Raw genomic sequence first — 288,358 nt, forward strand, 5'->3', positions numbered from 1 at the left:
CCCTTTATCGAACCAGATTTTCAAGTGTACTAAGTAGGATACTACAGTCAACAGTATCAAATGCAGCACTCTAGTCCAGTAACATAACTAAGATACCAGGATCAGAGGAGATGAGCATACCATTAACAACATGTGTAAGTGCTGTTTCAGTGCTCTGACCAGGGCAGAAACCAGACTGAAAATTTTCAAATATATTATGAAGATTACAATATGTTACTATTTGGGAAGCTAAAATCTTTTCTACAATTTTTGATAACAGTAGATTAGAGATAAGTCTATAATGCACACACATACACATTATATGGAACAACTTGTCCCGAGCAGGGTCATGGCAAACCGGAGCCTAACCCAGCAACCCAGGGTGCAAAAAACAAAAAGGCGCAAGGCTGGAGGGGGAGGGGACACACCCAGGACAGGACACCAGTCCGTCGCAAGGCAGTCGAACCCCAGACTCACCAGAGAGCAGGACCTGGTCAAACCTGCTACACCACCGTGCTCCCCTCAAGTCTGTAATGACTTAGGATATTACCCCAATTCCAAAAAAGTTTGGATTGTGGAAATGCTAATAAACAAAAAAGAGTGATTTGTAAATTTACTTAGACTTGTATTGAAACAAAACAGTACAAAGACATGTTTTACCTAATCAGCTGAAGATATATGTTTATTCTGAAATTGATCTCAGCAACACACTCCAAAAAGTTGGGACAGGGGTAGTTTAGGACTAATAACAATGTGACAAGTTGAAATAATAGAGTGATGTGAAACAGGTTATGTTAAACAGATGAGGCAGTCATATTACAGTATAATAAGGAGCCTCCAAAAAAGACATTGAACTTCAAGAGCAAGGATGCTCACCAATTTGTCAACAGATGCGTCAGCAAATAATACAGTACTTTGAGAACAACTTTCCCCAAAGACAAATTGGTAGGATTTTGGGCATTTCACTCTCTACAGTGTACAATATAATGAAAAGATTCAAGGAATCCAGTTAAATCTCAGTGGCCAAAAATCACTTCCAAATGAGCATAATTTCCGATCCCTCAGACATAACTGTTTTAAAAATGTTCATGTGGTTGTAATGGACATCATGACATGGCTTTGGGAATACTGCAGTAAACCTTTGTCAGTCAGCACCATTTGCCAGTGCATCCACAAATGTAAGTTAAGGCTTTACTCTGCAAAGTGGAAGCCATTCATCAACACAGTCCAGAAGTGCCCACTGACTTCTCTGGGCTCAGTCTCATCTGAGATCAGAATCAGAATCAGAATGAGTTTTATTGGCCAAGTGTACTGGCGCAAACAAGGAATTTGCTTGGGTTCTACATGCTTCCAGTATTTACAGACAACAAACAGCTAACACAGAATTACAGAATAATGCACCTACTCAAGTGATGAATATCGGTGCATCAGGTAGAAAGTAACAAACTAGATTTAAGAATCACATGTCTGCAACTATCTCTTTCTCCTAATGTAATGCACAAATTTGTATTTTCACTGAGATGTACGGCACTTTGGAGAAAAGCATCTGCTAAATGAATAAATGTAAATGCGAATAACATATTTACAGAGTATACAAACATGAAAGTATGAATGGTAGTATAAGTACAACAAAAATGTAAATAAATAAGAAGTAAATTACAAAAAGTGATTGGATATTGAATATTGCACATAAGAAATAGAGGTAGCTTAAATAAAAGGTCACCATTGCACCAAAGTTATTGTTGCACTCAGTGTAATAGATGTTATACTGACAGGAGACCTATAGGGGAGTGTTAACTGTTTATGAGAGTGATTGTCTGAGGGAAAAAATAACTGTTCTTATATCTGGTCGATCTGGTCGACAGTGCTCTGTAACACCTGCCAGAGGGGAGAAGTGCAAAGAGTTTGTGCCCTGGGTGTGTGGGATCAGTGACGATTTTGTCCGCCCGCTTCCTCATTCTGGACTTCTACAAAACCTGAAGGGCAGGCAGGAGTGCACCAATGATCCTCTCAGCCATCTTGACTGTCCTTTGTATCCTATTTCTATCCTATCTGGTAGCTGAGAAAAACCAGACAGTTATAGCAGTGCACAGAATAGACTCATTGACAGCTGAGTTGAACTGGATCAGCAGTTCCTGTGGCAAGTTGAAGTTCATCAATTGGCGAAGGAAGTACATCCACTGTTGGGCCTTTTTCACGATGGTGTCAATATCAGTATCAGAACGAGCTTTATTGCCAAGTATGTTCACACATACAAGGAATTTGTCTTGGTGACAGAAACTTCCACAGCACAGACGGAATGACAGTGACAAGACAGATGAGAAAATAGAATATGTGAATGAAGGATAAAAAATAAATAAAAATATAAAGTACCAATATACAAAAATAGTCATTAGACATTGTATGTATGTACAGGGGGGTGCGGTGGCGCAGTGGGTTGGACCACAGTCCTGCTCTCCGGTGGGTCTGGGGTTCGAGTCCTGCTTGGGGTACCTTGTGGCGGACTGGCATCCCGTCCTGGGTGTGTCCCCTCCCCTTCCGGCCTTACGCCCTGTGTTGCCGGGTTGGGCTCCGGTTCCCCGTGACCCCGTATGGGACAAGTGGTTCTGAAAATGTGTGTGTGTGTGTATGTATGTTCTATACAAATGCAAGGGAGTGTGCTGCCTGTGGGACAGAGTGATATGCATCCTTTATTGCTTTCCTTGTCTTCTGTTTCTGGAAGCCCTCCTTTTTACAGATCCTCAGAGTAATTTGAGTAACAGGAGAGGGGAAAGGGGGGCAGAAGGTGTTGATGGTCATGCAGAGAGAAGACTGGAGTGGCTGTGGGATGTGAAACTGGCTTTTTCAGACTTACAGTAAAACACATTGAAGGAGTCAGCCAGTTGTCAATTACCCATAGAATGGAGAGATGGTATATTGTAGCTGGTGATGTCTTTCAGGCATTTCTACACTGATGCAAGGTCATTAGCTGAGAACTTGTTTTTCAGCTTATCAGAGAAGCCACTCTTAGCCATTCATCTCTTTTGTCAGGGTGGATAGTAGCACAGTGGAATTGTGCTTTGTGGTCCGATGCGTCAACATTTCAATTAGTTTTTGGAAAAAACAGCCGTCGAGTTCTCCAGGCCAAAGAGGAAATGGACCATCCAAGCTGTTATCAACGTCAGGTCCAAAAGTCAGCATCTGTCATGGTATGGGGGCATGTCAGTGTCCATGGCATGGATAACTTGCACTTCTGTGAGGGCACCATTAATGTAGAAAGATGTGTACAAATTTTGGAGCAACATATGCTGCCATCCAGATGCCATCTTTTTTGGGGATATCCCTGCATTTTCAAGCAGGACGATGCCAAACAGCATTCTGCCCAGATTACACGTGTATGGCTGCATAAGCAGAGAGTGCGGGTACTAGAGTGGCCTGCCTGCAGTCCTGAACTGTCCCCGACTGAGAATGCGTGGTGCATTATGAAGTGCAAAATACAGTAACGAATTGCACAGCTGAAGGCCTGTATAATGGGTGAATGGCAAAAAATTCTTCTTAACCAGCTGGTGTCTTAAGTGCCCAAACGCTTAAGAAGTGTTATTAAAAGACATGGTGCTGTTACACAGTGGTAAACACTCAACTGTCCCAACATTTTTGGAAGATGTTGGATACATCATTTTCAGAATAAACGTATATCTTCAAAAAAACAATGCAGCTGATAAGGTAAAACATGAGAATATCACTGCTGGCGTCCCTGCCCCTGACGACAATGTTGGGTTTCCGCGTGCAGTGTTCTTGGCCCTGTTCTGATTATTGATTTCCACAGGAGGAGTACAGACCAGCCCGCACCCCACCCCAGGGGCCGTCCTTTCTCAAGTTGTATGGCGGCAGGTGTCGCCCGTAGGGAGGGGGTACTGTTACTGCTGAGGTCCCTGCCCCTGACAACTGCGTGCCTGACTACCATGTGCCCGCAACCGCGCACCTGGTGACAACCCTGACTCCTGGGATGCACTATAAAAGCACCAACTCTGACACACCTTCCCATGGAATCTCCAGCTGAAAGACATTTGCCTCACCTGTCTTCCGAGGCTAAGTCTTCTGCTTTGTTCTGTGGGTACAACCCCTGTGTGATACAAATAAAGTGACTTAGCATCAGCATTTGAGTCTGCTCTCCTGATCCTCCACACTTACCATGGCAGAGAGTACATACTCTTCATGCTGTTTTTATTTGAATACACACACACGCATTTTCAGAACCGCTTGTCCCTTACAGGGTCACGGGGAACCGGAGCCTACCCGGCAACACAGGACGTAAGGCCGGAGGGGGAAGGGGACACACCCAGGACGGGACGCCAGTCCGCCGCAAGGCACCCCAAGCAGGACTTGAACCCCAGACCCCCCGGAGAGCAGGACTGCGGTCCAACCCACTGCGCCACCGCACCCCCTATTTGAATACACATCAAAATAAATTTACAAATCACTCCTTTTTGTTTAGGGGGGTGCAGTGGTGCTGTGTGTTTGATTGGGTCCTGCTCTCTGACAAGTCTGGGGTTCAAGTCCTGCTTGGGGTGCCTTGAGACGGACTGGCATCCCGTCCTGGGTGTGTCCCCTCCCCCTCTGGCCTTATGCCCTGTGTTGCCAGGTTGGTTCCGGTTTGCTGCAACCCTGCTTGGGACAAGCAGTTTCAGTCAGTGTGTGTGCCCTTTTTGTTTTTGCACTCAGTGTTGCCTGATAGGCTCCAGTTTGCTGCGACCCCACTTGGGATAAGCAGTTTCTGAAAATGTGTGTGTGTTTCCTTTTTTGTTTTGATTAGCATTTTGCATGCTGTCCCAACTTTTTTGGATTGGTGTTGTACAATCAAGACCCGATTTCATCAGTAGGGGTCTAATAACAGGGACTTTAAAAGCATTCTCCAATATATTATTAAAAATAATATCAATTCATCATTAGTAATAGAAGCAGAATTATATTGTTTATCTTGGAGTTTACCACTTAAGTGATGGTACTAAACAAAAAAAAGAGGATTGTTCAGAATTTCATCAATTAATTTTGTGTAGTATTTGGATCTGGCTTTAAAAAGTGCGTTTCCATATATTTCCAATCAGACCAGGCTACATAACATGCAGTTTAGTTGAATGCCATTTTACATTCATATTACAACATTCTGAGTTTATGAAAGGAGTTGATTCATTAAACCACGATGAATTTCTTATAGTTGGAACAAGTTTAGTTTTTGATGGTGCCGCAGAATCTAAGGTGAATTTCACCACAGAATTATATTCAAAAGCCCTTTCATCTATATCTGCACTCTTTCCAAAATCAGATTTGCTCATGTAATCTATAAATGTAGCAATAGTTCACCTCCTAACCCTGAGGTCCTTTCCCTATTCTGCTAAGCCACCACTCTTCTGGCCTTTGTCATGCAGGTAGTTATACACTCACCAGCCACTTCATTAGGTACACCTTGCTAGTACCGGGTTGGACCCCCTTTTGCGCTCAGAACTGCCTTAATTCTTTGTGGCATAGATTCAACAAGGTGCTGGAAACATTCCTCAGAGATTTTGGTCCATATTGACATGAGAGCATCACGCAGTTGCTGCAGATTTGTTGGCTGTACATCCATAATGCGAATCTCCCGTTCCACCACATCCCAAAGGAGCTCTCTTGGATTAAAATCTGGTCACTGTGGAGGCCATTTGAGTATTGTGAACTCATTGTCATGTTCAAGAAACCAGTCTGAGGTGATTTGAGCTTTGTGATATGGCGTGTTATCCTGCTGGAAGTAGCCATCATAAGATGGGTACACTGTGTCATAAAGGGATGGACATGGTCAGAAACAATACTCAGGTAGGCTGTGGTGCTCAAACGATGCTCAATTGGTACTAAGGGGCCCAACGTTCATTCATTCATTCATCTTCCTCCGCTATCCGGGGCCGGGTCGCGGGGGCAGCAGTCCGAGCAGAGTCCTCCAGACTTCCCTCTCCCCGCACACCTCCTCCAGTTCCTCTGGGGAAACCTCAAGGCGTTCGAGAAGGGGATGAGTGGAAGACCGCGTTTAGTACGACCATGGGGCATTATGAGTACCGGGTCATGCCTTTTGGGCTCTCCAATGCACCAAGTGTATTCCAGGCCTTTGTCAATCATGTGCTGGGGGACCTGGTGCTTTGTGGGGTGCTCGTATACCTGGATGACATTTTGATTTTTTCCAAGGAGTTTACCCCTCACGTTCAGTTAGTTAGACGGGTTTTGCAGCGATTGCTACAGAACCGATTGTACGTCAAGCTGGAAAAGTGTGAGTTCCACCAGCAAAAGATCTCTTTCCTTGGTTTCATACTGACCCCGGATGGAGTCGCCATGGATCCGGGTAAGGTACGTGCATTATTAGACTGGCCGTGTCCGACCACTACAAAGGCCTTACAACGCTTCCTAGGGTTTGCCAACTTCTACCGCCGGTTTATAATGAACTTTAGCTTGATTGCTGCCCCGCTAACTGCATTAACAGCAACGAAATCATACAGACTCCCATGGAACCCAGAGGCTCAACAGGCATTCGATGAGCTCAAACGCCGCTTCACCTCAGCGCCCATCTTACACCAACCGGATCCAGAACTCCCATTCCTCGTGGAAGGCGACGCATCGGAAACTGGGGTGGGCGCCGTGCTCTCCCAACGCCAGGGTAAGCCAGAAAAACTGTACCCTTGTGCCTTCTTCTCCAGGAAATCGTCGCCTACCGAACGCAACTATGACATCGGGAACTGGGAGCTGTTAGCCATGAAACTGGCATTGGACGAATGGTGACACTGGTTGGAAGGTGCAAAACATCCTTTTCTGATACTAAGCGATCATAAGAACCTTGAGTACCTGCAGAGTGCCAGATGCTTAAACTCCCGGCAAGCCAGGTGGGCGCTCTTTTTTGCTCGGTTTAACTTCACAGTGACCTACCGGCCTGGGACGAAAAACACCAAAGCGGATGCTACATGAGGAGAGACCACCCACTGATGAACCTGGGTATATCCTGCCCAGGACCTTATTTTCCAAAAATCATTCTTGCCATTGTGCCCATAATATTTCCGCTACCTCGCTCAACTTCTATTTCTGCCAGTTTCTCCTTTTATTTTCCTATGATTTCCCTTTTTACTAAGGCACACATTTTCGCATCATTCTTCTGCACAGTTCCATTTCCCAACATCCATCTACCTTCCTTGACCAACAACCTGTCCGTCCTACCTTCACAGTTCTTCACCAACTTACCTAAGTCCCTCTACTGAATCACTCCCACTCTGCCCAGAGATAAGTGAGGAATAGACCTACCTTCATACCACGGAGCTTGTGCAGGATCCAAATGTACGACTGCTGTGGCTTTGTCTTTGGTGATGTATAAGTTGGTGAAGTAGATTTTCTCCAGAACTATTTGTGCCTCTTCAAACCCTTTGTTACCATTCACAATCTTTTTTTCCCAAATGTGCAAAAAACCTTGCTGTGGAATGGAGTTGGGTTAGTTGCTTTATTTCTCATGGCACATGAGTCCTCAGCAGTGTGTTATTCCTCAGAACCCATGTGTTGTAGCAGGTTGCCTCTTGCATGGAAAAGACTCCCAATGCTTCAGACATTACATCTATTCCTTCAGAGGTCATTGCAACTGTTAGTTCTAATTTCCCCATCAGGTCCCTTCCAAGTAAGCTGATAGGACAGTGGTGACTAAGCAAGAATGAGTGTTGAAACACCCTGGGCTGTTGAAGACTATTCACAGTCACAGTCTCTTCCAGTGGTTAGGCTAATCCCGCAGCCCCTACCACCTTTACCTGTCTACTACTGGTTTGGGACCCCTGGCACTTCTCTTGTCATCAGGGTGGATAGTGTGGCTCCTGTACACACACACACACACACACATTTTCTGAACCACTTGTCCTATACAGGGTCGCGGAGAACCGGCGCCAACCTGGCAACACAGGGCGTAAGGCTGGAGGGGGAGGGGACACACCCAGGACGGGGTGGCTCCTGTATCCACAAGGAAAGAGATTTCCTTTCCCACCACAAGCAGAAACATCATGGGGTCAGCTTCAGGTTGCCAGGTTAGGACAACAGTAGTAAACATTAAAAAAAAAACAACCGCATTAGTAACAACATTTCAGCAACATTTCAGGGTGAGAGGTGTGGGGCGAGTGTGGGGATACTCACAAGTCCCCCGGCTGGCTGCCGTACAGTTGGAGTTGGTTCCCTCAATGCAACTTAAGGTAGCAGAGAAGAAAACTCTGTCTATTGTGTGTGCTTATGCACCAAATAGCAGTTCAGAGTATTTGACCTTCTTGGAGAGAGTGGGTGGGGTTCTGGACAGGGCCCCACCTACAGACTCCGTAGTCCTGCAAGGGGACTTTAACGCTCATGTTGGCAATGACTGGGAAATCTGGAGGGGGGGCGTGACTGGGAAGAACGGCTTGCCCAGTGTAAACCCGCATGATGATGAAATGTTACTGGACTTCTGTGCTAGCCATAGTTTGTTCATAACAAACACCACGTTCGAAAACAGGTATGCTCATAAGTGTACTTGGTACCAGAGCTCCTTTGGCCAAAGGTCAATAACTGACTTTGCAGTCGCTTCGTCTGACTTGAGGCCTTATGTTCTGGACACTTGGGTGAAAAGAGGTGCTGAGCTGTCAACTAATTACCATCTAGTGGTGAGCTGGATCAGATGGTGGGCAAAACTGATGGACAGACCTGGTGGACCCAAGAGCATAATGAGGGTATGCTGGGAACAACTGTCAGAGGACCCTCTCCGGAATGATTTTAACTCCCACCTCCATAAGAACTTCCCCCATGTCCTGGACAAGGTAGGGTACATGGAGTCTGAGTGAACCCTGTTCAAAACCTCCATTTTGGAAGCAGCTAGGCAGAGCTGCGGCCAAAAGTTTGCTGACGCCAGTCACGGCAGCAACCCAAGAACTTGCTGGTGGACACCGGTGCTGAGGGAAGTCGTCAAGCTGAAGAAGAAGGTGTTTACACACACACACACATTTTCAGAACCGCTTGTCCTATACGGGGTCACGGGGAACCGGAGCCTACCCGGCAACACAGGGCGTAAGGCCGGAGGGGGAGAGGACACACCCAGGACGGGACGCCAGTCCGTCGCAAGGCACCCCAAGCGGGACTTGAACCCCAGACCCACTGAAGAGCAGGACCCGGTCCAACCCACTGCACCACCGCGCACCCCAGAAGGTGTTTATGGCCTGATTAATTGGGAGAAAATATATAAATTATTTGGAAGAAAATATATAAATTAATTGGGAGAAAAAAAAAAAATTATTTGGAAGAAAATATATAAATTATTTGGAAGAAAATATATAAATTAATTGGGAGAAAAAATAAAAATTATTTGGAAGAAAATATATAAATTATTTGGAAGAAAATATATAAATTAATTAGGAGAAAATATAAAAATTATTTGGAAGAAAATATAAAAATTATTTTGTTAGCAGAAATTTACCAAGACTTCTGATGGCACAAGGGATGCATTTTCATGTTTAATATTGGATCAACAGCAACTTTCAGCATCATACTGATATCAAACTTCATCAACATGTTTTCTACACGAAATATATCTGTTGTGCCTCTACAGTGGGTATCCTGCATCTTTGTCTTGGGGGCATGTCCTAGCAAGACTTGATCATAAATCACTGTTTGTTAGCCATTTACTGTGGTAACCTCCTGGTGTGACTGCTGACATCACAAGTATAAAAGGCATGGGTGCACAGCAGCAGAGGCGATTTTGAAGATGCAAAACAAAGAGAGAGGGTGGTGAGAAGAGACTTCACCACTGAGCAGCATGGTAAGCACAAAGAACTTTGCTCTAAGGAAAAAGAGAAAATCCCCTGTTTTGTTTAGTTTTGCACTGTAAAATAAAGTATTTGTTGAGGAAAGGGATTTTTTTCCTTTTTATCTGTTTAGATTGTATGTTATTGGGGAGATTTTTATTATGAATCATTTCCTACTAGTGATTTTTTCTTTTATATTTAATTTTCTCTTGATAGTTTATTTTACTTTATATTTTATATTGTGGTGAATGATTTTATATTGTGATAATGTATTTCATGTAATTTGTTAGTAAGTTCTGTTGACCAACCACAGAAAATGTAGTTGTTTTTAGCTTGTTTAGTTCGTTTTGTGCTGTAAATAAGTTTAAGGAAGGGGATGTCTTTTTCCTCTTTATCTGTTTTAATTGTATGTTATTGGGGAGATTTTTATTGTGACTTATTTTCTATTAGATATTTTTCTTTTATTTTTTTTTCTAAAATAATTTTAGTGTTTATTTTTTATATTCTGATTTACTGTGGTAACCTGGTGTGACTGCTGACATCATGAGTATAAAAGGCATGGGAGCACAGCAGCAGGCCATTTTGAAGATGCAGAACAAGGAGAGGGAGGGGTGAGAAAAGACTTCACCACTGAGTAGCATGGAAATCACAAAGAACTTTGCTCTAAGGAAAAGGTGAAAATCCCCCATTTTGTTTAGTTTTGCACTGTACAATAAAGTATTTAAAGAAGGGGATTTTTTTCCTTTTTATCAGTTTTGAGTGTATGTTATTGGGGAGATTTTTATTGTGATTTATTCTTATGATTTTTCTTTGGTATTTATAATTTTTTTTCTATTGATATTTTTTTTTTGTATTATGATTTTATATTGTGGTGTTTTTCATGTAATTTCTTAATAAGGTCTGTTGACCAGCCACAGAAAATTCATTTTTTAATTTTAGTTGTGTACTTGCAATGAATAACTTTAACTAGTAAGTTAAATTTAAGAAAAAAATGCTTGACTGAAAGGAACTTCAAGATTCTCACATAATTTCAAAGATTTCACATAATAACATTTGTACAAACATCAGAACAAAGTAAATGAATACATTTAAATCTCTGTTCTATTTTGCAGAAGTGAATGTCTCAAGGACTCGGCTCAAAAACAAAGAATCCAGCAGACGTCAGCGCAGAAGAACTTAAATACTTAAATAAAAGTTGCCATGAAACCCAAATGAGTTGCTTATTTCTTACATTTTCACGTACATTTTCACGTTTCTTGTTTTATTCTAACCATGGTCTCCATGGTTACTGTCAACAATGAACGGCCATCTTTGCTCTCGGCCGCCATCTTGGAAGGTGCCTTTACGCATGCCTAGTTGCCGGAACTAATTTAACACCTTTCTGATTTTATAATCTTCACGACACTTCACCAGAATGTTCTTCAGACATTAAAGAATACCGATATATATGTCTGTAGAACCGATATAGCCTCTGAGGAAATCGGCAGCGCGGCAAAGTGGAGCATGTTTTTCAAACGCGTAGTATCCAAGATCACCAAGGTGACATCTCTAACGGCCGGGACGGGGGGTAGGGCAATCTGCAAAACGTCACTGTCGCCTTGGTTTCAAGAACAACACACGGAATTACCATGAAAAACAGTTTTAGAGGGGGTGGGTCTGCAAGGTCGAGAAAACGCAATACCAACTCCGCGTTCCACCTGACGTCACGACACGCCCCCGTTTTGTGGCAAGCATACAGCTGCAAAATGCGACCGGCCAGAAAACCCACAGAAAGTTATCCAAAAGTTCATTTGTGCACAACGCACAGTGAGAGTCACTAAATGGGTCAAGTGTTTCAGCTGAGGGAAGCCCCTCACGTGAGTAGAGGCTTCGCCAGTACCCAAGCTGGTTCATTACCTAAAGGATTGGTGGGACCACCCTCCACTGTTCAGGTCAAGGTGGAAGGGAAGATCTGTACAGCCCTGTTGGACAGCGGGTCCCAGGTGACAATTATTTTTCACAGCTGGTATAATGAGCATTTGAGACATGTACCATTGTGTCCGGTAAGTAGATTAGCTATCTGGGGTCTGAGTGATTCTGATGATAGTTATCCTTATCAAGGGTATGTACAGGTGGAGTTGGCATTTCCGCAGAAAAGGATGACTGATGGGAATCCCATTAATGTTCTTGCTTTGGTTTGCGCCAACCCACACTGCTCTGATAACATTCCTGTTTTGTTGGGCACTAATGTGAAAAGGGTACGCCCTTTCGTTTTTGGCACCCAGGAAGATACGAGTGCCGATCCATCATTGAATGTGCGCTCTTAAGTCTCAAGTCATGACACCAGCCCAGATGGGGCGTGTTCCCCCGGATGCTGGAGACAAAGTGGCCGATGTCAGATGGATGGGTCCTGACCCTTTGATTGTTCCTGCTGCTGGTGAGCACATTGCAGTCTGTAAGATTGCAGAAACCCAGCCCATGGGGAAAAGCATTGTGATTACAGAGCATGCTCCCACTACTGCTCTACCTTCTGGTGTTCTGGTATAGCCCACCATGTTACTTTCATCAGCTGTTGATAAAGAGAACTTCCTGGTTATGTTCGCAACGAGTCACGTAAAGATGCTTCCATTCCAGTTGGCACCATCATCGCATATTTACATGTTGCCGACACAGTGACTGTTGCAAAGAGTAATGATGCCAAGGAGCCCACAAGGATTGATCCAGCCTTGTTTGACTTTGGGGACTCCCCCATTCCTGAAGAGTGGAAGAGGAGGCTATCACACAAGTTAGCTGAGCGAGCCAATGTGTTCTCAATGAATGAGTGGGATGTTGGTCTGGCAAAGGGGATTGAACATAGGATCAGACTTACTGATAATAAGCCATTTTGAGAGAGATCTCGGCATTTGGCATCCGCTGATCTGGATGACTTGCGGCATCATCTACAGGGAGTGGCGCTACACTTGTATATCACTTCCTTTGTGAACATCATTGACTTGTGCCTCCTTAGTGTTGTCAAGTTCGTCTTTCTGTAACTAGAGCGTGTTGCAATCTCCTCCGTGTCTGTGATCATGTGCGATGCAATCTGATGCACGGAGTTTGTTGCTACTCGTGGTTAGCGGCGGTCTCAGATCCGGCAAAACGCTGTGGTGGCATGGTTTGTCCACTTGACTTGCTTGGCATCATTTTTCCCTTCCTGATGCGCCCGGCAGGCTCGCAACAGATGTCCCCTTTTCCGACACTTGTGGGGCAATCAACATCTTTGAACCGGCAAGCATCTGGCTTGTTCCCCATACCATTACATTTGTAGCACGGTTTTGCGATTAAATCTTTCAGCTTTGTGGCACCCCTCTTTTCTACTATGTGGGCTTTGAAAGTCTTTTGGGAAAACTGCTGCAAACTCTTTAAAGTCACCTTATATGCCAGTGCCATTTCTATTGCAAGTACAAGGGTTAAGTCTTTAGAATGTGCTGCATTTAACAGATGGACTCTGAGCTCAGCACTTTTCACGCCACACACGAATCTATCGCGTAAAGTCTCATCTAAAAACTGTCCAAACTTGCACATGGCCAACAATTTTCTCAAATTCGTAATGTATTCACTTATTGATTTGCCATCCAGTTGCCTCCTGGAGTGGAACTTGCATCCTTCCGGAAATTCATCCGGGGCATGTTGTGATCTTTTAACAGCTCAATCAGCTCTGTGAAAGTCTTTTGCACTGGTTTTAATAGTGTGCATAAGTCCACTAACAAACTGAGTCCTTTTCCTCACAATCATTAGAAATACTGCTTTCGTTTTTTTCGTTGGTGTCTTTCAATCCATTTGCTGCAAAACACTGCTCGAGCCTTTCCAAATAGGCATCGAATTGTTCCTCACTTTTGTCAAAGTGGAAATCCTCTGGCTTACCGAAAGCCATTTTTGACCAACTCTGTTCGCTGTCACTCTCTTCAGCGCTCTCTCTGTCCCAGGCCTCACCAGAGTTACCCAGAACTCTATTTCTTTGCAGTAAAACATCCTATCCTTGACGCCAAAACTGTGGTGTCCGAAAGGAAGGTACACCGTTCTTTGGAGGTTTTACAGAAACACAGCACTGGAACACATTGAGTGAACAAATAAAACAAACAAACCCCCTTATATCTACCTCTTCCGGTATCACGTGGAAAAAGATGTGAGCAAAGGACAGGGCAGTTGACCCCAAATGAGGGATCTGACCAAGTATTGTGATGAGAAACTACAGGATGAAATATATTTCAGAACTGGCAATTAGTGTGCAGAGTGAGAGGCAGGGAGAAAGCTAAAGAGAAAGAATGCCTAAATGAAAGTACAGCTCTGAACAGTTAGTTAGGATGAGAAAAATTGCGGCAGTACCAATAGACAACCAGAACGTGAACTAGCTGACGGCTTCAGCAGAATGGGGCTGGAACCAAAGCTAAAGAACATAGAAAGAAATACCTAATGCACTAGGTTGATGAAAGCTATATAAGGTAGAATGAGGACATCAGCGGGCTACAAGGGCAGAGGGCAGTAACCCTGAGGAGTAGCCGGGTGGTGGCCAGCAGCAGCAGGTGGGTGGCTGGGCAGTTCAACCTATTTGAATCAGGCGTGGCCTCTTGAGAAAACAGACAGGGCATATTAGCAAATGTGAATAGGCAGTACATGAGCGGAAAAAAATGTAGAACGAGCCTAAGCAGTGAACCAGGAAGCAACACTGGAACCACAGCAAAACACAGATGTCTAGGTTAGCAGCAATAGAGTTAGTCAGGAGGCTTGCAGTGGCACATAGCAATGAGCACACGGAGGACAGCACTAAGACGGTCATCTAGGTCTGCTTGATGTTAGGTGGAGCAAAAGGTTGGCAAACTGCCCCAAAGCAAGAACACTACGGAGGAACCAGAAACAGCAGTGTGTGTGGGACACACTGGTGTTGCACAAAGCAGTGCATACAGGGTGTAGAGGTTAGTGCGCCTTTATATGCATTGTGTATGATTAATAGCTGAGTGTGGTCAGGGGGTTCCGTTTAATACTTCTCGCCAAAGATCAGATATTGGTTTACATTATACACACACACATTTTCAGAACCGCTTGTTCCATACAGGGTCACGGGGGAACCGGAGCCTACCCGGTAACACAGGGCGTAAGGCCGGAGGGGGAGGGGACACACCCAGGACGGGACGCCAGTCCATCGCAGGGCACCCCAAGCGGGACTTGAACCCCAGACCCACCAGAGAGCAGGACCGTGGTCCAACCCACTGCGCCCCCTGGTTTGCATTATAAATATTTCAAATTCACTGATGCAATGATTCATTGTTGTGATATGCCTTGAGTTATTTTCTCTGTTTTGCTTTTTACTGTTTTTTCATAATGCATTCCTCCTCTAAATTTTTCATTCATTTTTTTACAAGTTTTTTCATAACTGGGTTCAAAGTAGAAATGGTTTTGAATTCTGACTACAATAAATCTCTATGGGGCACGGTTAAAAGACTTGATAACCAGTCCAGCTAGTCATGTTGCCTTTGAAATTTCAATAAACTATGCAGTTGGCATGTACTGTAAAATGTGTATATAGAACATGTCAGGATTAACAGTAAATCATTCTTTGAGTTCTGTAGTTTTAAAAGTTAGGAGTTTTAAAATATTTGAATCTAAAAACATCCCATCTATTTTTTTCCCAGTTCAAAACAGACACCTATAAACTGCTGCTGCTAGAAGTTTTAAATAAGGCTTCACTTATAAATTTTGCTAATTTTACATATCATTTCACAAAATCTCTCTCTCTCACACACACACACACACACACACACACACACACACACACACACACACTGTCTGAAACCACTTGTCCCAACCTGGAGCCTAACCCGGCAATGCAGGGCACAAGGCTGGAGGGAGAGGGGACACACCCAGGACAGGACGCCAGCCTGCCACAACGCATCTCAAGTGGGACTCAAACCCCCGACCCACCAGAGAGCAGGCCCCAGCCAAACCCGCTGCAACACCGCACCCCCTCACAAAAATCACAGATATATAAATATTTAAAGTCCATGTCCCATGGTAGTAGGGATTTTGTGTGTGCAGCAAAATTTTATTTTTTCAATAGAATGTATAACCAGCTGCTTTGTTTAGTTATTTATTCATTTTCTTGTTTAACTGCTTATATTCCTGACCTAGATAGGTTCAGTACAAGTACTTAGGATGTTTTTATCTAAGGACTTTCACATGAGACAATCATTCATCATCCTCATAATAGTATTGTCCCCCTGACTATGAATCATTAAGAGAAATGTTAAATACATCACTGATACAGCATCAATTAAGTGTTTGAAAATAATTTGGAGGTTTCTATCCATGCTTGTTAAAATGCATAACTATTTTGTCTGTTCTTACACCTCTTAATATTTTAAATTAACTGCAGCCAACTGAATATGACTGAATATTATATTTATATAATATAAATGGTTATTCAGTCATACACATGCAAATTTTGTCCAAATGTCATGCTCTAAAATACAAGTGGAATAATCTTTTTTTGTTCCATCCGAAGTCACACAATTCAAATAATTTTTGTTCTTACTTTTCTGACAACACAAAATTGCTGTCACATTCCCTGCCACGCCCACACCTCCGGGCCAACACGGAACACCTGTGACCCAATGCAGACCGCAGCATAAAAGGCTGCGTCGGACAACCAGCTGATGCGGAACCTTGATCTGCCTCCTCGTTAGCGACCTTCTCCAGCCATTTCCTGTTCCCGAACGCCTTCCCCGAACCCGTCCCTTGTTCCCCCGATCTACTGCCTCCTTCGGATTATCGACCTCTTGCCTGTACACTGACCTCGCCTTTTGGATCCTCCCTGTCGCGACGTTCGCATCTCGAAGACCCTTTGCCCGTCCTCTGACCTCCTCTCTTGGATTTCCCCAAAGACACCACGATTACCGCTCTGCACTTGGGTCCGCCGCTTCCCTCAGACGCGACCATGACATTCCCACGCTAAGCTAAATGCCAGGAGAACATAATTATTGTTGTCATCTATGTATTCTTAATGCTGCTCTGCAAATGTCAGCACAGAAGAAGTCAGGTGATTATCTTTTATGGTGGTTGCTTGTGGAAGTGAGTGAAAGCTTTTTCAATGAAATGCATATCTGGGGACTGCAAATCTGATTGATACCCCTAGGAGGACGATGTACAAAGACTCACAAACAGCCCTGGTTCTCCATTCCCTCAGTGTGGTTGGTGATCGTAAAGAACAATTCTGCCTATTATCTGGCGCAGGCTGAAAAGGTCAGCCATTATTTTTAATGACCTCTTAAATTTGGCATGATATTAAATGTAATCTGATTCGATAAAGGCTGAGTCAGAGGGAGATAATTTATGTCTCACTGCAGTGTTCTCTCCCTCTCCATCTGTCATACAATTAATTTAAATAAGATCAGGCCTACAGCATCACATTGAGCACTATAGGCACCCACAGAGGGAATGAGGAGAGATAATGAAACAAAAACGGAAAGTGAATAATTCCCCAAATTGGGGCTGACTGTAGATCCAGTCGATAAATCTTTCTCTGTCAAAACTAATAACTCTCCCTTTGTGGGAAAACAATAACTGCCTTCATATGAGGAAGCTTCATTAATTCATTCATTACTGCTACATGCAGGGGTTTGTTGTATTTTGGTGTATACCACATGAATACTACAGTGTGCTGTGAATTCCAGAACAATCCAATTTCAAGTCGCTTTGTGCTTTAATGCACAAATAATGGAGGTTGTGAGGTTTTTTGAAGTGTCGGAGTGTCCTCTGCTATCAGACCAATACATGCTGGTTTAACAGACAGTCATCCTTTCTGGCTGCATTGTGCTGAAATGTAACTGGTTTTTCTCCTTTGTCTCAGTGGGGCTGCGGGGAATAATCTTACAAGGAGGTGTTCATTTGACTGTCACTGTCTGCATCCCAGTCCCTTTTTTGGCTAATGTGATGAAGTGATAGTGAATATTATTACTTTGTTAGCAAATAATCTCAGCAACAGAATATAAACAATGGCATGGTTAGGCACTGCATCATGTACTGTCAGATAAACACAAAGTGTATTTTCTTGTCTGGTATTCACTACTCTAGCTCCTGGCATTTTTAAATTTTTTTTCATAATGCAGTGTCTCAGCCTAATGTAGCTGACTGGTAATCTTTCAGGCCATGCTTGCTTAGACCTACAGCCTGATCCTTAACAGGCACTCCTGTAATTTCAAGGCTCTAGCACTGCAGACTGGAATGGAGCCTTTCACACATTTCCATGTCCTCATACATATCTGCTGGCACCTGCAATGATTTTGAATGCTTCCCATAGCTCTCTCTCTCTCTCTCTCTCTCACACACACTGTCTGAATTGCTTGTCCCCTACAGGGTTGCGGGGAGCTGGAGCCTAACCTGGCAACACAGGGCGTAAGGCTAGAGGGGGAGGGGGCACACCCAGGACGGGACGCCAGTCCGTCACAAGGCACCCCAAGCAGGATTCGAACCCCAGACCCACAGGAGAGCAGGACCCGGTCCAACCAACTGCACCACCATGCCCCCTCACCCATATCTTTCAGTTCAATTCAACTGATTTTTATAGAGCGCTCTTCTCACGCAGTGACACAGAGCGCTTTAGCACAGGTATAAAGCAAGAAAAACGGATACAAAGACGACAGTCGACTAATGGCTACCATAATGAAGACCTATTATAGAGCTATAAGTATACCTGCTGGCCACTGGGGAAAGGAACAAAAACTCCCAACTGAAGGTTGAGGGAGAAAAAAAAACACGGGGTCCACAGCCTAGTGGTTGCCCACTCCTCCTGGGCATTCTAGAAAGTAATAATGATATTGTTGGTAAATGGCATCTTGGATCCCCAGCTCGGCATGGAACATTTCGATCGTCATGGCAGATGGACATCATCCTCTGTCAGCACGGGATTTGTCTGTCACCATGGAATTTCATGGAACCCCCATGAAAAAAGTAGACAAGACAATGTTTACCCTGCCCGGAATAGGGTAACCGGGACCTACCCCTTGAGCCAGGCCTTCGCGAGCGCTTGGTGGCCGGGCAGCCCCCGTAACCCAGCCAGCATGAGCCTGAAAAGGTAATGGCCGGGGGGGGGGTCATCTGGACCCACCACCCGCAAGGTCCAACATGGGTGTCAGGTGCAATGACACCAGGAGCGGTCAGGGTGGCGCATGGCATCACAGCCCCTCACAGCAGAAATTGGCTTTTGGCACATACAGTGTAACCTTACTGGAGGGGAAGGAGCCGGAACTGGTGCAGGAAGTTGAGAGATAACAAGAGACAGTTGGGCTCACCTCTGCTCACAGTTTTGGCTCTGGAACCAAACTCCTCGATAGTGGGTGGTCTCTTCCCTATTCAGGAGTTGCACAGGGTAAGAGGTGCCTGGTGGGTGTGGAGATACTCACAACCCCCCGGCTGGCTGCCGTATAGCTGAAGTTTATTCCGGTGGACGAGAGAGTCACCTCAATGCGACTTGTAAGTCTCAGAGAGAAAAATTCTGACTGCTTATGCACCAAATAGCAGTTCAGCGTATTCAACCTTCTTGGGGAGAGCGGGTGGGGTTCTGGAAAGGGCCCCACCTACAGACTCCATAGTCCTACTGGGGGACTTCAACACTCACATTGGCAATGACTGGGAAATCTGGAGTGGGGTGACTGGGAAGAACGGCTTGCCTGATCTAAACTGAAATGGTGAAATGTCATTGGACTTCTGAGCTAGTCATGGTTTGTCCATTAAAAAAAATGCCACATTTGAACACAAGTATACTCATAAGTGTATTTGGTATCAGAGCTCCTTTGGCCAAAGAACAGTGGTTGACTTTGTAGTTTAATCTGACTTGAGACCACATGTTCTGGACACTTGGGTGAAGAGAGGTGCTGAGCTGTCAATAGATCATCATCCTGTGGTGAGTTGGATCAGATGGTGGGGAAAACTGATGGATAGACCCAAGCGTATAGTGAGAGTGTGCTGGGAGCAACTGTCAGAGCATCCTTTCCCGAATGATTTTAACTCACACCTCCGGAAGAGCTTCTCCCATGTCCTGGAGGAGTTACAGGACTTGGAGTCTGAATGGATCCTGTTCAAAACCTCCATTGTGGAAGCAGCCAGGCACAGCTGTGGCCAAAAGCTTGTTGGTGCCAGTCTTGGCGGCAACCCAAAAACCTGCTGGTGGACATGGGTTGTAAGGGAAGCCGTCAAGCTGAAGGAGACCTTTAGGGCCTGGTGGGCTCTGGGGACTCCTGACTCAGCAGAAAGGTACTGGCAGGCAAAATAGGTGGCAGCACTGGAAGGTAATGTCTCAGAGCTTTTTTTGGATGATGATGTCCTTTTGGCACCGTCACATGGTTGCCTCCACCACACACTGGAACTGTTTGCAACCGAGTGTGAAGCAGTTGGTAGGAGGATCAGCACCTCCAAATCTGAGTCCATGGCTCTCTAATGGAAAAGGAGGGCATGTCCCCTCCAGGTAAGGGGAGAGAATTTGCTCCAGGTGGAGGAGTTTAAGTATCTTGGGCTCTTGCTCACAAGTGAGGGGAGAAGGGAGCGTGAAATTGACTGTAGACTGGGAGCAGCGGCAGCAGTAATGCGGTCACTGTACCGGACTGTAGTGGTAAAGGGGGAGCTGAGCCATTAGGCAAAGCTCTCTATTTACCGGTTGGTCTACATCACTACCCTCACCTGTTGTTATGAACTCTGAGTAATGATCAAAAGAATAAGATCGCTATGAGGAGTTCTCTCCCCAGGGTTTGGAGTTCAGACATCCGGGAGGAACTCAGAGTAGAGCTGCTACTCCCCCCACATTGAGAGCGGGCAGTTAAGTGGGTTTGGGCATTTGATCAAAGGGCTGTGCCCAGGGGGCATCTTTGAGGTATACCAGGCACAGCCAACTGGGAGGAGGCCCCGAGGTCTCCCTAGGACCCGCTTGAGGGATTATATCTCCCAATTGGTCTGGGAACAGCTGGGGATCCCCCCGAGCTGAGCTGGATGGATGGAATAAGATTGTTAAAATACAATGCAGAATTCATCATTTACATGTTCACAGGAATCTCATCACAAAGGGTGAAATTGTCATAAAACATAAAAGAAATACACCTTGTTAAATGCTCTTGCAGTTGCACTTTAAACCAATTCTCTCACACACACACAATGGCTGAAATCAATTGTTCCGAGCGGGGTGGCGGCAAGCTGGACCCTAACCTGGCAGGACAGGGTATGGGGCTTGGAGGGAGGACACTACCAAGTACAGGACACCAGTCTGGCACAAGGCACCCCCAAGTGGTACTCGAACTCCAGACTTGCTAGAGAGCAGGCCCAGGCCCAACCCACTGCCCTACCGCACCTCCTCTCCAAACCAGTTCAATTCAATTTATTTTTATTGAGCGCTCTTCTCACGCAGTGACACTGAGTGCTTTAACACAGACATCAGGCAAAAAAAAAAAACAAAATACATCGATAAAGAAAAAAGAGAAGACAGTTGACTACCGACTGTCACAATGTAACCCTTTTATAGAGCTTTAAGTATGCCTACTGGCCACGGAGAAAAGGAACAAAAACTCCCAACCAAAAATTGAGGGAAAATAACCTCTGGGAGTCCAAGTGCCAGTGGCTGCCCACCCCTCCTGGGCATTCTAGATTAAATAAGACTTCTAAGCCAGTTTACAAATAATAATGATGTTATTGCTATTGCCCTCAAATTTACAAAAGGTTATGTTTATTCATTTAGCAAATGCTTTTCTTCAAAGCAGCTTCCAATTAGCACTATGCAGTAACACCAGCCCACACCTTAACAGTGTTTTATACACATATATATATATATATATATATATATATATATATATATATATATATATTGTGGGGGTATGGACGACGGATGGAGGCAGCAGTGAAGAATTGAAGTAGCTGGACCAAAAAAGGGTTATTTTTCTTCACTAAAAGGTGCTCTTCAAAACACATGTAACCCCAGCCAAATACAAAACAAACATCAAGTTTCAAAGACCATGAGGCCTATGAGCCATGGGCTTAACCCCTTGCATCAACAACAATGCATAGCTCTCCTATTTACTGCATGAGAGTCTGTCTGCATAAATTTGCATCAACTGGAAATCTCTCCTAGTGACCTAATACAAATTTGTATAGCAGTAACTCCACCCTTCTGATTATACCATAACAGCCTCAACTATTCCAAAATACATTTCCCCAAAAATTACATCCAACATAAATACTAAAACATACAAACAATACAATACATTTTCTACTATAAATAACCCTACGTTACAACTTATAAAAACATTTATCACATTACACAATAAAACACCCCTGTCTAGTTGGTTGTGCCCAAGGACTCCCACCTAGAAATACCCCAAATGGTTCACGCCATCTGGTTTACAACACAAGGTACCAAACACCACAGAATGCCAGATAGCTGTATGGTAAGCAAAAAGTTTACAGAAATGATTTTTAAAAACAATAAATGCATTTACTTTTCACAACCAATTACATGTACTTGTCATACTTTGATAAAAAGAAATGTTATTAGTTAATGACGAACAGACAGATACCAGTAGGCCTTTCCCGGCACCCAATCTAGTTCAAACAGAAAGTGTTAAATGGAATACTAGACCAGAACAAGCAATGTAGCAGTACAAGGTGAAATGCATGTGACAGGCAACAACAGCAACAAGGTTCAGCACTTCATTGATGATATTTTGCCGGCGTCTTACTGATTCCTTGCTACCAACTTGCCTGTCACAGCTCAGTCTGTGACATATAAAAAAAAAAAATTCCCCACTCTCCCCCCTTCTGCGGGCGGTCTTACCCTTTCAAGATCGGGTCCTCTACCAGAGGCCTGGGAGATTGAGGGTTCTGCGCATTATCTTAGCTGTTCCTAGGACCGCGCTCTTCTGTACAGAGATCTCGGATGTTGTTCCTGGGATCTGCTGGGGACACTCTCCCAGCTTAGGGGCCACAGCCCCAAGTGTTCCGATTACCACGGGGACCACTGTTGCCTTCACCTTCCACATCTTTTTTAGTTCCTCTCTCAGTCCTTGGTATTTCTCAAGCTTCTCATGTTCTTTCTTTCTGATGTTGCCATCGCTTGGGATGGCGACATCTATTACTACGGCTTTCTTCCTCTGTTTGTCCACCACTACTATGTCCGGTTGGTTAGCCATTACCAGTTTGTCAGTCTGGATCTGGAAGTCCCACAGGATCTTAGCTTGGTCATTCTCGACTACCCTTGGGGGTGTATCCCACTTTGATCCTAGGACTTCCAGCCCATACTCGGCACAGAGGTTCCTGTACACTATGCAAGCCACTTGGTTATGGCGTTCCATGTATGCCTTGCCTGCTAGCATCTTACACCCTGCTGTTATGTGCTGGATTGTCTCAGGGACATCTTTGCACAGCCTGCACCTGGGGTCCTGCCTGGTGTGGTAGACCCCGGCCTCTATTGATCTTGTACTTAGAGCTTGTTCCTGTGCTACTATGATTAGTGCCTCTGTGCTGTCTTTCAGTCCAGCTTTGTCCAGCCACTTCTTCAATCTGCCGGTGGTACATACCGTCTAGGGGTTTGTCCTTCCATGATGGTTCCTGTTCTTCCTCATCCTCCTTCTCGGGTTTCTGCTGCCTGAGGTATTCACTAAGTATCTCATCAGTCGGGGCCATCTTCCTGATGTAGTTAAGGATCTTTGTTGTTTCATCCTGGATAGTGGCCCTGACGCTCACTAGTCCTCGGCCTCCTTCTTTCCGCTTAGCGTACAACCTCAGGGTGATGGATTTGGGGTGAAACCCTCCATGCATTGTCAGGAGCTTCCTTGTCTTGATGTCAGTGGCTTCTATCTCCTCTTTTGGCCAGCTTATTATGCCAGCAGGATATCTGATGACCGCCAGGGCGTAGGTGTTGATAGCCTGGACCTTGTTCTTCCCATTCAGCTGACTTCTCAGGACTCGCCTTACTCTCTGGAGGTATTTGGCGGTTGCTGCTTTCCTTGCGGCCTCTTCATGATTCCCATGCGCCTGCGGGATTCCAAGGTACTTGTAGCTGTCCTCAACATCTGCTATGTTGCCCTCTGGTAGTACAATCCCCTCAGTTCTGACTACCTTCCCTCTCTTTGTTACCATCCGGTTACACTTATCCAGTCCGAATGACATTCTGATGTCATTGCTATAGATCCTGGTGGTGTGGATCAGGGAATCGATGTCTCGTTCACTCTTGGCATACAGCTTGATGTCATCCATGTAGAGGAGGTGACTGATGTTTACGCCGTTCCGTAGTCAGTATCCATAGCCAGTTTTGGTGATGATCTGGCTGAGGGGGTTCAGGCCTAGGCAGAACAGCAGCGGGGACAGTGAATCTCCTTGGTAGATGCCGCACTTGATGGTGACTTGTACAATTTGCTTGGAGTTGGCCTCTAGGGTTGTTTTCCACTGCCCCATTGAGTTCCTGATGAAGGCTCTTAGTGTCCTGTTGATCTTGTATAGTTCTAAGCATTCCAGGATCCACGAGTGAGGCCTCGAGTCATAGGCTTTCTTGTAGTCAATCCAGGCGGTGCACAGGTTGGTCTGTCTGGTCTTGCAGTCTCGAGTGACTGTTCTGTCTACCAGTAGCTGGTGTTTTTACCAATTCCTTTCTGGGCCCTGCTCATGTATTGAGCGATATGCCTGCCCATCTTAGCCGCTATGATACCTGAGAGCAGCTTCCATGTTTCCTGGCCCCCCTTTACCGCCTCCTTCCTTCTCCCCTGTCTAAGGGCAAATAGAAGCCCACAGTAACGGGCAACTGAATCTCCTGTCTCCTGCCTCATCTCTTAAATTAATCTATGACTTTAATGTCTTAATTTCATATGTGATATTAATTTGGGCATAAGGTATCCTGCTATCATAGCTTACTGTCTTTACTCTTGTCTTCCCTTCAATTAACTCAAGAGAATCACACACCATTTTGAATTTCCACACTCATGACTCAGATACACACATCTATCACGCTTGTCACTTCAGTCCCTTCCAGCCCACCCACAGTTTTACTCACATCTTGATTTTCTTCTGTTGTTTGTTGTTTTTCTTTTTGAGATATATTTGTCAGTTGAGAAGCTGATGTGCTGAATTTCCTCAATGGAGTTGTGAAGGGAAAGCAGCCCTTGATGTTTGGTGGTTGATGTTTTCATTATTTATTACCCCTTCTCCCCGACTGCTTGAAGTTCAGAGCAACGTTTAGCATTAATGCTCCATCCAGGGTTTTGGTCCTTTTCCCTTTACCATGCTTGCTCACTGAGGCGCTGACGCATTTCCTATGGGGCTTCCTCTCGAGTTGCGTTGCTCCAGGCAGAAGTAGAGAAAATGCATTCCATTTGGAGAGGGTGGTCATTTATTTATATTGTTGTATGAATTATTTAGCAATAACAAGAGAGATCACAGTGGTCCTGCTTGGAGCCCTAGTAAAGAGCAAGTAAAAAAGTCAAAGATGTATACAAATTTTTGGGCTTCAGTAAAAAGACATTAAGGGTTAGGATGGTTTCCTTTGTCTGAATTAAACACAGACTGGTAATGATAATACTGTATGATTTTATTTTCATTTTTTTATTACTGGGGCTGCCATTTCAGCATCAATTGGAAAAACCTAGCTCTAATGAGCGAGATATAAAAGAAAGCCTTTTTATTGGGTCTTCTGTCTATGTTTTCTTCTTCATACTAACATTTTGCCATTCAGATCTGCAGGCTGAAACCACGAGCATCCACTTAATGAGAAGGGATCTGTCTGACTTCAGACCCCTTTCATGTCAGTCAGATGTCTGTCTTCTCATTATATTAATGAAGCTTGTCTCTGTGTGTGGGTGCATGTGTGTGTTTGTGTGTGGTTCAGAAAATGTTTTTCTGCCATGGTTTTGCCCAGAAGTTTGGCAATACATTTGTGGCAGCAGCACTTAGATGGACACTGATATCAGTGTTCCTTACACTTCCATTCATTTTAGTCCTCATAAATTCTCAAATGTCCTCTCGTCTTGTTTACATTTTAGTTTTTTGTTTTATGAAATATTTTTAGTGTTCCAATACTTAACATACTCAACATAATCCACCGTATGGCAAACCAAATTCATTACCTTTTCAAAAGGGGTTATGAAGGGGTTAAGAATGCAGTTTCTTCTGAAGTAATATGAGCTGTATGTTTCTGTAATGTGGCTCAGTTAATCACATTGTTTCCTTACTGCTGTGGGTATAAACCCAGCTACTTTTTCCCCATACTGGGAAGTGTGCATAGGTCTGTATGCAGAATAGGCACAATAGTGTTATGTGACTGCATATTAATGTGTCGGCACATTGATGGACTAGGATATTGCCCAGAATGGATACTGTCGTCTTCTCTATGCTTTCCATTTAGTCCTTGGAGCATAACAACCCTTGTATGACTGTGTGATTGTGAAAAAAAAAAAATATATATAAATGGATTTACTAGTACTACACAGGGGGTGCGGTGGCGCAGTGGGTTGGACCGCAGTCCTGCTCTCCGGTGGGTCTGGGGTTCGAGTCCCGCTTGGGGTGCCTTGTGACGGACTGGCGTCCCGTCCTGGGTATGTCCCCTCCCCCTCCGGCCTTACGCCCTGTGTTGCCGGGTAGGCTCCGGTTCCCCGTGACCCCGTATGGGACGAGCGGTTCTGAAAATGTGTGTGTGTGTGTGTGTGTGTGTGTGTGTGTGTGTGTGTGTGTGTAGTACTACACAGGAGTATTTAGGCAAATTACTCACCAAAACCTGCATGAGTCTTCTGATAGAATTAAGAAGTGTCCCCAACTGTAATGTCTTTCATACCCAATACATTCCATTTGCAAAATATATCAAACAGCTCGAGCTGAAAAGTCAAACTTTTACTTTCAGTTCTGGCATGGTTACCTATCTTTTTGCCCACTCACAAAATGAGGCATCAATTAGGAATCTGGTTTTTCTTTTTTTTGGATAAGTTTATCCATTTTGTTAATTTGAACTAGGGGGAATCTGGAATTCTCCTCTGTCTGTGCACAGCAATCTGACTGTTTTTGAATCTTATTAGTGTTGACTTTGGCTCTAGGACAAAATAAACAAATACCCAAGCACCTGAGAAATCTCTACAAGTCAGTCTGTTCCTCTCATGTGAGAGGACAGGGTTAAATAAAACACAGATAAGAGACAAATGGTCTTTTATCAGCACAAATGAATTTGTCATGTTTAGTGTAGAGGATTAGGGGAGCAGACTCAATTGCTGATGTTTATTTACTTTATTCGTATCACACGGGGTTGCACCCAGAATACAGAGCAGAACAGTCAGCTTCGGAAGACAGGTGAGGAGAACATCTCTTAGTTGGAGGTCCCACGGCCAGGTGTGTCGGAATGGGTGTTTTATGCTACATCCCTGGGGTTGTCAAGGGAGGGCGTCACAGTGGCCGTGTTGTGTTGTTGCCGGGTACGCGGTCGTCAGGCACGTGGTTGCAGGGGCAAGGATGCCAGTGACAGAATTTGAATGTTTGAATGTTTGTGTTGGGGGTACCGTACCTCATTATCATAAAAAAATATTAGTGTGTAACGAAAACAATAAAATAAAAAGCTGCAGTATTGAATAGTCAAAGTCGGTTTCTTTTTTAAAACTGTGCTTTAATTTGTACTTGAAACAAAATCAAATTAAAAACACAGTAACCTATCCTGTGTCAAAAAGTTTATGTAGAGCACAGTGTGAAATAACAGTTAAACCAATTACAGCCCTTTTGCTGGGAACCTTTCTTACTTGCAAGGAAAATTACTGTAATTTTGAAAATGTGATTTTAACTGATAGAACACTGATAATGAAGTTGATTAATTTATTAAACTGTTGAAAGAATAAAGGAATTGTCATGCTCACTACAAGCTCCTCCTAGAGGTAAATACCACACACCTGAAGAACATTCAAGACAAAGCATAAATAGGAGGACTCCACAATGGGGAAGATGTAGAATCTCACAAGAGCTTCAACACCTTATTTCATGCTTCCTAGGTTAACAAATCCTTTTCAGACCTGTACATCATTCCAGTTTTATCCTCAACCACAGCCTTGTCTGAAAGGAACCTTGCCTGGCTATAGGACCTTGCGGGTGGTGGGCCCACATGGCCCTCCCAAGTTGCTTTTTCGGGCTGAGCCCGGCTGGGTTATGTGGGTTGCCTGGCCACCAGGCCTGGCTCCAGGGGTAGGTCCCAGTGACCCTGTTCCAGGCAAAGGTAAATGTTATGTTGTCTTGTCTACTTTTTCATGGGGGTTTTTGGATTGTGTTAGTCTGGATCTTCACTCTAGACCTGTTTGCATCAAGAGACCCTTTCAGTAGCTTCAACTTAGTTATGATAGATGAAATTACCATGCTTAATGCACTTGATGAAATGTACTTGACTGTAAGGCCTTGACTGTAATAACCTAAGTAATTATAGAGCTATTGTTAATCTGCTGTTTCTGTCCAAAATTTTAGAAAAGATTGTAGCTTCCTAAATCATAAAGTATCTTAATCATCATAATATATCCAAAAAATTTCAGTCTGGTTTTTGCCCTGGTCACAGCACTGAAACAGCTCTAACCCATGTTGTTAATTACATTCTCATTTCTTCTGATGCTGGTCATACCTCTGTTGCTATGTTACTGAACTTGAGTTCTGCATTTGATACTGTTGACCATAGCATCCTACTCAGTATACTTGAAACTCTGGTTGGAAAAAGGGGAACTGTTCTGAAGTGGTTCCATTTGTATTTAGCTAACCGAAAACAGTCTGAACTGAAATCTGATCACTGCGTCCCTTCATTTTTGTGTATTGTTCAAAATAGTGTGCCTCAGGGCTCTGTGTTGGGTCCATTGTTGTTCTCAGTCGACACGTTACCATTGGGTGACGATATTCGCAAACACAGTGTAAGTTTCTGCTCATTATCATGGCCTTGGGGAGTGAAAATCCCAATATTCACCAGAGGCACCACCTGTGGTCCATTTAAGTTGCTTAACACACCCTTTTTCAATTAATCACATCACCAGTCTACAGCCCTATAAAAGAGTATAAAGGAAAATCGCTACTTTGTGGATTTTTGATCAGCTGTTAACAGTTTTCCCTGTGGTTATCTACCACATTTCCCTGTGGTTATCTTGTAAGTCCTGTTAAATGACCTGTTGCTCTTTCAGTGTGTTTCTGTTCTGGTCCTGAACTCCTGTACTATGTATGTCAGTCCTTTGTGATCCTGTCCAGATCCGATGTGTCACACTGTTGAGGTAGTGTCTCTTTGTTTTAATTTTGTGTACACAACACCATTTCTCTTATTCTGTGTCCTCCATCTCACTCACACACTTTATTTCCGGGTTTGCACTTGTAGATATACTCTACTGTTTAGGTCATTGCACTTGACATCCGTGTCCAGACGTTACAACAAAACACGTCCGTGTTCGTTTCACATACGGACATTGTACTTACATGATAATTACATTTAGCTATATGCTTCCTTTAAGCCTGATGCCCCATCACATATTGTATCTTTAGCAAACAGTTTTACCAATATAAAATTATGGATGAGGTTTTTTTTAAATCTCTGAATTCCAGTAAAACAGAGGTACTTGGGGTTGGTGGTTGTGTCAAGAGTTTCAGCACCATCTGGTCAATCTTTATCACACTTGGGTGTTCTGTTGGATGGAAATTGATCATTTCTGTCTGATGTTGATGTGTGGACTAGGTTGTGCTTCCATCCGTTGAGAAATATAACTAAATTAAGGTGCATCTTTTGCAGGTAGGATGCTGAGAATCCAGTTCAAGCTTTTGTTTCAAGTAGTTTGGGCTGTTGTGATGCTTTGTTATCGGGCTGTTTGGACCTGAATACAGTCTATTAAGGCTACAGTTGGTGCAGAATGTTACTGCAAGAGTTGTTACAAGAACTAGGAAGAATGACCATATAACACCACTACTGAAATAGCTGCATTGGCTTCCAATTAAGTTTAGAGTTGATTATAAAATCCTATTTCTGATCTACAAAGAAGTAAACCAGAGCAATGCCATTTACCATTGTGAGATTATTGATTCGTATATTCCAAGATGGTGTCTTCGTTCATTAGATCTGGGTTTCCTTAAAATACCTGTGATCAATAAGCTCTCAGTAGGAGGGCATGTCTTTAGCTATAGAGCATAGAAACTTTTGAAATAGTCTGCCTGCTATAATCAGAAATGCCCCTGTTGTCACTAACCCCGTTGTAGCTACTTGAGCTCACAAATGACGAGACCGACTTCTGGATTTTCTAGGTTACATTTAATTGAAATACCAACAAAACAACCGTTGCTCCACTCGTACACACTCTGAGGCAAAACTCTTCTTCTCTACTACATCACGTTTTTCCTAAAACAAAAACATAATTAACGCATGGCCATCTAGTGGCAGTTCTGTAAATCACATCCCAAATTGTACAATTTAAACTCACTGCCAATTACTCATCAGCAATTACAAGTTAGCAACCAAACACAAACAACACCTTTCACACAACATCAAACAGCACCAACCCAAACAATAAAAGATACAACACCCCCCCCCCCCCCCCCCCATGAATACCATAACACAAATTTCTCAAGCAAATAAACGCTGAACAGGCCTTCTGAATATAGTATCAACTGGAAGTTGCACAGTGCATGATCTCACAAGTCCATCTTTGCCTGGGAACAGCTCTTTGATTATCCCAGTTTTTCGGATCTGCTATGGCATTTGGTCATCTCCAACAAAGACCAGATCTCCTTCCTTCAGTGGAGTAGGAGAGGGAATCTTATTGGTATGTGCAGACTTCAAGTCTAACAGGTACTTCATTCTCCATTGCTTCCAGTACTCATTAAGAAGCCTCTGATGATATTTCCATCTTCGTGTTAATTCCTCTTTACCAGCATTGGTGGCTTGACTCTCAATGTGGAAAGACTTTGGTAAGGAAGTAAGTCTTCTTCCAAACAAGAAAATGGGCAGGTGTCAACAGTTGAGGTTCTTCCAACTCACTGTACACAAACATCAGCAGCCTTGAATTGACGCTCTCTCCATCACTCTTTCAGACTTGTTCTTACTGATTGGATTAACCATTCCCAGAATCCACCCCACCAAGCTGCTCTTTCTGCTATGAACTTTGACTTTATGCCATTTGAGGAAAAATATTCCAGAAGCTCAGACTCTTTAATTGCTGCCCAGAGTTCTCTGAAATCGTGATCAGCCCTTTTGAAGGTTTGAGAATTGTCTGAGTACATAACTCTGCAGAGGCCACACCTGGACACAAACCTCTTTAGAGCCAGGAGGAATTTTTCTGTGGACAAGTCTGACACCAACTCTAAGTGTACCACTCGTGTCACAGCACAAGTGAAAATTGTATTGTATGGTATACTATGCAATGTATGTCTTTTCTACGGTAGTACGGTTTTTGACATAAAGAGGGCCAGCAAAGTCAATACCTGTAATTTTAAATGGAGGTGTTTCAACAATCCTGTCCCTTTGTAGGGGTGCAGTCACCTGCTGACCTGGGGTTGCTCTGAAACTTTTGCAGATCATGCAGACAGATATGATCTTCTTTACCTTCTGTCTGGCACGTGGGATTTAGTATCTTTCTATTAGCTGGACCAGTGTTTCCCTGACTCCTGAATGCATTGCCTTGTTGTGGCAGTACATAACCAGTATGTCAGACAGTCGGTGGTTGGTGGGTAGCAGCCGTGAATACTCTTCTCTCTCGCTCAAGCTTGACTATTGCAACCTTCCTCCCACACATAGTAATCCATATTCATCAAGGAAAGGTTTAAGGTCACTGATTTGAGTCCTTGTGAATATTCTGCCCTGTCTTCAATTCATTCATTTCTCTGGCAAACACTTGGCCTTTTGCCTCCCAAATACACAATCTTTCAGCTTCTGACAGCTCCTTTGCTATGAGTTCTCCTCGTTTCCTGTCCCATCCATCCATCCATCCATCCATCCATCTTATTCTGTCCCACTTGTCCTAAAAGGGTCACGGTGGCAGCAGGGAGAGCAGAGAGGCCCATCTACCCCTGTTCCCCGGAACTTCCTCCAGCTCAACCTGGGGGATCCCCAGCTGTTCCCAGGCCAACTGTGAGATATAATCCCTCCAGCAGGTCCTGGGCCGACCTCGGAGCCTCATCCCAGTTGGCCATGCCTGGTATACCTCCAAAGGGAGGCGTCCAGGGGGCATCCTTCCCAGATGCCCAAACCACCTTAACTGGCTCGTCTCAGTGTGAAGGAGTAGCAGCTCTACTCTGAGCTCCTCCCGGATGTCCGAACTCCTCACCCTTTCACGGAGAGTGAGTCCCAGCACCCTGCGGAGAAAACTCATTTCGTCCGCTTGTATCCGCGATCTTATTCTTTCCGTCATCACCCAGAGTTGATGACCATAGGCGAGGGTAGGGACGTAGATCGACTGGTGAATGGAGAGTTTTGCCTTATGGCTCAGCTCCACCTTCACCACTACAGTCCAGTACAGCGACTGCATTACTGCTGCCGCTGCTCCCAGTCTGTGGCCGATCTCACGCTCCCTTCTTCCTTCACTCGTGAACAAGACCCCAAGATACTTGAACTCCTCCACCTGGGGCAAAAACGCTCTCCTTAGCTGGAGGGGGCATACCATCCTTTATCATGACAGAACCATGGACTCAGACTTTGAGGTGCTGATCCTCATCCCCACCGCTTCACACTCAGCTGCAAACCGTTCCAGTGCGTGCTGGAGGCAGCCATGCAATGGTGCCAAAAGGACAACGTCATCTGCAAAAAAGCAGAGATGTCACCTTCCGACTTCCACACAGAATGCCCTCCTGACCTCGACTGCGCCTTGATATCCTGTCCATGAAAACCACAAACAGGAGTGGAGACAAGGCACAACCTTGGCGGAGTCCAACACCCACACTGAACAGGCCTGACTTAATGCCGAGTATGCGGACAAAGCTTTCGCTCCGTATGTACAAGGACCGAATGGCCCACAGTAGTGGCCCCGGTACCCCATACTCCCGAAGCACCTCCCACAGAATTTCCCAGGGAACACGGTCATAGGTTTTCTCCAAGTCTACAAACACATGTAGACTGGATTAGCAAATTCCCATGCCTCTTCAAGGATCTGTGAGAGGGTAAAAAGCTGGTCCACTGTTCCACGGCCAGGGTGGAATCCGCATTGTTCCTCTTCAATCTGAGATTCAACTATCGTTTCCTGTCCCGAGCACGACAATTACGGACAAATTGTCTGATCCAAGGAGTGTCTCTCAAAAGAGCGTCCAGAGCGAGGCAGAGCGTGGAGTCACACACCGGCTGCTGAGACGACGTCTTTGGAAAGAATGCAGTCCCTGTTCGACATAAGTTCTATCCTGAATGTATCATCTGACGGCATACCTGTGTGTTGTGTATCATGTAACATGTTTTGTTTGGTTGCACCTGCTGACATTGTAGAACATTGCATTTGCTCAAAATGCGTAACAAATAATGACTTGGTGCAGAAGATGCGCAATTTAGAAGAGCGCATTAAGAATCTGATTTCTATACGAGAAACGGAGAGTTGGTTGGACTCGGTGTGTCCCGATGCCTCCGTAGTGTCTAACTCGGCGTCGACACTTACAGGCCCCAGTACAGCTAACGAGAAGCCGGGTACACCGGAGCGCTCTCACGGTATCTGGGTTACGGTTTGGAGTAAGAAGTCAAATAAAGCAAAGCCTAAGCGGGTTCCTGGTTCGGGTTCTCCTGTCCAAACCCAAAAGAGGTTTTCAGCTCTAAGCAGTTCACCTAATTATTATTATTATTATTATTATTATTATTATTATTATGTGCTCATTTTGGAGGATTCGGCTGTCCGAAATGTTAAGGTTTGGGGCCTGGGAATCAGAATGCACGTCTGTCCGACATGGCGGCTCATGTCGGCTCTCTGGCCGATGATGCCGTTTCAACTATGATGGTGCATGTTGGTGGTAACGATATTCGTTATCAGCAGTCTGAGGCGTTAAAGAGCCGACTTATTTCTATATGTAACAAGGCCAGAAGGAAATGTCGTAATCTAATAGTGTCTGGTCCTTTACCTAGACTCTTTATGGGGGACATAGTTTACAGTAGATTGGTGTCTTTTAACAGGTGGTTAGAGACATGGTGCCACTCCAATCAGATATCATTTGTTAATAACTGGGATGATTTCTGGGAAAGGCCTAGGTTTTTTCATGCGTGATGGTGTACACCTCAGCTGGAGGGGTTCATTTGTTTTGTCCCAGAACTTGGCCTGCAAGTTGCAGGACTGACTCATGGTCCATAGATCATCTCCTTTAGCAGCTTTGTGTATTGCTCGGTCTGTTGCTTGTTCTGATATCGGTAGTCATTTCTCATGTGATGGGGTTTCTTGTGCCTTCTCCATTGTGGGCCTAAAAACTTTAAATAAAAGCGTAAAGCACAGCCAAAACATTCAAACTATTATAAGGCCACAGCATTTAACTAGACTTAGTGATAGGAGCGTTTGCACCAGAAACCTAAAATACATTAAAACAAACATTCTCAACTTACCACCGAGGCCAAACTGTAATATAAAATGCTGTCTGTTAAATATTTGTTCACTAACAAGTAAAGCTGTCCTAGTAAACGACTTAATATTAAGTAACAAGTCCAATCTATTCTTTCTTACCGAAACTTGGCTCGGTGAGTCTGACACTATTCCGCTAATAGAAGCCTCTGTCGTGGCGGTGGAGTCAGCATTCTTTTCAATAATACGTTACAAATAATACGGAGAAATCGTAATAATATCACCTCGTTTGAAGTTCTACAATTAGATTTCAAGTCAAACCCCAATATAATTATACTCCTTATTGACCGTACTTCTCTTTTCTCGAGGAATTTAGCCACTTCATAACTGATTTAGTAATTAACCATGACAAAATTATCCTGCTGGGTGATTTCAATATTCATGTAGGCGTGTCGTCGGATACTCTCGCTAATAGTTATCTGTCTCTCTTAAACTCCGTTGGTTTTTCCCAAGTTGTTACCGGTCCTACTCATTCCCGTAACCATAAGCTCTATCTTGTCATAACCTATGGCGTTCATCATGTTAATATTATTCCTTTAAAAAAGGATATTTCTGATCATTATTATTTAGTAACCTTTGATCTATACCTGCCCATGCCGTCAGACAATAGTAAGACCAAAATCGTGTGGTATATTGATGACACTGCTACTGCTAAATTTATTAATCATATTAGAAGCTCCGATTTTGGAACGAGTGTAGATATTGATCAAATGGCTTTAGATTATAATTCAGTGGTAACATTCGCCCTAGACTCTGCGGCTCCACCAAAAATTAAACTTATTCGAAATGTAGGAAACTCGCCATGGTGCAATGAATCAACTCGTGCAAGAAATTTAGAATGTCGTAAATTAGAGCGTAAATGGCGTTCAACTAAACTAAATGTTTATTATTTAGCTTGGTCCGATTGTCTAAAAATAAATGTAAAAAGGCACTTTTTCATGCCAGATCCAGATACTACGCAAAGTTAATTGATGAAAATCACAAGAACCCTCGCTTCCTGTTTAATACCATCGCTTACTTAACTGGTAAACACAAAGATAAACAATGTTTTTCTGCTACCATTACTAATTATGAATTTGTCGTTTTTCAATAATGAATTAATGAATATCCGCAAATCCATAGTGCCCTCTAGTTCGGTTTCAGCAAACATGAGCGCTTCTGACGATAAAATCAGTTGTCTGTGCCATCTCAGTAACTTCGACGTAATAACTGTAGAAGAAATTACTGTGCTAATTCGCTCTATGAAAAGTACTACCTGTCCTTTAGACCCAATCACCTCTGAATTACTGAAAGCTGCAGTTTCCGTGCTTGCAAAACCTATTGTTAATATGTCATTACTAAATGGCTATGTTCCAAAAGCTCTTAAAATTGCCGTTATTAGACCCCTACTAAAGACATCGGATCTGGACTGTAATAACCCATGTAATTATAGACCGATCTCCAATCTACCGTTTTTATCCAAAATTCTAGAAAAATCGTAGCGTCCCAAATTGTAAAATATCTTAATCTCCATAAATATATTTGAAAAATTTCAGTCTGGTTTCCGCACAGGTCACAGCATTGAAACGGCACTTACACGTATTGTTAATGATATTCTCATTTCTTCTGATGCTGGTCAGATCTCTATTCTTATGTTACTAGACTTGAGTGCTGCGTTTGATACTGTAGACCATAGTATCCCACTGAGTAGACTTGGAAACCTGATTGGACTAAGAGGTACTTTTCTGAAGTGGTTTGAATCGTATTCTCCAGTGGAGAAATCAGACTGAAATTTTGCAAATACATTATAATGATTAAGATATTTTTACAGTTTGGGAAGCTACGATCTTTTCTATCATTTTGGATAAAAACAGTAGATTGGAGATGGGTCTATAATTACAATTGGGTCTTATCACAATCCAGATGCGATTTCATTAGTAGGGTCTAATAACAGCGATGTTAAAAGTTTTTGGAACACAGCTATTAAGTAACAACGTATTAACAATTTTGACAATCGGTTCTACAAGCACGGAAACTGCGGTTTTCAGTAATTTAGTGGGGGTTGGGTCTAAAGAGCAGGTAGTACCTTTCATAGAAGAGCACTGTTGTTTCCTCTACAGTTATTAGGTCAGCTACTGAAACGGTGCAGACAGTAATGAATATTATCATCGTCAGAACTGCTTACATTGGCTTAAACTGAACTAGAGGGCACTATATATTCCCGGATAGTCTCTTAATTTATTATTTTTTAAATAATAAATCAGTTTAATACTAAATTGGTTATAAAGACGACAAATTCATTATTAGTAATGGTGGAGAAATAATTTATCTTTGTGTTTACCTGTTAAGTAAACAATGGTAGGGGGTGCGGTGCTGTGGTGGGTTGGACTGGGTCCTGCTCTCCGGTGGGTCTGGGGTTCGAGTCCCGCTTGGGGTACCTTGCGATGGACTGGTGTCCCATCCTGGGTGTGTCCCCTCCCCCTCTGGCCTTACGCCCTGTGTTGCCGGGTAGGCTCCGGTTCCCAGTGACCCCGTATGGGACAAGCGGTTCTGAAAATGTGTGTGTGTGTGTGTGTGTGTGTGTGTGTGTGTGTGTGTGTGTAAGTGTAAACAATGGTATTCAACACGAAGCAAGGGTTTTTCAGATTTTCATCAATTAACTTTGTGTAGTATTTGGATCTGGCATGAAAAAGCACTTTTCTATAATTTTTTGAGACACTCGAACCAGGCTACGTAATAGACGTTTAGTTTAGTTGAACGCAATTTATGCTGTCTCTTCGGTGGGCTCACCACCTGCCGGAGAAACTGTAAGGGGCCGGTGCATTGTGATTTGGGCGGTGGTCGGGGCCGAGTGCCCGGCCGACCCAAACCTCGGGTGCCAACTCTGGTTTTTGGGACTTGGAATGTCACCTCACTGGCGGGGAAGGAGCCTGAGCTGGTGCGGGAAGTTGAGAGATACCGTCTAGATCAGGGGTGTCCAAACTACGGCCCGCGGGCCAACTGCGGCCCGCGGGTCAGTTTTTATTGACCCGCAGCAAATTCTGAAAATATAATTGAATATGGCCCGCACATGGCGCTTGAGCTCAACTCTGTTGCACTTCTCAGTTTCAACACTAGATGGAGCCAGTCACAGAAAAGGTGCTTCTCCACTAAACAAAATTAAGCAAAGAAAAATATTTACCACGAGTCACCAGAAATGGCAGCACCGAAGAAACGCAAGATAGCAAGTGAGTGTAGAAGATTTCAAACACGGTGGGAAAATGAATATTTCTTTAAAGAAATCAACGGAAAGTGTGTCTGTTTGATTTGCAATGAAGATGTTGCCGTGATGAAAGAGTATAATGTCCGTCGGCACTATGAGACCAAGCATCAGAGCTACGCATCGTACACAGGTGCCGAACGAGCACAGAAATTCAAGCAAATGGCAGCTAGCCTGCAAGCTCAACAACAGTTTTTTTTTCGTGCTAACAAAATACAGGAAAACGCCACAGCAGCAAGCTATGAAGTCGCACAACTTATTGCCCAGCATGGCAAACCGTTCTCAGACGGTGATTTCATAAAGCAGTGCCTCATCAAAGTCACAGAAGTAATGTGCCCGGAAAAAGTGCAGGATTTCAACAACGTGAGCTTATCCAGAAATACAGTGGTGCGGAGAATTGAGGACTTGTCAGCTAACCTGAAACTTCAGCTGAGAGAGAAAGGTTGTGCTTTTGATTTTTACTCGATAGCATGCGATGAGAGCACAGACGCCACAGACACCGCACAGCTTTTAATTTTTTTGCGGGGGAGTCGATGATAATTTTTGCTGTACGGAGGAGCTGCTTGATATAATGAGCCTAAAAGGCACAACGACGGGTGGAAATATTTTTGACGCTGTGTCAGAGGCAGTTGAAAAGATGGGGCTTAAATGGGACAAGCTCTGTGGAGTAACAACGGATGGAGCTCCGGCCATGACGGGTGAGCGCAAAGGAATGGCATCCATGGTGTGCGTCAAGGTAAAAGAGAGCGGAGGTGAGGCTGTTAGGATGCACTGTATAATCCACCAAGAAGCACTGTGTGCCAAGACTGTCCAGCTGGGCGATGTGATGAACACTGTTGTAAAAACTGTCAACATAATTCGAGCTAGAGGACTGTACCACAGGGAATTTCAAGCTTTCTTATCTGACGTGGATGCTGAATACGGGGATGTACTCTACCACTCTGATGTGCGCTGGCTCAGCCGCGGCTCTTTGCTGCAGCGGTTTTATTCGCTGAGATCAGAAATCGACAAGTTTTTGAAAGAGAAGGGCCGACCTCTTCATGAACTGAGTGACCCTCTGTGGCTGGCAGACCTGGCATTTTTAGTTGATCTCACTCATCATCTGAATACACTGAACAAGAACCTACAAGGCAAAGAACAGCTGGTGTCACACCTGTATGCGCACATGAAAGCCTTCTGTGTAAAGCTCCGCCTGTTTGAGACACAACGACGAAGCTTTAATGCTGCACACTTCCCTGCGCTGTCTGAAATCAAGTCTGCTTTTCCAAAGGCAGACCTTTCTGCTAAAAAGGAGAAATATGCTTCTGTAATTACATCTCTCGTGACAGAATTCAACCAGCGTTTTCAAGATTTTTCTGTCATTGAAAAACAAATCAAGCTGTTTTCGACCCCCTTCCTGGTGGATGCAGAAGAAGTGGAGGAGAGTCTGCAGTTAGAACTGATTGAAATGCAATGTGATGATTCTCTGAAGAGTCAACATCAGCTTCTCTCCCTCCCTGACTTCTATCAGAGTTTGGATCATGCCAAGTTTCCTCTGATGAGACGCCACGCAAAAAGAATGATGAGCCTGTTCGGCTCAACATACATATGTGAACAAACATTTTCTCTGTTAAATCAGAACAAAAGCAGACTGAGATCCAGAATGACTGATAGCCATCTCTGTGAAGTCCTTCGTGTCTCAACCACCAAACTTTCTCCTGACATCCCAGCCATCCTTCAATCCAAAGGACAGCATCACTGCTCCCACTGACAGCAATGTTCTTCACATTATAGGTGAGTTAGAAATACACACAGTAATCATGTGTCAATATGTCACCTCTTGTGTGTGGCCCGGGCCTTTGCTTATTTTTCTGTATTTGGCCCTCACCAAAAAAACTTTGGACACCCCTGGTCTAGATATAGTCGGGCTCCACTTCCACTCACAGCTTGGGTTCTGGAACCACTCTCCTCGATCGAGGGTGGACTCTCCACTATTCTGGCGTTGCCCAAGGTGAGAGGCGGCGGGCTGGTGTGGGCTTATTAATAGCCCCCCAGTTCAGCCGCCATGTGTTGGAGTCTACCCCGGTGAATGAGAGGGTCGTCTCCCTACGCCTTCGGGTCACTGTCACTCACTGTCGTTTGTGCTTATGCGCCTAGCGGCAGTGTAGAGTACCCGGCCTTTTTAGAGTCCCTGGGGGGCGTGCTGAAAAGCACTCCCACTGGGGACTCTGTCATTCTACTGGGGGACTTTAACGCCCACGTGGGCAGCGACAGTGATACCTGGAGGGGTGTGATTGGGAGGAACAGCCTCCCTGATCTGAACCCGAGCGGTGAGTTGTTATTGGATTTCTGTGCTAGTCGCGGTTTATCCATAACGAACACCATGTTCATGCATAAGGGTGTCCATCAGTGCACTTGGCACCAGGACACCCTAGGTCGGAGGTCGATGATCGACTTTGCAGTCGTTTCTTCTGACCCTCGGCCATATGTCTTGGACACTCGGGTGAAGAGAGGGGCTGAGCTGTCAACTGATCACCACCTGGTGGTGAGTTGGATTCGATGGCGGGGGAAAAAGCTGGACAGACCTGGCAGGCCCAAACGCATAGTGAGGGTCTGTTGGGAACGTTTGGCGTAGGCCCCTGTCAGAGAGGTCTTCAACTCCCACCTCCGACAGAGCTTCAACCAGGTCCCGAGGGAGGTGGGGGACATTGAGTCTGAATGGACTATGTTCCGCGCCTCCATTGTCGGGGCGGCGGTTCGGAGCTGCGGCCATAAGGTCTCCGGCGCCTGTCGCGGCGGCAATCCCCGAACACGGTGGTGGACACCGGAAGTAAGGGATGCCATCAAGCTGAAGAAGGAGTTCTATCGGGCCTGGCTGGCTCATGGGACTCCTGAAGCAGCTGACAGGTACCGACAGGCCAAACGGAGCGCGGCTCTGGCAGTCGCCACGGCAAAAACTCGGGCTTGGGAGGAGTTCGGTGATGCCATGGAGGAAGACTTTCGGTCGGCCTCAAAGAGATTCTGGCAAACCGTCCGGCGACTCAGAGGGGGGAAGCGGTGTTCCACGAACACTGTTTACAGTGGAAGTGGTGCGCTGCTGACCTCAGCTGAGGATGTTCTCGGGCGGTGGAAAGAGTACTTTGAGGATCTCCTCAATCCCTCTGACACGCCTTCCGTAGAGGAAGCTGAGGCTGGGGACTTGGAGGGGGACTCGTCCATTACCCTGGCTGAAGTTGCTGAGGTAGTCAAAAAACTCCTCGGTGGCAAGGCTCTGGGGGTGGATGAGATCTGCCCCGAGTTTCTCAAGTCTCTGGATGTTGTGGGGCTGTCTTGGCTGACACGCCTCTGCAGCATCGCGTGGAGTTCGGGAACGGTGCCTCTGGACTGGCAGACCGGGGTGGTGGTCCCTCTTTTTAAGAAGGGGGACCGGAGATTGTGTTCCAACTACAGGGGGATCACACTCCTTAGCCTCCCTGGGAAAGTCTATGCCAGGGTACTGGAAAGGAGAATCCGACCGATAGTCGAACCTCGGATCCAGGAGGAGCAATGCGGTTTTCGCCCTGGCCGTGGAACACTGGACCAGCTCTATACCCTCACTAGGGTGCTGGAGGGTTCGTGGGAGTTTGCCCAACCAGTCCATATGTGTTTTGTGAACCTGGAGAAGGCATTCGACCGTGTCCCTCGTGGCATCCTGTGGGGGGTACTTCGGGATTATGGGGTTCTGGGCTCGTTGCTACGGGCTATTCGTTCCCTGTATGACCGGAGCAGGAGCTTGGTTCGCATTGCCGGCAGTAAGTCAGACCTGTTCCCGGTGCATGTTGGACTCCGCCAGGGCTGCCCTTTGTCACCGATTCTGTTCATTATCTTCATGGACAGAATTTCTAGGCGCAGTCAGGGAATGGAGGGTGTCTGTTTTGGTGGCCGCGAGATCTCGTCTCTGCTTTTTGCGGACGATGTGGTCCTGTTGGCTTCATCAAGTCAAGACGTGCAGCGTGCACTGGGGAGGTTTGCAGCTGAGTGCGAAGCGGCGGGGATGAGAATCAGCACCTCCAAATCTGAGGCCATGGTTCTCAGTCGGAAAAAGGTGGATTGCCCCCTCCGGGTTAAGGCGGAGTTGCTCCCTCAAGTGGAGGAGTGTAAGTATCTCGGGGTCTTGTTCACGAGTGAGGGAAAAACGGAGCGGCAGGTTGACGGACGGATCGACGCGGCGTCCGCAGTAATGCGGTCATTGTACCGGTCTGTTGTGGTGAAGAAGGAGCTGAGTCGTAAAGAGAAGCTCTCAATTTACCAGTCGATCTACGTTCCTACCCTCACCTATGGTCATGAACTCTGGATCATGACCGAAAGAATGAGATCGCGGATACAAGCGGCAGAAATGAGTTTCCTCCGCAGAGTGGCTGGGCGCACCCTTAGGGATAGGATGAGGAGCTCAGTCACCCGGGAGGAGCTCAGAGTAGAGCCGCTGCTCCTCCGCATCGAGAGGAGCCAGCTGAGGTGGCTCGGGCATCTGTTCCGGATACCTCCTGGACGCCTCCCTGGGGAGGTGTTCCGGGCATGTCCCACTGGGAGGAGGCTTCGGGGCAGACCCAGGACACGCTGGAGAGACTATGTCTCCCAGCTGGCCTGGGAAAGCCTTGGGGTTCCCCCAGAGAAACTGGAGGAGGTGTGCGGGGAGAGGGAAGTCTGGAGGACTCTGTTCGGACTGCTGCCCCCGTGACCCGGCCCCGGATAAGCAGAGGAAGATGGATGAATGGATGGATGGAATTTATGCTGTAATTTATGACATTGTCACTTCATTGCAGGAATTAATTCATTGAACCGTGGCATGTTTCTTACAGTTAGAATAAGTTAAGTTCTTGGTAGAGCTGCAGAATCTAAGGCGAATTTTACCTGAATTATACTCAAACGCCATTTGATTAATATCTACGCTTGTTCCAAAATCAGAGCTTCTAATATAATCAATAATTTTAGCAGTAGTATTTTCAGTTTGGGGGGTACAGTGGCACAGCGGGTTGGACTGGGTCCTGTTCTCTGGTAGGTCTGGGGTTCGAGACCCACTTGGGGTGCCTTGTGATGGATTGGTGTCCCGTCCTGGGTGTGTCCCCTCCCCCTCCAGCCTTATGCCCTGAGTTGCCGGGTTAGGCTGCTGTTCAAGGAGGTGAACCCTGGACAAGTGGTTCATTAAGTGTGTGTGTATTTTCAATTTAATTCAATTAATTTTTACAGAGCACTTTAACACAGGCATAAGGCAAGAAAAACAAATACATCAGATAGAAAAGAAAGAAGACAGTTGAATACTGACTATCATAATATAGTACTTTTATAGATTTATAAATATGCCTACTGCCCACATAGGAAAGGAACATAAACTCAACTGAAAATCGAGGGAGAAAAAACCTCTGGGGATCCAAGGGCCAGTGGTTACCCACCCATCCCAGTCATTCTAGATTAAGTAACAATTCTAAACCAGTTAACAAGTAATAATGATATTGACTTGGGGTTTCGTTCTTCTGGATTAAACCGCGTCATGTGGGACATTGGCTCCAACGTTTTGCTTGTCTTGTTGGAAGCATCGTCAGGGAGCGGTGACATCTTGTAAAGGTTACATGTGAAATGGAGTGTTTGATGAGGGTGGGTGTATTTATGGGTGGGAACGGGGTTGGAGGTCGTAGCGGGTGGTCCTAATAGGTGGTGCCCCCGCTGTATTTTCCCTTTGCACTGTTTCATTCATATTACAGGGCGGCTCACTGAACTGAGTTTTAATGAGAGGCGCTCGGGTTGTTGTATGACTGGCGCGGGCACTTGATAGTTTGAAGCCCTCCTCCCAATTGAAATTGTCGGGGTGCTTCTCTATCTCAATTGCCTCTCTTACTACGCAGCCACTTTGAGGAGACCACAGTGCTCGCACCTGCTCCCGGATACAGGAGCCGCGTAATAAGAGAGGCAATTGAGATAGAGAAGTCAGTTGACACTAACCGCGGAAGCCTACGGATTTTAATAATGATATTGTTTCTATATGGTATCCTAAATCCCCAGGTCAGCATGGTACGTCTTATCCATCATGGCAGTTGGTCATCATCTTCAGTCAGCAGTTTTCAACAATATGTAGCACGATTTTGGTCTTACTATTGTCAGACAGCACCAGCAGGTATAGATCAAAGGTTAATAAGTAATGATTGGAAATAGTCTAATTTAAGGAATAATACTTATATGATGAACATTTATGTCGTAGGTTATGGCGAGATTGAGCGTATGGTTACAGGAATGAGTAGGATCATTAACAACTTAAGTAAAACTAATGGAAGTTAAGAGACAAATGAGCAAGAGAATCTGACGACACGTCTATCTGAATATTGAAATCACCCATAAAGATAATTTTTTTCAGGAGTAATGACTAAATTGGTTATAAAGTTACTAAATTACTTGAGAAAGGAAGAATACGGTCTAGGTCAGACATGTCCAAAGTCTGGCCCGTGGGCAAATCATGGCCCGAGGTCAGATTTTATACGGCCCGCGCCTTCTGTCTTAAAATGCATTATTTATGGCCCACCAGCACAGTCAAACAGAATGAATAAATCATACAAATTCAACATGCAATTCCTCTTTTTACCTTATGGTGGCAGCACCACTCTGTAACTGTCTGGCTGTTTGAAATTTGCTCTGACCCTTCAACTGTCATGGCTACAGCAAGTAAAAAAAGGAAAGTTGATAATGAGGGCTGTTGCTTCCAGGAGAGGTGGAGATTACAATATTTTTTTTACTGAAACAACTGTGTCTGCCTAATTTGTCATGAGACTGTTGCCTTGTTTAAGGAATATAATCTAAAGACACACACACACACACACACACACACACACACACACACACACACACACACACACACATTTTCTGAACCGCTTGTCCCATACAGGGTCGCGGGGAACCAGAGCCTAACCCGGCAACTCAGGGCGTAAGGCCAGAGGGGGAGGGGACACACCCAGGACGGGACGCCAGTCCGTCGCAAGGCACCCCAAATGGGACTCGAACCCCAGACCCACTGGAGAGCAGGACCCGGTCCAACCCACTGCACCCCCCCTTGTAAAGAGACACTACGAGAGAAAACATGCTAATGCATACAACAAGCTATCAGAGAGCGACCGTGCTAGAAAAGTGAAGCAACCCCAAGATAACTTGGCCACACAGCAGCGGTCTTTTTCGCGGGCCCATGAGTCAAATGAAAACATCACTAAAGCAAGCTACGAAGTGGCCATGTTAATTGCTAAACATGGCAAACCTTTTAGGGAAGGTGAGTTTATCAAAGACTGTGTTATGAAAATAGCAGAAAACATTTGCCCAGAGAAGAACACACACACACACACACACACACACACACACATTTTCAGAACCGCTTGTCCCATACGGGGTCACGGGGAACCGGAGCCTACTCGGCAACACAGGGCGTAAGGCTGGAGGGGGAGGGGACACACCCAGGACGGGACGCCAGTCCGTCGCAAGGCACCCCAAGCAGGACTCGAACCCCAGACCCACTGGAGAGCAGGACCCGGTCCAACCCACTGCACCCCCCCTTGTAAAGAGACACTACGAGAGAAAACATGCTAATGCATACAACAAGCTATCAGAGAGCGACCGTGCTAGAAAAGTGAAGCAACCCCAAGATAACTTGGCCACACAGCAGCGGTCTTTTTCGTGGGCCCATGAGTCAAATGAAAACATCACTAAAGCAAGCTACGAAGTGGCCATGTTAATTGCTAAACATGGCAAACCTTTTAGGGAAGGTGAGTTTATCAAAGACTGTGTTATGAAAATAGCAGAAAACATTTGCCCAGAGAAGAAGACAGAGTTTGCTAATGTTTGCCTGGCTCGTAACACTGTGGCACGGAGAATTGAAGCGCTATCATCAGATATTAAGAGACAACTGGGAGACAGGGCAGTGAATTTTGATTTCTTTTTGTTAGCCTGCGATGAAAGCACAGATGCATCAGACACTGCCCAGTTACTGATTTTTCTGAGAGGCATTGACGATTACATGAACGTAACAGAAGAGATGCTTGACCTTAAAAGCCAAACAAGAGGAACAGATTTATTTATTTACTGTTTGCTCATCTGTTGATGAAATTAAACTACCGTGGAGTAAAGTTAGTGGGATTATTACCGATGACGCGCCTGCCATGACTGGTGAACGAAGTGGGTTATCCACACTGTAAAAGTTAGCGAAGAAAAAGGCAACGCTACTAAACTTCATTGTGTCATTCATCAGCAGATTCTCTGCGCTAGCTCTGAGCTAACTTTTAGATAGCTTGTTCTTCATGTTATCTGACTTTCAAGATGTGAAAGAAAGGCAGAATAGTTGTTGAGATTTGTTCACACCTGAATGCTTACATTTGGTTACATTGCAATTTGCTGTGTCATTGAAAATAAAATTATTAAATAACAGTGTATTTATAGGCAACTTTTATTGTTTAAATTAATGTCAGCAGGGCCTGTTGGCCTTGGGCATTTTTTTCACATCAAATCTGGCCCTCTTTCAAAAAAGTTTGGACACCCTTGGTCTAGTTGGACGGTAGATAAAGAATATAATTATACTGGCTTTCTACTTAAAATATAGCTCTCAGACTTCAAACAACATAAAATTATCACGATTTCTCTGTGTTAGTTGTAATCTATTATTGACAAGAACATCGACTAGACCTCCACGACATACAGAACAAAATTTAATAGACTCAACGAGCCAGGTTTCGGTGGGAAAGAATAGATTGGACTTATTAAGTCGTTACTAGAGCAGCTTTACTTGTTAGTGATCCAGTATTTAACAGACAGCATTTTATATTACTGTTTGACCTCAGTGATAAGTTGGGATTGTTTGTATTAATGTATCGTGGTGTGACGCGCCATGGGTTTGGATGGGATGAAGAAGAACACAGAGGCAGCATTTATCTTAAAGGTTTATTTGAATACCAGCACACAAGGAAATAATGCTCTCAGTCCAAGGTCCCCATTTCCTCCAGGACCTGCACTTCAAGCTAGTCTTCTCAGCCTACTTAGCACCCCCAAGCATTCTTTCCTCCCACCAGCCAACACGGTCACCCCATCATTTTGCCTGTTATTCCCCCCAGTGGTTGCACACCTACTTTACTCATTTTCCCCATAACACAACTATTGACATTAAACACATTTCCCACCAAAACACAGTAACGTGGGTCGTTACAGTATTTTAGGTTTCTGGAGCAAGTGTTCTTATGACTAAGTCTAGTTAAATGCTGTGGCCTTATAATAGTTTGTATTTTTTGGCTGCAATTAACTCGTTTATTTAAAGTTTTGAGGTTCACACTGGACACAGCACAAGAAACCCCACCACATGGGAAATGACTACTGGTACCAGAATGAATACAGACCCATCAATATACACAGCTGCTAAAGGAGATGACCCATGACTGAGTCAGTCCTGCAACTTGCTCCTGTACAGGTGTACACCATCACGAGTGAAAAGCCTGAGCCTATCCTGGAAATCATCTCGGTATATAACAAAGGCAATGTCATTACAGCTGCACCACGTCTCCAACCACCTGTTAAAGGACACCAGTCTACTGTAGACTATGTCCCCCATGAAGAGTCTAGGTGAAGGACCAGACACGATTAGATTATGACATTTCCTTCTGGTTTTACTACACATAGAAATAAAACAGCTCTTTAGCACCTCAGACTTCTGGTAACGAATATCATTACCACCAACATGCAGCATGATAGTTGACACGGCATTATCGACCAGGGAAATGACACAAGCCTTGATGTTGGACACACGTGCACGTGGGAAACACTTCACCTTTACATTTCCATTCCTAGATCCCCGAATCTTAACATTTCAGATAGCCAAATCTCCCAAAATAAGCACCTCTACTTCAACAGCTTGGGTTGCAGCTTGGAAAACTCAGTGCAAATGTCTTTCACAACAGCAATTTCTTCTCCAAGGTAGCGCAGGTGGTAGCTAACTAGCCACAGTACACCATATGGTCCTATCATTCACATAGTTTAGTAAAGTTTCCGAGTGAAGAAAACACCAAACAAGGCTCATTCTCCTTTTTTTTTTTTCTCCAGAGTTACACACTGATTATAACACCCCGTGTCTTAACTGGATGAACAGTGCTAATTTTAACAAATTACGTGAATTCTCATCCAGCGCTTTGTGCCTCTCAGTTTTTTTCCCTCCTGTCTCCTCTCCTCTCTAATTAGCATTAATCAGCTAATAGCAAATTGACACCTAGCTACCCAATATCCATCCATTTATTTTCTTGCCCGCTTGTCCTTCTAGGTCCTGGGCCAACCTCGGGGCCTTGTCCTAGTTGTCCGTGCCTGGTATACCTCTAAACGGAGGTGCCCAGGGTGCATCTTTACAGATGCCTGAACCACCTCAACTGACTCCTCTGAATGCAGAGGAGTAGCGGCTCTACTCCGAGTTCCTCCCAGATGTCTGAACTCCTCTCTCTGTCACAGAGAGTGAGTTTCAACACCCTGCACCCTGCGCTTGAATCCATGATCTTTTTCTTTCTGTCATTACCCAGAGTTCATGACAATAGGTGAGGGTAGGGACAGAGACTGACCGGTAAATAGAGAGCTTTGCCTTATGGCTTCAGCTCCCCCCTTCACCACTACAGTCTGCTACAGCGACCACATTACTACTGCCACTGCTCCCAGTCTGCAACTGATCTCATGCTCCCTTCTCCCCTCACTCATGAACAAGACCCCAAGATACTTGAAGTCTCAACATAGATCCCAAGATACAAATTCTCTCCCCTTACCTGGAAGGGGAATGCCATCCTTTTCCGTGAGAGAACCATAGACTCAGACTTTCAGGTGCTGATACTCATACCAATAGCTTCACACTCGGCTGCAAACCGTTCCAGTGCATGTTGGAGGCAACCATGTGACAGTGTCAAAAGGACAACATTATCCGCAAAAAGGCAGAGGCATCACCTTCCGACTCTCCCAGAGAATGCCCTCCTGACCTCGACTGCGCCTTGATATCCTGTCCATGAAAACCATAAACAGGAGTGGGGATAAAGCACAACCTTGGCGGAGTCCAGCACCCAAATTGAACAGGCTTGACTTAATGCCGAGTATGCGGCCCTCTCACAGCTCTCACTCCACATGTACAGAGACCTAATGGCCCTCAGTAGTGGCCCCAGCACCCCATACTCCATGCACCTCCCACAGAATTTCTTGGGGAACATGGTCATAGGCCTTCTCCAAGTCCACAAAACACATCCAGACTTGACTAGCGAACTCCCATGCCCCCTCAATTGTCTGTGAGAGGGTTAAAAGCTGGTCCATTGTTCCACAGATTTCCCGATAGTTGGCACACATTCTCTGGTCCCTTTTCTTAAAGATAGGGACCAGCACCCCAGTTTGCTGATCCAAAGGCACTGTCCCCGACATCCACGCAACATTGAGGAGGCATGACAGCCCTTTAGCAGTTCCGGGCAAATCTCATCAGTTCCTGGTACTTTGCCACTGTGGAGCTTTCCAACTACCTCAGTGACTTCCACCAGGGAAATTGACTCCGATTCCCTGGAAGTCTCCGGCCCTGACTTCTATAAGGAAGGCATTTCTCTCAGGTTAAGGAGTTCCTCAAAGTGCTCCTTCCACCTCCCAACAATCTCCTCAGTTGAGGTCAGAGTTTCTCTACATTTGCTGAGCACAGCTTGAGCAAAGCTCCTCCTACCCCTCCTTAGCCGCCAGATGGTTCTCCAGAACCTCTTTGAGGCCGACAGATAGTCATTTTCCATAGCCTCTCCAAACTCCTATCATGCTCTGGATTTTTCTTCTGCCGCTGCACCCTTTTATCTGCCGGTACCTATCTGCTAAGCGAGGAGTCCCCAGAGCCAAACAGGCCCTAAAGGCCTCCTTCTTCAGCTTAACGGCTTCCCTTACAACCCATGTCCACCAGCGGGTTCTTGGGTTGCCACCATGACTGGCATGAACAAACTTTTGGCTACAGCTGTGTCTTGCTGCTACCACTATGGAGGTTTTGAACAGGATCCATTCAGATTCCATGTCCTGTATCTTCTCCAGGACATGGAAGAAGCTGTCCTGGAGGTGTGAGTTAAAATCATTCCAAACAGGTTTTTCTGACAGTCTTTCCCAGTACACCATCGCTATGCACTTGTGTCTACCGAGTCTGTCCATCAGTTGACAGCTCAGCACCTCTCTTCACCCGAGTGTCCAGAGCATGTGGCCTCAAGTCAGGTGAAACAACTACAAAGTTGATCATTGATCTTTGGCCCAAGGAGCTCTGGTACCAAGTACGGTTATGAGCATCCTTGTGTTCAAACATGGTGTTTGTTATGGACAAACCATGACTTGCACAGAAGTCCAATAACAGTTCACCATTCGGGTTTAGATCAGGCAAGCCGTTCTTCCCAGTCATCCCAATCAAGATTTCCCACTTATTGCCAATGTGAGCGCTGAACTCCCCCAGCAGGACTGTGGAGTCTGTAGGTGGGTTCCTGTCCAGAACCCCACCCAACCTCTCTAAGAAGGCTGAATACTTCAAATTGCTATTTGGTGCATAAGCACGCACAACAGCCAAAGTTTTCCTCTCTGTGACCTTAAGTCGCATTGAGGTGACCCTCCCATCCACTGGGATAAACTCAAGCTGTACAGCAGTCAGCCAGGGGCTTGTGAGTATCCCCACACCCACCCAGCGCCTTTCACCCTGTGCAACTCCTGAATGGGAGAGAGACTACTCCCTATTGAGGAGTTCGGTTCCAGAGCCAACGCTGTGAGTGGAAGTGAGCCCATCTATATCTAGTTGGTATCTCTCAAGCTCCTGCACCAGTTCTGGCTCCTCCCCCCCCCCAGTGAGATTGCATTCCACGTGCCAAAAGCCAATTCCTGCCACAATGCCACGCACCACCCTGCCCCCTCCTGCCACCTGAAAAGCATTCCACCCAACCCCCACATGGACCCCTGACCTTCCCTTTTCGGGTTGAGCCCAGCCGGCTTACGTGGGCTGCCCTGCCACCAGGCGCTAACCTAGGTATAGTACCCCCAGGCCTGGCTCCAGGGGTGAATCCTGGTGACCCTATTCTGTGTCACTGCGTGAGAAGAGCGCTTTATAAAAAATAAAATAATAATAATAATAAAAAATATTCTAGGCAGGGTAAACATTCTCCTGTCTACTCTTTTCATTGGGGTTTTTGGATTGTGTTAGTCTCGATCTTCACTCCAGACCTGTTCACCTTGGGAGACCGTACCACTAGGGTACTGCTCCCGACAATATAGCTCTGGAGAGCTGTAGATCAAGCAAGCCACGACAAGGGCCCTATCCAAGAAGGGCTTGTGCCAGCACTTTTGCCAGTGTTTCGTGCCTCTCAGTTTTTTTTTCCCTCCCCTCTTCTCCCTGATTAGAACTGATCTGCTAATAGCAAATTGACACCTGGCTACCCAAAAAACAACAGGAAAAAACAAAAACCTAAACGTCTGAGAACTTCTCAAACACACACACACAGTCTTGTTTGCACAGTCTACAGAGTTGACTAAATTAACATTTCACTACAGGTTGTACGTGTATGTGACAAATGAAATCTTGAATCCTGAAAAAACATTCCAATAGCTTACAACAAAACCAAACCCCTCTCCATATTAATACAAAAACTGTTGCATACAAGGGGCTGAGTCCGCTAGAGACCACTTGCATGGATTTCAAGGCAAGTCAAGTAAGGAAAAGATGTGGGTTGCCAGGTACTTTCTCTGCATGTTGGGGAGAAAGACAGAACCACCACACACCCCAAGCAGGACTTCAACCCCAGCACCAGCATAGCCCCCCCCCCAAAAAACTATCACACACCAATAATAATTAAACCAATCAAACACACAGCAATACAACATGTGAACAAAGGTACAACGGACTACCTTGAATTAATAAAAAATGTTTTTGTTTTTAAAGTATTTTTCATTATTTTACTATCTTAATGTTTGGAAATAGAAATGGTTTCTTTATAATAATAATAATAATAATACCATTAAAAACTTAATGTGAAGGTTTACTATATTTCCATTTCTAGATTTTGATCAGAGAATCAGAATCAGAATGAGCTTTATTGCCAAATATGTTTATACATACAAGGAATTTGTTTTGGTGACAAAACTTCCAGGTGGTATGGACGAGTGGGGTGGAGGCCGCTCTCAGTCGAATGGTTTGCACCAATGCTGCGGTGGCCGCGGATGCCATTCACTTCCTTTTGATGGAGTGTGGAGAGGTCGTTCACCGGAGAGGAGGATGTTTCAGCACAGAGATGATTGTGAGTCATTTATGGGAATTCGGGATCATAATGACTCGTATACTGCTCGATCTCCTGCTAAACACAGCCCCAGCCCAAGCCCTCACAGGCGGAACAGCTATGAGGAGGATCCGAAGAAGCATGGGGTGCGTTTTATGTCTCTTGGCGGACAGGGCCGTCACAGTGGGCCAGGAAACGGTCTGTAGCTGATGTTGCGGCCCAAACACCAGCTGTGTTGCCCAAGGGCCCTCAAACTGACACCTCTAATGACAGTAATTCAATATCAGAGGACACTCTGACACATTGGTGTCAGGAGAACCACCTCTTACTCAACACCACCAAGACCAAGGAGATCATCGTAGACTTCAGGAGGCAAGAGAGGGAACACATCACCATCAGCGGGACACCGGTGGAGCAGGTCACCAGCTTTAAGTTTCTCGGTGTCCATATCACCGAGGATCTCACATGAACCAGTCACACTGATGCAGTGGTGAAGAAGGCCCATCAGCGCCTCTTCTTCCTTAGACGGCTGAGGAAGTTGAGGATGAACCAGAACATCCTCAAAACCTTTTACACCTGCGCAGTGGAGAGCATCATTACTGGCTGTATCACCTCCTGGTATGGTAACAGCACTGGCCTCAACTGCAGGTCTCTCCAGAGGGTGGTGAGGACAGCCAGACACATTGTGGGGGTTGAGCTTCCCTCCCTCCAGGATATCTACAACATGCGGTGTGTGAGGAAGGCACAAAGGATCATTAACGACCCCAGCCACCCTAGTCACGGACTGTTCCACCTACTCCCCTCAGGTAGACGGTACCGGAGCATCCGGGCCCGCACAAGTCGGCTGAGGGACAGTTTCTTTCCTCAGGCCATTAGACTGTTAAATACGCAGGACTGAGATTAAAATTCAAATTCTCTGTACATACATATAGATAGTTTGTTTTTTATTTCTCTATTTTTTAATTATTTATTTATTTATTTATTTATTTACCCTGTATGGGACAAGCGGTTCTGAAAATGTGTGTGTGTGTGTGTGTATTTATTCTTCTGTTGTATAATCTGCGAACACAATTGGTATGTACACTGGGTTTTAACGTAACTTATGACATACTCTTAATACTGCACTTTCTAGAGCTGCACTCAAGATTTTTCACTCTTCTCTACATGTTATGTTGATGATGATGTGACAATAAAGCTTGTATTGTATTGTATTGTATTAAGGATGAGGTGGGCACTAGCCAGGAACTGCTGGTGTTGTATGTGAAAGGAGTAATTGAAGGTGTGGAGGTTCCAGCGTTGGTGGACTCTGGTTCCAGCATATCTCTCATGAGCGCGGATTTTCGCATGTCAATTTCTGCACTTCGTAACCACCCATTAAGAAAGGACTATGTGGCGGCCCGGGCCGTGAATGGACAGATGCTGAACACTTTGGGCACCATTACAGTTACACTCCAGCTGGTGATGAGCTCATGGCAGCATGCCTTTCATGTCATAAGAGAGACCACACAGACTATGTTGTTGGGGTGGGACTTTCTGTTGAAAAATCATGCTTTGTTGGACTTCAGCCATGCCCAGCTGCGGCTCTGGGACATTTCTGTTCCTCTTCTTACTAGCAAAGACTTTGTTCTAGTGTGCTGTAATGTGTCTCTGGCCACAACTATGAACTTACCACCCCTCAGCGAGTCAATTGTGCCAGTTCAGCTTTGTGTACCCAGCACGGCTCAGTTGCCGAGTGACTTTGTTAGTTACTTAGAGCCAAATGTGCCCGATTCTGCTAGTCTAGTGGTTGTTCACACTGTCACCGAAGTGTGCAACGGACTGACGAGGGCCCGGGTTTTGAATCCTACCGGACAGGACATCACATTGAGACAAGAAATGCACCTGGGTGAGTTTTACTCAGTCAGTGAGTCTGACGTCCAGCATCTCCTGCATTCTCCAGTTGGCGTGGCAGCCGCATCCTCCTCTGAAATAGGGTCTCCTGTATTGCTGGAGGAGTCACCTGTTTCTGTATCCTAAATGGCTGCACTCTCAGCCTTGCTGTCTAAATACAATGACGTCTTTAGCTCCTCTAAATGGAATGTTGGTAAATGCACCCTGGTGAAGCATTACATCAGAACTGGGGAGCAGGCTCCTATCAGACAGCGTGCATATCGTACATCTCCTGAAAAACGTGCTGAAATAGAGAGACAAGTAGCTGACCTGTTAGCTGACGGTATCATTGAGGAGAGCTGTAGTCCCTGGGCCTCACCTGCTGTGCTTGTGGGAAAGAAATGTGGTACTTGGTGATTCTGTGTGGACTACAGTCGCTCGAACAGCGTGACTGTTAAGGATTCTCACCCTCTGCCCCATGTGGATGATACCCTGGATGCGTTGGCAGGCTCTGTGTGGTTCAGCACATTGGACTTTTCTAACGACTATTGGCAGGTGGAAGTTGCGGAGGAGGACAGAGAAAAAACAGCATTTACAACTGTGCAGGGGCTCTATCAGTGGCGTTCCATGCCGATGGGCCTCTCAAGCTCTCCCGCCACATTCCAGTGTTTAATGGAGCTAGTGCTCAGAGGGCTCCCTTGACATGTCTGCATGGTATATCTGGACGACATTTTGATTTACAGCAAGACATTTGAGGAACACCTGTCTAGTCTGGATGAGGTGTTTGCGAGAATTCAGTCTGCAGGTTTGAAATTGAATCTGAAAAAGTGCCACCTTGCGAGAGATCATGTGGTTTCTCTTAGACATGTCATCTCTCGGCAGGGTCTCCAATCTGACCCCAAGAACACTGAGAAAGTGAGGGATTAGCCAGTCCCACAGCCTCCTTCTGAGGTTAGGGCATTCGTGGGGCTCTGTTCTTATTATCGACAGTTCGTGAAAGACTTTTCCAAGCATGCTGCCCCACTTAATCAGCTTGTTGGAAAGAACATTCCTTTTGTATGGATGACTGAGTGTGGGATTGCATTTGACTATTTGAAAACGGTGCTGTCTTCTGCCCCAGTTGTGGCATTGCCCGATTTCAGTGTCCCTTTTAAAATCTACACTGATGCCTCTAAATGGGCTGTTGGTGCAGTGCTCGCCCAGGATAAAGATGGACTTGAGCATGTGGTTGCATATGCCAGCCAGGCATTGAACCCCGCGCAGAGGTGTTGGTCCACCTTTGATCGTGAGCTGTGGGCCATTGTGTGGGCAGTCAGAGAATTCCGGCACTACGTTGGACTTGCTTCGTTTACTATCATCGCGGACCATCGACCACTTTAGGCGCTTCGGCGTATGTCTGTTGATGACGACCCTACAGGCAGGCGAGGCAGATGGATTCTGGAGCTGGATCCTCTTAATTGCACTATTGTACATAAGGAGGGCCATCAGCACAAAAACGCGGACGCACTTTCTCGTCGCCCTGTGACACCTGGCGTGGATGACATAGAGCCCAGTGCCAAGGAGGTGTTGGAGGTGAATGTGGTGAGCTCTCAGCAGGCAAATGCTGACATTCTGAGTGTCTCTGAGGTGGCAGACCCTTCAGAGGAAGTGACTGTTGCAATAACACAGGGGAGTTCAGACAGCATGTTTCCCCTACATGCTTTATCACACAATGCCTCTGACATCAGGGGCTATGCAGGAGGCTGACCCTGATATTAACGCTGTGTTGAGCTGGGTGGAGCAGTCACACAGGCCGTCCAGGAAACAGTTAAAGGGAGCCTCTCGGTGCTTACGTAAGTTTTGGACTGAGTTTAACCGTCTTGCGATCATTGACAGACTGTTGTGTCGCTCTGTTGTCTGTTCGCTCACGGGTAATCCTATCACCCAAACAGTCATTCCTTCGGCACTAGTACCAGACATTCTTTCACAGCTGCATGGTGCTCCAGCCTCTGCCCATTTCCCCTCTGAGCGTGTGTTGGCGCAGGCGAGACAATTATGCTACTGGCCTTCCATGTTCAGAGACATAAAAACATGGTGTGAGCAGTGTAGGGCATGTCAGACTCGCCGTAGTCCTGTTCCGAAGCACCAAGCACCTATGGGTGGGTCCCAGACAGTACGGCCATTTGAGAGGGTGGCTATGGACATCTTGAAGCTGCCGGTGACCACCAAAGGGAGTCGGTATGTGCTGGTAATCGAGGACTATTTCACCAAATTTGTCAACTTGTATGTTCTGCCTAACCAATCTGCGCAGACAGTTGCACATTGCCTGTCTGAGGACTATATATTGGTTCATGGCATTCCGGAGACTTTGCACTCTGACCAGGGCCGTCAGTTCGAAGCGGAGGTGGTTCAGACCCTTTGCCAGCTGCTGGGCATTAAGAAGACGCGTACCGCTCCCTACCATCCGAAATCGGATGGGATGGTTGAACGTTTTAATAGGACTCCAGTGGATCAACTGGCTAAGACTCTCCTGACCTATGGTGGAGAATGGGACGATTATGTGAAGCATGTGGCTTTCGCTTACAACACCACGCCCCACTCCAGCACTAATTTCACACCATACTTTTGACCCATGGATGAGAAGCACAGGTCCCTGCTGAGGTATTGATTCCTGCTCGTGCTCTGGATTTACAGATGTCCGGGTCTCATGCTGAGTTTGTTTCCTTCGTGTTGACAAAATTGAACTCTGCCTTCTGCAGTGCACAGATGCACAGTGAGGAAGCTCGTGAGCGTCAGAAGCTGTACCATGACGAAGGACTGCAGCACCAGCCCTATGCTGTGGGTCCTCTGGTGTAGCTCAGCAACCCAGTGGAGAGCCGCATGAAGCTGGCACCCCATTGGAAGGGACCGTATGAGATTGTGCAGATTATGGATTCGGGTGGTGAACCTGGGCTGATTTATCATATTGCCAATCCATTTGACTCTGAGGAGAGAGGGCAAGTAGTGCATTATAATAGACTGAGGCCTTATACACTGCCTGTTTCTCCCCTGTTGCGAAGCCATTCATCGTGTGGCATTCCTGAGTCATTGCCAAGTTCCCCGTCTCTTGTGTCAGCCATGTCTGGGGGTGCAGAGTGCATTTCTCCCCGGGAAGAACTGAGTACTTCACCTGAGACAAACTGTTCATCTGAGAGGCCTGCTGGGTTAGACCCACGCGTGAGTCGGACGGGGAGGATTCTGAAACCGCCTGGCTATCTGAGTGACTTTTTGACTTATTAAATTCCTAGTGACTATGTTTCTGGGTTCCCCCCTAATTAATTTAGAAGAAAAAAAAAAAATTGTGGTGGCAAGTGTTCTGTTGCAGGGCTGTTGTGATTTATTTGCCTCCTGTTGTATACTTCCTGTTTTCCTTGAGCTTTTGTGGTTGTTTGTTTATGGCTTTTGTTTCTGGGCTTATTGTTCTTGAATCAACGTGGACGTTTCTTCTGGACGGAGGGGACATATGTAAAACATTGACTTTTGGATGTGGTAACACTAGGAGACTGTTCACTAGTGGTGCATATGTGTGTATGATGAGTCTTTTCTCCCCTCAGGGTGTGCTATAGGCTGCCTCTGTACATGCGCACTGGAGTGCATCAGCAAGTCTTCTTGTAAATTATACACATGTGGCATCCAATAAAGACTTTGGAGGTGTTGGAAACCAACCCGGACGGGTAGCGTTTGTTATTTTCTGGAGCCCTAAGTGTCTAGGCGGACCCGACAAGAACAGTCAGTTACAATATCAAAAAAGTAGTAGAAATTTCAAGAAGGATTATATGTGTACTGCTGGGGCATCAACTATTTCTGTCTCTCCTTCCACTGCATCCCTGCCCTGAAAATCAGGCCAAGAAAACAGGTGAGTGTCCCCCTTAAGATGGCCACACAGTTTCGATTACCATTTCTTCAGGGATTAGGCTATAAATGTTAAGGGCTTTGTGGATTCTGGGCCTGCTAGCAGGTTCAGGGACATAACCATTTGATTTCTTGCTTTGAATCAGTACATTAGATAGGTTGCCCCTAAGGACAGGAGTAGTGAGCTTCATGATGGAATATCTTAAGTTACATGTTGGCCATTGTCCTTATTTCTGATTAAATCAATCTTTTTAACTCTTAGTTAGCCAAACATGTAATAGCAATCGGTCTTGAGATACCATGACACATTTTCATTCACATCTCATAGAAAATACAATGTGTGCATTACATTAGCAGAATGAAAGTCATAGATGCTGATTCTTAATTAGTTTCTTTCCACCATATGAACCAATGTACATCACACAAGTAACTATACAAAACTTAATCCTCATATCGAGGATTCCTAATCACCTTCCTAGTAATATTTAGTTTTTCTTCATATATATATATATATATATAAACAGAGGGGGGTGCAGTAGCGCAGTGGGTTGGACCGCAGTCCTGCTCTCCGGTGGGTCTGGGGTTCAAGTCCTGCTTGGGGTGCCTTGCGACGGACTGGCGTCCCGTCCTGGGTGTGTCCCCTTCCCCCTCCGGCCTTACGCCCTGTGTTGCCGGGTAGGCTCCAGTTCCCCGTGACCCCGTCAGGGACAAGCGGTTCTGAAAAATGTGTGTATATATAAACATATATGTTACATTACAGGAATAGATGCATGAAGGTTTATCCATTGTTTAACAGGTATGATCTCGAAGTTATAGTGCATGAACATTTTACCAATTACATGAACTTAAGTGATCATGGCAAAGTGAGTTCGGAATAGGTGAGTTTTAATATTCTTTTCAAATGTGGACAGAGATTCAGTAGTTCTTAATGGGGGGGGTCATTCCAACACAATGAAGGCAGAACCGAGAACCTTTGTGCTTTACCTGTCGTGTTGGACGATAAAATAGGCAGAGTTGGAGGAACGTTGCAGTCCGATTGGGGTGTAGCAGATGATCAACTCTTATAGATAGCTGGGAGCAGTTCTACTGACGGGCAGAGTCTGTTTTTAGATTGGAACAGATCCTGTGGATGTTTTGCAGGATGTATCTGCAGGTCCGGGATGTGGCTTCAATGTGCTGAGAGAAAGATAGATTTCAGTCAATCATCACTCCCAGACTCTTAGCCAAGGAGGCAGGCAAAATCAGTGAGTTGACCAGTTTGACAGAGAGTTCATGACAGAAAAACAGGCCAGCTGGGAGGTGATGGATCTCTGTTTTGGAGAGGTTGAGTTACAGGTGGTGATCAGACATCCATGCAGAGATGTCCGACAGGCAGGCAGCGATGCACGGAAATGTATGATGGTCCAGGTGGGAATAAAAGGAAGAGCTGGGTATTGTCAGTGTAGACATGGTAGTTGAATCCATGGGAGTTGATGACAGGGCCGAGGGAAGAAGTGTAGATTGAGAAGAGTAGAGGACCCAGTACTGAGGCCTGTGCGACACCAGTTGAGAGTAGCAGAGGCAGATGGCAAGAGCAAGGAGCTGGTCCTGGAGATGAAGGTGGAGAGTTGTGGGGAGATGGTCGATGGGATCGGATCTAACAAGCAGGTTGAAGCTTCGTGTGACAGCAGGAGGTCGGAGATTTCAGTTTCTAACAGGGGCTTAAATTCAGAGAGCGTGACTTCACAGAACAGGGAGATGCTGAGAACTGTTTCTAAAAATCAAATCGAAGTCATCAACAATGAGAGAAGATGGGGGAGGAGGCAGCGGAGGACAGAGTAGTGATGAGAAGGTGGCAAAGAGTTTGTGTGGTTTTTTTAGATCCATCCATCCATCCATCCATCTTCTGTCCCACTTATCCTAAAAGGGTCGCGGTGGCAGCAGGGAGAGTAGAGAGGCTCAGCCGCCCCTATCCCCCGCAACGTCCTCCAGCTCAACCTGGGGGATCCCCAGCCGCTCTCAGGCCAACTGTGAGATATAATCCCTCCAGCGGGTCCTGGGCCGACCTCGGGGCCTCGTCCCAGTTGGCCGTGCCTGGTATACCTCCAAAGGAAAGCGCCCAGGGGGCATTCTTATCAGATGCTCGAACCACCTCAACTGGCTCCTCTCAGTGTGAAGGAGTAGCAGCTCTACTCTGAGCTCCTCCCGGATGTCCGAACTCCTCACCCTGTCACGGAGAGTGAGTCCCAGCACATGTAGCAGATTATTCATTATGAAGCTTGTAAGAGTATGAGTCTTCCTGAAAGACATTGATTTGAACCAGAAACCTTTAATATACAAATCAAACATCAGTAAACCACTCTTCTACTCTCTGCCTCATACCCACAGATTGTCAAATATCAATGATTCACATATCATGCTTTCCATCTTTGGGCATTGAAATCTCAGATGAACTTAACATTCAGTCTCGGAAAACATGTTGCAATATATTCTGTTTAATTCCATGTATTTTTAAAAATAAATGCTTTCAGCTGTATTACAGAACACTTATCAACACAGCACAAACACTAAAATACAGATAGCAAAAAAAGTCCAAACATACAAAGAAACAAGTAAAATCAGCAATTCAGAAGTTTTTTTTTTTTTTTTTTTAAATCTTTATGTTTTCCCATTGCTTATTACAATCCAAGTGCAGAGTGCCTACTGTGAAATGGAGCAGATGACAGTGGAAAATGTTTGTTAGAACATAGACAAGGTGAGGGTGAACTGTGGTCTGAAGTTGTGATCCAAAGAATCATGGTCATGGTCTAATAAATGGGGGTCTTCATCTGAAATGCCAAAGTGAGGTGCTAAACGCTGTCTGCCACTCATCCCCCTCTCAGATATGAAGTATAATTTCATGAAGTATCTAGCTCCGTTGAACTGCTTCAAAGCAGCAATGATGAGAGGTAAAGCATGTGGGGTATTTCACCATAACAGCATTAAGTCCAGCAGTTGGTAGCATAGTAGTTACAGTTACTGCCTTTAGATGTAAAAGTTGGATTTAATCCCACCTCCATCTGTAGTACCCTTGAGCGAGATACTTACCAAAATTACTCCAGTAAAGTTACCCAGCTGTATAAATGGGTAAATCGATCAATCTACACCTCCTCCCTCGGCCCTGTTATTGCCTCCCATGGATTCAAATACCACTGCTATGCTGATGATACCCATACCCTCTCCCTTCCACCTGGACCATCAGACATTTCCCCATCCATTGCTGCCTGCCTGTCAGACATCTCTGCATGGATGTCTGATCACCACCTACAACTCAACCTCTCCAAAACAGAGATTCTACACCTCCTGGCCAGCCTGTCTTCCTGTCATGATCTCTTGATCAAAGTGGAAAACTTATTCATTTTGCCTACCTCCTCAGCTAAGAGTCTGGGAGTGATGATTGACTCAAGTCTATCTTTCTCTCAGCACATCAAAGCCACAACCCAGATCTGCAGATACATCCTGCATAACATCCACAGGATCTGTCCTTAACCTCACAACAGACTCTGCCCAACTACTTGTCCAGATCATTGTGATATCCCATCTGGACTACTGCAACTCTTTGTCTGGCCTTCCTGCTACTTTCATGAAACCTCTACAGCTGATACAGAACGCTGCTGCCCGAGTTGTGTTTGACTTGCCAAAGCATTCACATGTACCTCCCCTACTTGCTTTTCTGCACTGGCTTCCCATAGCTGCCTAGATCAAATTTAAGACCCTGGGTATGACCTACAAATGCATCAATAGTACTACTCCCCGCTATCTACAAGACTTGATCATTTGCCACACTCCAACCAGACTGCTACACTATTCTACATTTGCCTGCTTGGTAGTCCCACACACAAAAGGTAAAGCACAGAGGTTCTCACTTCTGGCTCCATTGTGGTGGATCAACCTCCCCCTCTCACTCAGAACTGCTGAATCTCTGCCCACATTTAAAAAGGATATTAAAACTCACCTCTTCTGAACTCACTTCGCCCATGATCACTTAAGTTAATACAAGATATAAATAAATGTTCACGATCATGCTCAGATCAATCCTTTACAGTGCCATTCCTGCAATGTAACAGAAATGTTTATATGTATCTCAAAAAATTTAAAAAAATTTTAAAAACACACTGCTAGGAAGATGATTAGGAATCAGTAATATTCTGGTAAAGTTTTATGTAGCTGCTTGTGTGATGAATGTTGGTGCATATGGTGATGGAAACAAACTAGCTCTACTTAAGACTCATGCATCTGTAGCTAAGTCTCTTTCTCCTAAGGTAATGCACAAGTTGTATTTTATATGAGATGTACATGGCTTTGGAGAAAAGCGTCTGCTAAATAAATAAATGTAAATGTAAATAATTATATGGGGGGCATGGTGACGCAGTGGGTTGGACCTCAGTCCTGCCCTCCAGTGGGTCTGGGGTTCAAGTCCCGCTTGGGGTGCCTTGCGACGGACTGGCGTCCCGTCCTGGGTGTGTTCCCTCCCCCTCTGGCCTTGCGCCCCTGTGTTCCCGGGTAGGCTCCGGTTCCCCGTGACCCCGTATGGGACAAGCGGTTCTGAAAATGTGTGTGTAAATAATTATATGGGGGGCGTGGTGACGCAGTGGGTTGGACCGGGTCCTGCCCTCCAGTGGGTCTGAGGTTCAAGTCCCGCTTGGGGTGCCTTGCAGCGGACTGGCGTCCCGTCCTGGGTGTGTCCCCTCCGGTTCTGAAAGTTGTGTGTGTGTGTGTGTAAATAATTATAAGTAGCCTGACACTGTAACTCTCTTTGAAGAAAAGAGTCAAATAAATCTACTTTGCCCTGCTGTATAAATGGGTGAATAAAGCAGCCTAACATTGTAAATTGCTTTTGAGAAAAGCATCAGCTAAATTAATAAATGTAAATCCCTGATAATCTGTACATGGTTACAACCCACCATCTTTTTCTTCAAAAAAAAAGAAACCTGCAGAGGCTGGGGAAGTAGGTGAGCAGATTATTGTTAAATTCAAAGCTTTGATAATTTGCGCATAAATTGCTGCTTGTTCTGGCTGGTAAAGAGGTTTTGTGGTAGGAAGAATAGACTCAGTTCAGCAAGACAGCCAGATTGCAGAAAAGTCCATTTATTCGTGCGCACACGGGTGAGCCTCCCAGAGAGAGTCACACTAGGGAGTCACACCGGGACAAGCAGAATACAGATATTTATACAGTCTAGGGTGGGGTTAGTAAATTTCACCTAATATAACAGTTAGTTCAGCCTTGTACCTTGTTCTTCTTGTAGACGCGTGGGTAGGCTAACTCCTTTCAATCCCATGGGCACAGTTTCTTCATGTGATGTTGCCACCTTATCTTTGCACAGCAGCAGACCAGGTGCAGTTATTAGTGTGACCTTGCATCGTCAACACTGGGTGTGTTACATTTTCTAGCAAGCAGTTATTACACACAATCCCTTATCCATAGTTTAAAGGCAAATAAAGAGCCTTACAAAAAGTAAAATGAACACACACACACACACACACACACACACACACACACACACACACACACTATCAGAACCGCTCGTCCCTTACGGGGTCACGGAGCCTACCCGGCAACACAGGGCGTAAGGCCGGAGGGGGAAAGGGGACGCACCCAGGACGGGACGCCAGTCCGTCACAAGGCACCCCAAGCGGGACTCGAACCCCAGACCCACCGGAGAGTAGGACTGCGGTCCAACCCACTGCGCCACCGCACCCCCCTGCTGTAAAATGAACAACTGATGAAATTTTCTCTCACACTTTCAATCTGGAGGAAGACTTTCGGTCGGCCTCAAAGAGATTCTGGCAAACCGTCCGGCGACTCAGAGGGGGGAAGCGGTGTTCCACGAACACTGTTTACAGTGGAAGTGGTGCGCTGCTGACCTCAGCTGAGGATGTTCTCGGGCGGTGGAAGGAGTACTTTGAGGATCTCCTCAATCCCTCCGACACGCCTTCCGTAGAGGAAGCTGAGGCTGGGGACTTGGAGGGGGACTCGTCCATTACCCTGGCTGAAGTTGCTGAGGTAGTCAAAAAACTCCTCGGTGGCAAGGCTCTGGGGGTGGATGAGATCCGCCCCGAGTTTCTCAAGTCTCTGGATGTTGTGGGGCTGTCTTGGCTGACACGCCTCTGCAGCATCGCGTGGAGTTCGGGAACGGTGCCTCTGGACTGGCAGACCGGGGTGGTGGTCCCTCTTTTTAAGAAGAGGGACCGGAGATTGTGTTCCAACTACAGGGGGATCACACTCCTTAGCCTCCCTGGGAAAGTCTATGCCAGGGTACTGGAAAGGAGAATCCGACCGATAGTCGAACCTCGGATCCAGGAGGAGCAATGCGGTTTTCGCCCTGGCCGTGGAACACTGGACCAGCTCTATACCCTCACTAGGGTGCTGGAGGGTTCGTGGGAGTTTGCCCAACCAGTCCATATGTGTTTTGTGAACCTGGAGAAGGCATTCGACCGTGTCCCTCGTGGCATCCTGTGGGGGGTACTTCGGGATTATGGGGTTCGGGGCTCGTTGCTACGGGCTGTTCGTTCCCTGTATGACCGGAGTAGTAGCTTGGTTCGCATTGCCGGCAGTAAGTCAGACCTGTTCCCGGTGCATGTTGGACTCCGCCAGGGCTGCCCTTTGTCACCGATTCTGTTCATTATCTTTATGGACAGAATTTCTAGGCGCAGTCAGGGAACGGAGGGTGTCTGTTTTGGTGGCCGCGAGATCTCGTCTCTGCTTTTTGCGGACGATGTGGTCCTGTTGGCTTCATCAAGTCAAGACTTGCAGCGTGCACTGGGGAGGTTTGCAGCCGAGTGCGAAGCGGCGGGGATGAGAATCAGCACCTCCAAATCCGAGGCCATGGTTCTCAGTCGGAAAAAGGTGGATTGCCCCCTCTGGGTTAGGGGGGAGTTGCTCCCTCAAGTGGAGGAGTTTAAGTATCTCGGGGTCTTGTTCACGAGTGAGGGAAAAATGGAGCGGCAGGTTGACAGACGGATCGGTGCAGCGTCCGCAGTAATGCGGTCATTGTACCGGTCTGTTGTGGTGAAGAGGGAGCTGAGTCGTAAGGCGAAGCTCTCAATTTACCGGTCGATCTACGTTCCTACCCTCACCTATGGTCATGAACTCTGGATCATGACCGAAAGAATGAGATCGCGGATACAAGCGGCAGAAATGAGTTTCCTCCGCAGAGTGGCTGGGCGCACCCTTAGGGATAGGGTGAGGAGCTCAGTCACCCGGGAGGAGCTCGGAGTAGAGCCGCTGCTCCTCCGCATCGAGAGGAGCCAGTTGAGGTGGCTCGGGCATCTGTTCCGGATGCCTCCTGGACGCCTCCCTGGGGAGGTGTTCCGGGCTTGTCCCACTGGGAGGAGGCCTCGGGGCAGACCCAGGACACATTGGAGAGACTATGTCTCCCGGGTGGCCTGGGAACGCCTTGGGGTTCCCCCAGAGGAACTGGAGGAGGTGTGCGGGGAGAGGGAAGTCTGGAGGACTCTGCTCGGACTGCTGCCCCCGCGACCCGGCCCCGGATAAAGCGGAGGAAGATGGATGGAACTTTCAATCTTCCTTTAGGGAGGAATACACCTGACAGTTGGTCTGTGACACATTCCCAAGGCCAATGAGGAGGGAGTTCAGATGCCAAGGCTTTGCTAAATAAACTATTAGGTCAATATATTCAGTGGGAATGCACAGAGAATCCTTGGCATTGGGGCTTTCTACCGATGTGATCACACATGGGAGTTTCTGGCAATTGTGGGAACATTGTTTTCACCAGGACATTTCCTTTGTGCTCCAAGGCAACAGAGGGTCATGAGCTACCAATCAGGTTTCTCCTAATATTACTGGATTGTAGGTGGACAGACTACATAAAACCCAAGTCTGTTTTGTGTGATATAGTCCCACCTGAAGGGTGAAGGGTGCTGGCTCCCCATTCAGTGAACTGATATGCAAACTTTAAACCATTGTTTGTAATACAAAATCCTCAGGTGTTAGCAGGATTAATGTCTAAAAAAATCCTTCAGCGTTAGAGTCAAGAGTATTTTTTTTTTCATTTTTGTCCTAACTATGAGATATTTATAGACAAAATAAACTGGGAGGTATGGTTAGAAACACCATTCATCACTAGAGGCACTACTGGAGGCTTCCAGGGTGGACAGACAGGGCACAAATCTTGGAGACATTCAGCAATCCACAAGAAAAATGCAAGCTGTCCCAGAAGAAATATTTTCTCTCATTCTGGATCAGAAGTCTTCTATCATTTTAGGAAGACACTTTGGTTTTGCAGCAAATGCTGTTTTCCATGATGCAATTTGTTTGCTGTTGTCTTCCTGGTTGCACAATGCTGGCTGGGCAAAGTGCCACTGTGTAGAGTATTTGGGGGATGGTGCTCCCAGTAACAAATTCCTTCACGATTTGTGTGCTTTGCCCTGGGTTCTAATTTGCAGGAACTGAAGGATTAGAGTGAGAGAACCAGTAATGTTCTGCAGTTCTTTCTAGTACATGCCAAGGCATGTTCCATTGGTAGAGATTGTTCTCTGGATTTCATCCAACTCAGCCAAAGCTGGCTGAATCCTGATGAGAAACAGCACCACCTCTGCGACCGCCTATGCCTCCACTGCGGAGTGCCGGGCCATTGCCACATGACCTGCCCGGTTCACTTGCCACAACCAAAGTCTAACTAGGAATCTAAGGTTAATAAACCACAGTGACCCATCCCTGTGATTCTAGAGTGGGTGGAGAATCGGACAGAGGCATGCTCGCTGGTGGATTCTGGGGCTGTGTGATGTTCTATAGACACCTGTTTTGCTAGCATGGTGTATCCAGGTGCTGTTGTGATGTGAAATTATGGGTTGTTGGCCTTGACACCCAGCCATTAGGTACTGGACTAGTGAATTCACACACAGGACTAAGACACATGTCAGTTGGGGTTTGTCATTGAGAACAGCTCGTGTTTTATCTGGCCCCGTAACCAGATACACCAGTCATTTTGGGGTTCACTTGGCTAGCCCTGCACTACCCAGTGTTCCGGTGGAACAGTGGGGACCTGCTCTCCCGGGGCCTGCAATGCAAACATTCTTGTTTGTTACCTCCCTTCCAGGCCACCTATGTTGAGAGCGCCACAGATACACTGCCAGTGGTGATTCCCCCAAATATAGAGATCTGAGTGAAGTGTTCAGCAAGGCCCGGGCAGCGGCCCTTCCTCTATACAAATCGTGGGACTGTGCCGTTGACCTCCTACCCAGAGCCACACCACCCTGTGGGAGGGTGTACCCCCTATCCCTTCCTAAACAAAAGGTCATGTGGGAGTATGTTACTGAAGCACTGAAAGCAGGCTTTATTTGACTCTCCATGTTGCCACTCTCTGCAGGGTTCTTCTTTGTGGGAAAGCAGGATGGCGGCCTGCGCCTCTGTATTGACTATCAGGGTTTGTATATTATTACGGTGTGATATCCCCACCCTCCGCCTTTGATCACTGCAGCATTAGAACGAGTGCATGGCATACGGATTTTCACGAACTTGGACTTTCAGAGTGCATAAAATCTAATACGGTCAGGGACGAAGACGGCTTTTAGCACCATCCTAGACCATTATGAATAATTGGTCATACCTTTCGGTTTGTCTAAAGCACGCTCAGTGTTCCAGGCATTTGTCAGTCACATACTAGGAGACCTGTTGGATGACTGCATCTTGGTGTATCTGGATGACATCTTAATCTTCTACAAGACCGGGGAGCAACATGTACACCAGGTAAGAACAGTGCTAGAATGGCTGCTACAAAACAACCTTTATGTGAAGGGAGAGAAATGTCTGTTCCACCAGAGGAGTGTCATTCCTAGGTTACATCCTGAGTGACGTGGGCGTGGCCATGGCCGGAGACAGTCCGGACAGTAATTGAATGGCCACAGCCCAGATCTGTGAATGCCCTACAATGGTTCCTGGGTTTCGCCAGCTTCTATAGGAGATTCACCAGTGGTTTCAGCTCCATACACTCACAAAAGACAAAGGTGGTCACAGTTCGATAAACAGTTCTTACACTTAACAAAGGAACTCTAGCTCCCGTCCCCAGAAGTCAAAGTCAACTTTAATGTCACTTCCACACTGTTTGGAACATACATTGGACTGAAATAGCGTTTCTGCAGAACCAAAGTGTAACATAGAGTACAACGTATACAACATATACTATTACTACTACAATACAATTTACAATACTAACTACTAAACTAAAAACAATTTTAAAAATGTACTAACCATACATAGTCTGAACCGCATGTCCTATACAGGGTCGCGGTGAGCCGGAGCCTAACCCAGCAACACAGGGCGTAAGGCTGTAGGGGGAGGGGACACACCCAGGGTAGGACGCCAGTCCGCCACAAGGCACCCCAGGCAGGACTCGAACCCCAGACCCACTGGAGAGCAAGATGAAGGCCAACCTACTGCACCACCGCACCCCCATGTACTAACCAACCAATTTCAATAACCTTTTGTCCTGAGAGGGGTCACAGCGAGCCAGAGCCTATCCCGGAGACATTGGGCGCAAGGTTGAAGGGGACGCCACCCTTGACAGGATGCCAGTGAATTGCAGGGCCACAGCTAGGTACCCAGGCACACAGCCTGGCAAAGGTACTGAAACAATTGCAGGGCAAGCACATTGCTCAAGGGCCAGTAAAATGTACAATTAATAGAAATGTAAACAAATTCAAAAGTTGTAATGCAAAACAGTGAGTTTTTGTGCAATTATTGTTTGGAATGAGGGTTAGTGTGATCTGTGAGAAAATTTTATCAATTGTTTCTTTTACTTTTTGTAAGGCCCTTTATTCTCCTTTAAACCTTGAATTAAGAATTGTCTGTAATAGTTGCTTGCAAGAAATATGTAATGCAGCGAGCGATAAGGCGATCTGCAAGGAAACATTATAACCGCACCTGATCTGCTGCGGAAAGATAAGATAGCAACACCACGTGAAGAAACCGTTCCCGTGGGATAGAAGGAACCAACCCACCCACACCTCCACAAGAGGAACAAGTCACAAAGGCTGAACTAACAGCTGTACTAGTGGAAATTTACTAACCCCACCCCACGGTGTATAAATATCTGTATTTTGCTTGTCCTCGGTGTGATTTTAACTAGGAGGATCACCTGTGTACACGTATTGCATTAAAGGCTTCTATAACCTGAGATCAGAGCTATTATTCCTTCTTTCCTACCACAGATCTCATGTAGGTTGATGTGGAATGTACTATAGAAATACAGCAGCTATACCTGGGATGGACCCAATTTAAGTGAGGTTTCAGCAGAAACTGTCAGTGACCTGAGAGGACAATCTCTGCAGACTGCATGAAGGTGGCTGGTGACTCTTTGGATGGTGGGGTTTGATTCCGGTGGTCAGAGGTCAGGATTCTGGTGTGTATTGGGCGGTTATGGGTGGTACAGAGTTCAGGATCCTGACAGCTTGAGGGAAAAAGCTGTGGCACAGAGTGATGGAACCTGCTTGTATGCTTCTGTATCTCTTCTCAGACAGCAGGAAGCTGAAGAGGCAGTGGGAGGGGTGTGTGGGGTCGCCCACAATTTTGGAGGCTTTCTGGGCACAGCGGGCATGGTAAATGTCCTGTAGGGAGGGGAGTGGGGTACCAGTGATCTTCCTAGCTGTAGTAACTACACGCTGAATGGTTTTGCGGTGTACAGCGCATAGTGACTACAGCTAGGAGTGTAGTGGGGCAGTTCTTCCCAGACAATATTTTATTTCTTTTTATGAATCTCAAGTCTACATAATGAAGAATAACACACACACACACACACATTTGCAGAACCGCTTATCCCATACGGGGTCACGGGGGAACCGGAGCCTACCCGGCAACACAGGGCGTAAGGCCAGAGGGGGAGGGGACACACCCAGGACGGGACGCCAGTCCGGCACCAGGTACCCCAAGGGGGACACGAACCCCAGACCCACCGGACAGCAGGACTGTGGTCCAACCCATTGCGCCACCGCACCCCCTTGGTGAAGAATAACAATTACCTTTAATTGCCACACAAGACATAGGTGACATTAATACGACTTGAAACACTTCCCATAAACACATAAACACAGGCATCCTTTGTTTGAACTATTTCCTTTAGAGTTGCCGCTCTGATAAACCCTCAGGGACTTTAACCCATCCTGGGCGGAATTGCAACCTTCCCTTTCTTGAATAGACGTGCCAATCTATTCTCTAAATACCTTCACATGATACCTTGTTGGAAATATTACCTTAAGAGTTGCAAGTCTAATAAACCTTCAGTGCCTTTAACCCGTCCTGGGGGAATCACTACCTTCCCTTTCCTGAATAGACATGCCAATCTACTCCCTTAAAGCAGAAACTTTCTCCTACCTTTTCGGCAGAGTTAACGAGTTTGGAATTTGGTTCCAGTGGTTTATTCTGTCTACAGTGATCCACCACATACAGTGACGGGCTGTTCCTAATTTTGATTCGGATCTGGTCCCAGCAAACGTATATATTTCGTTGCTTCTCCCTGAGAATTGCCCATGACAGTGGCAGAAGTTCACCATCCTGGACGAGCCCCCAAATCTGTGGAAGAAATTCGACATAACTGAAACAAAGGACTCAAGATAGGAGAGACTATCTTACTTTATTTCACCCCAGTTGGAGGGACAGTTCCCTGTCCCCTGCGTCACAGTCTAGGGTGTCTCTCCGACCATCCAATACACACATTTTATATAGTTCTAGAAACTTGTGCTACATATAGAGTATGGTAACATTTCTCATTGGCTTTTTTTCTGCATGATCAACGTGTGCTGAGATCAGGTTTACTTCTCATTTGCTGCTTACGTACCTACTCCGTTTCCTACAGGCTGAAGTAAGGTGTGCACATTGTATAGCAGGCACCATACACCTCTTCGGCTTATGTCTAAACCTGTCAGCATTACTTATTTTCTTATTTTTTCAGTTCCAGCTTCTGGTTGCCTAGTCAGCGTCTTTTTACCCCTTAGAGTTGAGGATGCAATTTTTGGGTGCAGCAGTCAACACCCTAATTGTACATTTAATGCATACCATCTTTTTAATATCTTGTAGGCAACTATGGATGACATATTTCACACAGCTGTCTTTACGATAAAATAAACAACATTAAAGTAAACTCCAAAACGTGCGAGGCACAAAATGTGTACACTGCCAAGTATATCAGCCTGCGCGGGAGAGAGGACCGAGGGAGGGGCAACCCCTTAGTCTCCACCATAATACGTCATCATTACAACCTGCAGACCAACAGATATTATGAATGATCACTACCCTCCTCACTGGGGATCACTTTGCTGGGGTGGTCAAGTGGGCACCTTCCTTCGCTGGTGTTTCATTGAATTGAGTCCACAAAACACCAACGAATGAGAAGTAGCTGCTAGGACCTTTGGTGAATGTGAGGAAACCAATCGCAGCATGTTCTAAGCATAAGTCAAAACTTTTCCACACATATCTATGTGATGCCTACTCCTCCATTTCAATGACAAACGCACAGTTACCTTGGAGATCAGGTAGATGATTTCCTTTCATTTGCATAATGCCATTGTGAATTTTTCAGACTTTGAGAGTCATTTAGAGTATTTTGGGCAACCAGCTCACTATGGTCTGAGGCCTGTGCTATGGTAAGAGAAAACTTTTTTCCGTGTCCGTCTGGGTTTATATAATTATACGCCTTTCTGGAATCCACGTGAGGATCTGGGTTAACTCATTAGCCAGATCGTTACAAATGGCGCCCGAACTGTGAATGAACACCCTCAGAAGGAAAGGTTTGGACACTGGACAGTGAGTATATTTGGAGTATGTCTTTGGTGGATGACGAAGGAAGCAGGCAAACTATTTTTGGAATTCGACTTTTTATTTCCTTGCCTCGCGCACGTTGGCTAGCGGATTTACGATATTTCATTCACTCGTGCACGGTGTGGCAACCTAAAACTCCAGTTGGGCAGACCGGCGTGGGACATTTTTCCTCGTCTTTTTCCCATTTGCTACGGAGTTCTACGCGCCGTGAAAGAGAGGAGAGGGAAATTTAAGAAAAAAAAAAAAGGGGTTAAAGGTTAATAATTGTATGTGAGTGTGTAATATATGTTAATAGTTAATAGCAAAATAATGAAAACTGACTAGTACTGAGTTTAAGGGTAATACATGTAAGGTTATTTGATGATGATATTATTTTCTTATGTATTGTACAGTGTCTTCCTAATGCAAATGTGCTGCTTTAACCTGCTTTAGGATAATTTTCTTTCCAGTTATTTGTGGTCACGTTTCTGTTTTGATTCTCTCAGTACATTTACAATGGCTAGACGTATTGTTGCATTTGTGGATGACGATGGTGAAGGTGATGGTGTTCCACTTGGGCTGTTGGGTGATGATTCAGTCACAATTCAGCGTCTTGCTGCTCAGATAAAAAAGTTACAGCAACAAGTTGATATGCTGACATCTGCATTTAGTATGTCTATTGACTTACAACACAGCTTGCTACAGCAGTTGGAGATCCAGACCTCTTCACACTCACAGAGACCAGACACACATGCCCATCCTATGTTTACCTCCACCCCTGCTACACGCACACTCACAAAGCGCAATAGTCAAGATGCCGAGGCTTCTCAACATTCGCATGGACAGAATGCTGGTGCCCATCCTGGGCACACTACTCTCACTGCGGCACGCACGCTCTCCGAATGCACAGCCCAGTCATGTCCACACCCCCTGCTGATTAGTTCTGCTCACCTTTCTGGCCTTGTGCCACCCAAGTTTGATGGGGGTGGTTCTATTGACCCAGAGGATTGGCTTCAGTCTGTTTCGTTGTACAAAACGGCGGTTGGCTTATCTGATACTCGGTTTTTTCTAGAGTTGACGAGGCTGTTTGAGAGGGAGCCTCGGAAATGGTACTCTGCCATGCAGCCCCACCTACTGTCATGGGAACATTTCTCAGATCTCTTTCGTCAAGCATTCTTACCAACAGACAATGAAGAGAAGATCTGGAGAGGAATTTTAGGCAGTGTTCAGGCTTCTGATGAATCACTTCCCACTTTTGTCGCTCACCTGGTGACTGAGTTCAAACGACTGAGGCAACCGCCGTCTGAGCAAGAACAGATCGAGGTGATTTGCCGGCATGTCTCAGACCAGTATAGACTGGCCCTCCATGCGGCCGCACCCACAACTTTAACTGAGCTGCTCCTGACTGCCCATGAGCTACACGCTGCCTTGGGGCCTATCTCCCCTAACAGGACTGCCACTTCTGCTCAGCTGACCCGGCAACCAAACTTGCACTGCTACAAATGTTTTACCCCCAGGGTCACCACGCGTAACTGTGGGACCTGTAGGAAAACTAGGCAGAGTGGAAACACAGAACCTGGTGGGGGGGCAGCTGCGAGTCCTCAGCCAGATCAAGAGAACCCAAACGCTCCACAAGACACTAGGAGTGACCCAGGTGCTCGACCACGTAGGTTTCAGAGGCCCCGGGGTGGAAACCAGAACCCGGAACCGGGGCCCAGCGTACAGAGGACAGGGGGTTCACTCCGTTAATTTGGTGCAGGACAGCCCACGGAAGTCTAAGAACTCCCCTTTGTCGTCAGTGGTAATGGTTAACCAGGTTTTTCTGAAGGCGACATTGGATACGGGCGCGTCCATTTCAGCAGTCCATCCATCCGCTCTCCTTAAATGTGGAATAAATGAGGATATTGTTCTCCCTTGGACTTTCTCCCCACTTGAGTTGGCTGACTCAGAACAGTGCACTCCTTCGGGTGTTGTGTGGCTGCCTGTGAGCTTGTTGGGTCACTTGTTCACGCATCGCTTTGCTGTAATTCCAGACCTGTCTTGCCCCATTCTTTTGGGTACAGATTTCATGATCCAGGCAGATGTTCATATTCATCCGGCCACAGGTAACGTTAGATTGGGAGACAATGCAAACTACGCACCAGACCTAGGCCTGTTGGAGGGGGAGTTTGGGGACTTGGAAGGTCATGTAGCTTGCCTGACATTTAAGGATACCAAAGTTGATTTTATCCCAGTGTTGGATCAGGCAGCTTTACTTCCAGCAGACAAGGAAAGGCTGGCAAGCCTGTTGCGAGACTTTGAATATCTTTTCAGTGGAAAGCTGGGGAAGACCTCATTAGTTGCACATATAATCGACACAGGAACTGCGAAACCGGTGTGCCTTCCTCCCTATCGTGCCTCACCCGCTAAAAGAAAGATTATCAAAGAGCAGATTTCTAAAATGTTGGAGGATGATATTATTGAGCCGGCTTCAGGGCCCTGGGCGTCCCCAATCGTGATAGTGGAAAAGCCTGGCACAGAGCCAAGATTTTGTGTGGATTTTAGGAAAGTGAACAAATGTACAGTGAGGGACTCCTATCCGCTGCCGAGAGTAGATGACTCTTTGGATTTTCTGGCACGCGGTAAATTCATTTCAACGCTAGACCTTGCACGAGGTTATTGGCAGGTCTCGTTGGCTGCAGATTCGAGACCAAAGACAGCTTTTATCTCTCACAAAGGGCTCTATCAATTTAAAGTAATGCCTTTTGGATTGTCAAATGCGCCCTCGACATTTCAAAGGCTAATGAACACTGTCTTGGCAGGGCTCACACACACCTGTTGTATGGTGTACCTAGATGATATAGTTGTTGCTTCACCAACCTTTGACCAACACCTGACAGACCTCGCTAGTGTATTGGGGCGTTTGGCGGAGGCTGGCCTTTCGTTGAAGCTGGCTAAATGTCATTTTTGTACGCCAAACCTTCGTTACTTGGGTTACCTGGTAACCCCAGGAGGCATTGGTCCTGATGAGATTAAGGTTGCTGCAATCAAGCAGTTTCCCACACCGAAGACGGTTAAAAACATGCGACAGTTTCTTGGTATGACAAGTTACTATCGTAGGTTCATTTCAGGGTATGCTCGTATCGCTGAGCCCATGTTCGCTCTTTTGAGGGAGGATGCCCATTTCACGTGGTCTCCTGAGTGCCAGCAGTCTTTTGATCACCTGAAGCAGCAGTTGACTAGGGCACCAGTACTTGTTTTACCTAATTTTGGAAAGCCTTTTACAGTTCATACGGATGCTTGCGATGTTGGCCTCGGGGCCGCATTGACCCAGACTGGGGAAGATGGCTTGAAAAGGGCTGTCGCATTTGCGAGCCGCACACTTCACAAGTCAGAGCGCCTATATTCCACTTCTGAGAAAGAGTGCCTGGGGGTGATTTGGGCTCTCGAACACTTTCGTCCATATATTGAGGGCTCCTATGTAACAGTTGTTACGGATCACAACAGTTTGAGGTGGCTGATTTCAAGGCCCTCCCCCTCAGGGCGATTAGCTAGATGGTGCCTACGACTACAGGACTTTGACTTTGAAGTGGTCCACAGACCAGGCTCTGCAAATTTTGTTCCAGATGCCCTTTCGCGGAACCCTGCCGGTGATCCTACCGAGCCCATGGACCTGTTGCCATCATACGCCACTATTGGCTCTTTGAACCTCAGACGTCAACCACTGTTAATATTGGAGGACAAGCAACAGCTTAAGTCGCTCCAGCAGGGTGACCAGGTAATCGCATCGCTGTTCACGGAACTGGAGAGCGAATCCTGTGTGGACTCAACAGATTTTTGCATTCAGGACGGTTTGGTTTACTTCATGGACAAGAGGGCTTCCTGCCGGCTTCATCCTCTTAAGGCCATCCGTTTCTATGTGCCGGGACTCCTGCGAGGTACTTTACTGAGATACTTTCATGACCACCCAATGGGGGGCCACCTGGGCATTACCAAAACCCTTGGGCGCTTACAGAAACGAGTCTACTGGCCAGGTATGAGGGGTGATGTCAAGAGGTATGTCCAGTCCTGCGTGACCTGCCAGTTGTCCAAGCCAGCCAATCAGAAGCCTGGAGGCTATCTGAAACCAGTAGTTGCTACATATCCATGGGAGTTTGCTGGTGTTGATTTCATGGGTCCCCTCCCCAGATCCGGTCATGGGAATGAATACATTTTAGTTTTCATTGACTATTTCACGAAGTGGGTGGAAATCTGTCCAGTTCGAGAGGCTACAGCGGCGACTGCGGCCCGCAAGTTTGTCTCTGAGGTGTTTGCGAGACATGGCGCTCCTGCACACCTGGTCTCTGACAGGGGTGTTCAGTTTGTGAGTGACTTCTTTGAGGAGGTTGTTGCTGCCATGGGCTCAGACCACAGGCTGACTACAGCCTACCACCCCCAGTCTAACCAGACAGAACGAGTGAACCGTACTATTAAGACTGCAATCCGTGCTTATGTGGGGCGAAAACACAGAGACTGGGACCTCCACTTGCCGCTGATCTCCTTTGCGTTGAGAACAGCTCCACACCAGAGTACGGGAGATACCCCAGCTTTTCTTTTGTATAGCAGAGACCTCAATACACCCCTTGATTTGTGGTTGTCACCAAGCCCTCAATACATGGCTGATTCTGTAGCGGACTACAAGGTGGAGCTCACTTCCGCCCTGAGGCAGGCGTATGATCATGTGAGGGAGTCCCTAGCGGAGAGCCAGTCCACACAGAAAAAACATTATGATAAGAATCGGCGTGCCATCTCGTTCCAGGTCGGTGACTTGGTTAAACTGAAAGCCCACCCTCGGTCAGATGCCTCGGCGGGTTTCTCGGCCAAGCTTGCCCCAGTCTATAAAGGCCCATACAGGATTGCCAAAGTTTTGTCTGAGCTGAATTACAAGCTGTCCAGGGTGGCGGATGTAGCTGATGGTGGTGTTCACCATGTTTCTAACTTACTTCCATTTTTTACTTGGGACAACAAGGAGGACCTGGAGTGTTTGCCCCAGCAGTTGGCTGAGACCAATTTGCAGGAGCAAGAGGTCTGTGTCCCTGATGAGCAGGACGTATATGGCTTTGATACCCTGTTTACAGAGCCGGACGTCCATGACCAGTTGGCGGCTGCTCCGACTATGGGGACACAGACTCCCTCAGTTAATAGTCCTGTGGTCACGCCCCCTGTAAACTTTTCCTCACCCCACATTGACGCTAACCTCCAGCACCCACAACTTGTGCACATGCACACACATCTGTATTCTCTTCGCAGTGGATGTGCTGGTGATTCCTGCCTCACATACACACAGCCCTTTCATACGGAAACACGCTCATTCTCGCAACACCCTACTCTTCCCATACAACCTGCCCACACAGCACACCCATACTTCCTCCGTTCTAGGCGCACACCAAGGGTTACTAGTGGATGGGATGTTAACAGATGGACAAACCCTTATTTTGCTTTACAATTTGAGTATTGACATGTTTCATGATGTTCTGTTTGTCATTTTGGGGTCTTATTGTATTTTGTTTGCGAAAGAAAATGTTTTTCTTTGGCTGGTCTGGAGACTAGCGGGTATTGAAATGTCTGAAAGGGTTATGGCTGCAATATGCACCACTCGTTCTTGAGATACTGTTCAGACCTGTGTGTTTCAAGCCTTTATTGTAATATCTTCTGTTTCAGTTTCTGCTTCAATAGTGTGAAGTTTGCGGAAAGAAGAAAAAAAAAAAAAAAACAAAAGGATGCTGTTCTGGCTGTGTAATGTTGGGCTATGGTATTATGCTGGGCAACTGTCTTTACTGTCTTTTACGTGCCACTGCTTGTCTTTGTTATGCAGTGATGTGCTACAGTGCAGGGGTAAATGTTTTATTTCCACTGTGGTCTGAGGACAGCCCTTGTTCTAAGTGGGGGGGATATGTAATGATGACGTATTATGGTGGAGACTAAGGGGTTGCCCCTCCCTCGGTCCTCTCTCCCGCGCAGGCTGATATACTTGGCAGTGTACACATTTTGTGCCTCGCACGTTTTGGAGTTTACTTTAATGTTGTTTATTTTATCATAAAGACAGCTGTGTGAAATATGTCATCCATAGTTGCCTACAAGATATTAAAAAGAAGAGCTTCCTTTTTTCCGTGTCCGTCTGGGTTTATATAATTATACGCCTTTCTGGAATCCACGTGAGGATCTGGGTTAACTCATTAGCCAGATCGTTACAAGGTGTATGGAGATATTCTGAAGAGGTACGGGTGGTATGGATAGTTACACACACACACACACACACACACACACACACACACACACACACACACACAATGTCTGAAACTGCTTGTCCTGAGCAGGGTCGTGGCAAACCGGAGCCTAACCTGGCAGCACAGGGCGCAAGGCTGGAGGGGGGCATACATTCAGGAGGGGATACCAGTCAGTCGCAAGGCACCCCAAGCAGGACTCGAACCCCAGACCCACCAGAGAGCAGGCCCCAGTCAAACCCACTGCTGCCACGTCCATACCCGCAACACAACTGACGACACCTGATGATGATCAGAGCACTCACCACTAAAAGACCCTCCCCAGCCCCTTTGCACTCGCAAAATCTCACTGAGACAACTATCCCCTTTGCACTTATGTCCCAATCTCCTTCAGTCTTCATTCCCGTTCTTCATTCCCTGGCTTCTGAACATTCGCCTTTTCTCCAGACTACCTCCCTGGATCCTCACTATCACTCTGACTGTCTATCTCCGGCTCTTCGCCCATCCCCGACAATGAGAAATCGCCTGACCGCCTGGTTCCTGATCAACGATCCTGCACTTGGGTCCAGCTGTCCCCATATCTTTGGTTCCGCGTGACAGAAGATTCTGCCTTAACATGGAGTCAGCAGCGATCATACTCCTAAAAAGTACTCTGCAGAAACTCCAACTCCAAATTCGTTGCATCTGGAAACAGGTCTGAGAGCTGAGACAATGTGAGCTTCACTGCCAGACCCTGGATCGCCACCAGAAGTCACCCTTGCTCCACCAACAACTCCTCAGCTCACCTTTCAAGGGAAAGAGCAGATTCTGGACCAAGTCATACAACAGGCTATCACCCTGGCCATCCTGGCTCGTTAGTGTCTGCAGTACCGCCAGCTACCCATGAGGGAAACCCCAATGCATTTGCGGGTCAGTCAAGGACACCTGACCCCCACCGAAAGACAGCAGCGTCTCCAAAAGGGTTTTTGCCTCAACTGCAGCAGTTCCAGCCATTTCCTAGCCACCTGCCCTGAGCAGTCTGTCACAGAAGCCTCCTGTGTATGACAGTCAAAGGTCAGTGAGCCCCTCCAGTCAGTCTCGCAGCTCATCATTCCCATTGTCCTGATGTGGGGGGGTACCCGTCAGTTGGTTACACGTGTGTTTATAGACTCCGGAGCAGCTAGCAGCTCCATGGCTCCATGGACACGGTTTTGGCAAAGTCACGCGATATTCCCATGTGACGCTGTGACGTTACATTATGGGTTAGTGCGCTCGATGGGCAACAGCTGAGGAAAGATGTGGTGGAATCCCAAACAGAAGAGTTTAAACTTCAGACACGGTTGTGCCATAAGGAGACCCTCTCCTTTTTTCTCATTACATCCCCTGCCACCCTGGTAATTCTGGGTACACCTGGCTGGCCTTACACGACCTGAGTTCTGGGGAGCTGACATCATGAGGAGAGCAGTGCGCCTTCTCTTGCCTGTCCCTGCCCTATAGAGCCACAGTGGTTGAGAGCCCTGATTCCACACAACCTCTGACTGTGCCCGAGGAGTACACGGACCTTGTGGAGGTCTTCAGAAAATTGCACACATCTGCCGTACCTCCGCACCATCCATGGGACTGTGCCATCGGCCTCCTGCCAGAAACTTCTCCTCCAAGAGGCCGGGTTTACCCGCTTTCCCTACCAGAGCAGGAAGCCATGGAAACATATGTGAAGGAGGTTCTGTCCTTGGATATTATTAAGCCGTCCACCTCACCAGCCTCAGCAGGTTTTTTCTTTGTGGGGAGAAAGGACAGTGGCCTGCGCCCCTGTATTGACTACAAAGGTCTCAACGAGATCATTGTGAAATACCCTCATCTCTTGCCATTTTATCATGGCCACGCTAGAACAGGTCCACAGTGTACAGGTCTTTACTAAATTAGACCTGCACAAGCACGTATAATCTAATCTGTATAAGGGAGTGGGACAAATGGAAGACGGCATTTAGTACCCTCCTAGGCCACTATGAATACCTGGTTCTGCCTTTCGGTCTAGCTAACTCCTTCTCTATTCCAGGCCTTCATGAATCACGTGCTGGGGAATTTAGTGAATAAGTATGTACTCGTTTACCTCGATGACATCCTGGTGTTCTCGCATTCTATGACCAAGCATGTGACACACATGAGACAGGTGCTTGGCCACCTATTAGAGAATGGTCTCTTTGTTAAGAGTGAAAAATGCCTGTTTCACCAAGAGCGTGTGTCTTTCCTAGGTTTCATCCTTGGCCCAGATGGGGTGGCAATGGACCCAGCTAAGGTCCAAGCAGTGCTTTATTGGACCCGTCCGACTTCCGTGAAAGCTCTACAGCGGTTTTTGTGGTTTGAAAACTTTTACTGCTGGTTTATTCATGGTTTCAGTAGCCTCGCTGCTACCCTCACCTCTCTCCTCAAGGGTAAAGGGTCCCAGTTCACCTGGCAGTCAGAAGCCCTTAAGGCATTCCAGGACCTCAAGTGGTGTTTTATGACAGCCCCAATCCTTAGGTACACCAATCCGTTGCTACCCTTAGTTGTCAATGTGGATGCCTTGACTGCAGGTGTCGGGGAGGTTTTGTTACAGAGACAGGGAACCCCAGCCAAGCTCTGTGCATATTTTTCGCAAAAGCTGTTGCCCGCTGAGCGCAATTACAACATCGATAACAGGGAATTATTAACGATCAAGCTGGCTCTGAAGGAGTGGAGGCACTGGTTGGAGGGGCCACTCACCCGTTCTTAGCCCTTACAGACCAAAGGAACCTAGAGTACTTGTCGTCTCAACCCTTGACAAGCCCATTGGGCTCTTTTCTTTGCCAGATTCTGGTTCACTGTCTCATATGGCCCTGGCTCTAAGAACACCAAAGCTGATGCTCTGTCCCAGCTGTATGACAAGGACTCGACTCCAGACTCACCCGTGACCATCCTGCCCAACACCTGCTTTGCGGCTCCTGTGCATTGGCAGTTCATGCAGGACCTCCATAGGGCCCAAACAGAGGAACCCGGTTCAATCAACACCCCTGAAGGTAAGGAGCATGCTCCTGCCAGAATGCACCCCAGCTACTCCACTGGGTGCATGATGCCCCAGCTGCTGGCCACCCAAGGTCTCGACAGACTCTCGCCCTGCTCGAGAAGAAGTACTGGTGACCCTCTCTTACGGAGGATGTGCAGGAGTTTGTGGAGGCGTGTGAGGTTTGTGCTCAGGTTAGGACTCCAAACCAAAATCCTGTAGGGCTGTTGGAGCCCTTTCTGGTTCTATCCAGGCCTTGGGCCCACGTAACAGTGAACTTCCTGACAGACTTATCTCCTTCCGATGGTAACACGGTGATCCTAGTGGTGTTGGACAGGTTTTCCAAGTCCTGTTATCTATTTCCTTTTCCCTGACTCCTCACTGCCCTGGCCACGGCCGAGCTTCCCTTCCAGAAATTGTCCCAGGTCTTCGGGTTATCAGAGGATATGGTCTCCGACCGACATCATCAGTTCATGTCCAGGGTATGGAGAGCGTTCTGGCAGAGACTCTGAGTTTCTGTAAGCCTTACCTCTGGATACCATCCCCAGGCTAACAGACAAGTGGAGCAGCTAAACCAAGACCTCGGTCGCTTCTTCAGAAGTTACTGCGGACAGGACCAGGGTCAGTGGGTACGTTTCCTGCTCTCGGCCAAATATACCCAGAACTCCCTGTCACTTTCCTCTACAGGCCTTTCCCCTTTTCAGTGCACCCTGGTTCCGTGGGGAGTGGGGGTACTGTCACATCCATGCCCGCAAAACAGTCAACAGCACCTGACGCCGATTAAGCACCTGACGGCAGATTGAGGTTTAAGTATTAAGAAGGACATGAGTACTGGCGGCATGGCTGGTTTATGTCCAGTCCTCATAATTTTAGCATAAGGGTTTTAACATCTTACCCTGGGAACACACCCAGGACAGGACGTCAGTCCATCACGAGGCACCCTAAGCAGGATTCGAACCTCAGACCCACCAGAGAGCAGGCACAGGCCAAACTCACTGCATTACTGCACCCCCTACGTGCTGTTTAGGTTCCCCTGTAGTGTGTGAGTGGCAGAGAGAGTGTGTTCCACTGACGTGTGAATGAGTGATCCATTGTAAGTAGTGTAGCTAGCAGTGTAAGTCACCTTAGTGAATAAGGTGTGTGGGCTGATAACACTACATAGAGTTCATTGGAAGTCGCTTTGGAGAAAAGCATATGCTAAATAAATAAATGAAAATATAAATTGCCCAGCTTGAAAGTGAAACCTAGCAAGTGTAGGAGATTGTCAATTGCTAAGGGTAAGTTAGTGCAAGAGAACTTTCAGACTGATGGAGAGATGATTCCGTTAGTGGTTAAAAAGCCAGTTAAGAGCTTAGGTAGATGGTATGATTCTTCCTTAAGTGACAGAGTACAGGTGAAAGGACTGGGAGAGGATGTTGTGCAGGCAACTGATAAAAGTCCTTTTTACCTGGGAAGCTGAAGATCTGGTGTCTGCAGTTTGGTATATTGCCTCATACTAGGTGGCCACTAACTGTGTACGAGGTCTCTATGTCAGAGGTGGAAAGATTAGAAGGTGTTATGAGTAAAGCTATAAGAAAATAGATGGGTGTTCCTCACTGTTTGAGTGGTATGGCATTGTATGGAAAGGGGGTCCTGGAGTTTCCACTGACTAGCATGGTAGAAGAAGTTAAGTGTGCCGAGGTTGGTTCAGAACTGACATTGTCAGGGAAAAGGAACCCAGTAGTGAGACTGGCACCTATAAGATTGAAAGCAGGATGCAAGTGGAATCCGCAGGACATTGTGGCGCATGCCCAGAGAGCGTTGGAGCACAGAGATGTGGTTGGCCAGGTGCAAATAGGTAGGGAAGGACTCGGCACAGGTGATTCAAAAAAGTTGTGGGGTAAAGCTAAGTTACCGGAAAAGAAGATGGTTACTGGCTTCATCCACGAACAGGAAGAGAAGACGAGATGGGTGATTGCGACATCACGCGGAGTTCAGGGGCGATGTTTGGGTTGGGAGCTCTTGGAGAAATGGAAGATCCCTGGCATGATCTGTAGGCGATGGACGCCTGTCATATTAAATTCATCATTGGAGCCACCCATGATGTTCTTCCTATTCCACAGAATCTCAGTCATTGGGTAGGTACGGAGCCAGCTTGCAGTGTGTGTGACAGCATAGCCTCATTCGGGCATATTCTCTCTGCGTGTAAAGTTAGTTTATCTCAGGGCAGATATACACAGAGGCATAATGAGGTGTTAAAATCCCTGGCTTGGTTGTTGAAAGCAAAAGAAACTGAGGCCAACTCTTTCCTGCGGTGTGAGAGAAGTAATGCAATTTCTTTTATGTGTGGAGGGAGAGAGCATTGCGTGTGAAGCGTGTGGACATAGAGCTTGGTTTGGGTTTTAAATGGGGTGAAGCGCCGATCAAGTCCCAGCATTGCGCACCTAACAGGAATTAGGAGTAAGTATAAAGGAAGCAACTCTACCCCTCCTGAGTTGTGGAATCTTTTTGAGACCACTGCTCTACCAGCAGTTGCCTCCTGTACCCTGCTCCTCACCTCCTGCTCCCTGTCTCCTCCAGTTTGATCTCCACCTGGACCTTTGACTGAGATATTGGATCTGCCTCACGGACGATGTTCGCACCTCAGCTTTTGACCCACGTTTTGTTTTTCAACCTCAACTTTGGATTTGCCCCCACACCGTAAACCACCTCCAGAAATAAAAACCACACTTGGCTCCTACCTCTTTTCTTCCCATGTCTTTGTTCATGACATTGGGTCACTTTTCTAACTATAACCAGAGGCGAAAAGTAGGCAATTGCAGGACTGGAGTATGTCTTACGTAACTGCACCCTGCCATGTGGCCACAATAGTGTGGTCTGCCAAAACATAATCCCCTTTACTAAAGCTTGAGGTATTAAAAACCATACCAAGCTATCTGTCTCTGGGCTCAGAATCATAGGTTTCCCCTCTTGAAACAAACCATTTCATAGAACCCCAGCTAGTACATTGCATCTCTAACATAATAACGACCCTCTTCATTCAGAACTCATCAGCTGTTATGGCCCTGAGAGGACTCCCTGAGAAAGAGCTTCCAAACAGTGGCTCCCTGAAACCGCTATACTCAGTTCAGGTGATCTCACATAATCAGCACACCAATAACTTCCAAATCCCATCTATCTCAAAGTCAGCAACCACACATTTGGAGTAAATTAAGAGCAGTTAAACAGCATCTCTCAGGTTCAACCAAGCAATGGAAACAATATCTATCATACAGTATATGTGATCCACCTATGGTGAGGTGCCATTTCCACATTGTTTGCACTCACCCACAATGTTAGTGTTAATACCGTTCATTATTCCCTCTCTGCAACTTCACACCTCACATTAGCTGAAATATCCAGAAGTCCTGATCAATAATATGCCCTTCAGTTTTTTGTATGTGTTCTGTATTCCGATAACTGCTACAAATTGGATGGCCCTACTCATCCCATCAAAATATCTGCTGAATTGGAAGACTGAGTTCATTTACTCTTTTACTGGTTCCTTCATCACAGGAGAGTGAAAATACATTTTTCTCTCCTTCACTCCACAATAGTCCCCTGTAGAGCCTGCAGCATCTGCTTGACTTCTGCTATCATTTCAAAATGCATGCGCTCTAAATCTATGCTATACAAGGATTGATCAAGTCTTGTAAAAAGCTAGGAGCAGTTCTACTGATGCATTTGTAGGCTATAGCCAGGGTCTTGAATTTGATCCGGGCAGTTATAGGAAGCCAGTGCAGAGAAAAGAGTAGGGGAGATACATGGGAACGCTTTGGCAAGTCAAACACAATTTGTGCAGCAGCATTCTGTATCAGCTGCAGAGGTTGGATGGCAGTAGCAGGAAGGCCACACAAGAGAGAGTTGCAGTAGTCTAGATGGGATGTCACAATGGTCTGGACAAGTGGTTGGGCAAAGTCGGTTGTGAGGTAAGGACGGATCTTGCGGATATTACGCAGGTCCGGGTTGTGGCTTCGATGTGCTGAGAGAAAGAGAGACTTGAGTCAATCGTGTCTCCCAGACTCTTAGCCGAGGAGGTGGGCAAAATGAGTGAGTTGTCCAGTTTGATCGACAGATCATGTCAGGAGGACAGGCCAGCTAGGAGGTGAAAAATCTCTGTTTTGGAGAGGTTGAGTTGGAGGTGATGGTCAGACATCCAAGCAGAGATGTCTGACAGGCAGGCAGAAATTCATGCAAAAATGTCTGATGGTCCAGGTGGAAAGGATAGGAAGAGCTGGGTATCATCAGCATAACAGTGGTATTTGAATCCATGGGAGGCTATGACCGAGGGAGAGGTGTAGATCGAGAAGGGAAGAGGACCCAGCATCAAGCCCTGTGGGACACCGGTTGAGAGAGGCAGAGGAGAAGAACGGGAGCTCCACCAGACCACTTGAGAGGATGTTGGATAGGTAGGACTCAAACCATCTTAGTGCCACTCCTTTGTTCCCAAGCTGACTAAGAGAGGAGGGTAGAATCTCCTGACAGTATCAAATGCTACAGACAGACTGAGGAGAGGGAGGAGGCGCTAGCTGACTGGAGAGCATCCGACACCACCAGAAGCGCCTTCTCTGTGGAGTGACTAACTTTGAAACCAGACTGATGTCCATTGAGGAGATGGTTCCAGGTGAGGAATTTAGATAGTTGATCACAGGCCGCTCACTCTAGAATTTTAGACAGGAAGGAGAGGAGGGAGACTGTTCTGCAGCTTTGAACCGAGTTGGGACCCAGGAAGGGTTTCTTTAACAAAGATGAAAGGAGAGCAGTTCTGAAGGTAACTGGGAAACAGCCAGAGGAGAGCGAGGTGTTGATGATCTTAGAAATGAAGGTGGAGAGTTGCAGGGAGATGTTCTGTAGGAGTGATGATGGGATCAGATCAAGCAAGCTGGTGGTGGCTCTGTGTGATATCAGGAGGTTAGAGAGCATTTGATTTGGACAGCATGACTTCATTGGGAGGTCCAGTGCAAACTGGGCAGGGTGATGCTGAGAACTTGTCTGTGATTGCATTGACTTTGTCTTTGAAAAACAAAGCAAAGTCATCAGCAGTGAGAGCAGGAGGAGAGGGTAGCGGAGGACACAGAACGGATGAGAAGGTGGCAAAGACTCTGTGTGGTATTTTAGTTGCAGACTATTTTTTTGTGGTAAGATGTAGTTTTAGCTGAAGAGACAGCACAGTGAAAAGTAGTTAAGAATTGTTTGTAGGCACCCAGGTCTGAGCAAGTCTTGGATTTTTGCAATTTTCGCTCTGCAGCCCGGAGTTTTGTCCTGTTAGCACGTCACGTTTGAGTCAGCCATGGGGTGGCACTGGGGCATGCTGGTCTGGAAGATAGTGGACAGAGAGAGTCAAGGGAGGAAGATGCGACAGAGAGGAAAATGTTAGTGGCATCGTCTGTTGATCGATCCGAGAAGAAAGCAGCAGAAGGGAGAGCGGACAGCATGGCAGAGGTAAGGCAAGAAGGCGAGAAAGATTTTAAGTTGCAACAGAAGGTGATAATGGGTGCAGAAAAAGGCGAGAGATTAGTGGCGAGGCAGTGTTGGAAGGAAATGAAGAAGTGATCAGAAACATGCAGCGGAGTAACAGATAAGACAGGATAGCCACAGTTATGGGAAAATACAAGGTCAAGGTCATTGCCTGCTTTGTGAGTAGCAAGGGATTGGGACAGGGAGAGATCAATGGACTGTAGGAGCAACATAAGGCCGCTTGCATGAATTCAGTTAAGTTCAATTCAATTTATTTTTATAGAGCGCTCTTCTCATGCAGTGACACAGAGTGCTTTAACACAGGCATAAGGCAAGAAAAACAAATACATCAGATAAAGAAACAAAGAAGACAGTTGACCACCGAATATAATGCTTCTGTAGAGCTGTACGTATGCCTACTGGCCACGGGGGAAAGGAACAAAAACTCCCAAATTAAAAATTGAGGGAGAAAAAACCTCTGGGGGTCCAAGGGCCAGTGGCTGCCCACCCCTCCTGGACATTCTAGATTAAGTAACAATTCTAAGCCAGTTTACAAGTAACAATGATATTGTTGCTGTATGGTAGCTTGAATCCCCAGTTCAGCATGGAATATCTCATCCATCATGGCAGTTGGTCATCATCTTCAATCAGCACAGGATGCATCTATGACTGTGAATGTCATCGACATGCAGGTTGAAGTCACCCAGGAGAATCAACGGAGTATTGTCCCCTGGGAGAGAGCTCAAGATGTCAAGGTCATCCAAGAAGCAGCCAAGAAGGCCAGGAGAGCAATAAAGAACAACCACAACAAGAGTGACTGGGGCAGTGATAGAGATAGCATGCCATTCAACGGAGGACAGATCATGCAGGTGGACAGGGAGAACAGAATATTCCCACCGGGGAGAGATGAGCAGGCCTTTGCCTTCATCTCTGTCAGAGGGACGAGGGAGAGAAGGAGTAGTTAGTGGCGAGAGATGCAGGTGTGGCTGTGTCGCCTGGGGTGATCCAGGTTTCACTTAGGACCAGGAGGTCCAGTGAGAGATGGGAGGTGTAGGCTGGTATGAAGTCAGCCTTTCTCACTGCAGACTGGCAGTTCCAGTGTCCCATGAAGAAATTAAAGCAGAATAGAGGGTTTGACAGATGAGGATAAACCAGGTTACTGTAACAGCGGGAGCATCCAGGTCTCTTGTTGTGGCGATGTTACATAGCTCGGTTGCCATAGAAAACTTTAATGGTCAATATGTTTGACGCAACATCCCTCACGGAACATGCTGCCAGTGGTCTCTTTCAGTGGACTCCCACAGGTAGACTAACTTGTCTTTGCACCTCAAGTCTTCGCACCAAGAGGCTGCTGCAACAGCTGCTACTATGGGTCACCAGCTGCTATTTAAACCAGGCTAATTCCGGTCATCTTACATTCCTATTCGAAATCAAAACTACTAATGTTTAACATGTTTAACAGTTTGTTTGTGTTTAAATATATATATCGTATATATATATATATATATATATATATATATATATATATATATATATATAGTTTAACAGTCTATACAGTACTTCACAATATCCACATTTAACAGTATACACATATTTACACAATGTCAGCATATAAATATATTGCACATATTTACAGGCAAAGCAAAAGCTGCCTCCACCAGCTCACTGCAGGGTAATGAGAGCTACTGGAGGTGAGAAGAAGCTGTTGCTGTAGTGTAATGTTTTACATTTTATAGCCCTCAGCATTTATGTGAGGGAATCTTTTGAAAAATGTGACAGGCTGGCTGCAAGGGGCATGCTATGATCTTCTCTGCTCACTTAGTGGATCTAGAGATATTCAGGTCCTAAATGTTAGGCAGGTCTTTTCAGATGATTGAATGATATTCTGCAACATTCCCTGGCCTGGGTTGATGCAGCACCAAATCAGACAGACATGGATTATGTTGGAGTGGATTCAACAGCTGATGTAGAAACCTGTACCATTGCTGCTTGTGGCACCTTGAATTTCTTTAACTGATATCGGAAGAAAATTCTCGCTTGTGGTTTCTTCATAATTGTATGTTTCCATCCCATTTGAGGTCCTCTGAGATTAGGGTATCCAGGAATTTAATTGACTGGCTGGTTTTGACTGTTGAGCCATTTAAGATAAGCAGGCTGTGATCAGGTTGTTTCCTGAAGCCTATTATCATCTCCATTGTTTTTTGGAAGTTGAACTGTATATGGTATCAACTAGAACAGTGCAGTAGTTGATTTAATTTGTATCTGAATGAACTCTTATCCATTGGAAATAAGACCAGTGAGGGTTCTTTCATCACCTAACTTCAAGCATTAAAGACTGGTTTCTACAGCTATGTTTGAATGCTGTTTATTGATTACACCTCAACATTCAACACAGTGATACCTTCGAAGCTCATCAACAAGCTTCACAATCTTAGTGTGCCACCCACTCTCTGCAACTGGGTTCTGGACTTTCTAACGGGCAGACCCCAGTCCATTAGAATTGGGAACCACACATCCAGGTCAATAACCATAAACACAGGAACTCCACAGGGTTGCGTGCTGAGCCCCATGCTCTACATACTCTTCACCCATGATTGTGTGGCCTCTCAGAACAACACCAGCATCATCAAATTTGCTGATAACATGACAGTTATTGGACTGATAACGGGAGGTAATGAATACAGGAGGGAAGTGGCTGACCTAGTGAAGTAGTGCCATAACAACAACCTCTCCCTCAATGTCAACTAAACAAAGGAGTTGATAGTCAATCCACAGAGAAGGAGGGAACAACATATTGGCAAGACAGTGGTGGAGAGAGTGAGCAGCTTCAGATTCCTGGGTGTTCACACTACTGAAGATCTCACCTGGTCTCACAACACTACACATCTGGTCAAGAAATCACATCAGCATCTGCACTTCTTGAGAAGGCTGAGAAAATTTGGCATGCCAAACTGAATCCTCAGAAGCTTCTATAGGTGTGCAATCAAGAGCATCCTCACCAGCTCTATCACAGTGTGGTTTGGAAGCTGCACAGTACAGGATCATAAGGCGCTACAGTGAGTGGTGAAAGCTGCTCAAACCATCTCTGGAACGTCCTTGCCATCACTGGAGAGCCTGTACCAGGCCAGAATCATCAGGAGAGCCATTTATATCATCAAGAACAATAGTCACCCCAGCACAGCCTCTTCACACCCTTACCATCAGGCAGACGCGACAGGAGTGTTAAAGCCAGAACTTCAAGGCTGAAAAACAGTTTTTATCCACAGGCCATCAGGCTTGTGAACGACATCCATCCACTGCCTCTCCACCCATCACGGCAGACACAGATTACCCTCTGAGTCTGAGAGGTGTCAACTACCTCCCATCCCTCCTACACACACATACACATTTACAATGCCAATAACATCAGAGACCACAGATTACCTCCGCATACCTTGCGCACACAAATACACACCCCCTTTCAACTGCGAATTGACACAATCTACCTCTGCAGGACTTTGCACATGTACGACTTCCATGTTTACATTGCACACTGCACCCTTTATGTATGTATATCGTTTCTTGGATTTTTGCACTAATAGTAATTTTTGATTGGGGGTGCGGTGGCGCAGTGGGTTGGACCGCAGTCCTGCTCTCTGGTGGGTCTGGGGTTCAAGTCCCGCTTGGGGTGCCTTGCGACAGACTGGCGTCCCGTCCTGGGTGTGTCCCCTCCCCTTCCGGCCTTACGCCCTGTGTTGCTGGGTAGGCTCCGGTTCTCTGCGACCCCGTATGGGACAAGCGGTTCTGAAGATGTAGTAATTTTTGTAAATCTGTGATTTTTGCACTAATAGTAATTTTTGTCATTTGTGATTTACACCTTGTGTTTTTCTTTCCTTATGTCCTTACAATTTATGTCATAGGCTGCTGAGAGGATTCACAGAGTAAGAATTTCATTGTATGGTGTAACGAACTGTTTACTGTACACATGACAATAAACTCTTGAATCTTGAATCTTGAATCTAGAGGTACTGTCGCTGGTGTACAGTGAAAAGAACAGGGGAAAGAACACAATCATACAGTGATCCAGTGCTGACTTTAACGGGGTGTGACATGTGCTCCTCAAGTTTTGCATACTGTTTCCTCCAAGGAATGACGGTAGAGGTGTTGAAGCAGACAGGAGCAGTGCATAAATTGAGGAACTGGTTAAATATGTCAGAAAACACTGGAGAAAGTTAATTAGCATAGTGCTTGAATGTAATGATTAGGATAAGGACAGGTCAAACAGCTTTAATAGTGTTGAGGTTCTTAAACAGGTTGTTGATTTTTTTTCTGAATTTGATAATAAGCAAGTAGGCAAGCTGGTGGGGAGGGTAGAAGACTGTAGAGAACTGTTCTTAGGTGAGAAGTCTTGTACAGAGTTCCTTTCTTCTTCTAAGCAACTGTAGAACTACTTTTGTTGGTTTGGTAGTTCAGGCTTGTCTACATTGCTGCAAGCATTCTTTCTGTAGTTTGTAATATGGTAGTGAGCACAGCTTTGGGCTCCAGTGGAGTGAAGAAAGACCCACAGTCACCCTTCCTGATAAACATTTATTGAAATGCCTAAAACAACGTTAGAGGTATCAGGTGCACTAGGGATAAGTTTAAGAACACCTTTTTTCTCAAGGACCTGCACCTCAAGCCAGCCTTACACACTCTCCAACAGGCATTCACCACCTTATAGTCCTTGACATCCCCCACTGTGGTTACACAACTATTCTATATTTCCCAGAATTTCCATTATTCTCAATTTTTTTACAATAAACATCTATTTCTGCTCTAGGAGGATGCCCTTGGGAAAGAAATTTTCTCCTTCCTGTTCAGCCGTAGGAGACAGACACTGAAAAAATTTCAGGGTGCAACAATTACTCATATTAGTACCTTTCCACTTGTTGGGTCTCTAACTTTCTTCTTTATCAGTTTCTACTCAATCCGTGGAAGCAGAAGCAGTTAATACCCCACCTCTTGAGAACCTACTGACCTCATTTCATATCATATCTTACACACACTGGCACCACCTTGCCCTGCACATGTTTGGTCACTTCTGGGTGTCATAAGCTTGCTTGTTAGTACTTCTCCTACTTAGTTAAGTCATAAAACATTCTAAGCATATTTTAAGCATGTATAATCAAAGCATACTTGTAGGTCATGTTTCGATCAAATTTAACACCACACCCTGCAGTAATGCAGGTCGTTACGATATGTTAGAGGCCCCACCAGATTGAAGAACTATCATTAGCAGACAGTTTTTTCTCCAGCTTGTTAAAGTATTTCCTCTTAAGTGCTTCATTTTCCTTCTACAGTGTGTTTTACTTTCTTGTATTCCTTGCAGTGGGTGTGGTGGCGCAGTGGGTTGGACTGGGTCCTGCTCTCCGGTGGGTCTGGGGTTCGAGTCCCGCTTGGAGTGCCTTGCGGCAGACTGGCGTCCCGTCCTGGGTGTGTCCCCTCCCCTTCCGGCCCTATACCCTGTTTGCCGGGTTAGGCTCTGGTTCCCCACGACCCTGTATGGGATGAGCGGTTCAGAAAGTGTGTGTGTTCCTTGTGGTTTCCATTGTTCTAAGGCAAGTCCAGATGCCTGAGCTTAGAGGGGGACCGAAGTTTCTCGTTGACTTGTTTTTGATGTTCTTCAGCTTTTCTCATAAAGGTAAAACATTCAGTGCCAGAAGAGTTATCAGACTGTAATCAACTGTAATTATTACATGTCGTTTCCCAGGGGAGCGCAGGTAGTAGCATCACACATGCCCTTAATAGTACCATAACAGTGATCTAGCATTTTGTTATCTCTTGTTTGTATTTGTATGTCATGGTTTAAATTCATGTGATTGAAATTGCCAATTATGATTATTACATGTCAGTTTGGGTAATTCCTTTCCAATTCTATAATGCATTTTTGATGCTCCTGTTGTGGCAGACATGTGCTGGCAGGTGGCAGTATCTAAACAGCAGCAAGGATTAAGAAAGTAAATTCTTGAGGTAGACAGAGCGGCTTGCAGTTAATAATAAGCAATTCCTGAATGTTCAGTTGCTGTTCACGTGTGTAAACTGCCCAGTCAAATTTCACAGAAAAAGCTAAAAAAAAAAAACAAAGAATGAGGCAGAATCACTGTGGCTCCCATCTTTGGTGTCATATTTAATAAAAAATCTTTAGTCAAACAGGCAATAAATAAAAAGCATCAACCACACACACTTTCAGAATCGCTTGTCCCATACAGGGTCGCAGGGGAACCAGAGCCTACCCGGCAACACAGGGCATAAGGCCGGAGGGGGAAGGGGACACACCCAGGACAGGATGCCAGTCCGCCGCAAAGCACCCCAAGCGGGACTTGAACCCCAGACCCACTGGAGAGCAAGACTGTGGTCCAATCCACTGCGCCACTGCGCCACTGCACCCCCTGTCAGCATCAACCACAATTATATTAAAATAATAAGTAATTCAGGGGATACGAACAATGTTCAAAGTGAAGAGACTAACAGTTGACCTTTCCTTGACTTTTTTTTTTTTAAATTCTTGTTTGTCATGATCGATGACTTTTTTATTACTTTTTTATTTCTTTTATTACTTTTTATTACATTTATTACTTTTTAATGACCGTATCGCTGTTTTCTCTCACTTCTTGTAATGGGGGGCCATGCTGAGCGGAGTGGCGTTGTGTCTATGTACACACACGATCAGCTGCTAGCGCTCTCCTATACAGGATACCTGCCTGGATCTAGGCCTGTTATCCCGGAGGAGCTCAGGAGGAGACGCCGCGGGTGCAGAGCCGGTGCAAAGAGAAGATCAAAGACGAGGAGATTTAAACCATCTGTCCCGTCGATCATCACCGGGAACGTGAGGTCTTTGGGAAATAAGATGGACGACTTGTGGGCACTGATTTGGACCCAGAGGGAGTACCGGGACAGCAGCATTTTGTGCTTTATGGAGACATGGCTGCAACCGGACTTCCCGGAACACAGTGCCTCCATACCCAGCTTCAGGACAGTTCGGGCAAACAGAGACGTCAGGCTGAGCGGTAAGAAGAAGGGCGGTGGGATTGCAGTATTTGTGAATGAACGGTGGTGCAATCCCGGACATTTTGCTGTAAAGGAACGTTTCTGCTCGCCGGATACCGAACTCCTAGCTTTGAGTATGCGTCCATATTATTTACCACAGGAGTTCTCTGCCGTCATACTGGTCGGGGTTTACATTCCACCATCAGCTGATGAGGCATCGGCATGTGACGCGGTATACACCACCGTTGCTAGGCTACAGTCTCAGCACCCCGATGCTTTTGTGGCCGTTACTGGAGATTTTAATCGTGTTAGACTGGACTCAATTCTTCCAACTTTTCATCAGTTCATTGATTGCACTACGCAGGAAAACAAAACACTGGATCTTTTGTATGCAAATGCTGAGGATGCATATACCGCCAGTGCCCTGCCCCCACTTGGTAGATCAGACCACAATCTTATCCTGTTAACACCTCAGTATGTCCCTGCAGTTCAAAGGCAGCTTATTTCCACAAGGAATGTGAGGAGGTGGACTCAGGAGGCCAGTAAGGTCCTGCAGGACTGCTTTGAAACAACAGATTGGGATGTGCTCTGCAGACCACATGGGGATGACATCAATAACATCACTGACTGCATTACGGACTATACTAATTTCTGTGAGGACACTATCATTCCAACCCAGACAGTACGCTGTTTTCCTAATAACAAGCTTTGGATTACCAGTGACCTGAAGGGTTTGCTGAACTGAAAGAAGAGAGCCTTCAGGTCTAGTGACAAGGATGAGATGAGAAGGATACAGTGCCAACTCAAGGTGGCACTGAGGAAGTGTAAAGACTCTTATAGACAGAAGCTGGAGAATAAACTCCAGCTGAACAATATGAGGGATGTGTGGAGAGGCATGAAGCAGATCACAGGCTATAACATCAAAGATCGCCAGCAGGACGGCAGCCTGGACAGAACCAATGAGCTGAATTTTTTCTTTAACAGGTTCAGCACTGGACCCCCTGCTGGCCCTCCCCACACCGGACCAGTCTTCACACCCTCTTTGCCACCCTCTTACGCCTTGCATCGTACCCACTCCCACCCCCCACTGTGTACGTCTGACCACAACCCCCCAACTCCAACCCCCATGACTGTGACCATTGGCCAGGTGAGAAGACAGCTGGAGAGACTCCACCAAGGCAAGGCTGCAGGCCCAGATCACATCAGCCCCTGGGTCCTGAGGTCCTGTGCAGCCCAGCTGTCTGGCATCCTGCAACACATATTCAACCTGAGTCTGTTGCAGGAAAGGATTCCGGTGCTATGGAAGACATCTTGTTTAGTACTGGTGCCAAAGATAGCCATCCCATCTGGCCCCACTGACTTCAGACCAGTTGCCCTAACTTCACATGTTGTGAAGGTACTGGAGAGACTGGTGATGAAGCAGCTGAGACCACAGGTAAAATCTAGTCTGGACCCTCTTCAGTTTGCCTATCGGCCTCATGTGGGTGTGGATGATGCCGTCGCCTATGTGCCGCAGCGAGCTCATTCTCACTTGGATGGTAGTGGCAGCGCTGTCAGGATCCTGTTTTTTGACTTCTCCAGTGCCTTTAATACCATCTAACCTCTTTTGTTGAGTGAGAAGCTGCTGGGGATGGGTGTCGGTGCATCTACGGTCTCCTGGATCTCTGACTATCTGTCAGACAGGCCTCAGTTTGTACGGCTGGGGAGCTTCCTGTCTGATGTTTTGGTTAGTAACACAGGAGCGCCACAGGGAACTGTTCTGTCACCATTCCTGTTCACTCTGTACACCTCTGATTTTCAGTATGATACTGAATCATGCCACTTGCAGAAGTTCTCTGATGACTCTGCAGTGGTGGGGTGTATTAGAGATGGACAGGAGTTGGAGTATAGGCACCTGGTGGATAACTTTGTGGAGTGGTGCAGCAGGAATCATCTGCTCCTAAAGGTCAGGAAGACCAAGGAGATGGTCGTCGACTTTAGGAAAACAAGAACTGCAGTCAGACCCATAAAGATCCTGGGGGAGGAGGTTGAGACTGTTCAGAACTACAGGTACTTAGGTGTCCACTTGAACAGCAGTCTGGACTGGAAGGACCACACTGATGCTGTGTACAAGAAGGGAATGAGCAGACTCTATTTTCTGAGAAAGCTCAGATCTTTCAATGTGTGCAGCAAGATGCTGGAGATCTTCTACCAGTTTGTCGTTGCGAGTGCTATCTACTTTGCTGTAGTCTGCTGGGAGAGCAGCATCAATACCAGAGATGCAGGCAGGATGAAAAAACTCATCCGTAAGGCCGGCAGCATCATTGGACAGAACATGGAGACGTTTGAGTCGGTGAGGAATAGGAGGTCACTGAACAAACTGCTCTCCATTTTGGACATTCCATCCCACCCACTTCACAGCATACTGCAGAGACAGCGAAGCTCATTTTCTAATAGACTCATTCAGCTCCGCTGCCGTAAAGAATGGTTCAGGAAATCATTCCTACCGTTCGCAATAACATTGTACAACAGCTCACCTCTGTGTGACAGATGAACTATTCAGCACTATTGTTAGTTCATTTTGTTACTACTTCATAATGATTATATTACCGTTTTGTACAACTTGCACTTTACTGTTGCACTACATACTGTTTAATTTATTTATTTAATATACTTTTTATTCTTTTATTCTTCCAACTGTATATATAATTTTACATACTTACATTTTTATCTTGTATTTTTCCACTTGTTTTATATGTTTTTTTTTTAAATATATATTGCAAGTAGAGGGTGCGGTGGCGCAGTGGGTTGGACTGCAGTCCTGCTCTACAGTGGGTCTGGGGTTTGATGCCCGCTTGGGGTGCCTTGCGACGGACTGGCGTCCCGTCCTGGGTGTGTCCCCTCCCCCTCCGGCCTTACGCCCTGTGTTACTGGGTAGGCTCCGGTTCCCCGTATGGGACAAGCGGTTCTGAAAATGTGTGTGTATGTGTGTATTGCAAGTATTTATCTGACTTGTGCTCTGCTGCTGTAACATAATAATTTCCCTTGTGGGATCTATCTATCTATTCCAGTTCCTAGAAATCCCTATTCATACCTAAGCCTATACCACGTGAATTCTCACCATACTCAGCACCCATTTACTAAAAGTAAATAGTAAAGTAAATGAGAGTAGCTTTGTAGTCTCTGCAAATAGTCTCTTCTGTCGTTGTTTTCCTGCATGTCCCATTCAAGGCTATTTACAGCGCCACCAGGCTGTCCATAAAGTGCTTAGCCTTTCATTCCTACCAGGTCCTCTGAAAGTCTTAAACTTTCCATTTTCATGCTTGATCACCCTCAGGCCAGACACAACCATCACATAAACATTCTGAACTATGCATTCATTTTTTTCCATTGAGAGGTCCTGGCCCAGTAATGCTGGAAATAAATCTGAATTTCACTGAATGGGTTTATCTGTGCTGCAGACAAATCTGTCACTGCCTTCAAGCAATGTACTCCATTTTCTGTATCTTCAGCCTACATTAACAAATCTACTTTACACAGTCTCCCTAAGGCTCAGACATAACACAGATTGGATGCACATTACTGCTCTATTCAGATTTCTTGAATCTATGTTTGATACAAAACTTTGAAAAACTGCAAACTTTTTTAGGAAATATGCAATTTACACACACACATTGTTCGAAACTGCTTGTCCTAAGCAGGGTCACGGCGAGCCACAGCCTAACTCAGCAGTGCAGGACGTGGTCTTGGAGGGGGAGGGGTCACACCCCAGACGGGACGACAATCCGTCACAAGGCACTCCAAGTGGGACTTGAACCGCAGACCCACCTGACAGCAGGACCCGGCCAAGCCCATTGCGCCACCGTGCCCCCCTCATATGCAATTTAATGCATATTTAATGTAAAAAATACATTTCAATTTCATTTAAATATTTGAATTTGAAAAATTCGAAATATTTTAATTAATAAAAAGGCATAATTTATACATGTGAAATCCAAAGTTAGAAAACACATCAAATAATTTTCTAATTATTTAAACTAATAAAATGTCACACTTTCATTCTTTTTCCTCATACTTAATCGTTTTTTCTAATATTCATTCATATGGATGAATAATGGATTCAATGCTTGTAATGTATTTTTGTGCAAGCACAGATTTACACCCACACATACACATCTTTTATATAGGGTGGTTTGTCTTGACAGTTTCAGATTATAAAAAAAGAAGATTGTGGCACACCGAGGCAGCCAAGGAAGGGGGTGGAGAGAAGGACAAAGTCACCACAGCTGGGGCTAATCACGCATTCTATTTCTTCCCCTGTCTCTAACAGTGAGGGAGAGAGATGGAGGAGGAGAGCACGCACGCACACAGGCATGAGCATGAGCATGAGTATGCCTACAAGTATGCGAACAGTGTCCCAAACAACCCCGGAGAAGCACCGTCTTACGTGTTCTCTGTTCCCCCTTTTCCTCCCCTTCCTTCCCCATGACAGGGGAACCACAAATAAAGCAGACGAGCACCGCATCTATTGCAAAGATTTACACCAACAGATTTTGTCTGTCTCAGAGGATTTTTTTTACTGTATATTTTACATAATACAAAAATGAGAAACAATAATCCTTTAATACCTTACAAGGAAAATTGCTGAAAATTCCCAGGTTCTGTGTGCTATAAATAAAGACAAAGAAGAGCATTCATTCGTTCGTTTGATCATTCATTCATTCATTCATTCATTCATTCATTCATTATTAATAACCACTTGTTATAATGCATGGCTTTGGTCATCTGAAGCCTGTGCTAAAAATTTAGGTTGCAGGTGAGGGTACAAGTGCATTGCAGGGCTGTCACAGATTGGCTAAAAAGTCTGTCATACAGGGAAGCTCATCACTCTAAATTGAGTGTTTTCTGTATATGTGTGAACAAATGGATGTAACTGCATTGTAAAGCGTTGGTGTCTTCTCTAGGGTGTGTAGTCACTCTACCCTGTCTCATGATCTCTGCTTTCAGAAAAAGCTCCTTACCACCATGACTCAGTATTGAATATACGGTTACTGATAATGGATTAATGGACATTAATGGATGAATGGATGGACTTTGATCACTTATATTTTCCTTAAAATTGTTGTCTGTAGCTGAACTAATGCACATACTGAGCTCATACATGGCAGTAAAATGCACCCCATAGAGAAAAACTGTGTGGGGTGTAATAATCAATCTGCCCCTTCAAGCTAATGTTTCAAGCTCATCTTGAGTTTTGAGTTTTAGTGAACAGTCAGCCATCCAAGTCATACATACACTTGATTACCTAATCATTCATAAGCTTTTTCAGTAGAGAGGAGAGTTTAAGACTAAGAGCCTGGGTCCACAATCACATCCCAAACCTTGTGTAGAAATTTTCTATAACCATACTTAGTATGACACGCTGTCAGTGGCAAACACCCCTCTTGTGCGCTTGGCTGTCTTGCCGTGCCTCTTGCCGCTTGGTCACCTTTCTGCAGAGGACCCAGGCAGACCGACCTTCTTGCCGCTCATGCCTCCGCCATCTCATCACACACTGCATCCGCTGCTCGTGAGACCAGCTGCTTCTCTCCTGCTTTTGCGGCATTATCTCTCACTCTGCTGCTTCGCCCTTTAAGAACGCTCATCGGGGCTTCAGGCAGGCTGGGCACTTTCTTTGTGAAAGCAGCGAAATCTTCACATGTGAGCAAATTCGCATTCGAGGGTTCGCTCACTTCGGCTACGAAGCCCTGCCTGTCCATCATCAAGGTGCAGTATTCTGCATCATCCAGCACGTTGTCTGACCTCTTTGGGAAGGCATCGCTCTCCATAGGGCAACTTCCCCCAGTACCGCGCTCGGCGGCAGTTCGCTGCTTCCTTCTGCTGCTCCTACTGTGGATGCAGGGAAACCTCAGTCAACCTGCTCACCTGTCTTCAGTGGCACCTCACAGCTCTGCTCCACAGCATCCACCTTCTAGGGGGTCCCCTGGACACCCATGGTCCACAACAGCTTGTCCACCTCAACCTCCCCATCAGAGGATCTTCTTCACCCAGCCAGCTTATTTCTTTATGCTAACTTCCCCTTCAGTAGTCTACACCTCCTGAACCCTAGCTTCTCATTGTCCTGCTCTATCCCACTTCTAAAACTAATGAGATAGGCAGTGCTCTGGATTCAGATGAAGTGAAGAAAGATGCATGGACAGTATTAATTTCAAATGTTTTTTTAGAACACTAGCATATAGGGAAATGATGCTTTTGGGCTAAGGAGCCCATTTCCTCAAGAACCTGCATCTCAAACCAGTCTGTTTAACACCTCCAGACTTCTTCTCAGTGGCAAACACAGTCACCCTTTTAGTTTGCCCAGAAGTCCCCCCAGAGGCTGCACACTTACTTTACTCACATTTTTCCCATAATGTAACTAGTTACAAGAAACAGGTTTCCCGCTCAAACTCGCAGCAACAGGGGTCGTTACAATATTTTTGTTTATTACAGTTATATCCAAGATTTTCCCAATGGACTGCCATCCCATCCCGGATGTACCACTTTAAACCTTGTGCCCAGTGATTCCAAGACAAGCTCCAGACCACTGCAACCTTAACAAGGACAACTGGTTCATGAGAGTGTGATATTCAAAATCTTTACTGTAAATAAATTGAGGAACATCTGTATTATTAAGCAAAAGCTTAATTAATTGTGCCTTAGTGGAAAAATTAACTCTGGAATTACAATCAAAACAATTTACAAATGGACTTCCAGTGCCAGTTGCATTTGTAAGCTGAAGATGCAGTTTGTATAACAGCAGCAGCAGTTTTGGTAACACTTTAGAAGACACGCTTAAGAGGGGACTTATTTTTTATTATTATTATTATTTTATTTTTTATAAAGCGCTCTTCTCATGCAGTGACACAGAGCGCTTTAACACAGACATAAAGCAAGAAAAACAGATACAAACAAAGAAGACGGTCAACTAATGGCTACCATAATGAAGAACTTATTATAGAGCTATAAGTATACCTACTGGCCACTGGGGAAAGCAACAAAAACTCCCAACTGAAAGTTGAGGGAGAAAAAAACCTCTGGGGGTCCACGGGCCAGTGGTTGCCCACCCCTCCTGGGCATTATAGAAAATAACAATTTGTAAGCCAGTGTTTAACATGTATGGGGGGTGCAGTGGCGCAGTGGGTTGGACCACAGTCCTGCTCTCCGGTGGGTCTGGGGTTTGAGTCTCGCTTGGGGTGCCTTGCGACGGACTGGCGTCCCGTCCTGGGTGTGTCCCCTCCCCCTCCGGCCTTACGCCCTGTGTTACCGGGTAGGCTCCGGTTCCCCGTAACCCCGTATGGAACAAGCGGTTCTGAAAGTGTGTGTGTGTGTTTAACATGTAATTATAATGTTGGTAAATGGCATCTTGGATCCCCGACTAGGCATGGAACGTCTCGATCGTCATGGCAGATGGGACATCATCCTCTGTCAGCATGGGATTCGTCTGTCAAATTCTTAAGTTTCCTTCTGTTTAAAGAACAATATATTCATTTAACTAATGACAATATGGAGAATTCAATCTTGAGTTATTTAGTCAATTCAGTATGGTGATGCATGTATGCAAGATGCCGATTCAAACCTGACCCATAGCTACCACCTGTGTGGTGGTTTTCAAGGCAAGGCAAGTCAAAGGAAGAACAGAGGTGGGTTGCCAGGTCCTTTGCACGTTGGGGGAAGCAAACCAAGAGAGAAGCATGGAGCCGCTGCGTGCCCCAAGCAGGATTCAAACTCCAGATCCACCACACAGCGAGGTACTAGTCAAACCCGCCACGCCCCCATGCCCCCCTCAGTCTGGTGATAGGGGACATAAAAGGTTCAAAATACTCTACCAACCTCCTAAAGTAAAAGAGTAATCTAAAAATTGTATTACTAATAATATACAGGACCATTTGTAGCCTGTTTGTTGCCAAAGGTAATGTATGTGACTGTTGATGAGTAGCCAATTCATAGTTATTTTAAATGAGCATCAGTTAATGTGTAGTATTGCAAGAGGAATACAACGTCTAATAGTTATTAGTAACTTTTAAATAAATAATAATTATCTAATTGTTACTTACCCCAAACATCAGTACACTATTACTTACTGATTAGTTAATCACTCTTCTTTATTAGTTATCAGTAGTAACTGCGGTGTTAATGTAGCACTACCCATTTGTTCTGCATTAGTCCCTGCATAACTACTTATGAACTACTTATTAAATATGAAACAGTATTCTTAAGTGTTACCGGCTTTTCTTCTGTAAAATAAAAGCATTGTAATGGTGCTGAGGCGAGTTAAAATAGCTCAGTGTAAATAGTTATTAGTGTTCATCTCTGTACATAAATTTGATGTTCTGTCATGATTGGTTACTTTATTGTGTATGTGTAGTTTGTTTTGAGGGTAATTCTGGGTAATTCTAGGGGTGGTCCCCTAATCGTTGTGCGCGGTTAGGAGGGCTGGGCGTGACCTAGGGAATCTCCGCACTGTTTGGCATGATTTGGTGCTGTCTGGCATGTCTGTCTTTTGGCTAAGATCAAGTGCAATACTGCAATTTTGACACTAGGGGGCACAAGAGAACCTTTCTACATCATAGCCCTTTTAAGGGCTTCCTACAGCACTTCCAACCCACTCTTGGGATGCACCGTTTTATGAAACTATCGCAGACGTCAGCGGGGAGGTTGATGACGATGCAGGCGACAGGAACTAAGAGAATGATAACTGCACCCAGGAAAAAGACGACGACTGCCTCGGCGGAGAAGACAGCAGTGAGGACGAAGACGACCGCTGGGGGGCAGGTGAGGACATCTCCCCCAGGGAAGCAGCATTATGCATTATGTCGCCCACCCAGAAGAGCTCCCCAGAAGAAAAAGGCTCATCAGGGACATTGGAGCCCCTCGTTGAGGGAGCCGCAGCGCTGCCTGAAGCAGGACTGGTGGTGGAGGTGGCGGCAGCGGCGAACCTGAACATCGCGGTGGAGCCGACAAGAGAGGAGAGGACAACTGTAAGGGTGAAAGCGATGACGGCCTCACCTGCAGAAGAGGTGGCCAGGCCAGAGAAAAGTCCTGCTGCCCCGGGTAGATCTTCAGAGGAGGAGGAGCAGTCTGCATTACTAGTGGCTCCTAGGATGAAGCACACTATTCGCTTCAGATGGCGAAACTCGGAGGAAGCGGAGGACTTCCCGGACTGTAGAGGGTTCTTCAGGGAAGTCATCTTTAGAAAGCTGGGCCTGGCCGCCGCAGAAGTTGTTTGCATTCAAAGGAATAGACCCCAGCGGTTTGTCGACGTCACCGTTCTTGCGGATGAAATCTACCCGAAAATGGTAGAAATTTGTAAGAAGGAGAAGGACGGAGGGTTGAAGCAATACAAGATTGAGCACCTTTGGTGGATGGATAGAAGGATAATCACCATCCACATCTTCAACCCCTTTGTCCCTGCCGAGGCCGTCCGTGTTTTTCTTCAGTGCCACGTTGACCTCCTACCAGGCCACAGGGATATCCGAGATGAGTTTGACATATGGAACGGGCGCAGGCAGTTTCAGGCGCGCCTGCGTCCTGACCCTGTGGCTCCTGACGAACTCCATCATCCTCCGGCATATTTTACTATACAGAATAGTAAGGCTTACCTCTTTTACCCCCAGCAGCCTCCCTTGTGCAGGCTCTGCCAGGCTCAGGGGCATACAGCAAAGCGTGCAAGAATATGAAATGTAGGAAATGCTTAGAGACAGGACATTTTGCCGGAGACTGCAAGGTATGAGCTGACAGCGAAGACCATCTGGCCCGTCTCTGTCCGCAGTACAGACCCTCGTATGCAGATGCCCTGTCTGGAAGCAGGGTCTTCAGGCATTAACATTTGTGGATAACAAAATCAAAGTGATGGAGACGGTGGTGGAAATAGCGGCAGGGGCTGGAGAAGCCCTTAGCGAAGCCAACAATCTCCTGGGAGCAAGCCCTGCCCCTACCCTGGCGGAGATTTAAAAGCGGAAAAAAGAAGACTTAACTCCAAAGAAAAAGAAGAAGAAAAAGTCTGGAAGGGAGGCTGCAGCACCAGAGGCGGGCGTCTTGCCTGCCGGGCCCCCTTTGGAAGAAGGCCGAGAGCATAACAGATGGATGCCGTGTGGGCCCTGCGTGGCTCCCTGTCGACGTTGCTGAGTCAGCGGTTGTCGTACAAGGGAGGACTCGGAGGCGTATCTGCCAGACTGGCACTCTAGCGGGGCAGCAGCGGCGGTGTCCTCGGGGGAGGAGGTCTTAATGGATTAAAAAAGGGCTGGTTTTTAATCTTATTTTAGTGTTATTTTTGTTTTATTGGGTTTTTTAACAACATACCCCAATGGCTGATTTTAAAATTTTAACTCTTAACGTCAGGGGGTTAAAAAACAAAGTAAAAAGAACTGCTTTGTTTAATCAGTTTGAGTCCTTTGCCTTTAACCTGTGTTTTTTGCAGGAAGTCCACCTCCGGGACCAGAGGGATGTGATTCTCTTCTCTCAAGAATGGAGGAAGGGTGATCATAGCTGGCGTCCACTCTACAGGCGTGGGAATACTATTTGGAGACCGCGCCTTTGAGAAGGTAAGGTCTTTCATTGTTCATCCCAGCTGAGTGTTGGGGGTGGACGTCATGTGGAGAAGTTTGCACTTAACGTGTTCTGTGCATCTACGCTCCGTTGGAGGTCAAGTAACACATCGCTCTATTTGATGAGGTGATCCCTCATTGTGTGACTGATAGACATCTTATAATAGGAGGAGACTTCAATATTTTCCTTGACGGCAAGGATGATGCTAGTATTAAACATTTTTAAAATTTTATTAGCAGTTTTAACCTTACTGACGGTTTTAGGAAATGCAACCCCACCAATCCAGGTATTACCTGGCGCAACAGCCGTGGTGGCTGTAGTCGTTTAGATTACATTTTAGCATCGCCCTCCTTTACTTTTAAGAAGGTTCTCTTATCTGCCCAGTGGCCCACGGACCATATGATGGTCGAGGCCACGATTTCCATCTTGGCCCCGACCCATGGCCGGGGCTACTGGAAGATGAATATTGAAGTTCTCCAAGAAAAGGAGTATAGAGACCTTTTTCATGAGAATTTTTCGTTGTGGCAGGATTCCATGGAATTTTACCCCTCAGCAGCTGATTGGTGGGAGGGGGTCAAGGCAAAGGCCAAGACCCTCACCATCAACTATTGTATCCGACATGTTGCTTTGCGACGTCAGGATATCAGCTTGCTCAAGGAGGAACTCCAGAGGATTTATTCTTGTCACAATAATGGAGGGACTTTTAATTATGATAGGGCCTTGGAGATGAAGGCTACTTTGAAGCGGCCGCATAAGCGGCAGGCCAAAGCCTTCCTGTTTGGCACCAGAGTTAAGGAGGTAGAGAAGAATGAGAAGTGTACCTCCAACTTTTTCAATAAGGTGGAGGACTTGAAACGTAAAAGAAGTTTTACTTCTCTGTGGAACCAACAGGGTGAGTCCTTCACCAACACCCCCCAGATGTTGGAGGTTGCATCTTGTTTTTATAGAGATATTTTTAAAAGCAGGGAAACGGACCTGGTAAGGGAAACGACCTTTTCAGATAATTTGATGTCACCGGTTGCCGAGGATGCTCTTGGTGGCTTAGAGAGCCCCATCACTCTGCTCGAGCTGTCAGAGGCATCTGGTAAGATGAATTGGCTCAAGGTTCCCGGCCTCGACGGTTTACCAGTGGAATTTTATTCCACGTTTTGGGACGTCTTGGGGCCTGCTTTTCTGCGCGTTGTCCAGCAGGTGCTGGGCAGGGGCATGCTTACCAAGAGCATAAGGACAGGGATGCTCTCCTTGTTGCACAAGAAAGGTTAGTCTTTGGCCCTAATTTCCTGAGGTCGATGTGTGTACTCTACACCGAGGTAGGTAGCCGAGTCACCATCAATGGTGGGGGTGGGTGCCCCAGCGGAGTGGAGTGGAGTGAGGCAGGGTTGTCCGCTCTCCTCGCTCCTCTATGTTCTTTACATCGAACTGCTGGCAGTTGCCATCTGCACCCAACCGAAGATTGACGGTCTGCTCCTGCCAGGGAGTGGTGGTGAGGTGGTGAAGCTGGCCCAGTACATGGAAGACAGTACGTTGTTCCTGTGCTTGGACCGGGCACTCAGTCTGGCACTCGGCCTGGTTCAGGCGTTCGGGCGTGTCTTGGCCCCAGCGCTGAACCTCGGCAAGTCTCTTGTCAAGTTCTTCGGCAGCTGGAAGCAGAGAAGACTACATCGGTGGTTTTTCCCGATGCGAGGGTCCTCTCAAGGTGCTGGGGGTCAACTTTCTTACGGAAGGTGCTGCCAGGGTTAATTGGGAAGAATGTTTGACTAAAGTCAGACAGAAAATGGGTTTGTGGAGGACAAGGTCCCTCTCCTCAACAGGGAAAACATTGGTGCTGAAGGTGCACATCCTCCCCACGTTGCGCAGGTGTACCCCTTGCCCCCAAGATGCAGAAAGGCCTCACGAAGGACGTTTTCGATCTCGTCTGAGGGGCAGGTATGAGTATGTGAGGAAGGAGGTCACATACCTTCCAAGGGAGGGAGGAGGGAGGGATGTGCCCGACGTTAAACTGGATTGTCTCTTCCTCTCCCAGTTATGTAACTGACTGGCAGCTCCGACTGAGCATCCCCACCAGTACTTTGTGCGTCTTTGGTTGGCCCTTCCAATGTGCCAGTTGATGAAGTCCTGGTCTAACACCGGGCCTAATGCCGAGACACGGCCCACCCATTACAGCCACGCAGTAAAGTGGAGTAAGACCACGGCGGCCGGGGTCGAGGCAGAGACCCTCCTTAAGCACAGGGCCTTGTATTAGGCCTTGGTTAAGAGGAGAGAAACTCAAGTTCATCTGGGGCTCGAGGAGGGCACTTGGGCCAGGATTCAGCCAAAGGGGCTTGACCACCATCTGCAAGATTTGAACTGGCGTTGTTTACGCAATAAGTTGCTGGTCAAAGTAGTCCTGTACAGGCACAAATTGATCAGCCACCCACCCTGCCCGCGAGTTCAGTGTGGAGAGAGTGAAACTTTCGCGCATTCCTTTTGGGACTACGGGCAGGTGTGGGAGGTCTGGTGTTTGGTGACTCGCCTGTGCAGGAAGATCGATCCGCAGATCATTTTGACGTATGACATAGACTTGAAGGGATGGAGCCCTGGTGCTCAGAAGGCAGCAGCCGACCGGACGTGGCTGGTGATTAGTGTGGCCAAGCAAGTGCTCTGGAAGTACACAGCTGGTCCAGACAGGGGTAGACTTGGGCTTGCAGGGTGTGTATAATAAAATTCGGGCCGACCGACTTAAGAATCACATGTCTGCTCCTGGCATGTGATGGAGTAGGGTGGAAGTGAGGAGCTCTGCTGATACATTACATTAATATGGTCATCTGAACCTTCAAAAGTTAATTAAGTAGGGACTAAGTGTAATATAACTACCTTAAGGCTTAACATCAACATTCTGGTATGAAGAAAAATCTACGGAAGGGGAACATGAAACAAATTCAAAAAACGCTAACTCCTTTCGCAGTCGGCAGTTCAAAGATGGAGGATAACGTGGCGGAGACCTCTCAGGATACTACACCAGAGAATACACTCTCTCTTCGGACTTTAAGAGAGGAATTACAGGTATCTATGGAAGCGATGCTGGCACGATTAAAAGCTGAAATGGCGACATCGTTTGTTGATATTAAAGCAAACATCTCTGCTCTGCGTGAGGAAATGAAAGCAGACATTCGTGCTATATGTGATGATCTAGCCGGTGAGCTAGCACATCTTCGCTCGGCACACGCAGAGATAGTTAGTAATGTCAAAGAAATGGGAAACACAGTCAGTGAAACAATGGATAGAGTAACGGCGCTGGAACAAGCACAACAATCGATCACCAAAGAATGTAAGAAGTTACAGGATAAATGCCTGGATCTAGAAAATAGAAGCCGGAGACAAAACCTACGTCTCGTGGGTATCAAAGAGGGAGTTGAAGGTGGAAACATGATCAGATTCCTGACAGATTTCTTCCCTGAGGTGCTTGGTGCTGAGAACTTTGACTCTCCGGTGATGATAGACAGAGCGCATCGCACTCTAGCTCTGAGGCCGACCGGGAAGGGGATACCCCGTACTATACTTGTTCACCTGCATTACTACGCGGACAAACTCAAGATACTGGATCTCGGAAAGGCGAGAGGCAAACTCACATACAGAGGGGCCCAGGTACATATTTTCCCTGACATGAGCCCGGAAGTCAGCAAGATGCGCGCGGCTTTTAATCCAGTGAAAAGGAAACTCCACGATGCCAATGTCACTTACAGCCTACTCTACCCAGCCAGACTTGTCATCACTGTGGACGGCATTAGGCACTCCTTTGATTCTCCGCGAGCGGCTGAAGAATTCTTCAACCAGAAGTTTACTAAAACAAGCTGAATTCCATGCAAGTAACATGAATGTCACTCATATTTATAGTCTGATAGATTTGGGTATATTTTGATAAGAAGTATTTGTTGATGTAAGGTATTATTACGTATCGAGAACTGAACAAATACAAGTCAAGTGAACACTACTAAACTGCAGGAGCTCAGGTTTATGATTATGTTAAACTGACACGGAAGAAAAATATTATTTTTTATTTCCTTTGTAGTTATTTGCTCTTGCTTTATGGCTAAATTTAATAGCTGATTGAGGTTCAGATGTCTAAAATTGATAACTATCAAAGAGGAGCGGAGAGAATTTTATTTGGCTGTTGTTCAGTTTACTCTCTCTCCCTAAACTGTAAAGAATAGCAATGTGTTTTTTGGTAAACACGTTATTCCCCTGCTACTTGTTTGGGAGGTGGCAGGGGGTAGGGTGGGTAAATGTTAATGTTAAAGAGTTTAGAGCTCTTATAGGGTTGAATGTTATTGTATGCATATGTATTTATCAGGGTTTTTTTCTTTTTTTTTTTACTTCTCTTTTGGGGGGACACAAGGATATTCATTCATTTATTCTACCCTCTACCATTATAGAATGTTGTTAGAAACATGAGGGGATCAGGAACTTTGAAGACACTCGATAAGACGAACGTGCAGTTTGTCACCTGGAATTGTAAAGGCCTGAATGGGGCTGTGAAGAGAGGCAATATATTGACTCATCTCGAGAAGCTGGGGGCAGATGTTGCCTTTTTGCAAGAGACACACCTTAAAAATCAAGTACATAAACAACTATATAGAAATTGGGTTGGCCAAGTGTTTCATTCAAACTTTAATTCCAAGTCACGTGGAGTAGTTATCATAAGAAAAAAAAAAAATATCCCTTTCATCACTTCAGATAAAATTTCGGACCCAAATGATAGATACATTATCACAACTGGAAAACTTTATAATACTCCTATAACTTTGGCAAATATCTATGCCCCCAATTACGATGATGAGAACTTTATAAGGTCAATATTAGCAATTCTTCCTAACCTTCATAGCCATAACCTAATTCTAGCAGGAGATTTTAATTTAGTGATGGACCCAGTATCGGACAGATCATCCAGTAGGCAACAACATGTGTCTAAATCAGCCAAATTGATCCAGAACTTTTTGAAATCAGCAAATATAATAGACATTTGGAGACATTCACACCCAGTTCAGAAAAAATATTCCTTCTTCTCACAGTCACACAATTCTTATTTTAGGATAGATTATTTTTTTTGGATTCTAAATTGCTTTCGTCAGTGAATTATATTGATTATGATGCTTTTGTTTTATCGGATCACGCCCCATTAAAATTACAACTAACCTTCTCTTATAGATATACTTTCAGAACCTGGCAAATGGATAATAGTATATTATCAAATGAAGCACATGTTGAGTTTATAAGGTCCCAAATAGAGTTATACTTGCAAATTAATAGAACTCCAGGAGTTTCTAAAAGCATGTTGTGGGAAGCTCTGAAAGCCTACTTACGTGGTCAAATTATTTCTCTTCTTGCTTATCGGACTAAGATACAGAAAGAAGAAAGACAAAAATTAATAGAATGAATTTCAGAAATCGATCACCAGTATGCAATGTTCCCTACTACTGAACTTCTGACAAAAAAGATAACACTGCAAACGGAATTTAATCTTTTATCATTGGCCGAGACTGTTAAACTAATAAATCGCTCCAGATATAAATATTATGAATATGGGGACAAAATAGGAAAATATTTGGCCCATCAGATAAGACTCCTCCACGAACCGCCATCTTACGTGGTGGAGGGGTTTGAATGCCTGAATGATCTCAGAGGAGCTATGTTGCCTGGGACTATATGCCCCTGGTAGGGTCTCCCATGGCAAACAGGTCCTGGGTGACAGACAAGACAAAGAGCGTTTCAAAATCCCCTTATGACTATTAAATCAAGGATCTTGTTCACCCCGCCCGGTATGGGGTCACCGGGGCCCCACCTTGGAGCCAGGCCTGGGGGAGGCTCGCATGCGAGCGCCTGGTGGCCAGGTCTATGCCCACAGGGCCTGGCTGGGCTTAGCCCGAAGCCAAGACGTGGAGCCGCTCTTCGGTGGGCTCACCACCTGCCGGAGAGGACATAAGGGGCCGGTGCATTGTGATTTGGGCAGTGGTTGGGGCCGAGTGCCCGGCCGACCCAAACCTCGGGCGCCAACTCTGGCTTTTGGGACTTGGAATGTCACCTCACTGGCGGGGAAGGAGCCTGAGCTAGTGCAGGAGGTTGAGAGATACCGTCTAGATATAGTCGGGCTCACTTCCACTCACAGCTTGGGTTCTGGAGCCACTCTTCTCGACCAAGGGTGGACTCTCCACTATTCTGGCGTTGCCCAGGGTGAGAGGCGGCGGGCGGGTGTGGGCTTATAAATAGCCCCCCAGTTCAGCCGCCATGTGTTGGAGTCTACCCCGGTGAATGAGAGGGTCGTCTCCCTACGCCTTCGGGTCAGGGAACGGTCTCTCACTGTCGTTTGTGCTTATGCGCCTAGCGGCAGTGTAGAGTACCCGGCCTCCTTAGAGTCCCTGAGGGGTGTGCTAGAAAGCGCTCCCACTGGGGACTCTGTTGTTCTACTGGGGGCTTTAACGCCCACATGGGTAGCGACAGTGATACCTGGAGGGGCGTGATTGGGAGGAACGGCCCCCTAATCTGAACCCGTGTGGTGAGTTGTTATTGGATTTCTGTGCTAGTCGCGCTTTGTCCATAACAAACACCATGTTCATGCATAAGGGTGTCCATCAGTGCACTTGGCACCAGGACGCCCTAGGTCGGAGGTCGATGATCGACTTTGTGGTCGTTTCTTCTGATCTTCAGCCATATGTCTTGGACACTCGGGTGAAGAGAGGGGCTCAGCTGTCAACTGATCACCACCTAGTGGTGAGTTGGATTCGATGGCGGGGGAAAAAAGATGGACAGACTTGGCAGGCCCAAATGCATATTGAGGGTCTGTTGGGAACGTTTGGCGGAGGCCCCTGTCAGAGAGGTCTTCAACTCCCACCTCCGACAGAGCTTCAACCAGGTCCCGAGGGAGACTGGGTACATTGAGTACGAATGGACTATGTTCCACACCTCCATTGTTGGGGCGGCGGTTCGGAGCTGCGGTCATAAAGTCTCCAGCGCCTGTCACGACAGCAATCCCCGAACACGGTGGTGGACACCGGAGGTAAGGGATGCCGTCAAGCTGAAGAAGGAGTTCTATCGGGCCTGGCTGGCTTACGGGACTCCTGAAACAGCTGACAGGTACTGGCGGGCCAGACGGAGCGGGGCTCTGGCAGTTGCCGCGGCAAAAACTCGGGCCTGGGAGGAGTTCAGTGAGGCCATGGAGGAAGACTTTTGGTTGGCCTCAAAGAGATTCTGGCAAACCGTCCGGTGACTCAGAGGGGGGAAGCAATGTTCCGCCAACGCTGTTTATAGTGGAAGTGGTGCGCTGCTGACCTCAACTGAGGATGTCCTCGGGCGGTGGAAGGAGTACTTTGAGGATCTCCTCAATCCCTCCGACACGCCTTCCGTAGAGGAAGCTGAGGCTGGGGACTTGGAGGGGGACTCGTCCATTACCCTGGCTGAAGTTGCTGAGGTAGTCAAAAAACTCCTCGGTGGCAAGGCTCCGGGGGTGTATGAGATCCGCCCCGAGTTTCTCAAGTCTCTGGATGTTGTGGGGCTGTCTTGGCTGACACGCCTCTGCAGCATCGCGTGGAGTTCTGGAACGGTGCCTCTGGACTGGCAGACCGGGGTGGTGGTCCCTCTTTTTAAGAAGGGGGACCGGAGATTGTGTTCCAACTACAGGGGGATCACACTCCTTAGCCTCCCTGGGAAAGTCTATGCCAGGGTACTGGAAAGGAGAATCCGACCGATAGTCGAACCTCGGATCCAGGAGGAGCAATGCGGTTTTCGCCCTGGCCATGGAACACTGGACCAGCTCTATACCCTCACTAGGGTGTTGCAGGGTTCATGGGAGTTTGCCCAACCAGTCCATATGTGTTTTGTGGACCTGGAGAAGGCATTCGACCATGTCCCTCGTGGCATCCTGTGGGGGGTACTTCGGGATTATGGGGTTCAGGGCTCGTTGCTACAGGCTGTTCGTTCCCTGTATGACCGGAGCAGGAGCTTGGTTCGCATTGCCGGCAGTAAGTCAGACCTGTTCCCGGTGCATGTCGGACTCCGCCAGGGCTGCCCTTTGTCACCGATTCTGTTCATTATCTTTATGGACAGAATTTCTAGGCACAGTCAGGGAACAGAGGGTGTCTGTTTTGGTGGCCGGAGGATCTCGTCTCTGCTTTTTGCGGACGATGTGGTCCTGTTGGCTTCATCAAGTCAAGACTTACAGCGTGCACTGGGGAGGTTTGCAGCCGAGTGCGAAGCGGCGGGGATGAGAATCAGCACCTCCAAATCCGAGGCCATGGTTCTCAGTCGGAAAAAGGTGGATTGCCCCCTCCGGGTTAGGGCGGAGTTGCTCCCTCAAGTGGAGGAGTTTAAGTATCTTGGGGTCTTGTTCACGAGTGAGGGAAAAATGGAGCGGCAGGTTGACGGATGGATCGGTGCGGCGTCCGCAGTAATGCGGTCATTGTACCGGTCCGTTGTGGTGAAGAAGGAGCTGAGTCGTAAGGCGAAGCTCTCAATTTACCGGTCAAGCTACGTTCCTACCCTCACCTATGGTCATGAACTCTGGATCATGACCGAAAGAATGAGATCGCGGATACAAGCGGCAGAAATGAGTTTCCTCCACAGAGTGGCTGGGCGCACCCTTAGGGATAGGGTGAGGAGCTCAGTCACCCGGGAGGAGCTCGGAGTAGAGCCGCTGTTCCTCCGCATCGAGAGGAGCCAGTTGAGGTGGCTCGGGCATCTGTTCCGGATGCCTCCTGGACGCCTCCCTGGTGAGGTGTTCCGGGCATGTCCCACTGGGAGGAGGCCTCGGGGCAGACCCAGGACACGCTGGAGAGACTACGTCTCCCAGCTGGCCTGGGAACGCCTTGGGGTTCCCCCAGAGGAACTGGAGGAGGTGTGCGGGGAGAGGGAAGTCTGGGGGGCTCTGCTTGACTCTCTGCTCTGCTAAACTCTTCGACGACTTCTTTAATAATTTAGATATCCCTTCCATTTGTGAAGGAGATAGGAAGTTATTGGAGGAACCTATTACTCTGGACGAGGTTAAATCTGCTATAGGTAGTTTACAATCCTCAAAGGCACCTGGTCCAGATGGGTATACACCTGAATTTTACAAGATGTTTCTTGCATATGGGGGGCGCGGTGGAGCAGTGGCTTGGACCGGGTCCTGCTCTCCGGTGGGTCTGGGGTTTGAGTCCCGCTTGGGGTGCTTTGCGACGGACTGGCGTCCCGTCCTGGGCGTGTCCCCTCCCCCTCCAGCCTTCCCCCCTGAGTTGCTGGGTTAGGCTCCGGTTCCCCGCAACCCTGTATGGGACAAGCGGTTCAGAAAGTGTGTGTGTTTCTTGCAGATATTGCTTCTCTCCTTCTAGATGTGTTTCATGAATCTTTAGAGAAGGGTCTTCCTCCAGCTACATTTTACCAAGCATCAATTTCTTTATTACATACACAAGGAAAGGATCCACTTGATCCAGCCTCATACAGACAGGTAAGTCTGCTAAACGTAGACAACAAAATATTAGCTAAAATAATGGCTATTAGGTTAGAAAAAGTGCTCCCAACAATAATTCATGAAGATCAGACAGGCTTCATAAAAAATCGACAAATGGCTCATAATATCCGTAGATTATTTGATATAATATACTCCTCTCATTCAAGATATCATTCTGAGATACTTATTTCTTTGGACGCAGAAAAGGCCTTTGACAGGGTCGAGTGGGATTATCTCTTCTCGGCCCTGTCAAGGTTTGGCTTTGGCCCAACATTTATTCCATGGATAAAGCTTCTATATGCATCACCTATGTCGTCAGTACAGACAAATAATGTCAGGTCAGATTACTTTGTGTTAACTCGCTCTACTAGACAAGGTTGCCCGTTATCTCCGATGCTTTTTGCGTTAGCAATTGAGCCTTTGGCAATCTGTCTGCGAAGCTCCACTGTTTTATAGTGGGGTCTCTCGAGGTGGGGGGGAGCACAAGGTATCTTTATACGCGGACGACTTATTATTATATATTTCTGACCCGTCCAAGTCTATTCCTGGGATAATCTCTGCTTTAAAAACATTTGGACAAATATCAGGGTACAAACTTAATATGGGAAAAAGTGTACTATTTCCAATTAACAACTTGGCTGACCAAAATTCTTTTGAAACCTTGCCCTTTAAAACTTCAAGTCAGTTTAAATACTTAGGGATCAATGTCACTAAGATTTTTGCAGATTTATTCAAAGAAAATTTTTCGAAATTATTGGATCAAACAATACGGGATTTGTGAAGATGGTCTCATATTCCCATCTCGTTAGTAGGAAGAATTAATATAATAAAAATGACCATCCTCCCTAAGTTTTTATTTTTATTTCAATGTATATCAATATATTTAAAGAAATGTTTTTTTAATGACCTAGATAAAACCATTTCAGAATTTATTTGGAATAGAAAGATTTCTAGAATAAGGAAGGTTTTTTGCAGAGGCCCAAATCAAAAGGAGGAATGGGATTGCCAAATTTTCAGTTTTATTACTGGGCGAGTAATATAAGAATGATGGCCTACTGGCTACAAAAACAACCCCAATTATGGGTAAACTTAGAAGGAGAATGCTGTTATCCTTCTTCACTTTCAGCTCTACTGTTCTCGCCTTTACCTACTACGCGTTTTGATCCATTGGATAATCCAATGGTTTTGCACACACTCAGGATTTGGTCTCAGATTCGAGGGTTTTTCGGTTGGCAAGCTAGTTCTCTCCAAAGCCCTATTACTAAAAATCATTTATTTGCTCCCTCATTTAAAAATGCTATATTTGATGATTGAGTTGGAAAAGGAATTTATAGCTTTTCAGACATGTTTATTGACAAAGTATTTCCATTATTTGAACAGCTACAAAGCAAATACAACATACCTCGGTCAAACTTTTTTTAAATATTTACAGGTACGAAGTTTTATTATACAAAATAATCCATTATACCCCAACTTGCCAAATCAATCTGTAATGGAATTGATACTGACACGTGATCTTCACAAGAAAGGGGGTATTTCATATATATATGAAACGCTATTCCAGTTGACAAGTATACCAACTTTAGAACACAAAGTCTTCCTGGGAGGAAGATTTGGGTGTAGAAATTGCAGAAGAGCAGTGGGAGGCAGCCTTTAAACAGATTCATAGCTCATCGGTGTGTGCTAGACACGGTCTCTTACAATTCAAAATAATACATCGTTTACACTGGTCTAAACAAAAACTGAACAGGATATTTCCAGATATAGACCCTTCATGTGACCATTGTGGGCTTGCGCCAGCTTCATTGGCCCATATGTTTTGGAGCTGCCCTAAATTGTCAGCATCTGGAAAGGTGTTTTTCTGACGCTGTCAAGAATATTGCAAAGGCCTATTGATCTAGACCCCTTGGCGGCAATTCTAGGTATAGTAGAATCCGGGATAGTAAAAAACAGTGCTGAACACAGTATGGTCTCATTTGTCAATTTACTAGCACGGAGATTAATATTATTAAATTGGAAACATAAATCTGCCCCTACACACATAAATTTAATGAGAGAGGTTATGAAGTATTTGGAGCTAGAGAAAATTAGGTTCTCCTTGAAAAAGAAGAAAGAAAAATTTTATAGAATTTGGCAACCCTTCATAGATTATTTCAAGGAGATTAATTCTACAGGTGACAGCTAAACACAACCCCTTAATATACAGTGATCAAAGTAAGAAGTGGATTTAATCAATATATGAGGTATTTAATAGCCTAATGCCCCCTGCCATTCATTACTATTTTTATTATGATTATTTCCCTTTTTTTTTTTTGATTTTCTGTTTTTCCTCCTTGGACATTTTTTAACCTGTAAAGGTGACTAATGTCAGAAAAGCTTATGGGTTTTGTAATGTAAATTGTCTTCTCATAGATTGTCATTTATGCAGGCTACTCTGATAAATTTAGCTGTTTTTGTTGAATGAAGAACAGGTTCAGGAAGGCGGGATGCTGACACTACTATGTACAAGGAGAGGTTTTTTTTTCTGTGAGATTATTTTGTACATGATTGTGGATGTGTTGTGATGTCTTGATATATTTGATAAATTAATAGAGCTTAAAAAAAAAAAAATTCAGGCCGACCTAACATTTAGGATGGAGAAAGATGTCACTCAATGGGGTTACTCAGAAATCAAGGAGAGGTGGAAGGGCCTCTTTTCACTGTGACCCCACAGGTTTGTGGCAGACCCTCCATCCTAGGGTAAGTAACACACATCCTTTTGCAAAAAAAAGGAAACACCCTAACCCCCATTTTTGGGGAGTGGAAGGGGTGGTGGTTTGTGGTGTGTTATGTGTTTTATGTTAGGTGTAGGGTTTCTAATCCTTTATGGCACATTTTATTTAATTTGCACTGTTTTAAAAATTTATAGCACTTATTGTACTTTTCAGTAGTCACTTTAAAAAAGAATCAGGGTAAAAGAAACCTTGTATGAAAAACGTGGGCCTTTCCCAGAAATCATCCTAGTTATTAACAAATGATATGTGACTAGAGCAGCACCACGTCTCCAACTACCTCTTAAAGGACACCAGTCTACTGTACACACTGTCCCCCATGAATAGTCTAGGTAAAGGACATGCCTCGAAAACCACTCAGGTGGTTGCTACAGGTCCGGTTTCACTTGGCACCCTGCATGCATGCATCACCATACTGAATTGGCTAAATAATTAATTAAGATTGTATATTGCCATCAATTAAATGGGTCTGTTGTGTTCTTTAACCAAACAAACTTAGAAATAAATCTCCCCTGAATCACATCTTGTGAAAAATCATCACTAGCCAACTTGCCTCATAAGAACTATACAGATTCCATGTGCTCCAACTCCATTTTCTTTGGGACATCTCTCCTTATTACTCTTTATGAGTAAATTACATAATGAAAACGTAACCCCAGTCATTAATTAAGAAAATCCTGGTCTCTCTCTCAGCATGGCTTTGCGAATGAAGCTTAGGTAGGATAGACTCCACGTCTGATGTAAGCATGCTGGTGACTGATGAGGCCAATGCAAGACAGGCAGTCTGCCACAGCGGCTGTATGGGAGGGACTGGTTTATGGCTGGTGCTGAGGGAATAGGGTTCTTCCGCTTTCTTTTGCTCTCCTTCATGCTGGCCCTGCAGTTTCTCTCAAATGGTGCGGTAGCCTGGACTGTCAGCCACCGCAAACCTCTGCAGCCTGGGATGTCTACTGGTGGTAATCTATACTGCAGAACACAAAGGACTTTTTCAGGGTTTCCTTGTATCACTTCCATAGTGACGAATCCTGCGAATATTATGCAGGATGTATCTACAGACCGGGTTGTGGCTTTGATGTGCTGAGAGAAGGACAGATTTGTCAGTCAATTGTCACTCCCAGACTCTTAGCCAAGGAGGTAGACAAAATAAGTAAGTTGTCCAGTTTCATCGCTAGATCGTGACAGGAGCCAGCTGGGAGGTGAAGAATCTGTTTTGGAGAAGTTGAGTTGGAGGTGGTGATCAGACATCCATGCAGAGATGTCCCACAGGCAAGCAGCAATGCTTGTGGAAATGTCTGGTGCTCCAGATGGAAAGGAGAGGAAGAGCTGGGTATCAGCAGCATAGCAGTAGTATTTGAATCCATGGGAGGCTACGACCGGGCCGAGGGAGAGAAATAAAGGACACCGGTTGAGTGAGGCAAAAGAGATGGAAGTCGCTGCCAGACCACTTGATAGGATCTGTCAGATATGTAGGTCTTACCACATCCACATAGTCTGGAACAGTATTGTAAACATTTGGAAAAATTGAAAAACTAATGATTAATGCTCCTGATAATCAAAGTAAAAAGCATAGTACACTTAATAATAGAACAGTAACATTAATAACTCAAGTGTTTCAATATTTTATTAGTGTAGCGCCACTCTCCATTTCACCTAATTATAAGGGTGGTGCCCTGGGTTCCATTCCAATTAAATGTATAACCCAACTCAAATATTTCAATAACAAAACAAATTTATTAAATTCTCCAAACACCATAAAACCCAAAGGAATATCCAAAGTTATTTTCCCATACACACAATTCTAACCCCAAAATCCCATCAGATGAAAACAAATGCAACAACCAAAACACAAACTTCTCACATACACTCCAATAATATCTTACAAACAACGAATAACCTCAGTGCAGCACTTTGACACAACAGACTTTAGAAGTTCCTTACAGAACCTTCTGTTTTCACACAATAATAATGCCTCATATACTCCAGAGTATTTCTAACATACGTAAAAACACCCTCGTTACAGGCCTGGATGCAGGTTGTGTGCCTTGAGACCCAAAATTACGGGTTGCTTCACTCTTGCGAGCAAAAGGGGAAAAAAAAACCCTCACAGTTTACCTTATCAGCCGTCCACTCGCGTTCGGGGCGGGTGAGAACTGCAGTGATGCCCGAGGAACTTTGCACGTTACCGGTAGCACAAAGCACTATCGGATTCTCCTCAGTCCTCCTGCGTCACCGGCGTAGCAGTTCGATGAGACGGGCTGAAAACTCGTCGTTTTAAGTGAATGTCTCGTAGAACCACAAGGACACCACAGAAACTTAGACTCGCCAGTACAAAATCCACACAAAATGATATTTTCTCTTTGGTTGTTCTTCCAGCAGCCACAAAAATATCACCTCCTCACACTCTTGAGCGCGCTCTTAAACACCTCTTCTCACACTCTCCTCTGCACCCTTCTAGAAAAGTCTAGAAACTTTTCCCATTTATTCCATCCCTCTCTCCTCTCATTGGTTCGGTGCCAACCCGAACCCCAATCAATTCACAATATGTGCAAAACTGACAATGTGTAGGTTGCACCTGTTCCAAAAAGTATGTTGGTATGGCATCAACCAAACTATATCAAATTTAAGAAGCTTTATCTAAACCTTCAAAATGAACACAACTAGTAGTGCTACATTCTCCCTCTTCTAATAAATTGATGCCCTCATTAACTCATATAGTGGTTGCATAATGAACTATCATTTAAATGTACCACAACAAGAACACAATGCCATAGGGTGACACCACACAGTGTGGCTGGAACAGCATCGTTATCTCCGTAAACTCCACAGCCAACAATTACTCCTCTGCTCAGAATATCTAGTGGTCGATCTGAAGGTTTTCCAAGCTCATTATATGTAAACAGTACCACTGGTCTCTCCCTTCTTGGTCGTTCAGCCAACAAGTCGTCCTGCAACGCCTCACAACCATCCTGGTCACCTGCTCCCCCTTCTAGATCGGTTTCCACTGCTGAACCTGAAGCAGGGGAGTCCTCTATCTCGAGGACATTTGCTGAACTGGCAGCTTCAACCCCTTCCAACTCAACTTCACCTCCGGCCCCTGCTAATGAAGAACTGTGATTTTCATTTCCACAGTGGGCCTGGCTCACCCCAGATATTCCGGCTAATGGCAATACATTCTCCCAGCTCTGTCCATCAAACGTAAAGGGCTGAGTAACCACCTTGGAATCTGAGTCAGAGAAGGATGATACTGCTGTCATTGTCATGGAATCGCTCCTCTGATTGCAACTCAACCGTTTCGTCTTTGAGAGACTCTGCAGCCTCATTCCTCGTCCCTGCAGAGGATCCGATTCATCCACGTTCTCTGGCAGTCTCACTAAGCACCCAATGGGAAGTAGATTACGGTGGACTGTCCTGATTGGTCCAGAGCCACTTTCAGGCTTGATCTGGTACAATGGGAGATCTTACATTTTCCCCACCACAATATATGGTAAGGACCTCCACGTATTCTGTAACTTGTGCTTACCTGTGACACCGAAATTCCTCAGTAGCACATGGTCTCCTTTTCCAGAATCTGGTCCTTGACTAATTTGTCATGTGTTCTCGTTCCGCTCATTATTCTTTTCAGCAGCTTCTTTAGCTAACTGATAAGCTCTGTTTAAACCTGCTCTCAACTTTGTGAGATGTCACTGATATTGCACTTCGTCATCACCCACCAGCGGCACACTGAAACATAGATCTATAGGCAGACGAGCTTCCCTGCCAAACATCAACAGGTAAGGGGAGTAGCCACTCGCCTCATTCTTCGTGCGGTTACAGGCATGTGCGAGTTGACTGATCTTCTGACTCCAATTCTGCTTCTGCCTAGGGTCCAATGTTCCCAACATGGACAACAAAGTCCTGTTGAATCTCTCTGGCTGGGGATCTCCCTGAGGGTGGTAGGGTGTCGTGCGGGACTTACGGATGCCCAACATTCCTAGGAGGCTCTGCAGGAGCTTCTGGATGAGGAGACTATTGATGTGAAATGGAAGGCAGTGAAGGAGGCAATGACAACATGCCAGGAAGTACTAGGCCCCAGGAAACACAGCCACAAGGCGTGGATCTCAGTAGAGACCATGAAGAAGATACAGGAAAGGAAGGAAAAGAGGACAGCTTTTAACAACAGCCGTACACAGGCCGAGAAAGCCAGAGCACAGGAAGCATACAGTGAGGACAACAAAAGTACAAAGAGGAGCATCAAGATCAACAAAAAGAATTACTTTGACTCTGGCTACTGAGGCTGAAAAAGCAGCTTGACAAGGGAATATGAAAGATCTATACACCACTACAAAAAAGCTGTCTGGAAAGTTCAACAAACTAGAAAGGCCTGTAAAGGACAAGGAGGGAAGGACCATCACTGGAGATGAGGGACAGAAGAAAAGATGGATAGAACACTTCAAAGAGCTGCTTAATAGACCAGTCCCTCAGGACCCACCAGACATCCAGCCAGCTGCTGTAGACCTGCCTATCGATTGCAGGAAGCCTACTAGGGAGGAGATCCGTAAGGCCATCAAACTGCTGAAAATTGGCAAGGCAGCTGGACCTGACAACATTCTAGAAGAGGTATTGAAAGCTGACATTGAAACCACAGTGGAAATGCTATACCCCCTTTTCAAGGAAATCTGGGAGGAAGAACTTGTCCCAACAGAATGGAAGGAGGGATACCTCATCAAGCTACCAAAGAAAGGCGACCTCAGCAGCTGCTCCAACTATAGAGGCATAACACTCTTGTCGTTCCCAGGCAAGGTGTTTAACAGGATCCTCCTCAACAGAATGAAGGACGCAGTTGACCAACAGCTCCGAGACCAGCAGGCAGGATTCTGGAATGAGCGATCCTGCACAGATCAAATAGCCACACCGCATATCATACTGGAGCAGTCAATAGAATGGAACTCACCACTCTACATAAACTTCATTGACTATGAAAGAGTCTTTGACAGTGTAGACAGAGACACCCTGTGGAAGCTGATGAGACATTACGGAATACCAGAGAAGTTTACCAACATCATCAGGAACTCCTACGACGGGATGACCTGCAGGATGGTGCATGGTCAGCAGCTCACTAGCACTTTCCAGGTGCGAACAGGAGTTAGACAAGGATGCCTCCTGTCACCATTTTTGTTCCTGCTTGTGATTGACTGGGTGATGAAGACATCCACAGCCGAGAAGCGACTTGGGATCCAATGGACACCTTGGGAACAGTTGGATGACTTGGATTTTGCAGATGACCTCGCCTTTCTCTCACACACCCAACAAATGCAGGAGAAGACCAGCACTGTGGCAGGGAACTCAGCACGAGTGGGTCTCATCCACAGAGGGAAGAGCAAGATACTGAGGGACAATGCAGACAAGGACTCTCCAATCACACTTGAAGGTGAAGCCTTAGAAGAGGTGGACAGCTTCTCCTACCTAGGCAGCATAATCAACAAGCAGGGTGAGAGACGTCGACATCAGAGTCAGAATAGGCAAGGCAAGGGCAGCTTTCCTGCAACTGAAGAACATGTGGGGGTCCAGAGTTCTGACAGTCAAGACCAAGACCCGAATCTTAAACTCCAACAAAGTCAGTCCTACTTTACGGAGCAGAGACCTGGAGAACCACCGTCACCACCACAAAAGAGATACAGACATTCATCAACAACTGTTTGCGGCAGATTCTCAGGATCCACTGGCCCGTGATCATCAGCAACCAAGAGCTATGGCAGAAATCAGGACAACCAGTAGAAGATGATATCCTGCAAAGACACTGGATCAGCCATACCCTGCGAAAGCCAGCTTCAAACACTACAAGAAGAGCTCTCACGTGAAACCCCCAAGGCAAGAGGAAGCGAGGACGGCCAAAAAACACATGGCGACGCCACCTGGATGCAGAAGCCAAGAGGATAGGCCACACCTGGGGAAAACTGGAAAAACTGGCCCAGGACAGAGATGCCTGGAGAGCCCTTGTTGACAGCCTATGCCCCAAGAGGGGTAGTAGGCATAAGCAAGCAAGTAACATTCCTAGGAGATTGCGGATCAGCTTCGACTCAAAGTCACGCCCCTGATCAGAGTGAATGCGAGCAGGGAGTCCATAGTGCACAAAGTACTTCTCAAACAGTACTCTAGCAACAGTTGAAGCCTTCTGATCCTTTGTCGGAAAGGCTTGAGCATAACGAGCGAAATGGTCAGTCACAACAAGCATGTTCCCAAATCCCTTCGAATCTTGTTCGAGTGACAAGAAATCAATGCACACCAAATCAAGCGGCCCTTTACTTGTAATTTTGTTCAGTGGAGCAGCCCTCTGAGGAAGAGTCTTGCATGCAATGCACCTGCCACAATTCCTGACATACTCCTCAATATCTGCACTCATCTTTGGCCAGTAAAACCGATCCTTGATGAGCTCTGATGACTTCTCCAATCCTAAATGGCCACAGTCATCATGAAGAGACTGGAGGACCATTGGAACATACAGTCTGGGCAACACAAGCTGCTGTACCCGAGTACCAGATGGCCTTTGCACTACTCTATAAAGCAGGCTACCAATCATTAGCAGCTTTGGACACTCTCTCCATAACGATACTTGCCAATCTTCACCCCGCACATAAGATACGTGCCCATTCCTGACAGACTCCTTTATTGGGGATATAACTGGGTCAGAGTCTTGAGCCTTTCTCAGCTCGGTGCTGCTTATAAGTTCCAAACGCCCTACATCAAGACGTGTTGGAAAAGCATAACAGTCCAGGATGGCTTCAGGCGAAACTCTCAAGAACTCGGCACATGTTAGCGACCTTCCACGTTCTTTACCATAGCGAATCTGTTTGCAAAGAGCCTTGATGTTCTCAGAAGAGAACTCTTGCCACTCCCCATTCTCCTTGGAGAACACATTTCGTGACAATGTGTCAGCATCAATGTTATGGCAACCTGGTTGGTACTGAATGGTAAAATTATATGCAGAGAGCGCAGCAAGCCAGCAATGACCTGTTGCGTTCCACTTTGCAGTAGTGAGAACATACGTGAGAGGATTGTTATCTTCTCACTGTAAAACTCACTCCATACAAATAATCATGAAATTTGTCCACCACAGCCCACTTTAGTGCTAAGAACTCGAGTTGATGGATGGGGTAGTTCTTCTCCGAAGGGCTGAGCTTTCGACTTGCAAAAGCGATGGGCCTCAGAGCTTCTGGGCACTCTTGGTTTAGGACTGCGCCCAGTCCATGGAAACTGGCATCAATATACAGGGCCTAGTTGGGTCAGCAAAGACCAGAACGAGTGCATTGGTAAGACAATGAATGATTTGCCTGAAAGCATTTGTACATGACTCATCCCATTGATCACCAAATGGCTCACTCACTTTGTAATAGTCTTTCTTGTTAGCGCCAGCAGCTTTCCAGCTCTTCTGGCATGGAGGATAGCCCTTGGTCAGCTCGGACTATGATGGAAAAGTTCTTTATAAAACGACGGTAATATCCACAGAACCCCAGGAAGGACTGAAGTGATGGAAGATCAGTTGGCTGTTTCCAGCAAGCTACTGCTTCAATCTTAGTATCCGTCGCAATGCCATGCTCTGACACAATGTGTCCCACATGTCCCCTGTGTGTGGCAGAACTGGCATTTATCTATGGATAATTTTAGACTGGCCTCTTCCAATTGGTCTAGAGCTTTGAAAAGGCATTCTTCATGTTGCCCTAATGTTTTTCCAGAAACGATTAGATCATCTAAATACACAACCACTTCCAACAGATGCATGTCCCCCACTGCCTTCTCCATGAGTCTTTGAAATGTTGCCGGAGCCCGTGACTCCTTGCGGCATTCTCTCAAATTGGTAGAAACCCAGTGGGCAGATGAAAGCAGTCTTCATTTTATCCTCCTCTGCCATTGGAATTTGGTAATATCCACTATGCAAATCCAGTACAGAGAACCACTTGCTTCCATTGAGACAATCAAGTGCATCGTCAGTGCATGGCACAGCATACTGATCAGGGATAGTGTGACGATTCAATGTCCTATAATCCACACACATGCGCAACTGACCGGATTTCTTTCGGGCAATAACTATAATCCATAAGGACTTCTGGATTCCTCTATGACACCTGCTGCTAACAATCCCTGTAGATGATGCCGCAAATCGTCCAGATCAGCAGGTGCCAAACGCCGGGACCTCTCTCGAAATGGTTTATTATCAGCAAGTCTAATCCTATGTTCAACCCCCTTTGCCAAACCAACTGCCATGATGTCGTCCGGGAGCTGGAGGCGGACCCAATTGCGGAGCACTCCGGAGTCGGCGGGGTGAGACAGAAACCGTGGTCAGGGACAGGCGTGGGTCTTCTACGGCAAACTTCGTTTAATGGACAATCCAAAATCGTAGTCAAGAAGTCAGGCGAGGGGTCAAAACACAGATCGAGAAACCACAGGAAGGAAGGGGTCACGGGAGAGGACGTCGGGTTATGGACAGGGGATGAGGAGGAGAGTAAGGAGCAGGTTTGTGCAAGCACGGACGCTGGTCGGGTCGGCGAATCAAGGTTCCGCATTTGTCTCGGTTAGACTGCTCCCTTTTATCTTGCTTGGTCCAGGTGCATCCTATCCTCGCGATGGCATGGGCGTGGCACCAACATCCCATTCATTCAGTGAGAACACATTGGCTCGCTCAGCTATCTTGTGTGATAGCCTCTTCCTCCACTCTTCAGGAATGGGGGAGTCCCCAAAGTCAAACAAGGCTGATCAATCCTTGCGGGCTTCTTGGTGTCATTACTCTTTGCAACTGTCACTGTGTCGGCAACATGTAAATGTGCGATGATGGTGCCAGCTGGAATGGAAGCATCTTTACATGACTCGTTGTGTAACATAACCAGGAAGTTCTCTTTATCAAGAGCTGATGAAAGTAACACAGTGGGCTGTACCAGAACACCAGAAGTTAGAGCAGTAGTGGGAGCATGCTCTGTAATCACAATGCTTTTCCCCATGGACTGGGTTTCTGCAATCTTACAGACTGCAACGCACTCACCAGCAGCAGGAACAATCAAAGAGTCAGGACCCATCCATCTGACATCGGCCACTTTGTCTCCAGCGTCAGGGGGAACACGCCCCACCTGGGCTGGTGTCATTACTTGAGACGTAAGAGTGCGCACATTCAATGATGGATCAGCACTTGTATCCTCCTGGGTGCCAAAAATGAAAGGGCGTACCCTTTTCACATTAGTGCCCAACAAAACAGGAATGTTATCAGAGCAGCGTGGGTCAGGGCAAACCAAAGCAAGAACATTAATGGGATTCCCATCAGTCATCCCTTTCTGCGGAAACGCCAACTCCACCTGCACAGATCCTCGATAAGGATAACTATCATCAGAATCACTCAGACCCCAGATAGCTAACCCACTTGCTGGACACAATGGTACATGTCTCAAATGCTCATTATACCAGCTGTCAAAAATAATTGTCACCTGGGACCCGCTGTCCAGCAGGGCTGTACAGATCTTCCCTTCCACCTTGACCTGAACAGTGAAGGATGGTCCCACTAATCCTTTAGGTAATGAACCAGCTTGAATACTGGCAAAGCCTCTACTCACGTGAATATCTGAAGGGCTTCCATCAGCTGAAACACTTAACCCCTATTTAGTGGCTCTCACTGTGCGTTGTTCACGAATTAACTTTTGTATCACTTTCTGTGGGTTTTCTACTCTGTCACATTTTGCAGCTGTATGCCTGTCTTCACCACAGCGATAGGAGAAAAACCCATCCTGTCTACGAAGTGAGCCTCGCTGTGGTATAGCTGGGAACGGTGGCCTGGGATCTGACTTCTCGATGACTGCAGTAGCAGGTTTAACTGACATAATCTTGACTTGCTTTCGGAGTTCTCTCACCTCTTTTTTCAGGGCTTTCACATCTCTATCATCCTCTGGATGTTCAGTGGAGTCAGTTATTACCATGCTGGACTCCTGGACCACCACAGGATGAGAAGGGAGCAAAGCTGAACATTCAGCTAACTGAAGCTTCAAAGCTTTCACTTCAGCTTGGAGCTCTTGCATTCCACTGTTTGCATGTGCCACTACAGTTTTGGCCTGGACAGGCTTCACTGTGAACTTCAGTTTCTGTGAAGATGCTTCATATCCCTCTTCAGTTCGAATCATACTCAACAGTTGTAAGAAATCAGGTGGGTTGTCTCATCGCTCTCTCAGTCTCAGATTCAAAAGCATCATGTCGGCTCCTACAGCTCCCTTGATGAGCTGATCTAGGAGAACAGCGTTTGCATCCTTTGCTGCAAGACCTCTTTTCTGTATGACTCTGCTCAAAGTTTTCTCAATTCTTTGAAGAAACTTAGAGAGCCTTTCTCCTGGATGCTGACTGTAGCGTCCGGACGGGAGTCCGACACGGACGCGCGTTGCTATTACGTCCAAACACAGACGAAATATATAATGACTTCACGTGCAGTGTGAGGTTAGAAGTGTACTGTGAGTATTGTAAGACACTCGGTGGAAGTGAAACAGGAAACACGAGACCAGGAAACACACACGGTGTTGGAACTACGGTGAACAGTGAAACGCTAATCTGTGAGTATGACCGCAACCCTGAGACGTGACGAAATACCGGACAGGAACGATGGACCAGGACTGAAGAACAAGAGGCAGGAACTGACGGGACGGGCACTCGGGACTGGAACATGCACACCTAGGAAACAGACTGAGGGAACAAGAGACTACCAATCGCCAAGGAAGCACAAGAGAACTGCTGATTAAGAATCCGCAAGTAGTTCTGCTCCGCTGGCTCCTTTTATACCTCCATGTCCTACGAGACTGTGAGGTGATAGGTAAGCGTTAACTAGTGGCACTGAGTGGCGCCGCCTCTGACCAGGAGGGGCAGTGACCCCGTGGGATGTGACAGTACCCCCCCCTCCAGGGGCGGCTCCAGCCGCAGAACGCCGGCGGGTAGGCAGTCGCCCCCGCCGTCGTGGAGCAGGCCGATCTGGATGAGACTCATGGAAGTCCTCAATAAGAGCTGGGTCCAATATGTCCCGTGCTGGTACCCAAGACTGCTCCTCCGGCCCATAGCCCTCCCAGTCGACCAGATAGTACAGCGTACCCCGTCTTCATTTGGAGTCCAGGAGGGCCCTGACGGAGTAGGCAGGAGAACCATCCACATCCAACGGTGGAGGTGGAGAGACTGCTGGGCTCTGCAGGGCGGAAACACAATGGGGCTTGAGACGCGAAACATGAAACGTGGGACAGATACGATAATGTGAGGGCAACTGAAGGCGGTAAGAAACCGGGTTGATCCTCTTCAGGATCTTGAATGGGCCGATGAAACGGGGGGCAAGCTTCCTCGAGGGCAAATGTAGTTTGAGATCCTGGGTGGACAACCATACTCTCTGCCCTGGTTGGTACAATACAGTCCTACGCCTTTTGTCGGCCTTCTCCTTTTGGCTGGACACCACCTCCTGGAGACGGACATGTGCGGATTCCCAGACCGACTCACTCCTCTTGTACCAGTCGTCCACAGCTGGCAACCCACTGGTCTCCATCGTCCACGGGAACAGCGGAGGCTGGTAACCGAGCACACACTGGAAAGGAGTTAAGTTTGTGGACGAATGGACCAGGGAGTTCTGGGCGTACTCTGCCCAGGGGAGGTATCTGCTCCAATCCGCTTGATTCTGAGCACAGTAACTCCGCAGGTAACGTCCAATCTCCTGGTTGAGGCGTTCCACTTGCCCATTAGACTGTGGATGATAACCAGAGGAGAGGCTGACTGAGACTCCTAAGCGGGCAAAGAAGGCCTTCCAGACCCTTGAGGTGAACTGGGGTCCCCTGTCCGAGACGACATCCTCTGGCAGGCCATACAGCCGGAAGACATGTTGGAACAGCAGTTCCGCGGTCTCCAGGGCTGTGGGCAGACCTTTCAGAGGAATCAGTCGACAGGCCTTGGAAAAGCGATCTATGACGACCAATATGGTGGTGTTTCCATCAGAACACGGAAGATCAGTAAGGAAGTCCACCGCTATATGGGACCATGGACGGTTGGGAATCGGGAGTGGTTCTAAAAGCCCTGCTGGCAGCTGCCGTGGGACTTTGGCCTGGGCACATGTGGTGCAGGCAAGGACGAAGTCTCGTACGTCCTGTTTCATGGATGGCCACCAGAAGCGTTCAGAGAGAAGCTTCAAGGTTCGGTTGACCCCTGGGTGTCCTGTACTTGGACCATCATGGGCCCAGTGTAGGAGCTCGGACCGAACAGTGGACGGGACGTATTCTTTGTCTTGGGGCTGCTCGTTGGGACCGGGTTCTTGACGTTGGGCTGCTTGGATATCGTCCAATAAAGCCCAACGGATAGGAGCCACAAACTGCGTCGGGGACAAGATGGTGTCTGGTGGGGAGAGCTGAGGCGATACCTCGAACAAGCGGGACAGGGCATCGGCCTTGCCGTTCTTGGAGCCAGGACGATAGGTCACCGTGAAACGGAACCTGGTGAAGAACATGGCCCACCGCGCCTGTCTGGAATTGAGCCTCTTTGCCTTCTGCAGATACTCCAGGTTCCGGTGATCAGTTAACACTAAGAATGGGTGCGTAGCCCCCTCTAACCAATGTCTCCACTCTTCCAAGGCCATCTTTATAGCTAAGAGTTCCCTGTTTCCTACATCATAATTCTTTTCAGTAGGCGACATCTTGTGTGAGAAATACGCACATGGATAGAGCTTCAGGGGACTTCCCTGGCGCTGTGAAAGCACTGCCCCTACCCCGGCCTCAGAAGCATCAACTTCCACAATAAAGGGCAGTTTGGGATCAGGGTGCTTCAGGATTGGGGCAGAAGTAAAACGCTTCTTTAGGTCTTCAAAGGCCTGACTAGCCTCAGGAGTCCAGGTCAGGTGCCTAGGGGCTCCTTTTAACAGAGCAGTCAACGGGGCTGCAACCGAACTGAAGTTCCTTATGAAGCGCCTGTAGAAATTCGCAAAACCTAGAAACCGTTGCAGGTCCTTTACTGTCTTTGGCTGGGGCCATGACAGAACTGCTGAGACCTTCTGTGGATCCATCGTGACCCCGTTGGGTGTTAGGATGTACCCCAGGAAATCCACAGAGTGCACATGGAACTGGCACTTCTCCCCTTTCACGTACAGCTTATGTGCTGCCAGCTTTTGCAACACCTCCCTGACATGTCCTATATGCTCCTCACGGGACCGAGAAAAGATCAGAATATCATCCAGATACACTAATACTGAGCGATTAATTAGCTCTCTGAGTACTTCATTAACAAAAGCCTGGAATACGGAAGGTGCATTCGCCAGGCCAAAAGGCATGACCAGATACTCATAATGGCCGAGGGCGGTGCTAAAAGCGGTCTTCCACTCATCCCCTTCCCTAACGCGAATCAGGTTATACGCGCTCCTAAGGTCCAGTTTCGTAAAGATGGTAGCACCGGAAACCTGTTCGAGGGCCGACCTGATAAGAGGCAAGGGGTGCGGGTACTTCACAGTAATGGCATTTAGCCCCCGATAATCAATACACGGGCGCAAACCCCCGTCCTTTTTCTCAACAAAGAAAAAGCCAGCGGAAGCTGGAGAGGTAGACGGCCGGATGAGTCCGGCTTCTAGTGCCTCCATTATATAAGCCTCCATTGCCTGATGTTCAGGTTGAGAAAGAGGGTATACCCGCCCCCTAGGGGGTGTAGTGCCAGAAAAAAGATCTATAGCACAATCCCAAGGTCTATGAGGAGGCAGTTCTGCAGCCTTGTGTTTGCTAAACACCGCCACTAGATCTGCATACTCCCTTGGAATCTGCAGGGGCAGATCTGCATTAGGGCTCTCTATGGATGTGGAGTTACAAGACGTCTCCAGGTGTTTGGGACACTGCCTTCCCCAAGACAGCAGTTTCCCCTCACTCCAAGAGATAATAGGGTCATGGGCGGATAACCATGGATATCCCAAAATAATGGGGTGATCAGGGGACTTAATCAGATAGAACCATATCTGTTCCTTATGGAGTGGCCCTACCTGCATAGTAACGGGCTCTGTGCGCTGCTCTACACGCCCCGACCCGATTGGAGCGCCATCAATAGCTTTAATAGCCAGGGGTTTGGAGCATCGGGCACAGGGCAAGCCCCAAGACGCGGCAATATCATGATCCATGAAATTCCCTGCAGCGCCACTGTCTACCATAACTTTTGTCTGCTGCTGCTGGAAACCCCAGGATACTGTAACTGGTAATGTCAACAGGGAGGTATGGAGAGATACATCACTCACCAGTAAGTCGGTCCGTTGGGATCCACGGGGTGGCCGCACTGGACAGGAAACCTGAACGTGATCCGCAGCTCCACAGTAAAAGCACAAGCGTTGCAGAAAACGGCGCCTCCTTTCCTCCTCTGTCAAACGCCCGTTACTGAGTCATATTATTCCCTGCCTGACGCACTGTTCTTCGAGCCCTGCACAGCTGACAAGGTTGCGTGCTTTAGCCGGCTCACTGTCCACAGGGCTGTAGGGCACCTGCTGCCCTGGCGGCATCGGGGTCCGGCTGGACCCGGAGTTGCTCCGGTAATCCGGCGAGAACTCCTGAGAGAGTGGTCTTGACAATCGGTGGCTGGATGTCTTCTCCACTGGAGACCAGGAACGCACCTGAAAACTCTTGGTGCTGGGGAAGAACTGTCTCTCTGTCTTTCTGTCTGGGCTAGAGGGTGACTCAGGAGAGTAGGGCCCTGGGAACAGAGAGGCTGGACTGGAGATTGAGTATTCTCTGTAATTCTGGTTCTCATCTCTGCTACCTTGCAAAGCCTCCTGGAAGCGAACGGACAGCTGCTCAGTAGTGCTGATCCCATTGGTCTGCACAGGGCTCGTGGGCTCCGCGCGAGGACCCGAGGAAGCATAAAGACGATCAAAAAGACATGTCCGCCAATCATAATGCGTTTGTGAACTGGTCGGATCGGCGCCACGCCCACCGTGACTGAGGAGTCGTGTCAACCGCTCCAATTGATCTGTGATGCGGCTAGCGGCGTTTGTGCAAACCAGGAGTTGTTCTTGGTTCGCCTCTGTCAGATCCGCCAGTTCACGCCATTCTGCTGAAGTCATATTAGCGGGAGGATTCTTCTGTAGCGTCCGGACGGGAGTCCGACACGGACGCGCGTTGCTATTACGTCCAAACACAGACGAAATATATAATGACTTCACGTGCAGTGTGAGGTTAGAAGTGTACTGTGAGTATTGTAAGACACTCGGTGGAAGTGAAACAGGAAACACGAGACCAGGAAACACACACGGTGTTGGAACTACGGTGAACACACACACACACACACATTTTCAGAACCGCTTGTCCCATACGGGGTCACGGGGAACCGGAGCCTACCCGGCAACACAGGGCATAAGGCCGGAGGGGGAGGGGACACACCCAGGACAGGACGCCAGTCTGTCGCAAGGCACCCCAAGCGGGACTCGAACCCCAGACCCACCGGACAGCAGGACCGTGGTCCAACCCACTGCGCCACTATGGTGAACAGTGAAACGCTAATCTGTGAGTATGACCGCAACCCTGAGACGTGACGAAATACCGGACAGGAACGATGGACCAGGACTGAAGAACAAGAGGCAGGAACTGACGGGACGGGCACTCGGGACTGGAACATGCACACCTAGGAAACAGACTGAGGGAACAAGAGACTACCAATCGCCAAGGAAGCACAAGAGAACTGCTGATTAAGAATCCGCAAGTAGTTCTGCTCCGCTGGCTCCTTTTATACCTCCATGTCCTACGAGACTGTGAGGTGATAGGTAAGCGTTAACTAGCGGCACTGAGTGGCGCCGCCTCTGACCAGGAGGGGCAGTGACCCCGTGGGATGTGACACTGACACAGAAGCCTGAATGCAAAGTAGAGTTCCTCGCCAGTCTCAGCAGACCCAAAAGTATTTTCAATAGCCTCAATATACTCTTCCGATATACTCAATATACTCTTTTCTCTGTCTGGCCTCTCAGTTATCCACCATGAGACGTGCTTGCTCTATGCAGTTTCCAAGCTGTTCCTCACCCAGTGGGGTCAGGACAACTCCTGAGAAAGTACATAGCCTCCTATACACATTGCTATCCACAGACAGCCTGCCTTGTCTCGCCATCAAATCCCCAACAGCACGAATGATTGCTTCAGGAGAGCAGGCTTGGAGGGGCACATTAGTGTTCTCTTCCGGTCGGTCGGACTCAGAAGATTGTTGACTTCCTGCAACCTCATCTGAGACTCCTAAGATCCTCCATGGCTTGTCACTGCCCTGTGGCAACACGTCCAAGGGGATTGCCTTGACATTTACCCTTTCACGGCATTCACATAAAGCCATCAGATGTTGAGTCTGGGGATCATACCTTCATCCCCGCACTCTAACTCGTCCCAGAGCCTTGATGGATTGCAAAGTCTCTTCAATGAGAGTAATCTCCACATCTTCAGGAATATCCTTCACTAACACAGCGTACTCAGGGTTAATGCCTTCTCCCCTACACCAATTACAGAGCTCAGCCATGTTTCAGTTGTGGTCACTGTGCCTTGTCTGATACTAAACTAGGTTTGACATTCAAACTTCAAGAACTCTAAGGGGCCTGTATCAATTATCACTAAAACAGTTATGGAATCTAACACACTTGTTCCCTCCATAACCTCACACTGCAAAGATTATGTATGTACTGCACAACAAACTAGTCAATTTAGATTCTAGTACCCATTTATCCAAAATTAATTATCCCAGTGGTGCCACCATTTTATGTAGTGCCACCCTCCATTTCACCTAATTATGAGGGTGGTGCCCTGGGTTCCATTCCAATTAAATTTATAACCCAACTCAAATATTTCAATAACAAAACAAATTTATTAAATTCTCCAAACACCATAAAACCCAAAGGAATATCCAAAGTTATTTTCCCATACACACAATTCTAACCCCAAAATCCCATCAGATGAAAACAAATGCAACAACCAAAACACAAATTTCTCACATACACTCCAATAATATCTTACAAACAACGAATAACCTCGGTGCTACACTTCAACACAACAGACTTTAGAAGTTTCTTACAGAACCTTCCGTTTTCACACAATAATAATAATGCCTCGAATACTCCAGAGTATTTCTACTAGTATTGCAACAGCGTTGAAGAAGATGTGCTGTCCTGACCTAGAAGCGCTCTTCATCAACTGTAAGCCTTTCTACTCGTCTACTCGGGAGTTTTCCTCGTAAGTGTTTACATTCCACCACAAGCGTGTGTGAACGCAGCGCTGCAACAGCTGTCCGATCAGATCACAGACACAGAGCAACAACACCCGGACTCTGTAATAATCGTTCTCGGGGACTTTAATAAAGCAAATCTCTCCCGCGAACTGCCAAAATACAGACAGCACGTTAAGAAAAGTTTCTTTCCTCAGCTCAGGCCATCTACCTCATGAACAGCTAAATCCCCCCTAGAGAGTAAACCAGTGCAATACACAACACTATATTTATTTATCACGTCATATGCCTTACTCACATTCCCTTGCATTTGTATAGAACATACCTGTACATACATATAATATCTAGACTATTGTGCACTATATTTTTTATCCTTCATTCACATATTCTATCTTCTCATCTGTGTCTTGTCACTGTCATTCTGTCTGTGCTGTGGAAGTTTCTCTCACCAAGACAAATTCCTTCTATGTGTGAACGTACTTGGCAATAATAAAGCTCGTTCTGATTCTGATGCCTCGAATACACCGGAGTATTTCCAACATAACATACGTAAAAACACCCTCGTTGCAGGCCTGGATGCAGGTTGTGTGCCTTGAGACCCAAAATTACGGGTTGCTTCACTCTTGCGAGCAAAGGGGGGGGACCCCGCAGTTTACCTTATCAGCCGTCCACTCACGTCCAGGGCGAGTGAGAATTCCAGCGATGCCCGAGGAACTTTGCACATTACCGGTAGCACGAAGCGCTATCGGATTCTCCTCAGTCCTCCTCCGTCACCGGCGTAGCAGTTCGAAAAGATGAGACGGGCTGAAAATTCGTCGTTTTAAGTGAATGTCTCGTAGAACCACAAGGACACCACAGAAACTTAGACTCGCCAGTACAAAATCCACACAAAATGATATTTTCTCTTTGGTTGTTCTTCCAGCAGCCACAAAAAAAAAAAAAAAAAAAAATCACCTGCTCTCCTCTGCACCCTTCTAGAAAAGTCTAGAAACTTTCCCATTTATTCCATCCCTCTCTTCTCTCATTGGTACGGCGCCAAACCGAACCCCAATCAATTCACAATATGTGTAAAACTGAAACAATGTGTAGGTTTCACCTGTTCCAAAAAGTGTGCTGGTATGGCATCAACCAAACTAAATTTAAGAAGCTTTATCTAAACCTTCAAAATTAACACAAACTAGTAACGGTACAGGGCTACATTAGTTAATTACACTTTTTCACATAAAATGAAATTGAATGCTGTTTTGCTTAACATTATAATGGCCTTTTCCACACACACACATTTTCAGAACCACTTGTCCCATACGGGGTCACGGGGAACCAGAGCCTACCCGGCCTTTGCAGCCTTTGCGGCCACAGCACCCCCTGGCCTTTTCCATTACATGCTATATCGCAGAGGGGTGCAGTGGTGCAGTGGGTTGGACCACAGTCCTGCTCTCCGGTGGGTCTGGGGTTCAAGCCCTGCTTGGGGTACCTTGTGACGGACTGGCGTCCTGTCCTGGGTGTGTCCCCTCCCCCTCCGGCCTTACGCCTTGTGTTACTGGGTAGGCTCCGGTTCCCCGTGACCCTGTATGGGATGAGTGGTTCTGAAAATGTGCGTGTGCGCGCTATATTGCTGTTTATGTTGTGGTTGCCAATCCTCTGTCCAATCAATGGAGAAGCCCTTCACGTGCCAACGCTCTGTCTGTGTGCAGATGCAAAGCTGAGTTCTCTGGCATATAGCGGTGACTCCTGAGCACCTCTACTGCACCAGCTTGTGTGGCAGCTCAGAAACCCAGGGTAAAAGTCTCTCTCTGATGCATGCACTTCTTCTCCTCCAAACTAGTGTGGGTGACAGCTAACTAGCCAGAGTCTACCATGCAATTATAATAATGCTTGCATAGTTTGGTACAATTACTGAGTGAAGACAACACCAAACTCAGCTCATTCTCCCATTTTACAGTTGCACACTGATATAATCCCTCTCTTAACTCGACGAACAACAGTAACTTTAATGGATTGTGCGAATTTACAACCAGTGTGCCTCTCATTTTTTTTTTCTCTTCCCCAACTCCCCGTTCCCCATCTGTTCCACCCCTTTTTTTCCAGTCCCTTCCCCTGTAGGAAGCCGATTGGTTATGATACTCATTTGCAATTGACACCGCGACCCACAAGCAGGATGAAAGATGGATGGATGGACTGATTGGCTAATGACACATTGACACCTGACTATCCAATAAACAACAGAAGAAATAAACTACCTATTAAGTATGAAACAGTATTCTAAAGTATTACCAGTTCTTGAATTTCTCGGGTCCTTTGTCTCTTGTGTAGGTCCCCATTGTGCTGTCAATGCTCTGACCTGTTGAGGCATAGACTCCACAAGACTGTGTCCTCTGGTATCGAGCACCAAGACATTAGCAGCAGATCCTTTAAGTCCTGTGAATTGCAAGGTAGCACCTCCATGGACCGGACTTGTTTTTCCAGCGCATCCTGCAGATGCTCAATCAGATTGAGATCTGGGGAATTTGGAGCTTAAGTCAACACCTTGAAATTTTTTAGACATACCATGCTGAGTTTAGGTTTCAGGCTACCATACAGCAACAATATTATTATTACTTGTAAACTGGCTTAGCATTGTTACTTAATCTAGAATGCCCGGGGGGGTGGGCAGCCACTGGCCCTTGGACCCCCAGAGCTTTTTTCTCCTTCAATTTTCATTTGGGGTTTTTGTTCCTTTCCTCCATGGCCAGTAGACATACATATAGCTTTATAAAAGCATTATATTATTATAATCGGTAGTCAACTCTCTTCCTTGTTTCTTTATCTGATGCATTTGTTTTTCTTGCCTTATGCCTCTGTTAAAGCTCTCTGTGTCACTGCGTGAGAAGAGCATTCTATAAAAATAAATTAAACTGAACTTTTAAACAACTTTTGCAGTGTGGCAGGGTGCATTATCCTGCTGAAAGAGGCCACTGTCATTACAGAATACCATTGCCATGAAGGGGTGTATGTGGTCTGCAACAATCTCTAGGTGGGTGGTATGTGTCAAAGTAACATCCACAGAATGCCAGGACCCAAGGTTTCCCAGCAGAACATTGCCCAGAGCATCACACTGCCTCTGCCAGCTTGCCGCCTTCTCATAGTGTCTCCAGGTAAACAATGCACACGTACCCGGCCACACGGTTTTCAGCAATTTGTGCTACGGTAACTCTTCTGTGGGATTGAACCACAGATATGAATGAGCCTTGGGTGCCAATTACCCTGTTGCTGGTTCACCAGTTGTCCTTCCTTGTACCACTTTGGGTAGGAACTAACCACTGCACACCGGGAAAACCCCACAAGACCTGCCGTTTTGGAGATGCTCTGACCCAGTCATCTAGCATCACAATTTGGCCCTTGTCAAAGTGGCCCAGATCCTTTTGCTTGCCCATTTTTCCTGCTTTCATTTGCATTGATTACAGGAGTAATTGCTTGAAGGTTTATCCATTATTTAACAGGTATGATCTCAAAGTTATAGTGCATGAATATCATGGTCGAAGTGAGCGTGGAAGAGGTGAGTTTTAAGACACGTTTTAAATGTAGACAGAGATTCAGCAGTTCTGAGTGAGAGGGGAAGGTCGTTCCACCACAATGGAGCAGGACCAAGATCAGAATCAGAATCAGAATCAGAACGAGCTTTATTGCCAAGTATGTTCACACATACAAGGAATTTGTCTTGGTGACAGGAACTACCACAGCACAGACAGAATGACAGTGACAAGACAGGTGAGAAGATAGAGTATGTGAACAAGGGACAAAAAATATTTAAAAATATAAAGTACCCAATATACAAAAATAGTCACTAGATACAAATGCAAGGGAGTGTGAGTAAGAAATATGATGTGATAAATAGTTATAAATACAAATATAAATAGCATTATGTATTGCACTGGTTTACTCTCTAGGGGAGAGATTTAGGTGTTCATGAGGTAGATGGCCTGAGGAAAGAAACTTTTCTTGTGCCTGGCTGTCCTGGTGCTCAGTGCTCTGTAGCGCCGGCCAGATGGCAAAGGTTCAAAGAGGAAGTGGCCTGGATGTGAGGGTTCTAGAATGATTTTGCTAGCCCTTTTACTGACTCTGGACGAGTGCAGTTCTTGGATAGCTGGGGGGGATGTGCCGATGATTCTTCGAGCAGTCCGAACTATCTGCTGTAGTCTTCTGATGTCTGACTTCGTAGCTGAGCCGAACCAGACAGTTATAGCGGTGCAGAGGACAGACTCAATGACTGCGGAGTAGAATTGCATCAGTACCTCCTGTGGCAGGTTGAACTTCCTCAGCTGGCGAAGGAAGTACAACCTCTGCTGGGCCTTCGTCACAATGGAGTCTATGTGGGGCTCCCACTTCAGGTCCTGTGAGATAGTGGTGCCCAGGAACCTGAATGACTCCACTGTTGCCACAGTGCTGTTCATGATGGTGAGTGGGGATAATGTTGAGGTGTTTCTCCTAAAGTCCACAATCATCTCCACTGTTTTGAGCGTGTTCAGCTCCAGGTTGTTATGACTGCACCAGACAGCCAGCTCTTGGACCTCCTGTCTGTAAGCAGACTCGTCACCATCCCGGATGAGGCCGATGAGTGTGGTGTCATCTGCAAACTTCAGGAGTTTGACAGAGGGATCTTTTGCGGTACAGTCGTTGGTGTACAGAGAGAAGAGCAGTGGGGAGAGCACACATCCCTGGGGGGCTCCAGTACTGATTGTGCGAGTATTGGATGAGAATTTTCCCAGCCTCACTATCTGCTGCCTGTCAGTCAGAAAGTTGGTGATCCACTGACAGATGGAGGTGGGCACAGAGAGTTGGGTTAATTTGGACAGGAGGTGTGGGATGATGGTGTTGAAGGCTGAAGTCCACGAACAGGATTCTCGCATAAGTCCCTGGTTTGTCCAGATGTTGCAGGATGTAGTGCAGTCCCATGTTGACTGCATCATCCACAGACCTGTTTGCTTCATAAGCAAACTGCAGGGGGTCCAGCAAGGGTCCAGTGATGTCTTTCAGGTAGTCCAACACCAGTTTTTCAAGTGACTTCATGACCACAGACGTTAAGGCGACAGGTCTGTAGTCATTAAGTCCTGTGATTTTGGGTTTCTTTGGGATGGGGATGATGGTGGAGCGTTTGAAGCAGGAAGGAACTTCGTACATCTCCAGTGATCTGTTGAAGATCTTTATGAAGATAGGGGCCAGCTGGTCAGCACAGGTTTTTAGGCAGGCCGGTGAGACACCGTCTGGGCCTGGTGCTTTCCTTGTCTTCTGTTTGACGAAGACCCGACGCACCTCCTCTTCGCAGATCAAAGGTGCGGGGGGGGGGGGGGGGGGAAGGTGGGGGTTACTGAAGGTGTTAATTGATTCGTGGAGAGAGGGTCTGAATGGGTGTAGGGTGTGAGACAGGGTTTATCAAACCTGCAATAAAACTCATTCAAATCGTCAGCTAGTTGTTGAGTTGACACGGTGCCAGGGGGTGGTGTCTTGTAATTTGTGACGTCTTTCAGGCCTTTCCACACTGATGCAGGATCGTTGGCTGAAAACTGTTTCTTCAGCTTTTCAGAGTAGTTTCTCTTAGCCACTCTGATCTCCTTTGCTAGTGTGTTTTTGGCCTGTTTATACAAGACTCCGTCCCCGTTCTTGTAGGCGTCTTCTTTGGCCTGACGAAGCTGTCTGAGTTTTGCAGTGAACCACGGTTTGTCATTGTTGTATGTTAAACGAGTCCTGGTAGGGATGCACATATCCTCGCAGAAACTGACATATGATGTTACAGAGTCTGTGAGCTCATCTAGATCGCTAGCAGCAGCCTCAAAAACACTCCAATCAGTGCACTCGAAGCAGGCTTGTAAGTCCTGCTCTGCTTCCCCAGTCCATCTTTTAACAGTTCTTATTACAGGTTTAGCTGATTTCAGTTTCTGCCTGTAGGTCGGTATAAGATGAACCAGACAGTGATCAGAGAGCCCCAGAGCTGCCCGTGGAACAGAGTGATATGCATCCTTTACTGTGGTGTAGCAGTGGTCCAAAATATTACTGTCTCTGGTGGGACATGTAATATGCTGTCTGTATTTTGGCAGTTCACGGGAGAGATTTGCTTTATTAAAGTCCCCGAGAATGATTATAACAGAGTCCGAGTGTTGTTGCTCTGTGTCAGTGATCTGGTCGCCCAGCTGTTGCAGCGCTGAGTTCACGCACGCTTGCGGTGGAATGTAAACACTTACGAGGATGAACGAGGAAAACTCCCGCAGCGAGTAGAAAGGCTTGCAGTTTATGAAGAGCGCTTCTAGGTCAGGACAGCACGTCTTCTTCAACGCTGTTACATCTGTACACCACCTTTCGTTGATGTAGAAGCATGTCCCACCGCCACGTGATTTCCCCGCTGATTCCGCGTCGCAATCCGCTCTGAACAGCTGGAAGCCCGGCAGATGTAGCACGCTGTCCGGGATGGCTTCATTCAGCCAGGTTTCCATGAAACATAGAGCAGCAGAGTTTAAAAAGTCCTTGTTTCTTTGGGACAGGAGGAAAAGTTCATCCATTTTGTTGGGTAAGGAGCGGAGGTTCGCCAGATGGATACTAGGCAGCGCTGTTCTAAAGCCGCGGTTTCGGAGCTTGACAAGCGCTCCGGCTCACTTTCCACGCTTGCGCGTCTTGGAGCGCTTGAGTAGCGCCGCTGCACCTCCGACTACAGTGTCCAGCAAAACGTCAGAATAGCCGAAAACCGGTAAAATGTCGGGTGGTGTGTACTGCCGAATGTTCAGCAGTTTTTCCCTGGTAAAACTGATTGTCGGAGTATAACTAAAGACAGGACAAACTAACAGAAACAGTAAAACAACTGTGGAGCTGCACACCGAGGCGGCCGTTCGCGGCGCCATCATGTACATATCCATCATGTCCAAGATCCTTCATGCCTTACCTTTCGTGTGTGGGACCACCAAGCGGTCAGATGTGAAGGACTGTAGCAGTATGATTGGGGAATAGCAGATGATCAAGTTTTGTAGATAGCTGGGAGCAGTTTGATTGATGTGGAGGACATAATCAGGGTCTTATAAGTGATCTGGGCAGCTATGGGAAGCCAATGCAAAGAGACGAGTAGAGGAGATACGTGGGAATGCTTCGGCAAGTCAAACACAACTCATGCAGCAGCGTTCCTGTATCAGCTATAGAGGTTTGATGGCAGTAGCTGGGAAGCCAGACAAGAGAGTTGCAGTAGTTCATATTATCATTGCCTGGACAAGTAGTTGCACAAGAGTCGGTTGTGAGGTAAGGACGGATCCTGCAGATGTTATGCAGGCTGTACCTGCAGGTCTGGGTTATGGCTTCGATGTGCTGAGAGAAAGACAGACTTGAGTCAATCATCACTCCCAGAATCTTAGCTGAGGAAGTAGACAAAATGAGTGAGTTGTCCAGTTTGATCGAGAGATCATGACATGAAGACAGGCCAGCTGGGAGGTGTAGGATTTCTGTTTTGGAGAGGTTGAGTTGTAGGTGGTGATCAAACATCCATGCAGAGATGTCCGAAAGGCAGGCAGAAATGCATGCGGAAATGTTTGATACTCCAGGTGGAAAGGAGAGGAAGAACTGGGTATCACCAACATAGCAGTTGTAGTTGAATCCATAGGAGGCAATGACAGGGCCAAGGAAGGAGGTGTAGATTGAGAAGAGCAGAGGACCAGTACCAAGCCCTATGGGACACTAGTGGAGAGGGGCAGAGGAGAAGATAGGATCTGTTAGAAAGGTAGGACTCAAACCATCTGAGTGCTATTCCTTTGATCTCAAGCTGACTAAGAGAGGAGAGTAGAATCTGGTGATTGAAAGTGTTGAATGCTGCAGACAGGTCAAGGAGGATGAGTACCAAGGAGAGGGAGGCCGCTCTTCCCATAGGAGAGCATGAGACACTGCCAGGAGTGCTGTCTCCATGGAGTGAACAACTTTGAATCCATATTGATATCCATCGAGGAGATGATTCCAGGTGAGGAATTCAGGAAGTTGATCACAGGCTGCTTTCTCTAAAGTTTTAGACAGAAAGAAGGGGAGGAAGACTGGCCTATAGCTTTGGACCGAGTTAGTACCCAGAGAGGGTTTCTTTTCCAGAGGTGAAATGAGAGAAGTTTTGAAGACAGATGGGAAGGAGACAGAGAGCGAGCGAGGAGTAGATGATCTTAGTGATGAATCTGGAGAGTTGCGGGGAGATGGTCTGTAGGAGTGAGGATGGGATCGGATCTAGCAAACAGGTAGTGGGTTTGTGTGATATCAGGAGGTCGGAGACTTCAGATTTTGAGTGTGGCTTGAATTCGGAGAGCATGTCTTCGCAGGGAAGAACAGTGCGAGTAGGGCAGGGTGATGCTGAGAACTAGTCTGTGATTGCATTGACTTTGTCTCTGAAAAACAAAGCAAAGCCATCAGCAGTGAGAGGAGGAGGAGGAGAAGGCAGAGGACACAGTAGGGATGAGAAGGTGGTGAAGAGTCTGTGTGGTTTTTCAGTTGCAGACTGTATTTTGTTGTGGAAGAAGGTTGTTTTAGCTGAGGAGACAGCAGAGAGAAAAGTAGCTAAGAGTTGTTTGTAGACATCCAGATCCGTGCAAGTCTTGGATTTACACCATCATCGCTCTGCAGCCCGAAGTTTGGTCCTGTTAGTACGTAATGTATCAGTCAGCCATGGGGTGGTACTGGGGCACGCTGATCTAGAAGATAGTGGACAGGGAGATTCAAGAGAAGAAGATAGGGCAGAGAGGAAAATCTTAGTAGCGTTGTCTGTTGATAGATCTGAGAATTGTGCAGCAGAAAGGAGAGCAAACAGTATGGCAGAGGCAAGGCAGGAAGGTGAGAGAGATTTTAAGTTATGGTGGAAGGTAAGAATGGGTGCAGAAAAAGGAGAGGGATTAGTGGTGAGGCATGGTTGGAAGGAGATAAAGAAATGATCGGAGAGATTGAGCGGGGTAACAGAGGATAGGAGAGCCACAGTCGCAGGAGAAGACAAGGTCAATGCAATTGCCAGCTTTGAGAGTAGCAGGGGACTGGGACAGGAAGAGGTCAAAGGACTGCAACAGCGGCAAAATGCCAGTTGCACAAATGTCCTCGACATGCAGATTGAAGTCCCCCAGGAGAATCAACGGAGTGTTGTCCCCTGGGAGAGAGCTCAATAAGATATTGAGGTCATTCAGAAAGCTGCCAGGAGGGCCAGTGGGGTGTTACAGAACAACCACAACAAGAGTGATTAGAGCAATGATAAAGACAACATGCAATTCAAAGGAGGACAAGTCACACAAGTGGAGAGGGAGAACAGAATATTTTCACCAGGGAGAGATGAGCAAGCCTGTGCCTCCACCTCTGCCAAAGGGACGGGCAGTGTGGGAGAGGCTGTGTTGTCTGCGGTGATCCAGGTTTCAGTTAGGGCCAGGAGATCCGGTGAGAGATGGGAGGCATAGGCAGGTATGAAGTCAGTCTTCCTCACAGCTGACTGGCAGTTCCAGAGACCCATGGAGAAATTGAAGCAGGATGGAGGGTTTGACAGACTAAGATAAACCAGGTTACTGAAGCAGCAGGAGCGTCTTGAGTCTTTGGTGGTGGTGTCGTCGCACAGTTTCGTTGCCATAGACAACTTTGATGTTCAACATGTTTGGTGCATGGTCCCTCACGGAACAGGATGGTGATAGCGGACTTCACGTAGTGGTGGCAGCCTCCCTCAGTGGACTCCCACACGTAAACTCCCTTGTCTTTGCACCCCGAGTCTTCGCAGCAAGAGGCTGACGCTACAGGTTACCAGCTGCTATTTAAACCAGGTTATTTGACGTCAGCTGAGTCCAAATCGAAATCGAAACTACTCCGACAATGGAAACCAAAAGACACAATTTTAATTGAGTCAACACAGTCACGGCCACTCCGCTAAACAGGACACAGCATTTTTACCTTTACACGCACTCTAACAAATTGCAAATTCACTTCAATAAGTAAGTAAATAAATAAATATAACCTACAACTGAACCAAACCCGGCTTCAGTGCCTCAAAGTGGCGCAACAGTGGCAATGGCTGTCTGGTAGCTATGGCGGTTGGATATACTCTGTATATCCTGGCAGGTTCAACCATGCCGCATTGGTACCGGACTATCGGTCATGCAGGTGGATCGCCTTAGCAGAAGCGGGCGTATGGTCCATCCTGTAGAGGCTGGAAGCTAGCTAAACTGAAGAGGTGCAATGGCCTGCCCGCCTAGCCAGCGGGGTGGCGTCATCTTCTGGCTAAAACAGCACGAAGAAATGGGCCTCAGTACCCTGCACGTCAATCGGACCGTGCCACGGCGGCGGTACGCCATCCGAGCGACGAGAGGCCCCTAAGAATCTCAGGTTCCAAGAAGCCGCCGCGGAACAGGACTAACCTTGCCATTTGCACCTACAACTGCAGGTCTTTGGCAAGGGGGAACGGATTGAACCACCTGATGGAGGAGAAGATGAAGATCAGATGCGACGTGTTGGGTCTGTGCGAGACTCGGCAGAAGAAGGAGATGAGTGCGAGGTGGGAAGATGGATGCGCTGTAAGACTAGGAAAAGAGGATGGCAGCAGATCAGTTGGGGGTGTCGGGTTCATCATAAGCAAAGAATGGACTACGAAGATCGCCTCATGCCATTTTGTGTCATCGCGTATCGGAGTGCTCAACGTGAACCTCTCGGGAAAGGCCACCCTTAAGATCATCCAGACCTACGCTCCCACCAGTGCCAGCGACGACGATGAAGTGGAAGAGTTCTATCGCCAGCTAGACATGATGCTAGCTCGGAAATCCACTTACACCGTCGTGATGGGAGACTTCAATGCAAAGGTCGGAAAAGGGAGGCAAGGTGAAAGGTATGTTGGAAAGTTTGGAACTGGAGAAAGAAATGAAAGAGGGGAACGTTTGGTCACTATGGCAGAGGCGAGAAAAATCTACATCGGGAACAGCCTGTTCAAGAAGAACAGCGAGAAAAGATGGACCTGGATAGCCCCTAACGCTGCACATCGCAATGAGATCGACTACATCCTGGTCGACAAGCGGCGCATTCTGCAAGACGTCTCTGTCGTAACGCCATTCAACACCGGCAGCGATCACCGCCTGCTCAGGGCCAAGATCGTCATCGACAGGACAAAGGAGAAGAAGACACTGCATCTGACGTCGAGGGAAGAACGTGTGAAGGTCTACGATGGAAAGCGACTGCAGGAAGCGATGGAGAGGAAATCCTGGTGCCGAATTGACGGAATTGACGATGATTATGACTCACTGATCGAGAAACTGAAGGAATGCTTGAGGGAGGCAAAGGAGGCGGGCCCAAGGGAGCAGAAGGGAAGAATCTCGGAAGAAACCAAAAAACTTCGAGAAGAGAAAGAACATGAAGAGGACTGCGGAAGATCACCTTGAATATTCCATTCTCAGCAGGGTGATACGACTGCAGCTGAAGAGAGACTTCGAAAAATACCGGATGGAAAAGCTCCTGAAGGCCACCGAGGAAAGGAAGAGCCTCAAGAAATGTGAAAGGGGGATGGCACTCTATAAATCGGAAATGACGAAGCTGAAGAACTCGGATGGTGCTACAGCCGATGAAAGAGGCGAGGTGGTAAAGATCTGTAAAGACTTTTACACTAAGCTTTTCAAATCTGCTGTGAAGATTGAACCACCACCGTCACTTCAAAGGAAGGAGAATGTGCCCCCCATTCTCGTAAGTGAGGTTGAAAGGGCCGTCAATTTGATGAAGAGGGAAAAAGCACCGGGGAAAGATGGCATAACATCTGAAATGTTGAAGTTGGGCGGAGAACAGCTCTGGAAAATCCTCGCCGAACGGTTCAGTCACTATCTGAACACGTGCAAGATACCATCGCAGTGGAAAGAGTCGAGAACCATCCTGCTGTATAAGAAGGGAGATAGAGAAGACCTGAAGAACTATCGTCCCATATGCCTCTTGTCCCACATCTACAAGCTGTTCACGAAGATAATCCTAACACGATTATCAGAACACTTGGATGGACAACAACCAAGGGAACAAGCAGGCTTCCGAAGAACCTACAGCACGATGGATCACATCTTCACTCTGACCCAATTGCTGGAGCGAGCGAAAGAGTACAGGCTGCCACTATGCGTCGCGTTCGTGGACTACGAGAAGGCCTTCGACAGCGTCGAGATCAACGCAGTGCTAAAGTCGTTGGAGATGCAAGGAGTCGAGGCGCAATACATCGAACTCCTACGGGAGGCGAATTCCGGATGTACCACCGACATCGCTCTGCTGTCGTCGCCGATTAGAATACCAGTCGAGAAGGGCGTCAAACAAGGAGACACCATCTCTCCGAAGCTCTTCACCACATGTCTCGAGCAGATCTTCAGAGACATCGACTGGAAGGGCGGCGTAAACATCAACGGCGAGCTACTGACCCACCTCCGTTTCGCCAACGATATCGTCCTCGTCGCCGAAACCACAGATCTACTTCAGACCATGCTAACCGAGCTAGACATCAGAAGCTCGAGAGTAGGCCTCAAAATGAATCGCATGAAGACCAAGTTCATGCGGTCAGATTACGCAACAAGGGGCCGAATAGTGGTTCAAGGCGATGAAATAGAGGAGGTGGAGGAATACGTCTACCTTGGACAAGAAGTAAATATGCGTTGAGACATGGAGAAGGAAATCTCGCGGAGAATAAGGGCCGGATGGAAAGCGTTTAACTCCATCAAGGATGTGCTCAAAGGAAAGTTGGATAAGACCACCCGCGCAAACCTCTTCAATGGCACAGTTTTACCTGCAATGTTATACGGCAGTGAAACTTGGGCCACCACGAAGAGAGAAGAGCAAAGGTTGGTAACTGCTCAAAGGGCGATGGAGAGATCTATGCTGGGAATATCACTAAGAGAACATATCCGGAGTGAGACGATCAGAGAGAAATCCGGCGTGAGGGACGTCATCAACGAGTACGAGAAGCAAAAGTTGAGATGGGCCGGACACGTTGCTCGGTTCACCGACAATCGGTGGACTCGCGCAATTGTCGAGTGGTATCCGCGTGAGCGGAAAAGGCCACTCGGAAGGCCTCCAAAACGATGGATTGACGACATAAGAAAAACGTTTGGAGCTACGTGGATGAGGAAGGCGCGATCCAGAGAGGAATGGGAAGCGTGCTGTGACCAGCGGAGTCGATTCGACGCCCGATAGTCTGGTCGGTCAAGACGGTCAAGACAACTGAACCAACACACAACCGATTGCTTCTATTTACCCGTACAACTACACAACAAGAATGCACTTCGGGTTACAGCGGTAGCAACAAATAAACTTACCACAATCACAATGAACTGCAGCATCAATCCTCTAACTCTAAATATAATGCACAATGAGCAGGACTGATGACTTCAAACTGTGTAATTCAATGTTTCAGGAAACCTACAAAAGATCCTACAGAAATCTTTTGGCTCTGGGAAGTCATTTTCTTCAACAACTTCGGCCAAATGAAACACAGTTCTCAATTCTGGACATGAATTCAGAGATAGAGCTGTGGATTGAATTCATGTAATCTGACAAATTGAAGAAAGTTAAAGAAAAATTGTCAATTTCCATGGTGATTTTTGGCATCACTGTAAATCTCTTGATGTCAGTATTCAGAGAGGAGCTTGGATAATGTAATTTCAGTTTCAATAATTTCCTCATTAACCTACCTCAAAATGCTGTTTCAAAGATATGCTGTACAGAATTAGGGTCTGAATAAAACGACCAACGGTCACTAAGTAACCACAGGCATATTAACACACACACACACACACACACACACACACACACACACACACACACACACACACACACACACACACACACACTTTCGGAGCCGCTTCGTCCCAACAGGGTCGCGGGGAACGGGAGCCTACCCGGTAACACAGGGCAGAAGGCCGGAGGGGGTGGGGACACACCCAGGATGGGACGCCAGCCCGTCGCAAGGCACCCCAAGCAGGACTCGAATCCCAGACCCACCAGAGAGCAGGACCCAGTCCAACCCACTGCACCACCGCACCCCCACTTTTAAAAACTTTATTTACAATTCTTTTAATACAGTTTAAATATACTTTAGTCTAAAATGTACTGTACAAATAGATTATACTTTCTTTAACATATAGATAGCTATAAAATGCATATAAATATATATGCATATGAATAATTTGGATGTATCCTCCTGGAGGCATTTGTGAAGACCATCATCACAGAGATGCAGAGAGTTTTTCTTTAACCTTCTCTTCAACATTTTCAAAGTACTTCATTTGGACCAGAGAAAGTTTTGCTGAGTGAAGATCTCCTGAGGAAAAAAGTGACAAAAAAATAAGGAATTAGACATATTGTTTCCTTCATTCGCTATTGTGCAGTTTTTCCTTGGATCAGTTATTCCACTGATAATCAGCTTGCCTGAGCCAAGTGGAAAAACAGGCACCCTTCAACTGGAGTTATTAAAAAATTACCGTTGAGGAAGGCTGCATTTATTTCTTCAGCCAGCTTGAGCAGTTTACCTAAGGAATAAGAACTTACTGTTCAGACAAGATCTGTAATGGAACATATTGGCAAATTTAATACCTGCATGACTAAACATTAAGGTAGCTCAACATTTCATTTTAGCTTTGTGGTAAAGCAACAGTTGAATATAGTACAGAGAGTGCACTGAACCTCTCACTGAATGCCCAATGGCTTTGGCTTCCTCTTTGCTCTGAGTCTCTGCCAGACGTTCATTAAGATCCATGATCTCAAGGAGAAATTGTGGATCTCCTCCATCAGTCCCTTCCTCTAGATGCACACCCACCAGCTCCAGCTGAAATGAAATGATTAATGAATAGGGCTTTATACACAATTTCAACAGCAGATAGTGAATATATTTAATATAAACTATTACTAGATGGTTTTAGCTACTTGAGTGCACATGACCCTGAAGTGTAAGAAAAAAATGACTAGTAGATTTACCATATACATGCCACGACTTAATGGCTTCAGAAGAGTCCTGTATGCCTTATTTATCAGGGCTGACTGGGTCTCTGAATACTCCTGCTCCTTCTGTAAAACCAATGGTACGCATAAAGAGCAGCTGTATAAAATGACATTACAAACTATAAAGGTTGTTATCTCAGTACCAAATGCTATCTTGGCTAGTCTGAACTAAGACAAAAATGCTTTTCAATTTGGTGATACCTCGGCTTTAAAATCTGCTGCCTTGTGGATTATTGGTCAATGTATATTTATCATATGAAATCTGTCAAACTGACCACACACACACACACACATTTTCAGAACCACTTGTCCCACACGGGGTCGCGGGGAACCGGAGCCTACCCGGTAGCACAGGGCATAAGGCCGGAGGGGGAGGGGACACACCCAGGACGGGACGCCACTCCGTCGCAAGGCACCCCAAGCGGGACTCGAACCTCAGACCCACTGGAAAGCAGAACCGTGGTCCAACCTACTGCGCCACCGCACCCCCCAAATTAAAGCTTACAGCACCTGGTATTCCCAGGCGGTCTCCCATCCAAGTACTAACCAGGCCTGACCCTGCTTAGCTTCCGAGAACAGGCGTGTTCAGGGTGGTATGGCCGTAAGCTCAAACTGACCATTGCCGATTTATTTTGTTTATCTGTTTATATGGCATGAATCCATCAGGGTACTAAGGTAAGCTAGACAATTGTATAAGAAGTGAAAACATCTACAAAGAAGCAATCCTAGGCTAAAGCTGTGACATGTCATGTGTCAAGAGATTCTGAATAAACCCATCAACTGCAGATTAAAATTTACTTATACACCAGCCTTCACCAACAAAGAATGAAGTGCGGTGCAAACTGGTAAATGTACTCAATTTACATGTTACCTAACAGCAGGTGTAAGATGAGGACAAAAGGAAAACTTTAAATTGAATACAAGAAATCAAATGCACCCAAAAATATTCAAAGTTCTTGTCAATATTACAGAAGCATTGTGGGACCTGTTTCGTGTAAAGAAATATAAAAATTGTTATTTAATGTCATTTGAAAATACAGTAATAAAAGATGCAGTTGAATAACTAGTCATAATTTACCAAATTGCTAATAGTCAGTTCAGAATATGTTTACAGTCTGTATGAACATGAAAAAGATTGTCCTGTATATTAATTTCAGAAATAATTTGTGTTTGTACCTGAGTTTTCTGACCAAAATTGTCAGGGTGTAGAGATCGTTGAAGTTCTAAATATCTGTGCTGCAGCTTCTGGGTGTCCAAGGCAAATGACTTCTCACTAGGGAGAAACAGAATCAGTTGCAGCAAGAAACAAATCACCCTAAAAATATCTTTTTTGATTGTTTAATGTCCTTATATCTGTACTGTAAAGAACTATTAGTTTATCCTTACACTGAGTCATTTTGCATTTGCTTTCTCCAAAGCAGTGTGCAAAGATCACAGTGATGGCTATGACCAAAAATATTGGCACTCCCTCCTCCTCCCCTTTTTTTAAAAAACAAACTGACAACTGTCTTTAAAAGTTAAATCGAAATTGACCACAGTGCACAATTCTTTATTTCACTGTTAATATTAGAGAACCATTGTTTTTGATTCAGGACTTAATATACCCTTTTAAATTTTATTTTTAAGGGGAATGAAAAAATTATGCACACCCCAGATCGATATCTAGCAGCAAAGCCGTTGGTCAAAATTTGAACTTTGAAGAAAATACATACTACAGTGATGCTGTAACTGTAGGCAATAATTAAATAAATGGAAAATGCAGCGGCACAACTGGTGAGGCTTAATATTATAGCACATACACCATCTTGCCAGTACAATTATTAGTAAACAAATTAACAAGTACATTATACCTTAATTTATTTATTTAACACTGCGGCTTAGTGACTGTTGTTCACCTACCAGTCCATAATATCAAAGTAGGTGGCGTTCTCGTCGGGAGACTGGATGACAGCACACTCGGGGCAGAAGAAGGCGGGACTCTCTCGCAGGGGGTGCCCGCACTGCCAGCACCGTACCTTTGCAGAAATGGTGCAGAACGTCCTCGTGACAAACCGGCCGCCTACGAGAAAGTGCGGCGGCCAGACGTTCTGGCCAAGTTCTACTACTGCGTACTTGCTGCCGGAGCTGACAGCGGAAGTGGACAAGGTGCTGGAGGACGTTCGGTAAAAGACATTCCAACAGCAAAGTGTGTTTGCGGCGAACGGCTTTTCGCTCTGAATTCCACGAGAAACACACCAAACCGCGAGCTTGTTAAATGCCTGCATTTCACTTGCGACCGCCGCCAGCTTCCTCAATTTCGTCGTCACGTTCATCCACCCAAACTGCGAGGGTTCGCGTGGAGCGATTGGCCGAGACAGTAAGACAGTAAATTCAGTTCTACCACTCTTCATTGGACGCCAGAAATATGTATATAAAAAATACATTACCCACAATCCCACAGTGCAAGACTGTCCCTCACTTCTGCTCTGTGATTGGATAGATTTGTAATACGTTTTTGTGAACGTTGATATGAATGCTGCTAGTGTTGCGATTGGAGCGAAAAATATTCTGTATTCTGGCACGTGCTGTTAAAGGTAATTGGCCGAAAATCCACATTGGTCAACAACAGAACAGCTTAAATACCAACTGTAAGGTGCGGTATTACATCATTTTGCCCTGAAATACTCTGTTATCGCGCAAATATATTATTTAGTAGAGAGTAGTCATGCATGCATGCAGTGCAGGAGCATCGATCGTACTCGTTCTGGTAAAAGAAATATTCATATGTCAATCATCATGTTTTCCTTAACGAGCGACTCCACTCCTTTGCAGTAATTGCCGTTATTTTATTTACACGGAGAACCTTTAAAAAAGACGAAAACAAGGAAAGCAGCTTTTCTTCTGGTACCGGCTGGTTTTTTCGAAAATGAAAGTGACTGTGTGTTGTATGCAAACACATTTCTCAGACACAGACGTGACGTAGCTGTGTATAATCGAATATTCTTACGCCCTGCACATTGGTGTTTATAAACAATCATGGCAGCTAGCTATACTTACAAATACGAGCTTCCCATGGGCCACATGATAAAAGAGAATTTGCTTTTTTAAGTTGTGCTCACTTACACTGCTGCAAAATGACGCATTATAATTTATTAACTAAATAGAAAGATGCTTACTGAGACTGGAAAAGATGAGAAGCAGTTGTATGCCTTGATTTGGGCAGTGTCTGGACATGTCCACTGAGGAGATTTTTAACTTGTGCATTCCTCGCCTGGGGCCATGTTGCATATGCCTATGCTGTGTGGTTTGGAGGTTCATCCGGGTGTGAGGCAGCATGGGAGTAGTGCCAAAGCTGACTACTGTATTTGTTTGGGTGCAATGTCCCTCACTGCCTTCAGGGAGCAGTAGCATGTCTCAGGAGCCAGATTCGAGCCAGTCACAGTCCCAGCCACAGACCCAGTCACAGGGTGGCTCCAGCTCTTCGTCAGGAACCGGATCTGCCAGCCAGTCCTCCTCTTCCTCGGGCTCAGGCACGCTCAGCTCTGTGGACACCATTCCTGTGAGGGACCTGGCCTGTATCCCAGAGGAGTTGGAGGAACCTGAGCCCCAACCCTGGGGCCGCCTGTTGCCCATGGAGAGGGGCTTCCGTGTGCACAGTAAGTATATGCTCCTCTCAGCAGGAGCAGTTCAGGTTGTTGCAGCAAGAAGGTTACAATCATGGAGGTGGTGGTAATACTAGAATACTTTGTTAAAACTATAAACAAAAGACATCAGGTGGCATTGTCATTAAGGAGTTAGAATGTGTTGGAATTGATCTTTTTCATACAATTTGAAGTTCTTTGGCATTTCAGTGATGAGGCACAATAAAGCTTAAATAGTTTTTATTATTGTTTTTCAGAATCTCACCAGATGTTATGCATTACTAATATATGCACACGCTTCTGAAAGGATGAGAATGGGGCAGAAGGGGGTGCTGGTAGCATAGTGTTTAATGCTGCTGGATTTTGAGTGGCTATAGGTTCAAATCCTACCTCCAGCTGTAGTACTCTTGTGTAAGGTACTTATCCTAAAAATTGCTTCAGTAAAATTTCCCCACTGTGTAAATTGGTTAATAATTGTAGGTAGCTTGATATTGCAAGTCGTTATAAATAAATAAATGTTGGATGGACACCAGCACTGATGTTAATGCGCTTGTGTTTATGTCTCTGTTTTGTCTTCTGTTTCAGCCTAACTCTTACCATGCTTAACATGTGCCTGTCATATACTTCTAAAAAAGCTAGTCCAGGTCTTTTAGCCTGTGTCTTGAAATTCACCAGGTTTCATAAACGTTCTGTATTCCAGAACACTGTACGTGCAGTAATATATGAGCATGAAAAGAATGCAAAAGACATAAATGAATCATATAATAAATAACATTTAACAGGTTAATACAAGTAAATAAAGTAATTTCTAATGATAAAGTAATAAGTGAATACACTCAATCAGCTAGCAGTTGATTGCTGAAGTATTGTAGGTGTGCTGCGGTTAAACCCTTGAGAGAGGTCCTGTACTTGAATTTCTTCAGTACTGTATACATTTTCTGAATGATCTAGTTCATTTTTCAAATTGCAAAAAGATGTTAAAATGGCACATCTAAAGATGAGTACAGGCATGTCTCACATAACAAGAATAATTTATTTCTGGAAGCATGCTTGTAAAGTGAATTCTCATGAAACAAACTCATAATTACCATTAATTTAACACAATGTTCTTCTAGTTATTTTAGCCAAATATGTAAAATCCTTTGTTAATGTTTTCAAACGGAAGAAGTCTTATTCACATTCAAGTTCAGAATATCACAACTGTAAACCTTTAAATCCAGGCTTAAGACCCAAATGTTCAAAAATGCTAATACATGACATATTTACATGCTTAATTTTTCTGTTTATTTTCCCTCTTTCTTATCATTTGTCTTACTGTCATTTTTTTGTAGTTTTGTATTATTCTTTTGTTCTTCAGTGGCATTGTGGTGCAGTGCAGTGCAGTGATTGTGCCTCACAGCACCTGGGCTGTGGATTCAAATCCTACTCAGCCTGTGCAGAGGTGTCATGTTCTCCTTGTGTTCTAGGAGTTTCCTCCTGTTTCTTCCCACAGTCCAAAGACATGTTTCAGGTGAATCGGTAACTCTAAATGGCCATGTCCATGTATGTAATTAACTAATTGCAGGGCAATCAAACACAAACATTAATTGATTAAGTGATCAATCAGTTAATTGATGTATGTGTTTGATTGCCCTGTGATGGACTTGTGTCCCATCCAGGATGGACTCTACTTCACACGGTGTGTTAAGAAAACTCATGCATTTTTATCATATTCATGTTTTAAACTGATAGGTAAGGTTATCTTTTTGCCCTTTCAGCTTCCTTTAGCACTTTCTTCAAAACTTTCTTTGCTTTAGGGCTCACTGTTATGATAGAGGATAGAAGGACAATCTAAGAGTCAGCTGAGATACGTGGGAGAAGCTATGCCAAAAGGAGTGGTGGGTGAATGGGTGGTATACTTGTGGTGCTCAACATAATCAGGGCTCTTATTTTGAAAGGAAATATGTTAATTTATTAACACTTTTCTCTTTAGTTTGAGCTGATTGGAAATTGCATACATTTTGGGGGTACACGTTACATTTGCTCATTATTCTGTATTCTTGTAATATGTCAGCTGGTTATGTGAGGGGAAGTCTGTATCCAATAATGTCTTTCAAATTTTGGAATATATTCCCTCATCAGTCTTTGGTCACTTCCTAATGTATGAATGATTTTATTGTCATGTCATTTTCAGACTGCATAGATGATGAATATTGGTTTGGACGGGACAGATCATGTCATTACTGCTTCAATGACCCAATTATAAAGGGGTCTGATAAGTATATTACATACAGCAAGAGACACTTCAGGATATTCAGGGTAAGTTTGGGTAATTTTGTCCTCTGTGTGTATTCTAGAGCTGAGGTTCTGGATCTTCATCTTGGTGATTGACAGGCTGTTTTGTTTTAGCCTTGTTTAAGGAACCAAATGCTCTTATTTTTTTCGGAATTTAAAACTGCAAATATTTTAGTTCAGCTGAAATGCACAGTACTTATGTTTGTTCAAGTATGTCTTCCACTGCATTAAATATGCATCATAATTTCTAAAGATACAAATCTAGAACCTGATTATTGCCATGACAAGCATTGGTGGCAAAATCTGTGTACCTTAACACCAGTTTTAATTGCATCATGTGCTGTATTATTGTATTATAATACATTTCTTTTAAATAGTAAGTAAATATAGAGATCGATTTGTATTTTGGATCTTGATGTCATGCTTTTGAAATTTCATAAAGTCTTAATTTTTAGGAACAAGACATTGTCTACATAGAGGACAATAGTGGAAATGGAACATTTATGGATGGAAAGATTATTGGCAAGGGGAAGAAGCTTCCGCTGGCAAATAATGCTGAGCTGGCCTTAGCACAGCCACATCACAAAGGTAAAGGTGCCTACTGTGGACTTTTAATATGATATTACTTCCAGTTGTTCCTGTTGTGTTCACTGGTAAGAGATTCTCAGAAGCTTTTATGTCAACCAAGTGTTCTTGTGCATAGAGGTGGTCCACTACTTAGGATGGGCTCCAATTCTGAAAACCCTGTCGTAACTTTGACTTTAGTTGAAAATTCCCTTCAATTGTATTATTTATCTTATGTATGTTATGATATTAAGATTTAACTATGTATGTAGTTAAAAAATAAATGTTATTATGCATAAATGGTATGCTATAGGGATTTTTATTTTTTTCACTTATTTCACACATTATTCATGTTAAAAATAATACTAATATGTAAAAGAGGCAATTTTTTATGAATACAGTAATTATTTCTTAACAGTAAAAATATGGGTGTCTCATGGCAGCGTGGTTATCCAAGGTTAATAGGACGACTGCTGTGTTGCCAAGTGATCGTAACTCGCATATGTCATAACTGGAAGAACATTTGTATTGATTTTTGCTCCAGTGTCTTCATTTAATTACTTAATTTGCTTGCTGTTATTAATGTTCTTCATAATTTAACAAATCTGATGTACTCTACTGCTGTAGGTTATGTGATGGGCAGTACTTGTAAAAGTTTATGTATAGAAGTCTTTTTATATAACTTTTTTTTATTGAATGTACTTCAGCGTATTTCAATGTCTGCATTATATTTTTTCCATTCAGTGTTTGTTTTTATTGATCTCATGGCTGATGAACAGTCTAATCTTCCAAAAGAGTTCAAAGACAAGTACCTGATTTCCCGAAAGATTGGATCGTAAGTACAATGGCACTAGAATAAACTGCTTTCTGTATTCTGTCCTATTAACTTACATTATTTTGACTTTGTTCAAAAGCTGCAATATTTTTTCCATTTCATTTCAGTGGAGTATGTGGGGAGGTCAAGTTGGCATTTGAAAGAGCCACATGCAAAAAGGTTGCAGTTAAAACTATAAATAAGACTGACTTTCCATCAGTTGGGGTATGTTGAGAACTTTTGATGTCATCTGTATTCATTCATTATTGCATAATAATTTGGGTTATTATCAGAACCTGTTGTTTTTCCAAAATTAGACTGCCACTCGAAATGCTGAAAGGGAGGTTGAAATCCTTAAAAAAATAAATCATGTGAGTACTGTATATTTTGAATTATAATTCTCTACTTTGACACTGTGAAGACCAGTCAGTGCCAATTATTTTTAATAGTATTTCCTAAAGACCAAATAATATGGAAAATAAAGATTAAAAATAAATGGCTAGTTTCAGTACTCTTCTTGTTAGATAGTGTTCCCCACATGAGCATTTTGTTTGGCGAAATCCAGCTCCTGCTTCAGTTATATATTTAAGATGACCGGGTCTTTTTTTCTTTGAAATCAAAGTAAAATTGAATTTAGCAAAGTACATGGAAGTAATATATATAGTAGAAATGGCTTTATTCCTCAATCTATTTACTTAGATGTATTGATGTCATGATATTTATTCACTTTATTGATAAGATACAGAATATATTTTAATTGGCTTGCTTTTGTAAATTTAGCTTCATATTGTTTTTCATTGCTTCTTTAGCCTTGCTTGATTAAGACAGAAGATTTCTTCCAAACAGAAGACTCTTACTACATTGTGTTAGAGTTGTAAGTAAAATGTTCTAAAGTTAGTATTTTGTTCCCTTAATTGTTAGTTTTATAAAATACTGAACATGTTTAAACTAAAATAAATTTAAACTTCAAGTTAACTTAATTCTATTCATTATACATTTTTTCTAGCAGCCAGTCATTAGCTTTCATTAGATTTTTGAAGGGTCAGTGGCATGGAAAAGGTGAAGAACATCTGGTCTTGAGTGTTCATTTTGCAGTACTGCCCCCTACAGAGCTGTCTAGCAACTGCAGGTTGTCAGTAACCAGCAGTGGGACACACTGCAGTTTAGCAGCCAACACAGATTCTTTAGCAGAGCACTAGTTGTGTTTATACAAACCAATTGCCTTGGCTGGGGAGTGTGCCAGAGGAGGGGAGGTGATGCCGACATTGAATCCAGGTAGGCATGTCAGTATTTGTGGACAACCAGGCCTGAAATTCATTTCACTGTTAAAGTGAAGATCAGATGGAGGAGTGGGAATTTCATATAGATATAGCTTTTCCCTTCTTTTTTTAAAATTTCATCATAGGATGGTATGAATAAATGAAATGCCTGCAAGGCATTTAAATTACCACGGGTTAATAAAAAAACCTGTGTCACAGAGCAGCTACTGAAGATGAAAACAATGATTCCTTCATGATAAAGTTATTTTAAACACTGTATAAGCTCCTATGATGGCTAAAGTGTTTTCCAGGAAACATCACGCTCTTAAGAAGATTAGAATTCATTTTCGCACTCTGTTTTGTTGATTTGCCTCTGTAAAATGAAGGATGAAATGACCTGTTTACTTAAAAGGCTGTTTTATAATAACAAGGTTGCAAACAAGACATTGTTTTCTGCACTGCAAATAAGAAGAGCTCTTTAAGCTTAAGGCTCAGCCTGTCTCATGTCGGGGAGACATGAGCCCTGCAGGTGCTCATGATCAAAGTTCACTCTCTTAACCCTGTATAGTGGAACTTTTGTGTAACCACTCATAGGGACAAATCTTATTTTTTGCTTCTCATTCACTGATGAGGCAAGACGTGAAACTGTGTTAATCAATCCGTGACTCATTGTCAGTATTTACAATGAGAAGTGAGAATATGAAATGAGTTTTGCATCTAGTCTACAGTTACAGTGTGCCTAGTTGATATTAAGTTTTAAGGGTTCAGTTACTCAGGTGAAGAAAATTGTGCCTACATTCTGCAGTTGCAAGTTTTTTCAACATAAATATAAATGTATAATGTAGCCGTGCTTGTGTGTGTTCATTATTTTAAAAAGCCAGTTCTGTTCTGCAGACTGATGAAAACCTGTTCACAGACTTATGAGCTGTGAAAAAGTATTGTGTACATCATGTCTAAATTAGAATGTTTTATTCAGCATGGAAGGTGGAGAGCTGTTTGACAGAGTCAAGGAGAAGAAACAGCTAAAGGAGCCTATTGCTAAGCTGTACTTTTATCAGATGCTGCTAGCAGTTGAAGTAAGTAGAATTTCTAAACACATACTTGTTTGAAATAATTGAGGATATATTTCACGTCACTGAACTATTTTAAGTGGTGCTACTTTGTTGAGGGGATTTTATTTTTATTATGCCCATATTTTAAAAAATGAAATGTGTATGCATAGGCATAATAGCCATTATTTGTGTATTTTTGTAATTCATTTATGTGCAGTACCTCCACAGCAATGGAATCATTCACAGAGATCTCAAACCTGAGAATGTGCTGCTTTCTTCTAGACATGAAGTCTGCCTCATTAAGGTTTCATTTTTACAATTTTTCCTCCTCTCTATTAATAGACTATGAACACAACACCTATAATTTAACACCACATACTGTGTAATGATAACCATGGTATTTTTCGAGCTCATGAGTAAGCATGATGGGTTGAATAGTCAAAAAAAAATTTAAAAAAGAAAAATCAAGTAAAAGTACTTTTCTACTTCAGTAAAAGCAAAAAGTATCAGGCTGAAAAAAGTACTCAAGTATCAAATTACTCATGATCTTTCTCAGTGTTCTGAACCACAAGCAATGTTAACAAATATATCCATTTCTTTTCAAAAAATTAAATGTGCTGCCTCAGTAAAATTAGATCTAAGATAAGTACAAAACACTGTTCTAGATTTCATTTTTAACCATTGCCTGCAACCTTTGGGTTCAAAGTCAGAAGCTCTAACTACTTATGCTACCAGCTGCCCCCTATGTTTGACATATGTCAAAGTTGCATGTTACAAATGTTAGAACAATATAAAGCTACAATTCAAACTTGTGTTCTTTAATCACCTGACACTGAGGAAGGACTGTCAGTGCTAAAATAACTAGTTTGAAAAGTACAGTTTGTCCAGAAATGTACTTGAGTTCTATTTTAGTTACTTCCACTTATTACTACCTAACTCTAGGTCTGCAGTGTCTCAGTCCATGCTATTAAAAATTTTAAGTAAAAACTTAAAATCTTAACAGCCCAGCCAAGTTTCTGATCTGAAAATAATGGGAGTGGGGTATTAATTAAAAATCCAATTTAATTTTATAGCTCACAGACTTCGGACAGTCAAAGATTCTTGAGGAGACATCGCTAATGCGGACGTTATGTGGCACGCCTACATACCTGGCACCAGAGGTGTTCACTGATGCCATCACAGTGGGCTACAGCAGAGCAGTGGACTGCTGGAGTCTTGGTGTCCTCCTGTTTGTGTGGTACGTCACATCTCCATTCTTTGGTGCTGTCTGGAGTGCCTCCTAAACGGGCCCTGTCAAAGTAGACTTTTTTTTTTTTTGCCAGTCTGACAAACATTCAAATCTACATTAATTTAGCTGACACTTTTCTCCAAAGTGACTTATGTTAAGCTGCTTGAAGTGTTTACCCATTTATACAGTAGGGCAATTTTAACTGATTGTGCATTTACCTTGATAAAGGTACTACAGCAAATAAGAGAGGTATGCTTGGGAATTGACAGTAACATTCTACACAGTTCAGTGAATTGATTTACTAGATTCAGGACAAGTTGTAGTCAACAGTGTAATGTGCTTTTTATTTATTTTTCTACAAATAAAAGGCTGTAAAAGTGTAATAAATGCAAGACTGCCACATAGTATTGTGAAAGAATGTTTGCAAATACTGCAGATATGAAGAATGTATTAATAGTAACCTGAGTTTCATCTCATTAATAACACTGCTGAGGTTCTTTTTATTCATCATTACAGTCTTGGAGGGTACCCCCCATTCCACTCAGAGGGGACAGAGATGACCATCATCGAACAAATTACTCAGGGCTGTTACAAATTCATCCCAGCCCGATGGGCACACATCTCAGATCAAGGTTTTTTTTTTAATAAAAAAAAAAAAAAAAAAAAAAAAAAAAACAACAGACTTTGGGATGCTTAGTCCTGTTTTTTTTTGTCATAGGTTTGACTAAGTTCTAGGAGTCATTCTGAATTTAGCAACACATATTTACAAACAGGAAAAGTGGCAGTGTTCTCAATTTAACTCAACCTTATATTAAGCATTGTGCTATGACACTTCCCCCCCCAGCAAAGGACCTTGTCAAGAGACTTTTAGCTGTGGACCCAAAAGAAAGGCTCACAATTAAGGAGGCACTACAACACCCTTGGATGCAAGTATGATCTTTATTCAATCCAGCTGCATGCATGTCAGTGAAACAGTGGAGAGGAGGAAGGAGAGAAAAAAAAAAAAAAAAAAAAAAAACCACACAACCTTAACTCATTGATGATTTTATTTAAACTTCCTTTGTACATTTCCTATTAGGGTTGGCACTTTGATGGCCAAATTTTGAATCCAGTGTGACCCACATTAAGTGCCATTACTTCCCTTTCTTCACAGCAAGTTCTTCGCATTCTGCATTTTATCACAAAATGTTACAACAGTCACCATGATTTTGGTGAATGCCACAAAAGGAACATTGTTCCTGTTTTCAGGATTAGTCATACCAATTACAAACAAGCTCCAAGTTTATAGTTTTAACAGAACTGCTAAAACTCAATGACTGACACTATTCTGCAAAATTTCAGTTAACATGTCCCTTCTTTCCATGTGTACCAAATTCCAAAGCATGTTTTTGTAGAGCAGAATGCCATATACCCTGCTGCTTTCCTCCCTCTCTCCAGGATGCAGAGATGAAAGCAGCCGCCTACAGAGTTATGCATCCCAATGAAAATACTGCAGACAGCATAAAGGTAAAAGATCAGGTGCTAGGAAATAGTTTTTCTGTTTGCTGAAGGTCTGTCTCTTCTATACAGGCAGCCCCCCTTCTCAAAATAAGGCATACTAACTGCTATGTTTGTGTCCTTAGCCATCTACCAGTCACAAACGTCCCCTGGAGGACAGCGATGAAACACCCGGGAAGAGAAAGGCAGGTCCATCTTCAGCTTAGAGTAAACTACCTCTAAACATTGTGCTGTGCTTTTTTTTTTTTTTTTTTTTTAAACTACTTCCTGGACACACAACATTTAATCTTCAGATTGAAACATTCTTGTATGATACTGTTTCATTTTTGTAATAAATGTATTTTTAATAGGGCTTTTTTTCTTTGCTTAGATACTATTCTTATAACCAAAAGGCACAGGTTTTTCAGAAACTCATTTTTCATAGAGGATTTAAAAAATAAAACATTTTCACAGCTTATGAAATCAAAGTAGGTTCAGCTCTGTTTACAGCTTGGATGCAGACTTGTCTCTGAGATGATATACAACCCAGTGTGCATCGTCAAGATCACCTTTTAGCGCCAACTTTACCCTGGGCGCCCCTTCAGAATGTCTCTACCACCACTCAGGGGCTATTTTTTTTTAAAAAAAAAAAAGAGGGGGGGGGGGCAGTTTAGCTCAGTCTCCCCCCCTTCTAAATTCTCCTGTGCACATTACTCTTCATGTAGATCCTACCTGCATTATCTCACAGACAGCAAGCAGGTCAGCCAGCGTGATATCATCCCCACAGAGGAAGGCCTGCCTTTTAAGGAACATGCTCTCCAGTTTGTCCAGGGTCTCACTGAGCTGCCCCAGTGCCTTCTCCAGCATTAGTAGATCAACAAGCTGCCCTAACATATGCGGTCTCAACAGCTAGTTTAAGAAGTTGTCCAAAAACAGAACTTGATTTCACCAACAATATTTGTAACTGCTGCTTGCTATGGCAATAGAATTATTATTCCTCTCAAGCCAGTGCTCATGATAATTCTTTGGTGTACCTAAAGATTTGACACAGGGTTGAAAATCTCTGAGGAATAACAGTAGTTCTTGTTCTCTGACTTAAAGAGGTTACATCCTGTGATGAATAAACCAATTAATACTATGCTGTTGCTTAGCAGCGTGAAGAACTTGGTAATGGGAGAGAACAGCCCTTACTTCTATGAGAAAGACTTTTGCAGCAGGTGGCCGGATGTTTGTGTGATGCCAGACTGTATACTCATCCACCCTGGCCCTCCTCTCTGGATCCCGGGGGTACCAGTACTCAGGGACATTGTAGTTGGTGGCCAGGTACTTCAGTATGGCATCACTGTAATCAGAGGATTTACCACCATCATAAATCAGAAAGGGGATCATGCAAGATTATCAGGAAATTATGTTCTTTGTCTCTTATGGGGAAAATCACGTATTGTGGAGAATTCTACACTCCTTGTCCAAGCTATCGTGATATCCTACTTGACTAGTGCAACTCTCCTTTTTGGCCTTCCAGCCTCTGCCACCAAACCTCTTCAGATGAAACTGAATGCTGCTGAATGAGCTGTGTTTGACCTACTAAAGCATTCCCACGTATCCCCCTTCCTCGTCTCTCTCCACTGGATTCCTTATAGCTGTCCGCATTAAGGACAACACCGGGTATGGCCTACAAGACCTGATCACTTGCCACCCCCCAACCAGACTGCAGGGCTCCTCCACCCTCTGGCAGTCCCAAGCACAAAATGTCCAAAATCAAAAATCTTAAGTTCTTAGTTCTGGCTCTGATGTGGTGGAATGCCTTCTTTCACTAAAAGCTGCTAAGTCACTCTCAATGTTCTCAGAACACTCTCTTTCAGACTCCCTTTTCTACACACCCTTCTATCTAGTCCATAAAGCTAGATTACCTAATTTGTCAAAAGTTCTATTTACTACTTTGTGCTACTTGTGTAATGTTATCAGTTTTTAAAAAAAATGTAGTCCAGGTGCATTTGCAGCTACTTGTGTAAAGTATGTTTAAAGTGAGAGCAGACTGATTGTGCTTAGAGAATCACATGTCTGTATATAATCTGATATAGATTATCACTCTGTCTGGTGATGAAATGCACTTTTGTTTTGAGTTGTATATTGTTCTGGATGAGAGCATCAGCTACATCAGTTCATGTAACTAGACATTCATTCATTCTAGTGCTTGTAATTTATTATGAGGATTAGATTGTAAGGAAGCTTAGCTGCATGCGTGCCATGGCATGTGTTATACTGAGGCGCGCACACACTCACCTTTCAGTCAGTACGAAACCTTTGTCTACCATCACCGGAACCTGCTGCATGGGGTTTAGCTTAGTGAACTCCGGTGTTTTGTGCTCTCCTAAATTGGACACCAGCTTTATTGATTAATATCATTTCCCTTGGAAGTACTGAAAGCGTCACATGATGAACCTCCTTTTTTCTAACACACGGTGGCGACAATTTCCTTTGCGACAGACAGCTCTTCTAGCGCACATTAACTTGTGTAGACAACACTAACAGTAACAATGGATATGCATTTACTTGTTTATTAACAACTACATACAAGTGGACTCTGTGCTGACAATGCCATGTGTCACGTGATCGGTATATGGCTGCTTTACCGCAAATATTTGTAGGGCAAAGTTAAGTTCACAACAGATAAAATATACAAGTCACAAGTGTGAGGCGATTGTTGTTACAAGACAGCTTTGAGGAACAATCTGCAGCTCACTTCCCCCACTTGACTTGTTGACAAGAAATATCACTTTTGAATGATAGCTATGCTGTAGTACATAGTATGATAGGAGTGAGTGTAGTAGTGTAACCGACGAAACCGTACGAGCAGGCAAACTACGATCGCTGAGCTCAGAAATCCATTCCCGTTTCGTAGCTCACCTTTCCGCAGTGCCACAATTCTCAGTTTGTGAGGGATTTTATTGTGACTGAGGAAAATGTGCACAGCTCTGCAGGGTTGCGAGAGCAGGTCTAGGTACACTTCAAGAACTTCTGTTTCCGCCATGTCAAATCTTCTTACACTAACACAATCTAGTTTGTCCCTTTTCACTGATTAACGGTCACGTTTTCGGGCAGCCTATTGGTTCGTTTTGTCGGGGGGCGGTGCATATTCCAGCCCGCCATCCTGTTCACGACAGAATTAACGACGTGTACAAGCATCCTATTGGATCGTTTGGTAAGGGGGCGGTGCGTATTCAACCCCCTATTCTTTTCACGACAGTATCCAGGACGTTTACAAGCATCCCATTGGATTGCTTTGTGAAGGGGCGGTACTAGTTCCTCCCACTAGCCAAATACATTGTAAGTAATTTCAAGTTTCAAGGTTTATTGTCGTCGGTACAAGTACCGTGTGGAAGTACCATGAAATTCTTCTTTGAGTGCTTTTCCACAGACTTTGAACAAAAACAATAGATAATACTGCACAAAACAATAACAATAAATAATGCTAATAATAATAAATAACAATAACAATAAATAACAATAGACAGTCACAGTACTCAAAATTGAGAATGCTTAAGTGACAGTGTAATGTGCCGATGTGCTTGGAGGGAACAGTCCAGCTCTAGTTACAGAAGTGGCACATTGGGGTGTTGTATGCTCTCTTACAGCAGTGAGGTAAAAGCTGTTCCTATACCTAACAGTGCAGGTTGGACTAGACCTAAGCCACTTTCCAGATGCCATAAAAGAGACAAGTGCCCATGCGGGGTGACTATGAGTATGATCTTTCATGATGTGCATTGTCTTTCTGAGGCAGCGTGTGGTATAGGTGTCTTGGACTGCTGGTAGCTGTGTGCGGATGATTTCCTGAGCTGTTTTGACCACCCTCTATAGGGCTTTCTTGTCCTGTATGGAGCAGCTGCCACACCAGGATGTAATATACCCTGTGAGCACGGACTCCACAGCACACCTGTAGAAAGTGGTGAGGACTGTAGTGAACATCCTGGCTTTTTTCAGATGCCTGAGGAAGTAGAGACCTTGATGGGCCTTTTTGATGATTGATGCTGTATGCTCAGTCCATGTGAGCTTAGCAGTGAGGGTGACCCCTAGGAATCTGAAGCTGTTGACCCTCTCTACAATGTCCCCTCCTATGTATATGGAGGGGACATCGTATCCCGTTTCCTGAAGTCAATCACCAGCTCCTTAGTTTTACTGACATTGAGAGACAGGTTGTTGTCCTGGCACCACTCTCCCAGGAGCCTCACCTCCTCTCTGTAGGCTGTCTCTTTGTTGCTGGTGATCAGCCCACAATGGTGGTATCGTCAGCAAACTTTATGATGGTGTTGGAGCTGTGACTGGCCACACAGTCATGTGTGAACAAGATGTACAGCTCAGGACACTTCTAAAATCTAAGATGGCGCCCACCGTGGCAGCCGTCTCTCTGTACTCCTCCTCCTGCAGCCGTCGTTATGTGTCGTTTATTTTTGTTTGTTTACTTATTCTTAACTGCTTAAAGGCACACATAGTATCTGCACTGATTATATACGACAAGGAAACTTTACTAGAAATCGGAAAACAGACATCTGAGCTTACTTTCAGTCTGTCTGACCTGGATTACCTCTTGTGCCTCAGCTCACACTAGCAAGGCCCACCAACACCGGAATCGAGTCATCAGCGCAGCTGGGGGAAAGAGTGATCCAAGCGGTGACGAGGCAAGAGAGGTGGGCTACATGCTAGGCTAAAAGCTCAAGCAAACCGACTGCCTCTCTCTAGCCTACTGCTAGCGAATGTCCAATCCCTCGAAAACAAACTGGATGAAATCAGAACCAGGATCACATCACAACGTGAAATTAGAAACTGCTGCGCGCTCATTTTCATAGAAACCTGGCTATCAGACAACATTCCAGACTCAGCTGTTCAGCTACAGACGCACTCCATTCACCGCGGGGACTACAAGAAGGCCAGGTATGATCTTTGAAGAGCCATTAGGGCTGCCGAGAGGGAATACAGACTGAAACTGGAGTGTCATTATACTACGGCTGACACCCAGCACATGTGGCAGGGATTACAGAACATCATAGACTATCGGAGCAGAAGCAGGTGTGAGATCACTGACAGCCGCATCACACCTGACAAACTCAACGAGTTCTTTGCCTGTTTCGAGGTCTTCAACAATGAACCACTGGGTATTAAACTGACTGGTGGGAACACACAGAACCCACCATTTACAGTCACATCTGCAGTTGTGGCAAAGACTTTTGGGAAAACAAACCCACGGAAATCAGCCGGCCCAGACAATATCCCCGGACGCGTATTTAGAACCTGCTCATCGGTGCTAGCGAATGTCTTTACCGATATATTCAATCTGTCCCTTGCACAAGCCTCAATTCCCACCTGCTTAAAGAGGACCACTATCCTGCCGCTTCCAAAAAACAACGAAGCATCCTGCTTCATCCACTACTGACCTGTTGCACTGACTCCAATAGTGATGAAGTGCTTCGAGAGAATCATCATGACGTACATCCAGACCATCACTCTGGACACTCTGAACCCTCTCCAGTTTGCATACAGACAGAACAGATCCACAGATGACGCCATCAGCACAACAATACACTCTGCCCTCACCCACCTGGAAAACATGGACAGCTTTGTTTGAATGCTGTTTATTGATTACAGCTCAGCATTCAACACAGTGATACCTTCAAAGGTCATCAACAAGCTTCACAATCTTGGTGTGCCACCCACCCTCTGCAACTGGGTTCTGGACTTTCTAATGGGCAGACCCCAGTCCGTTAGAATTGGGAACCACACGGCCAGGTCAACGGGGGTGAGGTGGCGCAGTGGGTTGGACTGGGTCCTGCTCTCTGGTGGGTCTGGGGTTCGAGTCCCGCTTGGGGTGCCTTGCGATGGACTGGTGTCCCGTCCTGGGTGTTTCCCCTCCCCCTCTGGCCTTATGCCCTCTGTTGCCGGGTTAGGCTCTGGCTCCCCACGACCCTGTATGGGATGTGCAGTTCAGACATCCAGGTCAATTACCATAAACACAGGAACTCTGAAAGGCTGTGTGCTGAGCCCCATGCTCTATGTACTCTTCACCCATGATTGTGTGGCCTCTCAGAACAACACCAGCATCATCAAATTTGCTGATGACATGACAGTCATTGGACTGATAACAGGAGGTGATGAGTTGGCATACAGGAGGGAAGTGGCTGACCTGGTGAAGTGGTGCCATGACTACAATCTCTCCCTCAATGTCAACAAAACAAAGGAGGGAGCAACACTCATCACTGCATATTGGTGATACAGTGGTGGAGAGAGTGAGCAGCTTCAGATTCCTGAGTGTTCACATTACTGAAGGTCTCACAACACCACACATCTGGTCAAGAAATCATGTCAGTGTCTGCACTTCTTGAAAATGCTGAGGAAATTTGGCATGCCAAACCGAATCCTCAGAAGCTTCTATAGGTGTGCAATCGAGAGCGTCCTCACCAGCTCTATCACAGTGTGGTTTGGAAGCTGCACAGTACAGGATCGTAAGGCACTACAGCGAGTGGTGAAAGCTGCTCAAACCATCTCTGGAATGTCCTTACCATCACTGGAGAGTCTATACCAGCCCAGAACCATCAGAAGAGCCATTAACATCATCAAGGACAATAGTCATCCCCAGCACAGCCTCTTCACACCCTTACCATCAGGCAGATGCTACAGGAGTGTTAAAGCCAGAACTTCAAGGCTGAAAAACAGTTTTTACCCACAGGCCATCAGGCTTGTGAACGACACCCATCTATTTATCTATTTATCACATTATATGTCTTACTCACACTCCCTTGCATTTGTATAGAACATACCTGTACATACATACAATGTCTAGTGACTATTTTTGTATATTGGTACTTTATATTTTTATATATTTTTTATCCTTCATTCACATATTCTATCTTTTCATCTATCTTATTACTGTCATTCTGTCTGTGCTGTGGAAGTCTCTGTCACCAAGACAAATTCCCTGTATGTGTGAACATACTTGGCAATAAAGCTCGTTCTGATTCTGATAAAAAATATGATGTTATATTAAAATGGTTTATTAATAGGCATTTCATGTTAATATTTTGTTTTTACATTATTATTTTGTATATTTCAAAATATTAAAATGTACACAGTTTTGTGCATATTGAGTTGTGTGCATTAAGGAATCCAAACAGTCTAACTAGCCCACTAAAGTGAAATGTATTTTACTGTGGTTAAACACAGGTTTCAAATGTGATTGCTTTTGCTCTGAACTATGAACGTTTCCTCTGTGTTTTCAGCAGCCTTCCCCTCACATGTAACCACTCACTCACTGCTACAAGTGACATTTATTTGTAATTCTACCGTAACAAGTTCCATTTTCATCTGTGGGTTAGCTATCTACTGTTTCCACTTCTAGGTTTGGTCATGGATTTTCACTATTGGTGTCAATTATTTTCAGTTTAACTTGCAGTTCTGCAAAGTAGAAAAGCACACACACACACACACACACACACACACACACACACACACACACACTGTCAGAACCGCTTGTCCCACACAGGGTCACGGGGAACCGGAGCCTACCCGGTAACACAGGGCATAAGGCCAGAGGGGGAGGGGACACACCCAGGACAGGACGCCAGTCCATCGCAAGGCACCCCAAGCAGGACTCAAACCCCAGACCCACCGGAGAGCAGGACTGTGGTTCAACCCACTGCGCCACCGCACCCCCGTTAGTAGAAAAGTATTTCTTCTTTATCCAATACTAGTATTATAAATGCAAAATAACTACGAAAGAAAATATAAATACATAATTAAAGTTAGAGATAAGTTTGTATCTTTAAAAATCTGTAACTTGGTCGTTAGTAACTTGAGGTGCCAGTACACCTATAATTAAAATTAAGTGTGTTCAGTTTTTGATGAGAGGCCTCCCTTACCACTGAAAACTGATAAAACAAGTGTGAGAAAACATTTTACACAAACTCAAATAGAACAATATAATTATGAATAGCATTTTTATTCATGAAAACAATAGAATATAATCTTATAGCACCACACTTTATTGGTCTCTCTTTGCACTTTTTTAGTAACCCTCTTTGTAGAAGAATGTGATAGAAAATTATGTGATGAAAATGTATCATTTGATGTGAACATAACTGAGAGAAAAATATTAATTTGATATTTGTATTATTTCTAGAAAATAGTTATAGCATTAGATCATACCAAAGTGTTACACATTATATTTCATAATCTATATAATTCTAAAATATAGTATAATCTAAAATAAAAATGAAGACCATTGAATGAAACTGAATGGAAATTGTTTTATGGCAGCTGATAGTAAGGTTAGAAACGACATGAATTTCAAATATAGAGGTCGGTAGTTCATCTCCCCTGTATCTGACTGTAACATGTTCTGGCTGTGGTTTACTCAAATCAGGTCAGTCTTTTATAAATTTTAAGTCTCAATATTACATTGTAAATCTTAAGATTACTGTGACTTTTTTTCTCAGTGGTTATTACAGAACTTATTATGCAGCCAGAAGATGTGTGTTATTATAATAAAACATTAACATTTGAAATTTTGAAAGAAATGGTGGAAAAGATCAATGCTCAAAGAAGTGTGCAAGAACATAATATAATTAAAATGTTTTATAAGCAAAAGGAAAAACTCTCATAACCTTAATTTCAAACAAAATATTACTGGCAGTCCCAGTAACGGTAGGTTTGCTAATACAGAAATTAAGACTGAAGTTGAACACACTGTCTAGACACAGGGAGGTAGTTTCACAGAGGTGTTGACAGGAGAGTTGCCACAGGACCGTTCCCTCCCTCTGATTTGTTGTGCTTCCTCAATGTCCTGGACTGGATCTCCATCTGGATTTCCAAGAATGTCTTGTTCTTGGTCTCCGGCACAATTATGAATATGTATCCCGCCACCAGACAACATATGGCCAAGAACACCAGAAAGCAGTACTGCTGCAGGCTGTTCTGTTGGAGATAAGTTAGGAAGCACAGTTGTCACGGCATTGTAACACATGCTGGTCATGCTGAAAAGAGTGTGACCAGCATAATGTAGCAAATAGGTAGGGCTGCAGTTGGTTTGGAGGCTGAGGCCATGAGGTTGCATACTGAGTCCCCTTCAATAAGAATTCTTCAGAAGGGGCCCAAAATGCAATGCCTCTTGTTTCCAAGTTTTGTCCCCAGTGTGGTGAAATAAGCTCTCGCTGTCCCTCAGAGTTGCTGAATCCTTTCAAGCACTCAGGAATGGTCTCAAAACCCACCTCTTTCGGACCCCTTTCCCTCACACATCACTACCTACTACTTATCTACATATTTAGGTCTTATGTCACTTCAGTAAATAGCTACTGGACTATGTGTGCTATGAACACGGCTATATCAAACAAATAATCAGTGCCACAACAATTGTCAAAATTTGTCTGTTGGTATCGATGTGACCTATTTATTGTGGGATACACTTCTGTTTACTCTTGGTGGACAGCTTGTAAATATGGATTGCTTAAATGACTGTCCATCTGTATAAACAGGTAAAAATGTGAAATATAATGAAATAGTAATGCTCATGGAAACTTCCCCCTCCTTGAACTGCCACCTTAACGTGGTGGAGGGGTTTGAGTGCCTGAATGATCTCAGGAGCTATGTTGCCTGGGGCTATATGCCCCTGGTAGGGTCTCCCATGGCAAACAGGTCCTGGATGACAGACGAGACAAAGTGCGGTTCAAAAGCCCCTTATGATGACTATTAAATTAAGGTTTTCGTTTACCCCGCCCGGTACGGGGCCACCGTGGCCCCACCCTGGAGCCAGGCCTGCAGGGGGGGCTCGCATGCGAGCGCCTGGTGACCAGGTCTATGCCTACGGGGCCTGGACGGGCTCAGCCCGAAGCCATGACGTGGAGCCGCTCTTCGGTGGGCTCACCACCTGCCGGAGAGACTGTAAGGGGCCGGTGCGTTGTGATTTGGGTGGTGGTCGGGGCTGAGTGCCCGGCCGACCCAAACCTCAGGCCCCAACTCTGGTTTCTGGGATTTGGAATGTCACCTCACTAGCGGGGAAGGAGCCTGAGCTGGTGCGGGAAGTTGAGAGATACCGTCTAGATATAGTCGGGTCACTTCCACTCACAGCCTGGGTTCTGGAACCACTCTCCTCAATCGAGGGTGGACTCTCCACTATTCTGGCGTTGCCCAGGGTGAGAGACAGCGGGCCGGTGTGGGCTTGTTAATAGCCCCCCAGTTCATCCGCCATGTGTTGGAGTCTACCCCGGTGAATGAGAGGGTCGTCTCCCTGCGCCTTTAGGTTGGGGAACGGTCTCTCACTGTCATTTGTGCTTATGCGCCAAACGGCAGTGCAGAGTACCCGGCCTTTATGGAGTCCCTGAGGGGCGTGCTAGAAAGCGCTCCCACTGGGGACTCTGTTGTTCTACTGGGGGACTTTAACGCCCATGTGGGCAGTGACAGTGACACCTGGAGGGGCGTGATTGGGAGGAACGGCCTCCCTGATCCGAACTCGAGTGGTGATTTGTTATTGGATTTCTGTGCTAGTCACGGTTTGTCCATAACAAACACCATGTTCAAGCATAAGGGTGTCCATCAGTGCACGTGGCACCAGGACACCCTAGGTCGGAGGTCGATGATCGACTTTGTAGTCGTTTCTTCTGATCTTCGGCCATATGTCTTGGACACTTGGGTGAAGAGAGGGGCTGAGCTGTCAACTGATCACCACCTGGTGGTGAGCTGGATTCGATGGCGGGGGAAAAACCTGGATAGACCTGGAAGGCCCAAACGCATAGTGAGGGTCTGTTGGGAACGTTTGGCAGAGGCCCCTGTCAGAGAGGTTTTCAACTCCCACCTACAACAGAGCTTCAACCAGGTACCGAGGGAGACTGGGGACATTGAGTCCAAATGGACTATGTTCCACACCTCCATTGTCGGGGCGGCGGTCCGGAGCTGCGGCCGTAAAGTCTCCGGCACCTGTCGCGGTGGCAATCCCCGAACACGGTGGTGGACACCGGAGGTAAGGGATGCCATGAAGCTGGAGAAGGAGTTCTATCAGGCCTGGCTGGCTCATGGGACTCCTGAGGCAGCTGACGGGTACCGGGGGGCCAAGCGGAACGCAACTCTGGCAGTCGCCGCGGCAAAAACTCGGGCCTGGGAGGAGTTCGGCGAGGCCATGGAGGAAGACTTCTGGTTGGCCTCAAAGAGATTCTGGCAAACCGTCCGGCGGCTCGGAAGGGGGAAGCAGTGAAGTGGTGCGCTGCTGACCTCAACTGAGGATGTCGTCGGGCGGTGGAAGGAGTACTTTGAAGATCTCCTCAATCTCTCTGACACGCCTTCTGTAGAGGAAGCTGAGACTGGGGACTCGGAGGGGGACTCGTCCATTACCCTGGCTGAAGTTGCTGAGGTAGTCAAAAAACTCCTCGGTGGCAAGGCTCCAGGGGTGGATGAGATCCGCCCTGAGTTTCTCAGGTTTCTGGATGTTGTGGGGCTGTCTTGGTTGACATGCCTTTGCAGCACTGCGTGGAGTTCGAGAACGGTGCCTCTGAACTGGCAGACCGGGGTGGTGATCCCTCTTTTTAAGAAAGGGGACCGGAGAGTGTGTTCCAACTATAGGGGATCACACTCCTCAGCCTCCCTGGGAAAGTCTATGCCGGGGTACTGGAGAGGAGAATCCGACCGATAGTCGAACCTCGGATTCAGGAGGAGCAATGCGGTTTTCGCCCTGGCTGTGGAACACTGGACCAGCTCTATACCCTCACTAGGGTGCTGGAGGGTTCATGGGAGTTTGCCCAACCAGTCCATATGTGTTTTGTGGACCTGGAGAAGGCATTCCACCGTGTCCCTCGTGGGATCCTGTGGGGGGTGCTTCGGGATTATGAGGTCCAGGGCTCGCTGCTATGGGCTGCTCGTCCCCTATATGACCAGAGCAGGAGCTTGGTTCGTATTGCCGGCAGTAAGTCAGACCTGTTCCTGGTCCATGTTGGACTCCACCAGGGCTGCCCTTTGTCACCGATTCTGTTCATTATTTTCATGGACAGAATTTCTAGGCGCAGCCAGGGAACAGAGGGTGTCTGTTTTGGTGGCCGCAGGATCTCGTCTCTGCTTTTTGCGGACGATGTGGTCCTGTTGGCTTCATCAAATCAAGACTTACGGCGTGCACTGGAGAGGTTTGCAGCCGAATGCAAAGTAGCGGGGATGAGAATCAGCACCTCCAAATCCGTGGCCATGGTTCTCAGTCAGAAAAAGGTGGATTGCCCCCTCCAGGTTAGGGGGAGAGTTGCTCCCTCAAGTGGAGGAGTTTAAGTATCTCGGGGTCTTGTTCACGAGTGAGGGAAAAATGGAGCGGCAGGTTGACAGATGGATCGGTGCGGCGTCCGCAGTAATGCGGTCGTTGTACCGGTCTGTTGTGGTGAAGAAGGAGCTGAGTCGTAAGGAGAAGCTCTCAATTTACCGGTCGATCTACGTTCCTACCCTCACCTATGGTCATGAACTCTGGATCATGACCGAAAGAATGAGATCGCGGATACAAGCGGCAGAAATGAGTTTCCTCCGCAGAGCGGCTGGGCGCACCCTCAGGGATAGGGTGAGGAGCTCAGTCACCCGGGAGGAGCTCGGAGTAGAGCCGCTGTTCCTCCGCATCGAGAGGAGCCAGTTCAGGTGGCTCGGGCATCTGTTCCGGATGCCTCCTGGACGCCTCCCTGGTGAGGTGTTCCGGGCATGTCCCACTGGGAGGAGGCCTCGGGGCAGACCCAGGACACGTTGGAGAGACTATGTCTCCCAGCTGGCCTGGGAACGCCTTGGGGTTTCCCCAGAGGAACTGGAGGAGGTGTGCAGGGAGAGGGAAGTCTGGGGGACTCTGCTTGGACTTGGACGCGGCCCGGCCCCGGATAAAAGCGGAGGAAGATGGATGGATGGATGGATGAAAACTGCACTAAAGACTGGCAGGATTTTATGGGATTCTTATTATGCTTTTATGCTGTGAGTATAAAGGCAGTGTGGATTGTTAACTGCATGGGAAAGTTCACACCAGATGCTGCCCAATGAAGAACAGAGTGAACAGTATGTCACACAGTATTATAGTGAACAGTATTCAAACAAAACTTGCCACGATGAATGGAAACACTATGCCGATGAAGAAGAAACTGAGCCAGTTGATGGAGCCCCCAATTATGTAAGCGGCAGGCCGTGAAGTCTGTGTGAATAGCTCAGTGGTAAGGATGTTAGTCACACCACCTGCAGAGGAGAGAACCTGCATGTTCACAGCTGCACAAAACCAGTAGACAGGTCAAGCAACTCAAATATCTCAGAATGCTTGCTGAACCTCTGCACACTGAATTGTATGATCTATTTCACAGGTTACCTGGTCCCAAGCCAAAGCTCAGAATAAATGCAAAGACCCCTATCATGCTAAGGTAGGGTACCCATGGACTTGTTTCCTGTTGGCAGAGGAAAGGGAAACAGAAAAAGGGAAAACTTCAGGCCTTAAAATACAACATAGTATTGATGTGATGTGATGTGATTTGCAATGGACTGGTACCCCATCCAGGGTGTACCCTGCACTCATCATTGCGCCGTGTGATTCTAGGATAGACCCTGGGTAGCTGCAACCCTGCTCAGGACAAGCAATTAATGAAAATGGATGGATGGACGGATGAATGGATGAATGATATGATAAAATATAGTTTATGGCATTATAACTTTCTTTTATGAACAATACCATAGCTTTCTGTAAGAAAAAAAACATAATAAAAATGTAGCAAGTTACCTGGAAGGTCAGGGTGAGGGTTAAGCAAATACACCAAAGGGTCATAAGGGAATATCCTCCAATGATCAGCACTCTTCTTCCAAGGGATTCAATCAATATGCCCTAATAAACAGAACATTTCACATGACCACTGCAGATATCCCACTAAAAGCAAAATTGCTACTGTACCATCACCCTATTTGTTGATGGATGATTCAGTGTAGCTACAGTATTAACTGAGGGAAATTATCAAAACACTGAAAGGGTTTTGTGTGTGTGTGTGTGGTTTTAAGCATGGTGCAAATCAGCAGTCACCAAACCTTGTTTTAGGGATTAACAAGCTATGTGACCTTTCATTCTGGCCTCTGCCTCATTAGACATGGGCATTTATACACATTAGCCAAAAGTAAGTCATCTACACACTTTTACAAGCATACTAAATTAACTCTTACTTTAATGGACAATATGATGAATCTGAAAAATTGAATACGCCAGGAGGAAAATGGGGAACCCCTTGTGTCCTTGTACAGGATAGCACTCGGAGCAGTTATACAGATGGTTTTAATAATAATTAATAATCTCCTTTTTTAAAGGATCAAAGACATCAGTACCTGGTATGGGAGGATTACAGAGATCTGTTGATCACTTTCAGCCAAGCAAATTTGAAAGCAGAAGTACTGCAATCAGTAAAAGTGTCTAACCAATGAGGTATTTGGAGGTAGCCTGTAAAACCAGCCAGAAAAGGGCTTGTACAGTGCTGAGATATTAGGATATAATACAGTTAGTGGGTGACTAGTAACAAACCAGTATAAGCTGGGGGGGCGGTCTTGGGGAAATCACTGACTTACACAGGTGAGGGCAGTGAGGCATTCACAAGCCCCTGTTCCCACTGTGGCGTATGGGATCTTGTTTGCTGGAATCCCAGCCTGAGCAAACACATAGTCTGCATAGAAATAAATCTGTTAAAAGAAAAGAAAAAAAAAAACAGGTTATACGATAGTAATAAACAGTTTTTTAAATTAATTTAGCAGACGCCTTTCTCCAAAGCAATGTACATCTCATAGAAAATACAATGTGTTCATTACATCAGCAGAAAGAGATACTTAGATGCAAACATGTGAATCTTAAGTACAATTAATTTGTTTCTTTCCACCATATGAACCAACGTTCACCACATGAGTAGCTACATAAAACTTTATCCGAATATCAACGATTCCTAATCACCTTCCTAGTGATCTTTATTTTTTTAAAAATACACACACACACGCACTGTCTGAACCGCTTGTCCCATACGGGGTTGCGGGGAGCCGGAGCCTAACCCAGCAACACAGGGCATAAGGCTCGACACACCCAGGACGGGACGCCAGTCCGTCACAAGGCACCCCAAGCGGGACTTGAACCCCAGGCCCACCGGAGAGCAGGACCTGGTCAAGCCCACTGCACCACTGCACCCCCTTTTTTAAAATATATATAAACATTTATGTTACATTACAGGAGTAGCTGTGTAAAGCTTTATCCATTGTTTAATAGGCATGATCTTAAAGTTATGGTGGAGTTCATGGGCAAAGTGAGTCCGGAAGAGGTGAGTTTTAATACCCTTTTTAAACATGGACAGAGATTCAGCAGTTCTGAGTGAGGGGGGGAGGTCATTCTGTCACAAAAGAGCCAGAACTGAGAACCTTTGTGCTTTACTTCTTTACTTTTCGTGTGTGAGGCAAACAAGCGGGCAGAAATAGAAGAGCATAGCAGTTTTACATTTATCTGTTCAATTAATGACTAATCATTTATATTTAAAAAAAATATTTTTTTTCTAAAGTGACTTACAAAGATATATTGATTTATAGAACTGGCAAATTCTTACTGGACCAATTCAGGGTAAATACCTTGCTCAGCAGCAGGTGGGATTCAGACCTGGGTCATTCAAAGGCAGCTGCTCTAACCACTACACCTCCTCCTGCCCTGACATGACTGTTGTCCTGAGAGCTGTACCTCATTTATTTCTGTCTTATGTTAACACCAAAAAAAGTTTCAATAGCTTATTGTACACTGGAGCTAATGCTGAATTTGGTTAGCATTCTGTGAACTAATACTGCATTCATTACATAGATCACTCTGGTGTGTGAATAAATACTATTAATATTGCATTCTGTCTATGTATGCATCGTCAGTTATAGCCAGCTGAAAACTCATTCAGGAATCCGTACTCCCTTGTAATAATTTATAATAATTTCAATACTTATTATTACATTTTTACTTAATGTTTTATAGAGAACTAGTACATGAACCCTTCAACAGGAAACCTGAAATAGTTGCTTCCATTTGTGCAAATGGATACATTCAAAAAATGCAATTAGCTGTCTGACTTACTCTACAGATACATATCTGCTAACTGATAATGTAATGAAGAAAAGTGTCTGCGAAATGAATAAATGTAAATGTAATGGTAATAACCAGTAATAAATGTGAATAGCTCTGTACATAAAGGGTTGTACTATAGTAAAGTACCGCATTAATGCCATTGAGCTGCTGGGCACAGTTGAGAAGAATCACAGTAGTGAGCTGCCAGCTTAAGCTTGGGTCTCCAAAGAGCTCCCAGGGCTTCATGGGCTTGATGCCCAGTGCGTTGATTCGCTCCCTTTCCATATCCTCTCTCTCCTCATGATAGTTTCCAGAGCCATGCAGTTGTCTGAGGGCTGATGGGAGACATGAGCATGAGCATGACCAACATTCCACAGCTCATGTGGTGCCACAAGCTCTATTCATTCAGACCATTTCACCTATGCTGCCTCCCACAAAACATAAGCCACAAAGGCACTGCCTTTAATGGCTCTAGACTTTGCTTTGAAACGTTCAGTACCTCACATAAGTCAAAGTGACTTGCATTGCATTGAATTAAAAGGCCCAGATAAGAAAGACAATAAGCTGCGCTGCATTCATATATAAAGTGCCAGTTAAATAAAAAAAAAACAACTGTTTCTCCAACGACTGCTTATAAAAACATATTTCTGAAAGTTATTACATAATTATCTTGTCACCCAAGGAACAGCCTTGTATCTGCAAATGATTCCAACGCACCTTTCCTGCATTCAGTGTCGTTCATTTTGTCAATCAGGAGATACCGGGGGCTTTCTGGAAACCATGGCAGAATGAGGATCTGCAGGACTGCTGGGATACACGGGGTGGAGAGCAGAATAGGCCAGTATTCCTCTTTTCCAAGTAGTTCACTGCAGTGCACAACAACTGTCCATTAGAATTATGGAACTGCAAACCATAAAATCAATATAGGAGGTGCAAAAAAATTACAGAAACACTCAACAGTGTATTGATATGAAGGACTTGAAACGGAGTAGGACCACCCCTTGCCTTCGGAACAGCTTCAGTTCTTCTTGGAATATTGTTATTCAAGTTCTGAGTGTGTGCTGGGATATTGCACCATTCTTCAAGAATAAAAGCCCCCAACTCTTTGAGAAATGAATAAGAAAGAAATCTACTTTGCACTGTGGGGTCCAGAACTTTCCACATACACACATCTTCAGAACCGCTTGTCCTATACAGGGTTGCGGGGAGCCAGAGCCTACCCAGCAACACAGGGCGTAAGGCCAGAGGGGGAGGGGACACACCCAGGACGGGACGCCAGTCCGTCACAAGGCACCCCAAGCAGGACTCGAACCCCAGACCCACTGGAGAGCAGGACCTGGTCCAACCCACTGCGCCACCACGACCCCCAGAACTTTCCAATAAAGGTTAAATTATTTTTATATCTGGTCACTGAGGAGGCCATGAAAAGCATTTTATTTCATCCTGGTGTTTTTCATTCTGGTATATGGGAACATCATGAGGGACATATGTTTACACCATAGGGTGCACCACAACCTGTAAAAATAGCCTCATGTAACCTGGCCATTATTCAACCATGCAGAATAGCTTTTTTGCCCTGACACCAAGTTATATGTCTTTATGCAATGGACTTGGATATATGCAATTTCCAAATGGCAGTTCTGCTATAAATTCCAGCTTTGTGAACCTCACAATGTACAGTTTTTTTTGAGACTCACTCATAGAGATGCTTATTCAGTTCTGTGGTCATTTTTGAGGCTGTACTTTTTTAGCATTTAGTAATTATCCTCAAGGGGGTGCGGTGGCGCAGTGGGTTGGACCACAGTCCTGCTCTCCGGTGGGTCTGGGGTTCAAGTCCTGCTTGGGGTGCCTTGCGATGGACTGGTGTCCTGTCCTGTCCTGTCCTGGGTGTGTCCCCTCCTCCTCTGGCCTTATGCCCTGTGTTACTGGGTTGGCTCCGGTTCCCCACAACCCCATATAGGACAAGTGTGTGTGTGTGTGTAATTATCCTGTGAAGTGCTGAAATACTTTGTGCATGTTTGTTATATGCTTTGTTTTTGAGATTTTCCCTTGCCTGCAATTAGGGCACCAATCATTTGGCATCTTTGGAACTCTGTTATTTGTCTCATTGCTTTGAAAACACAACACGAATGATGACACATACCGCTAACCAACCTAATATGACTCACCTTTACAGATGCATTTGTAACTGTGATTTGGTCACTTCAAAGTTAAAGTCCTTCTTCATAGTGTGACAACAGTGAACTTACTCTCACCTGATGCTATTATTATTATTATTATTGTTATTATTATTATTGCAGGCAGTCCCCAGATTACGAATGAGTTCCATTCCTCAGTCTGTCTTTAAGTCAGATTTTGACGTAAGTTGTAACAGGTATGGTGGGTATCTAACGTCAGTTTGTCAAATGTTTGCCTTAGTATATAGTATATCTGTACCTTTTTATGCATAAAAAACATTAAAGAAACACTTCTGGATACACTAAAACATCTTTAGAATAGCATTACGGTAGTAATAATAATAATAATAATAATAATAATAATAATAATGATAATAATCAACCGCTTGTCCGAAGTGGGGTCGTGGCAAGCCGGAGCCTACCTGGCAACGCAGGGCGCAAGGGGGCACAGCCAGGATGATACGCCAATTCGTCACAAGGCACCCCCGGGCTTGACCCCCACATAGCAGACACTGGCCAAGCTTGCCACGCCACGGAACGTCACCGCACCCCCCCCCCCCCAATAATAATAATAATAATAATAATAATAATAATAATAATAATAAATGCAACTATAATATTTATAATAGAGAGAGACAAAGATGGTGGTAATAAATAAATGTTAGTTTCTGGGAGGTTACTTAGAGGACACGGCGGACACTGACTGGACGGCAAGTCAGCGCAGGATCGTTTATTCAGGATCAAAGCACGCAATGTGTTCTCGTGGTCGGGGATGGGCGAATGGTCGGTCGATTAGCAAACTAACAGAGGCGAGGATCCGAAATCGTGGTTGAGGGAAAGCGGGCAGTCGTTATCAAAGACATGTGAAACGGTACTGGGGATTGATGAGGGACAGGACTTGAAAAAAAGTGAGGTAGGTTCGAGTCTCGCTTGGGGTGCCTTGCGACAGACTGGTGTCCCGTCCTGGGTGTGTCCCCTCCTCCTTCAGCCTTACACCTTGAGTTGCCGGGTTAGGCTCCGTGACCCCGTATGGGACAAGTGGTTCAGTTTGTGTGTGTGTGTGTGTATGTGCGTGCTCGCATGCTCTTATTGAAGCTTCTGGTTGAGGTGTGGGATGTGGTTGTGACAACTACAATATTTATAACAGCAAAAGAAAGGAAGGCGCGGGGGCGCAGCGAGTTTGGCCTGTGCATGCTCTCTGGTGGGTCTGGGGTTCGAGTCTCGCTTGGAGTGCTGTTGTGACAAACTGGCGTCCCGTTCTGGGTATGTCCCCTGTGCCCTGCACTGCTGGGCTAGGCTCCGGTTTGCCGCGACCCTGCTCGGAACAAGCAGTTTCAGTCAATGTGTGTGAGCGCGTGTGAAACTTTACTGTTTGCTTTTCCAAGATTCGTTGGCGTTTCGCCTTTTTCAGATCGCTTTATTATTTCCACTTTAATTTCAGTCATCATTTTCTTTTTCTTGGATGCATCACCATGACTTGCATCACATTTACACTTTAGTGCCATGGTTAGGAGGGTAAAAACAATAAAACTAAGGCCAAATACAGTAACACACGAGACACTGTTAACAGCAAAGTGGTCTGACTGAAAAGAACGAAGCCTTTGTCCTACCTTGGACTCACGCGCCCAGCCCACTCGACAAACTCTGTAGATACGCAATGCTTTGATTTGCGTCGGAAAGTAGTGCCCATTTGTTATTACAAACCATTATATGTACAGTAACTCGAATTTTTAATATAATAGGCTTAATTACGAAGTTTTCATTTGATTGCTACTTAAGGGTGAAAAAAAAATTGACTTCCGGTCAGTAAGGGGGTGCGGTTCGTAACTATGGATTGTAGGAAAGTTGGACGTTCGTAACCCAGGAACTGTCTGTTATTTTAATCTAGAATACCCAGGAGGGGTGGGCAGCCAGTGGAACTTGGACCCCCAGAGGTTTTTTTTCTCCCTTGACTTTTGGTTGGGAGTTTTTTGTTCCTCTCCTCCATGGCCAGTAGGCATACTTACAACTTTGTTAACTGCATGGGTCATGTAGTACTCTAGTATACAGCCAACTATCTTATTTGTATTATTTGTCTTATCCTTTTGCTTAGTGCTGTGTCACTGTGTGAAAAAAGAATGCTATAAAAATAAATTGAATATTACCAGAGCTACTAAAGAAGCTTCACCCTTGTTTAACTGATACTATTCTCCAAAATGATTCATAATGATTCAGCCAATTTATAAAGCCAGATAATTTTTACTCTATCAATTCATGATAAGTACCCAAGGGTATTACAGCTGGTTTGATTTGAACCTGGGTCCTTCAACAGCAAAGCGGCAGTTCTGACCACTGTACCACCTCCCACTCAAGTATTCAGATTTAAATAGGGTGGATCAAAAATTCAGCATATTTTCCAAACACTATTAAAAATTCAGAACAGTCATAATTAGAATCTTCAACAGATGATTGATTGCATTTCTGGATTAGTAACCTTCTTTCAATTTCTTGCATGATCAAGATCTTTCAGGAAAATTTATTTGATATAAATAGTAGAATTCCCAGCTATCACTTACTTGAGCCCAATCACCTGTCCAGTGAAAATTCCACCAGTTATAAAAATGGATGTCCCCATAGCCATGGTTCCACGAAACATTCTTGGGGCTATTTCTCCCAGGTACATAGGCTGCACACATACGCCAATACCTTTAAGGCAGAGATTAAAACAGGTTTGTTGTGCAGTTGCAACATCTGACAGGCCGTCTGCTGCACTCTGTCTTCTGTCATCCAGCAAGACAAGTTGCTCTGGAGTCTATAACAGCTTTAAGAGCAAACAACTACCCTGATTTGCTTTCAACTTAATCTGACACACTGCTAAACTACTTGTGGAATCATTGCTGCTTATGCCTGCATTTATGTAGCATAGGAAGTAAATACTTGACCCTCATGAAAAGTACCATCTGCTCCCCCCCCACACACACACAGAGCACTAAACACCTAACTACTACACAAACACCATCTTCTTTAAAACTATTACCATACAATGTTTTATCCTTATGTTTCCTATATAAACTAATTTGCTGTATGACTAGTATGAGCAAATAGTATATTTAGAAGAAAAGTTATTTGGCAACTTTTCTTTTCCAGAAGCTGAATCCCAAAGTTCTTGCTTTACACATGAATTGTCTGCTCCAAAGATGATATTTTCATGTATATATAAAGAACTCTCCATAAAAATTTAATTTTGTTTACTTTTTACTGTTTACCTGCATTGATCCCAGTAAGAAAACGCCCAACTATCAGAAGTTCATACAATCCAGCTGGATAACTGAGCCCCATCAACAGTGCTGCCAGCAATGCAAAAGTGTTGTTGAGCAACAATGCCCCTTTTCTGAAATAAAAAAGTATACACATATACATATAGAAAATTATTATTTGCATGCTCTGTTGAGGTTATTAAAAATGTGTACATTTTATATATGTATAAATATACACATACACACATATGTACATATACATATATAATATAAGTATGTAATTATAAAATGCAATGTAAGTATAAAAGGTAATACAAAGTATATATTTAAAAATTTATATGAATTATTGTGATAATGGCCAGTGATCGTAACATTGATTCAGAAAGTCACTGCTGCAGAAAGAAGATATTTGGTTAAGGCTATTATAAAAAAAAAAGCTGTCTTCAGTAAGAAAAAAAGCATGTGACTCAAATTCTTTGAAGGTTCTTTGAAATCCACTGAATAACTAATGTACCACAAAAATAAGACAGTGTGAAAGAAATTCCTCATGACAAACTCCTTAAGCTCCTTTATACATATCACTTCAATTTCACATCTATGCTCTAGTTTAAATATTGGCCTTTTACAAACTGGTGATGGTCACAATGACATCTATGTCAAATTACACTGCTCCAGTTTTCTATATTTCCGCTAGACTAATGTCAATGCCTACTGCTGCAGCAAACAACTTTGGTACTTATAAATGCAAATATCATCATCTGTGCTGTGTGTTAACAGGGCATAGTTTTGTCCTACAGGGTCTATATGGACTATATATACTACAGATTAACTTTAACTAGGCAGCCAGTTTACCTCAACTAGGAGTGTTCATTACAGGAAAGAATAAATATAAAATGTGTGTTTGCTTCTGATAATTTTGATTAAAAAACTAAATCCCACACCTCCCAAACTTGATTGCCAGGGTTCCTCCAATCGATGCTCCAATTAATCCACCCAGAGTGAAAACAGACACGATGATGGACCACAGAAGCGTAAGCATTTGCTCGCTGATGTCCATTTCATACCGTTCCAACCAGGTTTGATTGATGAAGTTCTGAACATACTACAAATCAAAAGAAAACAGCTAGCGCTTAGCCATCACACTTTAAAAATACATAAACATTAAAGTATGACACCGTATATAATGATTAATAAAATATGGCAGCTCAAATACTGATGAACGGCATGTTTATACAAGAACAACTTTTACTACCCAAACCATTCACCTTATGAATTTATTTTGCCTGGTGCAGTTTTACACTGTCACTATTATTTATTGATTCAGCTGACAATATACAGTTCTTCATCTATTGATACAGCAGAGTTCTTACTTTTGTAGGAGCATTGATGACCGATATATTGTAGCCGTATTGAAAGGTACCTCCAATGCCAGCTGCGCACACAGCCAGCAATAGTGATGTGTTTGGATACTGAAACAACACACATAGAAAACCCTCAATAAAACTCCATTGATTAGTAGATGAGACCCTAATGTGTTTATATTATAGGTCACTAATTTAGTAGCAGGAGCAGCTGGGAGCATAGTGGTTAAAGCTGATGCCTCTAGATCCAACAGTCCCACCCAGGGTTGAAATCCACCTCTAGCTATAGTACCTTAAGAAAGGTACTTTCCCTAAACAATTCTAGTTGGGGGTGGGAGTTACCTGGCTGTGTAAAGGGGTGAAGAGTTGCAGGTCACTTACATTGTAAGGTGCACACACACACACACACACACACACACACACACACACACACACATCATCTGAAGCCACTTGTCCCATACAGGGTTGCAGGGAGCCAGAGCCTAACCCGGCAACACAGGGCGAGGGGCCAGAGGGGGAGGGGACACACCCAGGACGGGACGCCAGGCCGTAGCAAGGCACCCCAAGCGGGACGCGAACCCCAGACCCACCAGAGAGCAGAACGCGGTCTAACCCACCCCTCACCCCCCACCCCCATTGTAAGGTGCTCTAGAGAAAAACAATAGTTGAGTGACCAAATGTAACTCTAATATTCTAAGTTATGCTAACAAAGAGATAACTGATGGTGGTGTACCAAAATGGCCCAGTATGGCAGATGGTGGTCTGTATTAATGAGTAAAAGCTGTAAATCAGTAAAGTATATTGCTTGAGAGCAAAGTGGTAAATATATATTATTTACATTTATGATTTCAGATATATTGTCTTAGGGTGGTGTGGTGGTGCAGTAGGTTTAGCTGGGGCATGCTCTGTGGTGGATATGAGGTTTGAGTCCTGCTTAAGGTGCCTTGCAGCAGGCTGGTGTCCTGTCCTAGGTGTGTCCCCTCCCCCTCCAGCCTTGCACCCTGTGTTGCCAGGTTAGGTTCTGGCTTGCCATGACCCTGCTTGGGACAAGCAGTTGTAGCCATTGTGTGTGTATGAGATACACACACACACACACATTTTCAGAACCGCTTGTCCCATACGGGGTCACGGGGGAACCGGAGCCTACCCGGCAACACAGGGCGTAAGGCTGGAGGGGCAGGGGACACACCCAGGACGGGACGCCAGTCCGTCGCAAGGCACCCCAAGCGGGACTTGAACCCCAGACCCACCGGAGAGCAGGACTGCGGTCCAACCCACTGCGCCACCGCACCCCTGTGTGAGATATATTGTCTAGATATATTGCTGAGTCGATGCACATACTGTTAGTATCAAATGCACCATATACTTATATATGTAACAGACACTTTTCATCAGTGTGATTAGTGTTATGCCCCTTTGTAATGTTTTAGCCACTGGGACAGTTGAATGATTTTTACTGTATCACTTCAGGATAAGTACCTTGCTCAAGGGTACTACACAAGGAGGTGGTATTGAGTCTGGGTACTTTGAGTCTAAAGGCAATGGCTCTAACTACAATGCCTGCTGGAAGCGAAAAAGACAAAGAGTAACACTAATGCCATCAGCTTTGCCTGACCAGTAAGAATAAATGTAAAGCCTGGAATTACTGAGTGAAACATTTTGTCATGTATTACTTGGATGTTTACAAATCTAACTGCAGTGACAGTAGCGGCAGTAGTTGCAGTACAGAAGTGACAGCAACGACAGTAATAGAAGTGATAGAGCAGTGAACATGCTAACAGTGGCATCATTGATTGATAGCAACAGTGCTGACAGTTACAGGACTGACAGCAATGACAGTGACAGCAATGATAGCAGAGCAGTAAATGTGATAAGTGGCATCACTGATAGCAACAGTGCTGACAGTTACAGGACTGACACCAGTGACAGCAGTAGTAAGAGTAAATGCAGTGACAGCATATCAGTTAGAGCAGTGTGAGCAGTGACAGCAGTGACAAAAGTGACAGTAGTAACAGCAATATTAGTTAGGTTAGACAAGCGCTGAACGTAGTGACATGAGTTACAGTGACAGTGACAGCAGTGACAGTAGCAACAGCAATATCAGTTTGAGCAGTGGAAGCGCTGAAAGTAGTGACAGTCGAGTCGGTGATAGTGACAGCAGTGACAGTAGTCAGTGTCGCACTCACCCGAACGCGTCGCTCTGTCTCTCTCACTTCTCTAATCAAAGGCACATATTCCGACAGACTCTCATTTTCTTTCGTCATTTTCAGTGTTCACGTCTACACTGTATTTCTATGAACACTTTTTGCTTCGTTTGCTTTCCGTTCCGCTCTTTTCCCCGCTACCTGACGCTCTGCAGAGCCGCTGTGTCAAAGGATCCTATTATCGGACCCATGTCGGACAGCCGAGAAGTGCCACACACACACACACACACACACACACACACACACACACACACACACACACACACACACACACACACACACACACACACAGCTGAAGAGCACAACTGACATTTTGTCCAACTTGGGCTGCGCGTCCCCCAGCAACACAAAAGCGTTAAATTCGGTTACCGCTAGCTTTCTTCTCAGCAGCAGACACGCTCCAAATTAGACACGTTCAGTGACACAGATTACGGTAGTAAAAGATAGCCAAGTACATGGCTTGTACTGTCTGTCATGCACGAGTTCTTCCCAGAACTAAATAAATCAAATATCAGATTAATGAATGAATGAATAATATTAGCGAAAATAAAACGCGGCGTTACCTTTTTCTTTATTAGTGCAGACTGGTCAGTTCTATTGGAATGATCCATTTTTAAGTAGACCGGGGAAAACCGCAGAGTTAAAGTGTTATGACTGACAAAAGTTATATATTCGGCTCAAATAACCTTGCAGTCATTGTTGAAAGCAGGTTGTGGGTGAGAGCTAAGTGCGATTCGTGTCGAGTACAGTATTTCACAGCTGGCATGGGGGGTGGGGGAGGGGGGAGGTGGGGTAGGAGGCAGGGGGCACAGTGCGCTCAGTCACCAAGGGATTAAACACAGCCTAATCTCAGTTGATAGCAACTCATGTGAGTCATTACATATATATATATAAAATATAAAGAAAAATGTAACGCCGCGTTTTATTTTCGCTGTCATTCATCTGATATTTCATTTATTTAGTTCTGTGGGAAGAACACGTGCATGCATGACAGACAGTACCATGTACTTGGCCATCTTTTTTACTACGGTAATATCTGTGAATATATATATATATATAACACTAGCCAAATAGTTTTACATTTAAAAAATATATCCTAATTTATTTCACACACACTGTCTGAAACCGCTTGTCTCAAGCGCGGTCGCGGTGAATCGGAGCCTAACCCGGCAACGCAGGGCGCAAGGCTGGAGGGGGAGGGGACGCACCCCGGACGCCAGTCCGCCGGAAGGCACCTCAAGCGGGACTCGAGCCCCAGAACCGTCACGCAGCTCGACCGGTCCAAGCTTGCGGCGCCAACGCGCCCCCAACTAATGTATTTCATCCTAAATAAATAAAGCTTTTTCTTTTTTAATTTGATTATGAACACTTTTTTCGACCTTAATATCTGTTTTTTCCATTGTTATTTAGCATTTCTCTTTGATCACAAAGACTTCATTGTTGCTGAACTCAAGTGACCGGTGTAGCCAATAATCTTCTTTTTTTACCAGCAGTTCGAGACTTGTGCATAACTTTTTGGCTTAATAATTCTAAATTGTTTATAATATAAACTAGGGAAACAATGTTTGTTAAAAACGTTTTACTGTGATATTGTAATGTAATCTGTACACTTTTTGTAGTGAGGCCAATTTTCCCATATAATTATACAGCCAGAAGAGACTGTGTGTTGTATTCAAAATGTCCTTTAACATTTTCAGTAATGCCCATGACTTTTAAAAGAGGTCATTCATTATATCACATGATGATTATGCAGAATAATCTGTGGTAATATTATAACAAAAGATGCATTTTATAAATACTTGAAAGCATGTTAACAGATATGTCAGTTAGACTAAATACCTTTGATACATGTACTGATTTTATATAAATCTTTAAGTTACTGCTTTAATATTTAATTTTTTTAATATATCTGGGAGTGGCAGAGAAAAGGCTAAAAACTGAAACCAACTTTAAATTACATTTCCTCCCTCAAGTTAAGGCCTCAATATTACACCCCAACCATTGTACAATTTGTAACACCAGTCCTTTATTAGCACTTTACCTAGACACTTTTCTTCAAAGCAACATACCGCTCAGAGAAAACAAAAGCATTTCACGTTGGACAGACATAAATGCAGACATATGACTTTTGAAGTACAGTCAGTTTTTCTGATACATTACTGTTTAAACCAGCATACATCAGTCAGGGAGCAACAAACAAAATGAACAGAGATAACATTAAAAGCATTATACGAGGGACAGCATATAGAATTCACAGGAAATACAAAGAGATATACTGTATGCCACAATGTAAATGTATCAATGTGATGGGAGATCTGAGAGAACCGAGTCTGAAAGAGATGTGTTTTACATTTACATTTATTCATCAAGCAGACACTTTTCTTCAAAGTGACATACATCTCATAGAAGAACACATAAGACACATATTGTAAGTGTCCTGTTTTAAGACCCTTCCTGAAAGTTGAATCCTTATCTCACATCACACTCTGCACAACTGTCCAGGGCACAGTGACATCCCACCTGGACTACTGCAACTCTCTCCTGTCTGGCCTTCCTGCTACTGCCATTAGATTCTACATCTGATATAGAACCACGTATCTCCCCTCCTTGTCTCTTTGCATTGGCCTCTTATAGCTGCCCAGATCAAATTTAAGACCCTGGTTATGGCCTGCAAAAGCATCAATAGAAGTGCTCCCAGTTATTTACAAAACTTGATCATCTGCTACACCCCAACCAGACTGCTATGCTCTTCCACATCTGCCCACTTGGTTATCCCACACACGAAAGGTAAAGCACGAAGGTTCTCGGTTCTGGCTCCATTGTGGTTGAATGATCTGCCCCTCTCACTCAGAACTACTGAATCTCTGTCCACATTTAAGAAGGGTCTTAAAACTCACCTCTTCCAGGGTACTTTAAGATACTTAAGTTAATATAGAAATAAGAAACCTTTCGTTAGGCAGACGCAATATTCTAGGGCAGTCAAGTAGGAGTTTCTTGGGTTTTGAGGTTATCAAACACTAATAAAGTCATACAGAAACCTAAAGGGAGGGTCCACTTATGCTTCCCATTTCTGCATCTTCAAACTGTTTAATATGCTGAGCGTCGGGATGAACTGAAACGGTGTCTTTCATTAATCCTCCACGTGGGGAGCTGTAGTTCCAGATAAGCGGAAAAAGAAATTGGAGTTTGAGTGTAACACTGAAACATGACCCCTGGAGTGAAATGGTTCCCCTCGCTCAATGGTCCGTGTGTGTACAGTACTCTACGCTCATCATGTCGGGCGTTAGGAAGCCCAGGTCGGTGGCAAATCCTCTGGACTTGGCCATCAGCACTCCCTGCGAACGGATTCTGAAGGAATGCCACGATATGTATGTGGAGGGCGACAACGGTAAAACAAATTATTAATACTATTGTTGAAATATTAACAGTTATCAATTGAAAACCGAGAGAGATCGTCGTCGTGTCGACTCGATGTCTCCGAAGGTCCAACTTACTCGTGGCTGTCTGCCCACATCACATGCCTGTTTTAACAACTACAACAACAACAGAACAGTCTTATGTACGTACAGTTTTTATACCGAAATGCACGGTTATTACTTGGCCATTTTATTTTACGAAACACAAACATGCACATTTTTCATACTAGCGTGTGTAAATGATAATTGATATGCGCCCCCTAGGACGTGATTGTGAATGCATAGATCATGCCATCTACAAATACTGAACAGATGCAAAGTAATAAGACAGCGCTTGTGATACTAAAACACCAGCGTTCCGCACAGTACTGTACTGTGTGCTGTGACAGGCTGTACACCCACTCCTCAGGCTCAGTAATGTTACACTTTTAAAACCAACAACAACATGTCATCATGACAAAAAAACCCTATCTCTGCCGAACAAATATGTTATACACACACACACACACACATTTTCTGAACCGCTTGTCCCATTTTTTTGGGGTCGCGGGGAACCGGAGCCTACCCGGCAACACAGGGCGTAAACCGGAGGGGGAGGGGACACACCCAGGACGGGACGCCAGTCCGTCGCAAGGCACCCCAAGCGGGACTCGAACCCCAGACCCACTGGAGAGCAGGACCCGGTCCAACCCACTGCACCACCGCACCCCCAAAATGTTATATTTTCATCCAATGTAAGGAAGATTTTATATTATTGAAATGCATATCTTGCTCGAAATCATGTGCGCACGTGACGTCATGGCAGACGGACTGTAGTTCGAGCGGGAACAGATGGGTTTATTCAATAATTGTAGTTGAGAATTGTGAGAAAGATGTAAAATCTTATGTTCAACCGCTGTGGGAGTTGACACAGGGATAATGAATGCCTGTGGGACAGTGTGTGTGTGAAAGTTATGGAAAGCTTGAGAAAGAAGGGTTAAGCAGGCTGGGTTCTTGACGAGAAAGCTCCTCACCGAGGGCATTACTGTATTTCCATTGGTTCGCACCGATATCTGGCGTTGCGTGCCGGGGTGCAATAAACGTTCGTAATAACCGCTGGCCTTGCGTCCTTCTGTATAACCATCCGAATCCGGAGCCCCGCTTTAAATTACAGTAATATTGCTTAGTGCTTTTATATTATAGTTGTGTCACTGCAATACATTTAGATTTATGCATTTAGGAGACGCCTTATGCAACTTGTACACAAACATGCATTCCACAAGAGACATGAATAATTTTTTGGTAAATGTGTAAATATGTTGTACTTTTTTACTGTAGTTTACACTGATAAAGTTTAAAGTTGAAAGTTTACACTGATAAAAGGCAGTTGTGGAGTAGCCCGAGTATACATTACAACATTACATTACAATTATGATGCTTAAATTATACAAAAATATGTAGCACAAATTTATTTTTAAGAATATTATTATTATTATTATTATTATTATTATTATTAACAACTATTATTATACTACAATATTTGGGATATAATGCTTTCAGAGTGTCATGACCTTGTTTTAAAAAGTACAACATTATTTTTTCCAAGTTCTTCAGAGTTTTACTGTTATTGTTGTTCTTTGTTTACATTTATGCATTTGACACTTTTCTCCAAGGCAACATAGAGCTCAGAGTAAACAAAAGTAAATTCTGAAACAAACTATAAACACAATATGTTAGTATTACTTTATACTGTGCACTCACAAAGAGCAGTTGTTGTGTAACCCCTCTGGTGAATTACAGTTAAGGTGTTTAAATTAGGAAAAAAAAAGTATTTTATATTGTATACATTTAGAACAGCTACTTATTTATTCATTATAAGTAAATAGTTTACTAATTATTTTTAATTAATTGTTTGTTACACCAGATTTCAGTTTGGAAGCAAATTCTTTAAAATTTTTTCTGTTATGACCGGACTCTGTCCTTTCATGAGTACAAATGTGTATAACATGTAAATGTTGCCCTGTACAGCTCACTGACTATGGTTGATAAGTGGCTTCACTCTACAAACCCTTGTGTTGCTTATTATTTTAACTCAGTTGTAAGGTTATTACTTATTTATTCTTGCAGGTTTGGTGAAGATTGCAGCAAACCTGGGCCTAACACTGCTTCCACCCTGCAAAAAGATCATTGTTATGATAATGGGGAACCACTCTTCAGGGAAGAGCTCCTTCGTTAACTGGTAATTGGAAAGTCTGCTCTCATCTTTGATGCGAGTAAACTGAAGTCACTGCTTAAAGTCTGATTAAGTAAGACTTAATGAGGTAAACAACTACAGATGATTGAAATCCATATTATCCATTATTGCTGATGTTTAGTAGTGGGAAGTTTTAGGTCTACAGGTAATGCAGTAGTCGAGGCACAGGCTTGTATTTCTACCTGTCTGTCTGTCTGTCTATTCATGCATGCTTTTTTTTATTGGTTTCATGTACAACATAGGGTCAAGACATCATACAGATAGTACACATACAAAAAGCAGATATGTCTATATACAAAGAGTGAGGACTCGGGGTCAAAAGGTTACAATTTTTCACAGGTGTAATCATATTGCACTTTCCAATAACTTCCAGAAAAGTGTCCAAATATTCCGGGATTCAATAGAATTATCATGCAGATTGTGTCAATTTTTCACACTGGAGAAATTTAAACACTTATGTCATCCACATGTTTACAGGGGGAACTTCAGATGTAGACCACAGCATTAAAATTGATTTCTTCTGCCAGATATGTCAGAGTGGATAGTCTGTATACCACAACATCATCAAAACAGGAGTTTGGATTGTGATTTAACAAGAGAATAGTTGGAGAATTTTTTTTTTTCTTAATGTTTTCTTGGATTGTTCTGTGAACTCCAGTGCAGTAAACTTTTATCTTATTCCATTCACAGAATAAATGTATCAAAGTGCCAGGAGAGGCTTTGCATTTAAAACACAGCTGAGATGTTCCTAGGAACATCCTATAAAGGTCCACTGGAGTGAAATAAAGTCTGTGAATGAACTTGTTTTTTTCCTGGGTGTTGAGGGAGGTACAGGCAGGAAAGACTTTAGCACATATAAATATCTATTAGTGGTGACTAAAAGACATGTGAAGGTCCTGTTTACATTTATTTACATTTTTACATTTACATTTATTCATTTAGAAGATGCTTTTCTCCAAAGCCACATACATCTCATAGAAAATACAGTTTGTGCATTACCTTAGGCGAAAGAGACATAGCTGCAGATGTGACTTTTAAGTACAATTGGTTTGGTTCCTTCGCTATATGCACCGACGTTCATCACACAAGTAGCTGCATAAAATTTTTTCCAGAATATCGCCCGTTCCTAAACACCTTCCTAGTATCCCCCCCCCCCCCCCCCCCCCCCCTTTTTTTTTTTTTTTGGAGATACATATAACCATTTATGTTACGTTGCAGGAGTGGCTCTGTAAAGGATTGATCCGAGCATGATCATGAACAGTTATACCTTACGTGAACTTAAGAGAACATGGGCGAAGTGAGTCCGGAAAAGATGAGTTTTAAGACCCTTTTTAAATGTGGACAGAAATTCAGCAGTTCTGAGAGAGAGGGGTAGGTCGTTCCACCACAATGGAGCCAGAACCAAGAAACACTGCGCTTTACTGTTTGTGCATGGGACCACCAATCCTGCAGACATGAAAGAGTAGTCTGGTTGGCATGTAACGAATGATCAAGTCTTGTATATAGCTGGGAGCTGTTCTGTTGACCCATTTGTAGGCCATAACCAGGGTCTTAAATTTGATCTGCGCAGCTATGGGAAGCTAGTGTAGAGAAACGAGTAGGGGAGATACATGCGAACGCTTTAGCAAGTCAAAACACAACTCGGACAGCAGCATTCTGTATCAGCTGTAGAGGTTTGATGGCAGTAGCAGGAAGGTCAGACAAGAGAAAGTTGCAGTTGTCCAGACAGGCTGTCACTATGGCCTGGACAAGTAGCTGGACAGAGTCTGTTGTGAGGTAAGGATGGATCCTGTGTATGTTATGCAGGATGTATCTGCAGGTCTGAGTTGTGGCTTTGATGTGCTGAGAGAAAGATAGACTTGAGTCAGTCATCACTCCCAGACTCTTAGCTGAGGAGGTAGCCAAAATCAGTGAGTTGTACAGTTTGATTGCGGGATTGTGACATGAAGACAGGCCAGCTGGGAGGTGTAGGATCTCTGTTTTGAAGAGGTTGAATTGGAAATGGTGATCCAAGCAGAGATGTCCAACAGGCAGGTAGCGATGCATGCAGAAATGTCTGATGGTCCAGGTGGAAAGGAGAGAAAGAGCTGGGTATCATCAGTGTAGCAGTGGTATTTGAATCCATGGGAGGCAATGACAAGGCGGAGGGAGGAGGTATAGATCGAGAAGAGCAGAGGACCCAGTACTGAGCGCTGCGGGGCACCAGCTGAGAAAACCAGTTGTTTCCAAGATACCCTCACTGCATCAAAAAGCCAATACCAGCCCTTGATAAAATGGTATGTAAATGCAGAAATTATGCCGTTAGAGCTGTGTGGTGTATTGAGCTGTTTCCCAACTTTTCTGTCCATAATCTTGTTTGCCTTTTCCAGGGGAACGGTAAAGTGACATGTTGTAGATATTTATAGAATCAACTTATAGAGTTGTAGAAATTATAATTTATAGTATCTGGTAGGGTGAATTTACTTCCTAAAAGGTTAAGGCTCACCAGTGATTGATCTACAAATAAAAATTAAATTTCTAGACCCCTTTAGACAGCAATTTCTGGAGCCCACCTTGGTGAATAGTTGGAGGTTGGCATCTTCAGGTCAAGTCAAGAGTCAAGAGAGGCTTTATTGTTATTTCAGCCATATGCAACGGTACACAGTGAAACAAAACAACATTCCTCCAGGACCATGGTGCTACATAAAACAACACAGTTGGCGACACAGACTACATAAAGTACACATGTGCAAGACTAATGCAAACAGTGCCAGACATTACAACAATTTATTAAAACAGGACAGTGATTACTTCAACAGGACAATAGTTCCAGTGTCAGTCTGAGTATTTAGGAGTCTTATGGCTTGGGGGAAGAAACCATCACACAGTCTGGCTGTGAGGGTCCGAATGCTTCAGTACCTTTTGCCAGATGGCAAGAGGGTGAAGAGTTTGTGTGAGGGGTGAGTGGGATCATTCACAATGCTGGTGGTCATGCAGATGCAGTGTGCAGTGTAAATGTCTGTGATGAAGGGGAGAGGGACCCCAATGATCTTCTCAGCTGTCCTCACCATCCACTGCAAGGTTTTGTGATCCAAAGTGGTACAGTTACCAAATCAGGCAGTGATGCAGCTGCACAAGACATCTTTCCAAACGATAAGAGTGTTGAATACGGCACAATTTTTGGATAAAGACCAGATCTTACGAAATTTCTGAATGAAAGGCAAAGATCTTAGCAGCCTTGGGTGGCATGAAGCAGGCTCTATACCTAGCCACAGAGACTGGTCTAGCCTGGAACCAATCGATCATTTGTTTAATCTGTGCAGCCCAGTATCCATCCATCCATCCATCCATCTTATTCTGTCCCACTTGTCCTAAAAGGGTCACGGTGGCAGCAGGGAGAGCAGAGAGGCCCATCCACCCCTGTTCCCCGGAACTTCCTCCAGCTCAACCTGGGGGATCCCCAGCCGTTCCCAGGCCAACTGTGAGATATAATCCCTCCAGAGGGTCCTGGGCCAACCTCGAGGCCTCGTCCCAGTTGGCCGTGCCTGGTATACCTCTAAAGGGAGGCGCCCAGGGGGCATCCTTATCAGATGCCCGAACCACCTCAACTGGCTCCTCTCAATGTGGAGTAGTAGCGGCTCTACTCTGAGTTCCTCCCGGATGTCCGAACTCCTCACCCTGTCACGGAGAGTGAGTCCCAACACCCTGCAGAGAAAACTAATTTCAGCCGCCTGTATCCGCGATCTTATTCTTTTGGTCATTACCCAAAGTTCATGACCATAGGTGAGGGTAGGAATGTAGATCGACTGGTAAATGGAGAGCTTCGCCTTATGGTTCAGCTCCCCCTTCACCACTACAGTCCGGTACAGCGACCGCATTACTGCTGCCGCTGCTTCCAGTCTGCGGCCGATCTCACGCTCCCTTCTCCCCTCACTCGTGAACAAGACTCCAAGATACTTGAACTCCTCCACCTGGGGCAAATTCTCTCCCCTTACCTGGAGGGGGCATGCCATCCTTTTCCGTGAGAGAACCATGGACTCAGACTTTGAGGTGCTGATCCTCATCCCAGCCGCTTCACACTCTGCTGCAAACCATTCCGGTGCGTGTTGGAGGCAACCCTGTGATGGTGCCAAAAGGACATCATCATCTGCAAAAAGCAGAGAAGTCACCTTCTGACTCCCACACAGAATGCCCTCCTGGCCTCAACTGCGCCTTGATATCCTGTCCATGAAAACCACAAACAGGAGTGGAGAGAAGGCACAACCTTCGTGGAGTCCAACGCCCACATTGAACAGGCCTGACTTAATGCCGAATATGCGGACACAGCTTTCGCTCCGTATGTACAGAGACCGAATGGCCCGCAGTAGTGACCCCGGTACCCCATGCTCCCTAAGCACCTCCCACAGAATTTCCCGGGGAACACGGTCATAGGCCTTCTTCAAGTCCACAAAACACATGTAGACTGGATTAGCAAACTCCCATGCCCCTTCAAATATCTGTGAGAGGATAAAAAGTTGGTCCATTGTTCCACGGCCAGGGCGGAAACCGCATTGTTCCTCTTCAATATGAGGTTCAACTATTAGCCAGAGCCTCTTCTCCAGCACCCCGGCATAGACTTTCCCAGGGAGGCTGAGAAGTGTGATAGCCCGATAACTGGTACACACTCTCCGGTCCCCTTTCTTAAAAATAGGGACCACCACCCCAGTTTGCCAATCCAAAGGCACTGTCCCCAAGGTCCATGCAACATTGCAGGGGCGTGTCAACCATGACAGCCCTGCGATATCCAGAGCCTTAAGCAGTTCTGGGCGAATCTCATCCACCCCCGGTGCTTTGCCATTGTGGAGCCTACCAACTACCTCAGTGACTTCCACCAGGGAAATGGACTCTGACAGCCCGAAAGCCTCAGGCCCTGACTCCTGTAAGGGAGGTATATCACCTGGGTTTAAGAGTTCTTCAAAGTGCTCCTTCCACCTCCCGACAATGTCCTCATCAGAGGTCAGAGTTTCTCCACTCCTGCTGAACACAGCTTGAGCGAAACTCCTCCGACCCCTTCTGAGCTGCCAGCTGGTTCTCCTGAACCTTTTTGAAGCTGACCGATAGTTGTTTTCCATGGCCTCTCCAAACTCCTCCCTTGTCCTGGATTTTGCTTCTGCAACTGCAGCCGCTGCTGCCTTTTTCGCCTGCCGGTACCTGTCTGTTGAGTCAGGAGTCCCCAGAGCCCTAAAGGCCTCCTCCTTCAGCTTAACAGCTTCCCTCACCACCGGTGTCCACCAGCGGGTTCTCGGGTTGCCGCCTTGGCTGGCATCAACAAGTTTTTGGCCACAGCTGTGCCTGGCTGCTTCCACAATGGAGGTTTTGAACAGGGTCCATTCAGACTCCATGTCCCCTACCTCCTCTGGGACGTGGGAGAAGCTCTCCCGGAGGTGCGAGTTAAAATCATTCCGGACAAGGTCCTCTGACAGTCGTTCCCAGCACACCCTCGTTAAACGTCTGGGCCTACCGGGTCTGTCCATCAGTTTTTCCCTGCCATCTGATCCAACTCACCACCAGATGGTGATAGGTTGACAGCTCAGCACCTCTCTTCACCCGAGTGTCCAGAACATGTGGCCTCAAGTCAAATGAAATGACTACAAAGTCGATCATTGACCTTTGGCCCAAGGAGCTCTGGTACCAAGTACGCTTATGAGCATCCTTGTGTTCGAACATGGTGTTTGTTATGGACAAACCATGGCTAGCACAGAAGTCCAATAACATTTCACCATTCTGGTTTAGATCAGGCAGGCCGTTCTTCCCGGTCACCCCCCACCAGATTTCCTAGTCATTACCAACGTGAGTGTTGAAGTCCCCCAGCAGGACTACGGAGTCTGTAGGTGGAGTCCTGTCCAGAACCCCACCCACCCTCTCCAAGAAGGCCGAATACTCTGAACTACTGTTTGGTGCATAAGCATGCACAACAGTCAAAGTTTTCCTCTCTGCAACCCTAAGTTGCATTGAGGCGACCCTCTCGTCCACCGGGACAAACTCCAACTGTATGGCAGCCAGCCGGGGGCTTATGAGTATCCCCATACCTGCGCGGTGCCTCTTACCCTGTGCAACTCCTGAGTAGGAGAGAGACCACTCCCTATCGAGGAGTTTGGTTCCAGAGCCAACACTGTGAGTGGAGGTGAGCCCAACAATATCTAGTTGGTATTTCTCAACCTCATGCACCAGTTCCGGCTCCTTCCCCCCAGTGAAGTAACATTCCACGTACCAAGAGCCAGTTTCTGCCGCGAGGGGCTGCGACGCCATGCACCACCCCGCCCCCTCCTGCTGACTGGTACACATTGCTCCTGACCCCCATGATGGACCTTGCAGGTGGTGGGCCCACATGGCCCCCCCACGATGCCTTTTCGAGCTGAGCCCGGTTGGGTTACATGGGCTGCCCGGCCACCAGGCACTCGCCTAGGAATGCTACCGCCAGGCCTGGTTCCAGGGGTAGGTCCCGGTGACCCTATTCCGGGCAGGGTAAACGTTTTTCGGTTTTTGTTTTTCATACGGGTTTTTTGGATCATGTTAGTCTGGATCTTCACTCCAAACCTGTTCGCCTTGGGAGACCCTACCAGGAGCATAGTGCTCCCGACAACATAGCTCTGGAGATCCCTAGATCGCGCAAGCCCACGCCAAGGCCCCGATCCAGGAAGGGGCAGCCCAGTAGTAAATCTCATACTTGGTTCAGAAGCCCCACCCTTATCTTTTGGATGATAAAGTTTTGGCTAGCGAAAATACCAGGTAGAAGTAAGAGGGGTATTCAGTTGCATAGCCAGTGATTTAGAGAGATTTTAAGACCTGAAAGTCTACTACAGTGGGATATCATCTTCAGTACTGCTGTTACTGATGTTTCAGGGTGACTCAGGAGTAAGAGTATGTCATCAACATATAGAGAAATGTTATGGTCTTCTTCAGTTACATCAACAGAACAGATCATTGAACCCATACTCTTCCTGTGTCACATTTACATTTATTTATTTAACAGATGCTTTTCTCCAAACCAACTTCCAGTGAACTCTACGTAGTGTTATCAGCCCACACACCTTATTCACAAAGGTGACTTATACTGTGAGATACACTACTTAAAATGGGTCACTCACCCATACGTCAGTGAAACACACTCTCTCTTTCACTCACACACTATGGGTGAACCTGAACAGCATGTCTGTACTCTGGAGTACCCGGAGGAAACCCAGGCAGACACAGGGAGAACATGCAAACACCACACAGACAGAGGACGGATCAAACGCACGTCCTCTCTGACCACATAGGCGCTGCACCAGGATACAGCTGCACTACTTGCTGTGCCACCATGCTGCCTGCTCTTCATGTACTGTAATACTAGATATGTCTTCATTGGTTCTAATAGCTTCTGCCAAAGGTTCAGTCATATGTGTGAATAGCAAGGCGGACAGGGACAGCCTTGTCGGCACCCTCTTCCAACAGAGAAGTTATTTGACAGAAAGCCCGATTTGTTAATTTGCATTCATTGTGACAAAGGATTTGAATGTAAGAGCTTAATTAGGTTCTTAAAGTTGTTACCCATCTATCCATGCCTGCAAATAAGAAAATCCATTCTGTTCTTTTAAATGGCTTTTCAGCATCGAGAGAGATTATAAGAGCTGGTTCTTGTGCTCTAGCAATGCAGTTTGTAATTTTTAAGGCATAACGTACATTATCGGAACTGAATCTGGCTTCACAAATCCGGTTTGACCAGATTTAATGATGTTTGGGAGGACAGTCCCAAGCCTACGTGCCAGCATTTTTGTTAAAATTTTAAGATGTGTTCTGCAAAGTAAATGAAAGCAGGAAAGTTCTCATGGATTTTTCTCTTTTTTGTCTTTTTTAAAATTAGACTTGTAATTACATTTATTTACTTAGCAGTTGCTTTTCTCCAAAGTGACTTCCAGTGAACTCTTTAGTTTTATCAGCCCTCACGCCTTAGTCACCAAGGTGAATTATGCTGCTAGAAACAATACTTATAATGTCTCACTCATCCATACATACATAGACTAAAATAAGCTGAATTCCAAGAGTGGGTGATATGGCCGTCTGTCTTATTAATTAGCGGGATAAGTCAAGAGCATTCTTCGGGCCAGAATTTCTTCTAAATTCAACTGGGAAACCGTCAGGGTCTGGTGCTTTACCAGAAGGCATTAATTGAATAGTGTCACAAATCTTCTCATTACTAAATGGTGAGTTTAAGACATAACAGTCATCATGTGAGACACCAGGCAGTCAAACATTCTAAGTATGATTCTATTTCATCTGTTGAACCTTGCCCCTCTGGGGAGTAAAAGGACCTATAGTAGTCTTTAAAAGTGTCACCAATGAATCATATGTGACTACACCTGTCGGTGTGCATACAGCTTTAATTAACCTCTTGTTCTTTTGCAATTTTAGCTGATAGGCCAGAAAATGATTAGGTTTATTCCCATGTTCATAGTAATGCTGAAGCTTTTTAACAGGGTGGCACAGTAGCAGAGCGAGTAGCGCTGCTTTCTCGTAGTGCCTTGGTGTTGCGAGAGAATGTGGGTTTGATCCCTGCTCAGTCTGTGTGGGGTTTGCATGTTCACCTTGTGTCCGTGTGTTCCAGTTTCCTCCCACAGTTCAAAATGCTGTTCAGGTTCCCCCATAGTGTGTGAGTATCGGAGAGAGAGTGTGTTTCACTGATGTATGGATGAGTGACCCATTGTAAGTAGTGTATCTAGCAGTGTAAGTCACACACACACACACACACACACACACACACACACACACACACATCATCTGAAACTGCTTGTCCCATGCAGGGCTGCAGGGAGCCGGAGCCAGGGCATAAGGCTGGAAGGGGAGGGGACACCCAGGATGGGACACCAATCCATTGCAAGGCACCCCAAGTGGGACTTGAACCCCAGACCCACTGGAGAGCAGGACCCAGTCAAACCTACTGCACCACTGTGCTGCTGGCAGTGTAAGTCACCTTGGTGAATAAGGTGTGTGGGCTGGTAACACTACATAGTATCCCCTGTAAGTTGCTTTGGAGAAAAGTGTCTGCTAAGTGAATAAATGTAATAACACCATCATCCCACACCTCCTCCTGACCAAATTAACCCAACTCCTGTGCCCACCTCCATCTGTCGGTGGATCACCAACTTCCTGACAGACAGGCAGCAGCTAGTGAGGCTGGGGAAATGTTCATCCAATACTTGCATGATCAGTACTGGTGCCCCCCAGGGATGTGTGCTCTCCCTGCTACTCTTCTCCCTGAACACCAACGACTGCACTGCAAAAGGCCTCTCTGTCAAGCTCCTGAAGTTAGCAGATGACACCACACTCATTGGCCTCATCCGTGATGGTGACGAGTCTGCTTAAAGACAGGAGGTTAAAGAGCTGGCTGTCTGATGCAGTCATAACAACCTGGAGCTGAACAAACTCAAAACAGTGGAGATGATTGTGGACTTTAGGAGGAACACCTCAGCATTATCCTCACTCACCATCATGAACAGCACTGTGGCAACAGTGGAGTCATTCAGGTTCCTGGGCACCACCATCTCACAGGACTTGAAGTGGGAGTTCCACATAGACTCCATTGTGACGAAGGCCCAGCAGAGGTTGTACTTCCTTCGCCAGCTGAGAAAGTTCAACCTGCCACAGGAGCTACTGATACAGTTCTACTCTGCAGTCATCGAGTCTGTCCTTTGCACTTCTATAACTGTCTGGTTCGGCTCAGCTACAAAATCAGACATCAGAAGACTACAGCAGATAGTTCGGACTGCTGGAAGAACCATCGGCACACCCCCCCCCCAGCTCTCCAAGAACTGCACTCGCCCAGAGTCAGTAAAAGGGCTAGCAAAATCATTCTAGACCCCTCACATCCATGCCACTTCCTCTTCGAACCATTGCCATCTGGTCGGCGCTACAGAGCACTGAGCACCAGGACAGCCAGGCACAAGAAAAGTTTCTTTCCTCAGCTCAGGCCATCTACCTCATGAACAGCTAAATCCCCCCTAGAGAGTAAACCAGTGCAATACACAACGCTATTTATATTTATAATTATATCTATTTATCACATCATATGTCTTACTCACATTCCCTTGCATTTGTATAGAACATACCTGTACATACATATAATGTCTAGTGACTATTTTTTGTATATTGTGTACTTTATATATATATTTTTTTTATCCTTTATTCACATATTCTATCTTCTCATCTGTGTCTTGTCACTGTCATTCTGTCTGTGCTGTGGAAGTTTCTCTCACCAAGACAAATTCCTTGTATGTGTAAACATACTTGGCAGTAAAGCTCGTTCTGATTCTGATTCTAAACCAGCTGATAACTTGGCCTTCAGCTTAGTTTGTCGGTTCCAGTTCTTCTGGGTTGGAGAATGTTTGGGTTGTTGCTCTAGGTGCTTCAATTCTAATTAAATTTTTTTATATTCCTTTTCTCATAGTGATTTCTGATAGGAGTCTTTGGAAAAGATTAGACCCCATATTGTGGCCTTAGGTGCATCTCATACAGTAGCATCTGAGATTGAGGACTGATGGTTATCTTGAAGATATAGGTCCATTGCCTTCATGAGTCTGCCTACAGAAAGCTTCATCATCCAGAAGAGGAGTTCAGTCTCCTTTGTTCAGTGGTGGGCAACGTCTCTTGAATATCAGCTTCTAAAACACTGGTCTATGTTCAAAGAGCATGGATGGAGCCAAAAAATGCTTTTTGGGATGAAAATATTATCTATTTTGGAATAAGAATTATACAGGTTGGACACATCTGAGCTGGGGTGGGAAAGTGAACCCCTGGTACATTTTCTGTGTGGAGAATTACTTTGTGATGGCAAATCACGGGGGAGTCGGCAGAAAAAAAGGTCCAAAGTGGAAGCTGCATGTGCAGAAATCATTTGAGTGAAATATTGCTCTCGGTGGTCTTTAGCAAATCCACGATTCCCATCTTATTTTGTTGGAATTTATTTTCATTTCTGTGGCACAACAGGTTTTGGCGTGTGTCCGCTGTGTGGCAGATTTGGGGTTCAAGCCCCGCTTGGGGTGCTTTGCGGTGCACTGGTGTCCTGGCTGTGTCCCGGCTGTGTCCCCTCCCCCTGCAGCCCTGCGCCCAGTGTTGCTGGGTAGCCCTGGCTCACCACAACCCCGCTTGGGACAAGCAGTTGTAGTCATTGTGAAAGTTGGACTGTTTATGTGAACATGTGAATCCTGGCTAATGTTAATGCTTATTTTATGCAGACATTATTATGTCTCTGTCGGCAGTACTTAGGCTTTGTTATGTGAAACTCACTATGCATCCTAATGCTTGCGTCCTATAATAATTGTAGCCTTAGTGTTCCTGTGAATTGTTAAACATGCAGCTTGGGAAGAAAATACCAAGAATTATTGGAAGGCTTTAACTTAAAGTTAATTGCATCGTAACTACAACATGCAATGCATCCCACTCTGCCACCACTGTAACTATGTGTGAGCAGTCCAGGGCAGTGTAGATTGGGACAGGCAAAAACAGTAAAAAGACTGGGATGCCATGGTGACATGAATATTTATTGAGCCACTGTATTACTACTAGGGGGGTGCAGCGGCGCAGCAGGTTTTCCTTGTGCCTGTTCTCTGGTGGATCTGGGGTTCGAGTCCTGCTTGGGGTGCCCTGCGATGGACTGGTGTCCCGTCATGGGTGTGACCACTCCCCCTTCAGCCTTGCTCCCTGTGTTGCCGGGTTAGGCTCCGGTTTGCCAAAACCCTGCCTGGGACAAGCGGTTTCATTCAATGTGTGTGTATTACTACTACATAAATATACACCCTTCCTTCTTTCTTTTTCCCCTAGGCCATAGCCCGACCCTTTTGGTGTCAACAGGGCATGCATTACACACCATATTTGCCTTCTCATCCACTTTGAGTTACGGTCTTTTAATGGCAAGAATGACATAAGCCTAGGCATTAAATTCACCACATCTTTAAAGGGACAAGTCACCTGTTACAAGCCCAGGTGTCTCTTGGTGATATCAGGTGATGAGTGGTAACAAGGGGCCAACAAAATCACACGTGGACTAAGTGCAAGTTCTTTTTTAATGTGCTAAATGCAGGTATTCTGGAGATTATTTATAATATTTACAGAACACAAAGGCACTTTCCAGGGGAAAAGGAACCAAGATGATGACAAAGCAAAGAACTTAGGAAGACCAAACTAAACTGTCTAAGTTGATAGACTAGCTGAGCTACAAAACTAGACAAAACAAAAGGGTCTTCAGCATCTAGAATGCCCTAACTAACCTACTTTACCTACCAAAAACCAAAAGTACAGGAGGTGGCACTCACCTTTTGGCCAATGTGTCTAAACAGGAAACTAAAACCTACGTGTTGGATATGTAGGTCACATGACATGTTTTTCTGTCCACATTTTTCCTAAGACAACAACACAAATTCAATAAAAACTAAGCATAGTGATAAACCAAAGAAAGAATGACAAACATGCAAAGCAACAGAGTCAATAATACAAAGACAAGTACAATGAGAGAAAAGTCTGGATTTACTTGGTAAATGGTAGGGGTTTTAACATGGCAGACCCTGGTGGTGATTGATCCAAAATGGTGGAAAAGATGATGATGAACAGGGATGACAACCAATGATAGACAACGGACCTGTAAAGGAAGCAAAAATACAGAAATACAGAAAGGAATAATGAAACACACCGCAAGCCCGTACAGTAGGTGATTTGGGATTATGTTCTTGTGTGAGGGCACTGGGCCCAAATCACTTTGAGGTTTGCTTGTATTCCTATAAAAGCAGGATTACAGTTCTTAATATGGGGCCAAAATGTTACAGGTTTTATATTTACCTTCGTGATCATGGGTGTTACGGATGTCCACAGGTAGCACCATTACCTTGTACACCTAAGGCAGAGTTTTCGAGTTCTCACTTTAGGTTGTGTGGGTTTTGTCCTTTTTCTCTAGTTTTTGCTTCTCTTACCAAGGGCATAGATGTTAAAACATTATTTTAATTTCACTACCGTCAGATCAGCCATTTCTCACAGTGAATGGATAAGTTGTTACTGGGAGTGGATGTTCTGGTTTCTTAAATTTTTCTTTTTGCAGATTTTTGTGTGAGTGCATGTTTCTTTGTAGAACCAACTGCCTGTAATAAATATTTTTTTCCCAGGTATGTAGAAGAACACATTCAGAAGACAGGAGTGGCAATTGAAACTCAAGGTTTTACCTTCATCACAAGTGGCCGGAAAAGAGAATCATTGACAGTGAGTAGTCAGTGAGAGTGGCATGACTGTTCTTCAGGCTTGAATTTCAGATTTATTTTTGCTTGCACAGATCTTAACAAATGCTTGGTCATGACATTTATACTGTCATATTCATTTATGCATAAATGGGAATAAGAATCATACTAGACAGAAGCACAGTGTTAAAATTTCTGCTGTGTTCTGTGAATCTGAGGAAGACTACAACAGTGCTTCCAACTGAACCACACGGGGCACTGTTCTGCGCGTTTCTGTCCATTTCCTTTTATTGCTTGTGGAAGCAATAGCCTGGAACTGTTCCAATAGCACCACCTCTGAGTGGCTGCCACAGGGCTTGCATCATACTGTAGGACAGCTTGATTGCCATGAGCAAGGCACTGGCCGCCCTTCTCTGCGGCAGACCCCCCAGCTGGCACCTCTCCCACCCCCAAAGCAGAGCATTCTCCCTAAGACAGATGAGGATGAATAAATGCTGTTGCAGCTTGCTGTGGCCCACAGGCCCGGAGGATTATCTGGGGTTGCATGATCGGCGGAACAGCATATTGCAGAGCAAGCTGTTTGGGGATACGAAGAGCCCCCTTGGTCCCCCAGACTGTCTTCACATCTCACATTTTTTTTTTTTTATGACATCTGTTTCCCTCCCTCTCTCCATGCAGGGCAATGCAGCTCTCCACTTGTACCCTCATTTCTGGCCTCTTCTGGCTTTTAAAGGTAGGAATGCATCCACTACTTTCCATCGTTTAGGAGACCCACTTTACCCCACTCGTGTAATGTTTGATAACACAGTGTGTGCAGTATTTTGTGAGTGCATGGACAGTGGATAATTTTCATTTTCATCTTTCATTTTTCTATAAAATTTTCATGTTTTTTCAGTTTGTTTCATGTCTTGGATTGAATTTATAGCAGTCTGACAGTTTCAGGAAGCCTTCCAGGTGATGAAATATGCACCTTTTGTATTATCTGTCACTTATGACTACATATCTCATGAAAGAAATATGGACTTAAATACTAAAACTGAGGTCACCGATGAAACTTAACTTACAGTATAGTATTTAATACAGATTTAATAAAGATTATCTGAATCATCTAAAAGGCTGCCAAAGAGAAATTTGTTTCAGGAGCCTTTTACATGATTGAAATAATACAAACATAGTTTCAATGTCTTTTATTTGAACTCCAATTTGTATTAATGTGGCTATGTTAATTTGCAGCGGGCAATTAACCAGTCAACATAAGCATATCATAACATAGCATAACATCATTTAAGAATCATGAATCAGCAGCTATGTCTCTTTCTCTTAAGGTAATGCACAAATTGTATTATCTATGAGATGTACATCGCTTTGGAGAAAAGCATCTACTAAATGAATAAATGTAAATATAAATGCATATAACTTTCTCTTATTGTTTTTAGTGTTTGTGCGTCCTTTTTATGTCATTCCTCTGGCTTTTATGTATATAGGTAGAATTTATTTGTGGCGGACTGGCGTCCCGTCCTGGGTGTGTCCCCTTCCCCCTCTGGCCTTACGCCCTGTGTTACCGGGTAGGCTCCGGTTCCCCGTGACCCTGTCTGGGACAAGCGGTTCTGAAAATGTGTGTGTGTGTGTGTTATTTGATTTAACTCAATGACTAATGTCCATTTATTCAATTACTGTGTCTCGTAGCCCAGGGGTTTTTAAACTAGGGCCCATGGACCCCAGGGGGCCACAAGAGGGAGCTAGGGATCCGCAGAAAACTTGACAGGAAAAAAAAAATTACAATAAGATATTTTTTTTCCATAATTTATTTTTTAACCTAAAGATGTTTATAGCAAAATCTACATATAGTTTTGTGATTTATAAGAGTGGTTCCTTGTAATGTGTTTATCCCAAAATGCTTTGCGGTCTTTACGTTTTGCACTTTTGCACACTTGGCATGTGCTAAGACGCTGTACATGATTGGCGAAGCATTATTACCAGTTACTAAAGACAATGTCAGGGAGTTATTTGGAGAGGAAGCGGCATGAAAAGTAGATTGTGTGCCTTTGTCAGACAATAAATGTTAACAGACGCATAGGTGACATGGCCAATGATATTGCTTCGCAGCTTTTACAACAACTGCAGGCCAGTGAATATTTTAAAGCACTGCAGTTGGATGAAAGTACTGATGTTGTAAATCAAGCACAGCTTATGGTCTACATTCGTTTCCTCGATCAGGACAAATTTATCGGGGAACTTCTTTTTGTAGACTCCCTGAAGGCAGAACTACGGGGCAGGACATATTTAATACGATGGATCAATTGATGACGGTCAATTCAATAGACTGGTCTTGGTGTGTTGGAGTGTATAGTACTGACGGTGCTACTGCTATGACCTTACGGTAAGCGCAGCGATATGTGTTGTGACTCTGATCAAAGAGAAAACGCCCACAACGCTGTTGCCACACACTATATGCTTCACTCTGAGGCTCTTGTGGCTAAACACTGTAAATCATCTGTATATGCTGCACAAAGAGCTGAGAGAGTTTTTCTCTGTTGAAAAGTCAGAGCTTGCCAACTTTTTTGAAGATGACTCATGGAAGCTGTCATACATGGCAGATTTTTTCCAGCATCTCAATGTCCTCAGTAGCATGCAAGGGCACAATGTTCACATACTGAATGCACAAGAGAAAGTATGCGTATAAATTCATCCAAAAATGATCTCTGCATGTGGGAAAGCAAACTGAAAGAGGTAGTTACAGAAATGTTTCCTCTTCATAACTAGGAGAGCATCTCATCCACTGCTGACAACATCACGCCCATAATCCAGTCTTACCTGTCACATCTTCAGGGCTATTTTAAACAATATTTCCCTGATTTTAACATCACCCACCTGGACTTTGTTAGAAAGCCATTTGCATCAGGGGTTGGCACTCATCTGGATCTAGCAGCCCAAGAGCAACTGATTGATTTTACAAATGAGGGAGAGATGAGAACAAAGTTCCCCTGCTTTCCTCTGTTAGAGTTTTGGATGTCTGTGAGAAAGGAATACCCTCTTTTGTCTGAGAAGGCAGTAAAGTGTCTTTTACCATTTCCCACAACCTACTTGTGTGAAGCTGGATTTTCAGCTCTGAGAGTACATCAGTCCAAGCATCAGGCCCAGTTCAAAGTGACATGCGCCTGCATGGCTCTCACTAAAATGAAACCATGCTTTGACAAACTGTGTAGAAGCCACCAGGCTCATCCATCCCATTAGGACTTGAATCAGTGAATGTGGTGTTGTTTGGTTTGAGTTATGTGTTTGTAATGCAAATGCTGCCATTCATGTTTAACTTTTCATCTACCAGTGTCTTAATACTGTGAAAAAAGGTACCCTGTTCAGTTAATGTACATATTTTCCAATTTTTCATAAATACAAAAAACCACAAAAGCTACAAAAAATTGTTCATTGTGAGATTTTTGGCTATAGTGTTGCCAAATAATAAAAGAAATTGTTTTTGAAACGCCATTTCAGATGTACATTTATTGTAGGACGAATTACAATATGTCTTTACATTATACAAGAGTCTTTACACACTAAAATATATAGTTGCCTTTGTACTTTAGGCAAGGGGGTCCCCTACATGGAATCATCATATTTGTGGGTCCTTGGGATTAAAAAGTTTGAAAACCTCTGTTGTAGCCCTTGAATGTAAAACTACTAAATCATGCTGGAAGCATCAAGAATCCTTCAGAGTGGTTTCACATCAGATGTGGAAGTTTTACTGTAGTTCTTTGACTTCAGTGCATCTAAAAGAGAGAGTATCACATTCTGAACGTGACAGATGTCTGGAAGTGCTGGATAGATTACACTCGACATTGACCAAATGATTAAATATGTAAATGTAGCTCCGTGATCTCATTAGGTAGGACGTCTTCGTTCGGCAGCAAGCAGCCAGGGTATTTTGCGGTGTCTGTGCCAAGGGTGAGCTTGTTCCCTCAAGAAAGCAATTTCCATTCCAGATTTGGTAAGGAACAAGGGGTAACTCATCACAGATGCCACCTAATGACTCACTGCCTTCAAGGAGGAAGAGCTGTGGCAATAATTGCTGTTCTGAAATGTCATATCTGTAAGAGACAGCAGGTTGATACCTGGAGAATAATGGGCCAGGAGGTGTGAGCAAGAATGCTGTAGGTACCTTAATAAATTCAGTTAAGTTATTAAATGTCACTTTAGGTTTATGGTGGAATTTTTTTTATATTAAAATGTGTGTCAGATTTTGATGTTAGCAGGTCTGAGTGTTAATTTTGATGGTAGAGCTGCTGGATTTTGAGGGATGGGTTTGGGATCTTACTCATCCCAACAGGATATCCCATGATTTTTCTAAATTTTTTTTGGGTGTTCTCTGTGATTGGAAGAGACACTGCAGTTGTGCAACTGCCATCCTTTTCTCCAAAACACCTGTTGGGCCAGGAGTGAAGTAGTAAATAGAGAAAGTACATCTCTTCCAACTTTTTAACCTTTCATTCTGCTTAGATGGATGCTAAGGATGCGGTAGCCAAGGAAGACTGTGTGTGGGATAAATGCATCATTAATTTGTAATAGAGTCCAGATTTGCAAACCTGTGCATCACAGCTACACTCTGTGTCAGGAGAGATAGCATGAACAGACCAAGGTATTTGTCTGGATACCCTGTGAGTTGATTTCTCCTGTCAGTGGAGAATCAGTGTCAGATTGCGACTGATACCAACTGACATTCTGGGAGGGTTTATGTGCTGTCAGAATTTCTCAGTCTTTTTCAAAATTGAAAATTGCATTTAATGAGCCAGACTTCCTAGCGGGGTTTGCTGAGTGAATCAAGCACTTTGTGCATCTTTACCTGTGCAAGACTGATGGCTACATTGAATTCAGTTCATTTACTTCTGTAGAGGACTGAGCAAAGTTCCAGGAATGATAAGGTACAGAGTAAAAACAGTCATAGATAAATGTTAGGATAAGCAAGCTGGCAGTTGAGGAGAGGAAACAAAAACTCCCACCTATGAAGAAAGGAAGAAAGCAGAATCTATATGTAAGACCTGTGATTGGGGCGGGGGGCAGGGTAGCAAAGATACATTGTCAGCAAAGAGAGCTACTATTTCTTAGCATTTTCTCTGGTTACAAAAAAAAAAAGATTTTTTTGTTAACTTGATGGAGGGTGACCATAATTATCTTTGGCAGTTGACAGAACAGTCAATGCCAGTGTGCGGCGGTTGCGATCCAGTGCATGACTCTGAGTTGCTCCACAGTCGTTCTTCATTGGCTAGCTTTATGGCTCAGCCCTTGGAGTAAAGCTGCCAGTTGAAGAGCTGTTGTGGGTGACCATGACAACAGACGGCGCGTGTCGCAGGAGCCAGTCGGCACAAGGGCTGCTCTCTGGTCTAGCCAGTAGCACCTGGGCACAGCGTGTAAGGGGAGCACACTGATTCTTTAATAACAAGACATACATATCAGAAGCATTAAAGCATACAGAAAATCAGCCTTTAAAATAAATAACTGACTTCTTTGGGAAGCAGGAAATAGTGAGGATCAATTCCCTGTAACTTCCGGTTTGAATCTGACTGCGCTGGAGTTTTTTGGCTGATGGAATCATGTAATTGTCATTAAGTTCAATTGAAATGCTGAACAATATACTTGCACTAAGGACACCATCAGCAGCTGACAACCAGGTTCTGTGTCTGTCTTCAGCCAACATGAAGAGACCGCTATCTAGAATCAACCCTGGCAAGGCTGCTGGCCTGGACAACATACCTGGCCGTGCACAGAATGTAATGTTTTATGCCATTTTAATTCGTGTCCATACCAAGTATGGCTGCTGTATTTCTTAAATACATTCTATATCGATCTACATTAGGCCACACTAGCGCTCATTTCCGCAAACAATTATTGCACAAAAAAACCTTTCTTTTTTGCACTATCCCCTGTAAAATCTGTTTACATTTCTCTTTACTGAACTGAACATACAGTATCACTGCTCTTTATCCTGCGGTGTTTTTAGCTTTGTAGCTTATTATTTTACATTTTCGTAGTAGTAATAGTATATGTTGTCCTCTATGTTCACAACGTGTCCAGGAGAAACACTTTTTCACTCCTGTGTATATCCTAAACATATTGTGGGAATGACAATAAAGTTGACTTTGACTTTGTACAGTGAGTTGTTCAACTTAATCAGAATACTTTGGTGTATTATGCAATTTTGTTGTGTTGCAGGTGTCACAGACTACCTTTCAGCTGAAATCTCTACCTCCAGGCAGAAGAAGTTCTACTTGGTGACATTTGTGGACACACCAGGGCTGGTGGATGGGGACATGATCTATCCCTTTGATGTGAACAATGCAATTATATTGTTAGGTAAGGCTGCCCCTTGTCTGTGATTTCAGTAAACCTTTAGGCATTGCTTTGTACCTGTGTAAATGTAAATCATAGTTAGCTGGAACCTTCTAAAGCTTTTATCACATTGGAAAAAATCTAAAATACATGAGAATACCACTGTAGTTTTACAGTACCATGTTTGTTATTTTACATATTGAATGGAAGTGGTTCCTGCTGGTGATAGTGTATAGAGTCTGTCCTGTCTGTGTTAGCATAAAGTTTTAATTTACAGATGTAACACTGTAATTTGCTTTGGAGAAAGTGAATAAATAATAATAAAATGGGGCAGCAGGTGGCATAGAGGTCAGAGTTGCCATTTTATAATTGGAGGCCCAGGGTTCAAATCCCTGCTCCTGCTGTTACACCCTTCAGCAGGGTACTTACCCTGAATTGATATAGTAAAAATTAGGGTGGGGGTAAATATTTTTTAAGTTTGCTTAGCGAACAAACATATTGTTAAACACTACTGAAAAAAACAGCTACTAAATAAATAAATAATAAAACCACTACTAATACGACAAATTATATATATTTTTTATATTATATAATCATATATTATATTAATAGTAAGTTTTATTCAGGAAAAAAATGGCACATGCTGTCTTGATGTATTCAAAGTCAGAGTTGGTAGAATAATTGTAAAGGGAGTCCGGATGAATGATGCTGTTTGTGCTTTGCTTTGTGAGTGAAACAACATCCATGACTTCCTTTGCTGTTATGTGCATGTTGTCCCAGGACAACTGGCCGACCTGATCTTCGTATTCCTCGACCCAATGGGACAGGCCCTGTGCAAACGCACGCTGGACATCGTAGAGAAGCTGAACGAGATGTGTGGCGACAAGCTTCGATTTTACCTGAGCAAGGCAGATGAGGCCGGAAGGGAAACAGACAGGCAGGTAACACAAGGTCCTGTGTTAATTGTGAAATGTGTTTTTTTTTGTAAACCAAAATTTTTTGCATTGATGTAATTGTGTTAATGATGTTATGTATGATGCTGCACTAATTACGGGCCAGCTGGTAGTGTAGTGGTTAGAGCTACTGCCTTTGGATCCAAAGGTTGCAGGTTTAATTCCCACCTCTGGCTGTAATACCCTTTAGCAAGGGACTTACCCTGAAGTACTCCAGTGAATTTATCCAGTTCTCTAAATGGGTGAATAATTGCAGATAGCTTTATATTGTAAGTTGCTTTGGAGAAAAGCATCAGCTAAATGAATAAATGTAATGTAAATTAGGGGAATTAGTAATTTTCTTGTTTTATTTTATACATTTTAAAAGTTGTTATTATTAAATTGGATTTGTACATTTTTTTAGGTGTAATGTTATGTAGGAATTTGCTACACATTAACAAATTCAGTATTATCATGTGAGCTACCTTCTTTTCATGCCAATACAGGCTTAAACTAATTCATGTGCAGTTATGTTTTCTGGTTAAAATCTAATTCATGGTGTAATTCTGTTTTCTGCTTCCCAGAAGGTAATGATGCAGATTGTTCAGGAGCTGTGCCGCAGGCCAGGCCTCAACAAGTGTTGTTTTGAAATGCCCACAATATACATCCCGAACCAACAGAAAGTGAGATACTTGATTCTTTGTTGGATTTTCTCATATTCTTAATAAATTCATTGGCATTTGTCAGTTTTGCTTGATAACTGTTATATTGTTGCTGCTTTTGTGTATATTATTCATTTGCTTAAGCAAATGTATCATTTCCTTTACAGATTATTTTGTAGATCTTGATTAAGGGAAGCTGATCCTTGGTGAAAATTTTTAAAAACAGTATTCTGAAATACTGCTTTGGTATAGTTCAAATTACAGGTGTGTCAACTTTATTATCAGCAAAACTTTGTAGTCATAAGTTAGTGATTTAAATGCAGACCCAGCAGTGAGCAAGTGACATTAATTAATAGTGGTTATAAAATCATGATATGAGTATTTGAATCCCAGGGATATTAGATCACGTCTTAAGTAATTACTGTGAAAATGACAACTGTTAGAATATTTAACTCAGCTCCAGGAAAGCCGGTTGTAAAACTGAGGTCCCACCTGCTAATTTCAACACTAGCAAATTAGGGAGTCCTGCCACCTTTTCTAGACCTAAATAATCGCTCCCTCAACCCTTGATCAATTCCTGCTGTGCCATGTCATTGTAGCTGGACTTGCAAGCCTACCAAAACCTTAATCTTGTGACAGACATTGCTTCCAGATTCACAGCACATTGGATAGACTTTCAGTTTAGGACTTCCTGTTTTAAATCTATGGGCCTCCCATAAAACAGAGTGTAGGTGCAATATGATTTGTAAGAAAATGGGGGGCATCCTTGACCCTGGTCTGACTTCAAGCTAAGAAGCTGAGTGCCCAGAGAAAAGCCAAAATAAGTTCAATTTGAGCAATGTTTTGTGGATTGTTGAGATATAGGGGGGATTTGTTTGTATTAAACTGGTTCATGTGATAAGACATCTGGAAAGGTTTTCAGGGAAATTTAAATGCTGACTGACACAGAGAGGGCCAGTTGCCATTATTACTTAGAACAAATGGGGCCAACAGGTAGCATAGCATTTAGATCTATTGCCTTCTAATCTGAAGCTTCCTAGTCCGAATTCCGCTCTTAATGTAGTAGTCTTTTATTATGAATTGATACAGTAAGAATAACCTGCTGTACAAATTAGTAAATAATTCCAGGATAGAGGATAAAGGTGTCAGATAAATAATTAAAACAATTTATAGAATTTAAAACATACGGTAACCTATTTAAAAAACTGCTAAAAGGTTGTATTTATATAAATACAGTTTTACAGTTGACCTATAAAATATCTATACGTATAAAGTTACAGAGTAATCACAAGCCTTTTTGCTGAGTATTGTGCTAAAGTGACGGTGTTTTTTTGGTTTGTCCAGCCCAGTCGGTGTGAGAATCAGATAGGTGGGGTCTGCCAGACGATTGAGAAGACAATCAACCAGGCCGTCCAGAAAACCCTGGACCAAATTGAAAAGGACTGCGAGCTCATCTGTTCTACAATATGCAACAATCTAGCACAAGACAGGTGGGTCAATCAGGGGTGCTGCATTAAGAGTGATGCCATTTTGTCATTTCTCCACTGTCATATTCATACTTGTACACATCAGTAGGCTAGGGTTACAAAGTGTTTGATATGGGAAGAATACCAGTATATATTTTATTTTGTAGGAACATTAGTATTGCTCTTAATTATGTATGCTGCTTTAAACACGCTTTGTGCAGTGATTGCACGCACAGTTAATGCTTGGTGAAGTCAAAGGAAATATAACTTGCAGAACACTTTATTAGGAACACCTGTATATGTGCTTAGTCACACATGTGGCAATATCGCAATGCATAAAAGCATGCAGACACAGGTCAGGAGCTTCAGTTAATGTTCACATCAAGCACTAGAATAGGGAAAGAATGTGATCGCAGTGATTTTGACCATGGCATGATTGTTTGTGCCAGACAGGCTGGTTTGAGTATTTCTGTAACTGCTGATCTCCTGGGATTTTTCACTTTTTGATGAGAGAAGTCAGAGGAGAATGGCCAGACTGGTTTGAGCTGACAGAAAGGTTATGATAACTCAGATAACCACTCTTTACAACTGTGGTGAGCAGAAAAGCATCTCAGAATGCACAATGCATTGAACCTTGAGGTGGATTGATTACAACAGCAGAAGATCATGTTGGGTTCCACTTCTGTCCACCAAGAACAGAAAGCTGAGGATGCAGTGGGCACTGGCTCACCAAAACTTGACAGTTGAAGATTGGAAAAACGTAGCCTGGTCTGATGAATCTTGATTGCTGCTGAGGCACACAGATGGTAGGGTCAGAATTTGGCATCAAAAACATTAATCCATGGACCCAACCTGCCGTGTGTCAGCAGTCCAGGCTGGTGGTGTGGTGGTGTAATGTTGTAGGGAATGTTTTCTTGGCACACTTTGGGCCTGTTAATACCAATGAATCATTGTTTGAATGCCACAGCCTATCTGAGTATTGTTGCTGACCATGTGCATCGCTTTATGGTCACAATTTACCCATCTTCTACTGGCTACTTCCAGCATTACAATGTACCATGTCACAAAACAAAAATCGTCTCAGACTGGTTTCATGACATTTATTCATTTAGCTGACACTTTCCTCCAAAGGGACTTACAACTATTTACCCATTTATACAGCTGGGTAATTTAACAGGAGCAATTAAGGGTAAGTGTCTTGCTCAAGGCTATTACAGCCAGAGGTGGGAATCAAACCTGCAACCTTTTGGATCCAGCAGCAGTAGCTCTAATCACTACACTACCAGTTATCACAATCATGACAATGCGTTCAGTATTCTTCAGTGATCTTCCCAGTCACCAGATCTGAATCCAATAGAACCCTTTTGGGATGTGGTAGAATGAGACATTTACAGCCTAAATGTGCTGCTGACAAATTGAAATTGCATTACACAGTCATGTCAGCATGGACCAGAATATCAAAGGAATGTTTCCAACATGTTATGGAATCCATGCCAAGAAGAACTCAGGCTGTTTTGAGAGCAAAGGGAGGCCCAACCTAGTATTAGTATAGTGTTTGAATAAAGTGCTCCTTGAGTGTATATATTTTTTCTCTTATATGGACCATGTATGGGATACCTCAACTGATATTAAGGTATTAGATATCACAACAGATATTAAGGCCAAACAGAGCCTTTCAAATACCAATAATATTTTAAATTTATTCTATTGTCATGCACAGCGCATATAGTGCAGGGTCTTATTGTTATTCTATACTGGAAACATTGATTGTGAGGCAGGATACAACATTAAGTTTATCTTTTATTAACATGAAGCAACATTAAAGTTGTCTATTTTATAATGAATGAAAATAACAAACACATTATCACCACAGCCTCTGATTTACTGTGTTCTCCTTTATACACACAAGACAGTGCAATGTCCCTCCTGCACATTTGATTTGCCACCGAGGACACAAAAATCTGGCATTCATTGCTAGATTCATTGCAAAACCATGTTTGTCAGTATCTAGTCACTTTCAGATTCCAATCAAAAAAGTCCAATAAAGGACACTTACCTCTGGTTTATCCAGTTCTTTAGGTAAAACTGGACCGTGAAGTTGCTCCATGCTGCAAAGCATTTTTCTTTTTTTTTTCCCATTTTTTGATTTGCATAAGAAATTTTGGAAAATAGAATGGTGAAGAACATATAATTAAAAATAAATATACTGTGGACAAGATATAATGCGGACGGCAGGGTCCAAACTTTCATGTTGTGTTGTAAGTGTGTCCGCGTTACAACGAGTTTCCGGTTTTGATGAAGGTTGAAAAAAGTTTAACTCCAGTTTGCTGCTGAGAGAAGATTAATGTAAGTAAAAGCAACTGTCTGCGCGTGTGAGTGAAAATAAGTGATACATTCCACAGCACATACTTCGTAATTACTAGTAGAACTGAATAAAGTGAAATTCAAGAATTCTTTCAATTTGAAAATCAATATCCCAACAACTGCGCAATTTAAAGCCGTACTGCTTTAGAGCAAGAGAGCAAAGTTACACCAAAAGTTTGTGGAAATAAAAGGCTTTACAACATGAGTGACAAAAACAACATACAGTCATATGAAAACGTAAGTACACCCCATGGAAAATCACCTTTTTTAACAAAATTGGACATGCAGAGACTTTATCTTCACTTAATCACTGCCTGTGTATAAAGGCGATATACTTGAACAAATGACACAAAATGAAAATCCGCTGTACCAGATGAAGTGCCAATGATTAGAACATTGTTAGGGAGTATCCTGGAGGAACCTGTGTTATTTAAACCTCAGGCATCTAGGATTCAATTTATTCAACTCAATTTATTTTTACAGAGCGATCTTCTCATGAAGTGACTCAGAGCGCTTTATCAAAGAGAGGTCAAGAGAAGAAGTCCCTTTGCAGCAGCCTATAACCTTCTAAATGCAATACTAGGATGTGGTTTGCTCTTTGTTACTGAATTGTGTGGTGCCATCATAGCTCGATCAAAGGAGTTCTCTAAGGCCTTCAGAAAGAAGATTGTGGATGCCCATGAATCTGGGAAGCGATTTAATAAGATCTCTGAATCATTTGTAATCAGTTATTCCACTGTATGAAAAATAATGTACAAGTGGAAAAGATTTGAAACAACTGCCAATTTAGTCAGAACAGGCTGGCCCAGAAAAATTCAGCCGAAGAGCAGACCGTAAGATGCTTAAAAAAGACTTCAAGAACCCTCAAATTTTATTATAGGATCTGCTGGTAATTCTTACAGCTGTTGAAGATTGCACAACTTTGATCTGCATGGAAGGTGTGCCAGGAGGAAGCTTTTACTGTCCAAAAACAACATCAAAGCAAGACAGAAAATTGCCAATGAACACCTAGGCAAAGACCAGGACTTCTGGAGCAATGTACTCTGGACAGATGAATCAAAGATAGAGTTGTTTGGCACAAACCAAAGAGAGCATTTGAGAGGAACCTCATACCAACTGTAAAGCATGGTGGTGGAAATGTTGTGGTATGGGGTTGCTTTGCTGCCTCTACTAGGTACCATTCAAAAGGTTTTTCATAAAATGTCAACATTTTTTATTTTTCACCATAGGTCTGTGTTGTACTAATTGCTTTATTTCATAACTTTGCCTTTAGACTTTCAGAAGTGTGTTTAGGAACCATCCAGATTTGAAGCACATGGAAAGGGGCCTTGCCCCAGTTGGCCATGCCTGTATACCTCCAAAGGGAGGTGCCCAGGGGGCATCCTTACCAGATGCCTGAACCACCTCAACTGACTCCTCTCAATGCGTAGGAGTAGTGGCTCTACTCTGAGTTCCTCCCGGATGACTGAACTTTTCACCCTGTCATGGAGAGTGAGTCCCACCACCCTGTGGAGAAAACCAATTTAGGCAGCTTGTATCCATGATCTCATTCTTTCGGTCATTACCCAGAGTTCATGACCATAGGTGAGGGTAGGGACGTAGACTGACCGGTAAATAGAGAGCTTTGCCTTATGGCTCAGCTCCCCCTTCACCACTACAGTCCGGTACAGCGACCGCATTACTGCTGCCACTGCTCCGTCTGTAGCCAATCTCACGCTCCCTTCTCCCCTCACTCGTGAACAAGACCCCAAGATACTTAAACTTCTCCACCTGCCATCCTTTTCTGTGATAGAACCATGGACTCAGACTTGGAGGTGCTGATCCTCATACCAACCACTTCACACTCATCTGCAAACTGTTTCAGTGCGTGCTGAAGGCATCCATGTGACGGTGCCAAAAGGACATCATCTGCAAAAAGCAGATGTGTGGTGCCATCATACCTCGATCATACCCCGACTCCCCCACAAAATGCCCTCCTGACCTCGACTGCGCCTTGATATCCTGTCCATGAAACCCACGAGGAGTGGGGGCAAAGCACAACCTTGGTAGAGTCCAGCACCCGCATCGAACAGGCTTCACTTGATGCCAAGTATGCGGATACAGCTCTCGCTCCGTGTGTACAGAAACCAAATGGCCCGCAGGAGTGGCCACAGCACCCAATCAACAGATGTCCCATCAATTTATATTATTTTGGAGTCTCAACGTTTGGGGACAAAATTCAAGATGACCCCTTCTGATGTTGTGCATCAACTGGTTACGCTACTTCTGGGCACCCATATTTTTGACTCAGTGTGTCTATCATTAGTTTCATTTACCGAAACTTACTAATAGAACATTTTGTTCTTGATTCCTTTTCAGTGACTTTATTTAAAATGACCAACAAGCAAAAATGTGAGGGTTCTGGTAAAGCAGAGAAGAAAAACCGAAAGCATACATAGAAATTAAAGTGAAAAAATAATGTAGCATGAAAGTATAACTATAATACTACACTGTATTTATATTATTCTATATTGATTTTATTTTTGCATGAAGAAAGTGTGAAATTAGTAAAAAAACAAATCCCTATTATACAACATAGCATTTATGCATGTATCAAATATATGATTTTATGTGATGATGACCCCTCTCTTGGCACAGGGCTGATGTCAGCCGCAACAAAAGCACATGCCTCCACTCGTTCCTCTGCGGTTTCCTGGGCATCTTGCCGTCAGCCCTCATCGTCCTCACTTGTGTTGTGAACCTGGTTTCCAACAATGAGCTGGAAAGGCTGCTTGGGGAGGACCTCACCAAAGCATTCAGTCTCAGCATGGTATTGGCACGTCCTCCTCAGATGCTTAGTAGATGTTTATAAACACAGTTAATCTTCTAGGAAGCCCCTTGATTTTGTGATCTTAATGTCTGATACGGAGTTAATATTCAGTAACAATCATTGTATTATACTAAGGTGATATAATAATCTGGGTGGCACAGTGGCACAGCGAGTAGTGCTGCTGTCTCACAGCACCTGGGTGATGCAAGAGGACATGCGTTCGATCCCTGCTCAGTCTGTGTGGAGTTTGCATGTTCTCCCCGTGTCTGCGTGGGTTTCCTCTGGGTGCTCCGGTTTCCTCCCACAGTCTAAAGACATGCTGTTCAGGTTCCCCCATAGTGTGTGTGTGACACAGAGAGAGTGTGTTTCACTGATGTATGGGTGAGTGTCCCATTGTAAGTAAGTAGTGTATCTAGCAGTGTAAGTCACCTTGGTGAATAAGGTGTATGGGCTGATAACACTACATAGTTCATTGGAAGTCATTTTGGAGAAAAGCGTCTGCTAAATAAATAAATGTAAATGTGACACTAGAAGAGTATGGGTTCAGTGATCTGCTGTGTTGATGGTTTTTTTAGAGAATACCTGTTTCCCTTATAAACCTAACAGAACTTACATTTCAGAAAAAAGCAATGTTGTTGAATAATACTGCATCTGCTAGAACCTGCTGTCTCATTTGTATTATTTTAAGATAGTTGAAATGTGGTTTATGAATCACACAGTGATATACTTAAAGCAAAGATTAGGTTCAGTTTTATCCATGATGGCCTTTGGGTTTTGTGGAAAATTGTAATATCTGTTGTCTTACTTCACCAGGGAATTGTAACTGCTTTGTGGAACTGGATACCTGAAGACAGTCAAATTGTGTTCTTGATTATTTGTGGAGCCCTCAGCTACTTTCTCTTATTTTTAGCAAAATACTTTGCAAGGTAAGCTGATGATTATAGCACATATTTTTTTGTCTCTTTGTTTTCTTAATATAGCTGAATGTCCTGTCCTCTTGTTCAAATTATACAGACTGAAAAGTTCTTTGTCATTGTGCAGAATTTGTGCATTTAGCAGCATGGTGTCACAGCGAGTAGTGCTGTTGTTTCACAGCACCTAGGTGGTGAAGGTGGATGCGGGTTCAATCACCACTCAGTTTGTGTGGAGTGTGCAAGTTCTCCTCATTTACATTTATTCACTTAGCAGACGCTTTTCTCCAAAGCAACTTACAACACATACTATGTAGTGTACTAGCCCACACGCCTTATTCACCAAGGTGACTTACACTACTAGATACACTATTTACAATGGGTCACTCATCCATACGCCAGTGAAACTTACTCTCTGTGACAGTCACACACTAAGGGGGACCTGACCAGCATGTTTTTGGACTGTGGGAGGACACCTACACAGACATGGGGAGAACATGCCAACTCCACACAGACTGAGCAGGGATCAAACCCATGTTCTCACACACCACCCAGGCTCTGTGAGACAGCAGCGCTACTTGCTGTGCCACCATGCTGCCATGAGTGTTCTGGTTTCCTTCCACACTCCAAAGGCATGGCTTAAAGTGAATTGGTCACTCAAAAGTTGCCCATAGTGTGTGCTTATGTGTTAGAGAGAATATGTTTCATTGATGTGTGAATGAGTGACTCATTCATTGATGTAGTATATCTAGTATTGTAAGTCGTCTTGGATAATAAGATGTGGGCTGATAGTACATAGATTTTTTTTGGAGAAAAGCTTATGCTAAATGTAAATATTTGGTTTGTTAAATAACACACATATACACATTTATACATTATATATATATATATATATATATATCTTACACAGTTTCATACATATATGCATCTATATATTATATATACAAATTTGTATATGTACATACACATGTATTTTTTTCTTTGTTTCTTTGCCTTATGCCTTTGTTCAAGCACTCTGTCACTGTGTGAGAAGAGCATTCTAAAAAATGAATTGAATATATACTATAACACATACATATATACACACCTGTATGTCAGTATTACAGTGTTAAATGTTTGTTTTTACAGTGTAAGTTTATTTGGTGTAGTCAAAATGACAGAAACCAGAAATAGGTTAAGAAGCTACAAAGGAGCAGGCTGACCCTGTACCTCTGGAATTCAATCTGGAATACTATTCATCTAAGTCCTGAACTGGAGTATGTGTACTGAGACAATGAAGTCAAATCACTATTACTTGTTACACACTGGCTTACAATTGTTACTTTCTAGAATGCCCAGGAGGGGTGGGCAACCACTGGCCCAGAGGTTCTTTTCTCCCTCAATCTTCAGTTGGGAGTGTTTGTTCCTTTCCCCAGTGACCAGTAGGTATACTCATAGCTCTATGAAAAGTACTTCATTATGGTAGCCATTAGCCAACTGTCTTCCTTGTTTGTATCTGTTTTTCTTGCCTGTGTTAAAGCGCTCTGTGTCACTGCGTGAGAAGAGCGCTCTATAAAAATAAATTGAATTAAACTGAAGTCTTCTTTCAAAAGATCCTATAGTTCTTTCTTCTTTAAGGGATGAAAGTGAAAGAAGTAGAAATCTTCTCCTTACTCCAGAATATCCCATTAGGTTTGATGTTGTATAAGTCTGTCGATTGGCAAGAGCATGGAAGATGTTTGACTTAACTGATATTTTTCTTCACACCATGTCACAAATTTGTTGTTTCTACTCTGTGGCAATTTCAGAGATGATTTTTTAAGTAGGCCATACTAGCATGGGACATAGCCACTTGTCATGTATTGGGAACAGAGCAATTATACACAAATATTTACTTTGAACAGTGACAATGGATGTGCGCCCGCACTTCATCTTTTTCTCACAATTAATGAGTCCCTTTTAACATTCAAGAGGAATCTCAAACATACTTATTTTGGACTTTGCGCTTGGTATGCCATTTCTCACAGTCAGCATTATATTTTTTATCAGTTCTGTACTTCAGATACTCATGAAATATTTAATAGGAGAAACTGTGAAATTAGACAGACTCACTTTGTGTCAGCTGTGCAGTTGCGTGCCGGTATTGAAAGCTGTTTGTTGGTGAAATGCACTTTTGTTTATTCGGAGTTGTTCAGCACTTTTGGAGAAAAATGCCTGCTAAATGAATAAATATAAATCTAAGATAAATGCCCCAAGTTTTGCTTATGCTCACTGGGAAGCCTAAATTTTCAACCACTGTTCCCTTTGCGGGGGGACGTGGTGGAGTAGCGGGTTTGGCCTGTGCCTGCTCTCTGGTGGGTCTGGGGTTCGAGTCCTGCTTGGGGTGCCTTGCAACAGCCTGGTATCCTGGCCTGGGTGTGCCCCAGCCCTGCACCCTGCACCCTGCACAGCTGAGCTAGGCTCCAGCTCGCAGCGACCCTGCTTGGGACGAAGAGTTTCAGTCAATGTGTGTGTGTTTCATGCCGAATTGAACTCTCAAACAGGCCTTTTTGAAAGTACGGATTGTTAGACCTCTTATGCAACATATATATTGGTATTCAGGTAAATGTGACTCACATACAAAACTGTTCTTGGAACTGTGATTTAGCTGCTTCAAAGTCTAAGGCTTTTTTATTGGTATTTACTTTTTTCTACTTCTGTGCATTGTTTGTTCATTCATATGTATTCATTTACATACTATTCTGTATACGTACATATAGAGGATTAATTGCTAAATAAATTGCTTTCCATACAATGTACTTTTTTGTAATATAGGGTGGAAACTGACTTCATTTCTGACATCTTCTTTAGACAAGGCAGTCATACCCTGACAAAGAAGGAAAAGAGAATCCTGGCGGAGTACAGTGATTATATCCAGGCTGTGGTAAAAGCCAGGAAGGTGAGGCCGGCTGCCATTCAGAACAAAAAATATGATGGGTCTGAAAAATATGGCAGAGTGAAGTACAGCAAATAGCACTGTTGAACAAAATGAGTCCCTGAAACTCAGTAAATATTCATACATGCTGATCTGTTTTGTTGTTGATTACTGCTTTTCAACAGTGCCATCTCTATGAAGATTATCTCCGGCAGTGTGCCACAGAGTATGACCTGTGATAAGAAGCAACTATCCCGTAACCAGCAGCAATCAGTGTTGATGTCTGTTACTGGATCCTGTGTCTAGAAATACATACCTTTCATGGTAACAAACATATGGTAATGATATACTGGGCATTTTCAGGTCTCTACAGAAAATTGTATTTGTATAGTAAAGCAGTCTGTGAATCGCAGCAATAACATCTGCTGATTCTTTTGGCTGAAATAGGCATGACTGGTCTTTCATACTATTGTTAAATTGTCAAACCTTTTTAAACCAACACAGGGAGCCTCGAAGACCCAAAGCATCTTCTAAGTGATGTGAAATGGTAAAAATGGAATAACTTATTTTCATTAAGCATGGTTTTAAAGTGTTTGTATACATTGAGGTGTTATCTGTAATATGAACATGTTATGAACGAGTGGTTGGAAGTGTTGCTTTGTCTACAGCTGACTTTTTTTTTTTCTCCCCAGTTTATTGGATTGTGATCTTCTTTTTGAATGTGTTTCAGCTGATTTAGTGAATTTGTTCAATTTTTAGGTAGCTGTGTAAAATGAGATTCACAGATCTAAGAAAAGTAGCATTTATTTTCAAACAATCGTTTCTGTCATTGTAGCATTGTAAGAATAAAGACACTGCTTTTGAAAATGCAGCAGCATTTCAGTCCTAAACATCACATGTTGATGTGTATTGTTTAAAAACTGAAATTAGGTGTAAATTGTTTTCCATGTTGTAACTTAGAACTCATGCACTAAAAATTCTGAGACTTGGTTGGTTGAATATGCTGTACTAATGTGCTTTTAAATATTAGGAAGAGAGGTCACAAAAACACCAGTCTTAGAATTTCTCATGTTTTGACTGAATGTACCATAAGTACCAATACCTTCCAAAAACAGAAAGTGCTCTGTTTTGTCTTTTTGTAGAACAGGGTATGGCATTGCACTGTTTGCAATATTATTTTTAAGATAGAAAAAAAGGTGTCTTGTTTGCAGCACTAGTCTTTGACAACGAGTCAATTAAAAATGTGTCAGCAACTGCAGCATTTCATTTTCACTCTTTTTATTTAATGGTGCTGAATTCAGTGTCTTTAATGAAATATTTAGAATGTGAAACTATTTTAAGCTAAATATTTTGATATTAAAGTTTAACTTTGTTTTTAACTTAAAACATTTTCATGGTTTATTTTCTGGATAATATATTTTTCTTGACAATTAACTGGCCACCATACCTCCCAATGATGATCAATATCTTGTAAGATCATAAAAAATATTTTCTGAAAAATGTAATTTATCATCATACTTTACTGATTTCATTAATTGATCTTTGTTGCTGGTGTTATATGAATCACATAATGTATGAAGATTCACATGTGTACTAATAATATTCAGTATTCTAAAAAAATGTATCCAGTAACTTACTTTTAATATCAGTAAAATAAAAATGAATAAGGGTGGAAAGTTATGAAATACAGTAATGATTAGGAAAGGTAAGATGAATGTGAAATGTAGCTGTACAATATTTTGTACTGCAGTTACACTATAATGGGGAAAGTGTGAGTTTACTTTCTATTTTTACTGCTGTTAAAATCCACACACATACCCCGAGTTCTGTCTTTGATGGAAAATAGGGATTTCTACTTCAGACTGTTTTTGAGAAGTACTTCATAAAAGCCGAGACAGATCAAGGCTTCAACTAACGTCATGATGACCAAACAATGACACAGGTGCTTGGCAAAAGGCTTTGCTTACTTCAAAGCCTAAACCCAGAGCTTCTAAGCGATAAACTGTACCCTCTACATGCAGATGCAGGGATGAGGCTTGGCAGTCACTTTTGCATTGCCACTGCACATACCTGTGGACCCAATGCAAACATGAGACAGGAAACCAACAGGAAATAGGTGATCTGTTAATCGATCATACATTACCGCACTTTGGCTTCACTTGCAATATATACCACTTTGAGATTTTTTTTTTTTTTTTTTGGACACGCGTCAAATAAATTTTTTGATGTCAACTTATTGTTCTGTAAAGTGAAAACTGGTTATCAAAAGCCAAGAGTCTTCACACTGCAGTTTAGGATGAAGAGTTCATAAATTCAAGGATGCCTGTATTTCAGTAATTATTTTGAAGCATTTAAATAAGCATTCAATTTTGTATGAAAAGGAAGAACTGAACAACTTTACAGATGGTCTGTGTTTGTAAGTCTTAGACCATCTAAGTAATACACACACACACACACTGGCCGAAACCGCTTGTTCCAAGCAGTCACAGCAAGCCAGAGACTAACCCAGTAATACAGGGCACAAAGCTGGAGGTGGAGGGAACACCAGTCCGTCACAAGGCACCCCAAGCAGGACTCAAATCCCCGACCCGCCAGAGAGCAGGACCCAGCCAAACCTGCTGCGCCATCGTAGCGCCATCATACCACCATCCCATCCTTGTTAAAATCCAGCATGTCTTATCTCAGTATAAATTGTGCAGAACTTGATTAGTCTCTCACAGCAAAGCCTTGTTTCCCATGTTTCAGCCCCTTTTTTGAAAGCCAAAGTTTTGATCTCTTACTTTCACACCAAGAATCCAACTACTACTGGTCTTATCCCTTCATTAAATTTGCTCAGAACTCATTACTTTTTAAGGGGGATGTGGTGGTACAGCAGGTTTAGCTGGGTCCTGCCCTCTGGTGGGTCTGGGGTTCGAGTCCCGCTTGAGGTGCCTTGTGAGGGACTGGCATCCTGTCCTAGGTGTGTCCCCTCCCCCTCCAGCCTTGTGCCCTGTGTTGCCAGGTTAGGCTCCAGTTTGCCATGTGTCTGATTACTTTTTCATTTAACTGTTGCTTTTTTCCCAAAGCACCTTACTATTGAGGGCTTTGACCGCACAAAAATAATTGGTGGGAGGGTATCAGGATTTGTCTATCCTGTGTTTTATGCACCTACTCGAACAATGAACCTCAGTGCAGCAAGTAGTAGGTAAACAAACTAGGTTTACTTGAGACTTTCATGTATGCAGCTATGTTTCTTTCTCTTAATGTAATGTATAAATTGTACTTTTTCTGAAATGTACGTTGCTTTTCACAAAAGCGTCTGCTAAATGAATAAATGTAAAACGCGATAAGCGCCATTTCTGTAACTTAGAGATAGCCAAACAATTATATGCATCAAGTTGCCTTCTTTCTCTCAACTGTAAAAATATTTAACAAATCATATTTCCAACTTCAAACAATTCCTATAAACTGAGCTTTTTCACAAATGTGATAAACACCAGCCAGCCATTTTGGCAAACCAAGATAAATCACAAGGGATGACATCATCATGATTTTAACCAACCGTTAATGTGCTTTGCCATGACTTCGCTAATTCATTCAGCCTTTGTAAGTAAATCGCTCGATCAGCTGTAGGTTTATTCTTAAAAATGTCACCTTAATCTACTTAGAATTTTAAATGCCAACAAAGAATAATACATTTAAGAGAACTTTCACTGTTATAGTTTTGATAATCACGTGCTTGTATGTGGGACTGTCAAAAAAGGGGGGGTGTGGGAGAAAGTAACTTTACAGATTATTTCTATGTATTTACTATATCAATACATAATATATCCATTATTCCCAATTCAAACTATTTATTCTTTCTGTTGGAGTGTTTTATCACTTTTACTTGATTTGTTTTCAATTTATTGTTCACTTTCTATTCATCTACCTTAGGTAAAAACAGGGAGACTTCAGTAAGCTTATTTTGTGGTATCTGTCAAGACATGGCATCACAGGGTGCAAATAAACTAATATTAGATCTAAATGATTCTGAAGCAGGGGGTGCAGTGGTGCAGTGGGTTGGACCACGGTTCTCCTCTCCGGTGGGTCTGGGGTTCGAGTCCCGCTTGGGGTGCCTTGCGACGGACTGGTGTCCCGTCCTGGGTGTGTCCCCTCCCCCTCCGGCCTTACGCCCTGTGTTGCCGGGTTGGCAACCCTGTATGGGACGAGCGGTTCTGAAAATGTCTGTCTGATTCTGAAGCAAACACATATGATATCCATTCCATAAATATTCAGCACAGGATTTTAAATCTGCAGTATCATCAGTAATAAAAAAGGCAAGAGACTTTACACTTAAATCTGGGTCAGACAAGGTAGGGCTCAAGACTCCTTTAAGAAGGAGTGTTAGCTGTGACTGGTGAAGATGAAGATGAGAATGAGCATAGGGCGCCAGTGGCGGACCTGCCAATTCTGATGTTCTATGGCAAATGCCAATCGAGCTCCACGGTGCCCGGCAGTGAGCACAGGGCCCACTAGAGGACGTCGGGCCCTCAGGCCACCCTCATGAAGTCTGTTTCTGATTGTTTGGTCAGAGACATTCACACCAGGGGCCTGCTGGAGGTCATTTTGTAGGGCTCTGGCAGTGCTCATCCTGTTCCTCCTTGCAGAAAGGAGCAGATACCGGTCCTGCTGATGGGTTAAGGACCTTCTACGGCCCTGTCCAGCTCTCCTAGAGTAACTGCCTGTCTCCTGGAATCTCCTCCATACTCTTGAGACTGTGCTGTGAGACACAGCAAACCTTCTGGCAATGGCATGTATTGATGTGCCATCCTGGAGGAGTTGGACTGCCTGTGCAACCTCTGTAGGGTCCAGGTATCGCCTCATGCCACCAGTACTGACACTGACCCTAGCAAAATGCAAAACTAGTGAAAAACAGTCAGAAAAGATAAGGAGGGAAAAAATGTCAGTGGCCTCCACGTGTAAAACCATTCCTGTTTTGGGGGTCGTCTCATTGTTGCCCCTCTAGTGCACCTGTTGTTAATTTCATTGACACCAAAGCAGCTGAAACTGATTAACAACCCCCTCTGCTACTTAACTGACCAGATCAAAATCCCAGGAGTTTAATTGACTTGATGCTATACTCTGATTAAAAAGTGTTCCTTTAATTTTTTTGATGAATGTACATTGCTTACCTGGAGGAATCAAACTTGTAACTTCTGGTCTAAAGGCAGCTGCTCTAGCTATGGTGCTAGCACCTATCTTCTTACTAGGTAGGGGAGGTACCTCGGGAATTGACTGTCACGAAAAAATGCCACCTCTCTTGCCGCTACTGCTTGCAAATGAAAAGACACAGAGAGATAGTGCATATACCATTGGACAGAGAAAGGAACACCGCATCAAACGAGATATGAACGGCTGCTGCCGGTTCAGCCTCAGCGAGCTGGCAACATTGCGAAAACGTCCCACATTTGGCTCGTTATGGAGTTGCCGCGTGTTGCACTTCATGTTGTCATCACGTTCAAACCATGTCATAGCGTTGATGTCAGCACCTCAGTTTGTCACTAAAGAGCTGCGCTATCGGACATGTATTGCGCCAGCAGGAAAACCTTCATTTAGACCAAGGTAGGGGGTCCGAAGGCGGATCATCGAATTAAACATTTCAAAGATGCCCAACAAATGCGACGCAAAGTATTATTGTGACCGATGAGCTGCACTTAGGGAGCAAGCCGAGGCCTCTGGGATTCAAAAGACACCAGTAAGACATCGGCTCAGCGAAAGCGTGAGCAGCTTGCACAGGAGAAGGTGGCGCGGGAGGCTGCAAAATTGCCTCAGGCAGCCTTGGAGCCTCAACCATCGACTTCTCACGCACCCAACATCGCTGTAAAGCACAAGCCCATGTACGTGGATGCAGCAGCGACCAACCTGATATTTGGCTGAGTGGGTCGGGACTCACCACCCACACGCAGTTCTACGTAAAGACATGCAGCATAGTAAAGCGATGCACCTGTGATTTTTTTTTTTCTATCTTGCACTCCTCAATCTATTCTGGTTACTGCCTGTATCTCATCTCTGTCACAGAAATCTTCTCTGGACCCAGACTTAGTCCAGCACAGGTAAAGCAGGGTCACTGGGTGAATTTAGACAACACAGAAAAGTGAAGACCACGGTGACTAGATGTGTGGGCTATGCGCTGTAAACAAGGATTTGAGGTTTTCAGCTCATTTTCCTAAGGCAGTTCAACTAAAAAGTTGGGTGTACTTGAAATATCAAGTTTAACTCACACACATTGTCTGAACTGCTTGTCCCATTCTGGGTTGCGGGGAACCGGAGCCTAACCTGGCAACACAGGGCATAAGGTTGGAGGGGGAGGGGACACACCCAAGACAGGAGGCCAGTCTGTCGCAAGGCACCCCAAGCGGGACTCAAACCCCAGACCCACCGGAGAGAAGAACCTGGGCCAACCCACTGCACCACTGCACCACTGTGCCCCTGCTCAACTATAACTGTGTCCAACTAATCAGTTCAATCAGAGTAGTTCAGGCAACATAGATTTCTTAGTTGACTCAACTATTGTATGTGTGGCCCCTGTTGGAGGGGTATGCATTGTATGGAAAGGGGGTTCTGGAGTTTCTACTGACTAGACTGACAAGCATGGTAGATGAATTTAAGTGTGCCAAGGCTGGTTCAGAACTGACATTGTCAGGCACAAGGAACCCAGTGGTGAGACTGGCACCTATAAGATTGAAAGCAGGATGCAAGTGGAATCCGCGGGAAGCGGTGGCGTATGCCAAGAGAGTGTTGGAGCACACAGATGTGGTTAACCAGGTGCAAATAGGTAGGGAAGGGCTCGGTGCAGGTGATTCAATAAAGTTGTGGGGTAAAGCTAAGTTACCAGAAAAGAAGGTGGTTACTGGCTTCATCCAGAAACAGGAAGAGGAGATGAGACGGGTGACTGTGATGTCACATGGAGTTCAGGGGCAATGTTTGGGTTGGGAGCGCTTGGAGAAACGGAAGATCGCTGGCATGATCTGTAGGCGATGGACGCCTGTCATATTAAATTCATCATTGGAGCCACCCATGATGTTCTTCCTATTCCACAGAATCTCAGTCATTGGGTAGGTACGGAGCCAGCTTGCAGTGTGTGTGACAGCATAGCCTCATTCGGGCATATTCTCTCTGCGTGTAAAGTTAGTTTATCTCAGGGCAGATATACACAGAGGCATAATGAGGTGGGGTCGTGACCCCGTATGGGACAAGCGGTTCTGAAAATGTGTGTGTGTGTGTGTGCATAATGAGGTGTTAAAATCCCTGGCTTGGTTGTTGAAAGCAAAAGAAACTGAGGCCAACTCTTTCCTGCGGTGTGAGAGAAGTAATGCAATTTCTTTTATGTGTGGAGGGAGAGAGCATTGCGTGTGAAGCGTGTGGACATAGAGCTTGGTTTGGGTTTTAAATGGGGTGAAGCGCCGATCAAGTCCCAGCATTGCGCACCTAACAGGAATTAGGAGTAAGTATAAAGGAAGCAACTCTACCCCTCCTGAGTTGTGGAATCTTTTTGAGACCACTGCTCTACCAGCAGTTGCCTCCTGTACCCTGCTCCTCACCTCCTGCTCCCTGTCTCCTCCAGTTTGATCTCCACCTGGACCTTTGACTGAGATATTGGATCTGCTTCGTGGACAATGTTCGCACCTTAGCTTTTGACCCACGTTTTGTTTTTCAACCTCAACTTTGGATTTGCCCCCTCACTATAAACCACCTCCAGAAATAAAAACCACACTTGGCTCCTACCTCTTGTCTTCCCATGTCTTTGTTCATGACATGGGGTCACCTTTCTAACTATAACCAGAGGCGAAGAGTAGGCAATTTCAGGACTGCAGTTACATAACTGCACCCTACCATGTGGCCACAATAGTGTGGTCTGCCAAAACATAATCCCCTTTACTAAAGCCTGAGGTATTAAAAACCATACCAAGCTATCTGTCTCTGGGATCAGAATCATAGGTTTCCCCTCTTGAAACAAACCATTCCATAGAACCCCAGCTAGTACATTGCATCCCTAACATAATAACAACCCTCTTCATTCAGAACTCATCAGCTGTTATGGCCCTGAGAGGACTCCCTGGGAAAGAGCCTCCAAACAGTGGCTCCCTGAAACCGCTATACTCAGTTCAGGTGATCTCACATAATCAGCACACCAATAACTTCCAAATCCCATCTATCTCAAAGTCAGCAACCACACATTTGGAGTAAATTAAGAGCAGTTAAACAGCATCTCTCAGGTTCAACCAAGCAATGTCTTCTGCTGCCACAATAGACTCCATCCCTGCATGGTGCTGAAAAAAAACATATGTACCTTTATGTACACAGAGTTTCATGTTGCTTTGGAAAAAATAATTTACTAAATGAATAAATGAAAATCTAGGGTACACTAAAGTTCTATAACTTTAACAGTATCTATAATACAGTATATGTGATCCACCTATGGTGAGGTGCCATTTCCACATTGTTTGCATTCACCCACAATGTTAAAGTGTTAATACTGTTCATTATTCCTTCTCTGGAACTTCACACCTCACATTAGCTGAAATATTCCGAAGTCCTGATCAATAGCATGCTCTTCAGTTTTTTGTATGTGTTCTGTATTCCCATAACTGCTACAGATTAGATGGCCCTACTCATCCCATCAAAATATCTGCTGAATTGGAAGACTGAGTTCATTTACTATTTTACTGGTTCCTTCATCACAGGAGAGTGAAAATACATTTTCCTCTCCTTCACTCCACAATAGCCCCCTGTAGAACCTGCAGCATCTGCTTGACTTCTGCTATCGTTTCAAAATGCATGCGCTCTAAATCTATGCCAGACAAGGATTGATCAAGTCTTGTAAAAAGCTAGGAGCAGTTCTACTAATGCATTTGTAGGCTATAGCCGGGGTCTTGAATTTGATCCGGGCAGTTATAGGAAGCCAGTGCAGAGAAAAGAGTAGGGGAGATACATGGGAACGCTTTGGCAAGTCAAACACAATTTGTGCAGCAGCATTCTGTATCAGCTGCAGAGGTTGGATGGCAGTAGCAGGAAAGCCACACAAGAGAGAGTTGCAGTAGTCTAGATGGGATGTCACAATGGTCTGGACAAGTGGTTGGGCAAAGTTGGTTGTGAGGTAAGGACGGATCCTGCGGATATTATGCAGGTCCGGGTTGTGGCTTCGATGTGCTGAGAGAAAGATAGACTTGAGTCAATCGTGACTCCCAGACTCTTAGCCGAGAAGGTGGGCAAAATGAGTAAGTTGTCCAGTTTGATCGACAGATCATGACAGGAGGACAGGCCAGCTAGGAGGTGAAAAATCTCTGTTTTGGAGAGGTTGAGTTGGAGGTGATGGTCAGACATCCAAGCAGAGATGTCTGACAGGCAGGCAGCAATGCATGCAAAAATGTCTGATGGTCCAGGTGGAAAGGATAGGAAGAGCTGGGTATCGTCAGCATAACAGTGGTATTTGAATCCATGGGAGGCTATGACCGAGGGAGAGGTGTAGATCGAGAAGAGAAGAGGACCCAGCATCAGGCCCTGTGGGACACTGGTTGAGAGATTCTTGTCAGATATTCTTGAAGGGAGGTCTCCAGCTTGTCTTGAAAGTGAGAGAATAGCTCTGATAGCGGAGATGAAGAAAAAGAAGAGAGACAGAAAAATTATGGATTCTCTGATGGAGAGCACCTTTGCCTTGCGAAGGAAAGAGATTGTTGATGGTGAGTATCTTGTGTCTGAAACTGAAAACAGATGGCCAGCACTGACTTTACTGTTGAGACTTCCTGAGGTATTGTCAGCCTAACTCAACAAAACACCGACAAAGAGAGGTGTCCACTTGACAGTCCCAATGAAATATCCATGTTGGCATTCTATGACTCAAAGTGGTAGCTGGGAGGTTGGATTAAGCTGCTTGGTCCTCAGTGGTGGAGATGTATGATGGCAATGCTGGATGTTTATTCTGCGGCTTCATGTATAGGGTGCTGAGGTTGGTTATACTGGGCCTTGTGTATAGCCGTTGTTATTTGCGCTCAGGGTGTAACATCTTATCTTATCCTTCGCCAGCTGAGGAAGTTCAACCTGCCACAGGAGCTACTGATGCAATTCTACTCTGCAGTCATCGACTCTCTCCTCTGCACTTCCATAACTGTCTGGTTCGGCTCAGCTACAAAATCAGACATCAGAAGACTACAGCAGATAGTTCGGACTGCTGGAAGAATCATCGGCACACCCCCCCCCCAGCTCTCCAAGAACTGCACTCGCCCAAAGTCAGTAAAAGGGCTAGCAAAATCATTCTAGACCCTTCACATCCATGCCACTTCCTCTTCGAACCATTGCCATCTGGTCGGCGCTACAGAGCACTGAGCACCAGGACAGCCAGGTACAAGAAAAGTTTCTTTCCTCAGCTCAGGCCATCTACCTCATGAACAGCTAAATTCCCCCTAGAGAGTAAACCAGTGCAATACACAACGCTATTTATATTTATAATTATATCTATTTATCACATCATATGTCTTACATTCCCTTGCATTTGTATAGAACATACCTGTACATACATATAATGTCTAGTGACTAATTTTTGAATATTGTGTACTTTATATATTTTTTATCCTTTATTCACATATTCTATCTTCTCATCTGTGTCTTGTCACTGTCATTCTGTCTGTGCTGTGGAAGTTTCTGTCACCAAGACAAATTCCTTGTATGTGTAAACATACTTGGCAATAAAGCTCATTCTGATTCTAAATATCTTGTGTATGTTGAATGCAGAATTTAAATTTTCCTCCCATTTCTCTGTCCTCAATCCTGCTTTCCTGTCTATAACAGTTTTGAATCAAATGATCACCACTGAAATGATTTGTCTTACCTTTCTTGTACATCTTACCAGATAGCTTGATTCAGCATACTATTTTCCTCTTGGTCACTCTCAAATGGTTTTTTCACAGGTCTCTGGACCCTTTGCTCTTCATGTACTCAGGTTCCCTTGGTTGTTTCATTACCTCTGATGGATTCTCCTACCACTGCCATGCTAATCATACTCCGTTTTTCTTTTCCCCCAGCCACTGCAAGTGTATCTGTGTTTAGGTAATTTACTGTTTCCTTCAAGTCAGTCCTTCCATCCCCTATCTGCCAGCAGGTTAATCCACCTGTCAGGGATTTTATTAAACTGAACAATTTACTAATCAGTCAAGAGCCTGCAAGTAACAATCAAGTCAAGTCTTTGCTTCTTCCAGCATATTGAAGCAATAATCCAATATTGCACATACCTCCTTCATAAAATTACCTGGCTCTGCTCATATCTCACAACACATTTTGCACATACCCTGGTCCTTGCTATGGTGATGACCCACCTGGACTACTGTAACTCCTTCTCATCTGGCCTTCTGACTTCTGACATCAATTGAAATATGTATGTTAGCATTGGGTGACATTATTCGCAAACAGAATGTGAATTTCCATTTGTATGCCGATGACACACAGTTATATCTATCGTTTAAGCCTGATGATCCATCACGTTGTGTGTTTAGCTAATTGTTTTACAAAACTAAAATTATGGATCAGTAAAAAATTTTTATCTCTAAATACCAGTAAAACAGAGGTACTTGTGGTGGGTGGTGATGCCAAAGCTCTCGGCATAATCACGCCAATCTTTACAACAACTAGTTTCAAGTGTACAGATTGTGTCAAGGATTTGGGTGTCCTGTTGGATGGAGAGCTGTTATTTGTATCTCAAGTAAATGTTTTGACTAAGTCGTGCCTCTGTAACACACGTGTAACACGTGGTGTAATGTTAAGGCCAGTAGCAGGTTTGTCTGTGGAGGTGTAAATAAAGGACCACTCGATTTGGTAATTATTAAAATAAACTATTAAACTTTACCAAAAACTGTGTTTCTCTTGTTTTCTCACATACATTATTTTCGGTAAAACATTACCTTAAATAACATGAAACTGAACTCTGATAACTTAAAGCAACAAGGAAAAAAAATAATTTGCTTACACACATACACACCATACAATTGTAGCAACTAAGGGTTAGACTAGGACCTATGTTGACAGAATACTGAGAAATTGGTTCATGCTTTTGTTTCAAGCAGGCTGGACTATTGTAATGCTTTATTATCGGGTTGTCCATACCAGAATGTATCCTGGTTGCAGCTAGTACAAAATGCTGCTGCAAGAATTGTTACTAGAACTAGGAAGTATGACCATATAACACCAGTACTTAAATTGTGACATTGGCTCCCGGTTGCATTTAGAGTTGATTATGAAATCCTACTTTTGACCTATAAGGCAGTACATGGCATTGCTCCAGCTTACCTTTGTGAGAGTATTGATTATTATATCCCAGGACAATATCTTCATTCATTGGATGCAGGTTACCTTAAAGTACCTGTGATCAATAAGACCTCAGTAGGAGGTCGCGCCTTTAGTTTTAGAGTACCTAAACTGTGAAATAGTCTACCAGTTACTGTCATAAATGCCCCGTCTGTCTCTGTCTTCAAATCCAGACTAAAGATTTAAATGTTTACTCAGGCATTCCACCTCGAAATGTAATTCCACTTGCCTATGTTTGTTTTTACCACCTTTATACCAATGCATATTAAATTGACTTAAGTCACAAATTACTAACTCTGTTATTTCTTCTTGTTGAGTATTGTCATTGTCTCCCTACATAAGACTTGAGGAGGCTGGCCGGTGGTCACAGACACATCCCATGCTGACTGAAGATGATGACCATCTACCATGATGGACAAGACGAACCATGCTGAGCTGGGGATTCAAGCTACGATATAGCAACAATATCATTATTACTTGTAAACTGGCTTAGAATTGTTACTTAATCTAGAATGCCCAGGAGGGATGGGCAGCCACTGGCCCTTGGACCCCCAGAGGTTTTTTCTACCTCTATTTTCAGTTGGGAGTTTTTGTTCCTTTCCTCCATGGCCAGTAAGCATACTCATAGCTCTATAAAAGAATTATATTATGATAATCAGTAGTCAACTGTCTTCTTTGTTTCTTTATCTGATATATTTGTTTGTCTTGCCTAATGCCTATGTTAAAGCGCTCTGTGTCACTGTGTGAGAAGAGCGCTCCATAAATATAAATTGAATTGAATTGAATTTAATCAATTCTCTCCATCTGATCATAAAATCTCTAGAATGAGTTGTGTTTAATATGCCAGTATATTAAAGTAATATGCCATATAACAGTCCAATGCATCTCCCCTCCTTTGCTTTCTCATTGGCTTTCTGTAGCTATTCACATCAAGTTCAAGATTGGTTTACACCTCAATCGCTATAGGACCTGATTATTCCCTATGCTCCACCACTTCTGTTCAATTGGCTGTACAATTCATAAGAGGTCCAATATCAGAATTCCATTGTTTCAGGGGCCACTGAAGGATTCCTTTCAGACTCATTTCTATACACACACACACACACACACACACACACACACACACACACACACACACACACACACACACACACACATTTCCTGAACCGCTAGCCCCATACAGGGTCACGGGGAACCGGAGCCTAACCCGGCAACTCAGGGCGTAAGGCTGGAGGGGGAGGGGACACACCCAGGACGGGACGCCAGTCCGTCCCAAGGCACCCCAAGCAGGATTCGAACCCCAAACCTACCGGAGAGCAGGACCCGGTCCAACCCACTGCACCACCACGCCCCCCTCGTCATTTCTATAGGCAACTATTTTTTTTAGTGTTGGCAAAAAGAGTAGTATTGGACAAACTGTGCTTTAACAATCTTGGGTCTGACTCTAAAGCTCTTTGCTTGTGGTGAAAAGCTTTAGTATAGAAACATGTATAAATGCATTTTAACAGTTTCTTCATCCCACATTGTCTATTGCCACAGAGCATCAGTGCAAGTCTGTTGAGTAGATAGGCAATACAGAGTGACAGAGATATAAGAATCTGAAAATGAGAATCTTGAAAATTGAGAGGGATTTGGAAGTTCTAAGTGAGAGAGGGAGCTCATTCTACCACACTGGAAGCAGGACCAAAAACTTTTGGGCTTTCCATTTTAAGCCTCTTGTGCATGGGACCACCAAGCAGGCAGAGGGGGAGGAGCAAAACAATCTGGTTGGAGCACAGTAATTGATAAGGTTTATTCGTTATCCAAGAGGACACATACTGATGGTTTTGTAGGCCATAACCAAAGTCTTGGACTTAATACAGGCAGCAATAGGAAACCAGTGGAGACAGAAAAGGAGAGGAGATACAGAGGAACACTTTAGCAGATCAAACAACTTATGCTGGAGAGATATGATGAAGAATTATATAAGACAAGACAGCAAAGAGTTGCAGTAATCCATCCAACCAATCCTATGGCCTGGACCAGAAGTTGCACAGAGCTTTGCAAATAAACAAAAGTGCGGTAAGATTGCTCTGAACTCCTGAGTTGCATGTGACCATAGTGAGCCACACCTGCACAAACACTTGTAATACACTGAAACGAAATCTAAGGGTCGCCCAGAAAATGACAAAAGCCTAAATAGGTCGGCATGGTTTGCATTCATTCAAGTATGTAAGGCTTATCTAATGTAATGATGTTTTTATTTCATATGACAAAATGGCCCTGCTGTAGCCCTGTGTTGTTTCAAAATGTACATAACATTTTTGTTCCACATTAATACGGTAGTATGATTACCAACTCATTAATTAAAAACTAGATATTCATATTGTAATGACTGGTGTTACTGAAGAATGTCACATTTGCACAGGAAACATGTTTATTGAACTGAATCGCAAGATTAAGACAGCAAGAGAAAAGCGTCCGCAGTGAGGAGTCGAACACTGTCAGCTGAGACAGCATCTAAGGAATGATAGAATTCCTATTTGATGACTTTGACTCAATGGCACTTACTCTTACCTTACGTTACTTGTAACACAGGGTTTCTTGTCAGGGATGTAACATACAGTCCTGGTGGGTATAATGTTGTTCATACAGAAATTGATGTAACCCATAACCATCAATGAGTCTGTCTATATTCTCAATACTTTTTTGTGCAGTTCTTATTGCAAGGTGTCTAATTGTTGTCGCTAAAGTGTGAAAGGTCAAATGCCAAAGGTCCTAGCTAAATGTAAATATTTCAGTAGAAAATATTTAATGAGTTTGTATGGAATGAACACAGACCAACAAAATCAACAACTAGATTTCTGGTAGGAAAATAAAAGAAACAAAATTTATTTTGGCAACAATACTGGTCCCAGAACCCTCCCCAAACCTCAGGTCCCTGAGTTAGTAACAAGGAACATCCATTTAAAGCAACATCTAAAAAGCCATTCAGAATTTGTGGAATACTTTCAAGATAAGAGAAAATGAAGTCACATATTGCACTACTGCATATTTATGTTGCACATAATTAAAAAGACATTTTTTTTTTTTACGTAATCTACGAGCAGGGCTATCAAATGTACCAAGAAAAAAGACGCCACCTGTATTCTTTTAATTTGAACTCACAGCACATCAGGCCAAACAAGTCAAATGGGAATCCATGCTCCAGTTTGCGAATGCATCTGCATATTTGCATTTGTTTAACACTTTAATGACAAACTTTACATTGCTTTTTTTGGAGATGTATTGCATATTTATGTCAGTATTCTCATACAGCAATGCTGAATATAACCTATACTTTATAATGGCTTTCTAAGAAGATAACTTTGTATTTTGAGTTCAGAATTTCTTGTTTAAAAAGTCCTTTAAGAAGTTAATTTGTGGGTGCAAAAAACAGCTATGTATTTTGGGGAACAGCCTAAATGCAGATCCGATTTTCACATATGCTGAAATTAATGCAGCCAAGCAATGCACGTGTATTTTAAACTCTTGAAGATCAGTATAAATTGTTCTGTATTGTTCTGTATTGCTACACTTCACATAGTGTAGGCTGTAGCTATATACAAAGTTAGATGTACAAAAAATGACAATGACCCTATAAACAAAGTGTACAAGAATACATCATGCACAGGCACACAACCTAAACCCAGTATTGCTTTGTAGTCCAGTTTAAAAAGTGTCCAGGCTCAAGATTTGCCATACAGTTTTTTGAGCTGGTTGAAACCATTTACGCCTCATTTACACTAATAATAATACAATATGTACAATTTTGCTGTGACATATGTGTCCTTGGGATTTGCTTAGAAAGGAGGTGATCCGTGCAGCTGTTGTTGGTTAGCCCTATGCCCTAAAACTGGTAATGGTCACAGCACTGCAAGCTGCTCTGTTTTATAGCTGACCCAAATGTTCATGCTTCACATGCACTTCAGGATATTCACTGTGTACTTTTATCAATCAGCCAAGACATGTCACCAGTCCTGGAAATAAAAAAAAAAAGAACATGAAAGTTAACATTTCAAATGCAAGCAGTGCATTGAGAAACAAGATGTTCTACTTTGTCAGAATCAGTACAGTGCACTACGTGATGATACAATAGAGTTCATATACTGTTTTCCATACTATATATCTACATCTAAGGGTAAATCTGGATTATTGCTGTTTGAGAAACTTAATTCAGTTGATTTTTTTAGAATATTATATAATGTTGTAAAGTTCTAGAAATATATATATATATACTAACATATAATATAAAAACATTAAGTATATACTGTTGGGGGGTATGGTGGTGCAGCAGGTTTGGCTGAGGCCTGCTCTGTGATGGTCCTGGGGTTCGAGTCCTGCTTGGGTGCCTTGCGACGGACTGGCATCCCATCCAGGGTGTGTCTCCTGCACCCTGTGTTGCCGAGTTAGGCTCTGGCTTGCAGCAACCCCGCTTGGGACAAGCTGTGTGTGTGTTGCCTTCTTGAATTTCCCCCCAGAGATCAATGAGCCCACTTCGGACAAGCAGTTGTAGATATTGTGTGTGTAAATATGTACTGTTAAAAAAATTTTATGTAATTAAGTTCTACAAATATGCAAATATATTTTCACAAACATGTTAAATTGATGTGGCACACCTAACTATACTGTATGCCCATCAGAAAACTGAGCTGTTATGTATTTTTTTACAGGTTGTTTATTGGAAAGCTGCCTTGTCGGAACTTTATGATTTAAAATAGCATTGGGAGAATGTTGATCTGCTGAGGCCAGTAGAGTGTACTGAATCATTACTAAGATCAGCTGAGGAGACTCAACAAAGCTGCTGGACAAGACAGTCAAAATGTGCACAGAAACTATGCTCAGAGAGATCCCTGTTATAGGCAGAGCGAAAGATCTAACTTTTTTCTACTCGCCAAGATATTTCAAAATTGTTCATTTTGTGTGATTAAAAAAACTATAATGTCTGAATTTTAAAAGTATTGGTAAAAAATTATTTACAGTCACTGTTTTACTACTTTGTCATTGTTTGTTAAGTTACAACTTGTGTAAATGAATAACATACTAAGTGATTGTCATTTTAGAAATACTTGGAGTTATCCTGTTTTCACTATTTCATATTGGGCTCTCATCCCATTCAAACAATTTGGTTCTTTTATATTTTTGTGTATTTATTCATTCAGCTGATGCATTTCTCCAGACAAACTCACAGTGCTCACAATTAATTGTACATTCTTATAGCTGGGTAATGTTACTGGAGCAAATTAGAGTAACTACCTTGCTCAAGGGTACTACAGCAGGGGGTGGTATTCAAATTTTTTTGTATTTCAATGTAGCAATTCTATCCATTGAGCTGCCTGCTGTCCCATTTTTCTTTGTTTTTCAGAGAAAATAACAAGTAATCTACATTGCACTTGTGCCATCATCGGCTTTGCGACAAGGGTTCAAATTTAAATAAAAACACTTACTCCACATCGCGTTTTTTAATCGTCTTCCCTGATCCAAACACTTCTGCCACTCGTGACACAATGGGGTCGTAGTTCATACTTGCCACTGCCACTACTTCTTCGCTCCTGTATTTCAGAGATTAAAACAACATCCAGAGAATGGTGCTCAGGCTGAAGTGAGGACTTATAACCTAAAGGTTGCTGGTTCAATTGCCTCTCCTCACTATTGATCACTAGCATCACAGCCTACTTGGTTTTGTCTGTCAGCAGATTTTAAAAGCTAACATGGGCACTATATAGAGTAAGATGCATGAAAATGTCTGCAAAGTCAGAGAAATCTTTACTTAATGAAATTTTATTATTCCTGCAACCAAACACTTTTCTCCAAAGTGTCTTCTAGTGAACACTGTGTATTGTTACCAGCCCACACCTTATTCACCAAAGGTGACTTACACTGCTAGATACCTTACTTACAATGAGTCACTCATCCTTCTACCAGTGAAACACATTTTCTCTGTCACTCATACACACTGTGAGTGACCTTAGAACCACCAATCCACTTGAACAGCACGTCTTTGAACTGTGGGAAGAAACATGGAGGAAACCCACAGAAACATGAGGGATGAGGGATCAAACTCACATCCTCAATTCCCATTTTGGCCTACCAAAAGTGCTGTGAGAGAACAACAACACTACTTGCTGTGCCATCATACCACATCTACATTTGTTTATTTAACAGATTCTTTTTTCCAAAGTGACTTACAATGTTAATATTACTATGATTATATACCTATTTGTACAGTTGGGTAATTTTTTACTGGAGCAATTTAGGGTAAGTATCTTGCTGAGGGGTAGTACAGCCAGAGGTGAGATTTGAACCTGCAACCTTTAGGTCCAACAGCAGCAGCTCTTTTCCCCACCCCAACCATTTTTACCTTTCCCTTTCATTATCTCTTTCTCTCACAAACACACACACACAGGGTGAAGCTACTTTTCCTGAGCAGGTTCACGGCAAACCGGAGTCTAACCTGGAAACACAGGGCACAAGGCTGGAGGGGGAGGGGACTCACCCAGGACAGGATGCCAGTCTGTCACAAGGCACCCCAAGGAGGACTCAAACCCCAGACCCACCGGAGAGAAGGACCTGGCCAAGCCCACTGCACCATCGTGCCCCATTATCAAGCCATGCTAATCAAATCATGCCCATGGATATTTTACCAATAAAATTGTAATATTAAAATTTTCCTCAGTCACGAGCAAGAAGATCGGAGGTTACCTCCAGGAACCTCCAGAATCCTTCATGCATTAATATGAGCATAAAGGATGTATCACTGTGACTTTTTCACGACAGCCAAAGATAAATGGTGTTTACATGAAATACATGAGACATAAAGTGCATATGTATTAATCCATAAATTTAATGTAGTACAGCAGTCACAAGCAATGCAGAAATATGTGAAACTTGTATATGGGTGGCACTTTTACCTGTAAAATCAAATACACAGCAGGAAAGACATTTGGTATTACTCATTTAGTTTCATTCAGTTTAAGTCTTGCAAATGATAATCTGAATTATTGTACAACAGTTGTACAAAAAAGGAAAAACGGACAGTTATGGCTTAATAGAAGCAGAACAAATAGTATATAAACAGTATATACCACAGATACTATGGGACATACTCACTTTGTGTAGAAGGCCACAAATTTCAGCTCATCCAGATCACCTTGAATGATAACATCATCAAATCCCTCTCCGTGACCTTGCAAATCAAATGCAGAATTCTTTAAATTCACATTTCATTAAATATGTAAGTTTTTCACATGGCAAGTCTGCAATTATTAATACCACTTATCATTAACTAGGATTTTTGTAAATAGGGTCTGTAATACATTCAATCTGCAGTAAACTGAGAGTGCATTTTGAAATTGCACCAAGCAGCTGTGTGAGAGAGACAATGTGCATTGTGGAAACTATGTGCCCTGCTTTCAGTTGCATTCTGGCACTCTATTATTTAATTTCTATACTCAGAAGTTCATGTTTGGGTCTGCCGTAGGTTTGACATTTACGCTTCTTCCTTAAATCATACTCACATGCTACCACAGTAAGTTTTTTCATAGATACAGTCAGTTTTCGGGAAAAAATTAGGACCATTAACAGAGGTGAAGCACACTCAGTCTACCCCGATCCACCACATGGTAACAGGAAAATGTCTTCTCAACAAATTTTAATAAGGTCAGAGAACATGTCGGGTACAATGTTGGGCCATTCCTTCACTTTTTGAGATCCTAGATGTCCCTTGGTTCTTGTTTATGAACTACCCTCTTCAATTCAGACCAGAAGTTTTCTCTGTGGTTTAAGTCTAGGGAATGTGATTGCCATTTCAAAACATTGATCTTGTTCCCTGCTAAGTATTTCTTTTTAACTTTGAGCAGTGCATAAATGTCATTGTCATATTGAAAAGCTCAACTGCATCAGAGTCACACCTTCCTAGCACTGGAAACAAGGTGTTCAGCTAGTACATGTGGAGTTCATTATGCCACTGACCTTAACAACAGCCCCAGGGCCAAGGACAGCCAAACAGCCCTACAAACTTAATGATCCACCTCCATGATTCACAGTGGGTATGACATGATTTTGTTTGCTCCCTCTTCTGATGCCAACTGTACCAACAGTGTCAGTAGCCAAAAAGTTAAATTTTGATTACAATAACCATGGCACTTGGTTACACTCAAAGTTCCAGTGGCACTTGGCAAAGTGAACCATTTCAATAATTTCTTTGTGATCAGCAAAAGTTTTCTCCAGGCAAGGCTTTCAAACAACATCGTAGCACTGAAGTAACTCTCATGGTTGACTGAGAGAGTTGGTGACATTATAGTATTAGAGTTCGACAGATGTAATCCTTGGATTCTTCAGACAATGAACTCCAATGCAGTCATAGCAGTCTGCAGACAATTTTCCAGCAATCGACTGATCCAGCTGAGCTGTCAGTGATGCTTTTTATTTGGCTGCATGCTGCCTACTTGCACACTTGTGTGCTTGTCTGAGTGTAGAGTTAACCTATTCCAGTTTTGTTCCAGTGTCATCCATAATGGCTGTGTTGTATGTGTACTACCGTTGCCTTGCACAATTTTTTTTGGGTTGAGTGAAGTTTTTATCTATTTATCTACAATTTTCTTAATTGTGTGTTGACAACATACATTTGCATCTACTTCCCAGTAAATTAAGCACTCCTTTATGATTTTGTTTTTGCATTCATTATTACCCTTATTCTTTAGGGGGTGCGGTGGCGCAGTGGGTTGGACCGCAGTCCTGCTCTCCGGTGGGTCTGGGGTTCAAGTCTCGCTTGGGGTGCCTTGCGGCGGACTGGCGTCCCGTCCTGGGTGTGTCCCCTTCCCCCTCCGGCCTTACGCCCTGTGTTGCCGGGTAGGCTCTGGTTCCCCGTGACCCCGTAAGGGACAAGCGGTTCAGAAAATGTGTGTGTGTGTGTATTACCCTTATTCTGCTCAGTGGTAAATACACACACAAACACATTTTCTGAACCACTTGTCGGATTCGGGGTTGAGGGGAGCCAGAGCCTAACCTGGCAACACAGGGCATAGGGCTGGAGGGGGAGGGGACACACCCAGAGGACACCAGTCTGTCGCAAGGCACCCCAAGCGGGACTCGAACCCCAGACCCACCAGAGAGCAGGACCTGGTCCAACCCACTGCACCACCACACCCCCGTGCTAAATATAAATTGATTAAAAATAATTTGTCTCTTTTCAATGGTCTGTTTTTTTATATTTCCCCATGGTGATGACTGATAAAAACTTTTCCCACAATTTACCCTTTATCAGTACCCCTGGCACTGAGGAAGGAGTACTGGGAACTGGGCTGCAGGATGGTGAAAGACAGGCAGGTGAGGTTGTGGAGACAAGAGGGGTTAAACTGAGGAAGGAAAAATCACGGGGACAACAGCCAAAGGTTAAGTGGCCAGCAGGTAGAGAAGCTGGGGTATGGGATACTGTAAATAATGATTTGGTTGGTATCTTGAGTAGGTTGAAGGGGTCAGCAGAGAGTAAGTTGGATAGATTGGGGGAAGTTATTTACAAGTATGGGGTAGAATGATTTGGGATAATGCATGCAAGGAGTAAGGAGCAGCTGGGTGTTGTGAATTCAAGGTGACAGGTAGAAATAGAGAGGCTTGTCCTAGAGAGAAGGCAGCTTAAAATACGATGGAGGCAAGCTGAGGAGGGGGAAAGGGAGGGTATTTGTGTCTTACAGGCAGGTATAAAGAAAAGACTGGCTGTATTAATGAGGGTGGAAGCTCTTAGGAGGAGGAGGAAGAAGGAGCGGGCCAGGGTGGCGTTTTTCAAAGATCCAAGTTTGTGAAGGCTCTGTTTGGTAAGGAGACGTCTGGGATATTAAGGGTAGAAAGCAGGAGCTGGATGGATATCTGCGTGAGGTGTACTCTGGTGAAGAGCATGATGGTGGACTAGAATTGCCAGTAGACATTCCCCCCTGTAGGGGAGATAGAGTGGGAAATGAATGTGTGCCCCCTGAGGTGGAGAGAGGTGCAACGGGCAAGGGCCTCTTCGGCAGCCGGCCCAAACAGGATACCATACTGGGTGTTTAAATGTGCTCCGGGTGTACTAAAATTTTTGTGGAGGTTGATGGCTGTTGTGTGGAAGAAGGGGATAATTCCCAAGTCATGGTGGAGAGCAGGAGGAATTTTTATTCATAGGGAAAAGGAGGCTGTTGGTGTAGGCCAGTTTAGGCCTATTAGCCTTCTCAATGTTCAAGGGAAGATTTTCTTTAGTGTTGTGGCAAGGAAGATGGAAGCATATTTGAAAGCCAACAGGCTGATTGATATCTCCGTGCAGAAAGCAGGGCTTCCAGGATGCTCAGGGTGCTTGGAGCACAGTATGATTTGGTATCAGATTCAGTCTCTCAAGAAGAAGAAAAGAGATCTCTGTGTGGTGTTCTTGGACTTTACAAATGCTTATGGGTCAGTTCAGCACAGTCTGCTGTGGGCGGCATTCAGGTTTTCCAATGTTCCTGGAAGTGTTATGAGGCTGGTGAAAGCCTACTTTGCAGATTTTCAGTTTTGTTTTATACAGAAAGCTACACAATGTCTTGGCATCGGTTGCAGGTTGGAATCATGGCTGGATGTACAACTTTGCCCCTGGCTTTCACAATGGCAATGGAAGTTATTCTAAGAGCTTCCAAATGGGTTATTGGTGGTGAAAGGCTGGGAGATGGGACATGCCTACACCTATTAGAGAATTTATGGATGATATGACAACCGTTACGGCTATGGCTCCTTGTACATGTCATTTCTTCTCTAAGCTCAACCATAACTTGAAGTGGGCTAAGATGAAGATTACGTTAAGAAAATCGAGGAGTCTCTCGACTGTGGGAAAGTGGTACAGGAGACATTTTGTATTGATGAGGAAGTAATTCTTTCTATTCTGGAGAAGCCAGTCAGGAGCTTGAGTAGATGGTATAGTTCTGTGTTAAGTAACAAGGAGCAGGTTGTGGCACTAAGGGAGGTGGTTGTGGAAGGCATGAAAAGCATTGATGCGTCCCTCCTCCCTGGGAAGTTAAAGTTGTGGTGTCTGCAGTTTGGGCTCTTATCACGTATTAGGTGGCCATTTACGGTTTATGAGTTTTCTGTCCGGGAGGTTGAGAAACTTGAGCGGGTTATTAGTACGGCAGTAAAAAGATGGCTGGGAGTGCCACACTGTTTAAGTAATGTAGCGTTATATGGTAAGGGCATGTTGGAACTGCTGCTATCAAGTTTGGTGGAGGAGTACAAGTGTGCAAAGGTGGATTTGGAGCTGACTCTAGCGGAGGCAAAAGATGTGATTGTGAAAAAGGTGGTGCCATCAGTGAGGACAGGTAGGGGGGGAACCCCAGAGATGCAGTCCAAAGCACAAAAGGAGCGCTGTTGTTGATGGATGTGGTTGGGCACATGCAGAGAGGGAAGGCAGGGTTTGGCTCTGGTCATATGTAGCAGTTGTGGAGTGCTGCCCTGGAGGGAGACAGACAGCGGCTGGTTGTTTAGCAGGTCCAGGGGCAGGAAGAGGAGGTGAGGCGTGCAAAGTTATGCAGGGCCAGTGGGTGAACTGGGAAGGCCTGAAGAGGAGGAAGTTACACTGGTAAGATGTGTGGGCCATGGAGGCGAGTCGCCTTAAGTTCATTGTTGGATCGACTTATGACGTGCTACCAACGCCAAAGAATATTAAGCAATGGGCAGGTGGTGATGGTTCTTGTAAGTTATGTAGTGGTGTGGCAATGCTGAGGCACATTTTGTCAGGGTGTAAGGTTAGTATGGGGCAGGGGTGCTATACTTGGTGCCATAATCAAGTTCTTACATGTTTAGCAGGTGTTTTTGAGAGCAAGCGGCAAGTTGTGATTCTCTGCCTGTTGGCAGTTTAGCTAAAGCAATTGGTTTTCTGCAGGCAGGAGAGAGTAGCACTACGGAAGGGCAGACGTGCCCTGATAGGTGGGGTAATGCACAGGACTGGAAGCTGTTTGCTGATGTGAGCAAGCAGCTCCAGGTTCCCCAGGTCATTGCGGTTATTTCACTGCGTCCAGACATGGTGTTATATTTGGAGGCTGATCATATTATGTACTTTGTGGAGTTAACAGTGCCGTTCGAGGATGCTATTGGGGAGGCATACGAGCGGAAACCGTTAAAGTATAAGTATAACCGTTAAAGTGTGATTTGATGGGTTTTTTTTTTTGTCTTGGTGGGTTAGGCTTGCTTTGTTTTTTATTAGTGGGTTGGTTTTATGGCTGCTCTTTTGTTGGTGGGTTAGGCTTGGCTTGGTGTTTTGTTGGGGGGGGTAGGGTTTGCTGGTTTGTGTGTTGGTGGGGTAGATTTGGTTTGTTGATTTGGATTTGGTGGGTTTGGTGTGATTTGGTTTTTTGTTAGTGGGTTGGTTTGACGGCTTTTTTTTTTTTCTTTTTGGTGGGTTAGGCTTGGTTTTGCTGATTTGGTGGGTGGATTGAAGAAGTTAGTTAAGCTTCTTGGTCTCAGGTCATGGAGATGTATGTTGTCTAGGCTGGGTGTTGTCTGTGGCTTCATGTTGGTGGTTGGACTGGGCCCTTGTGAGCAGCTGTTGAAAAATACGCATGGGGTATAACATCTCTTCCTGTGTATCTTGAATGAAAGTTGTTTATTTCCCACAGCTTTTTTTATTCAGCTTTATCAAGGGTGCCAGTAATTCTGGAGGCAACTGTAAAGGAGAAGGCAGTAGATTTACCTGCATATCGTATACTTTTCCCAAACATGGCCGTCCAGAAGTAAGGCACAGTCTTTATCTCAGTGACCCTGCCCATCATGTTCAGCGCTGCTACTCGACCTACAATCATCCATTTGAAACTTTTCATTGACACAATTTGTGAACAAAGGAAATTATGCCTATGCCAAGAGGTGAGGAAAAACATGGTCCCTACCATGCAAGTGAGCCATCTGCCAGTGTGGGATGTTGACCTTCTTGTTGCCACGCAGTGGCAGAGGGAATGTGACTGCATCCCCTGCTGCAAAAATCCCATCAACATTTGTCTGCATTGTCTAGAAATGAAATATTTCAAGTATGAGACCATGCTATGTAGGAATGTAAAAAGAAAAGAGTGAAATGGCAGCCGTCTGCAAGCATAACGTTGTAATTTGCTTTGGGGAAAAATGAATAAATACTGGTATTATTCCAGTTGTAATTCAGTAGCTAATTTAAAAGTGATTTACCCCTGAAAAGTAAAATGATTTTTTTTTTTTCTTCTGACTTAAGCACAACAATGTATAAATATCCCATGGACTCCAGATACCATGACTATAGAACAATCTGAGCACTGCTGTCCTTGGGAATGTGGCACTTCAGTTAAAGGAGAGTTTACCTTGCTGACTGTTATGAACCCTTTGGAGTCTGTGTGTATCCCACTTTGTTTTAGGAAAGAAGTAGCTGGGCTGGAGCCTGCAGGATAGTTGAGTCATTATACAACCTATAGTTCCTTCATAAATAACTGCAAAATCAGTTAATTATTACAATGTGTGTCAAGAAAAAGGTTCAAAGCACCCATAGCATGAACTATGATCTATGCCAAGAAAGCCTCAGCCATTTTTAAAGCAATCTCAGGCTCACCTGCACCAATGACACACACGTCAGCCCTCAACACCTTTCCGCTTTTCAGGACTACTTCCTTTAACTGCAGGAAACCAAAGGTAAGTTAAAATTTCCCAGAAAACACTGTTTGTCGTATGGCATTTTTCCCTTTGCTGCAAGTTAACAGAAGGTGTTACTACTAGCAAACAGCCATTTCTCAATGTGCCTCATTAGGTTAGTTGTTTGCATTGAGAGACTTGTGATAGTTTTAACATATTTGTCTCTACTCTTGACGTGGTAGAGTACCTAGATTGCTCAGGCACTTAGAGCTGAGCAGCAAACTTGGCCTACATTCTGCAAAGCTGTTTCTCTCACTTTTGGGATACCTGTCCATGATGGCCTCGCATTTCAGACACCTCATTCAGCATGTAGAACTTTACCCTGTTGGCTTCAAACATCTGTGGACAAGAAATGACATTGAAGTTAAATGGATTAAAAGTAGTTCCTGCAGAGAAAAAGGGCACATGACACACACAGGACTCAAGTTTTGAAAGAAGGGTTTGTATCTTTAGACATCCCTACATAATGTGGATATAATTTACATTATGCATTCCCCAAATTCATAACTTCTCTTCTAGGGTAATTGTTTTATTGTATTTTATGTTATTATCATTTGTAACATTGTACAATTTGGAAAACACCTGTAAAATTCTTACACTGCAAATTTACTGAGGTTCTACAATTAATAAAGCAGATTTGTTCATCAGATCATGGAGAAAGGAAATTTTATAAAATTGGACAATAAAAAAGGGAAACTAAAATGTAGTGAACACTGAGCTTCCATGCCTGAGCGCTGAAGTGAGATCTGAGAAACAACAAGTGCATACACATACGCACAGACAACTTGGTTCCAAGAACTTTTAAAAGCTTCCACAGTATTACAAGTCCTCTTTTTCCATGAACAATTTCATGGAAAAAGTACTACTCAACTAGAAAAAGCTATAGATGGAGATATCAGTGCAGTAAGTGTTACACTACACCTATTCTGTAGGCTCCTAGGTCCATAAAAACCAATGAGGCTTGAATTTTACTAATGGCCACCTGGCAACAGCCACATGATACAGAGCTTATAAATGTCACTAAAGAACTTCCTGAAACAGGACAGTTGTTGTTTCCATTGTCTCTCCCCCCCCCCCCCCAGTGTTCAAAGCTGATCCACATGGTTGCTCACATCTACATCAATGTGGAGTCTATCCATCTGAGGCCCCATTGTTGGCCACTCACTGCAGGTTTAAGATAACAAAATGGCCACTCGTGTCAATGGAAAGAATGGCACTCATTGATGGAGTACATGACTCAGCAGGCACTCATCTGACAAGCAGCTGGTCTGAAGGCGCCCTGCTATAAAGGAGGCCAGTGGTCCATTCAACTTTCTCTCATTGAAGGGTTTTAATCTAATTTCTCTCAGCAATTGGCCAGAGTCAGCTGACTGAGCTTGCACTTCGGTCAATGTCACCCTGAATTAGCAAGGGGATGTAGCGATTCCTTTACAACATGCACAACGTGCATTTTCTTTGAGATATTTGACAAGCTGAATAACTACTAGGTTTGGAGAGGTTGAAGCTACAGGCCAGTAGTATTAGGGTTTTCTGTACCTTCATTATTGCCTTCCCCACTTTCTCCCCAAGAGCTTTCCGAAACGGCACACCTTCAACCCCAATGACAGAGACTGAATGTGCCTTGTCTGTGAGTGCAGCTGCCACCTCCATGCCTGCAAGCCACATTTCAACATTCAATTTTGTTGCCACAGTGACTGCATCCAGGCAAAACTCTTCATTCATAAAGAGGTTTAATCACTGAAACCAAGCCAGCTCCTCTACATCAGGCTAACAGGGAAAAATATGAAATAACCAATTTGCAAAAATTTGAACTTCTCACCAGGGAAGAAGAGCTTTAGCGAAAACTTATTTATATTCATTCTGCAACATACTTAAAAGTAAAAGTGCGACTAACAATTAATTAAAATTTTCTCAATCTAAAACAGTAATAGAAAAAACAAACTATAATTTTACATTTTACCCAGTGGCATACATGGCAAATAGTGAGTGGTAGCTTAGTTTGCAGGAACTCTCATAACCTATGTAGTTCTAACAGACAGTAAAGCCAAAAAGTGTGTTTCTTGAACCCTTAAATCCAAGATTTCAACAATTCCAGTTAGCTAGAGCCAAAATGGCTCTGAATCTAATGACTGTGTTGCTTCTACTGATTATAGGCCTTATTCAAGTCCACCCAATTTTAAAAAAAATAGCTCACTATTCAGATTTTATTTGTTTAAGTAAATTGTCTTGTTCATTTCCTAAATCCTTGCTACTCACCGATAAATGACGTTCCTACAATTACAGCATTCTTGTTGCTGACAAGCCTGGCAATGTTGTTGGCATCTTCAGGTGTTCTGAGGTAAAACACATTTTCTACATCCTTGCCTTTGTAGTTCAAAGGCTTGGGTCTTAGTGGAAGAAAAACATCTTCAGGAATTTTGTTCTGTAAATAACCTAAAACTGATGTTATTCTAAGTCGTTCTCAGTACTATGAAGTCTGAGGCCAGGTTTCATACGTTGTGCCGAGCATTATGAGTTTATGGGTTATTTAACTTCTTACCTGCTTCCTGTGGCAATAAGAAGTTTTCTGTATTCCATTTTCAACCCATCTTGAAAAGTAATGGTTTTTGTCCTCACATCCACTGAAGCTACCTAGAACATACAAAATCATGATGAAAAGATTATATTCTCCATATATGGTTGTACTATACTGTATATTATAACCATATATTATAGAATGGTTTTATTATTTTGTCTGTCACTTACCTCTTTTTCTGTCAGTAACTCTATGTCATGATTCTGAAAGAACTCAGCTGACCGCAACCTGAGCTGCTCCACTGTGCTTTCCAAAGACTGTACAAAATTCATTTAAGCAAGTTTGTTACACACACATTTTCAGAACCGCTTGTCCCATACGGGGTCGCAGGGAACCGGAGCCTACCCGGCAACATAGGGCATAAGGCCGGAGGGGGAGGGGACACACCCGGGACGGGACGCCAGTGCGTCGCAAGGCACCCCAAGCGGGACTCGAACCCCAGACCCACTGGAGAGCAGGACCCAGTCCAACCCACTGCACCACCGCACCCCCATATCAAGTTTGTTACACTCATTGCATTTACACCAATGTCACTATTTTTGAGGAACGCATGGTGGACATTCACACTGAATAAATAACAAAATAAAACCAGTAGAACATGATTTTCTCACTAGGTGGCTATGACTGTAATAGAATATATGATAAAAGAAAACTGAAGCATTTCATTTTTATACATGTAAAAACAAGACATGCAATATAGCCCTTGTATACAGCACATTCAGAGAGTTTTCAGACCCTTTCACTTTTTTCAGTTTTTTATGTGACAACTTTTTACTAAATTAATTTTTTCCCTCATCAATCTCCACTCAATACCCCATAATGACAAAGCGAAAACAGGAATATTGAAATTTTTGCACATTTATTACAAATAAAATATCATATTGACATAAGTATTCAGATCCTTTCTTATGACACTTGAAATTGAGGTGCATCCCATTTCTGTTGATCATCTCTGAGATGTTCATACACCTTCTTAGGTGTCCACCTGTAGTAAATTCAATTGATTGGACATGATTTGGAAAGGCACACACCTGTCTGTATAAGGTCCCACAGCTGACAATGAATATCAGAGCAAAAGCCAAGCAATGATGTCAAAAGGAATTGACTGCAGAGATTAAAGACAGGACTGTGTTGTGGCACAGATCTGAGGAAGGCTACAAATTTTTCTGCAGCATTGAAGGTTTTCAAGAGCACAGTGTCCTATATAATTCTTAAATGGAAGAAGTTCAGAACAACCATGACTTTTATTAGAGCTGGCCACCCTGCCAAACTGAACAACTGGAGAAGAAGGCCCTTGGTAAGAGGCAGGGACGTTGAGACTAGTCAGGGTTGAGGGAAAGCTGAATGGAGGAAAGTAGAGAGATATCCTCATGAAAAGCATACTCCAGAGTGCCCTGGACCGAAGCTTCATCTTCCAGCAGGACAACTGTAAGCACAAATCAATGACAACACAGGAGTGGCAAGTCTGTGAATGTCCTTAAGTGGCCCAGTCAGAGGTCAGTCGAGCATCTATGGAGTGACATGAAAATAGCTCTCTGCTGACAATTCCAATTCAACCTGACAGACCTTCAGACGGTCAGCAGAGAAGAATGCTGGAAAATCCCTAAATTTAGGGGTCCAAGAAGACTCAAGGCTACAATTGCAAAGGTACTTCAACAAAATACTAAGTAAAGGGTCTGAATACTTACGTCAATGTAATATTTCAATGTTTTTATAGAAATTGGCAAGAAGTTCTAAAATACTGTTTTTACTTTGTCATTATGAGTGTTGATGAGGGGGAAAAAAATGAACTGAAGCAATTTCAGCATAAAACTGCAACACTAAAATTGTGAGGAGATCGAAATACTTTCTGAATGCATTATACACAACATTATTCAGCCATTAAACTGAAGCATCTCAGAATGACAGACTTGATAAGTACATTATTGACTGCACCTTTTTTCTTCTGATCTAGCCTGGTTTTCTATACAAACCTTACTCAGTTTAGGCCTGTCATAGGGATGATGTTTTTCCATGGTGCACATCACAATACGGTCAGTGAATCCTTCTTGTCTCAATGTCTCGGCACACACCAGCCCAGCCGGACCTGCGGGACACAGTCACTGCAGTTCCATATAGTTTCTGCATGGCAGAACCAGCACCCACCCACTGACATTATCAAGATCTCAAGTTATTTGTACCAGCATACAGACACCTTGATCCATTCAGCTTGCTATCGCTAGGTGCAGAATGTTGAATATCTAGGTCACCTGGACTCTCACCTGCTCCAATGATGAGAACGTGGCTGAAGCTAGTGCTGGAGTTTATGACTGCTGAACATTTTGACATCAGTTTTGTTCTTTTTTGCGACTGAAGGGCCTTTGGGTTGGAAACGGGTGAGGGAATTAGTCAACCCAGACAGATCATTTGAAAACTGTAAAATCAAAAAGAAACAATTCCCACCTGCTTGTTGGCCCGAATTATCACCTTGTCCTTTTCCACCCTAACCTAAGGCAACACAGATAAATTTAAGAGCAAAATATTTAAAGTACATACCTAAGAGCTCTTATGTATGTTTGAGATTATAATGTTACACATTTCAATTAGTACAAACAGGCATCTTGCGAAACCAGACATAATGTTTCTATTAAGGTGAGGAAGGTCACCTGGAAGGTTGGTAGACTGTCCAGTCCGGGAAAGTCCTCAATGTCTCCACTTGCAATGCTGAAGCAAGCTCCATGCCAGGGACATCGCACATGGCCTTTGGACAGGACACCTGGAATACATTCATACTGTACCCCAACCATAACAACCCCAACTATGAAACTGTTATTATTTAGATGGTACGCAGTTTACACCTCACTTGTCGTCTCTCTGCTACAATTACAGAGGTTTTGTGTCGAGGAGATTTTGTGAGCATCTTACTGGTGTAATTTGTTCATATGAATTGAAGTCCCAGGGAACTCATTCACCTTTCACCAGTGGCGCCCCATAGTGTGGGCACTTGTGAGCAATTGCAGAGAACTCTCCATGTTCCTTGAGGAGGAGGGCCCTGCCACACCCCAGGTCCACTTCTCTCATCCTTCAGGAAGCACATGCCAGTGACACATACAGAAATACCACACATGCACAAAATCTATTTGGAACTCAAAGTGTTTAAAATGTTTCTGCTTTAGCATGTTGTAAAGTATGATGTAACTATCATTTATGTGGACAGTACCTATAAAAAGTACTCACACCCTTGAACTTTTCCTTGTTTTATTTTTTTTTACATTTACATTTACAAAACACTGAATTAAAATTGATTTAACTGCTGTTCTGACACTGTGATGTAAAAGTAATACTAAATGTGAAAACATATTTCTTATATCAATTTTAAATTAATTACAATTAGCACAGAATGGTGCATGAAGACATGGGTTTGATCCCTACTCAGTCTGTATGGAGTTTGCATGTTCTCTCTGTGTCTGCATCAGTTTCCTTCCACAGTTCAAAGACATGCTGTTCAGCTCGATTGCTGACTTTAAAGAATCACTCATAGTGTATGAATGACAGACAGGAAGTGTGTTTCACTGGTCTGTGAGAGAGTCATTAATTGTAAGTAGTGTATCTAGCAGTGTAAGTCACCTTGGGTGAATAAAGGTGTGGACTGATAACACTACATAGTATTCATTGGAAATTGCTTTGGAGAACAGCATCTGCTAAACGAATAAATGTAAATTAGCTATGATGCAACTGTTCCTAGATTGTTAATGAATTGAATGGAGATAACCTGTTGGTGATTAAATTTTGTGATTTTAGGATAAAAATTGTAACAGTGTTGATGGGAGCCAATATATTTCAGTGCAAATAGTTGGTATTGGTGTTTATTTCTGTACATAGTTTGGTGTTCCATTCTGATTGGTCATTGTAATGTTTATACTTAGTTTGTCGTGGGTGAATTCTGGGTAGTTCTAAGAGTGACCCCCCCCCCCCCCCAACCGTTGTGCGGGGTAGGGGAGCTTCTACTGACATAGGGGAACTCCCTACTTAGTAAGCATGCTTAGTAAGACTACTGTAGTGAACACAGATATACTGGGGAAAAAAGGCATTTCTCCTGTAGCTGTATGAGAAAGGTTAGTTGTTACAGTATGCTTTTTTTCTAGAATACCCTGCAGATGGTTTGAAAATTTCTTCAGAAAAACTACATTATGAAGATAAAGGCACATTTTAAGCAGTTTCATGAGAAGATTCTTAGAAAGTACTAATTAAAGGAAAGATATAAGGCAATTTCCAAGGTACTGATTATCCCTAGGATTGTAAGATAGCAGTATTATACACTTGAAATCAATATAACTGAGGTCCTGAAAAAGAGTATCTGACATACACTGAGAAAAGCTTTCAGTCACTGAAGTGTGACATCATGCTGTTGTCAAAAAAAAGACACCCATTAACAAAAAGATGTGAAGTGAAACAGGTATGATTGATGCAAGCAATATACAGATGCATTCCATCTGTTATGCGTCAATAATCACAGAGGAGTATCAAAAGCTTCTCAGTCACAGCTGTTTTTCAAAGCAGTGGGTAATGATATCTATCTGAAATTTTTTTAGCATATATATATAAAAAATACACACACACACACACACACACTTTCAGATCCGCTCGTCCCTGACGGGGTCACGGGGAACCGGAGCCTACCCGGCAACACAGGGCGTAAGGCCGGAGGGGGAAGGGGACACACCCAGGATGGGACGCCAGTCCGTCACAAGGCACCCCAAGCAGGACTCGAACCCCAGACCCACCGGAGAGTAGGACCGTGGTCCAACCCACTGCGCCACCACACCCCTATATATATATATATATATATATATATATATATATATATATATACAGTATCTAGGAGCCAGTCCCAGACTGCACAAGACGTACAGCAACGTACTTCTCTGGCAAGACACGAGCCCACCACATGACAATCACACAGTTGCAAATCCACCTGAACAGCATAGCTTTACAATATGGGTGGAAACCCAAGGACCTGCAGCAACGCTGCCACATGAATTAAAGGAGAACATGCAAAATCCACACACAGAGCTGATGCTGTATATGGATAATGCTTGCAATTTCCACAAGGCATACCATATGTAGCAAATTTGCTCAAGCGCTGGGATTCCCTTACTGTCCATTTTCCAGGTCCTTGACATGGCAGACGGAGGCTTCCACATAGTCACGTGGCTTGTGGATGGGACGTAGGATGCCAGAAACGTCCTCATCAGAGCAATGTCCGGGTGTTCCATTTGGCCGGCAGTCGGAGAACGGGCTGGCCTTGCCATTGGGGGATATCACATCAGCCTCTTTCTCCTTCTCAAGGAGTGTCAGTTCCACCTTGACTTCAACTGTGAGGTAAGCAGCAGGGATTGGAGGAACCAGAGAAACGTAACTCGTTAAAATGTAATTATATATCACTTTTCGTCAGCTTTTCAGCAACTCTAGCAATCTCAGGTCATCCTTTTAGGTAGTGTATTCCATAGTTAAAATTTATAAATTCAAATGAATTGTCTGTTTGGGGGGCACGGTGGTGCAGTGGGTTGGACTGGGTCCTCCTCTCTGGTGGATCTGGGGTTTGAGTCCCGCTTGTGGTGGACTGGCGTCCCGTCCTGGGTGTGGCCCCTCCCCCTCCGGCTTTATGCCCTGAGTTGCCGGGTAGGCTCTGGTTCCCCGCGACCCCGTATGGGACAAGTGGTTCTGAAAATGTGTGTTTGAATTGTCTGTTAATAATGTAAGGTACAGTGCCTATTTTTAGTTTCTTTTTTGTTTGTATTCATGTGAGTCAATTACTTTTTCAATAAAATGATTCCTGATGGCGGTCGATGGAAGCTTTCAGATTCTTCTGATCGATTTTGTTTTACAGCTTTTTCTTCCTGTAAAAAGGCAGTTGTGTAACTGTCTTTACAGAGAGTAACAAAAGACCCAGCTTTATCTCTTTGGCTGGAAGAATGTGCTGACCATCCAGTTCCTACACTTTAATCTGTCTGGAATTCTCACCTGCTGTGCAGCTCTTAATTAAAGTCAATGGAAAATCATAAGAGTGACTGTAATTGCAGGCCAAAGGAGCCCTCAGTCACTAGGCTTTTCTGGAGCATTACAGTAGCATGTTACATATATACTCAGATGTACATAAGCAATACCTGATCATAAGCAAAATCTGATCTTCTTGGCGGTAAAAAAAAAAAATCATGGCTTATTGTACAAGAGAACATTTTAACATGTGTGCAATCCATACAATATACCTTTGCATGTCATAGCTAGACATTTTAACATACTGACAATAATTTGTGCATTTATTGCTTAAAGATATAAGTACTATGACTCATTCAACTTTAACCAAAACTGAAATTCAGTTCAAATTGCTTAGACTGACAAAAACATTTAATTTGATTTGTATGAATCAGAGATATCCTACTCCTTAAAATATGCTGTATTATAATAAATATTAAAAGGCCTATTTTAATGCTTAGTGCAACATGAAGTCTAAGTGCTTAATCTTGAAACTGTGTTGCCTCTTTAAAGTCCATAATCTCATGTGATCTTAATAGAGAAAATATATGACAAAAAAATGAGACCAGTTATACTGGTCAACAATTATATGTTTGGTAAAATGAATGACTCAGATTAATAAACTTGAGATCACAGATTTTGAATTTTTAAAATTATAATTATATATTCCAAAAAAATGTATTTGAAATGTATGCAACCAGGAAGAATCTAATTAAAATATGATTATTTATATTTAGTCACTTTCTTTGTTGATAACGTCGTATACAAAAGCTTGAAGCAACAACCTTTTTTTTAATCAAAATATTTATTTCTTAGTTTTCTTTTAAGAAATCTCCAAATGTGTCTTCTCTTTTTCAGCCTGCTGGTTTCATCAGGCTCTTGTTTCATAATCCTTCTGGCCTGAATCTGTCTTTCTACTGTTTTCAGGTGGAAGAAGGGTGTTTGTGAAATATTATCTAAATTACACATAGAGACATCTGCCTCTTGCTAATTCCATAGAAAATTATGCAATAGTGTTAGGTCAGACTACATGTGCTGAAAAAAGACTTTTGCATCCAGGTGCTGAAAAAATGATCTCATAACAAACATTACTATTATATAGGTTGGCACTTGGACCCCCAGAGGTTTTCTCTCCCTTGACTTCCAGTTTGGAGTTTTTTGTTCTGTTCCTTTGTGGCCAGTAGGCATACTTATAGCTTTAATAACTTAATGAATAATGTATTACTCTAGTATATAGTCAATTATCTTATTTGTTTATTTGTCTTATGCCTTGATCAGTGCTTTGTGTTACCGTGTGAGAAGATAGCTCTATAATATTAAATTGAATTGACTGAATTTAGGTGAAAGATATCCAAGGAATAAAGCATGTAGATAAATAAATAAAATAGTGCATTGATGTCTCCTGCCTCTGAAATATTTATCAGTGGATTAAAAATTTAATTGACGTGTTTCCTGGATTGTGTCAGTGTTGATGTAGGAGGTGTGACTGTAAACAGAGGAAGTCTTCTGCTGCTGAAATGACAACTGAAGCTGTTATTGTTTTCAGTCCTTTGTTCACTGTCCCAGCATGTCATTACTCTGGTCCTTGTGACCAGCAGTGAGCCAACACTGAAATCTAGTAGTGAACCTCTTACAACCTGACACTGACTTCTGAGCCTGGGCATGACACACTCGCAGATTTTGCTATCTGGTATGAATCCAGACAGTTATGCCAGAAGGTACTAAATTTTTCTTAAATAACTAAAAAACAATGCACTGTTTTTCCAGAACAAACAAATCAATAAATTTTCTTGTATAACTTCATGGTATGTTGAATTTGCACACAAAATGCATGCACTTTGACAGATGTTTCATGTTTTGAGAGTAAATGTATGGAGTGATAGTTGTTTATGTAACCCTGTCATGTTCAGAACATGTCCAGAAGAAAAGGACCCTTAAGATTTCCGCTGTCTTTAATGTGCTTGAATTGCCTGCATTGCTGTTTCTGCAACAAGTCTTAGACATGGTATTTACATTTTAGGACTGTGCTCACCCTGTAAGTTTTATCTAATGACTCCATTAGGAATACTCCTTTAACATTGAAACATGCAGGCTTAGTTCTTCATGGTTGATTATTTTTGCTCAGCTTAAATGTTCTTGGGTCAGCAATGAACAATAGAAGAGTTAAACAGCCTTGCAAACTGTATTTAATATCTATTCATCCATCCTATACAAACATCCGCTTGTCCAAATAAGATGCTGTTGGTGATCCAGAATGTAAGACAATTGACACTAGTCCAGGGCACTCACACACATATTTACTCAGTTAAAAATGGTAAAGGTATCTTATAGTCACCAATTCCCAAACACGTGTTTGCTTTGAGTAGCAACAACAGTGGTAATAGTCATTTTACTAGTACATTAAAGTCATGATTATACGGCTTCAACAGGACCGATGCTAAGTCAGATTACAGAAAGCGTTGGATAATACAGCAATGTTGTATGCAGGATAAAAGAAACGAGGAACTCCGATATAAAAACTTGTCCAGATTGAAAGCTTTTTATTATTAATACAGTAATCACTTCTAGAGTGCACAATAAACAATGGTAGGGGCCAAAGACTGCATCAGTGAGACAGAGTACAAAATATAGAAGAAAGAACAAAGCTCATCTGCTGTTATTTTAATGACTGGCTACTTTTTGTTTAAATCCTAAACTCTTAAACCAGTGCATTTTTAGCCCCCTGTATTGTTAAGTTGTCAGTCAATTGGTTTCGTGTCAGACCGAATGCACGTGCCTTGAAGTAGATGACGTCACGTGGATGACGTGCATGTTGAACATTCCGGAATGTTGAATAACTGTAGGTCAGATGATCGAGACTTTACTGTAGTACAAGTAACATTAATGTAAAGGTAGCAAAAAAGCAGAAATATTACATTTTTTCTGCTGAAATGCTGTCATGTGAATTTATGACTAGAGCTGTACTTACCAAGCAGATATTTTCAGATGTTAATGTTTACTTCAGTTTGTCTGTACTGAACTTGTGTCCTTGTGTCAGCAGTTCATCCCATGCTGAGCACACAAGAAACAGCTGCTCATTTGCTTAGAGCTTTACATGTTGTGAGAGCAAGTGTTGTCCCCACTTGCTTTCATCTTCCTAAACCGTAGTGGTTGTTTTCAATGTTTTAATTTTTCTGTCATTTTTTCACATCAAATTTTTTGCTGCACCATCCAGGTGCTCTTGAGTGCCAGGGGGTTCAAGAATATGTGTGCTCCTCCTTCCCATAATGCAAATGAGCTTGTGCTAGGGCTGAATGAGGGCTGAAGGAATGATGCTTTAATCTCTGCCTCTAGTACCTTGCTGGTGTCTGTCTGTACTGATTAAGCAAAAATAAATCCTGGCAATTCTACTCTCCGTAACTGGACTGGACTCCGGATCAACATGGTAAGAAACATCCAGTGATGATGGACAAAATCACATTCCTCTCTGTGCCGAATTACTCCTTCTTTGTGCAAAAATATGGTGGTTACACATTTAGCAATGGCCTAAAACCAAACTCATATTTTACTCCATAATCCTCTTGATGCGGCACAATTCAGAGCATTAAAATTCCTGCCCAGGAGTGCCTTGCTACAAAGTCTGTCATGGAGCAGTGTATGACCTATATATAGCTAGGCAAACAAGTGCCAATTATAACAGGATTTGAGGTGGTTGGTCACCTGGTTTGGGTTTGGAGAGACATCCTCCCATGATGGGCCTGAAGTGGTGCCAGGAGGCAGCTGAAGGAAGCCCTGGAGATGTGGAGGTGGGGGGGTGTTTGGGTCAGATCCTTCTAGGAGGTGGTAGAATTCTGAAGCTACAGCAGTGATGGTGAAGTAGTTTGGAGGTCTGCAGGTCCAGGGCAGCCATCACAGACATCAGCTCCTCCTCATAGCCTACAAGCAAAGTCATCACCATATACCCCACAACCAGCACTGAATGAGAAACACCTTATAAGCTCTGCTTATCAACAGTTAAGAACTGTTTCTTTTGACCATTACCAATCATGTTGGATAAGTCCTGATGTAACAAGTTCACTCTGTCAGCAATTTCTGTGCAGCAGCATTTTGGTTAGAATATGTACTAATATCATTTAGCCTACAAGAATCCATACTGACTTGCCTTGAAGGATGAAGTTGCTTCTGTAACTAAGACATTTGTCCATTTCTTCGATACTGTACTCCTGTTTGACTCAGACCACACTATCATTCAACGGGCAGCATTTTAGATGAAACATGAAATAATGTTACCTTTTGATGATTACCCTTGAAAGTTTGACCACAAAATTCCCCATTTAATAGCAAGCACTTAATGAAGGCAAAGGGAAATACAAATATTTTTAAAAAATCCAAATCCCATGAAGCATAAATTGAAAATGGCTGAGATCCATGAGTCAAAAAAGAATATTTCATTGAATCTCTTTTCAAAGGGTGCCATCTCCAGCAAAAAAAGAATAACAGCTTTAAAGTTTTTTCATGATTAGGTTGTCATAGGCTGACTGCTGAAAAAATGAAAGTTGCAGTAGCATATGAGTGCACTGAAGGATAGACAGAATTCAGCAGTGACACAGCTACTTATGTTCTAAAGAGAAGAACTAGTTTGTCTGATAAAGAGAAAGCTGTGAATAGACAAGACATAAGAAAACAAGTCTACATCAAAATATGTACCATAGGTAAATATGCTCATTAATCCATGAAGAGGACCTTCAAAAACATGTCTGACAGTTTATGGATAAGAAGAGTGGACAAGTAAAACTCATTGAATAAGTCCTGGTAGCATAGTGATTAAAGCTGCTGCATTTGGATCCAGATTCCTGGTTTAATTGTCACCAACTATTAATAGTACCCTTGAGCAAGGTACTTACCTTAAATTTTCTCATTCACACTCACACACTGTCTGAAGCCACTTGTTCCAAGCAGGGCTGCGGCAAACCGGAGCCCAACCCAGAAGCACAGGGTGCAAGGCTGGAGGCGAAGAGGACACACCCAGGATGGGACACCAGTCTGTCACAAGGCACCCCAAGCGGGACTCATACCCCAGACCCACCAGAGAGCAGGCCCTGGCCAAACCCACTGCACCACTGTGCCACCGCACCCCCCACCTTAAATTTCTCTTGTAAAAATACCCAACTGTATAAATGGGTAAATAATTGCAAGTAACATTGTAAGTTTCTTTGTAAAAATGTGTTAAACGTAAATAATTTTTTAAAGTCATTTAAACAATACCTAGAGAAACTAATGATTCCCAGTCACCAGTATTTTTTTCCATTTATGAAATTACGTTTTATGCCATATTGCTCAAAAGAAGAGTCCCATTCATTTACAAAACTCAGACATTCCTAGCAGGTACATGGTCAGATGACTCATATGAATAAAAGTAATAGTCTCCTTCTTTGAGAAAATGTAGCCAACAGTACACATATTTTTGTACTGACAGATGTGGGTTTGCATAGTGAACCAAATGGTTTCTAACTTACATTTAATCATTTAGCTGACACTTCTTTTCAAAGACACTTACAATGTTAAAAATCCAATTATTATAGTTACAAGCTTACAAATATTTACACAGATGGGTAATTTTACTTTTTTACTATTTTTTTAATTGAGCAATTCAGGGTAAGTACCTTGCTCAAGGGTACTAAAACTAGAGGTAGGGATCAAACCTGCTTCCTTTGGGATCAAAGACAACCACTCTAACCACTGTACTACCAGCTGTCCTGTATATGTGGCCCCACTGAAAGGGGAGAGAAAATAGAAAATAATGCTTTTCCAGGTTAGGCATCCAAGATTTATCTATGAGAGATCCAACCAGCTTTGGCTGTTACAGTCTTTCAGTTCTTGAGTGGCTCCTTCCATTTGAGGCTCTGTATTCTGTATGTTTGCTACTAACATTCTTTGACTCTGCTTTGGGAAGGTTTGGAATTGTTTTCCTTACAAAGCTTTATTTAAATTTCCTTTGCTTCTCCTTCCAATTAAGCAAGGTGTGTAAGCACAGCTTTGGTACAATGAAACAATTCATTGACTTTGGCCAGGAATATGTCTGCCTTTGTCTGGGCAAAAAAAAATGCCATAACAATATTTCTAGGACTTTGCTGTCCAGCTTCTGATTTCTTGGTATTTAAAGTTTGTGCTTGTCCATCTGTTACTGGTCCTCTGTAGACCTTTGTGAGTTCCATTCGAGAATGAAGTCAAAAGACATATTTCAACATGTTTTTTTTTCTTTTTTTTTTAAATTAGTATAATGGTCTGAACTGTAAGAATGGTCAGCTTGGGCACATTTTCAAGACATATTGTTACTCCCTAATCCATCTTGCACATAACCATATTAACAGTTAAAGATTAACATCAATAGAACATCAATTAACTTTCCTGTCACCAGGCTGGAGAACTCAAGAGGCTCCTTGCTTTAACAAACAGTTCTGTTGTGCTGCTGTTCAGCAACTCTCTGTGTAACTCCCACAACTGATCACCCACACACTCTTTGTGCAACAATCCCTCAGTCTGAGAGGAAAGGCCACCAAGATTTCAGAGAGAGAGAGAAAATGGTCACAAGACTGAAGGTGCCCAAGCTTCCCCCTTGGAAAGGAACTACAAAAAAGCAATAGTACTTGATATTCTAAGCACAGCAATCACCACCACAGTGAATTCAGCTTGGACTTTACTGAAGCTTCAGTCAACAAGGCTACTGGTCCATTCCAAGTTTCACTCTGTGAGCATTTTGTCCTCACAAGCAATTTAACTCGATTTACAGCACAATAAATAAAAATTGCTGAGTGAGGTGATGTGGTAATGTTCTCATTTTATCAAGTGCACCAGATCTTTGAAAACTTGCAGTCTACAGTGTCCACATATTGCTGCAGGAGTGAAATTGTCAAGTTTGAATAGCTGATACAACAGCCTGTGGTGCTCGGAGGGTGTTCGCTGCATTTTAAAGAAGTTTTTAAAAAGTTATAATATAAACAAACATAACGCAGTCAGTCTCCTCCCCCTGCAACCCCCTAAAATGGTGAAAACAGAAGAACGAAAAAAAATGTAAGAGTATGGTTAGGAAATCCTCCCTTACAAAAACGACATGGAATGATCATTAATGTCTTTGTCGGTAAGAAAACTATAACCATTGCCATAGCAACTGTGAATCCCCCACCACCTCTTCCTTTTTCATTTCATTGTTAAGGGGACATTTGATGCAAAAAATAGCCACAGTAATGCTGTTTGTAATTTCATGCTGTACCTTGCCTCCATCCAGAACATCTTGCTTACATTCACGCATGATGTCCTCCCTGAACAAATGTACAACAGGGCTCAAAATGTGTAAAACACTGATTTTACATGTTGCCATTTTTAAACATTTTGGTCCAAATTCAGTTTTAATGAACAGCATACTGGATCACAAAAGCTGCCTTCTAGGGGTTCCCGAAGCTGAGATATTTTGTACCTCCAAAGTAGGTTAAGCAGATTTGGTCACCAGCAACATATGACGCAGATTCTCCTTCACACTGCTATGCATGGCCCCAGCAATTTGGGAAAGCTTTTAACCAAACTTTGTCACTTTTGCCAGCTTTACTTTTTTACAGAAGTGTACATACGGGAATTTCTTTGATGTCATAGTTCACTTGTGAGAGTGTTCTGCCTCTGAGTGGCAACTAGAGTTATACAAGAAAAGTTCTATGGGTTTGCACATTTAATATTTGGTTCATTGAGCCACTTGTTAAATGAGCCTTAAATTGTGAAGTGATGATTAATGTGTTTACGTAGTCAACAATCAAACAATAGAAAAATACAGAGGTGAGATTTTAATACTCCTCTAGAGAGTGGCCTCTCTAGTCTTGGTCAGAAGGGTCATTTGCCCCCAACTGTTTGCGAGAACAAATGGGGTATCAGAATGATCACCATCCCCAGATATAGCCTTTATTCAGCCTTTATTTAGCCTTTATTCAGCCACTAATCCAGGATTGTATTTGCTTGTTTGTGTATCTTATAATATTTAAATAATAAAAAAAATTTAAAAAATTGGTAGGAGGGTATCAGGATTTGTCTGTCCTGAGTTTTATGCACCTACTTGCATGATGAACCTCGGTGCAGCAAGTGGTAGGTAACAAACTAGGTTTACTTGAGACTTACATATCTATCTGCAGCTATGTCTGTTTTTCTTAATGTAATGCATAAACTGTACTTTTGCTGAGATGTATGTCCTTTGGACAAAAGCGTCTGCTAAATGAATAAAAGTAAATGTAAATATATCACATGACCGTGTATAAAGCAAGATATTTATCTGTCACATTCCTTTAAACACCTGTTCTTCAGATAGGTTAACCATCTCTTACTTGTTTTTACAGCTGATAGTGAAATGTAGTGAAGTAAAAGTAATAAGAATCACAAAGTTTTACAGGTCCAGTTTAGCAGCTGATTTGCATCTATTTCCTTTGGATTTAAAAGACGCAGGTCATCTCAGTGGATCATTTTTCAATAGTATTTTATTGCCACTTGCAAGGTAAATGTTTAAAATCTCCCATCTTGCCAAAGGTGGTAGAGCCGTTTTATTCCATGGCTTAACCCCCCTTACCAGATGTAAGGATGATGCTTGAAAGAAATGAGAGGGATTCATTAACCCATTCTATCCTCTTAACCATTCTCTGGGCATACACTAGGATGCTTTAATTTAATTATCCCCAAAAACTTTATGAAAATTACTTAACATATCTTAACTGATGTCAAACCAAACTATAACATTTTCTGGGCATTTTACACCCATTCACACAATTGAAAATTTAATTTTAGAGATTATTTTAGTTTATTAGAAATCCAGTTTAAATTATTTCAATTATTTTGCATTTCCAAGAACAAAAGATGCTTTTAAGTGACTTTTTTTTTTTTTTTTGTCTAAGCGACAAAATAGAGTGTTAGCGCTGGATTACTGCTAATGAGAATCAAAAATATGAAGCCCTCACATGCAAAACAATCTCAAGAAAAGTGTTGCTTTTCTTTTTTAAATAAAATCTAACTACTTGATTAAATTAGATGCTATTTATAACAGAAAAATGCAAAATTTGAACAAGTATGAAATTAAGCTATGCATTTCAGGCAGCTCAGCAGTAAATCTAAACTGGGAAACCTTTTACAATTACAGCATTGCTCTTCATTTATTCAGTCTAGATATTCACGGAATTACTTCACATTTTGAAAAGTGTTTGGGTGAACACGTATTTCTGGTGAAGACTCTGCAAGTTAGAACTATTAGTCTCAGATTTTCATGATTCAGGGACAATGACCTTTTTTTGGCTTGTTTTATTTTATTTGAAGGTATCTTGTAGCATGACAATGTTGTGTGTCTGTTTAAAATTCACATTTAGTTGAATGTGTGTGATGTCATGGAAAGCTGTGCAACAGAAATGAACTGATTAAATATGAATGAAATCATTAATAAGGATTATTAATCAAAAAGTGAAAATGATAACTTGACACATCATTCTGTTTACCATTAGAAATATGTGTATGAGTGTAAATATGTGTGTCTTGCTGTTTGCGTACATGCACTGTACTCCCGGTGTGTTCTAGATAGGGACAGAAAGTAAAGTGAGATGTGAAAAGTGCCCTACAGTTGTTTGCATGCACAGCAAGACAGGAGGCCACTAGTGCAGCCTGTTCACCTGCCCCCCACTCAGTGCGCATTACAAGCAGCATCCAGAACTCAGTTCATTTCCTGTCTGCTTTGTAAATCAGGCGCTTAAAATTCAAGGCTCATTTTAAAGGTGGAGAAGGACCAAAACAGCACAAGGAACATAGAAAGGCACGCTCACCCAGGTCTCTGAAGAACAGGTGCAGTAAGATCCGGTCAGTCCTTATGGTGTTCGGCTGAAAACGATGGCATGCTAGTGCAGGTCCTCTAGCTCGCCCCTATTTCTCCGTGTTAAGATCCGCTGTGAGGACTCAAATCCGCCTATGTCTATTCTCTCCCGTCCTCGCATCAGTGCATCAGCAGCACTGGCATAGTTCTCCAAGCACCCACTCCCAGGGAATGGAAAAAAACAACAACAACAACAGCACAGTAATGGTACGAGTCAAAGCAAGAAGTGAGGCTGCAGGGGCTAACCCAAACTGTGACAGGGTCCCTTGCCTCATTCCCAACTACATGCGTTATTGATGGAGTTGCTGGGGGATGCTAAAGCAGCAAGAATTTTCATACTGCACTCTCTCCCCTCCCCTCCTTCAGTGTCTCACTCTCACTTGCTCTCTCACTTGCACGCTCTCTCACTCTCCTCTTTTCAACCTTACCTTTTAAGAGCTGCTTTGCCAACTGAACCCATTCTCAGATTAGGGGAATGAGGTTGGGGGTGGGTAACCTCGGGGGCATCTGTCCAGATTTCTTCCCTGCAGAGATCTCTACAGTAGTCCAGCCTATTATTCCTCTAAGCTTGGTGTGTAACCCATACACACTGCATTGCACTGCGGCCACACATTCCCCCCACCCCCCGGACTCCCGCCACTCCCGCCACTCCCGCCAGTCTGTACCAGTCCCATGTTGCAGTGCTAGGGCAGGGTGCAGCAAAGAACTGCTGCAGGGTTGGGGGAGGGGATGAGGAGGGTGCAGTGTGGTAGACGAACAGGAGCTGCAGAAACTAAAGTGGCTTGGGGATGTCAGGTTCTGCAAAAGGCTTTTCTGGAGCATCTGAAAAATCACAGAGCACAAGACAGTCTGCTTTTCCACTTTACACACTTCTCAAGCACTTTAGAGGTGGCACTTTGTCACCTCACTGACGTGATGCAAATCCATGCTGTTTCTTGGTCCTGACTTTTTGGGTGCCTTCAGATTAGCCTGAAGTATGTTGTCAAATGAAAATAGCAGACAGTGTGAAGAAAATGGAATAATTCTGTCTGTCCGAAGCCAGATAGTTTTGTTCTTCATTGAGTCATTTATGATGTTGCCTGATGAAGTTAAACGTAAATGATCAAAGCTGTAATGTTTTTGTTTTGAATACTGAAATGGCAGCAGCTGCAAAGGGACTTGAATACATTAAATCAAAATACCACACTGCCTGTATGAAATACAGCTGTCTTATACAGTATGAGTATAGCAGTCTGAAAGAGCTGCCACATATTGCTAGTTAGCTGCCTGAATTTAAAATAAGGTTACAGTGGTCTGGAGTCTATCATGGAAACATAGGGTGTGAAGCAGGGTACACCTTGTACAGGGCATTAGTCTATCACAGTGGAAACACACATTCACTTACATACTAATACACCGAAAGCAGTATTATAGAGTAAGAAATATTATTATTTTTATTTTTATAGAGCGCTCTTCTCACGCAGTGACACAGAGCGCTTAAACACAGGCATACAGCAAACAAAGAAGACATATGCCCAAAACACTTGTGTTGGGCTGTTGGAGGAAACCAGAGGACCTAGAAGAAACACATGCAAACATGAAGACGACATAAACATATAGATTGAGTGGTTTGGACTAATGAGAAAGTTATTGATAAGGTATTTTTCAGAAAGATCTGAAAATTATACCTGCAGAACATCTCATGCTGACTCCAGAATGTCAGCCTTAAATATTCTTATGGGCTGTATTATGAATTGATTTGTGAAATGCATAATTTCATGTAAATTTATTACCTTCTATGATGTTTTACCTCTATAAATAAGCTCTGTCCTAAAGGATGATAGCACTAAATTGCATAATTGTATTAACAGTGAAATTATATAAAGCACTTATTTCTTCCTAATCTGATTTATGTGCAAAAATGTCCAGGATACTAGTCCATCTTAAGTCTAAGTGCAGTATAAATGCATAGATTCAGTTGCAGAATTTCTATTTACAAAGAATTGTACTTCAAGTCACCAATGAAGTGCCTGTATCTTGTATAGGTGTTAGATCTTACAGAAGTTTGTACAGGAAGTCACTAAACTCTCTTGATACTGTTTGAACTAACTGCTCTGTGGTCCATCAGCAGTTTAGTTTTTATTGTCCAGAATGGTAGATCATGGAAGTGGAATACTGTCATGAACTGAAATCCATAACAAAAATCATTATCCCTTGTGCTTATTTTGTAGTCTTTACCATTTACTAGCACTAGGAAACTCAGACATTATCATCAGTGCCAAGTGCAAAGTAACAGATTTCTAAATGAATAATTTTTGCTTCCATACATAGTTATTGATAAATAGAAATAAAGTAAAACAATTTTCACTTTATTCACAAAGCAGCAGCTGTCTCTGGAAAGCATCCAGCAGATTGCAGGGGCCAAATGACAACCAAGTAAACTCAAATATTCTAAGTAGGGAACACAGCCTTTTTGTAGGTGCTTGAGCAACAGTACGTTGCACTTATTGGATATTGCAGTTTTTTATGTGAGGCTTATGTCTAATTTCCTCCAGTTCCAGGCTGCTGTTTTAGTCAATGAGGACCACATACTGTGGACAGGAGGTACCAAATCATGCTCAGTAATTTGTTATCCCCATAATGAGAGGAAACAACTTAATTTTCATTTCAGTTGATGGTATTACTTTGATGGGGGCGTGGTAATGTGATGGGGTTGGTCGGGTCCTCGGGTCCCGCTCTCTGGTGGGTCTGGGGTTCGAGTCCTGCTTGTGGTACCTCGTGACGGAGTGGCATCCTGTCCTGGGTGTCTCCCCTCCCCCCTCCAACCCCAAGTCCTGTGTTTCCGGGTTAGGCTCCGGCTCGCTGTGACCTCGCTTGGGACAAGCAGCTTCAGCAAATGTGTGTGTATTACTTTGACGACGGCATGGTGATGCGGCAGGGTTGGCTGGGTCCAGCTCTCTGGCAGGTCTGGGGTTTGAGTCCTGCTTGGGGTGCCTTGCAACGGATTGGTGTCCCATCCTGGGTGTGTCCCATCCGCCTCCAGTCTTGTACCCTGTGTTGCCGGGTTAGGCTTTGGTTCGCTGCGACCCTCCTGGGAACAAGCAGTTTCGGCCAGTGTGTGTATTACTTTGATGGGCTAAGACTTACAGACACAGACCATCTGTAAAGTTAATCAGTTCAGTTCTTCCTTTTCATACAAAATCAAATGCTTATTTAAATGTTTCAGAATAATTATTAAAATACAGGCATCCCTGAATTTATGAACTCTCTTTATCCTAAACTTTAGTATAAAGATTCTTGGCTTTTGATAACCAGTTTTCACTTTTCAGAACAATAAATTGGCATCACAAATTTTATTTGAAGCGTGTCCAAAAAAAATAAAAAATCTCAAACTGGTGTATACTGCAAGTGAAGCTGAAGTGCAATAATGTACTGTAGATTAACAGATCTAGAGAACAGATCACCAGTTTCCTGTTGGTTTCCTGTCTCATGTTTGCTTTGGCTCCACAGGTTTGTGCAGGGGCAGTGCAAAAGTGACTGTCAAGCCTCATCCCTGCATCTGCATGTAAAAGGTACAGTTTATCACTCAGAAGCTCTGGGTTTGGACTTTGAAGGCAGCACATCCTTTTGCCAGGCACCTGTGTCATTTTTGGTCATCATTGACGTTAGTTGAAGCTTTGATCTGTCTTGGCTTTTATGAAGTACTTCTCAAAAATAGTCGGAAGTAGAAATCCTTATTTCCCCATCAAGGACAGAACTGCAGGAGTAGAGTTTATGTGAGAAGCTGAAGGTTTTGCTGTAAACCATAGCTAGCCTTAAGAATTCTTATAACAAGAATTTATGCTATATTTATGATGGGTTTGTTTCATGCTGAACTCTACTCTTCATCTTTTTAAATATAATATCAGTAAGGGAATTACATGTTGAGTAGGTTTTGTTGTAAACCATAGCTAGCCTCAAGGTAGGATTAGGTAGGATTAATAGATTAATAGATCATGTAGATTATGTAGGGAAACTAACCCTAACCTTATGTAGGGAAACTAAATCTTAAATTGTTTTGTACGGATAACTGTTTTCTTCTTTCAAGTCAATATGGCCTTAAAAGTCATTGAGTACTCTGAAAAGAACAGAACTTTTGAAGTCACGGTATGAAATATATGTATTATTTCATATATTAAATGTTTGCAAATTGCAGCTACATTCACTTTTGATTTTTACCATTTAGAAACAAATTTTACCTTTTAGAAATTAAGCTTGCCTGGAATTACACAAAGTGGGCCAACATGCTAAATGGATGTAAATTAAAACCCAGTTAGTCTATAGAACTCAAGATACTTTCCATCTTCAATGTACTCTGCATATATTCAAAATTTAGTCTCAGGGATCAGTAAAATGTGTACCTTATCTTATCTTCTCCTCTCTTCTCTTATCAAAAAAAAAATATTTTTACATGACTTCAGCCCTTATAGGTTTCTTGGCTTCAGACCTCAGAAAGACCTGTGCTAAAAATTGTATTTTTTCTCTTTGGATTTTTCATAATATGTATATCTTATTTTGCAAGAAGAGTATGTTATAATCCTCCACTTGGACTGCATTTGTATTAATTAAGGAGAGCATAAACTATACTAAGGGTGGTGTGGTGGCGCAGTGGGTTGGACCGGATCCTGCTTGCTGGGGGGTCTGGGGTTCAAGTCCCGCTGGGGGTGCCTTACGATGGACTGGCGTCCTGTCCTGGGTGTGTCCCTTCCCCCTCCAGCCTTATTCCCTGTGTTGCTGCGTTAGGCTCCGGCTCCCTATGGGACAAGTGGTTCAGCTGATGTATGTATGTAAAATATACTTAACTGGATAGTCTAACAACTTTGTAAATGCATTTGATCCTGTTTAGCAACAACTTGTCATACAATAGGAAGGTGTCAAAAAAGGCATATCAGTAAGGTAATTACATGTTGAGTACCTGGGTAAATTTAATGGATTATGTAGGGAAACTGAATCTTAAATTGTTTTATACAGATAACTGGTTTCTTCTGTGAAGTCAATATGGCATTAAAAGTCATTGAGTACCCTGAAAAGAACAGAACTTTTAAAGACATATAAACATAACTGGAACATGTTTGATATTTTTAATGGCATTCAGTATAGTTTCTTTGACATTCAGTGATGATCAGGAACAAAAACAAAACTACGGCTTGGGTCAAAGCACTGAGCAGCCACCTGCAGACTCAAAGAGAACTAGGAGACTTGTTTATTTTTTATTTCTTGTTCCTGTTTGCTCTTAGTGGGGTGTCTGCAGACCCAAGTTATAAAATCTTATGGTTTTTCTAAAAGCAAAATAAATACATTGTTAAACAAAGGAAAGCATCCAGAAAAGGCAAACAGAGAAGTAAACTGAGTAAATGTATTCTTAAAATAAATAAATAAATAAATATATATATATATATATATATATACACACACACATTTTCTGAACCGCTTGTCCCATACGGGGTCACGGAGTCTAACCCGGCAACTCAGGGCGTAAGGCTAGAGGGGGAGGGGACACACCCAGGACAGGATGCCAGTCTGTCACAAGGCACCCCAAGCAGGACTTGAACCCCTGACCCACCGGAGAGCAGGACCTGGTCCAACCCACTGCGCCACTGCACCCCCCATAAATAAATAAATAAATAAATAAAAACTGCAAGAAACACTTTATTCAAACACACACACATTTTCTGAACCGCTTGTCCCATACGGGGTCACGGAGTCTAACCCGGCAACTCAGGGCGTAAGGCTAGAGGGGGAGGGGACACACCCAGGACAGGATGCCAGTCTGTCACAAGGCACCCCAAGCAGGACTTGAACCCCTGACCCACCGGAGAGCAGGACCTGGTCCAACCCACTGCGCCACTGCACCCCCCATAAATAAATAAATAAATAAATAAAAACTGCAAGAAACACTTTATTCAAACACACACACACTTTCTGAACCGCTTGTCCCATACGGGGTCGCGGGGAACTGGAGCCTAACCCGGCAACTCAGGGCGTAAGGCTGGAGGGGGAGGGGACACACCCAGGACAGGACGCCAGTCTGTCGCAAGGCACCCCAAGTAGGACTTGAACCCCAGACCCACTGGAGAGCAGGACCTGGTCCAACCCACTGCGCCACCACACCCCCTCTACACTACTTATAATGGGTCACTTATCCATACATCAGTGGAACATATTGTCTCTGTCACTGATACTATGGGGTGAACCTGAACAACATGTCTTTAGACTGTGGGAAGAACGCTTGCCAAAGCGTTCCCATGTATTGCCTCTACTCGCACAAATGGTAAAGCATAGAGGTTCTTGGTTCTGGCTCTGTTGTTGGGGAACGACCTCCCCCTCTCACTCATAACTGCTGAATACAGTATATTGTGATCTGGAGGAAGAACTCATGGCATAGGTTTGGACTAAACATCTCTGTAGCAAGAGAGGGGCCGGCGCAACAAGTAAGATGCGGTGAAGGGGTTTTATTTTGTAGTGGGCAGTACACAGAGATCAGTGAGGGGGGGGGAACGGAGGTGTAGGGAATAGGTGCAGGTCAGGGTCACAGGGGGAAGCGTGCGGAGAACAGGGCTGTAGACGCTCTTGACTTGGGTCGGAGGCCGAGGTCGTCGGCCCCAGGATGTCCGTAGGCTCTCTCCTTTCACTGTTGGCGGCCGGGGAAGAAATGGGGGGGTGATTATTTCCAGCTGTTCCAGCTCTGCCCCCCCTTCGGACTGCCCCCGTGTGCTACATTCTCTTACTGGCCAAAGAGTCGTCACATTCCAGTTCACAGACAGTAAAGGTCAGCTGTGTCATTTAGGACAAGTCAAGACTAGTATACAGTATGAGCAGCTGGTTTGATGAATCAGAGTAAACCTGAAAGTGTCCTACACTGTGTGGGTCTTTAACGTATGGCTGTATTTGGGGTTCGGGGAGGGTTTGTCCTAAACTCAGCTGTATTTGGTATGCTTGGTATGTTTTCTTATTCTGATGAACCAAGTTCATTTCTACATTTTCCTTTCCCTGTTTAATGAACTTCTTTGAAAGAAAAATCTTGTTGCTTTCATTTCACAGCTGAACAATGTACACTATTCTTCTAATTATATGAATTCCCATGTAGAAATTCAACCTCTGTGGAACTAGACTTGCATTTCATCGCTGTGCTACTCAAAAGATGTGCTCAGAAACAATGTGGAATACATCAACTCAAACAGAATTTAACCCTTTGTCACCCTGAATGGGGGCATTGAGATGAATGACACAAGGTGTGTGAGCAGAGATTTACTGAAGAGGCAAAAATTAAAAGAAAAACAAAGTACTATGTAGACAGGTAGGGAAATTAAATTTAATTTTCATATTATGAGTTATGCTACAAATGTAGTGGTGTCTTTAAAGATAAAGACTGAACCTGAGTTCTAATCTGGTAACAAAAAGAAAAATTAACAGTACTTATAATGATATACAAAATGTGTATGATATTTTCTCCCACGATCTATGTTTCAGTGTGATATCTGAACTTGGTCACTTAAACATACATTTATTTATTTAGCAGACGCTTTTCTCGAAAGCAGCTTCCAGTGAACTCCATGTAGTGTTATCAGCCCACACACCTTATTCACCAAAATGACTTAAAATGTTTGATACACTATTTACAATGAGTCACTCATCCATACAACAGTGGAACACACTCTTTCTGTCACTCACACACTATGGGTGAACCTGAACATCATGTCTCTTGACTGCAGGAAGAAACTGGAGCACTTGGAGAAAATCCACACAAACACGGGGAGAACACGCAAGCTCCACACAGACAGAGCAGGGATCGAACCCACATCCTTTCGCACTCCCCAGGCACTGTGAGACAGCAGCGCTACTCGCTGTACAACTGTGCTACCCACTTCTAAGAATTGAGAAGAAAAGTTGGCAGGCACTTCAAAATCAAAGGTTGTGCAAGTCGTTATTGCGTAACAATGAGCTTTTAACATGATAGCAGCCTATGGAAAAGAATAAGGGTATTCAAAGATGCAAGTACACCCATTCTTCATATTCTTATTTCTTCATTATTATCATTATTAATGCTTGTCCAGTGTAGGTCTGTAGTCTGTCCATGAAACATAAGGCATGAAGAAACACTGTATATGAAAGCATTTTGATGATTTGGCTCAAGGATTATTAAAAATTCTGTTCAATTCAATTTATCTTTATAGACTGCTTTTCTCACACTGTGACACAGAGCGCTGAACAAAGGCAAAAGGGCAAAGAAAAATAGCTGTTGATTACAGACTAGCGTAAGACATTATCAATGCATTTATTAAAACAATAAGTATGCCTACTGGCCATGTAGGAAAGGAACCAAAAAAACTCTCAAGTGAAAGTCAAGGGAGGAAAAAACCTGTGGGGGTCCAACCAGGAGGCACGGTGATGCAGTGGGTTTGGCTGGGTCCTGCTCTCTGGTTAGTCTGGGGTTCGAGTCCTGCTTGGGGTGCCTTGCGACAGCCTGCTGTCCTGTCCTGGGTGTGTCTCCTCCCCCTCCAGCCTTGTGCCCTGTGTTGCTGGGTTAGGCTCCGGCTTGCTGCAACCCCGCTCGAGACAGGCGGTTTCACACAGTGTGTGGGTCCAACTGCCAGTGGCTGCCCACTCCTTCTAGGCATTCTAGATTAAATAAGACTTTTAAGTCAATTTACAGGTAATAATAGCATTGTTGCATATGTTGACTTGATTTCCCAGTTCAACAAGGTATGTCTCGCCCATCATGGCAGTTCGTCATCAGCTTCAGTCAGCATGGGGTGCTTCTGTAACGGCCGGCCTCTTCAGGTCTTGTTGTAGGGAAACAATGCTCAACAAGAAGAAGTTGTTTGTAATTTATAACTTAAAGAAATAAATTTAAGCTTTAGTTTATGTTTTGGTACAGAAGTGGGGAAAAAACAGAAACACAGCCAAGTGGAATTAACATTTCTTAGTGATATGCCCGAGCGAACATGTAAATCTTGTAAATCTGGATTTAAAGATTAAGACAGATGGGGAATTCCTGACAGTAACTGGTAGACTATTCCTCAATTTAGGTTCTGTATAACTAAAGGCGTGCCCTCCTACTGTGGTCTTATAGATGTACATGTATGTATGTATGTATGTACCTACCTTAAGTTAACCTGCATGATATCGTCTTGGAATGTAAGAATCAATAATCTCACAAAGGTAAGATGGAGCAATGCCATTTACTGTCTTATAGGCCAGAAGTAGGATTTTAAAATCAACTCCAAGTGTAACCGAGAGCCAGTGCAGCAATTCCAGTATCGGTGTTACATAGTAGTACTTCCTAGTTTTTCCACAAGCTTGTGGGGGGTGAGATACAAAAAGTAACAACATACATTAAGATTACAAATAAATTAAAAAATATGCAAAAAACAGCACAGTAGGAACTGGGTAACACTAAAAACTATTAAGTGAAATTATTTAACGAAAACCAGATGAGTTGTTGAATTTGGATGCTGCTTGACTGTTCAGGAGTCTAACAGTTGGAGATAGAAGCTATCCTGCTGTCTGTTGGACTTCACCACCCTCTGCAGTCCTTTACGATACTGGGCTGAGCACCTCCCATACCAGGCAGATATGCCAATCAGAACTCCATCTTTCTAGATTGTCGAAAAGTGCCCATGCGGGGTGGCTTTGATCTTTCATGATGCGCATCGTCATTCTGAGGCAGCATGTGGTGTAGGTGCCCTATTACTGCCCACTCTCACCACCTGCGAATGTCCTGTCAGGAAATCCAGGATCCAATTGCAGAGAGAGGTGTTCAGTCCCAGGTCCTGGAGCTTGATGACAAGCTTTGAGGGCACAATGGTGTTGAACACTGAGCTGTAATCAACAAACAATATTCTTGCATATGACCCTTTCTTGTCCAGGTATGAGAGGGCAGTGACAATAGCACCCTCTGTAACTATGTTCTGGCAATATGCTAATTGCAGTGTGTCCAGGGTGTCAAGCAGTGAAGAGGTGATGTGAGCTTTGACTAACTGCTCAAAGCACGTGATGATAACTGATGTGAGTGCCACAGGGCGGAAGTCATTCAAGCAACTACCTCCGAGTTTCTTCGGGACAGGAATAATAGTGGTGTATTTAAAGCAAGAAGGACCTGTAGACTGGGTGAGAGAAAGCTTGAATATGCTAGAGAAGACAACTGCAAGATGTTCTGCACATGCCTTCAAGACACGGCCAGGGATTATTACATTTACATTTATTCATTTAGCAGACGCTTTTCTCCAAAGCGACATACACAATTTATGCATTACATAAGGAGAAAGAGAGACATAGTTGCAGACACGTGATTCTTAAGTAAACCTAGTTTGTTTCTTTCACTTTATGCACCGATGTTCATCGCACGAGTAGGTGCACAAAACTCAGGATAGACGAATCCCAATCAGTGTCCTACAATATTTTTTTTTTTTTTAAAAAACGTACACAAACTGTAAAGGACCCCAGTTTATGTTTAAAACTTATCTTCCTTGAATGTCTTCCTTTGTGAATACCTTTGTTAAATTTCTTTTACTTTTGTACAGTATACTATGAGCATGTGGTTGCCAAAGGACACACACACACACACACACACACACACTTTCTGAACTGCTTACCCCATTCAGAGTCATGGGGAGCCAGAGCCTAACCTGGCAACACAGGGCGTAAGGCTGGAGGGGGAGGGGACACACCCAGGATGGGACGCCAGTCCATCGCAAGGCACCCCAAGCGGGACTTGAACCCCAGACCCACTGGAGAGCAGGACCCAGTCCAACCCACTTTGCCACCGCACCCCCCACCAAAGAACAGAATGGAAATTAAATGTTAAAATATTTGTTTTTCATTTTTTACACCAGCTCTTACATTGGTGGGGGGCGTGGTGGCACAGCGAGCTTGGCCGGGTCCTGCTTTCTGGTGAGTCTGGGGTTCGAGTCATGCTTGGGGTGCCTTGTGATGGACTGGCGTCCCATCTTGGGTGTGTCCTCTCCCTCTCCAGCCTTGTGCCCTGTATTGCTATGGTAGGCTCTGGTTCACCGCGACCCCACTCAGGACAAGCGGTTTCAGCCTGTGTGTGTATCTATGTGTCTGTCTTACGTTTGTGGGGGTTGTCAAGTTAAAGTTTTAATAGATTAACTAAACTATCATCAGTCAAGTCTTGGCTATCACTCGGGTGGGGTCTGCTACAGTAAGAACCTTGTCATCACTGCTTCCCTCACCTTGCTACACAAGGCTGAAAAGGAATTCCACAGCACATTGCAAAGTGGTGAGTTGGAGGTGGTGTGGTGGTCAATGCAATAGGGATAGTAAATAAGGCTATACTGAAATGGAGCATAAAGAGGAACAGACTACAAATCTAAAAATGGAAATACAAGAACATAAGGATTCACTTCAAAGGGCGTCAGAGAGCAAAGAAAGACACAAATTGAAAGAAATAATTCAATGTAAGAAAACTGATTGATCTACAGAATCAAACAAACGATTGTACTGATCTACCAAGACGTTCTGAACGTCCCAGAATCCCTACATAAAAAAAATTATTGCTTATGAAGGAAATGAGATTTGCAAAATGGAAAAAATTAAACAGCACGTACGCACAGTGGACAACTGAAGTCCGCAAGGCCAGAGAACAATTAAGGTTAGATATACCGGACAAGCATTTTGGCCTCCATTGTGGACATCATTGAAAAGGGAAGGGATGACATTACGAAAGTATATAGTGAAATAAGAAAATATGCCCTGACAACATCTGATGTAAGACACAAAGTTGACAGAAACGAAGCGGTAACCAGGGGTATTATTAAAGTTATATACAGAAAGTTAGCGGATGGAGATTTTGATGCAGAACAGGAATGGCTCCGCCTGCATAAACTGTTCATTCCAGAATACGCATGCTCCGTCTATGGATCTGTCGCTTCGTGGTCAAATGTCAGTTATGAATCTCAGTCCTCCATGATGGCAGGCAAACGTGCAGATATGGCCGTAGACCTAGCAGCAAAGGAGATGGAATGCAAAATGCTGCATGAAAAAATGAAACAAAAGGAAAGAATAACAGCCCTTAAAGAACAACAAAGGGGAAAATTAGAATTGCAAGGGGCTGAATTAGAGCGTTTGCAAGCTGAAAGGAGAAGAGAGGTAGCTCATATTAGGTTATAAGTTTACGGTAAAGAGGAAGAACAAGAGACTGAGATACATCCAATACAATATAATTTTGAAAAAAAAAGAACAACTCTCTTCCCCCCCCCCCTTTCAGTCCAGCATTCCCCTACTTATTCCTCATCATTGTCCCCTAGTGACATTTATTTTTTAGCCCAAGTCATTCAAGATAGTATAACTATAAACAGACTCCCAGTGGCAAAACCAGGCATTTTCAGTGGTGACCCTACCCAGTTCATCAAATGGAAGATGGCCTTCACATCACAGAAAGGGCATTTCACCTGCTGACAAACTCCACTATCTTAAAAAGTATACTAGTGGCCCAGCACAGAAATGTCTTGAAAGCACCTTTTATAGAACTGATGAGGAGGCCTACAAGAATGCCTGGAAGAAACTCAACCACAGGTATGGTCAACCTTTTTACTATTCAAGGACTTTCAGCGAAAAACTGTCCAAACGGCCAAAAATACATCCCAAGGATGCAGAAGGATTAAGGGCCTTTTCAGGCTTTCTAAACGCCTGCCTCCAGGCAATTCCTCACGTGAAAGGATTGGAAATACTAAATTACTGTCGGGAAAATCACAAACTGACTCAAAAACTACCTGAGTGGGCTGCATCGCAATGTAATCGTCGGGTCACAGCATTCCTCTTGGAAGGTAAGGGATTTCCCAATTTCAAGGATTTGGCTGAGTTCATCTCTATGGAAGCGGAAACTGCATGCAATCCCATCACTTCTTTGTTCTCCACTCATCTGAGCCATCTTCTGATGAGGGAAACTCAAAGAAAACTAAAGGGACCAAAGTCGACATCTTCAACACCCACACTGCTGTTGAACGCGATGACGAAGTGCAAATGAAACCAAAGATGAAATGTATGCTCTGTCAAGACAACCAACATCAAATTCACAAATGTCCTGACTTCAGGAAAGGTTCTCTCAATCACAGAACGTATGTCAAAGACAACTAATTGTGTTATGGTTGCCTCAAGCCAGGTCACTGCGCCAAGGAGTGCTGTCATCGCCATACATGTGATTTATGTAAAGGAAGACACCCTACTTATACAATACATTTCTACAACAAATCTAGAAGCAGTGACAACCCACCCCTCCTGACAAGCATGACACACAGCAATGAAAATGCAATCGCAAATGTCACTGTCACACCCTCCACCTCGGCAACGAGCAACACCTACGGCTGACCAGGGTCTGGGCACATAAAAGGACAGCCCGGAGCGCAGGAAGATGCTGAACCTCGTTCAACCTCGCTCTTCGCTCTTGCTTCTCGGATTGTTTGCTTACCTCTTCCCTGACTTCCCTGTCCTTGTTCCTGTTCCTCGACCCTTCTTCTCCTGAATCTCCTACCCTCTTCATCTCTTCGACTCACGGTTTTCGGATTCTCCTTGTAACGACTTCTGCTCCTCGGTGACCTTCGCTAGTTTCCTGACCACGACTCTTGAATCATCCCCTCATCCTATGCACCTCTGCACTGCACTTGGGTATGAAGACCCACCTCCCAGACAGAATCATGACAGTCACATGCCCTTAATGTTAATACCGAAAGACCGTGAGTAAGCACATCGATGATTGTGCCTGTATGGGTGTCATCAGCTAACGACCCATCCAAAGAATAACTTGTTTATGCCTTACCAGACACTCAGAGTGACACCACATTTGTTGATCAGAAGACATGCAACAGACTGCAAGTGGATGCTCATCCAGTAAAGTTAAAACTTATCACAGTGATGGGAGAAAATACAGTTTTAGATAGCCAACCAGTGTCAGGTCTCTGAGTGAGGGGCTACAAGTCTTCTGAGTTCATCCATCTCCCTCCCACATATACAAAAGATTACATTTCAGTCAACCGTGACCACATACCCACCAGTAAAATGACCAAAGCTTGGAGACATCTTTCAGCAATTACTGAAAAAATAATTGCACTTCTTGATTGTGAGGTAGGCCTTCTGACTGGCTATAACTTCCCCAGAACATTACCTCCTAGACAGGTAATATTAGGCAAAGGTAACGAACCCTATGCTGTCTTAACAGACTTAAGGTGGGGCATTGTTGGCAATGCAGCGCCTCGCCTTGATACTCTTGCAGCTTCTGGTCTCTGCCATAGAGTATCTGTTAAAGAGGTTCCAGCAATAATGCCAACAAATGTGATCCACATCTTAGAGTTTCTCAAGATGACCTAATTTTCTTGGACAAACTCTGGAAAAGTATAGTAAAAAACAAACAAGGACATTATGAAATGACACTGCCATTCAGACAACTACCATGCCTACCTGAAAATAGGCAGCTGGCAGAAATCAGGCTGAACCTCTTGAAGAAATTCTCCAAAAATGAGAGATACAAGGTTGATTACATCAACTACAAGTGACATAACTGAAAAGGGTGATGTTGAAGAAGCACATGATGATGGTGAACATGGTGAAATACGGTACACTCCTCATCACGGGGTCTACCACCCTAAAAAGCCAGACAAACTATGCGTCGTCTTTGATTATTCTGCCAAATACAAAGGTACTAATCTCAACGAACACCTTCTCCCACGTCCTGACACGTTCAGTAATCTGACAGGCATGCTCATAAGGTTCAGGCTGCATCCAATAGCCTTAATATGGGACAGAGAAAAAAATGTTCTTTCCAACAGAAAGATCACAAGTACCTACACTTCTTATGGTGGAAAAATTGAGATTTGAATGCACAACCCCAACAGTACAGAATGAAGGTTCATTTGTTTGGTGCAGTGTCTTCCCCTGGTTGTGCAAATTATGGACTGAAACACCTAGCCAAAGACAGTGCTCAGACACACCCTTTAGGATCTCAGTTCATAGCAAAGAATTTTTACATAGATAATGGAATTACCAGTACTGATATCTTGGATAAAGCCATTCAGTTAGCAAAGGAAACAGATAAAGTGTGCGCAAAGGGTGGTCTTCACCTTCACAAGCTTATTTCAAACAACATCATCGTCCTACAGCACTTACCATCATCTGAATATACTATAGACATCAAAATGAGAGATCTGATCATTAAAGACTTGCCATTAGAGAAAGCTCGAGGCATCCAATGATGCATATACAGCGACAGCTTCCGCTTTAACATTACACTGAAAGATCAAGCAGCAACACGTTGTGACATATTGTCAATCGTTGCTTCTATTTATGATCCTTTGGGCCTTATCGCCCCATATGTTCTTACTGGAAAGAAAATCCTGCAGGAAATGTGCAATCAGGGTACGGGCTGGGATGACCCTCTGCCTAAGCAGCTAAGCCTACAGTGGGAGAGTTGGAAAAATGATCTGGTCAATCTTAAAGGTGTAGACATTCCTCATTGCTACCTACCTGCGAAATTTGGAAAGGTCATCAAAACGGAACTGTATCATTTCTCAGATGCCAGCACCAGTGGCTATGGGCAATGTTCCTAGCCAAGGATGAAAAATGAAAGAGGAAAAACAGCAAAGGAACTACTTGCATCTTATATCCCAGGAGAATATCTTCGTTCATTGGATGCAGGTTACCTTAAAGTACCTGTGATCAATAAGACCTCAGTAGGAGGTCGCACCTTTAGTTATAGAGTACCTAAACTGTGGAATAGTCTACCAGTTACTGTCAGAAATGCCCCATCTGTTTCTGTTTTCAAATCCCGACTAAAGATTTAAATGTTTACTCAGGCATTCCACCTCGAAATGTAATTCCACTTGCCTTGGTTGCTTTTACCACCTTTATACAAATTCATATTAAATTGACTTAAGTTACAAATTACTAACTCTGTTATTTCTTCTTGTTGAGCACTACCTCGCTACATAAGACTTGAGGAGGCCAGCCGGTGGTGACAGATAAATCCCAAGCTGACTGAAGATGATGACCAACTGCCATGATGGACGAGACGTTCCATACTGAACTGGGGATTCAAGCTACCATATAGCAACAATATCATTATTACTTGTTAATTGTCTTAGAATTATTACTTAATTTAGAATGCCCAGGAGGGGTGGGCAACCACTGGACCTTGGACCCCCAGAGGTTTTTTCTCCTCAACTTTGAGTTGAGAGTTTTTGTTCCTTTCCTCCGTGGCCAGTAGGCATATAAAAGCTATATAAAAGTACTATATTATGTTAGTCATTAGTCAACTGTCTCCTTGTTTCTTATCTGATGTATTTGTTTTTCTTGCGTTATCCCTGTGTTAAAGCGTTCTGTGTCACTGCGTGAGAAGAACGTTCTATAAAAATAAAATGAATTGAAAAACTGAATCTAACTGGTTCACAGACCCTATGTTATTATGGGAAATGAAAATTCAGATCATAATTAATGATATACCAGAACTCCCAGTAGGAGATCCAGAGGCCAGAAGAACCCAAACACTGTCAACAGAATCTAGAGAACAAATACATTTGGAAGACTTTTTGTCTAAATTTTCTTCATGGTCTCGAGCTACAAAGGCTATAGCACGGCTCCTACGACGAACAAAAGGAGTCAAATCGAACGCAGTTTCCATAGTAAGTGAAGAGAAGATGCCGAACGTCTAATTTTTAAAACCCTCCAAAAGCAGATGTACCAGGGAGAAATTAAACTGATTAGCAGAGGAAGTTAATTGCCTGGTCATAACAAGCTGTATCATTTGGATGCTTTCTTAGGCAAAGAGGGCTGACTTAGGGTGTGAGGAAGACTCAGTTGTTCATCCTTCTCTGCCTCCCTCAAACATCCAATGATAATACCTAAGGAGCACCATGTGGCAAAATTAATAATTCCACATTGCCATGAAAACCCCTTATGAAGGAAAAATCAAGGCTTTCGTTTACCCCGCCCGGTATGGGGTCACCGGGGCCCCACCCTGGAGCCAGGCCTGCAGGGGGGGCTCGCATGCGAGCGCCTGGTGGCCAGGTCTATGCCCACGGGGCCTGGCCGGACTCAGCCCGAAGCCACGACGTGGAGCCGCTGTTCGGTGGGCTCACCACCTGCCGGAGAAACCGTAAGGGGCCGGTGCATTGTGATTTGGGCGGTGGTCGGGGCCGAGTGCCCGGCCGACCCAAACCTCGGGCGCCAACTCTGGTTTTTGGGACTTGGAATGTCACCTCACTGGCGGGGAAGGAGCCTGAGCTGGTGCGGGAAGTTGAGAGATACCGTCTAAATATAGTCGGGCTCACTTCCACTCACAGCTTGGGTTCTGGAACCACTCTCCTCAATCGAGGGTGGACTCTCCACTATTCTGGCGTTGCCCAAGGTGAGAGGCGGCGAGCTGGTGTGGGCTTATTAATAGCCCCCCAGTTCAGCCGCCATGTGTTGGAGTCTACCCCGGTGAATGAGAGGGTCATCTCCCTACGCCTTCGGGTCAGGGAACGGTCTCTCACTGTCGTTTGTGCTTATGCGCCTAGCGGCAGTGTAGAGTACCCGGCCTTTTTAGAGTCCCTGGGGGGCGTGCTGGAAAGCGCTCCCACTGGGGACTCTGTCGTTCTACTGGGGGACTTTAACGCCCACGTGGGCAGCGACAGTGATACCTGGAGGGGCGTGATTGGGAGGAACGGCCTCCCTGATCTGAACCCGAGCGGTGAGTTGTTATTGGATTTCTGCGCTAGTCGCGGTTTATCCATAACGAACACCATGTCCATGCATAAGGGTGTCCAGCAGTGCACGTGGCACCAGGACACCCTAGGTCGGAGGTCGATGATCGACTTCGTAGTCGTTTCTTCTGACCCTCGGCCATATGTCTTGGACACTCGGGTGAAGAGAGGGGCTGAGCTGTCAATTGATCACCACCCGGTGGTGAGTTGGATTCGATGGCGGGGGAAAAAGCTGGACAGACCTGGCAGGCCCAAACGCATAGTGAGGGTCTGTTGGGAATGTTTGGCGGAGGCCCCTGTCAGAGAGGTCTTCAACTCCCACCTCCGACAGAGCTTCAACCAGGTCCCGAGGGAGGTGGGGGACATTGAGTCTGAATGGACTATGTTCCGCGCCTCCATTGTCGGGGCGGCGGTTCGGAGCTGCGGCCATAAGGTCTCCGGCGCCTGTCGCGGCGGCAATCCCCAAACACGGTGGTGGACACCGGAAGTAAGGGATGCCGTCAAGCTGAAGAAGGAGTTCTATCGGGCCTGGCTGGCTCATGGGACTCCTGAAGCAGCTGACAGGTACCGACGGGCCAAACGGAGCACGGCTCTGGCAGTCGCCGCGGCAAAAACTCGGGCTTGGGAGGAGTTCGGCGAGGCCATGGAGGAAGACTTTCGGTCGGCCTCAAAGAGATTCTGGCAAACCGTCCGGCGACTCAGAGGGGGGAAGCGGTGTTCCACGAACACTGTTTACAGTGGAAGTGGTGCGCTGCTGACCTCAGCTGAGGATGTTCTCGGGCGGTGGAAGGAGTACTTTGAGGATCTCCTCAATCCCTCCGACACGCCTTCCGTAGAGGAAGCTGAGGCTGGGGACTTGGAGGGGGACTCGTCCATTACCCTGGCTGAAGTTGCTGAGGTAGTCAAAAAACTCCTCGGTGGCAAGGCTCCGGGGGTGGATGAGATCCGCCCCGAGTTTCTCAAGTCTCTGGATGTTGTGGGGCTGTCTTGGCTGACACGCCTCTGCAGCATCGCGTGGAGTTCGGGAACGGTGCCTCTGGACTGGCAGACCGGGGTGGTGGTCCCTCTTTTTAAGAAGGGGGACCGGAGATTGTGTTCCAACTACAGGGGGATCACACTCCTTAGCCTCCCTGGGAAAGTCTATGCCGGGGTACTGGAAAGGAGAATCCGACCGATAGTCGAACCTCGGATTCAGGAGGAGCAATGGGGTTTTCGCCCTGGCCGTGGAACACTGGACCAGCTCTATACCCTCACTAGGGTGTTGAAGGGTTCGTGGGAGTTTGCCCAACCAGTCCATATGTGTTTTGTGGACCTGGAGAAGGCATTCGACCGTGTTCCTCGTGGCATCCTGTGGGGGGTACTTCGGGATTATGGGGTTCGGGGCTCGTTGCTACGGGCTGTTCGTTCCCTGTATGACCGGAGCAGGAGCTTGGTTCGCATTGCCGGCAGTAAGTCAGACCTGTTCCTGGTCCATGTTGGACTCCGCCAGGGCTGCCCTTTGTCACCGATTCTGTTCATTATCTTTATGGACAGAATTTCTAGGTGCAGCCAGGGAACGGAGGGTGTCTGTTTTGGTGGCTGCGAGATCTCGTCTCTGCTTTTTGCGGACGATGTGGTCCTGTTGGCTTCATCAAGTCAAGACTTGCAGCGTGCACTGGGGAGGTTTGCAGCCGAGTGCGAAGCGGCGGGGATGAGAATCAGCACCTCCAAATCCGAGGCCATGGTTCTCAGTCGGAAAAAGGTGGATTGCTCCCTCCGGGTTAGGGGGGAGTTGCTCCCTCAAGTGGAGGAGTTTAAGTATCTTGGGGTCTTGTTCACGAGTGAGGGAAAAATGGAGCGGCAGGTTGACAGACGGATCGGTGCGGCGTCCGCAGTAATGCAGTCATTGTACCGGTCTGCTGTGGTGAAGAGGGAGCTGAGTCGTAAGGCGAAGCTCTCAATTTACCGGTCGATCTACATTCCTACCCTCACCTATGGTCATGAACTCTGGATCATGACCGAAAGAATGAGATCGCGTATACAAGCGGAAGAAATGAGTTTCCTCCGCAGAGTGGCTGGGCGCACCCTTAGGGATAGGGTGAGGAGCTCAGTCACCCGGGAGGAGCTCGGAGTAGAGCCGCTGCTCCTCCGCATCGAGAGGAGCCAGCTGAGGTGGCTCGGGCATCTGTTCCGGATGCCTCCTGGACGCCTCCCTGGGGAGGTGTTCCGGGCTTGTCCCACTGGGAGGAGGCCTCGGGGCAGACCCAGGACACGTTGGAGAGACTATGTCTCCCGGCTGGCCTGGGAACACCTTGGGGTTCCCCCAGAGGAACTGGAGGAGGTGTGCGGGGAGAGGGAAGTCTGGAGGACTCTGCTCGGACTGCTGCCCCCGTGACCCGGCCCCGGATAAAAGCGGAGGAAGAAGAAGAAGAAGAAGAAGAAGAACATTGCCATGAAAGGACAAAACATCAAGGCAATGGCTTTACCATCAATGAAATTTGATCAAGTGAATATTGGATACCCAGTATGAACCTAGCTGCAGCTTCACATGTGTCAGTGCATAATCTTCAGTAGACTGAAAGCAGCTGCTGAAGGTCAAAGAATGAACAATCTGCCTGTAGACGTGTAGAGCCATCTCCACCATTCGTCTACTGTAGTATGGATTGTTTTGGCCCCTTTTTGACTCATCAAGGAAGGAAACAGAATAAAAGTCATGCAGGTGGAGTATGGGAGTGTCAAATAAGGACTCCAAAGAACATCCTCATCCTCCACATTGTTACTCTCCACAGGCGGAATCGACGATGCTTCTCTAACGGACCTTTTCCTATGAAGCTATGACACTGGTCAATAGTGGTCCACTCGCCACCAATAATATCAATGACCCCAAAGCCATTAGAACCTGTCACACCCAACCGCTCAATTACCATGAAATCCAGCATAGGACTTTTCCCACCTGGGAACTTTGTGAAGTAGACCTGTATGACAAAAGGAGATGGCGTCAGATGCAATATCCGACAGAACAATTTTGGAGACTGTTATCTGTCAATATGGGCTCATCAGAAAGGTTGAAATCTCTCCAGGAGATAAATGTCTAAATAACAAAGGAGAGCAGCTTAACAAACTGTCTGTGGTAGAAAGACCAGTTCAAAGGTTAATTGTATTGTTGGACTTGCGACGGCCTGGCGTCCCGTCCTGGGTGTGTCCCCTCCCCCTCCGGCCTTACGCCCTGTGTTGCCGGGGAGGCTCCGGTTCCCCGCGACCCCATATGGGACAAGCGGTTCAGAAAGTGTGTGTGTGTGTGTATTGTTGGAAGCTGAGTAAGCACGGGGGCGCAGTGGGTTGGACCGGGTCCTGCTCTCTGGTGGGTCTGGGGTTCGAGCCCCACTTCTTGGGGTGCCTTGCAGCGGCCTGGCGTCCCGTCCTGGGTGTGTCCCCTCCCCCTCCGGCCCTATGCCCTGAGTTGCCGGGTAGGCTCCGGTTCCCCACCACCCCGTATGGGACAAGCAGTTCAGAGAAGGTGTATGTGTGTGAGTGAGTAAGCACATAATGTTAGGAGTACTGTAGTAAGGTATTTACATCTGCATATAGTTGTATTTTTTATTGTTTGAGTTGGTGTTGTTGATGTTGTATGGAAAGGTGTTGTTTGTATTTGGTTGTCAACTTGTAATTGCTGATGAATGACTGGCATTGAGTTTTAGTTGTACAATTTGGAATGCGATTTATAGAACTGCCTTTAGATGTCCATA

General features: G+C 44.3%; 6 protein-coding genes, 1 long non-coding RNA gene and 1 pseudogene across 18 annotated transcripts; 3 read left to right on the plus strand and 5 right to left on the minus strand.

The window, feature by feature from the left end:
* Nucleotides 1-9,711: 9,711 nt before the first annotated feature.
* LOC108927296 (uncharacterized) lies at nt 9,712-10,904 on the plus strand. The gene is made up of 3 exons (XR_001965577.1): nt 9,712-9,781; nt 10,316-10,441; nt 10,880-10,904. It is a non-coding gene; the product is annotated as an uncharacterized LOC108927296 (long non-coding RNA).
* Nucleotides 10,905-103,421: 92,517 nt separating this feature from the next.
* On the plus strand, nt 103,422-165,696 carry chek2 (checkpoint kinase 2). Of its 8 annotated transcripts, none has more exons than XM_018740519.2 (16): nt 103,422-103,576; nt 151,310-151,567; nt 153,726-153,850; nt 154,282-154,414; nt 155,135-155,225; nt 155,333-155,429; nt 155,522-155,575; nt 156,014-156,078; nt 157,440-157,539; nt 157,733-157,819; nt 158,589-158,752; nt 159,260-159,375; nt 159,588-159,673; nt 160,181-160,249; nt 160,366-160,425; nt 164,816-165,696. In XM_018740519.2, exons 2-16 carry the CDS (start codon nt 151,321-151,323, stop codon nt 164,918-164,920), a joined length of 1,599 nt encoding a protein of 532 aa, XP_018596035.1. In that variant the 5' UTR covers nt 103,422-103,576; nt 151,310-151,320; the 3' UTR covers nt 164,921-165,696. The 8 variants fall into 8 exon arrangements, 7 of the variants coding, with proteins under 7 accessions (XP_018596035.1, XP_018596036.1, XP_018596033.1 ...); XM_018740520.2 differs by lacking the exon at nt 103,422-103,576 and adding an exon at nt 150,218-150,288; XM_018740517.2 differs by lacking the exon at nt 103,422-103,576 and adding an exon at nt 150,428-150,505.
* On the minus strand, nt 147,052-150,287 carry hscb (HscB mitochondrial iron-sulfur cluster cochaperone). 2 transcript variants are annotated; one of them, XM_018740524.1, is made up of 6 exons: nt 149,832-150,287; nt 149,109-149,205; nt 147,909-147,998; nt 147,618-147,759; nt 147,416-147,463; nt 147,052-147,255 (listed from the first exon to the last, which is right to left on the minus strand). In XM_018740524.1, the coding sequence occupies exons 1-6, from the start codon at nt 150,242-150,244 to the stop codon at nt 147,161-147,163; spliced, it is 885 nt and encodes a 294-aa protein (XP_018596040.1). In that variant the 5' UTR covers nt 150,245-150,287; the 3' UTR covers nt 147,052-147,160. The 2 variants fall into 2 exon arrangements, with proteins under 2 accessions (XP_018596040.1, XP_018596041.1); XM_018740525.1 differs by lacking the exon at nt 147,909-147,998.
* On the minus strand, nt 148,431-148,539 carry LOC114912057 (uncharacterized; annotated as a pseudogene).
* Nucleotides 160,462-163,523, minus strand: gstt2 (glutathione S-transferase theta 2). The gene is given in 6 exon segments (XM_029256673.1): nt 160,462-160,809; nt 160,812-160,848; nt 160,952-161,128; nt 161,411-161,561; nt 162,503-162,590; nt 163,127-163,523. Coding segments are annotated over 6 exon segments (663 nt in total). The 5' UTR covers nt 163,251-163,523; the 3' UTR covers nt 160,462-160,723.
* Nucleotides 165,697-168,523: 2,827 nt separating the features above from the next.
* Nucleotides 168,524-186,030, minus strand: slc2a11b (solute carrier family 2 member 11b). Of its 3 annotated transcripts, XM_018740528.2 has the most exons (13): nt 185,845-186,030; nt 185,264-185,456; nt 183,087-183,185; nt 182,658-182,818; nt 181,726-181,850; nt 181,036-181,165; nt 177,021-177,169; nt 176,451-176,638; nt 174,794-174,904; nt 173,967-174,068; nt 173,562-173,637; nt 173,307-173,434; nt 168,524-169,180 (listed from the first exon to the last, which is right to left on the minus strand). In XM_018740528.2, exons 2-13 carry the CDS (start codon nt 185,339-185,341, stop codon nt 168,977-168,979), a joined length of 1,551 nt encoding a protein of 516 aa, XP_018596044.1. In that variant the 5' UTR covers nt 185,342-185,456; nt 185,845-186,030; the 3' UTR covers nt 168,524-168,976. The 3 variants fall into 3 exon arrangements, with proteins under 3 accessions (XP_018596044.1, XP_018596046.1, XP_018596045.1); XM_018740530.1 differs by lacking the exon at nt 185,264-185,456; XM_018740529.2 differs by lacking the exon at nt 185,845-186,030 and having other exon boundaries at nt 185,264-185,497.
* A 2,468-nt stretch (nt 186,031-188,498) lies between these two features.
* On the plus strand, nt 188,499-223,780 carry LOC108927306 (uncharacterized). 2 transcript variants are annotated; one of them, XM_018740531.2, is made up of 12 exons: nt 188,499-188,669; nt 190,804-190,915; nt 204,076-204,169; nt 204,823-204,877; nt 210,349-210,489; nt 211,246-211,406; nt 211,982-212,080; nt 213,404-213,549; nt 218,527-218,698; nt 219,512-219,624; nt 222,439-222,526; nt 222,688-223,780. In XM_018740531.2, exons 1-12 carry the CDS (start codon nt 188,504-188,506, stop codon nt 222,739-222,741), a joined length of 1,401 nt encoding a protein of 466 aa, XP_018596047.1. In that variant the 5' UTR covers nt 188,499-188,503; the 3' UTR covers nt 222,742-223,780. The 2 variants fall into 2 exon arrangements, with proteins under 2 accessions (XP_018596047.1, XP_018596048.1); XM_018740532.2 differs by lacking the exon at nt 188,499-188,669 and having other exon boundaries at nt 190,833-190,997.
* Nucleotides 223,781-237,673: 13,893 nt separating this feature from the next.
* Nucleotides 237,674-267,252, minus strand: aifm3 (AIF family member 3). Its single transcript, XM_018740483.1, has 20 exons — nt 266,876-267,252; nt 260,760-260,975; nt 256,183-256,399; nt 253,997-254,106; nt 253,691-253,800; nt 253,488-253,532; nt 253,307-253,403; nt 253,019-253,131; nt 251,216-251,302; nt 251,010-251,101; nt 250,727-250,857; nt 250,007-250,122; nt 248,738-248,809; nt 248,391-248,454; nt 248,146-248,222; nt 247,708-247,825; nt 247,515-247,613; nt 241,946-242,021; nt 240,283-240,387; nt 237,674-238,815 (listed from the first exon to the last, which is right to left on the minus strand). The coding sequence occupies exons 2-20, from the start codon at nt 260,788-260,790 to the stop codon at nt 238,773-238,775; spliced, it is 1,803 nt and encodes a 600-aa protein (XP_018595999.1). The 5' UTR covers nt 260,791-260,975; nt 266,876-267,252; the 3' UTR covers nt 237,674-238,772.
* Nucleotides 267,253-288,358: the final 21,106 nt, after the last annotated feature.

This window comes from Scleropages formosus, chromosome 12, assembly GCF_900964775.1.
Source record: "Scleropages formosus chromosome 12, fSclFor1.1, whole genome shotgun sequence".
In the NCBI taxonomy this organism is placed as follows: Eukaryota; Metazoa; Chordata; class Actinopteri; order Osteoglossiformes; family Osteoglossidae; genus Scleropages; species Scleropages formosus.

Excerpts from the sequence above, each read along its gene's own strand:
- LOC108927306 (XM_018740531.2), top strand. The coding sequence starts at position 188,504 with ATGGTTCCCCTCGCTCAATGGTCCGTGTGTGTACAGTACTCTACGCTC. Across the intron at positions 211,407-211,981 it reads GAAGGGAAACAGACAGGCAG|AAGGTAATGATGCAGATTGT; the intron begins GTAACACAAGGT and ends TCTGCTTCCCAG. Across the intron at positions 219,625-222,438 it reads TTAGCAAAATACTTTGCAAG|ACAAGGCAGTCATACCCTGA; the intron begins GTAAGCTGATGA and ends CATCTTCTTTAG.
- slc2a11b (XM_018740528.2), bottom strand. The coding sequence starts at position 185,341 with ATGACGAAAGAAAATGAGAGTCTGTCGGAATATGTGCCTTTGATTAGA. Across the intron at positions 174,905-176,450 it reads AGCTCAATGGCATTAATGCG|ATTTATTTCTATGCAGACTA; the intron begins GTACTTTACTAT and ends TTCTTTTAACAG. Across the intron at positions 173,638-173,966 it reads CCCTCACCCTGACCTTCCAG|GAAACAAGTCCATGGGTACC; the intron begins GTAACTTGCTAC and ends CTCTGCCAACAG.
- aifm3 (XM_018740483.1), bottom strand. The coding sequence starts at position 260,790 with ATGGGAGGATGTCTCTCCAAACCCAAACCAG. Across the intron at positions 250,123-250,726 it reads TGTAGGAACGTCATTTATCG|GCATGGAGGTGGCAGCTGCA; the intron begins GTGAGTAGCAAG and ends TGTGGCTTGCAG. Across the intron at positions 240,388-241,945 it reads TTTGTGGCCTTCTACACAAA|GAGCGAAGAAGTAGTGGCAG; the intron begins GTGAGTATGTCC and ends TCTGAAATACAG.
- hscb (XM_018740524.1), bottom strand. The coding sequence starts at position 150,244 with ATGAACGTGACGACGAAATTGAGGAAGCTGGCGGCGGTCGCAAGTGAA. Across the intron at positions 149,206-149,831 it reads TACTTTGATATTATGGACTG|TGAGAAGTCATTTGCCTTGG; the intron begins GTAGGTGAACAA and ends GTTTCTCCCTAG. Across the intron at positions 147,256-147,415 it reads AAATGCAGCCTTCCTCAACG|GAGATCTTCACTCAGCAAAA; the intron begins GTAATTTTTTAA and ends TTTTTTCCTCAG.
- chek2 (XM_018740517.2), top strand. The coding sequence starts at position 150,445 with ATGCTGCTAGTGTTGCGATTGGAGCGAAAAATATTCTGTATTCTGGCA. Across the intron at positions 151,568-153,725 it reads GAGGGGCTTCCGTGTGCACA|ACTGCATAGATGATGAATAT; the intron begins GTAAGTATATGC and ends TGTCATTTTCAG. Across the intron at positions 158,753-159,259 it reads GGTGTCCTCCTGTTTGTGTG|TCTTGGAGGGTACCCCCCAT; the intron begins GTACGTCACATC and ends TCATCATTACAG.